Below are 245,039 nucleotides of genomic sequence, written 5' to 3'. Positions count from 1 at the left end.
GGTCTTCACTTTCTTTCTTCAGTGTTCTATAGTTTTCATTGCAGAGATCTTTAACCTCCTTGTTTAGATTTATTCCCAAGTATTTTTTTATTTTGAGGTTACTGTTGATGGGATAGTTTTCCTGATTTCTTTCTCAATAAATTCATTACTGGAATATAGGAAAGCTATTGATTTATGTATGTTGATCTTGTATCCTGCTGCTTTGCTGAATTTATGTATAAATTCTAGAAGTGTTCTGGTAGAATTTTTGTGTCTTCTAGATAAAATATTATAAACAAATAGATTTTTTTTTAACTTCTTCTTTTTCTATTTGTATCCCTTTGTCTCTTGTCTGATTGCTGTGGTAGAGTTTCAAGAACTATAAGGAGTGGTGAGAACGATATCCTTGTCTTGTTCCTGACTTTAGAGGAAATGCTTTTTGTTTTTCTCCATTCAGAGGACGTTGTCATTGAATTTGTCATATAGAGCCTTTATAATGAAGAGGCAAATTCCTTCTATCTCTAGTTTCTCTAGTGTCAAAACATAAATGGGTGCTGGATTGTATCAAAGGCTTTTTCCACACCCATTGAGATGATCACATGATTCTTGTTCTTAATTCTGTTTATTTGGTGAATTATGTTTTTTGGTTTGTGTATGTTAAATCAATATTGCATCCCTGGTATAAAATCCACTTGATTATGGTATACTCTCATCTTACTGTGTTTTTGAAGGCAACTTGCCAATTTTCTAAAAAATTTTTTTTAAATACTTATTTTTTTAGTTGTAGTTGGACACAATACCTTTATTTATTTATTTTTATGTGGTGGCTGATGGTGGAACCCAGGGCCTCGCACATGGTAGGCGAGCACTCTACCGCTGAGCCATAATCCCAGCCCCAACTTGCCAATATTTTTAAAGGAATTATGTGTCTATATTTATCAGGGATATTATATTGATCTGTAGTATTCTTTGCTTGATGTGTCTTTGTCTTGTTTTGGTATCAGTGTGATATTGGGTTCATAGAATGAATTTGAGAGTGTTCCCTTCATTTCTATCTTATGGAATAATTTGAGGAAGCTTGGCATTAATTCTTTTTAAAGATCTGGTAGAAGTTTGCTAAGAATCCATTTGGTCCTGGATTTTTCTTTGTTGGAAGCCTTTTAATTTCTGCTTCATTCTCATTAGTTTGGTTTGGGTAGGTCATGTATCTTGAGATTTGTTTGTATTGTCTAGATTTTCTAGTTTATTGGAGTGTAAGTTTTCAAAATAGTTTCTAATGATTCTCTGGATTTCAGAAGTATTTTGGTGATAACTCTAATTTTGTTGATTCAGGTCTTTGTTTTTTTGGTTAGTTTGGCTAAGGGTTTGTCAGTCTGGTTTATCTCTTCAAAGACTCAACTCTGCATTGATCCTGTGTAATTTTTTTTTTTTAATTCTCAAGTTCATTAATTTGGGCTCTGATCTTATTTCCTGTGTTCTAGTAATTCTGGAATTAGTTTGTTTTATTTCTAGGGCCTCGAGGTGTAATGTTTGATTACTTACTGAGGATCTTATTATTTTTCTTTTTAAAGGAATTCAATGCTATAAACTTTTCTCTTGAACTGTGTTCTTACTGTCCTAAAGATTTTGATGTGTGTATCTCTGTTCCCATTTACTCCTAAGAATTTTTTTTATTTCTCCATGTATATCCTCTGTAATACATTTCTCATTCAAAAGCATATTATTTAATCTCCAGGTATTAAAATTGTTTCATTTTTATCTTATTTACTAATTTCATTTCATTATGATCTGATAGGATGCAAGGAATTATATTTTTTTGTATTTGCTAAGACTTGCTTTGTGCCCTAAAATACGATCTATTTTAGAGAAAGTTCCATGTGCTACTGAGAAGAAAGTGAATTCAATTGTTGATGGATGAAATAGTTTAAACATATCGTTAGGTCCGTTTAATTAATAGTGTTTTTTTAGTTCTGAAGAGTCTTACTTAATTTGTCTGGTTGACCTGTCTAATGGTAAGAGAGGTCTTGAAATCATACAGTATTATTGTATAATGGTCTATTTGACTCTTTGTATTGAGAAGGATTTGTTTTATATTCATAGGTACACCACTGTATCTGTGTAAAATCTCTATCCTGCTATTTGGTAAATTCTTTTGTTTTTTTCAAGCTTCATCTTTGATTCTGTAGATTTTTCTAGGTCTACAGAGCTATCATCTGCAAAAGATACTGTTTTATTTGCTTTTCCCTATTTTTCTATATCTTGAATTATATTCTCTATGCTTTGAAAATTTTCCATTGCTTTGGAACTATTTGATCAATAAAAATTTGGTTGAATTCATCTTTAAAACAACAGAGCCCTGGTTATTTTTCAATGAAATGTTTCTGTAATAACTATTTATAATATTCTTCTTTGGACACTGGTCTTTTTAATTGTCTATTTTCTCTGTGTTTACCTAACAGATTATCCATTTCCTCTTAGGTTGGCAAAGTTATTTGGACAAAAGCAACCAATGTAGTATTATGAATTTTTAAATTTCCCCTGGATCAGTAGTTTTATACCTCCTATCATCATATATATATATATTTGCCTCCGTATGCAAACTTTTTCCTTAATTTCATTAGCCAATGAACATTGTTCATTGCTTCAAAGAACCAGAATTTTTATTTATTGCTTTGATGTGTTTTTTCTATTATTAGTTACTGCTTTATTTTTATTACTTCCTTCCTGTGCAAGACTCTTATTTTGTCAGTTTTCTTTTTTAACTTTTTGAGCTGTGAATTTAATTCATGTATTGCCATTGTTTTATTTTATCGATACAGATATTTAGGGCTTTGATTTATCCTCTGATCATCATTTTAAACATATTCCATAGATTCTGACATATGATATTATCATTGATTTTTCTGAAATTAATTTGTTTGTATTTTCACTTTTATCATTTGATGGAAAATCTTTTAATTTCCATTGACGGGGGTTTTTGTTTTCTAGTGCTATTAAATTGTGATCGGGGAATATTGTCTGAATATTTGTTTTGTGCAACCTGATGTTCTTTGTGTTTTACTATATGATAAATTTTGTTGTAAACAGTTTAGTGTACTTGAAAAGATACATTCTTTCATATCAGGGTATAATATTTACTATATATCTAAAATATCTACCTTTAAATATATACCTTTTGGGTTTTATGTAGCTCTTTTATATCATGGCTTGATTTTTGTCCACTTGACCCATTATAAATTAAGAATAGTGTTTTAAAGTTTTTTATTATGAGTATGTTTTTGCATTTCCTATAAGTTTTATTTTATATAGATAGTTTATTATGTTTGTTCCATGGATATTCTGAAGTATCATTCTTCATTGTGTAATGTGGCTTTTATAAAGTTTCCTTTCTGATGCATTTACTTTTTATGGGGGCATATTTGTTTTGGCCAGACATCTACTTTGTCTGGTATTAGAGTTCAACTCTTGTTTTATTTTGGATTTGAGTTTTGCTTTATAAATCATTTTGAAAATCATTTCTTAAAAGTATGTGAGTTAAAATCCTTCATATTATTGATGTGACTGGTAGGCTAGTCTCAACTATGTCCAGTTATTGTCTGTATTATGTGATATTTGCTGTGCTTCCTCATTGGATTAATCTTCTTTACTTAACAGATTTCTTGAGATATTTAGAAAAGTTTGTACTTTATTTTAGTTGTTACCTTTGTATTAATAATAGCGCCTTAATCCTCTTTTTTTTTTTTTTTTTACTTTCTATTTCATTGTTAGTTTTAAACGTTATCCTTTGGCCACCTATCATCAAGGAAAAAGTCAATGGATTTACTTAATTTTTCTCAACCATTACCATTTCCTATTCCTTCGGTTTATCTTTTTCATTAAATGGAATCATAGTATATAACCTCAGCATAATATATTTGAGTTTTATCTAGGTGGTTTTATGTACTTGTAATTGTTATATGTTCCTTTTAACTGCTGAAAAGTATTTTAATATCCTTTGTGTGAATGTATCATAGGTAATTGTTTAATGATTATAATCTTGATAATAGTTAGAAAAAATAGGACAGAGCCCCGCATATCCTTCCCCTAGCTTCTGAAATGCCAGTATCTTACAAAAAAAAAAAAAAGGAAATTGACATGGTATAAGATGGTTCTTAGCTAGGTCACTGGCCTTATTTAGATATCCCTAATTTTTACAAATTCTTATGTGTGTTATTTATACATACCATACACACCATCACTAATCAGGATACTGAGTTGTTCAACAGCACCAAAGAAATCCCTGATTGCTGGTGATACCCCTTTATTGTTGCAACCCTTTTCTTCTCCATCCCTATCCCCTCTATTCCTAACCCCCTGCCAGACTAATTTCTTCTCCATCTCTATATTTCCATCATTTTGAGGATGTACTGTAAATGGAATCATACACAGAACATAAGCTTTGAGATTGACTTTTTTTTTTCATTCATGATATCTCAAGTTCTGGTGAATATCAGTAGTTCATTCTATTTATTGTTGAATAAAATAGTTCGTTCTATTTATTGAACAGTTTGTGAAAATATAATGTATACATTTTCTTTTGCAGGGTTGGTGCAAACATCTTAAAGTAATGCTATAGTATATTTTTTACACGTTAAAATATTTGAGTTAAAAGTATTAATCTGCATAATTTTTTCTCTTATAGGAATCTTTGCTATAGAGATTTCTGACACACAAAAAGATTCTTCACATTCTGAGAAAGGTCAAAGTTACAAACGGATTTTTTTTTTTTTGCTATATGATTGCATTTATCTTTTGAATGCTTGACAATGTTAAATGTATTTATTAACTTCATGCCTCTGAATCTCTGTTCTCATGTGCCACATTGCAGTGATCTGAGATGACTTATACAAATAAAAATGCATATGGCTCTTTCTATCCATACAGTAATAGTGAGTGTAAAATCTGCTTACTTCACTATTGAACACTGTTTTGTTAACTATCCGGAGTAAATAAAGGAGCTTAAAAAAAAAAAAAAAAAAGAGGGAAAAGTGCTTTTACAAAACTGATTTCCTTTCCTTTCTTGGTATCTCAAATAATTGGTTGATTAATTTTTTTTCTTTGTGATCTATGTTTTTATGGCTGGAGAAGTTGTGCCAAAATATGCACAGTTTACCAGTATTAGCCTGGGACCCAATATTGCATTTTAGAACCAACCTGACATAAATTCCATGCCGTAGTGTGACTTCAGACCAGCAGAAAGTAGAGTTTTAAAGTCTATACTTTTCAGAGTTTTAAATCCATACTATTGTACCACTCAAACTAATTAACATACATTTTCTATAATTGTATTTACTCCCACTATTTTTAGAAAGTAGGAGATGCTATATCTGTAAAAAAATGTAAGACTTTTAAAAATCTGTATTTTTTAATAAGTTTTCTTTAAAACATTAAAGTATTGCAATCAACTTAATTGCCATTTTATTTTATTTTATTTTGCCTATGGCAGCTGTTTGTAATCCAGAATAACAAGTGCAGAGATGTTTTCTTTCCCTCCTAAAATCTCCTAAATCTCTTATCCGTCCATAGAATTTGACTTAATGTTGATATTAGAGCCTGAATGCTACTGTATTTTACTGATATAAGCTATTTGTATTCTTTCCATTTTAATAAAAAGTCCTGTCACTAATAGTATCCATATGATGTAGACAGTTTTTCATTTTATTTAGTCATTATTCAGTATGACTATAGTGATGTAGGATAGTGCCATGATTTAAATCTTGTTTAATCATTAGTATGCTGTTATTTTTCCATTAATTCATGCTACATACTCATTTCAGTTTGATCAAAATTTTCAGGTTTACTTGTTTAGATTAAGATAGTCATTAGATTGATTTAAAAATAATTTGAAATTATAAACATTCTAAAGAATATATGCAAAAATCATTGATAATATTAAAATAATATACTGACATATGCAAAATTAACCTTTTTTGGATTACTCAGTGACCTTAGTACTATATCATCGCAACATTAATTTTTGTCCTTTCATCTAGAAGAATTAACAAATGAACTAGACATGCATGTATCGTGTTTGATGTAGAAGGTAATATGTTAGGGAATGAGAGAAACATGAATAAAGTATATAAGAAAATAGTTCCATGCTTGATTAAAATTATACTGTACTTCTGCTTTTAATTATAAAATATTTAAAAGGAAAGTTATATGATAGAATAAAGGGACCAACATTACCAAAGATAGGCAAAAACAGTGGTGTTCTCTGTTAAAGAAAAACTTTTGTTGAGATCATTTTCAAGAACATTTATTGTTTTAAATTAGATTCTTATTGCTGTATATTTTTAATAGCCTATGATATGATAAAGATTGGCTAGTACATACTTAATACCAGTACTACCACACATATTTCTTCTTGGATGATAAAAAAATCTGAAGGAGCTCTCAACTCTCAAATGTTATGTTGAATATAAAACATCTACTCCTGTTGAAGGGAGCGTGCTATGAAAGAGAACTGTGAACCCTCTGAGTAATTTAAATACAGAATTTGTTATGTTTTAAAGTTCTGTACACCACCAGGATTCTTTTATAAAATCTGTGCTTTCTTCTGTTAATTTGAGCTACTCTACTGTCCAACCTTCTGTTGGAAGTAGAAGCCAGGCATTTGCATGAGGATCCATTCTGAAGTTCATAGGCTATGGTTTCAAAAGGAACAGGTAATATCCTTTTGATCTTTGGAGTATTACTGTTAGAATTCAATCCCTATTAATTACAATTTAGCAACAAATTTAAAAATTGTCTGATACTCTTGGGGTATTGACCATAGTGATTACAGGTAATTCATTCTGAGGAAATAAAAGAAGAAACAAAAATACTAGTGGAAGCCACTGGGCTTGTCATTAATTATGATTCTTAAACAGTTATTTCTTCAATAATTATTTGAAATTCTGCATTGAGTTACTGAAAATATACTTTCCAGTAGTCTTCTGATAAGAGTCTGCCATTTTTTTTCTATCCTGTCTTCACATTTTCAAGTAAGTCCTTGCTTATGGCTTTTTTATAATTTCCGTAGTTTCCCAAATGTCATGCTTCAAGTTACATGTTTTGCATAATCAGAAATAGTTTACAACTTTCATTTACTTTTAGTAAGGAACAATGAATTCTACTAATCTAAAAAATAATCTTTAAAGTTCATGTATCTTAAGTCTTTTCCATAACAGCAATCATAGCCAGTCATAGGCTATTGAACAGCACAAATTTGTTCAAAGTTAAGTCATAAGATATCAGAATGTAACTTAGACGTTTTGTTAGCTCTGAACTTTGCAAGTGAAGAAAAACTCTGGCCTAATACTGTAAAAAATTAAAAGCTGAAGATAATTAGACCATCTGTTCCAGCCCCTAGATAAATTTTGCCCCTTAGTACATTTCTCCATAATCACGGTGAGTGATTGGACTTTTCTATAAATTTCCCAGTGAACTTTAAGAACATTTAATGTTTTACCCAAAGAAAGATTTATATTAAATAAAGTCCAAAGCTTTATTATCTTTATGTTTTATTATCTCTATAAAATAATCTGTCATTATCAGTGCCCTTCGGATCAATACCATGTCACAGACAAGATAATACATGGTTGATCAAATTGAACCTACCTTTCTTTCAATAAATTCTTTGAATTTAAAAAAAGCTATTCTTTGATCTTTTAAGGATATTACATAAGTGCATTATGGTTTAGAAAAGGATATTTTGTAAATGTAAAATATTTTAGGTGCTTCTTAATTTTTTTATTATTTTAATTGTATTCTTTAATACTTTTGCTGATTCAAAATGATTATTTTATAAGGTTAGAGGAAGTTATATCCTTTTTTTTCCTCTCATATATTTCATTCTTTTATTTTTTAAATTTGTTTTAATTAGTTACACATGACAGTAGAATACACTTATATACTTTGATATATCATACATAGATGGGATATAATTTCTCATTTTTCTGAGTGTACATATTATAGAATCACATTGGTCATGCAGTCATATACATACATAAAGCAATAATGTCTGTTTCATTCTACTATCTTTCTTATCCCCACATCCCCTGCTTTCCTCTCCTTTCACTTCCCTCTACCTAATCTAAGGTAACGTTATTCTTTTTTTTTTTTTTTTTTGCATTACAATTCTTAATACACATATATACCACAATTTTTGTATCTCTGTATATAAAGTATGTTGACACCCAATTCAAGCCTTCATACATGTACTTTGTATAATGATGTCCATCACATTCCATCATCCTTGCTAATCCCCTTAGAGGAAGTTATATTCTAATGTGTAAGTTTCAACAGAATTCATAGAAATAAGCAACATTTGTAATTGCACAATAAACATGCACTTTAAAATATTCAAGTATAAACAAGTAACACTTGGGCACCTCTGTTAGGCAAGAACTTATCTAAGCTCAAATGGAGTCAGGCACAAAGTAAATTTTAATAAATGTTATTGTAGAGTCTCCCTCACTTAACCCCTAGAGAAATTAGAAAGGACACAGTTAGACCCATGTCCTCTTCCATTAGTACTTCCTGATATTAAGGCCATTTAAAATAAAGAATGAATTTGCCAGAGTTACCAAAATCACAAATAATATTTCTTATTGCCAGATTAACTCCTGAATCACTTTGCTATAATATCTATAGGCAGAATGATGCTCACAATATTGTCAGATGTTAAATCTGTTGTATATCAAGACACTATAAAAAAAAACAAATAGCAGAAAGATCGGTAGAGGGAAGAGAACAGGGGGAAGTAGGAAGGGAGGGAAAGGGGAAATACTGGGGACTGAATTAGAGCAAATTATATTCCATGCGTTTATAATTATGTCAAAATGAATCCTAATGTTATATATAACTAATGTTATATATAACTTTTAGCAAACTATAAGGATGCAGATTGAAATGTGATGCAAACAGTAAGAAAAAAAAATTGTTCATTGTCCTATTCAATAATTCCTAATCCTAGGTTTACTTTAGAGTGATTTGTGAGCCTTTACCAAAAGATGCATTGAAATTAAATGGCCAAGGGGCAGTAATCTGCCTGAAACAAAGTATAGCTTTATCATCAATTCTGAAGAATCTAACTGTTCTAAGTTTTGCAGACCTAACTTAAATAGGCGATCATTATGTTTATGTTATGTTATACTTGGTTAAATTATTTTATGCTTCTCCTTTCCAAACTAAATTTTTTTCTTATGAAGTTAGCACATATTACACTGCTTCCTTTGATTGTCTAGGAATTGTTCTCCAATATACTATCCTTATTTCTTTTCTGACTTTACAGCCTGTCTCTTAGCTTTTAAAAAAAAAAAACATTTTTAGTTGTAGATGGACACAGTACCTCTTATTTATTTTTATGTCCTCTTCCATTAGCCGAGGATCGAACCCAGTGCCTTACACATGATAGGCAAGCACTCTACCACTGAGCCACAACCCCTGCCCACTTAAGTTTTTATTTATTATAATAAATCTCCTTTTCTAATTTGTGTTAATGAAATGTGTGCTTTGCAGGTAACCTCAATCAACTTTAGTGAATAAATCTTCATTTGCTCTGTTATAAATATACTCTTAGACATAGTCCTGTCCTTAGAGGATATTATCAAAGAGAGGCCATACAGCCTACTTGAGAATTCTATTGATGGTTGTGTCTTTTTAGGCACATTGTAAGTTTTCAATAAATGTCAACTGTTACTATAGGACTTCCCTGTGACATCTGTGCAATTGTTTAAGGATATAATTATTTGCACATTTCATATGTGCTCAAGCAATATTTGCAAAATTGATAATCTGGGACTTCTATCAACTTTTGTCTTTTAATATTAACTATGTAATTATTTAATGTGTTTTTTGAAATATTTGCTGCTTTTAAACTTTAAATTAGAATGGTGTCAGGCACATTATAAGTTTTCAATAAATGTTAATAGTTATTATAGGATCTCCCTCACTTATCCCATAGAGAAATGGGAAAGGACACAAAGAGACCCATATTCTGTTTCATTAGTACTTACTGAAGTTAAGGCAATTTAAAATGCTTAAAGGAATTAGTTTACCAAAGTTATCAAGTATGGCACAGTTGTGATTCACTACTACGAAGAATTTTAGTATGTCTAAAATAGTATGTTTTAAGCAGATTTCTGTTGTGCGCTAAAATATGGTAAATGTTCAGTAGAGAACTGAACATCAGATTTTCAAAACACCACCTCAAATCTCTAATAATAGAAAAGCCAATAATTTTGAGTAAAATTTCTACATATTATCTCTTTACCATGTTTTCCCAGTTCTTGGCTCAATATCACAGCATTTCTTGAGTGAGGGAGATTGGCCAGACTGATGCTTCTAAGCACAGCATGTGAAATATTATTTCCTGAGATAACATCATCATTAAATGACATGCTGAAACTCAGATATGCTGAAAGGTACGTCAGAATCTAGCTGTGCTGTTTTAGTGTGGCGTACCAACTCCGTAGCCCCACTTTTTCAGTAATGTTCTCATTATTTCTGTCAGAGCATTTCTTATGTAGAAGTGGTTTGGTTATTTTCTGAATTTGCACTTACTCCTTTATGTAAATTTAATAAAACATTAAATTATATCATGAAATTAATGTACTCTCCAGATTAGAAGCATTTGGTCTGTGATTAACAGTTTAAGGTATAGTCCATGGCTTTGAGACTACCTGAGAAGACAGAGTGCTGCATCTCAGCCAAAGCTCACAGGCTTTTGCACTTGTGCCTTATAAAAATGGAGAAAAGTGGGAGGATGGTTAAAGGAAACGGAGGATATAAATTCTCCATGAATATGACAGTAGGAATTTCTGTAAGGCCCAAGATAACTAATAATGATAGCTAATAGCAGAAATGCTCACAGGCATGCACATGCTTGTGTGTGTGTGTGTGTGTGTGTGTGTGTGTGTGTGTAGTTACATGTATAAAAATATAAATGTATTACATTTATGTTTTAAATAAATATATTTATTTAGATATTTGCTGATCCTCAAAAAAGTAACAGGTTACCATTTTCTATGATTTGAATGTGTCCCCTGAAATTCAAGTGTTGATGTTTTGGAAACTTAATCCCTAAATTCATAAGTTGATGGCATTTGGAGGTGGGGTCTATTTATGGGAGAAGGGGTGTTAGGTTTAGATAAGGTCATGAGGGCAGAGCCCCAAGAGGGAAATAGTGGCTTTTTAAGAAGAAGAGGAAACCTGTTCTTCTGCTCTTACCATGATGCCCCCTCCAGGTTTTGATGTGTCAGGAAGTCTCACTAGATGAGAGTAGCCTTCAGAGTTGTGAGAAATTTATTTCCTTTATAAATTACCCAGTCTGTGGTACTCTGCCATACATTCAAGAAACAAACAAGAACACCATTCAAGTGGCAAGGGATATATTCTACTTGCTTACAGACTTAATGTAAGTCAGTAAAAATGCAATTCCCTAGAAGTTAATGCCAAAACAATGCCATTGTTTGTTAAAGGAAAAGTAAAATGCTCTGTTCAGGAAGGATGTTTGCCATGATCAGTTTGTTTCTGTGAAGACAATGAGGAAATGACTGTTAAACAGCACTAGTGGTTAGTAAGGTGGAAAACAGTGGAAGAACAAGAATCAGGAATGGTAGTGATAATGATTGTGCTATTGACATTCTTAACTACAAAATGCACAGCAGAGGGGTCAACAGACTACTGGTCCTCAGTTTGTTCCAGTGTCTCAACTCTTCAATTATTAGACTGCAGAGCCTTGTGCTATTCACTGCTGTCCCCCACACCTCAGTCACCACATTGCTAGGTCCTGGCTCTATACCATTTGTTAGCATGAATGAACGAGTCCAGAATCCAAGACCTTTATATGACATGAATATACAGCTCTTATGCTCCAGCCAAATTGTGAACTTGCTGTTCATAAATGCCCCTGTTGTTTTCATACTTTGTGCCGTGTTCATGCTAATCCTGAACCTTCTGACCTCTTACTCCTCAAAGTCCACTGAGTTTATATAAAATTTAACATTTGCTGAATACTTACTGGGTTCCAGACACTTGGAACACACTGATAAAATACTAGGATAAAGCATACGTGGGGGTTGCTAGAGAAGCATGGAGTAGAGATAGAATCTCTCAATCTCAGAGAAGCCTGCAAAGAGCAAGCAGTGTCAAAAATGAAGGGAGAGAAGTATTTCCAGGAGGAGAGACCAATGTGTGCAAAGGCACCAAGGTCTGAAGGAATTGAGCACTGTTAGGGTTTTGATCTGGAGTGTTCCCAGTGGTTCATGTGTTCAAGCTTTGTTCCCAGTGGAGCAGTGTGGGGAGCTGGGGCTTGGGGAAGTGAATGGATCCTGAGGACTCTGACCTTATTAACGGGATGACTGATCCATAATTGATTGACTCATAATTGAATGGACTACTGGGAATGGTGGATTGTGGGGCCTAGTCGGAGGAAGTAGGTCATTCTGTGCCCTGGAAGGGTATCACTGATTTCCAGCCCCTTCCTCTGTCTACCTCCTGTCTGCCAGCAGATAAGCCACTTTGCTCTACCACCACTCCCCGACATGATATTCTACTTCACCATTAGCCCAGAAGCACTGGAGCCAGGTGGCCATGAACTGAAATCTCTGAAACTGAGCCAAAATAAATCTATAACTCCTTGAAATTGTATATCTCTGGTATTTTGTCATAGCACTGAAAGGCTAACACAAGCACAGTCTGAAAAATGCACACGATTTAGTAAAGATGGAATATGGGGTGTGAATCTGGGCATGGTGAAAGTAGCTGTCAAGAAGGGGGTTAAGTTGTGAAGTGTCTTATGTGCTCTACTAAGGAGTTTCAACTTTATCCAGAAAGCCATTGAAAATTTTCCAGCTATTGAAAAAACACTTTGGTATCTTTTAACTAAGGAATAATTAAATAGTTTTAACAGGTCTGCATTTTTGAAGAATTCCTTCACAGTGGAGACAGAGTAGTAAAGTGGTCATTGCTATGAGCCCTAACACTAAAATAGTGGGAATGGGGAAGTATAGCAGATTTCTGAAACACTCAGAAGTTAGGACTTGGTAAGCAATTGGATGAAGGAAGTGAGAAGAGTTTTAAGATTATTTTCAAGGTTTCTGAAATAGGCAATTCTAAAAGTTAATTAGCTGAAATAGAGAATAGAATATGAATAATGGAAGGCTGGGGTTGTGGCTCAGTGGTTGAGTGCTTGCCTAGCATGCATGAGGCACTGGGTTCGATCCTCAGCACCACATTAATATAAAGATATTGTGTCCACTTATAACTAATAAATTATTTATTCATTTATTTGTTATTTAGGTTCTCAGGGTAAATCCAGCACTGTCTAGCTGGCCATTTGCTCCTGATTTTTCTTCTACCTCTCTGACAGCTTTTCGGTTTCTTTTATAGATTCCTCTTCTTTTAAATAATATCTCTCCCCCCCCCCCCACTCCAGGGATCCATTTTAAACTTCTCTATAAATTTGCTCTGACATCTCATCCAATTCCTTGGTCTTAATTATCATCTGCATATTGGTGACTTCCTAGTTTTTATCTCCAGATCAGATCTTGAGACGTAGCTCTCATTGCCTATTGAATATTTCCACTCAAGTATCTTATAGGTGCTTACTCTCTGTGTCTAAACCAAATCCAACAGTGTCTCCTCCCTGCATCCTTGGTGCTTGTTCCCCACAGTGTCACTAGCTACCATGTCAGATGCCTGAACCCTGAGCCCAGCTGTCTTCCCAGATCGTTCCCTTCCACAATTATCACTTTCTGTACTACAAAAAAATACTACAAGAAATTAAAAGAAGACATAAATGAATGGAAAGACATTCTGGGTTCACAGTTTGGAAGGCTTATTATTATTAAGATGGCAATACTACTCCAAGCCATCTACAGATTAAGTGCAGTTCTTATCAAAATCCCCGTGGATTTTTTGCAGAAATGGAAAAGCTGTCCTAAAATACATAAGTAATTTCAAGGGACTCAGATGGCCAAAACAGTTTTGCAAAGAGAAAATTTGGAGGAGTCAATTTACCAATTTCGAAACTTATTCCAATATACAGTAACCAAAACAGTACTGACATAAGAATAAATATGTGAATTAATGAAATACAATTTAGAGCCCAGAAATTACCCCATGACTCACTTGGTCACTTGATTTTCAACAAGTTTGCCAAGGCCATTTGTGGGGGAAAGAATGGTTTGTTTAATTCAAGGTGCTAGGACAACTAGATATTCACATACAAAATAATGAAATTGGGCATTTATTCACATACAAAGATCAACTCAAAAATGGACCAAATATCTAAATTTGAGAGTCAAAGCTACAAGTTCTTAGAAGAAACCAGAGGGTCAAATCTTCATGACTTTTGATTTGGTGATGGTTTCTTCCTGACTAAAATCACAAGCAATGAAAAATAAGATTTCATAAAAATTTTTAAACATGCACATCAAAAGACTATCAAGAAAGTGAAAGATAACCCACATGATAGGAGAAAAGACTTGTAGATTATATCTGATAAAGGTTTAGTAGCCATAATATAAGGAACTCATAACTCAATAACGAAAGAGCCAATTAAAAATAGGCAAGTATAAGAGCAGATGAGGGGCTGGGGATGTGGGCCAAGCAGAGCCTGGGGTCGATCCTCAGCACCACATACAAATAAAGATGTTGTGTCCGCCAAAATAAAATAAAAAAAAAGAGCAGATGTATTCAAAGAAGATATACAAGTGACCATGAGCACATGAAAGTCATTAGTTATTAGGGAGATGGAAATCAAAACCACAGCAACACACTACTTAACTGAAGAATGGATAAGATTTAAAAAAATGGAATATTATTCAGACATAAAAATGAAGTACTGATGTGATATTGTAAATGTACTAAATGCCACTGAATTACACAATTCAATATGGCTGAAATGATAAACTTTATTTTCCACAATTTTGAAAAAATTAACTTTTTCTGCCTCCTAATATCAATCTAATAAGGTCAAATTCCCCTGTAAAAGCACTGAGTATTTTTCCTTGGAAGATTTTATCACTGATATTATTTAGGTAATTATGTGTCTAATATCTGTCTTTCATTCTATTGAATAAGATCTATTGGGGCAAGAGATCACATCTGTCTCTACTGTTGTTACTAGGAGTTTTATAAATATTTCTGAAACTGATAAAGAAATTAACCTAAACAAGTCCCAACAATTATACCTCCTAAACAGCTTTAAAATGAATATATTTTTCTCTATTTCTGGTTTAATCCAGACCATAAAATCTCCTTAATCTAAAACAATGTGATGACCTCTCTCTTCTTAAGTCACATCCCATCCAATTCATGTTCCACGCGGGAACCAAACAGTTTTTAAAAAAAAACAGGGCTTCAGCATCCTTCCCCATAGGCACCCTGTGAGTACCAAATTTGTCATTAAGCTGAACTCCGAGCTCTTGAGCACTGCCTTGGCAGCCTTTTGGTCCCTTCAGCCTCATGCCCCACCCCTCCTGCCTTCCAATTATGTACTATACCTATTCTGAATTTCTTTCAGTACTCTCTCTCAGCTTAGAATATTAATGTTTGCTTTAACATCGGGTTCCTAGCACCTAGCACAGTACCTAGCAAATAATATGTATTCAATAGTTCTTTTGTTAAAAAATGAAAGCCATCTTAATTGTTGCCTGATTTCTATTTCTTCTTCTCATATGATTAATTTCATATTTCCTGTACACTCCATTGCAGTCTAAGGCAAACTCTTATTTGTTTGTCTTACCATCCACACGTGAACTCAGGAAGAAAGGTTTGATTTATTTATCATGTTGAGGACCATGCCAAGCTCATGTTTTCCAATCAAGGTATATTCATTGGAAGAGTGAAATATGATGGTTAAGAACATAGGCTTTGGAATCCCACTGCTTGCCTTCATGTCATGTGTACTTGGGCAAGCTAGCAGTTTACACTTTCTAAACTTTACTGTCTTCTTCATCTGTAATTCATAATAGCATCATATGGATTCCCTGAGATAATGTCTAAAGTGCTCTGTACAAGGCCCGACTTATAGTAAGTGGTCAGTAAATGTTGGCTTCTATAATTTCTGAGTTAATAAAGAAGTATATAATTTAAAAACTCAAGAGAGAAAGCTGACTAGAGAAAAAGATTTTGAGTCCTTAGCAGGTATGTGATGTAATATTGAACATATGAAAAATAAGATAGGGAAATAATAATAATAAGTTTGGGAAAGGAGCTTACCATATGGCTTAGTTGCAGATAGTACTTCACAGTTGTAATGATGTAAACACTGAACATAAAGCTAAGGAAAATTCCAGTTAATTAATTAGAAACTGAAGGAATGGGAAGAGAGCAGGTGTGGCTTGGAGGAAAAGAAAGCTAAATTCTCTTCTGTAGCAGGAAGTCAATAGACAATGCCTAAAGTTGAAATATCAAGAAATAGTGTCATAAATAAGTTAGAGACAGGGATTCCAAAGTAATCAACTCTAAAAGGTAAAAATTATCATCTGCAGAGGGGGAAGTATGGGAGTGGAAATGAGGTAGACCAGAGATTTGAATAACCTATTTGAATATTTGTAACAAAGTTAAAATTAAAATCTATAAATATTAATGTTGCTCATTTATTTTAAGAGATGAGAGACTGGTCAATAATGAGAAGGCTTTTGAAGTCTCCTCTAATCTGTAAAGCCTAAAGTATTTTATTCTTCTCGGATTCTCTCATTAAAATGTCCACCTATAGGCATTTACTACATAATACCTTATATTGCTTTTGTACATAACTTTTACTGTCTAATAGATTCTGAGTATTTTGAGGAAAGTTTTACCCATTTTGTAACCTGTAATCGCACTTCTCCCCTACTCAAAAAAAAAAAAAATAGTGCTTGACACATGATAGGTGGTCTTTAAGGATAACATGTTGAAATATATGAAATATGAAAAGAATATCCATGTGTTTTTACTTGCAGGCATAAAGCAGGAATCCTGTTTTTTAAGTTTTTCAGTTTGTTACCATGTTGAAAGTTTAGGTATATGCTTAATAGATTTTAGGATGATGAACAAGCAGTATCAAGAGCTCTATGTTTTGAGCAAGATAACCAGCTTTATGTATGCCCTCCCCTTTAGCTTCCTTCCTTCCTTCCTTCCCCTCTCTCTCTCCTCTCCTTTATTGAACTTCCTTTCACTTCTTTATTTATTTTGATTGGTATTTTCTACATATATGACTATATATAGAGAGAGATGAAATTCTTTTTGGTACATTTATAAATGTATGTAATTTTATGTATTGTTTTTTCAGACAATATTCATTGTTTCTAATGTGCTAGGAAAATACAGTGGAACATAACTATCTTTTATTTCTTTACAACACTCTTATTTAGTGGTCATCTACTTAATAAATGTTTGCTCTCTTATTTGTGTGCATATGGATCTACTTGTTTATGGTGTTTTCTGGTGTTTCTCCAACTCTGGAACTGAGAACATAAACATTTTGTTCCTATTTATCAGAACATTTTCCCTGAGTTTGTTTTGTCCTTTTACTTTTCCTCCCTTTCTTCCTTTTCTTTTCTCCCATCTTTCTGGTGGCATCATTGAGGTCTCATCCATATTCCATACAATCCTATTCAAAGTGCATAGTTTAATGGGGTTTAGCACATTCACAATGTTTGCCACCATCACCACAATCCAATGCTAGAACATTTTGTCATCAAAAAGAACCCTGTGCCCATTCATTCCCTGTTCCCCTCCACATACCCAACCTTCTGTCCTAGCAACTGCTAACTTCAGTTTCTATGATGTGTCTAATTTTGACGTTTCATAAAGAATGAACTAGGGCTGGGGATGTGGCTCAAGTGGTAGTGCGCTCGCCTGGCATGCGTGCGGCCCAGGTTCGATCCTCAGCACTACATACAAAGATGTTGTGTCCGCCAAGAACTGAAAAATAAATATTAAAAAATTCTCTCTCTCTCTCTCTCTCTCTCTTTAAAAAAAAAAAGAATGAACTATATAATAGATGGGCTTTGTGATTGGCTTCTTCACTTGGCATGACATTTTCAAGGGCTATCCATGTTATAGTGGAATTGGTATTCCATATTTTTTTAAAAAAACATTTATTTCATTTTATTTCTTAGAGCATCATAATTACACAAAATATTTGGGAATTTTATCCTTTCTCCCCCTCTTCTTTCTCCTCTCCTTTATTGATCTTCCTTTCACTCCTTTATTTATTTATTTATTTAGATTGGTATTTTCTACATATATGAATGTGTGTGTGTGTGTGTATACACACAGATGAAATTCTTTTGGGGTACATTTATACATGTATGTAAGAAGCTATTGTTTGTTTTATTCTATATTTCTACCCCTTCTTCCCTCCTGCCCCCGGCTCCTTTGTGTTCTACTCTACTGATAAAACTTCTCTTTATGATACCCAAACTACTTCCCTGTGCCTTCTTTCTCTTACTTTGCTCTAGCTTCCACATATGAGAGAAAGCATTCAGCTCTGGATTTTCTGAGTCTGGCTTATTTCACTTAGCTTGATTTTCTCCATTTCTATCCATTTACCATCTAATGCCATTATTTCATTCTTTATTGTTGAGTAAAATTCCATTGTGTATATATACCACAATTTCCCGATCCATTCATCTGTTGATGGGCATCTGGATTGATTCCATAATTTAGCTATTGTGAATTGTGCTGCTATAAACATGGAAGTGGTGTATCATTATAGTATACTGATTTTAGTTATTTTGCATAAATACCAAGGAGTGGGATATTTGGGTCGTATAGTGTTTCCATTCATAGTTTTTTGAGGAGTCTCCATAGGGCATTCTAAAGTGATTGTGCTAATTTACAATCCCACCAGCAATGAATGAGTGTACCCTTTTCCCTACATCCTCTCTAGCATTTATTATTGTTTGTTTTCATGATAATTGCCATTCTGATTTGGGTGAGATGGAATCTTGTGTAATTTTGATTTGCATTTCCCTGATTGCTAGAGATGCTGAATACTGTTTCAAATATGTGTTGCCCATTTGTATTTCCTCTTTTGAGAAGTTTCCATTTACTTCTTTGGCCCATTTGTTAATTGAGTTATTTGAGGGTTGTTTTTTGTATTAAGTTTTTTCAGTTCTTTATATATTCTGGATATTAATTTTCTGTCAGAAGAGTGGCTGGCAAAGATTTTTTCCCATTCTGTAGGCTCTCCCTTCACTCAATTAATTATTTCCTTTGATGTACAGAAGCTTTTTAGTTTAATGGCACTTGGTTTTATTTCTTGAGCTTTAGAGGTCTTCATGAGGAAGTCATTTCCTGTACCTATATGATGGAGTGTTGACCCTATGTTTTCTTCTAACAATTGCATAGTTTCTGGTCTAATTCCTAAGTTTTTGATTCATTTTGATTTGGCTTTAAATATATATATATATATATATATATATATATATATATATATATATATATATAATTTTAGTTGTCAATGGATCTTTGTTTATTTGTTTATATTCCAGTGCTAAGAATCGAACCCAGTGCCTCACACATGCCAGGCGAGTGTTCTACCACTGAGCCACGACCCCAGCCCCTTGATTTGGCTTTTGTGCAGGGTAAAAAATAAGCATCTAATTTTATTCTTCTACATATGGATATCCCGTTTTCCCAGCACCATTTGTTTTCTTCCCTATGGGATATGATTTATCCAATATGATTTATCTTATTTATCCAATCGTGAGTTGGTAAACATTTGTGTTGTTTTCTTCATTTGGCTCTTGTGAATAATACTCTGAAGAAATATGACATGTTTTCAGTGTTCTTGGGTATGTAACTAGAAGTTGATTGGCAGGTTCATATAGTAATAGTTTTAGGAACTACCAAACTATTTTCCAAAGCATATATACTATTTTATATTCCACCAGCAACATATGATAATTCCAATTTTTGTCCATATCCTCTTCAACACTTATTATTTTTATTATAGCTATCCTAGTAGGCATGAAATAGTTTAGTTTGAAATTGAATTTCTCTAGTGGTTGTTGGGTTGATCGTTGTTTCCTGTGTTTATTTGCCATTTGTATATCTTATTTGGAGAAATATCTATTCAGATCCACCGCCAATTTATTAACTGTGTCATCATTTTATGATTGAGCTATAAGTATTCCCTCCCTCCGCCTCTCTCATATATATATTGAATTGAATTTGGGGGCACTCAACCACTGAGCCACATCCCCAGCCCTATTTTGTATTTTATTTAGAGACAGGGTCTCAATTGCTTAGCGCCTCGCTTTTGCTGAGGCTGGCTTTGAACTCGTGATCCTCCTGTCTCAGCCTCCTGAGCCACTGGGATTAAAGGAGAGTGCCACTGTGCCCAGCCTCTTTACATATTTTGATACAAATTCCTTCTCACTTATACTATTTTCAAAGTTTATCCCACTTCCCCAGCCCTTTCTTACCTTCCTATATTTTATTTAAAGACAGGGTCTTTCTGAGCTGCTTAGGACCTTGCTAATTGTAGAAGCTGGCTTTGAAGTTGTGATCCTCCTGCCTCAGCCTCCTGAGACGCTGGGATTACAGGCATGCACCACCACACCTGGCCTCTTTTCACTTTCTTGATGACAGAAACTTGTAGTGCATACTTTTAAATTGTTTTTAAAAGTATGTTTTTCCTTAGAGTTATACAGCTTTGCTGCTTTAAATCTGTGATCCACTTTGAGTTAATTTTCATGCTCAGTCTGAGGAAGGAATCCAAATTCATCTTTTGCATAGCGCATCCAGTTCTATGAGCATCATTTGTTGTAAAGACCATTCTTTCTCCCCCATTGAATTGCTTCAGCACCCTTGTTAAAAATAGATTGACCTAAATTTGAGGGTTTATTTCTGGACTCTCAGTTCTGTTCCATTGATCTATGGCTCTCTCTATGCCGCTACTACCCTGTTTTGATTACAGTAGCTTTGTACTAAATTTTGAAATCAGAAAGTACAAGTCATGCAACTTTACTCTCTTTGCAGGATTCTTTTGGCTATCCTGTGTCTCTTGAATTTACAAATGAATTTTAGGATCTGGTTGTCAACATCTGAAAAATAAGCAGCTGGTTTTGAAAAGAAATGCATTCTACTTGTCAACTTACAGAGAGTATTGCCATCTTAACAATATTAGGTCTTCTGATCCATGAACTTGTGCTATGTATCTTTCCATTTATTTTGTTTCCTTTAATTCCTTTTGACAATGTTTTTAAAGTTCTAGTTTTGTAAATCTTGCTCCTCTCTTTATTTATTTATTTATTTTGGTACTAAGGATTGAACTCAGGGCCACTTGACCACTGAGTCACATCCCCAGCCCTATTTAGTATTTTATTTAGAGACAGGTTTAGCTTCTCCCTTTTGCTGAGGCTGGCTTTGAACTTGCAATCCTCCTGCCTCAGCCTCCTGAGCTGCTGCAATTACAGGTGTGTGCCATCACACCTGGCTCTTTTAGTAAATTTATTCTAAATTGTTTTATTTTTTTATGCTATTGCAAGCAGGGTTGTTTCTTAATTTCATTTTCAGGTTGTTCATTGCTATTATATTGAAATACATATTGATTTTTATACTGATCTTAAATCCTGAAACTTTGTCAAACTTTTGTTCTAATAATTTTTAGTGGATTCCTTAGGGTTTTCTATGCCATAGCATCTGCAAAGAGAGATAGTTTTACTTCTTCCTTTCCATTGTGGATGCCTTTTATTTTTCCCTATTATCTTGGCTATAATTTCCAGTACAATATTGAATAGAAATAGGACAGCTTTGTGTTGCTCCTGATTTAAGGGGAAAGCATGCAGTCTTTACCATAAAGTATAAGCTTAGCTGTAAATTAGTTTTAAATGCTTCTGGTCAAACTGAGGGAGTCCCCTTCTATTCCTACTTTGCTGTTTATCATAAAATATTGTTGGATTTTGTCATTTTTTTCTGCATCTATTGAGATTATCGTGGTTTTTTTTCCTAAATGTTTTCATTGATATGGTGTGTTAATTGATTTTTGGATGTTAAGCCAACCTTACATCCCTGGAATAAATGCATGTCCATTTGCCATGCTTATATAATTCTTTCAATAATTTTATTTGGGGTTTGGAGATTCAAAATGGCAGATTAGAAGAAGACTATTTCCAGTTGCTCCATGGCTCAGGATTCCAGCAGCAGGAGTACTGCTTCTCAGTGAGGTGTGTGAAAAAGCGATTTCACTAAAATTCTATACTGGACAGAGTATCTTAAAGACTAAGAAATTTGGGTGCATTGAACAAAGAACAAAAAATAAAGTACACTAGAGCCAAGTCAACTGTGGCAGCAGTAGTAGCAGCAGTGCTGGTAAGGAGGGAAGGGATAATGCAGAGAGAGAAACACAATGGAGAGATTTGGCACAGAAAAACCTCTAGATCAGAAAAGCAGCCTGAACTTTAGCTGATCCAGAGGCTGCCCTTCAATCAGGACGGTAAACAATAATACATGCTGGAGAGGATGTGAAGGAAAAGGAGCACTACTCTGTTGGTGGGATTGAACCCAAGAGACTAGGATTGGAACTCCCATATGGCCCAGCACTCCTTGGGATTTATCCTAAAGAATTAAAATCAGCATAGCATAGCAATACAGGCATACCTGTGTTTATAGCAGCACAATTCACAATAGTCTATCGGGACAATGAACCAGCCTAGTAGTGATGGACACCATCACTGGACGAATGGATAAAATAAATGTATTTATACATACAATGGAGTTTTATTCCACCATGAAGAAAAATAAATTGTGTCATTTGCAAGAAAGTGGATAGAACTTGAGAACATTATATTAAGCAAAATAAACCAAACTCAGAACAAGGGTCCTATGTTTCATATGTGGACGCTAGAAAGAAAAAAGAAAAAGTAGAAGGGGAATCTTATGAAAATAGTAGGGAGCTGGGCACAGTGGTGCACGCCTGTAATCCCAGCAGCCTGGGAGGATGAGGCAGAAGAATTTTGAATTCCATATCACTTTCAGGAACTTGGTGAAGCCCTAAGCAACTCAGACCCTGTATCTAAGTAAAATGTAGAAAAGGGTTGGGGATGTGGCTCAGTGGTTAAGTGCCCCTGGGTTCAATCCCTGGTATCAAAAAGAAAATCAAAGGGAGATCAGTAGAATAGAGGAAAGCAACAAGCAGAGGGAGGAAGGAATAAAAAGGGGGAAATACTGGGGAATTATATGGGCAAATTATATTGTTATGTTGTGTATATGTATGAATAGATAGCAACAAATCCCGCTATTATGTACAACTAAATGCACCAATAAAAAATGGGAAAAATACAAAATAATAATCTTCTTTTGTATGTTGCTGGGTTTTGGTTGGTTTTGGTTACTTTTTTTAAAAAAAAATGCATCTGTCTTTATAAACAATACCTTTCTGTAGTTTTCTTTTAATATAATGTCTTTGTTTTAGATATCAAGGCAATATTAACCTCATAGGGTGAACTGAAAAGTATTTCTTTCCTCCTTTATTTTTCAGAAGAATTTGTGAAGTTTGGGTGTTAATTCTTTAGATGTTTGATAAAATTCACCAGTGAGACTATCTTGGCCTGGATTTTTTTAATGGAAAAATTTTAAACTACTAATCTAATTTATTATTGTACAAAATTAATTCATTGTTATAAGGCTATTTATTTCTTCTTGAGTTAATTTTCTATCTCTCAGTAGATTTCTTAAATCTAATGGAGATTATTTATTTCTATTTGAGTCATTTGGGGGCTTTGTGACCTAAGAATTCTGTCCATTTCATATAAGTTATCCCATTTGTTGGTATAAGTTGCTCATCTTATTCTTTTATTTTTTGTAAAGTTGGTGGTAAATACCCTCTCTTGTATCCCTGATTATGGAAAATGGAGTTCTCTCCTTTCTTCTCTTTCTGCAGTCTAGCTAGTTATGTCAATTTTGTTGATATTTTGAAATGACCATCTTTTAGTGTGTTGATTTTGTCTATTGTTATTCTATTCTCTATTTCATTCAATTCCATGATAATCTTTATTTACCGTGTCTTTCTTGCTTTGGGTTTAATATTCTCTTTTCTTTTACTGATTCTTAAAGGGGTATGTTAGGGTATTTATTTGAGATTTTAAAATATACACATATAAGCATTTATAGGTATAAATGTCCCTCAAACAACTGCTTTAGCTACATACCACTAATTTTGATTTATTGTGTTTTCTTTGTCATTCCTCTCAAAACACTTTTTTTTGTTAGAGAGAGAGAGAGAGAGAGAGAGAGAGAGAGAGAGAGAGAATTTCTCTTAATATTTATTTTTTAGTTCTTGGCGGACACAACATCTTTGTTTGTATGTGGTGCTGAGGATTGAACCTGGGCCGCACGCATTCCAGGCAAGCACGCTACCACTTGAGCCACATCCCCAGCCCCTCAAAACACTTTCTAATTTCCCTTAGGATTTCTACTCTGACTCATTGATTGTTCAGGAGTGTCTAACTTCTACATAGTTTTGGGTTTCCCAAATTTCTTCCTTATTTTTATTTCAAATTTTTTTCTGTTGTGTTCAGAGAACATATTTTATAAGGTTTCAATTATTTGAAAACTATTGAAATTTGTCTTGTGGTACAATACATACTCTATCCTGGATAATCTTCTACATGCACTTCAGAGCATTGTATTCTGTATTATGTCATGATTCCTGTGTGTTGATTCTGTCTTATTGACTTATAGTGTGTTGTTCAAATATTTTATTTTCTTGTTGATCTTCTGCCAATTGTTCTATTATTGAAAATGGATTATTGAAGTCTCCAAGAATAATTTCAAGTAATATTGTTTAATTGCTTTTTTTTCTCCCTTTAAATCTGTTTGTTTTTTTCCTCATGTGATTTGGGGTTTTATTGTTAGGTGCATGTAAGTTTTTATGTCTTTCTTATACATTTGGCCTATTCATAGTTATAAAATCTCTCTTCATATTTAGTAGCATTTTGTGTATGTGTGTGTGTATGGTGCTAGGGATTGAACCCAGGGCCTTGTGCATCCCCAACCCTTAGAATTTTTGTTTAAAATTTTATTTGTCTGATATTTTATATTGTCATTCTAGTTTTCTCATAGTTTCATTTCACATGCTCTATCTTGTTAATATGTTTACTTTCAATATATTGTATATTTGGATCTAAAGTGTGTTCTATAAATAGCATATAATTGGATTTTTTATTTTACACCCAACCTCTTTTTCTTTTGGTTGAATTCATATTCACATTTAACATTGTTATTGATTTGGTTACATGTACCTCTGCCTTAAATGTTTTGTTTTCCATTATGTCAAATCTTATTTTTTCCTCTGTTGCTCCTTTTGTGTCTTCTTTCATATTAAGTAAATATTTTGTAGTTAATCTTTTAATTCATATAATGACTTGTAACTATATTTTTTAGTTAATGTATATTTTTAGTTATTTCCTTAATAGTTGCTTTAGGGTTTACAGTACACATCTTAACTGTTAGAATCTACTTCTTATTTTTACTAATGTAGTTCTAGTGATACGCAGAAATGTCACTTCTATATACTCTATTTCCCAGCCTGTATGGACATGTATATATATTAGCTATGCCACAAATACACAACAATTATTATAATTATTACCTTTGAATTTTTTATGTTTATAAAAGAATCCCAGAAAAGAAAGGAGAGCACAATTCTTGCATTTTACAGAATTATATAAAAAAAAAAAATAACCTCCTTCTATCCTGATTTTGGTTCTCTTCATTTTTTTCTGGTGAATTCAAATTACCAACTGGGGTTATTTCCTCATTCCAATATGTTCTGTTCCACTCACCTCCTTTGTAATGTTGTCAAATATATAATATTTCTATATTTCATAGACCCAATAATACAATGATATATGCATAATTTTATATAATTGCTTTTTAAAAATGCTATTCAAGTCTTCTTTTTTTTTTAAGTTGTTGATGGACCTTTATTTAATTTATTTATTTATATGTGGTGCTGAGAATCAAACCCAGTGCTTCATACCTGCTAGGCATGTGCTGTACCACTGAGCCACCACCCCAGCCCTATATAATTGCTTTTTTAAATATGTGAAGAAAAGAAGGGAGATGAACTGCAATTATACTGTCTTTTATAATTTCCTATGTAATTGCTTTTACTGGAACTCTTTGTTTTTATGTGTGAATTTGAATTATTCTCTCATGCCACTTCCTTTCAGCCAAGAACATCCTTTGACATTTCTTGTAAAATTGGTTTGTCACTAACAAATTATCTCCAATTTTAGGTAACTGGAATTGTCTTTATTTCTTCTTATTATTTTTTAGAAATTGTTTTTCTGGATATGAGAATCTAGGATGACAGTTTTTTTAATTTTTTTTTTTTTAGTTGTATATGGACTCAATGCCTTTATATGTGGTGCTAGGATCCAACCCAGTGCCACTTGTGAGGCAAGTGCTCTACTACTTAGCTACAACTCCAGCCCTGGGTTGATAGTCTTGTGTCTGTTTTATTGTTGTTTTTTACACTTTAAATTTGCTGCCTGCTGCCTCTGGCCTCTGCTGTTTCTGATGAACTAGGCTACTAGTCTTTTGGGGTCCATGTATAGCTGAGAACTCAGCATTCATCTTACTGGAGCATGCAATGGGTCACTTTTTCTTGCCACCTTCAAAATTTTTTCTTTTGCCTTCAGCTTCAACATTTTGACCATGACATGTGTGGGTATGGATCTCCTTACATCTGTCCTACTTACAGTGGGTGAGGTTATTGGATGTGTAGATTAACGTTTTACATCAGATTTGTGACTTTTGGGGTCATTATTTCTTCAAAGTCCCTTTTACTTCATCCTCTTGTCCTGTCCTGTGATGGTCCCATTCCACACGTGCTGAGCTTAATGGTGCCCCACTTTTCTTTGCATCTCTGTTCGTATTTCTCCATTCTTACTCTGTTCTTCAAGTTGCATTCTTTCATTTTTTTAATTTATTTTTTAGTTGTAGTTGGACACAACACCTTTATTTCACTTGTTTATTTTTTTAATATGGTGCTGAGGATCAAACCCAGGGTTTTGCACGTGTGAGGCAAGCGCTCTACCACTAAGCCACAACCCCAGCCCCAAGTTGCATTCTTTCTACTGATTAATCTTTGCTGATTCTTTCTTCTGCCACCTCAAATCTACTGTTGAGTTCCTCTAACAGATTTTACTAGTACATACTAATTACACAGGACAGTGGGTGCTCTGATCATTCCCTCCCTCACTGTTACCTCCCCTGTCCGCACCTACACCCCTCCCTCTTCTCTAGCTGTGTTCCTTCCACTCTCGGGTCATCTTTGTTTCTCCTACTCCAGTGATTATTCATTTTGGTTATTGTACTTTTCAACACTAGAATTTCTAGTTGGTTCTTTTAAAAGTTTTTTTAAAAGTTTCTACCAATTATTGATATTCCTTATTTTATGAAATGTCATTTTACCTTATTTTAATTCTGTAAACATGGTCCTAGGTTCCTTTGTTTCTTTGAAAATATTTGCAGTAGCTGCTCTGAAGTCTTTGTCTGCTAATTCTGCTGTCTGGGAACCTTTAAGAGGTGTTCTATTGCTCGCTTTCCCCCACCTATGTGATGGTCAAGCTCCTTACACCTCTGGCCTGCAAGTCCTGCTCCATCACCACTTTTTAGAATTTAAATTGGACAAAATTTCAGAGTACACCAGAGTAGATTTTTCTTGTTTTGTTCCTCCTCATTTTTCCCCCTCTAGAACTGGGAATTGAACCCAGGGGCACTTAACACTGAGCTATGTCCCTACTCCTTTTTTAATTTTAGTTTTAATTTTGAGATAGGGTCTCACTAAGTTACTTAGGGTCTCACTTAAGTTACTGAGATTGGCCTCCAACTTGTGATCCTCCTGCCTCAGCCTCCCAAATCTCTTGGATTACAAGTATGCAACCACACCTGGCTTCCTCTCATTGTTTAAAAAAATTTTTTTTAAAGTTTTTTTCTATACCTACTGATGAAAATAGAGGAATGAGCTGTTGGAGAATGTAAACTGTTAAGAAGGTGAAAAGGATCTGATCTTAGTACAGTACTTGCACATGATGACGACAAAGAGAAAATACCCCTAACACATGGACACTGGAAGTTCCTTTCTTTGGACAGAGGCTTGAGAGCTCATCTTTTTTTTTTTTTTTTAATTAAAAAATTTTTTTAGTTGTAGATGCATACAATATCTTTATTTTATTTATTTTTATGTGGTGCTGAAGATCAAAACCAGTGCCCCATAGACAGTCCTGCAGAACTTTTTTTTTCCTTTTTTAATTTTTATTTTTAGTTATACATGACAGTAGATGTATTTGGACAGAATATACATACATAAAGTATAACGTATTTTACTAGGTTCCCACTCTCGTGGTCGTACATGATATGGAGTTACCCTGGTCATGTATACAAATGTAAGGCTTGGGAAAGTTTGGACCAGTTAATTCTTTTGTCTTTCCCATGAGAGCTCATCTTAGTTGCTTCCAGTTGAAGTGGGCAGAGCCATGTGGCATGGGAGTCCAGAGGGTGGCCTAGCATAAGCCATTGTCGAGGTAACTCCAGAGGCAGCTGACGCACAGGGGAAGGTGCTTCCCCTGAGAAAGGCCAGGTTTTCAGCTGACAAATAAGCTCTCCTTGTCCTTTCTGAGCTTCTTCCCTTTCTAGGAGTCTGTGATCACCTACTGGGGAGCAACCCATGTCTCTCTGTTTTCAATCCCTTGCTACTAGACTTACAGGAAGTTCTGCATCTGAGACCTACACCTTTAATAAGATGAAGACCAAATTTCACAAAGCTTCAACAAAACCCCAAAATTAAAATATACAAAAACTCCACTTTGGTCCCTCATTAAATGAAGAATTACTACTTAGTGTTTATTTTGCTTTTGGAGGTCTTGTTAATTATGTGTATAGTAATATTGAACTGGTATCTATTCAGGCAAGATAAATATAGTGTTATGTTTTTAAGATTTAAGGAAAAAAATCCCACTTTCTGTTTGCTACTTACTTTGTATGTGTTTTGTTGAACTCAAACCAGTTTTATCTCAACAGAAAAAAGACATTACCATAATTATTAATGTTCCTTGCATCATCTCTTAGGCTATATCTGATATAATAGATACCAATTTACAATATTCTGAAGTAGGACTTTGGACTTCTTAAGATGATAGAATTCCCTTCTGTTTTCTTCATTTTCAGAATAGGCTGTGGAATCTCAGGGGTCGCTATTAAAGGGTCAGGTTCTTTAATAATGTTTCCATTGAAGGCAGGAAAATTGGAAATATTTCTTGCTCAGGGGCCTCCTGTTAACTCCTGCTATGCCAGTCTGTGTTTGGGACCTGCCTCCAGATACGCAAGCCCATGGTTTGTCTTAACGTCTGGCGGGAGTAACGGAGACCAACAGGAATATGCCTCATGTTTGTCTTGTTTCTGAATTTATTTTTAAAGGAAAATATTTTTATCTGCATTTAAATGTAAGCTTAAAGTGATAGTTCCTGTCTTACAGGTCATCCTATTTTTTCCTTCATTAGGTTGTTGTGACATTTTTCACTAATTCACCATCAAGCATCAGCAACTTTCAAATGGCTGTTCAAAAAATGTCTGTTGAGTGAATAACTGAGGGAAACCTATTTTTTACATTCATGGGATGAAAGGTTTTCCTCAGCACTTCTCTGTAAGTCTAGGAGATCACTGAACTGTATTCAAGTGCAGCTAGTCTTAACATGTTCTTAACATAGTTACATGTACTCTGCCAAATGTTGATCATTTCCGTGCCTGTCCCTGGCGATGTGGACTATGCTCTGTTGGGGGTGTCTTCAGTTGCATGTATATTATCCCACTTACCTGCACCTTCTAAAACTATAAATTCAGATAAGAACATTTTTCTTTGAAAATAAAGCGTAGCTTTAGTAGGCTGATCACTGATTTACATAGCTGCTGATTTAAAAAATCGGACAGTGGAGTCTTTGCAGAAGAGAGGAAAAAGCAGATCTGGAGAGGATGGTCACAGCAGGCACAATATTCTGGACCTTTCCTAGCAGCCCAGACTTATAAAATTCAAAGTCAGGTGAACCCATGATAAAACAAGTCTCTGACCATTTTCAAAACTTTTGTTTAGAAAAGAACAGTTAATCCTGAATCTTGCAGGCATTGATATATGAACTTAAAGACAGAGGAAAACCACATCTAATGCCTTAAAAATCAGCCCTTGCCAGTTACTGTGGCACAAGCCTGTCATCCCAGCAGCTTGGGAGTCTGAGGCAGGAGGATCACAAGTTCAAGGCCAGCCTCAGCAATTTAGAAGAGCCCTAAGCAACTTAGCCAGACACTGTCTCAAAATAAAAAGGGCTTGGGAATGTGACCCAGTGGTTCAATGCCCTTGGATTCAATCCCTGGTACCAATAAACAAACAAACAAACAAAACCCTGATATCTGCTATACACATTGATGAGAGAATTTCCACATAAACCCAGAACTTTCAGTTGCCTATTGTGAAGTTTTTATGTGCTAGAAAATTAAATTCCAAACTGTATGATCAGAACATTATAGTTTCTGTAGTGCAAGAAGAAGAAGAAGAAAAAAAAAAAACTCTTCCAAATCTGTACCTTGATTGAGCTATGGCTCAATCTACATTTGATTATGATAACTTTGATTGTAACATCTTTCAAATCCCTCTGCTTGTCCACAGACCTCAGTTATTTTTGAAGGTTGGACTTCTCAGAGACAAAGCTTTTCAGAAAGTAGATCAAAAGATAGATGACTTCTGGATGCTTACCAAACCCCCATCTAGCAGTAGGTTAGCCCTCAGAGATTTTAAAATAAACCCTTTCTCTGAGGCAAGTGGGTAGTTCACACATGGAGCAATAAATAGCATCTTCTTTTATAGCAATGAATGGCAGATTTGTAGAGGCTAATTCTTAATGAGAAAGAATGACTAGGAATCGTCTAGTTGAGAAGTTTCCACAGATCATCAAAACCAGACAGAGCAGACTGTTGTCCTTCTGTCTGCTTCTCAGTGCTGTCTGTTCTCTTGATGTACTGTGCTCATTGTTTAAAGGCTCTCTGGGGGAAAGCAAAGCAGACATCTCCGGTTCTACCCTGGGAAGGAAACGTTTTTCTTTCTCTGGAAAACTGTATCTTATGACCATGCTCTTATAGGGTCATAGAGCTGACATCTGATAGGCCAGATACTTTGAGAAAGGCTAGAAAGTCACCTGTCAGGATGAGGGGAGAATATTTGATTCCAGTTTCCTTTATTCTTAGAAAAATATAATAAATAAAAATAGTCTTCATAAAATGCATTTTATTGTGCTGTATTATAACCATGTAGAAAAACACATGATACAAATGTTTTATGAACTCAATGAGTTAGAATAATCATAAAACCATCACATGAGTAGAAATGTGGAACAGGTGGAGATTTAGTGGTCTCTTTTGTATCCAATCTCAGTCACTATTTCTGTTTCCTCCCAATACCAGTGTCCTGATGTCTAGGACCTCAAATTTAGTTTTGCCCATTTGGAGATTTTTATAGATGGAATCATATTATCATTGTTTCCTTTATTCACCCAACTGTTGTGTTTATGAGATCTGCCTATGTAGATAAACTTAGTTGTGGTTTGAGTCCGTTCATTTCCACTGGTTCGGATATGACATTACTCATTCATCTGCTGGTAATGGATGTGGGAGTTGTGTTTTGCTTTGGACTCTTAAGATGCTGCCGCTGCAAACATTCATGATGTGTCTCTTGGTGCCCTTGGGGTTACACGTCTACAAGTGGACTGACTGGGTAAAGAGTATGCGTGTGTTCACCCTCGTAGATAAGCCATACTCTTTTCCAAAGTAATTGCATTAATTTACACACCCACCAGCTGTTTGAGGGAGTTCGTGTTGCTCACAGCTCGGTACTATGGATTGTTTTAATTTCTGCCATTCTAGTGGGTATAAAATGGTATTTCACTGTGGCTAAATTTTGCATTTTCCTAATAACTAATGGGTTTGAGCAATTTTTAGATGCTTGCCTCCCAGCTAGTATGTGTATTTGTGAAGTTCCGATTGAGTCTTTTACCTATTGGGTTTTCTGTTTTTTGAAATTAGAGTGCTTCATAAATTCTGGGTACAAGTTCATTGTTAATATGTGTTAGAAATGACTTTACATTTGTGGCTTACTTTTTCACTTACTTAATGATGGTGGGGTGTTTTTTGTTTGTTTTTGGTACCAAGGATTAAACTCAGAGGCACTTGACCACAGACAAACATCTCCAGCCCTATTTTGTAATTTATTTGGAGTCAGGGTCTCACTGAGTTGCTTAGCACCTTGTGTTTGCTGAAGCTGGATTTGAACTCACGCTCCTCCTGCCTTAGCCTCTGGGATTGCAGACATGTGCCACCACACCCAGCTTAATAATGTATTTTTTAAAACTATTTTTAGTTGTAGGTTGACACAATATCTTTATTTTATTTATTTATTTTTATGTGGTGCTGAGGATCAAACCCAGTGCCTTTCATGTGCTAGGCAAGTGCTCTACCACTGAGCTACAACCCCAGCTTTTAATGATATATTTTAATAGACAAATTATTAATTTTAATAATATACATTCTATCACTAATTTACTTTATGAATATCCTTTTTTACTGCTTTTAGAAGTCTTTCTGTACCTAAGCGTCATAATTATGTCTTATATTTTCTTCTATGAACTTTATTATTTTGTTTGTTAATTTTAGAGCTATAATCCATCCAAAATTGATTTTATATATGGTATAAGGTAGAGATTAATATATTTTTTATCTGATACATATTTCCATTTAACTCTGCACCATTTATTGAAAAGACTGTCTTTTCCCCACTGCATTACCATCTTGTCCAATCAAGCATTGAGGTATGTGTGGCTTTGTGTCAGGGCACTCCCTACCATCCTATGGTCATTTGTCTATCTGGAAAATAGCTCATTCTTTGAATTACTGTATCTTTACAATAAAGTCTTGCTATTCTCTAGCATAGGTCCCTTTATGTTATTGTTCTTGTTCAAAAGTACCTTGGGTATTTTTGCCTTTTCATGCCCATATAATATTTAAATCATTTACTGAAATTCAATGCAAAATCTACTAGGACTCATTATACTGCATCAAATCTATGGGTCCATTTGGAGAAAACTGATTTCTTCATAACATTGAGTATTCTAGTCCATGAACATATATTCCTCTATTTATTTTCTCAAGATTCATAGTTTTCTGCATGGAAGCATTACTCCATAAATATTAAAATATTTGTTACTAGATATTTGAAATTTTCAGTTATTTTATAAATATAAGCATAAATGTACACTATTAGCAGAAGCTAAGTTTATTATTTTTTAAAAAACTTCTAATACTTAAAATAGAAGCAACTAGGTCTTGTGGACCACAGTCCTTGAAAGTGTTACTCTGTAACCAGTGGGACCTAAATTTGCATTTTGGTTGTGATACTAACCTGTCTCTGTTAAACTATGTCAGTTAAGATAAGTAAAAAGTGGGGCTGAGGCTGGCGCTGGGGCTCAGCTGCAGAAGGCTGGCCTCGCACATGTGAGGCACTGGGTTCAATCATCAGCACCACACCAAAATAAATAAATAAATAAATAAAGGTATTACATCCAACTACAACTAAAATATACATATATAAGTAAAAAGTAACATTTGACAATGTGATCATACCTGGCTTGGTACAATATATGACACATTGTAAATGCACACAAAAGCTTGGCTATTATTTTAACAAGAATACAATTGAAATTTCAAGAGAGCAGTACCAAATAACAATATACATAATATATAACTTTCAAAAAATTACTCATTGTCAATCTTTGATTTACCAAGAAGGAATGAAAACTGGGTTATTAGCCTTCTGTCTGTCAATCTCTTGCATGTCTGAATTTGAAATCACATATATTCTAAACAGCTGGATCTTCTCATTTCCTGATAGTAGAATTAAAGCTCAGAAGTTTTAAAAGTTTCCCCATAGACAGACAACTGTTCAGGGCTGGGCCAAGTCCAGGACAAGGCTTTGTTCACTAATATGCTATTTATTTGTACCCTGCATAACTGAGGTAGCCCTCTGGGTTTTTTTTTTTTTTTTTTTTTTTTTTTTTAACACTGCAATGGAGGTGGCATCCCCACTGCTTTGCTTTCAGGTAGAGTTTTGGCAGACTTTTAAATACTTATTTCTCAGAATTCCAGTGTTTCTGTAGCAACCTTAAGTCTCTTTAAAAACAAAATCATGGAAAGACAACCACACACCATCTTGCTGTTGTATGCCCCCATGAAGGGCTCACATTGGTAATTATGAGTGGGTTTCTGTCTGAGAATTCTCATGACACTTTGTCACTTCAACACGAAAAGGCTCAGTCATGATTTTATTCTTTCAAGGGCTACAGAGTTGGGTGGTGGCCTCTTTAGTAATGCCCACATTGAGTAGGAATGGCTAGTTTGGGCTAGCTATTCTTCATGTGAGGTTTTGCAGCGAATCCTTCAGAGAATGAAGAGAAAAACCATGGTTCCCTGCCCTCCAGACTTTTTGCTTCCTATTACTTTTCATTTCTATAAGGGTATTACCTTAATATATATGCAAAGGTTGTAAAAGCTAAGAATGATCATGTGTGGAAAGGAGTCAACCCCAACATTCAAAACAACTCATTAGATATTAAAAAGTAACACTTGGGTATGGGATGGGAGATGACTTTTTTTCTTCACACAGCACAAATGTCTGCAAAAATGAGAATAGAAAAGATTGCTCAGCCATTGAACAGCAGAATTGGCTCTGTCTATCTATCTATCTATCTATCTATCTATCTATCTATCTATCTATTTTACCAGGGATTGAGCCCAGGAGCTCTTAAACACTGAGCCAGAGCTGGGTGTAACGCACTTGCCTAGCATGTGTTTGATTCTCAGCCCCACATACAAATAAATAAAATAAAGATCCATCTAAAACTAAAAAACAAAAAACAAACAAAAAAAAAAACACCCACTGAGCTCAGCCTTTTTAATGTTTTATTTTGAGACAGGGTCTCACTAAGTTTCTCTGAGCCTTCCTGAGGCTGGCCTTGAACTTGTGATCCTCCTGCCTCAGCCTCCTGAACCACTGGGATCACAGGCACTTGCTGCAGTGCCCAGCCGAATTTACACCTTTTAAAGTCTTTAAACATGGGCTGATCATCAAATAACTTTTCCTGAATAGGTCAAAGATTGAGTTGGTTTTTAATGCTTTAAATTGCTCTCTGCCCAATAGTTGGTGGAGAGACTATCATGGGAGTCTGTCTAGATTTTTCCCATCCTGTCTTAACAGTTGATGAAAGACACCAGCTTCACTTGATTGGAGTCTGGCTATTGATCACACAGGTTCCCAGATGACCAGGTTCATTCAAAGGATATACCAAGGTCTTTAGACAAGTAAAACTTCTAGAGGAACATGAGCACCAACAGTTTCTACTTAATGCAAGCAGTGTGGAGTCCAAGGTGAAGGTGTTAGCAGGGCTGGTTCCTCCTAAGGGCTGCAAGGGACAAATTCAGCCCATGACACTTTGCCAGGGCAGGTCTATAGAATGATTCATCCAGGGAAATTCAGTCCCATCACTAGGTTGTGACCCTTCTGGGGTCTCTACTGATGAGATGTGTGAAGTCCAAGGACTCTCCTTGAGGACCTCAGCTGGTCAGATCTGGACCCTCCCTCCATCTGGGTGAGCCCTGAAAATTGTGCCACTTACAAGTTCTTGGTCACCTTTGGCCAGACTTGTAAGAATTTCCTTCGTGCTGCACAGCCCAATATCCAGCACAGACCAGCTCTTTTACCCCAAGGCTGTATCCTTTCTGGAACTCTGCTCTGCAAATTCCAACTCCTCCAGCCTCCCTGAATTCTGATCTTCATTTCCTTAACTCAGCAAAGCTGCCAGACTCCAGATACCTTCTCTCTGCCCACGCAGTCCGGAAACCACCTTCAGGCAGGAGGCCAAGGTGATCTTAGGACTCAACTTGTTTTCCTTTTCTCGGAGATCACAGTCCTGTGCTGCTGGTAATCAAATGAACATAATTATTTCATATCATTTTTCCAGACTTCTGCTTGTTCAGCCTTCCTTACTCCATTGTATTCAAGGGCAGAAGTTCAGAATGAATTTTAAAAATTATCTTTGATTTTTGCAGCTGAGCTATAAATTCACCTGTAAAAATGTACAATTCACAGCTTTAACTGTTTTCAGCACCTTGAATACTGGAATGTGCTACTTGTGCAACGCAGCTTAGCTAAAAGGCCTGCATAGCCATCTTCCCAGAGGATCATGAAGGCTCGCTAATGACATTAATCACAGGGCCTCTTCCAGCCAGAGCCTGATTGTGCACCAGTCAGCAGGAATAGGTTAGTTTAGCTCAATCTGTTCTCAGGCCACAGGGGGAAGATAAGTCATGGGAGACAGAAGGTGGTGTCCCTAAACTTCAGGCAATCCTAGAAAAGCACGGGAACCCGCCTACCCATATGCAGCTCTCACAGCTCATTGGTTTTATTGTTATGGCCCCATAGGCTAAAAAAGAAATGCATTCAAGTTTCTGCCAAACATTTGAGTTCGGAAGCATCAAATGATCTTGGCCCAATTATCAGAATTTCTCTCATTTCTCCATGGTAGAGAAGAGGACAGGTAAGTTCTCAGTTCATCTGTGGGTCAGGCCTCACGCTAAGTGCTTTGGGGTCAGACCCCATTGGTTCTCAATTCTGGTTTTCCAATTTACTAGCTACTTGAGCCTTGGCAAGTTCCCTCCAAGTTCCTAAGTCCTGACATGGGGATAGTATTTATCACATACGTGTATCACAAGCATTAAAATAGCAGAAAGGTTGTGTCTGCCACCCAAACCTGCTATGTGACTCACTCATGGGACAGCAGCCTGGGCTTGGTGTTGCAAAGAGAGGTTATTGGAAAGACTTGCACCCCGACACTGCCTCTCCAGATCTCCTGCCCAGTGCTTTTTGCCAACCAGTGTGCATTTTCTAGGGCTTTTTCTTCAAGAGTTTAGGAAAAGACACACACCCTCTATTAGGGAAAACATCAAGTGGATATTTGTTATTTAACCCTTTGAAGGGATTGGTTTACAAGCATGCTGGTTGACTAACTGAGGTTTATACAATGGTACATTTGAATAAAAGCTCAGGGATGGGCCATAAAAGGGGAACTTGTCTGTAGGTGGTGGGTGTAGGGTATCTGCCATATAGGTCTCAGAGTTGCACCAGAACCAAGTTTCCCCTACATCATAATTTCATACAGGGTCACCACCCCTGGGCACTTTTGCACAGAATCAACACTGATTAGACAACAAGCACTTGCTGTATATACATGGAGTAAAGGACAGACTCCTAGACATTTTGGATGGGAGGAGATGATAGAGACCATGGTGCAAAGATTACCAGATGTTTACAGTAGAGTTATCCTGCCAGCGGATGACACCCCATTTCTTTTTAGCAAGTCTCCAAAAATGCCACAGGCCTCGTAGGCACAGTCAGACCCTGGATACATCATTCCCTCTCTCCCATTTTTCCATGGAAACAATGAAGCAATTATTCCACATCCTGCTTTCACTCCAAACCCTATTTTTAGCATTCCCGTTTGCTATAGAAACATTTGCCTGTTCCGCCACCTGATGTCACAGCACTTCACCCACAGAGGTGAAGAAGGACCGAACTCAAGTAGTTTTCAGAAAAACAGTGTTTCAAGCACCAAACAACTGCTTTCTGAGCAGCTTTTGTTCATAACTCAGCCACAAATAAGGAACAGCTCAAATATTGACCATTATAAATCTTTGCAATTGAAATTCTTTCCTTTTTTGACCATCAGAAAATAAGGTGCTGTTTTCCTATCAAATGAATTAGCAGACTGCTGTTAATTTGTTCTACTAAGAAAAAAAAATCAGATGTGTATCCAAATTTCGTTGGTGATGACCAGAGACTCAGCCAGGTGCAGAATCAGATCAAGAGCTGAGCTGTCTGTAGAAGGGGCTGGCAGGGTGCACCTGTACACCTTCTGGGTGCAGGCGGGAGGTGGGGCTTGACCTTGACCATCAGTGGGTAACCTTGGGGCCACTCTCTTGCCCTTGAGAAGATGAGGCCGAAGAATGTGTACTCTAAGATCCTGGGCAGATCTAACCTTGCAAATCTGCATTCCAGTCACGTAGCACCTCGTGCTGGGGAGGCAAGAGAAGCACCAGGAAGCTCCATCTAAATGAAAATCGTGAACCGCGTTGGGTACCCAGGAACACAGCAGTGCGTTCATGGGCAGAGATTATCACTCTTATTCAGTGCCTTACATTTATACTCCCACATTTGTTCTCCTTGCTTCTAAATTAGTCAGTGTAAAGACTTTTAAAAGATTAGCTGGTTTAAAGCTACATTTGCAAAAGGAGCTATGTGGGCCAGCACATAAATCACATACATACTTGCCTTATCTCTCGGCCCGAGAGAAAAGTAGTGGTTTCGACTTTTTCTTGGTAACCATAATGAGTTCTCAGTTCTCATATTTAAAATATTATTCTACATAAACAAAAAATGGGCTTTGTTCCAAAATCATCTTTCAGATTGATCCATGATCCAGGAAGCTGACAGTACCTTTGGATATACAAGTAGCAATAGTCAAGGATTAAACATTAAAATGCAAAGTTTCATGGAAAATAACATTATTAGGTCAGGTGCAGTAGTACACACTCGTAATCCCAGTGACTCAAGAGGCTGAGGGCAGGAGGATTGCACATTGGAGGCATTTGAGATCCTGTCTCAAAATTAATAATAATAAAATAATAATAAAAAGAGCTGGGGAGGTCGCTCAGTGGTAAAGAACCCCTGGGTTTAATCCCCAGGAACAAAATAATAATATCAATAATAATAGCCAACAATGGGCTGGGATTGTGGCCCAGTGCTTGCCTAGCACAGACGGGACCTGGGTTCCATCCTCAATACCACATAAAAATAAAGGCATTGTATTTTGTCCATCTACACCTGAAAAATAAATATTAAAAAAAAATAATAGCCAACAAAACTAGATTTTTAGATTACCTAAAAAAAGAACAAACTTTTTTTTTAAAGAGGGAATAATTAATAATAAATCCTATAAAATCTGAGAATGTTTTTGAGTTTCCATAAGATACTATGATGGACATTGCTGGATAATCTATAAATTGCAGGAAGGTATTTAAATGACTGCCCAAGACTCCAAAACCTCAGATGTCAGTGATTAGCATCTGTGGAACAACAACAGAAAAGAAAAACAATGTCTCTTAGCTAAGAATCTGACTGCCATTGGAGCAGTCTGGATGATAACGTATGTGCTAAACACTAATCGTACTCAGCCAGTACGCAGCCACTCTGTGTCCAGCAGGCCTCTGTTCCAGGCTGTGTCAGTTATGGGTGAGAAATGGAGTGTCCAGCAACAGGAGTCGGGGAATCCAGAGTGAACTCTGAAGTCCTTGATGTGGTAGAGGAGGACTTGCCTGGCATGTGTGAGGCCCTGAGTTCCATCCCCAGCACCAAAAAGATAAAATAAATTCTGTGTTAGCTTCCTTAGGCCGTGATAATGAGTCACCACAAACTGCCAGATATGGTGGCGCACGCCTGTGATCCCAGCAATTCAGGAGGCTGAGGCAGGAGGATTGTGAGTTCAAAGCCAGCCTCAGCAAAAGTGAGGTGCTAAGCAACTCAGTAAGACCCTGACTCTAAATAAAATACAAAATAGGGCTGGGGATGTGGCTCAGTGGTTGAGTGGTCCTGAGTTTAATCCCTGGTACCACCCCGCCCTGCCCCCCAAATGGCCCTAAATTAAATTTAGTGGCTTAGAACAACTCAATTATTTTATGGCTCTGGAGGTCAGAAGCCTGATATGGATCTCTTCAGGCTAACATCAAGGTATCTGAATGATGGCAGACAATCTCCTTGCCAAGCCCAGGTTTGAGAGGATGCCCACCTTCTATAGCTCAGGGCCTTCCTCCACCCTCAAAGACAGCAGGATTGAGCCGAGTCCTCCTCAAGCTGCCATCTCTCTGGATCTCACGTGTCTCCCTCTTCTACTCTGAAGTGCCCTTTGATTCCATTATCTGCCCCCGCCATGATCCGGAAACACCCCCCATTCTCCCCTGCCATGATCCAGAAACACTCCCCATTCTGAGGTCAGCTAATCAGTGAACTTACTTCCATATCTGTTTAATTTTCTATGAATAAGGACTATGGTGGGGAGCATGCAGTGAGTGAGAACAGTTAGGCAGATAGTAGCAAGTACTATCAGAAATAATCAGCAAGTACTAACAGCTGCCAAGAGTGGCAAAGAGAGATGCTCAGGAACAAATGAAAGTATGTCCGGTTATGTCACTTAGGCCCTAGGACCCCAGGTGCCTTCATACCTGTGTCTCACTCATGGCCTGAGTCCCATTCCTACCCACTGACACAGGAGTTCCTCTTAGGATCCATCTTAAGGATATAAACCCAGGCAAAATGCAGGCAGACAAATGAGGTACACAGATATTTGTCAAAGAATTTTCTATCGGACACTTGGAAACAAGGCAGTCAAGAATTTATTTAAAAAATAATAAATTAGGATACACATACATAAAGGAATACTGTCAATTAATAAACATTTATCTTTATAAAGACTCCATTATCACATGGGAAAATACTTGTTATAATGTAACTGAAAAAAAATTAGGATACAGAATTGTATATTTGCCTTAATCTCAACTATCTGGAAGATGTTTGAGTTTGCAGGCCAGTATGAATGCCTTTTTTATTAAAAAACAAAACAAAAAGCTGGCAGGAAAACCAATAAAATGGTAATACTGACGACCTCTGGGGTTGGAATTACCAGTGATCTCTCCTTTCTCATTTTATGTATCATCTGTTCGTTTTTCAGAGACCGATTAAAGGTATTAAAGCCCAAGTGAGGTTGGAGACCTTATCTTTTTGTGGTCTTAGACTGTGTGGTTCTGTGCATTTCTTTGGCAGCAGGGAGGCCTGGCTGGGGAACAGGCTGATGCAGGCTGGGGTTTCAATGAGGAAGGCATGATGGGAAGACAAGGGTCTCCGCATGGGGTGGGGGAGGTAGCTGGAAGGGAACAGGTGGAGATCATCATGAGCTGATCACTGGGCTGGGGAGGGTAGAGCCTGAGAGGAAGGACTCCTGGGATACGCCAGCAGTCAGAGCAGAGGGTCCAGGATAAGAAAGAGCAGCACTTTGGGGGATTAATTAATGAGAGAAGGATGGGGTGGGAGGGAGATGGAAGAGAGAGTGGGTGCTGCAGTTTCACACACTGGACTTAGAGCAGTTCACAGCTGTGGCAGGTCATGGGGGAAGCTCTTTGATTAATAAATATTCATTAAGCAGCTACCTGCATGATGCTGGCTATTCATCAGTACTGATCCTGACCCTACCCTCCTGGAGACTGACTATGTCCCAGCAGCAGTTCCAATGTGAGATCTGAAATGAACCACTACCAAGTGTGATATGTGCTCTGATGAAAGAGAAGGGACAACAGGGAAACATTATTGGACGTGACATTTAAATAAGACCTGAAGGATGAAAGGATTTGTCAGGCAAAAGGTGGAGGTAAAACATCCCCAGGAGAGGGGGCTGCTGGGGCAAGGCCTCAAGGGAGGAAAGGGCTTGGGGTGTTCACAGACCCAGACGAAGGCCAATGTGGATGGAGTGGAGTGCGCAGAGGGTGGCACTGAGAGGCCCAGGAGATGTGCAGGGAACAGATAAGATCCCCTTAGGGGGTTGGATTTTATCCTAATCACAGTGAAGCCAGTGAAGGATTTCAGAAGAGAGAAAAGAAGGGCCTGATCCATGCTGGCTGCTGGGGCATGGGAGAGAGGGGCGGCAGCTGGGCTTAGGGTACTGCTGGATGTTGGTCAGCCTGAGGGAGTCCCTCAGGTTGGGGTCCATGTGGCCTCTCACAGTGAGGCAGTTTGATCTGACCCCTGCCATTGAGGCTCACATGGGCTGTCACCTGTGTCATGAGCATGACCCTGGGCTCCAGTCTCTACTCAGGTAGGGGTGACTGCATGCATAACTATGTGGTATGTTTTCTGAACCCAAGAGAAGACAGGTAGCTTGAGCGTTCTATCAAGATGCAACAGCAGAATCCAGAGATGAAACTGTCCCGAAGAGCACTGTCCTCACTGCTAACCTGAGTCAGGAAGCCTTTGGCTTTACCCTCTTCAGCCCATGATAAGCCTCTGGTTTGACTAAATGAAGCTTCAGGAGGGTGGAGACTGATTTCTAGCTAAGCCTTCTTAGTGGTAATGCTGCTGTTGGGAATAACTGAGTGATCAAAGAAATACAAATATTTTAAAATGTAAATATAAACAGTGTGAGTCCTCTTGCTTCCTGATGTCCCAAGGGTGCCTCCTCCTGAGTATGGAAAGGGCTGATTTTCCTTTCTTTCTATTCTGTAAAGCCTTTTTGGTTTGCAGAGTTAGATGCTGCCGGGTTTCTGTTCTTGAGACTAAAAAGCTCAGGGGTCACTCCAGTTAAACTAGGCTAACTGGGCTGCACAAAATAACCACACAAGAGACACAATACCTTTTTCTTTGGGGTCGCTATGACAGCTTCTCTGACCTTAAGGGTCCGCAGAAAGAGAGAGAGCGAGAGCACGTGCTGACCCCTTTTATTGAGTAGAAGCTATTCAAATGAGGCAAGGGGTCAGGTTTCAGGGGGCTGAGTCTATCTTCATGATGTCCACTGTCAGCAGGTTGACTGACACCTGGGTAGGCCACACCCAAGGGCACAGTAAGAGAAGGGGACACACACAAGGCACTTTCATGGAAGATTCTAACCTAAACAGGGCAAGGGGTTATATTACAAAGCAACAGTTGAGCGTAGCTCCACCCATGGGGCTGTAGGAAGACACACCCATGCAAGAGACACCGACCCTCGAACTCAAGAAGGGTGGGGAAAGCTCTGCCATATTTCTGTGACTGAGCGCCTCAGCACCCAGCCGGGGAGTGTACTCAGTCACGTGTAAGGTTGGTCTCCCACAAGATGCCATTTGAGAATGGCAGCATTGCTCAACAGCAAGAGTACAGGGTACAACCCCTGGTTCTGCCATTTGCTAGCTACGTGACCTTGGTCACCTGCCTTGCTCTTTTTGTGCTGATCCTCCCTCATCCACATCACAAAGAACACAGTGGAACCTCTGGGGTACAGCAGAGATGGCTGGTCTCAGCTCAGGGTTCTATTGGGGACTGAATGACTTTAAGCAGTGCTGACTTTTGGTAAGAATATGTTCCCAGATTTGCTGCAATACATTCAGAAGAAGCAGGTCTTCCTTTTGCTGTCCAGTCAGGGTCTCCTTCCCTCAAAGGGGTTGTACAGAGACAGCTGAGAGATTTTCTGGAATTTCCAGAAAACAGCCAACTCCATGCTTTTAGCTTCACGGATGTCTGTGCAAATTGCAAGAAACTGAATGGGGAGTCTATGCTTCCTTTGAAGCCTTGGCAAAGCTTTATTTGAGCATGTTAGCCTGTTCTCAACTGGCTTTTAGGTTTGATCAAGAGGCACTAAAAAGGGGAAGTGCTTTCCTATCTGGTGGTTGGCAGGGCCTAGGAACAGATTCCTGGGCAGGAAGGTGAAAGTTGCAGAGTGGCAGAAGGGTATTCTTCTTTTTCCACATTTTTTTTTTTTTTTTTTTTTTTTTTAAGCATTGAAGGTATTTGCTCTGCCCGACTCCAGATGATTTTCCATTTCTCTGGCCCAGTCACAAAGTTCCCCACCACTTTCTATTTTGGGTGTTGATACCAGGGTTCTCAGCCTTAGCTAATCACCAAGAACTTCCAGTTTTTGTCCTCTCAAAATCTCCAGGCACTTCAAAAGCCACCCACAGCACACAGGCATAGAGCCAGAGGCTCCTGTTATTCTGGAAATAAAATTCTTAGGTAGAAAGGCAATTTATGGAGTCAATAAATATTCAGTCGTTAACCACACCACGAAGTAAATGTGATTTTTGAATAGCAAGCAGCAGAGGTTCAAAGTGACAAGAGGGCAGAGTTACTCATTGTAGGGTTTAGTTTTAGGATTTTGAGAAAAGCAAACACACCTAACAAATTCATTGTCTCTGCCATGAGTCAACTGCCCATTGTGAAAGCAGGTAATTAATTTGGGACAGCAAGATTCATTCACAATTTATGTGTGTTTCCGTCATACAGGGGATTTAATGCATTTAACTATCAACAGAGACTGTAAGTGACTCACTTGTGCCAAAAAGATTTCATCAAAAAATTTAAAAGGCAACTTCCCTTTACATGCACAAGTAAATGAGATCTGCGATTAACTTTTTTCTGCCTCTGATTCTTGTTGGGGACTATGACCCCATTTTAAGCCAGCAGCACAGACAGCCCCTTCCAGTATTCCGTGCCTGCTTTGGAAGCTGTGCAAGCGCGGGCTTCTCGGGTCCTGGGTGTCCACGTCGCACACCATCAGACACACCGCCCCACGGTGCGGGCGGAATCCGCGGATTCCCCACACAATCGCGCCGGCATCACCGCCAATTCAGACGTCCGACGACATCTGCATGTCACCGTCAGATGCTACCTTTCTCCTTTCCACCTGGGGCAGGAATGCTTTCCCCGTGCTACGTCGGCCTCAGTTGCCTGCTGGGGCACAGTTCAATTTCGTTGTCCTTCCCTTCCCGAAAAGCTCTCTGCCGGAGAGGGGACACCGCTGCTGCTGCTGCTGGGTGGACGTGGAGAGGGCATCTGGGCTGCGCCATAAGCAGAACAAGGCTGGGGGTGAGGAGCGATCTGTAGTCGGTTACCTGTGCGACCACTCAAGGCCACTCGGTTTCCTGCTTTGTCATTAAAGGGAAAAAAGTTAACGTGGCTGAGAAGTCATCAGCAGCCTTTCTTCCCACACTTGCCAGTGTCACAACCATGATTCACCTCAAGACTGGGCGACAGCTTCCCTAATTAGCCTTCAGACTCTCCGGACCCACAAGGTTATAAAAAACAACAAAAACTTTTACTTTTATTGGAGTGCACAATCCCTCCCACGACGCCCACTCCCTCCCAGCCAAGGGCCCGCGGGCCGCCCACTTCGCGAGGCGGATCCGGAGCGCCCCAGGCCCCGCGTGGCCGAGGCCCAGGTAACCTGGAAAGCTGCGGCTGGCGTCGCGCCCCAAACCCTCTCCTGAGGGCGCGCAGGTGTCCCCAAGCGTGGGCGCCCCGCTCTCCCCGCGAGTCGAGGCGGACTCGCCGTCCAATCGGGGGTCTCCGGGGCACCCAGGTGGGGGCGGCCAGGCCCGAGCCGCGACAGCGCCGCCGCGCGGGCGGGCCGAGGCGGGGCCGTGGGGGCAGACGCGGGACGGCAGGGGTCCCGCCAGGCTTGCACCCCGCTGCCGGTCGCCGGGCCGCGAGGCTGGGGGCGCCTTCCCCACGAGGTCTGGACCTGGCGGGCGGCGGGGGCGGCGGCGGCAGCTGCGCGCCGCGGGGGAGGTGCGCGGCGGCGGCCGGCGAGCGGCGCTGAGCGGAGCAGCGCGGCGTCCGCCCCCGCCGAGCCGAGCGGAGCCGAGCGGAGCCGGCGTGCCCGGGCTGGGAGCTGGGAGCTGGGAGCGCGCGCCGAACGCAGGGCCAGAGGCCGCCCGAGGGTCGTGCCCGGGCCGCGCCGGCGTCCAGGTCTCCGGCTGCAGACCCTGGAGGAGGGGGAGGCCGGGCGACCACCTGCTGCGGCGCGCCACCAGCTCCTGCGGCTGCGGGTGGGGGTCGAGCGCGCGCCCCGACCGGAGCAGCCCCGGGCTCGCCGCACCCCGCGGACGGTGCCCTTCTCTGCTGGTCTTCGCGGTACCCGCCGCGCTCCTGTGCCAGGTACCCGGGGTGATCTGGAATCGCGTGGCCACTGGGCGTGCGTGGGGAGAAGACGGGGCGGCGCGGGGTACGCGGGCGGGGGCGGCGCGGACCCGGAGTCGCGCCCCGACGCGGGGCTGGGGGTAGCTGTGGCCAGGGCAGAGCGCACGCAGCCAGCGGCCCTGCGGACCCCGGAGCCGCTCCACCCGTGTGGCGGCCACGTCGGACAGCGCCGGGGCCGGGCCGGTGGGGCAGAGAGGAGCCAGGCGCGCTTGTGCCAGTGCCCAAAGTTTCCCTCTGTTCACTTTGGTGGACTTAACTTTGAATTGTGAGGCAAAGCCCAGTAGTTTCAGGCGCTGAGAAAATAGAGGAAGAGTAGAGCCGGACTCGGGCTTTATTTGTTAGTGGAGATATTTGTGCCTGGCTCTAAAGGCCATTGCAAGCAGAATAGGGAATACTCACGGACTATCTTCCTAACGCGTTGATCATCGTTTATTTACCAGGTTTTAGGCTTTGATTACAAGACAATATAGAAAATTCTGGGTCTGATCTAAGAACTGGTCAAAACCTTAATCAACAAATATTTGTTTAACAGAAGCTTCCTAACAGGCAGGGCTTCAATATGAGGCTCACCTGGGATCAGAGAATGGGTAGTTACTCAAATGAGCTAGCATTTGAATTTGAAATGCAAGTCAAAGGGAATGCCCTGTGTGCGTTGGACTTGCTTAGGTACAGGTGGATGACTAGCATGGAGTCACTAATGAACACTTAGTTTTGAACCAGAAAATCCAAGTGGAAGTTGAACAGCTGTGTGATCCTGTTAGCGTCCACCCCACACCTTCCGGAACTATCTTAACGACATGCTAGTCCCTGGGAGCCTGCAAGCTTCCTTGCATTTACGGACACACATAGCCATGGAAGCTGTATATCCTCCCCTGGAGCACACACCTGGGATGATGGAGTGTGGTGGTCATTCTAAGAGCCCTTTGACGTCATAAAATTGTGAAGACAAAAATATCTGCAGACAACACTGTGAGGTGGCATCAGGGGGTCCCTGCATTGGGACCTGGTGGAGAAAGGTTGAGCTGTGCTGGGTTCAGGGCTCCAACCCAGTACACTGCTGAGTTGTGTTGGAGCATGAGGCAAGAGGAAAAATCAGGAATACTGGTTCTGTCTTTACTTAAAATTGTGATATTTTGTACATCATAGGTTTTTATTACTTTTGATGATTTAAAATGTTGTATTGAAAATTTTATTTTTGTCTTTGGTAGCCCCTAAATCCACTCTTATTCTGGATTTGCTTAAGTTTCCCAACCTCTCTCTGGAAACCCTCTCCTTTCCTCTTTAATGAATAAATGAAGCACATCACCCACTGTTCTTGCATGTCCAGCCCCCAGCAGCTGCCTGCTGTATGGGAGGGGACATACTAAAGGGTGGCCAACCTGTTCCCATCATCCTTGGGCTTGGTCATCTTGGGCTCATGACAGAATCAGACTGAGTCTCAGTTTGCCACTCAGGGAACTGGAAGTATTGATAGCACTATGGTCTGAATATTTGCATCCTCCCACAGTTCTTGCATTGAAACCCCAATCTCCAAGGGGATGGTATTATGAGATGTATTATGAGGCTTTTTAAGATTAGTGCCTTGTAGAAGAGGCCCCAGGGAGCTTGTGGGCTCCTTTGGTCATGTGAGGACAAAGCAAGAAGGTGTCATCTGGGAACCAGGAAACAGCCCCCACCTGACACCCAGTCTGCTCGTGCCTGGATCTCAAACTTCCAGCCTCTAGAACGGTGAGCAGTAGCTTTCTGTTGTTTAGACACAACCCGGTTTACAGTATCTTATAATAGGAGCCTAAATGGGCCAAGACAGCCAGCCACTCTCAGGGATGCTCTGAGCTTTAAGGAGACACTGTGTGAAGGGTACATTTTCCTGGTGGCCTGCTGGGCCTGGATTGACCTTCAAGCTTACAACCATTTCTCTCTCCTCTGGAGGTTAGTCCAGACAGATACTCTATAAATATCACTTTTGTTGCCTATAGTCCCCACGAACATGTTTGAATCAGAGTAGAGGTGTTTCCCACCCAGGTTTGTTGTGGAGGAGAGCAGATATATTTTTTTTTTCTTCCTTAGTGCACTTAACATTTCTGTCCCAAAGTACTTTGGTCCCCTTTTTGGTATACTTGGTCCTAGCTCATGATTCCATTTTTTTAAGCCTGATTCCAGTGATATTCCAGTTACTATCTCGCTTAAGCCACTTGGTTCCAAGAATAGGTCTCCTCAGGTCACCCCTTGGGGGCTCTTTCTTGCTCTGGGTGGTCTCTGGGCACCTGAAGAAGGTTGTGGTCACATCAGGGTGAAGTGAGGGTGTGGCCTCTTGATGGTCATGGTGTTCTACTACTGTCCTCCACTGGGTCCCTCCTCCCCAGCCCTCTCTATGACACTGAGCTTCCTTCTCTGGTTTCTACTGACTATTGTCCTGCTGGGTGTCTCAGGGGAGACACAGCAGGGAACCTGGCTCCTCCAGTGGCCCTCGGGTCTATCCTCTGAGGTCTCTTCAGGGACCCTACTGGGCACCTGAGAACCTACCCAGGGGTGGAGAGCCCCACTAGGCTGCCATTCTTGCCATACTGGGTTTTCTCTACCTGGTGTTCCCCCTGGGAATTGGGACAAAAACTCCCCATGCTTTTCAGTCCCCCTCAGCCCCTCGAGTTATTTATTGCTCCTCTTTCTTCTCCAGGTTGGGAGCTGGGTAGTGGGGGCCCAGTCCCTCCAGGTTCATTTCGGCCCAGTACCCGAGGGCTTCCTTCTGCCTGTGGGGCAGGAATGTCTCCCTGTTAGGCTGTACCTCCTGCCCTTGGGCTCCACGTTATGCTCAACAGGGCTGCGGACCCCAGCATGCCAAAGGAACTTTATAACGTTTTTATGTTATAAGTGGAGGACTGGGTTCTGGTGTTCTATAGCTCAGTAGGGGGACTCTAGTTAACAATAACTCTGTGTTTCACTAGAAGAAAGGACTTTGAATGTTCTCAACACAAAGAAATGATCGATGCTTGAGGTGATGGATATGCTAATTAATTGCCCTGATTTCATCAGATCATTGCACACTGTGCACATGTATGGAAATTGCACACTGGGCCCCATAATTATGTTTCAATTAAAAATCACTTAAAATATACTTTATATTAACTATCCCTCTCCCACTCATCTGCCCCTGGAGAAGCCAGGTGCTCCAGTGAGTTTGGAAGGAGGCAGAGAAGAGCAAGCTGGGAATAGAGGCAAGAAGGCTCCTTTTCTCCCCCAGCTTCCCATTTCTGGGTAGGCTAGCCTGGGGTATGCGCACTGGACTTCCTCTTCCCTAAAAAAACAAAACAGTGACAATTACAATAACCCCAAACCAAACAAAATAAAATAAAAAACACTGGAAAAAGCTGTTTTTAGATTGAGACTAAAGAACTGCTCTTCAGAGGAGAGACCGGAATTGCCTCCCCTCCGCACAATACAGAGCTCAGCCCAGTGAGGCGGTTTCCTGTGGAGCCTCGTCCTCCACACCAGCATCCCTGGTTTTGCCGCTGCTTCTTCAGAGTGATCGGCCAGGTGCTCGGGATTCATGACAAGCAATTGGAAATGGCAGAAAAGCCCATTGCTGCTCAGAGGTCATCTGCTTAGGAGTCACCTGGAGAATCCGCTGAGCCCTCCTGCTGCCTGGAGCTGTGTGCCTGTGTGCCTGGGTTCTGAGGGTGATGTGTTCAGAGGAAGCTTCTTGAAGGAGGCGGGATTAAAGTAGAGTTAACACCCGGCCACATGGACGGTAAGATGAACCAGAGCAGCCCCTGAGAAGGGAAGGAAGACCTGCCCAGGAGCAGCACTGTGCACCTGCCTGGAGTTTCACTCATCCCTTCCTGAGTCAAGACGCTTAGAAACACGGTAAGGTCAGTGTCCCCCCCCCCCGGAGGCAGGACAACAGGGACAGCTAACTTTTTAAATTCCTTTAGTTTCCTTCAGGCTGGGTGGAAATCAGATGAGTTCTTATCAAATTTGGTTATTCTTAGAGCTCTGCATCTGAAAAGTAATTTTAGACTTATAGGTAAAGGGTTTTTAAGAGACATTTGTGATTCTGAGAAATTACCCTGAACGTCTGTCTTTGTATTGCTTTTAACATGCTCTGTCCCATCACCCCGAGCTCAGTGCATCATGAACAACGCATGTCACGTCAGTGCTGGGTGAATTTAGCAGCAGACTGATGGGAAATGATGGGACAGGTGCATATGTCAAACCTGGACCCCTCCTTACCGGCATCAGCCACTACCCTTGAGTACATTCAAACAGCATTCCTGGGGAGATTCCTGCAAGCAAGTGTTCTCAAATATTTTTCTTGTGATGAAGATATCTGCAGAAAGAAATTACAAAAAGATCCTGTTGACGGGCGAGGGGAGGAAAGTTGTTTTAGTTGTTCAAGCGTCTTCCTAGCTGTTATGTACGGGATTGTTTTTTTATAAAGATAGGCAGTTGAAGAACTTCCAGAAATATCTTCCCTCACCTCGGAGGTCCATGCACCAATCTCTCCATGGTTTCTGCCCCTAAATTCCCATGTCTGTGGGAGGCACGGGAACCCTGAGCTATGGTGCTGTGCACAGGTCTGAGAGACTGACTGCTCTAGGAAGACTGACCCTGAACATGGGATATGGAAATGTCGGGGGGAGGAGGCTTTGCTTTCTTAAAGCAGGTGGCCCAGCTGAGGGGTAGTCAGGCTCCAGCTTCTGCCCTGCTTCCCAGAGACCCTGTGACCTTGGGCACCCTTAGAATAGGGGTGGTGGTACCCACATACTCACACACATATACACACACATCTCACATTGTGTGAGATGCTGTATCACAGGCATAGAAAATGCTTCATAAATTATTTATAGGATTTCCTCTTTCATTGTCTTTCTTAAAAGACTGAAGGGTATTTGTCATGATTCTCAATTAGAGCCCCCTCGTAAAGCAGCATATGACAATGAAGGGCCCTTCAGCATTAGAGATGGGCTGGTATTTAGGGAAATGAGCGTGACCACAGTACAGAGTGTTTCTGAGCAGAGAGAGTGGTGGAAGATGTCACAGGGGGAGTGACCTTGATGTAATTTAAATCATACAGTGGGAGGCAAGGACCCAGAGGTGGGGAAGGTGAATGCAGGTGGGAAGGGCACAGAGGGCAGAAGACTCAGCACCTGCCTCTGGAGTCCAGGGCACTCATGGGTCCCACCTCTCTTTGCCATGACAACCTTCCTCACGAATGTGGTTCCAACCCAATTCATCGAAACCAGTCCTTATGGTGGGGCCACAGAAGGGAAGTACCCCGGGCCAAGGACACCACATACACACACACACACACACACACACACACACACACACACAGTTTTTCTATTAAAGAGACATGGGATCAGTCTGCCTTGCCAAGCCTGCAACTCATCTATGGGCCTGATGAACTGTGGATTCAGTGGACCAGAACTAGAATCGCCAAAGGGTAATTGAATTATGGCTGAATGTTAGGTTCCTCTTATATGTTTAGTCTCATGCATATAAACAGTGACTACTTTTTCTGTGCTGAATATGGATTTTTGTGTGTGTGCATGGCATGGAAACCCATGGCCTCACATGTGCCAGGCAAGCTCCCTGCTACTAAGCTACATCCCCAGCCCTACTATGTGTCATGAGTATCTGCTGCCCAGCTGGGTATAGTTAAAGCCTTCTGAATATTAGGTATCCCCTGGTCCTCCTAGCCCTTATTATTTATGTTTAATAAATACTTACTCGCTGACCTGTACTTAACATGTCCTAAAGACTGACCAGTTGCATTTACCTTCCTTTCCTCTGAATTCAGTGTTTTCAAACAATATAACAGAAGCACATTTAAGAATGACACTAAATTAGTCTCCTAAAATCAGGTTCTAAACGGGGCATGGTGACTCACACACCTGCAATTCAAGTTACTTGGGAGACTGAGGAAGGAGAATCACAATCACAAGTCCAGTCTGAGCAATTTAGCAAGACCCAGAGTTGGGGGTGGAGCTCAGTGGTAGAGCACTTGTCCAGCATGCACAAGGCCCTGGGTTCGGTTCCTAGTACTGCATAACAACAACAAAACCCAGTTGGTTTCAGATTGGGTATGGTTCTGTGAAGCCATTGATCGATCAATCCAGATGGGTGACCTGAAGTGTTTGGGAACCTTCTGGGAGCAGGTGTAGGTCTGTTCAGGTTTGTGAAGTTATTTGTGAACCCACTTTGGGTTCCTGAAGGGTACCATACTGCGTGCTCAGGGCTGGTTTCTGCTCTTGGCTTCTCAGGAAAGACACTTGCCCACAGAGGACGTTCCTCCTGTGTCACAGTCTACAAGCTGCATGAATCCTGGGAAAGCTGGTCTTAATGTTTTGCTCTTCTTGGTCGGGCTGCAGCTCTGTGGCCAGGTCTAGAGTCGGCACCCAACAGTACCTGGGGCACCTGGGTGGGTGTAAGCTCAGACTGGGTCCCTTGATTTCTTTTTGCTATTTGCAGTTGACAGGGGAACTCTACCCAGCCTGAAGCACAGCTCTGTAATTCATCTGCCATTCCAACCCAAGTTCCATATCTGGCTCCCAGTCCTGAGGCCCCGTGGGGTCTTGCTTCAATACATTACTTATTTACCTTTCTCCCCAAAGGAGTTGTACCAAGAACTTTGGGGGGTCTTTCCTGCATAGAAGATTAGTGACTTAGAAGCTGTAATGATAACTCTGCCAGTGGAAGCGAGGAGGGAGAAGGAACGGGGCCTGCTGGTGGATCAGAGGCCTGGGTCACATGGCCATGCTGTGCATCCCCATGGGGCTTGGTGAGTCACTCCCTGTGACCTGTGATTGTTTCCACAGACACCAGGTTCCGCGTAGTTCTGCATGGTTGCTGGGTGTCAGCACACACCCATCGGAAGTAGCTTCTTCAAATCCTCACGTTGGAACGCATCCAGAGTGCTCTCCGGGTTAAATGGGATCTCTGTGTATAATTGGCCTTTTGAAGGCTGAGTCTCCATTTCCATAGGCTTGGCCAGTGTCATCTTGTTTTCTTCATGGGGTTCGTGAGCAAAGACAGGCCTTTGAGTTGAGGAGTCGTGGTAGGAGCCTCTCAGCCAGCCAGGGCTCCGACCAGACTTGAGATTGGGCTCATTTCCACCAGGCTGCTCCTTGGCCGCACTCTTGCGTGGCATCAGGCCAGGCACTGGCAGAACAGACAGCGTCTGCCATCAGGCAAACCCAGGGCAGAACAGGAGTGGATGTCCCAATGGCATCTAGGGACACATCCTTCCAAACATGTGCTACACTGAATATATGTATATACATATATGCACAAAAGTATCTGAGGCTGGTCCTTCATAGCTGTGGGCTCTGCATTAGTGAATTCAACCAGCCTCAAATCAAAAATATTTGGGGAAAAAAAAATAAGAGGTTGTACTGAGCTTGTATAGACTTTTTCCCTCTATCATTATTCCCTAAACAATACAGTATAACAGCTATTCACATAGCACTTATGTTGTGTTAGATGTTGTCAATCATCTAGAGATGATTTAAAGTATATACAAGGGCCGGGCCCCTTGGAGCATACCTATAATCCCAGTGACTTGGGAGGCTGAGGCAGGAGGATCACCAAGTTCAAGGCCAGCCTCAGCAATTTAGCAAGACCCTAAACCACTTAGTAAGACCCTGTCTCCAAAATTAAAAGGGATTTGGGGTACAGTTCAGTGGTAATGTAGCCTAGGTTCAAACCCCAGTACCTAAATAAATAAATATACAGGAGGATTTGTGTAGGTGTAGGTTCTATGTAAATACTACTTCACTTTATAGAAGAGACTTGGACATCTGAGGGGTTTGGTACCTTTGGGGGTCCTGGGATCAATCTCCTGCATATACTTAGGGATGAGTGTATTTCCTAAAAAGAGGTACTGTGCATGCTGTTTTGTGAACTGCCTTTACAGGATCAATAGATTGTGTCCCTTCTGCATGGTTGGATTATTAGACATTCTTCCTTCACAGCAGTGCTCAATCTCGCTTTCCACCATCTCTTCGGTGGCTATTGATTAGGTTGTTACCTACCTTTTGACATTTAGTAACATCATGACAGGAAACATCCTTGACTTCGCCTTTTTGCATGTTAGTCTGATCATTCTTTCCAAGTACTATCTCCACAGTAGATTCCTGTGTATGTACAAGATTCCTCCTTGGATGTGTCCTGCTTGAAAAAAAATTCCTTTTTTCATGCCAGGGTTTTTTTTTTTTTTTCCCCATAAAATGATTTGTACAGAGAACTCATGCATCTTGGTCGACAGTATCTGTGTTATGCAAGGATTCACTCTAATTAGTCTCAGCAGAAGAGAATTTTAAGGCAGGACATTCAGGGCTGACAAAACTCTCGGAATCTTGGCCCTTGGTCTGACATGTAAGAGCTACCCCAGAGTGACACTGCAGAGCTGGTCCCTTGCGGACTCCTTGGAGGTACTGGGCCACACTTCTTTTGCCATCCACACCTACTGCATGGAAGGCCGCATATGCCACTCAGCGTCCCCAGAGCTTGGATGAGGGTCTGGGACACAAGCCAAGAGCTGGAAAGTCGGACTCCCAGGAGCCCTGCCTTGGAGGAAAGGCGCATGGGAGTGGAGGGCGTACCTGACTGTATAACCTCCACCTTGAAGGACCCTTTGCGCTCCTGCCCTTTGCTCCCAGGTGGCGTGAGGATGCTGATCAGCCTTCCACTATGAGGAGTGGGTAGGAAGCACGAGTTAAAAATGCTGCGAAGTTAATAGCTGGTTGTTTTTTCATGACTCATAATTGATCAGCAGTCAGTTTATGAACAGTCTTTCTTTTGCCTCTTCCAACAGGCTTCTATGGATTCAGGTGGCTGTGTAGTTCTGAGCCCCACTCCCCAGGGGATTACTGCATTTTCCCTGGTTTGGGGGAAGCATTGCTGAGGAGGAATCCAGGAGAGAAGGTGGTTTTAGTAGCTCAGAGCACAGCGGGGGTCTGGGAGGTGCTGGAGAGAGCGATGGTCACACTCTTCTGACCCCAACAGTGACTGTTGGCCCTCAGGGATGAAGTGTTTAAAATGACCCCAAGCTCCATACCTTGCAGGCTCCCGGGAATGGTGGAAGAGGGAGGAGCCTTCTTTGCTCTGGGAACCAGTCTTGAGACAAGTATTGCTTGTAAAGGAAACAATTTTTTTTTTTTTTAAAGAGAAAGTAGTAGTGATTGACATGTACCAAAGGATCAAATGATACTGTGGGTTTCTTTCTCTCCTTTTTTGGTGGTGTTGGGGATCAAACCCAGGGCCCCAGGGCACATGCTAGGCAGGCGTTTAACCACTAAGCTACACCCCCAGGCCACGCCTTGGGTTTCTATGGTACCTTCTCTTTATTAATTTAAAGTAGGATTTGATTTATATAGAACAGCTGTTTATATTTAATTTGGGGGTATGCACTGATTGTGCATTATGAAGTAAACTATAATAATTATTTTACCACCAGCAGCTTTCCTTTCAATGTTTCTAACCATATAAAATAAGCTTCCTAAGGTTTTTTTTTTTGTTTTTTTTTGGCATGCAAGTACTGGATAATCAAGGCTGCCTAATACAAAACCCACCCCTCCCCCAAGATGTACTTTCAAATAATAATAAAGTGGAAGTGTGCCTAGCTAGGAAGCAGCTCCCCAGCTGAGAGAGGCAGTGGTATTTACCACCCGTGGAGTGGGTTTAGCAGTTGAAATAATTTCACCTCCATCATCTCATTTAGTCCTATGCTCGTCCTGTATGTTTAGAAATAAGGAATGAGGCTCAGAGTAGTGAAGTCACTTGGCTGGATCGCTCAGCAGACAGAGCTGCACAGCCTTGTTCTCCCTGGGGTGCGGTGGGTGCCCCCGCCCCTCCACTCTCCGAGGAACCATGTGATCATCTTATTAACTTGGTGACTGTTGGGCCAGCATACAAGGTGTCAGATGGCTTTTCCTCTCACTGTTCTTGTCCCTGTTTTCCAGAGAAGCAGACCGAGGCACAGAGAAGTCACAGGACTTGCTTAAGTGACCAGAACAGAGTGGAGCAGGGTCCCTTTCCTTGTCACCTGGTGTTTAATGTCTGTCACTCTGAATTTGGAAGCCCCTACCTGGGGATCCTCCCTGTATACCTAGCCAAGGTCCCATTTCTTGCAACTGAGAGGCCTTGGACAAATCGCTCCCTGGGCCTGGGGTGTGGGAGGGGGGTCCTTGTTCCCCTTTCAGTTCCCCGAGCCCTGTCAGCTGCAATGGCACCTGCATTCCCCCTTCCTGTCCCCCACAGTTGCTTTTGGAGGAGTGGTGGGGTGGGAAGGACATGGGCATTGCAGACCTGACCTGGATGCACACCCTGAATGGATCCTGGCTGTTTGGGTGCCCTTGGGTGAAGCCTTGGCTTACTGTTGTCACTCTCTAGAGGTCATGATGCCTACCCCCAGGGTTGGAGAGAAGAAAAGACAGTAGTTTGTATGCACATGGTGATAGGTTGTAACCAATGTCCAGGAGTCGATTGGAAACACTTTTATTATAACCAGGCCTTATTCTCCCCTGCCTGTATTAACTTTTGGTTAAGGTGTCGCAGTTAAAATAGAGTAAGACTTGGTAGGATGGAGATGCTGGGCAGTGGATGCTTGGTCTTATGAGATGGGCAGAGTGGAGTGGGGTGGCAGCTATGGCTTAGTGGGGCTGGGCAGGACTCTGCTGCTGTGGGAGCACATGCTAGAGGCTCGCTTACTTCATGCCTGTCTCAAAGTGGAGCTCTGGCTGCAAAGCCTCACCTCCCCATTCTGCAGCTGCGGGGCTCTCAGTGTCCCGTTCCCCATGTGGAACATGGGAGGGAACTAGTGCTACCTCACAGAGTTGAATATGAATGAGATGGGGACCAGTGCCTGCCAGGTGCTAGGCACAGTATAAGCATGTGTATCAGTTCATCTCCTATTGCTATTTCAAAATGCCAGAGACTGGGTACTTTATAAAGAAAAAGAGGTTTATTTAGCTCACAGTTCTGGTGGTTCAAGAGCATAGCACTGGCATTTGCTTGGCTCTAGTGAGGTCCTTCTGACCACATCACCACATGGTGTGTGGTATCACAGCGGGAGCACATGCAGGAGACAGATCACACATGAGATGGGAAGCAGGAGAGATTCAGGTGCCAGGATCCCTCATTAGGACATCCCACTCTCACAGGAACTAACCAGGGTCCCACAAGAACAGCCCTAATTCCTATTGAGATGGCGCCCCCTGTGACCTAATCACCTCCCATTAGGCTCCACCTCTTAAAGGTCCACCCTCTCCACACCCTCTTTGTGGGACACAGTCGGTACCTAAACCACAGCAGCACATAGTTAGCCCTGGTTGTTAAGTCCTCCTCTGCCTTCTGTAGGAGTGACTGTCGCATGGCTACTGTCTGGGAGAGTAAAACCTGAAAGGAGGGTGAAGTAAATGGAAAACAGTTGGCTGAGCATGTGCTATGCTCTGAGCACTGTTAGGTACTTAAAGAACATAGATTATCATCATGGATTAAAAGAGAAATGATTACCCATGTTTCACGGTGAAGAAACAGAGGCATAGGAAGGTAACAGTGGCTTGCCTGTGCCCAGTAGAGGAGACCTAGGGAGCTGGGAGGTAGGGGTGGTCCCTGAAGCTCCTGAGAGGGTGGCTTGAGGCTGGGGCTTCCCCTCAGATCCTGATGAGGCACTGGGTCAACGGTCACCAGGCACCAGGGTGGCTGTATCCTGAGACTTTCTGGTTTCTTGGGTGATCCCAAGTGAACTGCTCACCATGTGCTGGTGTGATTTTCTGAAGGAGCAGATACTTCCCAAACATCATCTGTTCTTGTTTCGCCCCAATTTCTAAATAAATGCTTCTGTTGGAATAGCATGTTGGTAGTACAACAGTTCCTTGCTCTTCTGATGGACATACAGTGTTGGGTACAAAGTTGTAGTTCTGGCTCCTCATTGTCAACCAAACTTCTGGAATTCCCACCAGGGTCTCCTCGAGGGTGTGTTAGTCAGCTGTCTGTCACAATAACAAATATCCGAGGAAACCAACTTACAGAGAGAGAAGGTTTATTTTGGCTCACAGTTTTGGAGAGTCCAGTTCCATAATTGATTGGTTCCTTTTACCTGGTGGTGTTACCATATGGCAATAGAAGGGAGCATGTGACTGAGCAAAATGGATCACCTCATGGCCAGAAAGCAAAAGAGAGCAAAGAGAAAGCCAGAATCCTATAGTCCCCTCCAAGGCCACACGCCCCAGTGACCTGAAGATCTCCCACTAGGCCTTACCTCTTCCAGATTCCACCACTTCCCATAGCTCCTTCTTTGTTACCTAACCTTTAACACATGAGCCATTGGGGAGACACATATCCAAACAGAAACAAAGGTGTTTGGTGTTTTAAATCTTTACATGACAGTAACTATGTTTTCACAATTCATCAATAAGGACAAAACCCATTAATAAAAAGACGCTGAGTTTTGAGGTTTGTGTAGATGACATGGTATTTTTATGAACCACCTCAGCATCTACATATATCTGACAGTACCTGTGTATGTATGTGACATAATAGTGATTCCATTTCTGGATAGTGCTTGCACATCAAGGATTTACAGGTAAAGAATTAAGGACTGGGGTGGGTGGTGACACATACCTGTAATCCCAGGAGCTTGGGATGCTGAGGCAGGAGGATTGTGAGTTCAAAGCCAGCCTCAGAAACTTTCTCAAAATAAAATATAAAAAGGGCTGGGGATGTGGCTCAGAGGTTAAGCGCCCCTGGGGTCAATCCTCAGTACCAAAAATAAATCAATAAATAAAAGAGTTAAGGATCACTGTTTAGAGGTTTAATATTTTCAATTTTTGTGGCCTTAATAGAGAAGTGCTTATCTATAGTTTGCTTTTCCTCCTGGGTACTTTGCTTGCAATTCCAATAGGTTCCACCAGGGGGTGCCTGGGATCACGATGGTTCTGTCTGTTGAGGCTCCACCCCAGCTATGAGATGAAATATAGTTTACTTTTTAGTACAAAAATGTTGTATTCAAAAATTAGGATCTTTCAAAGAAATAATGCAAACACAAATTTAAAATATATAGTACACTAAGATAGCAACTAAACTCCAATGATTAATGACCACTCATCTCTATTTAATTCTGGATTTTATTTCTTTTAGATTTCAGGAATTAAGAGCAATCTCAAGCATTAATCATGGTATTACTTCCAAAAGGATTAAAGTATGATAGCATTTAGCATTAGAAATAGATTGTCTTGGCCACTAAAGGACTGTGGAGTACCCCAGACCATTCTTTCCCACTGGACCCTCACAGGAGGTTCTGAGACTCCTAAGACATGTCCTGCCCCTCATTATCCCAATTTTGCAGGCACCATGGTCTGTACTCACCTATGAGGGCTAACTGGGTGTCAAGTTAATTGGAGAAGGAAATATATAGCCACCAGAAACTCAGGCAGAAGTTTGCCATAGTTTGAATCTGGGATGTCCCCAAAGGCTCATGTATTAAAGGCATGGTCCCCAGTGTAGTGCTGCTGGGAAGTGGTGGAACCTTTAAGAGGTGGAGCCTAGTGGGAGGGCTTTAGGTCATTGGGAGGGGTGTGCTCTCAGTGGTGATGTTGGTACTCTGGTCCCTTCCATTTTCTCTCTTTTATACCTGGCCTCCCCTGGTATACACTCCAACTATGATGTACTGTGCTGCCACAGTCTAAAGCAATAGGGCTAATCGGTCATGGACTGAAACCTCCAAAACTGGGATCAAAAGTAAACCTTTCCTCTTTTTAAGTTGAATATCTTGGGTAGTTGTTTTAGTAACAGAAAGCTGACTGCCACAACTGCCTTTAAACAAAGGACATCTGATGGATGTTGTAGACCCACTGGTAAAAGTGCACATCTCTTCATTGTGTCCGGCGTTCCTTCACTTTGCAGCCAAAGAGGCCCCTGGAGAGCACACAGAGGTTGTGGGTCTATTGCATAAGTGCAGCAAGGTGCTGGGTGAAGGCCGCGGGGTCTCCTAGGGAGGGGTGTGTGGGGGCCGAGGTGTAGACACAGCTCACACTTGAGCTGGCATCTGGGTACTTGAGGTAGAGCAAGACTGACCACTGGACAGGGACACACAATGCTGAGAGGACCCATTAAAGTTCTGGAGCCGATGAAAGGGTTTTCATTTCTTTTCAAATTAAAAGGAAAACGTGATCTTTAGGTCCAGGAACACGTTTTAATACGTCATATTAATATATTCACCTCTATACTGGCTCAGATAGGCTTTGATCAGATTTTTCCCCCCCAACAGAGGAAGGACAGTTGAGGGCAAAAGTTCCTAGGGCCCAAGGAAGTCATACCATCAGCCTGGGTAGGAGTGGGACACAGGGTCCTTGTGACCCAGGGAACTGCCTAGGCAGAGTCACGGAGGCAGTAAAGACCCAGTACACGGGGGCTCAGCTGGTGACTTGGCTTCATGGTGCATGGTGCCCACGGGGCAGGAGGTACAGCCAGAGATGTTCGTACGGGCTCAGGACAGAGCTCCAGGCCCACGTGCCTGTGACTTAGGGATTCCGGACAGTGGGATACTTGGGAATTTTAGGACCTGTAGAGTTTTAGCTAAGCCAGAAAAGGATGGATTTTCCAAATACTAATTGGGTGTGTTTTGGTCCCTGTCCCAGTGTGGTCCCCTGGTAATGAAATGAGCCTTCCGTTTATAACTGTGCTTCCTCGTCTCTGCGTGGGGAGAGTCGCTCACACAGGTTTGCAGAGGGCCTGGCCTCTGAGTGCAAGTGTACCTTTCCTTCTCTTTTGCCTGGTGGCCCGGCCCAGCCCCTGAGCAGCCCGGCCTCCCCCTGCAGTCTGACTCAGGAGTCCTGGGTGGGGCTGTCTGGGCCCAGTAAGCTCTGCAGAGGCTTCTGCTGTGCAGCGGGGCTGGGAGGCTCTGTCTTCACCCCAGTGTGTGCGCCTGGACTTCCAAGAACAGGGCTGCCACCTTCCTTCAGGAGGAGGAGCCTGAGAGCTTGCTGGCGGGGTTCCTGGGCTGGCTGCACCCCCATCCAGTTGCAGAAACATAAACAGTCCTCTGTCCTCGAACTCCCATCTTCCTGGACTGCTCTTCCTTTTGGCTCAGAGTGACAGGGAGGGGCGGCCCCTCCATAGCCTGAGTGCACGGTGCTGGCTTCCTGGCTCTGGTTTGTCAACACACAGGGCCGAAGCCGTGAGCACCACGCTTTGATTTGAGGCAGGACTGAAGGGAGGCCGCGTCTTCCAGCATCATCGGATGGGGACACGGTCGCATGTGTAAATCTCACACAGTGCTGCTACGCACGATGCAAACCCAGGGGCTGTCACTGGTTTGTGGAGATAGCATCTGAGTGGATCTCGAAGAAAGAGTCCCATTTCTACAGGTAGGAGCTGCAGGAGGTATTTCCAGGCAGAAGAAGAGTCCGTTGTGCATAGGACCAGCTGGGCCTCATGGGACAGGGGACAGATGGTGTGCAGGGCTGCGTAAGGCAGAGGAGTTTAAAAGTAGACTGAGTGGGGTGCAGTGGTGCCTGACATCTGAAGCAAGAAAATCATGAGGCCAGACTGGGCAGCATGAAGAGACCCTTGTCTCAAAAAAAGGGAAGAAAGAAAGAAAAATTCTAAATGATAAGCAGGCTGTAGCCAAACTGGGGAAGTCCTGGAGGAGAGTGCTGGTACCCCTTGGTGGTGGTGTCCTGGGGGAATTGCAAGGCGGCTGCTGAGTTGAGGCTTTTGGAACCAGCTGTGCCTGGTGTAGTGGAAACTGCAAGAACCGTGCCTGAGTGCAAGAAGTGTACACCCTAGTCTTCGTCCTGCAAGATAAACAGGAAGTGTGCTTGGGAGGTCATTCCACTTGTGATTGCATCAAAGAAGGGACACCTAGGAACGGCACTCAGGAACTGTGAAGGACATTGGCACAGTTTTACTGGGGACACAAAAGAGCTGTGGCATAAATGGAGAGATTCAGCATGTTCTATTTAGGGAGGGATCGATATCTTCAATGTTTGCATTTTCCCTAAATTAATTTATGGATTTCATGCCATTTCCAGTCAGAATCTGGGGGGGTCACTTTCCAGATATTAGACCATTATAAACTTCAATAAGTTGGCCAGTTTGATATTGGGGTGAAAATAGATAGCACATTTATAGAACAATCTAGAAAGTGCAGAAACTAGAATTTAATACTTAGTTAATTTGAACCACTTGGGAGGACATCAGGTTCCCCGTTCAGCTCAAACCCCACAATAAATTCCACATGGGTCAAAATTTTAAATGTAAAAAACGAAACCATTAAAGTACTCAGAGAAAATTCAGGTGAGCACGGAATTACAGGATGAGAAGCCGTCTTTCTACACATGGTGTCAGAGACGGAAGCCACAGGCCAATGTTGTTTTATTTGAACATCACAGGGAAAGTAAACTTCTGTATGTCGAAAGAAACAAAGAAAGAAAAAAGAAAAACAAAATGAAAGATGATACACTGAGAAAAATGCATACTACCTGTAAGACAGGCACCTGCTACATCAACAGCTCTGATAACCCGCATGAATGATTCTTATTTTGAATGAACTTTCAATAAGAAAGTGGATCAAGGATAGGAATTCACGAACGAGTAAATGGCAGTAAATGAAAGACAGTTATACATTCATCAAATAGGTGTCTACAAAATTAAGATACGATGTCAGTTTTTCATATCAAATCACCATATTTTTGGGGTGTTGTTTGTTTTGGGGGGAGGCTGGTGCAAGCTGGGCGTGTGTGTCAAGGGCTCTCGTTGGACTTTGGGAGGGGAAGATGTAAGCTTTCTGCCAAGCAGTTTGGCAGTCTGTCTCAAAATCTTTAAAAGAGCTCTTTTTTTGATCCTGGTGATTCCGTTTCTAGGAATGCATCCCAAGGAAACAGTTAAACCTGCAGCCAGAGACTCCTAGGCAAGGATGTTCACCACCGTGTTATTTATAAAGGGAGCGTTTGGAGGCCATTGGAACACCCAGTCGTGGGGAATGACTCACTGCGAGGCCCGAGTGCAGCGGGGCCTTGGGAACAGTTCTGGAGGACGCTTAGTCACACAGGAACTTCACGATCTAGGGCTAAATGGAGAAGGCAGGAAGATGGGGGGCTGGAGCGGGAGGCAAAGGAGGCCCGTGTGGAAGAGGCGGGGGCCAGTGTGTGCTCAGGAGGCAGCAGGAGCTGGGTGTGTTGGAGAACGGCTCGTCCTCATTTTTTTTCATGTTGCCTTCCGTGAATTTTGATGGAGCAGACACTGGGTACAAGGTGCTACCATTCAGGCGGTGTTTGGAGAAGACGGAGAGAAGGTTTGGCTAGACCGTACCAAGAAAGGGGGTGCTAGCACTCTGCAGGCTCTCACTCAGACCTGACGCTCTGCCTTGTGTCCTCAGCCACCCTGGGAGCTGCTGTGTGTGTGTCCTGTGTCCCCAGCCCCCCCACCCCCGCTCCTAGTGTATATGTAGGATCAGGAAATCCAAAACCAAACCACAGAAAAAATTTAGGATATGGAATTTTTAAAATTAAAAAAAAGGGATGCAAAACTCTTTAAAGAAAAGATTATGCTCTACTTAAAAACAAATAGATACATGATTTGTGTGTGTGTGTGTGTGTGTGTGTGTGTAGGGAAAAGACTGGAAAGCAGCATGCCCAAGTGGTATTTCTGTTTAGTGCTGGCAGACTGATGAGAAATCTATTTTTTTTCTTATGAGCAGCCTGGATTACTTATTTAAAAAAAAAAACAAAAAAACAACCTTATTGCCAGGCAGAGTAGTACATGCAAGTCACACCGTCATACCCATGGCTCAAGAGGCTGAGGCAGGAAGATCTCAAGTTCGAGGCCAACCTCAGCAATGTAGTTAGCCCCTAAGCAACTTAGAGAGACCCTGTCTCAAAATAAAAAAAAATAAAATAAAATAAAAAGGGCTGGGGATGTGGCTTAGTGGTTAAGAGTCTCTGGATGCAACCCCCAGTTTGAAGAAAAACAGCTTTATTGTGTAATGATTAATATGTAATTTGCACACATTGAAGGTGCTCAGTTTGATAAGTTGTGACATAGGGTACACCTGTGAGACCAACCCTGCAATTAAGATAGTACACGTATCCATAGCCCCCAAAGTTCCTTAGGCTCCTCTCCCTTCATCCCCAGTTCTTCTGCAAGGCAATCCCTGTCCCTCCCTTGGTCACTATTCTGATTCTGCATTTCCTAGAATTTTGCTGGAATGGAATCATGCAGTGTGTGTTCTCTTTAGCTTCTTTCATTCCAGTCATTTTGCCATTCTTCTAGGGAGCTGGGTGTGTCAACTGTTCATTCCTTCTCATTGCTGAGTAATATTCCAGTGTATGGATGTAGCCCAGTTTTCTCAGTCCAAAGAATGACTTAATAAAAATATCCACCTTTTGAAGCATGCCCCCAAGTCTGGCTTGGGTCCTGGGTGTTTGTTCCTTTCCATTTGGTCTTCTCTGGAGATTTGGGGGAGGTTCCCCAGGCCTGACAGTGACCCTGAGAATAGCAGACTGGTAAGCCCAGAGGGTGCATGCACCATCATGAGCCAAACACAGGGCTCTGGCAAGCCTTTGAACTCTTGAGTGCAAATAAGGGGTATCCTCATAACCGGAGCTGTGGTGGCAAGGAGGCTTGGTGCTGGTCAGTAGGCATTTTGAAGAATTGCCCTTGCACTTGGCCTCCAGCAGAGTTCAAGGTATTGCCGAAAGAGCTTGACCTCTCTCACAGATTGGTGTTGACTCACTTTCATGCACCTCTCCTGTCCTTGCCTGGCACCATGAATGGCTGGCAGCTCCCTCCCCGACCTCCACCAACAGACCTGCCTCTCGGCCCAGCTGTCATGCTGTGCCCAGCCCCCTGTAGCTCTTGTCCTTCACCCGGGGGGGAGCTGACAGTCCTCCTTCCTTTGTTCTGGGTGATTTTTCACGTCTCCCCTGTTTCCTGGATTAGTGAGAACCCAGAAGCTCCTCCAGGGCTCCAGGTGACCCCGGGGCTCTGGACAGAGTCACATTCTTCCCACCCCAGGCATCCTGGACCTTACAGGCAGAGCAGCAGCTGTGGCCTGCTCCCTACCCCCGTGCCTTGCCATCATGTCTCTGGGGGTCCCAGGAGGTACCTCCCACGTCTCAGGAGTGAGTCCACCTTGATGCTCTGCTCTGGCCACCTGCCAAGGGCCGCTGCCAGGGCCCAAAGAGAACCCTTAGCTACTTCTGGTCCGTGTAGAAAGGGGGCAGCCAGGGGCAGCTCCTCTCCAAGGCTCTGTGTCCCCTCGTCCCTGGGCCTGAGTGTCCTGAGGCTGTGGTGTGATGACCTTATCAACACCATGCATGACAGGACAGACCTAGGCCTTGGGCCAGGCCAGGCGTTGGACACTCCCATCCTGGCCGAGCTCCTTCCTCTCCTTATTTCCCTACCCTGCACACCCTGTGCCACCCCTTCACCAGAGCTACTTGTCCTTGCAGTGACTATGTCCGGGAGTAGGGCACTGATCTGGGGGCCTGGGTCGGCTCCAGACCATGCACACCTGCCACTGGGCACCTGCTGGCTCTGGGCACTGCCCTCTAGGGGCTGAGGCCCTGCGGTGGGAGCAGCCTCCTCTTTCTCCTCTCCCGGGGGCCCTAGAAGCCTGGAATGACCCAGGGGCTGGGGGTTGCTGCACATGGCCTGCCCACGGAGAGCTGCTGATCGCACCTGTGCGCAGAGCCGCGGTCCTCGGGCATCTGCTCAAGCCCTTGGCCCAGTGGAAACACCAGAGGAGGGGCCTTTGGTGAGGGCCCTCGTCATGGTGGACACCAGCGTGAAAAGTCAGCTCTGTGAACCTGGGAACTGGCCCCTGAGGAGGTGGGGGTCTGGGGCTGGACGGGGCCAGGACTCCTCTCCTTCCCGCAGGGCCTCCTAGTTTTTGAAATATCTACCTTAGGGGATGGAAACGAGCAGTCAGCTGGCCTGGCCAGCGTCCAGCCGGGTAACCTTAGAGCCACCACCAGCGGGGATCAGACTCAGCTTATGTAACCCGAGGGCCGGGTGTGGGTGAGCCCGGAGCTGCAGGGGGAAGCCCGGTCCCCAGGTGATGGTGCTGTCCCCTTGCCTGCATCATGGCTGGGGTGCAGCCCAGGAAGTGATCTGGGGGGCTGCTGCTTAGCTTGGTGGGGGCCTGGGGTGGGGTGAGCGGGCCCTGACAGGTGTCTCAGTGGCTCCTTCCCGTGGCTGAGGACACCCAGTGGTGTGGTAACTCCTGTGTATGCACAGTGGCTTCTGTGCGCCACGTGGGCATGACATCCTTGTCTCTGTGGAAACCTGCTGTGGGTTGCTTCACCTGGGGTGGAGGCGCCCAGGTGACCGGAGTAGATTTTGGTGCCGCTGGCTGAGGAGGTGAGGCTGAGCCTGGCCCTGGAGAAGCCTGACGGGAGTCATTTCAAGGAAGTGTCCCCTGGGCACTTTGGCTCCCACCTCCTGGCCCTGGCCTGGCTCCTGACCACGAGTAGGGCACATGGCAAGCTGGTCAGACCACACAGTCAGGTGGTGATGAAAGCCTGTGTCAAAGAGGTGAGTTCTTTGTTTTTGTTTTTGTACCAGGGATTGAACCCGGGTGCTGAACCACTGAGCCGCATCCTCAGCCCTTGTTTTATATTTTATTTAGAGGCTAGGTCTCACTGAGTTGTTTAGGGCTTCACTAAGTTGCTGAGACTGGCTCTGAACTTGCAATCCTCCTGCTTCAGCCTCCCGAGCCACTAGGATCACAGACGTGCGCCACCACAGCCCTGGGTTCCATCCCTGGTACCCAGGACAACAGAAGCAGATCTCAGAAGCAGCCCTGTGAAGTGGGTTTTGCTGGTGTGTTTGTTCTGAGGGTCATGGAGGCTCAGAGCTTGTCGGTAACTTGTCCCTCCCCGGGGAATTGGTTAGGGCTTTCTGCTCCTCAACACCTCGGTTTCTCCTTGAATGCACAGATCCACCTTTGGAGGGAGGTGTGGCCTTTAGTGACTAAGGGAGCAGTCAGTGAGAGAGCCTGTCTGCCTGACTGCATGCCCGTGGCCTGCGCCCTCAGCCCTGCCCCAGCGTGCTCCACGGGCTCTCTGCAGTCCAGCCAGAGCGTGTTTTGTGTCTGACCACTCGACACCAGCCCCTTCCCACACTTTCTGCAGGGTCCAGCCTTGGCCTTCCCTGTTCTCCAATCACACCATGTACTGCAGGCCTTGTGCAGGCCTCTCTGCCTGAGGCTGCCTACCTGGCCCACTGGGCCTACCGTCTGCAGGCCACCTGGAGGCAGGTTGGCCGGGCGCTTCTCCACCTCCTGGACAGAAGTGACTGTTCCCTGGCTGCTTCCCCTCTAGTGCTCCATACCTACCTGTCACAAGTGGGTTACACGTTGTCTGCCTCCCCCACAGACTGGTTTCTTGAGGGTGGGGACCACTACACCCCAGGTTCTGGAGACATGCAGAAGGACATACAGTAGGTGCTCAGACTGTTTCTGCATCTGGTTGAGTGTGAAGACTCAAATTGTGAAGACTCAAACTCTCTGTCCCCTTCTGATCTGGTGCTTTTATATCTGGGAACTTTGGCAATATTCTCAGACTTCCCCGAGTGCTCAGATGAGACTCGATGGTGAAGAGGAATCAGGGCTTCTGTGGAAGCCTGGGGTTGAGCTCTGCCTTGGTAAACTCTGAGCCTAAGACTGGGTGTCGGAGTGAGTTCAACATTTGGGCTCATCTACCAGTGTGATTTGGTGGAGGTGGCCATAGGCCTCAAAGCTGCCTCCAGATCCACCGTCGGGGACTGGCTGCTCCCTGGTGCCCATGGGTGCCTTGCATCCGTTCTCTGGGCCCTGCTTCTGGGTGCCTCAGCGTGAGTCAGAGCATGTGCAGCGTGGGCTTGTGCAGGTGGCAGGGAGCCCAGAATTAGCTCAGCTGCACTTGAGCAGGACTGCCGTGGGGAGGGGAGGCTGGGCCAGGCGCAGCCCTGAGCTGCGGGGGAGGCCAGCTCTCAGGACCCACCACGGGTACCAGGGTGTGCCGGGAAAGCCCACTTGTGCCTGGCGCATGCCCAGTTGTAGATGAGCAGCGGGCCAACGGAGCAGATTTCTTGTAGCCAACTGAGACAGATTGGGTGCCGGCCAGGCCTGGCCAGGTCGGCCCAGGCGTGGGCAGGGAGGTGTGGGCATCACCGTGCTGAAGTGCTCATGGTCTGGCAGGCTTGGCCAGCTCAGGGTCTTTGCTTGGTCATAGGACACAGTCAGGCAGACTCTGCCCTCACCTAAGCCAGGCCAGCACCCGCTGGTGGGCCCCGCCCCCATGTGGCATTCTCCTGCACTTTGCAGAACGTTCCTTTGTTTTCAAATGGAGAGAATTATTAGCACAGGTACTTAAGTAGATTGCAAAATGTGTTATTCTTTCTGGCACTTTTTCCTGCTTGTCCCTGTCTGTGGCACAGGTGTGTTGCCAAGGATGCTAATGGTTGTCATCTGAGAAAACAGGGAAGTAACCCTTGTCACCCCAACACAAGGGCCGGCTCCATGCCTTCCGGGGGCGTGGAGGGGCCTGGCACTGGTGAGGCCACGGGTGAGTCAGCTGGATGGCATGGTGAGAGAGTTCATCACAAGTGTGTCGGAGTTCCAGAAAAAAGACGCTTCTAAGGTTCTGGTATGCGATTGGAGCATGTGGCCTTACCTCGGGTGGTTCCTGTTGCCATGAGAGGCCCCTGGAGAGCACAGCGATTGGTGGACTGGGGGTTCTGGGGGTTCATTCATGGGAACAGAGCAGTTTGGAAGAAAGCAGAGCCTTGATGGTTCTCAGGGTATCCAGCCTGGAGGCTGGGCCAGGCGCTCTCTGCCGTGGTGCCCTGGTCTGGCGGTCACAGGCATGTGGATTCAGGAGACCACGGTGGACTGGCTCTAGCTTTGTCGAGTGGACCCAGTGGGCGACTGGGCCCAGCCTGTTTTGCAGGGGCCGTCTCTTCCTGCCCTGGCACGCCCCAGTTTAGATCTGGCCTCTTCATTGATCCGTGGACAGGGGAGGATGTTAGGAGAGGTGGACGGGGGACATTTGGACCCTGCACGGGAAGCAGGCGTTGTCATCCGTGAGAGCTGGAGCTCAGGGACAGTGCTTCCCTGGGCCTTGTCCCTCCAGTGCCTGACGTGCTGCTTGCACATGGAGGCCCCTCAAGAAAGCTCTGCTCGCCACCCTTCTCATGGGGCCAGGCCCCAGGTGCTGTTGTGTCAGGGTCCCCCCAGTCCAGAAAAACCTTCTCATCTGTTCTTTTTTTTTTTTTTAATTTTTTAGTCGTAGTTGGACACAATACCTTTGTTTTATTTCTTTATTTTTATGTTGTCCTGAGGATCGAACCCAGGGCCTCGCACATGCTAGGCGAGTGCTCTACCGCTGAGCTACAGCCGCCCCCCCATTCTTTTCAAAGCACTGGGTGTATCTAAGGTCTTGTTGGACCCCATGTGGTCTGCCGTGAGGTGGGCAAATCCTGTTTGAAGGATGAGATGCCTGAGGCCCTGGAGGCAGAAGGGATGTGCCTGTGCTGGGGACAGAGTCTCAGGCATGGGGTCCTTCCCTCGGGCTTAGCACCTGGCCCAGGGCCTGCTGCTCACTCCTGCCTGGCACTGTCCCATCAGGAGAGCTGCCTGCACCCTCTCAACCTTTCTTTGAAAATCAAAGGTTTCTCAGATTTTTCTCATTCTCTGTGCCCAGCGAGTGCCTTGGAACCCGAGTCTCAAAGGTAATTCCACGCACCTTTGAGCTAAGCTTTATCTGCATCGTTTCTTCCATTCCTCCTGCCAACTGTGAGGGTAGGAACAGTGATTAGCTCCTTAGTAGGCCCTTGCTGAGGTCACCCTACAGAAAGGCAAACAGACCTAGGTCTCCTGGCTCTGGCAGCAGGTGTGGGGTGGGGACACTTTAGGTCTGACCCTCGGACCCTCAAGGCTGCTCCTTGTTTGGGGGGAATGGCTGTCATTGTGGGCAGAGCTGGCTTGGGTTTCGTGGGTCCTTGGAACAGAGGTTTTGGGAATTTCTCAGAATGCATTTCCAGAGAAGGTGCTGCAGTCCGTTCTCCTGGGAGAGCATGTGAGGTGGCCTGACTGGCAAGGGGTCTCTGAAATCTGCCTCCTGCAAGTGGGAGCTGCTGGAGTGGGGCTGGGGAAGGAGCTGAGGTGGAAAGAACACAAATTGGAGGGGAGGGATTGGAAGGACCGCCTAGGGGGTTGTGGAGGTCAGCAGGTGTCACTGTGAAGGAGGCATGCACAAGTTTCCTCCCCCAGGATTAAATTCCCCCTGCTTCAGCCCTGCCCCCTACTCCTTCACCGTTGACTTCCCCAGCCCTATTGCTGGCCCTCTGCCCCTCGCACTGCTGGGCTTTGTGACTGGGGTCAGGCTCTGTGAGTTCACAGGTGGAAAGGGAGCCAGGAGAAAGAGCAACGTGGCCAGGCGGCTCAGGGTGTGCTCACAGATGGCACGTTCAGTGCCAGGTCCCTGCTCCCCAGGGAGGCATTGCCAGTCTTGGAGTCAGGTTTCAGTGGGCCTTAGAGCTGCAGGTAGGTCAGCAGGAATGTGCTGGAGGGAGGAAATGCCATCGGCCAGCCTGGGCTCACGTCCTGCAGCCAGACAGCACCTGGAGTGCACTTCCAGGTTTCAGGAGCAGGGGTTTGATGACAGTTGCTTGGGTCCACATTACGGGGGGAAAGATCTAGAACCTCCTCTGAGATCTTTCATCTAATAATCGTGGCTGGCTGCTTTCTCAGACACAGAATAAGGATTTTTCCCACACCTTCCCACTTCTTGTAAGCTAGAGCAGTTACATGCAAATCAGAAGAAAACTGAACCAAAATAAAATCTTCTGAACAAATAAGTACCCCTGGAGGAGGAAATCTAATGAAAATATTAGACCAGCAGCTTAAGAATCTGCTGCTGCTTTCTGGGGCTTGGGAATTTCATGGCGTTGCAGAAACCTGACTCTGAAATTGCCTGACAGCTTTCTGCCAGACTCCTGAATCTTCATGGGAGAGTTCTCCCCGGCGCCTCCTCCAAGGGAGTTCAGCGTCTGAGATGCTGATTCACTGCGTGAAGCTTAAAATCAGGACACATTTATACATTCTGTTACTGTGTGCTTGCAGGAAGTGCTTAAACGTAGGGTTGGGCAAGCCATGTCTTGGACAGGGAGCTTTTTCTGTGTGTAGCCCTCTGAACCTTTGGGATTATTCTGGCTCATTATACAAATGAATATAGGATCTCACTTCAGGCTGAGAAAATAGGTGAGGTATTAATGAAATTCATCTTGGTACACGTGGATTTCAAGTGGAAATTGCAAGGCTCAGTCTACTTCTCAAATGCAGGTTCCAGCCTTTGTAGATTCTGAATGTTGTTGTATCACTGACCACGGAGGGAGGCAACACCAGAGAGAGGAAGATCATTGGCCAGTGGGCCACCTTGGAAACCCACGTCCTGGTCTGTTGTGCAGGACAAGTGCCAGCTTGTACCAGGAAGGTCAGGGACAGCCCTTTGAGGTATTTATCTGACTGACAGGCATTCAGAGCAAGAGGCTGAGTTGGCTTTGGGTTTTTATTTGGGCTGATAAAATCTTCCTGCTGCTTGCAAGCTGTTAGGTTTACAGGGCCTCTGCAGGCTACAGGGTGGGAGAAGCTGTGGAATCACCTAGCTGCATAGCCAGAGGGACTGCTGGCCTCTCCCCAACCTGGATCTTTCCTTGTGATGCCAGGGGTAGGCATTTGCTAGAAAATACCCCGTTGGAGGATTGACTTGTGCATTAGCCAGTTTTCTCTTACTGTAACAAACACCTGAGTTGATCATCTTACAAAGAGAAAAGGTTTAGCAGTTTGGGAGGTTTCAGTTCAAGATTTGTTGGTTCCATTGCTTTGGGGGTCTTGATAAGGTGGCACATCATGGCAGGGGCACTTGGTGGAGGAAGTCTGTTTACCACCTAGCTGGGTACAGAAAAGAGAGAAAGAGACCAGGATCACACAGTCTCCTTCAAGGCGCCCCCCCCCCCCCCCGGTGATTTCACACCAGGCCTCACCTCTTAAAGTTTCTGCTGTCTCCCAGCAGTGCCAGACTGGGAGCTAAGCCTTTCACACGTGGGCCTTGGGGGTTCATTTACGATCCAAACTGTAGCAACTTGGAACAGCGTTTGTAGGAGAGGTAGTACGTGACCCGTTCCCGCCCCAGAGCTGAGAATTTGTCTTGAAGAGACCTGAAGTGGCCTCTGAATTCTCCAGGCCCCACATTTGGGACCTTCTGTCCTTGTGGCTAGTTTCCCATCCACTAATTGCAGCTTTGGATATGGAAGGAGCTCCAGGGTATTGCCAGTTCCTGCTGCAGCTGTGGCTGGACTTGGCCCGAAGAACCACGGGAGGAGGTCTTTCACCCTGATCTGCAAAACTGCATGTTTCCACCTGGCTCCGAGATGAGAACTGGCCTCCCACCCCCATGGGCTTATCTGGAGGTGCCTTGTCACATTTGCACAGGTGTTCAGCAGGTGTCACATTTTCTGCTTTAAGAGAAACTTGGCCCATGTCTTCTTGTGGTCTTGGGGGGTGTGGTTCATTTTGACCGTCCCTTCTACACAGCAGCCAGAGTCACCTGTTAAAATGTACTTCCAACCCCAGACACGTTGGAGTAATGAATACTGGATTTGTTGTTCTCTTCTCCTGCACAAGTACGACATTGGACAAAATACATGAAGCAACTGTCTTCAAGAACCGAACACTGCCCAGCGCAGGTCTTGGAGGCTACTAGAAGCACGTGAGGCGAACTTCTCATTTGCCTTGGATTTCTCTCTGGGATTATCTTCAAAACCAAGGCACAGGGGAAGCAGAGACTGCCAGAGGGCTGAGCAGAGGGAACAGATGAGAACGGGGGTTGCCGGGGCAGCTGGCATTTGTGGAGGAGAGTATACTTGAGAAATATTTGGAGTTTCCACCTGAAGCCTGTGTACACACCAAGCTGCATTTACACACAGGAAGATGCTTAGAAACTGGGCAGGATACTGGGCAGGGCAGGAGGGTAGGGAGCTGGACAGAGGATCTGTTGGTTGCACGGTCACAGTGCTGGGAGGTCTGAGCTGCTGGGGTGAGGAGACCTGAGGGAACACCTTGTTTACTTGAAACCCCAGAAAGGCCTCGCCTTAGGGGTAGGACTAGGAACCTGAAATCCCCAGAACAAAACCTAGAGACAAACCTTATTAGGACCAAGATGCTATGCCAGTCGTCTTGCTCTCTGCCTGAGTACAACTCACAGTCAAAGTATTACCTGCAGCGTCCAGCATACGATCAAAGAATCCTAGACATGAGAACAGCGTGACAGTAACACAGGCAAAAGGTCAAAAGGTACAAACTCAGACAAACACAGCGAATGATCAGATGGTTAGAAATTTCAGCTCAGAAATGGAAGATTAAGAAACAACCAAATGGAAACTCCAGAATTGGAAAAGACAATATCTGAAATGAAATATTCACTGGATGGATCTCGGTTGGGACGCTGGCAATAAACTTACAGACCGACCAATGGGAAACCATTCAAACTGAAGCACAGCGTGAAAGAATGTTGGAAAAGCAATGAACAGAGCCACTGTCATGTAGGAGAGCTAGTAACAGTAGTCTAACAGGTGTCTAATTATACCAGAAGACAAGAGAAGGGGATTGGGGTAGAAAAGTACTTGAGGAATTTCCCCTGAACGTGATGAAACAACAATAACAATGAAAAACTCAGTCTTTCAGACCCCAGAATTTCAAGGAACTCCAAGCAGGGTAAACCACCCCCAAATCCACGCCTAGGCACATCAGCATTAAATTGCTGAAAACGAAGATAAAAATGAACTATTAAAGCAGCCAGAAGAAGAAGGCACATGACATGTCAGAAAATAAAAGTAGAGATACACTTGGCTTCTTATCAAAAAATAGCACACTAGAAAACATGGGACAGCAGCCTTGAAGTTCTGGAAAAAAATGTTTCAAAAATAGCTGGGCTCAGTGGCCCATGCCTGTAATCCCAGCAGCTCCGGAGGCTGAGACAGGAGGATTGTCAGTTCAAAGCCAGCCTCAGCAATAGTGAGGCGCTAAGTAACTCATGAGACCCTGTCTCTAAATAAAACACACAATAGGGCTGGGGGTGTGGCTCAGTGGCCGAGTGCCTTGAGTTCGATCCCCGGGAGCCAAAAAAAAAAAAAAAAAAAAAAAAAATGTGTGAAGCAGGAATTTTCATATTGACAAATGGTTTCCTGCAGATCTTCAGTATAAGAACCACTAAAGGAAAATCTTTGGGCAGAGGGAAATGCCACCAGACAGAACATGGAATCATATGAAGGGATGGAAAGTTCCAGAAATGGGAAATAATATGGTAGCTATAAAATAATTAATTTTTTTTACCTTAAAATTTCTTTAAAAGATACCAGTCATTCAAGGCAAAAATAAAAACAGTTTATTGTAATTTCTACTAGATGTAGCAGTTAAATGCGTAATAAAGGACAGGGGTCAGGTCAGTGGACGTACACAGATCAACAGTAGAAAAACATCAATGAAAACCGAAGTCGGTTCTTTAAAAAGATCAACAGAATTGATTAAACCCCTACGACTAATCAAGAAAAAGAGAGCAGAAACTACTGTATGTCAGTAAATACCACAAATGAGCAGAAATGGGGATAAGTTTCTTAAAAGATGAATTATTGAAATTGATTCAAGGATTTGAATAACTATTAGATTTGATTTTTTTTAATCAATTTTGTAGTTCAGAACTTTCTCACAAAGAAAACTCCAGGTCCAAGTGGCTTCCCTGGTGAATTGTAGAAAACATTTAAGGAAGAGAGAGACTTATACAAATTTTTTCACAGAGGAGGAGGAAACTACTTCCCAAATAATTTAAGTCTTTAAAAATTATTTTCTAAATTTAAATGCATCACAGCTAATCATTTAAACTAGCATAATCACAATTTTTTAAAAAAGGAAAAGAAGTTACAGAACAAGATTTCTCACGAGCTTAGGAGCATTAAAAAAAAAAAATCCCACAATACTTGCACATAAAATATAGCAATATATAAAAAGAACAAAATATCTCTTGACCAAGTAGTATTTATCTCAGGAATGAAACATTTAATATGCAAAGTGAGTGAGTTACATTAATTTCATTAATTGAATAAAAAATAAAATTCTATGATCTCTGCAGTAGGTGCAAGAAAGCATTTGACAGAATTGGAAACCTATTTATGACTAAAGATTCTCAGCAATCTAAAAATAGGAGGAGGATTCCTCAACCTGTCAAAGTTCACCTTCCAGCAACTCACAGCTAAAATCATTCTAAACAGCAAAAAGAAAAAGGCTTAAAGTAAGGAAAGAATAAAATTGTCTTCATTTGTAAAAGATCTAATTCCAGGTCCCACAATCCCTCTTATTCTAGGTGGGACCACATGGATGCTTCAAACCTTGGGTAGTACCAAGCCCTACATATACCATGTTATTTCCCATACATATGTACCTATGATAAGGTTTCATTTGTAAATTAGGAACTGTAAGAGATTAGTAACCACAATTTACTGTAGATCTCGGTAGACTCATCGTATGAATTCTTTCCTTGTTAAGTCAAGAACTTTGAACTTTTCATTTAAAGGAAGCAGTTTACCACTTTCTTGGGCATATCTGAATTGTCAGCATTGCTACTTTGTGCTTTGGGACCATTATTAAGTAGAATAAGGGTTGTATGAATATAATCTATAATACCACAGCAGTCTGTCTGATAACCAAGATGGATACTAAATGACGATCAAGTGTGTAGCATATACACCGAGGATACACTGGAAAGGATGATTCACGTCCTGAGTGGGCTGGAGCAGGATAGTGCAGAATTTCATCACACTCCTCAGAATGGCACACAATTTAAAACTTCTGAGTTATTTGTTTCAGGAATTATCCATTTCATATTTTTGGGCCACTGTGTAACTGAAACCATGGGAATAAAAATTGGATAAGGGAGGACTACTGTAATCTACAAAAAATGCTGCAAGAAGTAAGTGAATATAGAGAAAAGCATAGGATTTGTGGTCCGTGTGTAAGAGCTCATTGTATTTCTGTACACTAGCAAGAGTATGAGCATGAAATTAATATAGAAGTCACATTGTGCTAGCCCTCTGTTCAGAACCCTAGGATATAGCATCTTCCTTGACCCAGAATTAAATCCGAAGTCTTGTTCCCGTGCTCTGGGGCCCTCTTCGGAGTCATCCTCCTCTCTGTCTCCCTTCAAAGCACAAGAATGAGAACTTTGATCTCACTTTCTCCCCCTGCTCTGCTGTTTTGGGGCCTTGGAGTTTGATCTTCTTGTTTGTCTGCACATTCTCCCCCAACATATACCATGACTCGACTCTCAGTTCCTCCAGCTCTGCTCACCCACCCCTTCTCTTCTATAAATCAGTGCCTCTATTTACCTTGGTTTGGATGTGTGGTTGGCTAGTTTGTGGCTCAGTTTTGTTTACAGTGCTGAGATTGAACTCAGGGCCTTGGATGTTGGGGAAGTGCTTTACCACTGAGCCACACCCCCAGACCTAGCTTGCTTGTTAGTGTTTAAGCTCTCACCTCTGCTGGGCACCTTGGATATCTGCTTATTCTCTGTCTCCCTTCAAAGCACAAGAAGGAGAATTTTGTCTTTTGTGGTTGATCCGTGTTGAATCTGCAGTGCCTTACAACTTAGTGGTAGAAAATAGATGTTTGTTTTATGAATTATTAAAAACCATATGAAGTGCCCATAGGAACAATCTGGGGGTAAACCTACAGAAATAAAAGTGCTTGGCATGGTAGGATTTAGGTTTGCTTTTTTCCTTGTTGAAAATCTGTGTAATTTTACCATAAAAGAAAATTTTCAACTAAAAATTCTGACATCGCCAGGTACGGTGGCACACACCTGTAATCCCAGCAGCTCAGGAAGGCTGAGGTGGGAGGATCACAAGTTCAAATCCAGCCTCAGCCACTTAGTGAGGCCCTAAGCAACTTAGCAAGACCCTGTCTCAAAATCAAAAGGGCTGGGGATGAGGCTCAGGGTTAAGTGCCCCTGGATTCAATCCCTGGTACAAAAAAAAAAAAAAAAGGCCGGGGTGTAGCTCAGTGGTAGAGCACTTGCCTAGCATATACTAGGCCCTGGATTCAATCCCCAGTTCTGCAGGTGAATAAATGAATGAATGAATGGATCCTACTTCCTGCTGAGCCCGAGGCAGCACAGAGCACACATGTAAGAGTGTCACAGAGACACCCATCATTTGCAAGGCACACCATCTTTCTGCAAAGTACTTTCCTAGATATTACCACAGGGGCTCTGCACAGGGCCCAGTGAGCTATAAGTGGATAGGATGATGAGTTGGAGAGAGCTGGTTACCGGCCCAGGGCTACTCAGACAAGCTACAGCCAGGAGTCCTGTCTTTCCATTGCACCCCATGTTGGGAAACAGTCCCGTGGTGGTTTTGCATGGAATCTGTCAGCAAGGCAACCCTCAGATCTGATTTTTATGAGGTTCAGCATGCTGTTCTGCTTTGTGCACACATGCTTAGGGTGGTGGGTCAAAGAAGAAGACTTTTTTGTTTGCTTCTCAGGATCTGTTTGGGAAGCAGGACCTGTGGGGATAGAGACTGGAACTAGCCCAGCTTCAGTCAGGCCTGTGATGTTTACGCACATGAGGAGACCAAGGAAGGGCCCTGTTAGTCCTGGGACTGAGGGCCCCCGAGACCCCAACTGCAGGGCTCCAGAATGTGGGCTGGCGAGGAGAGCATGGGGAGGTCATGCACGGGTGATTCTGCTGGGGCCTAATTCATGTCACATAAACTGCCTGGATGGCCTGGGGGCCCACGCAGGTAAATAGAGGGTCCCCCCCCCCCCGCTACTTTCTGCACTTGAAATTCATGTTAATAAACTCTCATTGCTGGGTGAAAAGTGTGGACATTCATGTGCAGTATCTCCTTGGACCTTCAAAATGGGCAAGAAAATAAAACCCATCATGTCCATCTCTTTTGATAAAGAATCATGGCATCGATTTCACCTAATATAATCCCATATTAAGTGGCACAATTGGACCAGGGATCCAGGTCTTCAAACTCCGAGACATGGCTGGGGCAGTGGGTAGCTCCGTGGTGGAGTGTTTGCCCAGCACCTGTGAGACCCTGGGTTCCAACCACAGAACAAGACAGACAAAACAGCAAAACTTCAAGGCAAGTGCTAGGTCTCTTGGGGGCTCCAACAGAGGGACTTATGTGGAGCAAATCACCCAGGGGAGTGACTGGGACAAAGAGCCACACTGCCACCATGAGATGGTGCTAATTGTAGTCAGAGGTTTCCTGCAGATTTGTTCCAAGGCAAGGATGAATGAGGGTGGACCTGGAGCAGGAAAGGGGGAGGAAAAGGAGCTCACGGCAGGGTGCCTGGGAGAAGTGGGCATGTCAGTTCTGTGTTGTTTTGCTGTCCAGGTGGGGCCCGTCTTTTCACAGCTCTCCCTCTGGGGTTCAGTTTACCTTGTCCTCACAGGGTCTGGGGCTGACTGATGGAGCTCTGAGTATCGCTGACACTGGAATGAGAGTGGCCCAGGGTTCCCTTACATGAGGCTTTGCCTCTGGTTTGCAGATGTCATTCTGGGCACCGAGTGCCCAGGGGACCTGCCAGCGATCAGACCAAGGAGCCTCCTCAGACCAAGGTTTAAGAAAGCAGGATGACCTCAGCAGCAGTTCTTGGGACTTTAGCATTTTGCTGCACTGGGGCTGAAGGACGAGGTTGGAAAGGATGATGGTGTTCTTCATAATTTAGTGTCACATCAGAAATAAAAACATTAGGATGACGACCCACTTGGAGAGCCATTAGAGCGGGTGAGGCATGTGAAGAGTGCTTAGTGGATTCTGAGTTTGGGGCTAATCAGAATATCGATCATATTCGTCATTGGTGCATTTGTGCTTTAGGAAAAGAAAATGTATTCCTTGACTTATGTGTTTGCGGTAGTTTAAACGGAGATGTGGCTTCTTTCCACAGGTGGCATTATTTAACAGAGTCAAGCCTGACATATCCCTCGCTGAGAAACTGAAGAAGACTCCTTTGTTTTTGTTTTTGTTTTCCCCCTAGATGAGGTTTTTCTAAGCAGGAGTGGGGAACAAAGTGGATCTTAAAATCAGGGAATTCTTACAAGTGAAGTGTCCTGGAAGTGGGCGTTTGGCAGGTGTGGGACGGCTGGACCCTCGGTCTACCCATCCGCCCATGAGCTCTCGGTGATGGAGTGAGCGAGCCCCACCACGTAATCCTTGCAATGAGCCTTGCCGTGGTTTCAGTGTGATTGGAGGGTGTCTTCCAAGAGTTCACCAGCTGGCAGCTTGGTCCTCAGTGTAGTGATGTGGGGAGGCCTTGGGACCTTTGAGAGGCGGGGCTTGGTACAAGGTAGTTAGGTCATTGGGGAGGCTGCCCTTGCCCTTGGAAGAGATTTGGTAGTTCTCATGGGGTCTAGGTGAGTTCTCGTGAGAGTGGGTTGTTATGAAAGAGCAAGAGTAGCCCCTCCTCACTCTCTGGATTCCTTTCTCACCATGTGAGATTTCTCTCTCTCTCTCTCTCTCTCTCTCTCTCTCTCTCTCTCTCTCTCGTGTTCCCACTGTGAAGCCATCTACCATGAGGCCCTCATCAGACATAGAACAAGTGGGGTCATCCAATCTTGGACCTTCAGCTAATTAAATAAACTTCTCTCTGTAGTGCCTAGCCTCAGGTATTTTGTTATAGGAATAGAAAGCTGGGTTGCACGAATCTGCACAGCACCAGTGGACGCTGAAGCCAGGCTGAGCTCCTTGTGGCTTCAGGAAGGAGGGTGTTGGCTCCGCCCCAGGGCTTAGAGGAATTGAGCTCTTCCCTAGGCCTCTGCATCACTGAGATTAAGTCTCTGACTCCAATGGGAGTCGGCACTCAGACCACGGGAGTGCAGGTCGCCCTCACCCATGCCGTGCTGGATGGGGTCCGGAGGGTGCGGCTCTCCAGAGGCCCCCACCCCAAGAGGATGCTGAGCTTCTGAGGTGAGAGAACTCTGAACACTGGTTGTAGACGCTGGGCTGTTGAGTCCCTTTTCCTAACTGTATCCAGGAACCTCGGGGCCATGTTTCCTAGGCTCCTTTGTTTGCCTTGGACCAATGACCTGTGGGTTGGGATGTGTCCTCTGGATGAAGAGGTGACTAGAGCCTGGAATACTGATCCCAGAGGGGAGGGGTGACTCAGGGTCTCAGAGTTCAGGCAGGCTGGCAGTCTCTGAGCTCTGGCCTTCTCAGGGTCCTTCTGCCTAGGGACCTCACAGCCCCTGCTCTGAGGCGCTGGTGCTTTGGGGTGAGCAGGCACCTGCCTAGGGAGGAGACCCCTAGCCTAGTACAGGACCCTTGGTCCTGCTGACCCTTTGCTCCAGCCCGAGGGATGGTCAGTCCCTGTCCGGACCCAGTGACGTCTGCTTATGCTTGTTTAGAGCTGCTTAGAAACCTGGAGTCTGCTGTGTGGATTCAGGTTGGATTCGCCCACTCTGAAGACCAGAGCCCTGGAGCCTGCTGCTCCCAAGGCCCTTCCTGGCATCCACACGTTCAGGAAGCCCACTGATGGCTCTCGATGGTGTGTGAGGCCCGACTGAGTCCTCAAGTGAAGTCTTGGTCTCGTCTTTGGGGAGGTTCTTTTTCAATTTTATTTGCCTGGTTGGGAGTTAGGGGCACCACGTGCCTTCTCCCTGGGCTTGATTCTGGGCCTTGAAGGCCAGACCCCTCCACCATAGGCTGGGGGTGCTCTCAGAGAGGAGAGCCCACTCCTGGGTCCATGGCTACATCTGTCCTGCCTCCTGTCACTGATGATGATGTATCCCTTGTGTCACATGGGTTGACACCTAAATCTCATTGCAGAACCAGGTGCAGTGGTATGTGCCTCTAGTCCCAGCTACCTGGGAGGCTGAGGCAGGAGGATCCCTGAGCCCAGGAGTTCAAGTGCAGCCTGGGCAATATAACAAAACAAAATCTAGTCTCATCACATACTGTTCTCAGGTCACGTTGTAGGGTCAGTGGCCTCCCCAGCCACCCTAGGAATTCCATTTGAGGTCCTTGGAACTTCTAACTGGCATTTTCTGACCATTCCAGCACAGGGGCTCGTCCATCACTGAGGTCCTACTTTCCCAGCTTGTGTCCAGTCATGCCCTGTCGGGCCCTGATTTGTTCCTCCCCTTCTGTCCACGTCCCACTGTGTCACCTGGCCCTCAGGCTCACGCACAACCTCTATGGCTGGGCACAGCTCCTCCTCAGCCAACCATTGTTCACACGTACTGTTACTGGGTCACGTGACATGCACCCAGACTGGGTCCACCCATTTTGCCCATTCTGGTCTCAGATGCTGGACTCCAATAAAGAGGCCTACCCTTGAGTATAAATCAGTTTCTAGACTGTGTCTGTTTTGTGACCCAGGACTTTGAGAAGATGCAGAAGGATTCCTTGAGAACTGCGGACCCCGTAGTCTGATGTGACATCTCTGTGTGAGCGTCCTGTACAAGGTGCTCTGTGGGATGTGCTGTCAGCCCACAGCCCCTGCTCTGAGGCGCTGGTGCTTTGGGGTGAGCAGGCACCTGCTGCTGGGGCAGGACCTTCAGGCCACACGGACTGGCCACCTGGGATTTCTGCCCTGCCCTCCAGGCCTCTGAGCACTGAACCAAGGGAGTCATCAGACTAGGATCAGGGTTCTCCCAAGTGCTGGGGACAGACAAAGCTTTGGTGGGAACTAAAATCCTCAGTCCCTTGTGTAGTGCTGACAGCCTCCTGGCCTCAGCAGGGCCTCCAGAGCACCACTGTGGTCAAAATGGTCACTTTTTATTAAGCTTACTGCTCTGTGGCCAGTCCCTGTGCCAACATATTGGCATTGATTTCTCAACACCGCCAGGAGGGATGGGTCCCTTGTCACAGGGGGAAGAAGTTGCAGAACTTGTCCAAAGTCACTGTGCTCAGAGTGGCAGAACCAAGACGGAAGCCCAGCAGAGCCTAGCTCCTGCCCTATGGCCTTGGTCACTTCCGGCCCAGGTGGGGAGAGGGCTTTGGTGCTCCTTTCTGGATAACTTGGTTCCTTCACTGGCCCCCATCACAGGTAGAACTGGGGACCTTCTCCTTAGCAGATGAGGCTCTGTCCTGGCAGCCACACCTGCGTCCCCGATTGTCCTCGGTGGCTGGCTTGCTCTGCGCAACAAGGCTTCGTGGGGGAGGCTGGATTTCTGCCTGGCTGGACTTGGGTCCTCACATCCATTTGGGATACGAAGCCAGGATGGCGAGAGTGTGCTTGGTTCTCTTGGGAGGGCTCCCCCTCCATATCTGGGGGAGAGTGAGGCACCGACAGCAGTGGCACTTTATTATACAGCCCACCACCCTCCCCGGCACACGTAGGTGACAGTCGGGCCCTGAGTCCATCTCTGCTCTTTTTCTTGCCCACTCCCCGCTATTCCTTTGGGAGCCAGGGCAGGGGGCCTCAGAGCAGGCATTGCTGGGTGGGGCTTATGGGGGAGACCAGGGCACCCCGTCACTGAACCTCCAGTCCACAGCTGCCTTCCTGCAGAGACTTCCCCACGCTCAGTCTTGCCCGGGGCCCTCCATCCTTAGGCCTGCTCTGGCCTTTCCGCCTGCTCCTCTCCTTTCCTCCCCAGACCATGTGCTTTTGCTGCCGGGTGCTCAGGTGTCCCCCTGCCTGCAGTGCCACCACCATCCTTGTCCCTTTGCTGGGCCATTCATCGGACTTTCAGGGCTCAGCTGTTGTCCCAAGCCTAGAGCAATCCTCACCACTCAAGCATCCTTTTGCCACCTGTCCTGGTCTGCCATTAGGCCAAGCTGTGTCTTCCTCATGTGGCCTCATGGGATTTATTGTGTCTGGCTCCGTCCCGTGCCACTGGGGTGGAAGAGGCAGCGAGGCCCAGGCTGGTCAGGATGGCGTTTGGGGGCTCGGTGGTCTTGCTGGGCTCTGAACCACGTGGGTGCTGCAGGCAGATGCAAGGGTGGGCAGACTCAGCTCCAGCAAGTCGACCTGAGCCAGCAGCAGGTGCCTCGGGCCCCAGAGTGTGCTCACTGGGGCCAGGTCAGCGGACTGTGGGTGTGTTCTGCCTGGCCAAGGTGCACTCTGGCCCTCCCTCCACTGTCCGAGTTTCTGTGACATCTGTCATCTGAGCCCCATATCTGTCACTCATGACACCGCTCTGATGCTTTCACATGGTCACATCTTACCTCCCCATGATCTTGGGGAAGTGAGAACTGGAAGAGAATGTTCCTTTAGCTGAACCTGTAGTCTTGGTATCTGCATCTTTTTTATTTTTATTTTTTAGTTGTAGATGGACACAATGTCTTTATTTTGTTTATTTTTATGCAGTGCTGAGGATTGAACCCAGTGCCTCACATGTGCGAGGCAAGTGCTCTGCCACCGAGCCACAACCCCAATCTCTTGGTATCTGCATCTTTATAGTAGCCAACCCCAGTCTTGACTAATTATGCACGAATTTCCATTTTTGGAATTTTATGTGGCAAACACTACAACCATATCCTCTCTAACTGCGCCAGCTCTGGGAGTTCCTGACCCAGCCCATCAAGGGTGATTTTAACAAAACCTCAGCTAAGGACAGTGAGGAAAGTAAAAATGTAGCCATGGAAATCTCACAGTGGTCTCCACGGCTCCAAGATCTAGGAGACCATCTCCCTTGAGACCACCTGTCGTGTGCACATGCATTTGATGCATGGCTGCTGAATAATTTGTCAAATGAGGGTGCCATCCAGGGTTGCCTCTAGTTCAGATTTCTGTGAACGGCAGAATACATGATTGATGGGCATCTCTCACCCCCTGTTACTTTTATGAAATGGTAAGGAAAAGCAGTCACCAACACTTGACCATATCTTCCATGTTGGATTTGCAAACAAAGGTTAATTTTTCTTCCTTTCTTTTCCCTCCCTCCCTCCCTCCCTCCCTCCCTCCCTCTCTCTCTCTCTCTCTCTCTCTCTCTCTCTCTCTCTTTTCCCCCCACCCCACCCCCTCATGAAGCATCCCTACTTTACAGATTTAAAATGACCAGAAAAAGTCATGCCACGTAGAACCTTCTGGGCTTGAGTGTTTCAGGCAGACCCCTGATTTTGTGCATACTCCTTGACGTGAATTAGGTTTGCTGCTTCAAAGGACCTGTGACGACTGATTTCTTTAGCATTTGTGTAACACGAAATGTAGGTGCTCAGAGGAGCAGGGCGGATGTACACTGAGCAACACTGCCGTTGCTCTCACATTTAATACCAGGGGGGCAAAGGGTAGAAGAACTGGGACCTGCAACAGCCTGGACGAATCTCAAAAGCATCACAGTTAGTGAAAGAAGCCAGTCCCAAAATGTCACATGCTGTACCATTCCATTTCTGTGACATTATCGAAAAGACAGCTTACGAGTGACAGAAAACAGATCTGCAGTTGCCAGGGGTGCTGGAGGGCTGGGGTGTGACTACGGAGGAGCAGACAGAGGAGGTGTTTTTTTTTGGGGGTGTGATGGAACAGTTTTGTACCCACTGCCACTACCCAGGTGAGAGCCACATGACTGTACGTGGGTCAGAATTCAAGAGCTGCACACCAAAAATGGGTTGGGTTTACTGAAAATAAAATAAATAATACCAGAAGGGTAAGCAATGCCGGGATTTGCACACTCACCAGCTCAGAACCCCTAGAAGCCACCTCCTCTGTGCTGAGGTTTAGTAGCCTCCCCAGCCCGGGGCTGGCTCTGCCATTTTGCCAGTGGTAGCCCACCAGGTTCGGTGTCTGGTGATAGCCGGCTGCCTGGTTCCTAAACATCTGTCTTCTCTATAACCTCCTATGGAGGAAGGTAGGAGGGATCCTGCTGGGGTCTCTTTTATAAGAACCCTAATCTCATTCATGAAGCCTCCACCCTATGACCTCATCCCCTGCTCCTATTATCATTGCCTTAAGGGTTAGGATTTCAACTTTTGAATTTTGGAGGGGAACACAAACATTCAGACCATAGAAGCCCTGTAACCGAGGGCATCTTCCCGACAGACTTGATCCCATGAGTCTCCTGTTGAAAATCTTGACACGTTCTCATTACCTTTAGGATAGAGTTCTAATACTTTAAGATGGCTCCATAGTCTAGAATATTTAGCTTTGCTCTGCTTATTTATCTAGCTCAGTCATCTGTCCCCAATCTAGCACTCAGAACTTCAGTGACATTGAACTTCTTACAGAGCTTCACGAGGGTCACCTCTCTCCTGCCTCTGGGCCTTTGCACATGCTGTTCCCTGTGCTTAGAACCTGGCCCCACATCACCACCCTATACCCACCATACAGCATTTTTCTGGGAAATGTTCTGTTTATCTTCCCATACCCATCATAGTGCTCCCTTTTATTGGGACTGAGCATTTCTCCTTTCCACTCTCGAAACTACCCTGTTTTTCTGTCTGAGCACCCACCGTCCCACGTCGTAATGGCCCTCAGAGCTAGACTGTATGATCTTTGTAAGTGGGGCCCTCCCTCAGTTGTCACTGTTGAGTCCTCGGCCCCTGGCACAGTGCCTGTAACTAGAAGGTGCTGAGGACGTGTTTTATCATGAGCAGACCGAGGTGTCAAGTCCCAGAGCCAGTGACCAACAGGACTTGAGTGCCTGACATCTAGGTGCTGCTCCCTGTCCTCTGAATCACTTACCGTCTGGGTAGAAGGTAATACATGTTGAAATGACTGAATCATTTGCTGAACCACATGACAGGACACCAGATGCTGTCAGGGGACATCAGGGATGCTGAAGGGCCTGAGGCTTGGGGGAAGTGTCAAGACATTTTTGCTCCAAATCATTCCTTAGCTTTTGTGTTAGCTTGTTTGTCACCGTGACCAAAATGCCCGACAAGAACAACTTAGAGGAGGAAAAGTTTATTTCAAGTTCTTGGTTCCGGAGATTTAGTCCTTGGTGGGATGACTTCATCGCTCTGGGCCCAAGGTGAGGCCAAGGACAAGGGCAGAAGAGAGTGACAGAGGAGCCCTCATGGTGGTTGGGGAGCAGAGAGACGGGGAAGGGGCCTCAGGGAAGAGGTACCTTTCCAGGGCATGGCCCAGTGACCTTCCTCCTCCAACCATGCCCCGCCTGCTATGGTCACCACCTGGTTCATTCATACTGGAAGGGACTGATTAGGTCACAGCTCTCCTCTCTGATCATTGCACCTCTGGATATTCATGAACACCGGAGCCTTTGAGGGACGCCTCACATCCAACCACAGCAGCTCTTACCTCCTGATGTGTAGATGTGCTTCTCACACTGTGATGGGTTGCTGCCCACGCACCAAAGCTGGGCCAAGGGCCTGCCGCGCCCCGCTCCATAGGTGACTTCAGGTAGCCCCAGGTCTTCCTGTCCTAGCCGGGAAACTCACTCACCACTTTTCTTTGTGTCCACTCTGCCCGGTGTCTCTCCCTTCCTTCTGCTTTTGTGTGTGTGTGGTTGTGTGACTGCATCTCTGCTCTTGTCAACATTGAAGATTTCCCAGTTTGTCCCTGTCTGAGCTGACACTCTCCTGCAGAGGGCTTCTGTAGCCAAATACTTAGAGGGATCCAATCACTTAGATAAAAACGTCTAAAGGAATAACTCAACAAAATCATTATTCAAGCATTTCAACATTTATTATCTTCCTATCCAGACTGGTAAGCCAGCTCCTCGATGTCATTCATTCAATTCCCGTTGGTCCCTGGCTCTAGGATTTTACAGACACCTCTGTTCATGATAAAATATGTCCTCGGCACCATCCAGTGGGGGACTCTTCCCACTCCACTTCCCTCCCCCACAGCCCAAACAGTAGCTCTCCACTTGGAAAACAGTGTCTTCAGTCATGTTTTGAGCAAAAGTATCACTGCTTGGAACCTGTGAGCCAGGTCCCCTGGGTACAGAGGAGGAAGCAGTATTGACCCAGGCAGGGGAGCAGAGGGTGGGCTGCGGGGGCCTTGTTGGGAGGAGTGAGCCCATTGCTCTCAGCCCTGGAATCGCCTGGGCAGGTGAAGACAGCCTGCACCCACTCCCAGGTAATTCAGCCAGTGCCGTCCACAGGAGCCCGGGTGAGCTCAGGTGGATGTGATCCTAAGCATTTGCAGATTCAGAGCCTTAGCTGGGCTCCCTGGGAGGAGATGGGAGGTAGACTCCGGAGACTTTTTTTTCTTTTTAATAATTTTTAATTACACAAGTAATTTAAAAAGTAATTACATAAGTAATTCTAATTATATAAGTAACTAAAAAATACCACAGAAACACATAGATCAAAATTGGTCATTCCTTCCACAGAGGTAAGGTACTGTGTATCCTTTCCCATCTTTCCCATATTTTTACACAATGGGATGTGGAAATGGGCTCCTTCTGCTCTCTAGACTGAGGACAGTACCGTGGCACTGGGTGGCCCCCCAGGCTGGTGGTGTGGCGCAGGCAGGTTGGCCCCAGCCTCCTGTAGCCTGCCGAGGAGGTGGAGTCCCAGGTGGAGATATTTCTTTGGAGAATGTTCCTTTCCAGTGTGATTGGAAGTTGGCAGCACCTGGAAGGGTTTCCCTGGTCCATTGGTGCTGCTGCCAAGAGTCAGGTAAGGAGAGGGCTCCCCACAAGGGGACAGGCCAGGGGATAGAGTGTTTATGGGCTGGGTCTAGGTCTAGAGACCAGAAAAGGCCTAGGTCTCAGAGACCAGAAAAGCTGTGACTGAGTTCACTGCAGGTGGCAGGAGCAGGTCCATAGAGTAAGTGGAGTGAGAGGGTGGACGGTGTGTGACTCTAAGGAGTCCAACTGAGCTACAGCCAGTTATAATATTCATAAATGCCGACATGTCTATGGGGAGGTTACATTTTGTTCGTTTGCACAGAATCTCGTTGGTTATACAGGTTGAGCATCCCAAATCCCCAAATCCAGAACACTCCAAAATCCACCAACATCATGTCCAAAGAGGAAAATTCCACACCTCACATCATGTCATGATTGTACTCAAAATGCAGATGTACTAAAAATATTGAATAAAAATGACCTTCAGGTTATGTGCATAGGAGTATTTGAAACCAAAGACTTCCTGTTTAGACTTGGGTCCTATCTCCAAGAGATCTCGTTATGCCTATGCAGATATTCCCAAATCTGAAAACATCTGTAATCTGAAACACTTTTGGTTCTAAGCATTTCAAGGAATAATCAGTCTGTACTACACTTGCATATTTCTGTAGATTTTTGAAAATCTTGTGATATATTGTATAAGTACTTCGTCAGAAGGTAGACCTGCCCTATTTCTTCTACCCGCTCCCTAGTAGTTAAATATTCCCATAGCAAGGGGGTACTTATGATATGTCTAATTTTTAATATAAGTTCAACTTCAAGAACATAACATTCACTTCTGCACACGTGCCTCTGTGAATATCGCTGTTGAGTAAACTTCCAGAAGCAGAATTGCTGGGTCAAAAGATAAGAATGTTTAAAATCTTGATAGAAACTCCTAAGTAGGTGCTCAAGAAATGGGTATGATTTTTAAACTCCTATCATGAGCATATGGAAGTACCCATTTCTCACATCCCAGCAATGATGAGTGGTTTCTACCTTTTTAAATTTCCAGAGACGTCATTGCTACATTCAGGCATTAGTGGGGTTGCTCCATATTTTTTATACACTTACAGGACATTTGCTATCATATGAGTTGTTTCTACATACCATTTGCCCACTTTTCCCATTGAATTGCTCCTGAATTTTCAGAAAAGCTCTTTTTTAAGTCAAAAATGTGTGTGTGTGTATATGTGTGTGTGTGTGTGTGTGTGTGTGTATATATATATAAAATATCTTATAAATGTATATTCATATACCCCCACATGTACACACACCCTCTACTGTATATATTGTTAAACTTTAACTCAAATGTTTCAACTATATTGAAAGATTTCACTCTGTAGAAAATGTTTGGAAAAGATAAAATAGAGGGGCTGGGGTTGTGGCTCAGTGGTAGAGTGCTCACCTAGCATGTGCAAGACCCTGGGTTCGATCCTCAGCACCACATAAGAAAACAAATAATAAATAAAACAAAAGTATTGTGCCCAACTACAACTAAAAAAATATATTTTTAAAAAAAGATAAAATGGAAGGAAGGAAGGAAGGACGGAAGGACTCACTCCTGATTTTGCATAGGACCTTCTAAGTTATGTTCAGCTGAACCTTGCTGGATTGCTTGCTGTATTCCCCCATACTCTGTAGTAATTGAGATAAAATTCACATATCCTAAAACAAGGTTGTGAACTATCACCAATATCTAATTCCAGAAAATTTATATCATCCAGAAAAGGAACCATGTATCTGTCCCCTTCATAGCCCTTTAAGCATTTGGAACGAGTTGTCCCTGAAGCCATCTGCTTTGCTCTGCCTGGGCTTTTCATTGTGGACATTCTTTAAATTACTGATTACTGCTTCAGTCTCTTTAGTAACAACTAAGCTGTAGGTCTGTTCATCATTTCTGCTGCTTCTTGAGTTGCTTTTTTTTGGGGGGGGGGGGTTTATAGGGATTAAACTCGACCACTGAGCTACATCCACAGCCCTATTTTGTATTTTATTCAGAGACAGGGTCTCACTGAGTTGCTTAGTGCCTCACTTTTGCTAAAGCTGGCTTTGAACTCGAGATCCTCCTCGGCTGGGATTACAGGCATGCGCCACCACACCTGGCTTGAGTCGCTTTTGATGGATAAATCCTCTCTAGGAACTTGTCTGTTCCATCAAGGTTATCAAGTTTGTTGGTGTACAGTAGTTCAGAATATTTCCTTGTAATTGTTTTTCCTTGTGTAATGTTGGTAGTGACGGCTCTTTTATTCTTGATGTTTAACAATTTGTCTTCTAAATGTATATTTTTTCTTGGTTAATCTAATTAGTTTTGTCCATGTTGTTGATTTTTTTTTTTTTAAAGAACCAACTTTTGGCTTTGTTGGGTTTTTCCATTTTCCTTATCTCAATTTCATCAATTTCTAATCTCTATTCTTTTCCTTCTGCTTGTTTTCAATTTATCTTGCTCTTGTTCTGATTTTTAAGGTAGAAGGTTTGGCTTTGATTCAAGATCTTTCTTTTTAAATGGAGGCATTTATAACTATACAATTCCTCATAAGCCTTGTTTCAGTTGTACCCCATAAGTTTTGGTATGTTTTGTTTTATTTGGGCTAGCCTCAAAATGTTTTCTTTATTTTTTTTTAAAAAGAGAGTGAGAGAGAGAGAATTTTTTAATATTTATTTTTTAGTTATTGGCGGACACAGCATCTTTGTTTGTATGTGGTGCTGAGGATGGAACCCCGGGCCGCACGCGTGGTAGGCGAGCGCGCTACCGCTTGAGCCACATCCCCAGCCCTCAAAATGTTTTCTAATTTCTATTCTGACTTATTCAACCTATTGATTATTTGGGAACATGCTAATTTTCACATATTTGTGAATTCCCAAATTTCCTTGCATTATTGATTTCTAATATAATTCTGTTCTGGTTAGAGAGCATTCCTTATATATTTTAACTATTTTAAAATATATTGAGATTTATTAAAAGATGGTCTATCCTGAAGAATGTGTGTTCTGCTGTCACTGGGCGAGTGTTCCTTAGATGTCTGTGAAGCCTCATAGGTTTACCATATTGTTCACGTGTTCTACCTCTTCGTCGATTTTATGTTCACTTTCCATATTAATTGCTGAAACTATCACTGCTGAATTATCCATTTCTCCCTTCAATTCTGTCAGTTTTGCTTTGTATATCTTGACACAAAACCATTTTATTTTTAAATTTTTAAGATGTTTTCTAATTAGCTATACATGACAGCAGAATGCATTTTGACACATCATACATAAATGGAGTACAACTTCTCATTCTTCTGGTGGTACATGATGTAAAATCACACTGGTCATGTACTCATATATACACATGGGTTGTTAATGTCTGAGTCATTCTCCTATCTTTCCTACACCCATACCCCCTCTCCTTTCTCCCCTCCCCTTTCTCCTCTCCCCTCTGCCCAGTCCAAAGTACCTCTATTCTTCCTGAGACACCCCCCCACACCCTTATTGTGAATTAGCATCACATAGCAAACTTTCAGCCTTTGGTTTATTGGGATTGGCTTATTTTGCTTAGCATATTTTCCAGCTCTTTTCATTTACTGACAAATGCCATAATTTCATTCTTCTTTAAAACTGAGTAATATTTCATCATGTATATGTACCACATTTTCTTTATCCATTAATCTGTTAAAGGGCATCTAGGTTGGTTCCACAGTTTAGCTATTGTGAATTGCGCTGCTATAAACATTGATACGGCTGTGTCACTATAGTATGCTGATTTTAAGTCCTTTGGGTATAAACCAAAGAGTAGGATAGCTGGGTCAAATGGTGGTTCCACTCCAGTTTTTCTGAGGAATCTCCACACTGATTTCCAGAGTGGTTGCACCAATTTGCAGTCCCACCAGCAATATATGAGTGAACCTTTTCCCCCACATCCTTGCCAACATTTAGTGTTGCTTGTATTTTTGATAATTGCCATTCTGACTTGAGTGAGATGAAATCTTAGTTTTGATTTGCAATTCTCTAATTGCTAGAGATGTTGAACATATATTTTTTCATATATTTGTTGATTGTATTTCCTCTTCTGTGAAGTGTCTGTTCAGTTCCTTAGCCCATTTATTGATTGAGTCATTTGTTCTTTTGGTGTTTTTTGAGTTCTTTATATATCCCAGAGATCATTGCTCTGAGATGCATGTGGTAAAGTTTTTTTTTTTTTTTAATTTTTTCAATTCTGTGGGCTCTCTATTCACTGTATTGATTGTTTCCTTTGCTCAGAAGAAGCTTTTTAGTTTGAATCCATCCCATTTATTGATTCTTGATTGTACTTCTTGTGCTTTAGGAGTCTTGTTAAGGAAGGACCCTTGGCCAACATGGTGATGATTTGGGCCTACTTTTTCTTCTATTAGGCTCAGGGTCTCTGTTCTAGTGCCTAAGTCTTTGATCCACTTTGAGTCGATTTTTGTTCAGGGTGAGAGATAGGGGTTTAATTTTATTTTGTTATATATGGATTTCCAGTTTTGCCAGCACCATTTGTTGAAGAGGCTATCTTTTCTCCAGTGAATGTGTTTGGCACCTTTGTCTAGTATGAGATAACTGTATTTATGTTGGTTTGTCTCTGCATCCTCTATTCTGTACCATTGGTCTACATGTTTATTTTGGTGCCAATATCATGCTGTTTGGCTCTGTAATATAGTTTAAGTTCTGGTATTGTGATGCTTCCTGTTTAACTTTGCTTGCTAAGGACTGCTTTGCCTATTTTGGGTCTCTTGTTTGTTTGTTTTTGAGCACAATTTTTCATATCTCTGGTTGTATACCAAGTATATTCACATCAATTCATGTCTTCATACCTGTACTTTGGATAATAATGATCATCACATTCCAACATCATTTATAACCCCATGCCCCCTCTCTTTCCCTCCCACCCTCTGCCCTAACTAGAGTTCATCTGTTCCTCCCATGCTCCCTCTCCCTATCCCACTATGAATCAGCCTCCTTATAGCAAAGAAAACATTCAGCATTTGTTTTTTGAGGGATTGGCTAACTTCACTTAGCATTATCTTCTCTAACTCCTTCCATTTACCTGCAAATGCCATGATTCTATTCTCTTTTATTGCTGAGTAATATTCCATTGTGTATATATGTTGGGTCTCTTATTGTTCCAAATTAATTTCATGACCGATTTTTCTAGTTCTATAAAAAACATCATTGGAATTTTAATAGGAATTGCATTACATTTTGGTAGAATGGCCATTTGAAAAATATTAATTCTGCCTATCCAAGAACAAGGGAGATCTTCCCATCTTCTGAGGTCTTCTTTAATTTCTTTCTTTAGTGTTCTGTAGTTTTCAATGTAGAGGTCTTTCACCTCTTTTGTTAGATTGGTTCCCAAGTATTTTTTTTTTTTTTTTGAGGTTATTGTGAATGGGGCGGTTTTCCTATTTTCTCTTTTAGTAGATTCATCTAAATGTATAAGAACATGTTTGATTTATGGGTGTTGATTTTATATCCTGCTACTTTGCTGAATTCATTTATTAGAATAAATAAATTAGAATTTTTAGGATCTTCTAAATATAGAATCATGTCATCAGCAAATAGTGATAGTTTGAGGTCTTCCTTTCCTATTCATAGCCCTTTACTTTCTTTCTTTTGTCTAATTGCTCTGGCTAGAGTTTCAAGGACAACGTTGAATAGAAGTGGTAAAAGAGGGCATCCTTGTCTTGGAAGCAAAACTGTTTTAGATGCATGTATGTGTATAATTGTAAATCCTGACTGGCTGCCCCCCCTTTTTAAAAAAAAATATATTTTTTTAGTTGTAGTTGGACATAATTCCTTTATTTATTTATTTATTTATTTATTTATTTATATGTGGTGCTGAGGATTGAACCCAGGGCCTCGCACATGGTAGGTGAACACTCTACCGCTGAGCCACAATCCCAGCCCCGGATGCCCCTTTTATCATATGGTTTTTCTTTATATTACTTTTTGTCTCATACAATATTTTGCCTGATAGCAACAGAGCTACTCCAGCTACGGTTTTGTTACTGTTTTTTTAATGTATCTTTTTTCCCCATCTTTTTACTTTCAACCTATTAATATTTTTGAATTTAAAGTGTATCTCTTGGGACTGCGGATATGGCTCAGTGGTCAGGTACCTTAGAGTGCTTACCTAGCCCGTGCAAGGCCTTGGGTTCAATCGCCAGCACCACAAAATAAATAAATAAGTAAAAATAAAACAAAAAGTATCTCTTGCAGATAGGTATGTACTTAAATTGTTTTGTTCTAGTTATCGTCTCTGTTATTTTCCATTTTAATTTAATAGGTTTTATTAAGGTGGAGTGGACGTCCACCCTTCTGCTCTGTAGTTTCTGTATGACTGTTTCTGCCCCGCCCCCTTCCTTCATTGCTAAGCACTCTTTTTGTGCTTGATAGGTATTTTCCGGTATACCATTTTAATTCCCTTGTAATTGCTTCTGTGATTTGTAAATGGTAGTCAGCCTGGGGATTTACATCTTCATTTGCATCCTAACTTATAACTACCTATTTTGTATTCGTACCAGCGTGATTTCAATAGTATATAGAACCTTTTATATGGCTCTAATCTCTCTCTCCTTTTCAGTGCTGTTAGTATCATTACAAAGCATATCTTTACATATTACATGCTCATTAACACATGTGTAGTTACAGGCTCACCCAATTGTCTTTTAAATTAGAATTTAAAAAGTGATGAACAAAAATACATGTACATTTTCTTTGATATTTACCTATATAGCCATCTGTCCTAGCATTCTCCATTTTTTATTCACGTAGATTTGAATTACTGTCGAGTTTCCTTTAGTTTTTCTGGTAAGGCAAATTTTCTTGTAACAGTTTCTCTACAGTTTTTTTTTTTTTTTTAAATCTGGGAATATCTTGGTTTGTGTTAATTTTTCCTTCATTTAAAAAATTGAGGCAAAAACATAAAATTATCCATTTTAAAGCGAGCCATCCCATGGCAAAATTAGTACATCCACAGTGTGGTTCAACCGTCACCTCTGTCTCATTCCAAAACAATTTATTTACCACTAAAGGAAACTGTACCTATTAGGCAGGCATCCCCATTCTCTCATTTTTGAAAACTGGTTTTGCCATATTTAGTGTTCTTTCTCCAGGGTCTACTTGTTGCAGCACTTTGAATAGTTTATCTGTCTTCCATGATGTCTTGAGAAGCCGGTGACTAGTCTTATTGAGGATCCCGTGAATGGGATGGGTTGCTCCTATCTTGTTGCCTCTAAGATTCTGTTTACCTTTGGCTTTGGCAGTTTGATTATGACTGCCAAAAGCTGTCAGGCCTAGGTATGTATCTTTTTGCCTTTATCATAATTGGAGTTCAGTGAACTCCTCAGATGTGCAGATTCATGTTTTCTTCAAATTTTGCAAGTGTTCAGCTCTTAGTTCTTCAGATGTTCCTTCTGCACCTGTCTGTTCCCTACTGAGCCTGTCAGTATGCGTGTGTTGGTACATCAGTGGTGGTCCACAGGCCTTTGAGGATTGATTATTTCATCATTACATCTTTCTTTGACTTAGACTGGTTGATCTCATTTGACTTGACTTTTAAGTTTACTGAATCTTTCTTCTACCAGTTCAGATAGGTCATTGAGTGCCTTTAGTGATTTTAAAAATCCAATTATTCTAACTCTTCACCTCCACAATTTTTATTTGGTTCTCTTTTATATTTTGTATCTCTTTGTTTGTATTCTCTATTTCATGAGATGAAATTCAGTTCTGATCAGGAGGGTTTCTCATTGCTTTTGTGGAGGTGTAAATTTTTGGAGGTCTGTATTCTGCCATTTTGGCTGATATCACTTGCTTTGGTTTTATTATTAAAAGTGTTTTTAAATCACGTTGAATGTTTGGTATCTTATTTAAGAAAGCTCCATTTTGCTACTTATTCATTCTGTGTCCTGGGGCAAGTTAAAGAGCTCGTCAACCTCAGTTTCATTTCTTTTTTTTTTTTTTCCAGTTTCATTTCTTGATTTTTTTTTTTTTTTAGTTGGTTTCCAGGTGAGAGCTCCAGTTTTTACCACCTCTGAGCTTCTGCACTTCTAAAGACCATATTTTCACCTGCATTTTCTGTTTTTCCTTACACTGTTTTACTGAGTTTAGTTTTCTAGTTCTTACCATGCCCTGCAATCATGTTTTTGTGAGAATTCTTTCATTCTGGATTGTAAACATTCTTCTGATAGCATCTTCCTGGTGCTTGGTTTTTATTCATTCCTGCTGAGAAAATTTAAAAATACAGTTGCTATGTATTTTACCATAATAACAGAAAAAAAACTGGGGAGAAGATGCAGTTGCTCTTCCCACCAACATCCTCCTGCTTCGTTTAGCAGCTCCTTGATGTGAAGTTCAAGGAGAGTCTTAGTACAGGGTACATCAAGTCTGAAGTTCAAGTGCCATATTATCTAAGCTGTATGTCTCATGCATCCTTTATAGTGGCTGAAGAGTTGACCTCAACCACAGATTTCATTTGCTGCCTTGACTAAACTTTCTCTTGTAAGCTGTAGCCCCTGAACTTGAACTCTGGCTTCCTTTGGCTGGTCATACTCCAGATGCCCGATTGCCACAAGCACACTCTCTCTCATGCCTGGTATCTTTCCATTCCGAGCACCTTCTCACTGTCAGGTTGGATAGTGAGCTAAAGCCGACTCAGTGGTCCCTTGTTCCAGGGTTTGAGGAAGGATGCATGCACCTGCCACTCTCTGGAAGACCCAAGTTCATTCTCCAGTTTTCCCAGTGCCTGTTGCTGGGATCTGTCTTGGTCAGCTTAGGCTGCTGTGATAACAGAATACCAACGGCTGGGTGACTTAGAAACAACAGAAATGTATTTCTCACCGTTCTGGAGGCTGGAAGCTCAAGGCCAGAGTGTTGGCAGATTTAGTGTCTGCTTCCTGGTTTGTGGGTGGTGCCTTCCTGCCGTGTCCTCACCTGGCAGAAGGGGTAAGAGAGCTCTCTGGGACACCTTTTATTTGGGTCTAATCCCTTTCATGAGGGCTTCACCTTCATAATCTAATCACATCCCAGTTCCCAACACCTTGGGAATTAGGGTTTCAACAATGAATTTGGGGGGTCACAATCAGTTTGTTGATGGCAGGGTCATAACCATCCTCTCTTCACTGGGGTAGTTGTTAGGGAGATCGGGATGCCTTGGGGGTGAGGCTAGGCAGGCTGGCTGTCCATCTCTGGGGAGAGGATGGGGTTCAGGGCCTCTTCTTTTTGTACCTGTTCTAGCCCTTCATGTTTCTTCCCCGACAGGCCTGTGCATGGGGTTATGGTAGTTCCGTGGCTCCATCCAGCCATTGCTGTATGTGTCCCCTGCCCTGAGCCCTCCCTCCTGGCTCTGTGAGCCGTGCAGTTTCCCTTGAGTTGTATGGCAGGTGCAGAGAATTTGCTGCCCATCCTGCTCTTTCTCGGATTCAGTGTCACAGGTCTGTGGCAGGAAGGAGCAGGTATTGGCCTTGAGCTTCCAGGGCCCCCTTAGCAACAGGGTCTAACCCAGCTTCCCCTTTGCACCCTCTGCTGGCCTGAGTCTGCAGGGCATGCCCCCAGCACAGGCGGCTCCCCAGCCACAGATCATCTGCTGTGGGTGGCACTATTTCTGAATCCCAGTGAGTTGGGACGGACGGCCACAGCAGGCCTGCGTGGAGGTGGCGTGGGTGGGTCTCCATGTGCTGCATGCTGAGCGTTGCCAAAAATACCAGCGAGCAATGAGCCCCTCCATTAGCGCCGCGCCTCCTTTCCCCATGACATCATCTCATTTGGTCTGAACAGCAGCCTGTGTGACAGGCCTTGTCATCCCCTCTAGAGAGGTGAGAAACTTACCGGGCCCAGGCTGGTGACACCAGGACTGCAGTGTAGACAACAAGGTCGCACGCTTCCTTCCCACTCCAGCTTAGATTGGCCCCTCCACTTGGTTGCTGGGGCTTGGTCATTTCCGGTCAGTCTCACTAGTGGTGCTTTATGTGAACTTCATGCAAGCACACTCTTTGGTAGTGCAGAACCACCGCTGCCCTTCCTGGAGCGCCTGCTGTGGGCAGGACCCCTGCTGGGCTCCGCAGGAGCCTGAGAAGGACAACTTGCAGTTTCTTCTCTGCTTTGAGCCCCCCAGTGACCACCTGCCTATCTTCGTCCCAGCCAGCTTGGTGGTTTTCCCAGCTCTCAGCACACAGCAGGGAGCCTCTGAGTTCTGGGAGGTGGGTACTGGAGCCTGGGAATCTGGGTGGAGAAACACTGCTGGTCCTCCATGCCTTGAGGTGGTCCACCAGCACATCCACCCTCCTGCCCCTGGGCTGGTCACTCTGGGTTGGCACAGAGGCTTGCCTCATTGTGGGCCCTTTGTGTTTGGCAACCTGCCCAGCCTCGGCCACCCCGAAGCATAGATTTCTTTCTGCTGCCTGGCTCCTCCTGGGGCTCAGGATTCCCATGGGAGAAATCTGAGGCTTGCTCTCCTAAACCTGCCACCATAGATCCTTCTACCTGAGGGCCTTGTTGCCACTACCTGTGTCTACCCAGGTCTGTCTCACTCTAAGGCTCTTCATCCTTTGCCAGATTGTGTCCCACCTGATGAAGAAGGGAGGCTATTTGAACACACTGGGCATGTGCAAGGGTTGGGAATTCACGTTTGCTCAATCTGCTGGATACTGAGCTGTTCAATGTGACTCTGACAGAAAGGTATCATCATGCTTCTGCCCTGTGAAATCCATAGCAAACAAACCCTCCCTTTACTTATACCATCCTTACAGCTTGCTTCCACCTGTTCTAGGTGTAGCTCTTCTGAAAAGACACCAAACCCCTTTGTCCTACAGATCTATAAGTGGAACCAGAGAAAGCATGTCCAGGCAGCTTCCAAGGGTTCAAATGGTTTGATGTCACTCAACCAGCTCCTGTCTGCTCAGGGCATTAGTTGGGACTCTTACAGGTAAGGTTTGCAAAGACTTGAATAGCTATTTTTTTTTTAAATCCAGTCACAAAAAGTTGTGGCTTATATAATTGGAAAGCAACGGATGTCCAACTTCAGGAACAGCTGGATCCAGGACTCCAGAGTCCCCACTGTATATTTATTTACCTTTTTTCATCTCAGTGCTTTTTCCTCTCTAGACTCAAGTCTTCCTAGGCCTAAGAGTAAAGAAATATCTATTTCCACCCATTCCCCAAAGCCATAAGCCTCACTCTCCTTGAGTCACTCACTTATCCTGAAACAGTCACTTGCCAGGGGACAGAGCAGGATTGACTGGCTTATGCCTGGGCCACGTCTGTAGTTCCTGTCTTGGGGCTAGACAGTGTGTTACATTGTGGTCTTGGCAGGTTCATAGCGAATCCCTGAAGGATCACAGTTTCCAGCCCTGCTGGATAAGCAGTCCCCTCTGCTCAGCACCTCCTGGGAGTGGGGCGGCTCCTCACCACGTATTTTGAGTGGATGCAGCCCAAGTCATCTTGACTTCCCCCGGATGAGTTCTTGTCTCTAGGAGGCTGCATCCCTGGGACCCCCTTTATCTGACCTTCAGCAACTCAAGTGAAAACCCTTGTTTTGGTGACTGTGTACATTGGACATGGGACTGTGTGCTCCCCATTTTCTGTTTTAGATTCATTGCCCTTACCCCCCGAGACCCTCACCCAGGTTTTGAAGGGTATGGTGGCCCTTCCCTAGGAACCCCAGGTGATGCAGCCTAGCCATTCCTAGAAGGCAGATGTTCTAACCTAAGCCTGAATCCTAAGAGGCACCTCTCAGAAGAGGGCTCCTTCCCCTCCCCCAGTGGTGCTGTGTGCCCAGCTTCCACCACCAGCTCATAGACCAGGAGGACACTCTTGGCCATGATTGGCCTCCATTGCTGGGTGACAGCTGCTTGTCCTGCAGGTGAGCAGGCTTATGTACAAGGGGCATGTTCCCTCCCCTACTCCAACTGAAGCCTCCCCTGATGACATGAGGGTCACACCCACAGGTCTTGGCCTGCCTCTGGAACAGGGGATCTCTACCCTGGCTTATTCAGAAGTCACTTGGGGCCTTTAAAATTACTGACACCTGCCCCGCCCCACCCTGCCCCAGTCTTGTTGATCTAAAGTGGGTTCTTATGTTTCAAGTACAGAGGAATCTCCTCGGGGTCTTGAGGGTGGGCAGAGTGTGAGAGCGCTTAGATCTAACAAGTGTGCAGGGAGCACCCAGGCTGCGGCTCCCAGAGCCTTCCAGAGGCAGGTTCTTTGAGTGGCAGGGCACTGGCGTTCCCTCCTTGAGGCCTCTGCAGGCGCCTGGCGGCTGGGTACAAAAGCCTGTAACCCGATCATCATCACAGACTCAAGCTCATCCTGCTGCCTCGGGGTAGAAGCCAGAGCCGCTGCCTCTCCATGCGTGGGATTGTCCACTCGGTTTAAGGCAAGTGTCAAGTCCACCCGTGGGATGTGTCAGCCAGGACCTGCAGGTGGGCTTACCTCTCAGCACCTCAAGCTTAAAAAGAACACTCAGCACGGTTCCCCCAGCCCTAGCAACCTGAGTGGCAGAGTTGGTGGAAGGAGGTGGAGGTGTCACATTCACCCAGGTGCAGGTCCAGGGCACTGGCCAGCCTTGCAGGAGCCCAGCCCTTCCCTGTCCACCCAGCATTCCTTGCATCGCCCCGCCCTGGCCTTCAGCTAGAGGTTGGACTCCTTGGATGTGGGATCCAGCCCTGTGGGGCTCCTCTCCCCACCTCAGGCCCGAGAGCCAGAGAGAGCCAGAGCTGGAATCCCGTGACTCTCTGGAGCAGGCACCTGAAGACACACTCAGACACGGGAGTCCCATTGTCCTGGGGGCTCAGCTGCCAGGAGACCCTGGTTTCCTCCCCCACCCCACCCCGTACCCTTTCTTCTTGTGTCCCACCTGCCACCTGGTGACTCTGTCTGTGCCTATCTCCCTCCTTCCTGTGCTGGGGATGGAACCATCTATCACTGAGACAGACCCCAGCCTGACTCAGTCTTTGGTAAATGACTGACACCCGGCTCCAATGAACAGGATCATGTCTAACTCAGCTTCCATATAAGGGAAAAATGTATCCGGCCTATTCACAATAGTCGCTGGCACGCAGTAGTGGTAAGCTGCCATTGTCCTTGTCCTGCTTTGGCTTGCTGCAAGAGTAAGGAGTGAGAAACCCCCAACCCTTGTTTGCTGGCGGGATCCTGCTCACAGGCAGAGGGGGGAGCACTGGCTGTGGCTCCCTGAGGACTCCAGGACCCTGCCATGGCTGCAGTGACCCTTGCCAATAGGAGGATCACAAGGTTACTGTGTGGCCCCATATGTTTACCTGTGCATTTTATTAAGCACCCACTATGTCCTCAGCACCAGGGCATCTCCAGAAGGCAGCAAGTTTATTGGTACTATCCTCAAAGACTTCAGAGTCTCCTTGAGGAAGCCAGCCATGACCCACAGGGCCGTGTAAGTGCTGAATGGTGTGGGCCATCTGTAAACTGCCCGCCCTATGGAAATATTAAGACAATGGGGACTTTGTTGTCTTTTCCAGGTCTTTAAAATACCAAGGCTATCATGATTTAGAATATTAGTTGTCTTCACATAATGAGCCACATGTGTTCCCATACTGCTTCATGTCCTCGCTCTCCAAATGTGATGTCTCGGAATTACAAAAGAGGAAGATATTTCTGTCAAACCAAACCAACCCCCGCATCTGAATCACACAGGGGCACTTTGTTAGAGAATCATACCAAATGGCTCCAATAAAATAAAATCAACTATTTGGGAGCTTTTTGTTTTGTTTTGTTTTAGATCTTCAGAAGAAAGTTAACACTGAAAAGACTCTAAAGTGAGTCTGGGGCTGGGGCTGGGGCTGGGGCTCAGTGGTAGAGCACTTGCCTAGCATGTGTGAGGTGCTGGGTTCAATCTCCAGCACCACATAAAGGTGTTGTGTCCATCTACAACTAAAAATATATATTTTTAAAAGTGACTCCAGGTTTCTTACTTGAATATTCTCCTTGGGTTTTATAAACCTCAGCGATGAGAGTCACTCATTCATAAAATATTTATTGAGCTCCTTCTGTGTGCGCATATTAGGAATACAAAGAGGCAAAGAACCAGTGTCTGTCCTCAAGGGAGCTAAAAAGTCCAGGAGAGAGATGGATACAAACTAATTGTGGATGAGCAGGCGCTCAGAGGGAGGGTGCAGGGAGACGAAGCCCTGGGGACCATGGTGCTGGAACAAGCTGCTGATGTGTGTGGATGCACATTTCCTCAGGACGGGATGTGCAGAGCACTAGGCGTGGCTGTGTGGGGGCAGGTGGCAGGAAGGGCAGACAGGCTTTCTGGGGTATTACCATGGCCATTCATTTTTCTGAATCACAATCTGAGGACTAGATTTTGAAAATATATATTGGCCTCAGCTCCAACATGTTTTAGATGTTGGCTAACCACAACATCTTTATAGAAAAAAAAAATTCATGCCAGTTGTACAGACCTTCATTTTTCAAAGATCGTAAGATGGCATATTAGGTAACAGTCCAAGTCATTTATATTACAGTTGAGACCCAAAGAGAAAGTGACTTGTTGCATGTCACTCAGCTTGTTAGTAGCTTGTCAGTGGTGAGCTAAGTCTAGAACCCAGTTCTACACATTTATTCTGTTTCTGCTAATGTTGGCAGCAGGCTTTCAGGTGAGTGCAGATCTGAGCAGCTGGCCCTAAGTACTGTACTGAGAGAAATCCTGAGAATTGCTCATAGGATTGATTATTGATGTCTGCCAAGGACAGGTCATAGATGATTAGCAAGTGGGCCCCATGTGGCCATTTGGCCTTATCTTTCCTTGTGGTAAAAATGAAGCATCTCTAAAAGCAGAAGTTGTAGTTAGTGAAAACTTGTTAAAAACTAAACTTACGATGCATTTATTAAGGCTTTTTACATGTATTCTGCTCCAACACATCCTCAGGGCTGTGAACACTAAGCTGAATTCCACATAGCCTGGCCCTCACTAAGCTAATGGCAAAAATCCCTATTCAGGAGGAATTTTCCTTGAACATCAATAGCTTGTAACAAAATGGAAAAGTTAAAAAAAAAAATTAACAGTAGATTTAAGCTTAAATCTACTGTTACATTAGTGGTACATTAATACTGGTAGTCTTAACTATTTTTAAGTTAAAATGGAAATTAAATTAATGCCTTTTTAGTCATTAAGCTAGCAAGATGATTTTGGACCTATGGGGGATTAAAATATTACCTGTATTTTTATTCTCAATTTAAAAAACATAGGCAAATAGGTGCAGGCATGCAATTTGTTTTCAATAACTTCATAATTTTCAGAAATCTTCACCTCCATCTCCCAGGTCCTGGAGATCATTGGAGCACTCTGGCTTTTGCTCCCAAGCATGGACCAGTTTGCAGGGTCATGGCTTAGCTTGGGGTATTGGCTGATGGAAAATGTAGGAGCTGCCCATGAGGCAGGTGAACAGGAAAAGAGTTCACAGTTATTGACAGCAGACAGTGTCCTGCACGCCCACGAGGGCAGATTGGTGGCCTCCGTGTAATTTGATTTACAAAGTACCAGCTCACTCACCAGGGATAAGTATTCGATTTCATTAGCTGACGGGTTCCTGACATATTTATTTTTTATAAGTGCAGACACTGGCTCTGTGTGGCACCCCTCTATTTCTGTCCTCCGCGCTAGAGTCTCTTTCTTTAGTCTCTTGCAGCCTGCCATCTCCCAGTGTTCCTGATGCCTCCACATTGAATCATCTCTAGTTGTGCGTCTTACTCATCAGGCCGCCAGGTTCCCGAGCGCAGTTCTGCACGGAGCCGCCGGCTGATAGAACATTGGATCACAGCCTGCTGTTCCAGGATTGTTCTGTTCTCTCCTGCTCAGGCTGTCAGCTGGGACTGTCCTTCTTCCCTGTCAAAGATAGACAACCTCCTCTCATCTCATGGAGTAACTGATAAGCCTGGAAGCTGTCGCTGGGGGGGCTCCGTGTTGGGAGCTGTTGATCTAGCAGAGTGGCACCTTGTGGGAGAGGAGCAGGATCTGGAGGTCAGGGGCTTGTCATTGAGTGGTGCCTTTGCTGCTAATTGACCATCAGTGGCGTCTCTGTCTGCAGCTGTACCTTCATCTGCTGAGTGAGGGACCAGTTCCACACTCTCCTGTGACTTGCGGTGTACATGACTGGGGACCTTGCCACTGTGTAGAGGGACACTGCGCTTTAGGGACTGACGCTTGCATGGCATTCCTGCACCTGTGTGTACAAACTGCGACTGCCCCTGCAGCACGTGGGCCCCAGCGGGGAGTGAAATAAAGAACAAGTTGGGCAGCTGACCTGGGCCCCCGGGCATGGTGGGCTGTTTGGGGCAGATGCCTTGCCTTCCTCCTAGGAGTCCCAGGGACAGGGTTGCCTGAATGAGCTACCCCAGTTGGAAGCAGTGCTGCAGTAGTCAGTGGAAAGGATGAGCTTTTCCTTGCAGGAAATACCTGTATCTTTGTCACCTGTGACTTAGGCCTGTTTCTAAAGGGGCAATGGGGTGACCACCGCAGGCCAACCCCAGGTCAGAACAGCAGGCACTGCTGGCTTCCAAGGATCTTCCAAGGAGCCCCAGGAGCCCCTCAATTCCACAGCATGGATTTCTGGAAGGCTTTAGAAGAGGCCAGAACACCGGTCCCATCTTTGGGACCAAGTTCTTGAATGACTTCTCTTGCATCCTGGGAGTTGGGAGGAAGTGCCTGGCATCTGATGGGGATTGGCTGCAGGTGGCCGTGGGTGCAGGGCTGCTCCTGACTCCTAGCAAGGGCATTTCCCTGGGGGTTCCTGATGGTCCCCTGCATTATGCTCAACTGGAGAGAACTGTGAGAAACTCTCTGTGTAGTGTTGTGTCCTATGGCTGCTCTGTCTGTTTTTGGGTTTGATTAGAGAGCAGTGTAATCCATGAGGGCCACTAGGGTCTCTAAAACCTCACTTTGAAATATTAAGCAAGAAAAGGATGTAACTGGCAGGTACCACTTATAAAAGTTAACCCTGAACAACCCATAGCCAGGGGCAGATTTCAGAGCCAGTCAGCTCATTTCTAACCACTGGAAACAGGCAGTCTAAATGATCTCAGTACTCACTTGGTCCTTGGGAACCTAATTGTCGCACTTAACTGACTTTGCAACTGAAAAGAACTTAAGATCAGCAAACCGACTCTTCTGGAGTTCATCAACTTGAATGTTTAAAATTCTGCATCAAGTTAAAGCACCTTGGGATATCTTTAAAATCCTCCAGTGAGCAAGGGTCACCCTCAGAGGCCTGGGAGGGCTCATGGGCATGCAGGGTGGGGCTCCCCTGGCCTGGGTCCTGGAGGGCCTGAGAGGTCTCAGTTCTGCATTCCTGTCCCAGTCCACTTGAGCTCCGGGAGCTGTTCCTGTCCTGAAGTCAGAGTGTAACCATTTGCGGTCCCCGTATGTGTGGGATGTGTGGAGGGAACTCACAGCAGTGGAGCCCAGAGGGGAAGCCATGTTCTGGGAGCAGAAGCTCCCGGTGGGTCCCCAAGCTGCTGGGCTTTGCCATTGTGGGCAAGCTGGCTACCTTCCTTGCAAGTCAGTGCCCGAAATCTCTACCTTGATGGTAACTCCCCAGTTCTCTGCTGCTGAGATGGTGCAGGGACCAGCAAGGAAGCTAGTGCAAACCTACCTGGGAGAACAGCCGACGCTTCTCCTAGACATGAGCTCTTGTTTCCAGCAGAGGCCTGACCCTGAAAGTCCCCTCTGTGTGCCAAGCACAGGGTAGAAACCCACACAGAGCCTCTCTGTGGTCCTTACAGCCTCGTCAGGGCTTTCCAGGTAGGAAACTGAGCCTCAGAGACGGCCAGTAACTCAACTCCAAATCCCAGGCCCCGAATCCCCATCTCTTCCTATCACACGGTCTTGTCTTCACAGGAAATTACTGGAATTTCTAATTCTGAGAAAAACACATATCCAGTCTCAGGAAAGATAAAAGGCATAGAAAAGCACAACAAGGAAGTTTAAAGGCAGTTTGCATCTTAGTGGACCTTCCTCTGTGTCTTCCATGCACTAAGAAATCTTTGGTGTTTTGTGGTGCCGAGGATGGAACCCAGGGCCTCGAACATACTAGGCAGCACCCTACCGCTGAACTACATCCCCAGCCCTGAGAGATGTTTTTTTAAAAAATAAAATGTGTTCTTACTGCACACGCCATTTCATAGTATGCTCATCATGGAAGGTACCGGGAGGGTGGGATTGCGGGCATCACCTGGAGTTTCTTAGACTTGTCGGGCTCTCTGGCCCCAGCCTAGCCTCTGAAGCAGAGTCTGTGGTCATGGGGCTCCACACTCCCTGTTGCAGCCTTTTTTTCCAGCTTGCCGAATATAGTGGGCATCCCCCCATGTCCATAAATGCTTTCTCATCATGTGACTTTTTTTTTTTTTTTTTTGGTACTGGTTTCTAGTGATGCTTGATATTCCCTTGTGTGGCTGTGTACCGAGTTGAAGGGCCTGTAGAATGTTCCCTCTCGATTACAGGGGACTGCTGGAATGTCTAAAGCAGCAGAATGAGCATCTTGTAGGCTTTTGATGCACAGACCAGGTTGCCAGCCCAGAAGGGACAGGTCCCTAAACCCTCAGGCCAGGTTTCTTGAGGGCAGCTGCTATCAGGAGGAGGGGCTCACACTTGGGTGGAGTGCAGGCCTTGATTTGAGGGTCATATGGTCCACTGAGGTTTTTTTGGTGGTTCTTAGACCAGTTGTTGGACCTTCAGATGCTCCATTTCCTAACTGCAAAATAGAGAGACACCATTTGTTTCACTGCTGGTTTTAGTGAACATTAGATGAGAATAAATAGAAGCCACCTAGGACCTGGTACAGTCCAATGCCTCTGAATAAAATGAGCCTTGGACCTAAGGAGGTTACTGTAGTTTAAATGTTCCCACTAAGCCTCTAGCAATTAGAGAAATGAAAATCAAAACTACTCTAAGGGCTGGGGTTGTGGCTCAGTGTCAGAGTGTTTGCCTTGAATGTGTGAGGCACTGGGTTCAATCCTCAGCACACATAAAAATAAACAAATAGAATAAAGGTATTTTTAAAAAGGCTAAGTAGTTTAAAAAAAAAACTAAGATTTCGACTCACTCCAGTCAGAATGGCAATTATCAAGAATACAAGCAACAATCAATGTTGGCAAGGATGTGGGGAAAAGGTTCACTCATACACTGCCGGCACTTGCTGGTAAATGGATAGAGCTGGAAAGTATCATGCCAAGCAAAATAAGCCAATCCCGAAGAACCAAAGGCCATTTGTTTTCTCTGCGATGTGGATGCTAATTCCACGCTAAGTGGTGGTGGTGGGGTGGCTAGGGAAGAGTAGAGGTACTTTAGCAGAGGAGGATGAAGGGAGGGAAGGGGGCTTGGGGGTAGGAAGGATAGTAAATGAATCAGGCATTACCACCCTATGTGTATATATGATCACATGACTGGTGTAATCCTACATCATGTACAACCAGAAGAACGAGAAGTTATGCTCCATTTATGTGTGATGTATCAAAATGCATTCTACTGTCACATATAACTAATTAGAACAAATTGTTGAAAAAGCAAATCTGTTGAAGTTTAATCCCCATTGTGAGGTATTAAGGGGTGGGAACAGGAGACCTACAAGAGATGATGGGGTCATGAGAACTCCATCCTTATACGTGGATCCATCTATTCATGGATTCCTGGGTTAATGAGTTGAATGGGTCTGTTCTAAAAGCCAGTTTGGTTCTCTTGGATGTACTCCTCTCACCATGTGGTGCCCTGTGCCACCTTGGGACTCTACAGAGAGGCCCCACCAGCAAGAAGCCCCCTACTAGATGTAGCCTTTCTCCTCTTGGATCTCACAGCAGAACCATGAGTTAGATAAATAAGCCTTTATTTTTTATAAGTTACTCAGCCTGAGGTCCTCAATTATAGCAACAACAGAAAACAGACTAAGACAGATCCTATCACAAAGCCTTTAGGGTTTTTTTTTTTTTTTGCATAAAATATTTTCTGTTGCACATAATTGCAATTTAATAGAGATACATAGGTGTTATTGGCCTTTTCATCTGGTTTTCTGATGTCCTAGAAGATATATGACTTGGGCATTGCTAAGGACAAAGCACCAAAGAAATGAAATCCCTGAGTACTTTAGTTAAAATAGAGAAGATGTGTAAAATACGCAAACCGTGCCATGAGAGTGGGCTGGAGGTGGCGGGGGTGGCCTGCGAGGTGTGCCCACGTGTGGAGGTGTGCGTGCTACCGTGAGGCCTGAATCTCTTCTGGCTTTGCTGCTCTTCAGGGAACCTTGTGTTACCTGGGCATCCTGCAGTGCCACCACAAGGTCGTCTGTGTCCATTTGGAGCCATGTCTTGTGGAGGACGTTGGGCTGGCTGCTCTGTATCATCCTAGATCTTGGGCCACCACAGTGACAAAGCAGTGTCGAGGCTTCTAAGAGAGGATAGAACATAACAAGGTGCAGAGGCCACCCCTCCAAGCCAGGCTGGCGGCCTCTGCGCAGGACAGAATTGCCTCTGTGGGTCTGGTAGGGCTTTGCTTGTTCAGCAGGCAGAGAATCCTGCTCCCAGGACTAAGGCCCCGTTCCTGTCCCTTCAGTAATCACTCTGCTGGGTGGGCCGCTGAACTGCCCTAGGAGACGGGAACTCCTACCAGCCTGTTGTCCCTTTCCCTGGGCCAAGTCTGAATGGCTAGTAGCAGAGCCCTCCTGCCAGGGCGGAGGCAGTGGGCCTGCAGATTCCGCCTCCTCTAAATGCTTACAAAGGCAGGTGCATAGAAACCACCTGCACTGTGGCGAGCTCTCCGAACCCAGCACCTTCCTTTGTCACCATATTCGTTCTGCTTTCTTCTTTAAACTGTAAACCATTCGACTCTGGAACTCTCTATACAGTTGGCATTTTGAGAAGCAGAAAAGCAAGTTAGGACTCTTTTGGAACCATTTCCAGAAGTCTCCAGTGCCGCCTGCCTGCTCCTGGGTTTTAATATTACAGAATCACACAGGTTGGTTGCCTAGAGCCTTCTGTCATTGCTGTGCATGTTGCCTGGCAACTGCTGACTGGCACAGTGGCCCTCAGACTTGGGATGGACTTGAGTCCCTGGAGTTGCTGCTCACTTGCAGGAAGCTATTATTTTGAAGCGGCAGCTGCAGGTAATCAGAGAGGACGTCACCAGGCCCCTGGCTTTGTCACCTGGAGAGGCTGGGGAGCTGCCAGGCAGGCTCAGTTGGTGATTTCTCTTGGGTAGGCGTGGCCTGTGCACCTGCCAGGTGTGGTCTCCAGTGGAGAGGGCTGGGAATCCTATCAGGGTCTCAGGGAGCCGTAATAAGCAGGGGCCCAGCTAAAGTAGCCTTCGGATGTCCCCAAGAAGGCAGTTCACAAAACATTTCTAGGACCTGAGGGGGACATCATGGGCCTGGCAAAAAATGAATAGAAAACAAACATTAGCAAGTGTGCAGGGGCAGAGACAAGCAGGGCCCCTCCCTTGCTGTGGCCCCTGGCTCCGCAGAAAGCAAGTGTGTGTCAACGGCGGCAGGAGGCGCCCTGTGGTTTGGGTGCGAGATTGGGAGAGGGGTGTGTTTGGCTCAGAATCTGCTCTGGATTTCCCCAGCAGTGGACCTGACTCCTTCCCGGGTGGGGTCTGCCCTTTCCCAGGTGGGGAGTGTGGCCTCTGCCTGCTTCCATGGGGGAGGTCAGGAACGCACAGCCGGGAGTTGGTTGTTTTCTGTCCTCAGCCATTCAGTGGGGACTCCAGTCACAGGAAGCAGGTGACACTCCAGACCAACTCCCTGAGGAGTCAGGCCACCCCCACCCCTGCCCTCAGGGCTTGGGGTGGAAGAAGGAAGTGCCAGCGTTTCTCAGATAGCTTTTACTACAGGTGCCTGCTCACCTGCCCAAGGAGCTGGCGGGCTGGGCTCAAGACTGCCTGGGATTGGCTGGAGCCCTGCTTCCTTGTGGCTTGTGGGTGCCACCAGGCCCACTGGAGCTGCCCGGGAAACAGGGGCTGGGGCTCCTACCCAGCGTCTGGTGGTGTCCCAAGAGCCCTAGGCCCTGGCAGCACCACGGGGAGACCTGCTCTTCTCCCTGCTGCCAGTTTCAGGAGGATGAGAGAGGCAGAGGCTCACTCCACCGTCAGGAAGATGGCTGCCTTTTACCAATGCGTCAGGCCCGACCCCAGGTGCGCCCCCTGTGAGCCAAGAGGTGGGGGCTGGGGCTGTAGGGGAGGGGAGGCCCTGCCGCCACTGCCAGGGCCTGGGTGGCCCTCGTTCTTTGGGGCCGAGGTCTTTGGCATTCACTGCCTCCAGCTCTAGGGTGTTTGTGACCCCCCTTCCTTACAGACTTTGTTCTGTCTCCTTGAATGATGTGAATTCTGGAGCAAAATAATGATTTCCTTTGTTTGCTCTGCGAGGGAGCGAGAGGGAGAGACCCAGGAGGACTGGGTAAACAGAGCGCTGTACTTTCACTCTCCTGGCTTGCTCCTTGGATCTGCAAGGCATCATTGATACGCTCTGAATGGAAGGAGGGCAGCCAGAGGTCAAAGTAAAAGGACATTGGAAGTGTTACTCGAAGCTCAGCACCCAAGGGCTCGTTCCCAGCTGACAGACCCCGCCGTGGGTGACACCCTGCTGGAGCTCCTGCCCAGCAGAGGCCAGCACCCCTGCACACGGCCACCTGGCCCTGTTATAGGTGACTTTATCCCTGGAAGGTGTGTGGCTCTCAGTGCATCTTAATTCTGTGCCTGGTGGTGCAGAGGGGAGTAGAGCTCTGGCTTGATTTAAACTCATTAGCTCAGCTTAAAAAAACAAATTGAGTGTCTCCTACCTCAGATGGAAAATCCCAGTAACGCAGCCTCTATCCATCTGGTGATCGTTACATTCGCCCATCCCTTGGTTAGGTGGATCATCTTGGAAAATTCATCTTGCATCTTTGGAAGGATCCACCTACCTCTGGGCAGCAGGAGGGGATGCTTGACACTTGACACAGGTGGTCCATCCCCAAGCATCACTTTTTTCTTTTGTTACCTAGGAGAAGAGACCCAACAACTCAAGGACTCCTTGTGAACACAGGGCATCTTACTGGGTAAAGTCCTGTGCAGCAAGTCATTATTGTTACTGTTTCCTTAAAAAAAAAAAAAAAAAAGAGCAATAAAATTGCTAATCTAGAAAACAGGCATTATCTTGATATATATGCACAGAAATAAGGGAGTGTGTTACCTTAGTAAAGTTACAAGATGAAAAACAAGCCAGCCCTTGTAAAACTGTCCGTTGTATCCAGGACTCTAGGGTCCCATTGGTTGCGCATGTGTTCAGCCATCAGCACTGGGTACAGCTTGCACCCTGAGATTGAAAGTTTCAAGTTAAGTGGCATCTTTGCAAGATACTCCCCAGCATTGGAATGAATTTATATTTCCCCCAAGAATTATGCAAATAGAATTTCTAAAATAAGGTTGTGGAGTTTGACGCTCCGACACTTAGCTATTTTTGAAATAATGGTTTTGTAAAAGTCTCTAATAGATTTTTTTAAAAACTCTAATAACTTGAAAATGTCTAAACTAATGTTTTTGAAATCTCATGTGAAAACATTCACCTCTGGATAGGTGAAAAACAGGCTGCTCTCGTGAACACAGTCCTGCATCGCTGCTGAGACGTGGGTTTCATTCAGGTGTGAGAGCGTGTGTGGGTTTGGGTGCCTGCAGGAACACAGACAGATGTGCAGATACATGAGTTTACACCGTATTGGAAGCCCATGACTTCCTAGCTAGGAAACTTACTTTGTTCATTTACAAGGACTCTGAATACCACTAAATCAACTGTTACGTAAGCAAGTTTCAGAAACTAGTATAGTTTATCTTATATAAGATACTATTTTTATGCTTATAAACTGTGCTGATGGATGGCTGAGTGAGTTGGAAGGAAATGGTGGTATTACTTTGCAAAAGAAACAGCCCAGGGGCTTGTGGCCTGCTCCTTGTTCTCTCTAGATGCCCTCAGTGTCCTTGTCCTCACATGGCCAGTAGGGAGCCTCTAGCCTCTAAGCAAGGACCTCCTTTGTTTCCACTTTCCTTTACTCCTTAACTGAGGGGTCTGCAAAGCCCATCAGACTGCAGCTCTGCACAGCTGTTCGGTAGGTGATGTCTAACGGGACGGTGGGCAAGACTCAGGAGAACTTGGTCTAGAAGTCTGCCCTTGGGGCACTGGAGGGCTGGGTGGACTCAGGAATTGCAGGTGGGAGGTTGATGCCATCTCACCTTTAGCAGGAAGCGATTCTTTTCATCTGGCCAGAGTCACTGAGGAGCGCCTGCGGTTCATCCATTCACAGAACTGGGTGTGTTAAGCACGCACGCATGCAGTGCTTTGCTGGCACATATTCTCAATTTTCATAGATTATCTTCAATTTTTTTTACATATTTAGCAAGAAAGGGACTATCTTTTTATGAAACACTGAAATAAGTCTTGACTTCTTTAGGTCAAGACTTATTTCAGTGTTTTATAAACCTAAATGGGTGCCGTAGCGCACGCCTGTGATCCCAGTGGCTGGGGAAGCTGAGGCAGGAGGATTGCAAGTTCAAGGCCAGCCTCTGCACCTTAGTGAGATCCTGTCTCAAAGTAAAAAATAAAATAGGGTTGGGGATTTAGCTCATTGGTAAAGCATCCTGGGTTCAATCCCCAATACTGAAAAACAAGGCAAAACATTAATTATAAGATACTAGGAAACTTTAAAACTGAGCAGCCAATAAGTTCTTTTACTCTTGCTTCTTGTCCCGTTTAAAGCTTGTCACTTATCCTTAGAGTATTCTCTGGTTTCAGCCCTTAGTGTATGAGATTTCTTTGCTTTCTTTTCTTTTGTATAGCCCTGTCTCCTCCTGTCCTTCCTGACAGGTGGGCACAGGAGGTCTGTGTGTGGCTAGTGTCTGTTTGCAGGGAAGGTGGTCCTCTGGCTCCTTGAGGGAGAGAGGGTGGATCGTGGTGAGATTCTCTGTGGGGTAGGTACAGCAGCAGGTCCCTTGGCTGTTGAGGATAATAATACCATTAAACAGTGAGCTGGCATGGTTTTTGAACAGAGATTTCTCACAGGAACTTTGTGAGCATTACACATTCCATTTGCCTCAATAATGTGAAACTTATTTTTCCAAAAAAAGGAACAGGCAGATCCTGACGTGACTCACTGGAGAACAATAGTTAAGTCATAATTTATTTTCATCTTTTTCCCCAAGAAAAGGAAAAATTGATTAGATGTGTGGGGACATAAGCAGGCATACATCTGTAAAGAGGCACTTGATCAGAGTCACACAGACACACACACACAGAGTTGACAGGCACATCACATTCAGTTGCAAGAGACCCTAATGTGTCGGGGAGGGGCAGGGAATATCATGTTTCCAGCAGAGGGGTCAGCATCTCAAAGACCCCTGGCTGGAAGGAGATGGAGCGCCATGGGGGGGTGGGCAGGGATAAGGTGTGTGCTCCTGCTAGTGTTGCCCAGGTCCTCTAGCCTGACGCCTCTTCTTACTGATAGCTGGACCCACTCACATTTATATTGCTCCCCATTCCCACCTATATCTGCAGGTTTCTATCCAATGTCATATCCTCCCTCCTGTAATATCTGTTTTAGTGAGTTTGCTGGGAATATGCCTTTACAGCACCCTTTTTTTTTCCTTCCAAGTAAAACTCCCCCCTCAACAACTTTGCCGACGTGTGATTCATATACATAAAAGTTCACCTGTTTGAAGTATAAGGACAATGGGTTTAAAGAATTGTGCACCTGTGAACACCAACTAATTTTTTTTTATGTCAATTGCACATTCTCTAAGTGAGTGAAACTACATGTTATGTATGATTCTGGGGCTGGGGATTTAGCTCAGTTGGTAGAGTGCTTGCCTTGCATGCACAAAACCCTGGGTTCAATCCCCAGCACCATAAAAATTAAAAAAAAAAAAAAACAAGATTTGGTAGCAAGCATACTGGGTTATACTGAGGTGTCTCAGACTTCTTTCTGTCATGTCAAACACTGAAAATATCATTGTACACCTCACAAGGATAGACTGGTTACAATTTAACATATAGTGGACATTTTCTTTTTTTAAAGTAACTCTCCAGTAACATAAGACTGAATCAAGAAATATTCTTGATTAAAAAAGTTTTGGATCTATATTACTAAATTTTGATGTAGCACTTTTGTCTATGTATTTCTAAACGTGGATTGAGCAATAAGTTTTTTTTTTTTTTTTTGGTTTGGGAAGAGTTTTTGTGTTTTGTTTCAATGCACTCAAATTTCTGAGTCTCTAAGACACTAACTGTCCAATATTAAATTTTACTGGAATCCCTTTTGCCCACTGTGCTGAGAAGCAGTATTCCCACTGCTTGAATCCCAGGCCATAGAGCGTCTAAGAATGTAGTCCTCCTCTAGCCCGCCATCTTGAATTTCTCTTGGGGTGTTTAGTGGTTGTTGTTTTCTTGTTTGTCTTTTTCCTTTAAAAAAAAATCTATCCTTTCTGAATGGTGATATAGGATTTATAGTCTGAGTTGAGACAATCTTCATTTTATTTTAAGATCTGAGATACTTTTTACACAAATGAAGGGCTTATTTGCTTATAACATGTTGATGGCTCCCACCCAAAAAACTGTCCTGGTTTATTTCCATGGGTAGGGGAAGGAAGATAGTAGGATGAGACTCAATTTAATATATGATTTCCAGTCTGTTTAGATAATTTCTGGGTTTTTTGGAGTCAATTTTGGGTATTTATATTTTTCTGGTTATTTTGGTTATTTGTATTTTGGTTATTTGTATTTGATTATTTGTATTTTTGTAAAATCATCGATTTTCATGTCAATTTGAAAATTCTATTTTCCTACTGTATTCTCTGCAGCTATGTTGGGTTTCTCATTTAAAGGGAGTCTGTGAATTCTCTCCTTTCTTTTTTCTGTTTTTATTGGTGCATTATAATTATAAATAATGGTAGGGTTTGTTTTTATATATTTGTACACACACAATATATACAATAATATGATTGAGCCAACGTCATTCCCAGTACTTCTCTTTTCTCTCCCTTCCTCCCTTCTCCTGGTCCCTTTCCTCTGTTCTACTGATCTCCCTTTGATTTTTATGAGATCTTCCCCCACCTTTCTTCTTCTTTTTTCCTATCTATCTTCCATATATGAGAGATAGTGTATGGTCCTTGACCTTCTAAGTTTGGCTTATTTTGTTTAATAGAATGTTCTCAAGTTCCATCAATTTTCCACAAATGACAAAGTTTCATTCTTCTTTATGGCTGAATAAAACTCCATTGTGTACATACACCACATTTTCTTTCATTCATTTATCCATGGATGGACACCTAGGCTGGTTCTAGTTTGACTACTGAACACAATCTAATTTTAGTACATTTTCATTTCCCCAGAAGGGCTTATGCCCATAATAGTCACCTCCCACCCACCCCATACCTTCTCCCAGCACCACACTCCCCAACTCTAGGCTACCCTTAATGTACTATGTTTCTGTTGGTTCACCGGTTCTGGACATTTCATATAAATAGTATCATATAGTCTTGTGACTGGCTTCTTTCACTTTTCATAATGTGTTCAAGGCTCGTCCAGATTGCAGCATGTATCAGTACTCTATTCCTTTTTATTGTTGAGTAATATTCCATTGTATGTATAGAATACATTTTCTATATATCCATCCATAGATGGATATTTGTGTTATTTCCATTTGGGGTTATTTTGTAAATAATGCTGCTGTGAACATTGCCATACAAGTTTTTATGTGCACATTTTTCCTTTTTTTACTATGGGAAAATACATGTAACCTAAAATTCATCTTCTTAACCATTTTTTTGGTGGTGTTAGCTACATTTAGGTCATTGTGCAGGCGTGACCACCCTTCCATCTCTAGAATATTTTTCATCTTGCAAAATGGAAACTGTACCCATTTAAAAAAATATCTCTCTAATCCCTTCTCCCCAGAGTCCCTGGTTGCCACTTTCCACTTTCTGACTGATTTTGAGGACTTTCAGTGCCTCATATAAGTGGAATGGTACAGTGTCTGTCTTTTCGTGACTGGTTTATTTCAGTGAGTGTGTTGTCCCTCAGGGTGGTCCACACTGTAGCATATGTCAGAAGTCTCTTAGAAACCTCTTAAGACTAATAAGCAGGAGTTTGCTTCTGTCACTTTGATATTTGTTTCATAAATGCCTTTTAGCTTTTTATAATCCCTCATTATTTCACACATTTACTGATGTGTGTGTGTGTGTGTGTGTGTGTGTGTGCGCGCGCACGCGTGCGCACACGCGCCGCAGTTGATTTTTTTTGGTAGTAAAACGTTTCAAGTCCTTTCTCCTTTCCTTTTGTGAATATTCTATAGCTATTTTCTTTGTTACCATGGGGATTACATTTGACATTCTGATTATAGCACTCTCATTTGGATTTATATCAGCGTACCTTCAGTCACATACAGAAACTCTGCTCCTTTATATTTCTTTCCTTGCTCCTTGTCACTTGTTGATACCACAAAATTGTATCTTTATATACTGTACGTCCCCGAAGTATAAATTAAATAATTTCTAAGAATGTATTTTTATCCTAATATAGAGCACAAAAATATGTAAATATAAATCAGTTACAATAATACTAGTTTTTAGAATGGCAATTGCTTTTTTTTTTTTTAAGTCATGGTCTCTTAAGTCATTAGAAAACAAAAGGTGGAGTTACAAACCACTGGTATAGAAAACACTAGCTTTTATAACTCCCGCGGATTTACTTTTATTGAGATCTTACTTCTTCGTATGACTTCAGGTTCATATGTCTGGTGCCCTTTCACTCCATCCTGCAGGAACCTCTAGCGATTCTTTCAGAACAGCTCTCCTAGTAATAAACTCTCTCAGCTTTGGTTCACCTAGTGATGTCTTTATTTCTCCCTCACTGTTGAAGAAAAGCTTTGCCAGATATAGGTTTCTTGGTCAATGTTTTTTTTTTTTTTTCTTTAATTATTTTGAGCCTACTGCCTCCTGGCTTCCCAAATTTCTGATGAGACTCCCGCTGACAGTGTTATTGAGGATCCCTTGTTTTATCACAAACCATTTCTCTCTTGCTGTTTGCAAGGTTCTTCCTTTGTCTTTGAATAATTTGATTGTCATGTGTCCTGGTGTGGGTTTGTGTTCATCTTACTTGGATTTCATTTACGTCTTTCCTCACATTTGGGAAGTGTTCAGCCACTATCACCTCAAATATTCTCTACCTCTTTTTCTGTTCTCCCAAAATTCCCTCCAAGCAGATGATGGTGTTCCACAGGGCCCTTATCTTCTGCTCACTTTTCTTCCACATTTTCTTTCTGTCCCTTAGGCTCAATAATTTTCATTGTGCTGTTTTCAAGTTTGCTGATTATTTTTGCCTGTTCAGCTCTGCCTGAGAATCCCTCTAGGGAATTTCTCATTCCAGTCATTGTACATTTCATCTCCAGAATTTCTTTTAGCCCTCTTGTTTAGCATTCCTCTCTCTCTATTGATGTTTCAACCTTGTTGATACATCATTTTCTTGACTTTATATCTGTCTTACTTCAGTTTTACGAGCAGCTTTGAGATGGTTGTTTTAAAGTCTTCATCTAGTTTATCTGCCATCAGGTCTTCTTCAAAGAACAGTTTCTATGGATTTATTTTTCTTTGAATGGGCCATGCTTTCTTATTCCTTTGTATCCATTGTGATTTTTTTTTTTTTTTTTGGTCTTGTTGAAAGCAGGACTATTTTAGCCTAATTAAGGTGGTAACTTTGGAACTCAGTTTCTTTCCCTTCCCCGGGGTTTGCCGACGTGGGGTGATTTTGTTGTTATTTGTTTTGCTTGTTTGATTGATGGTTGTGGGCTCTTTCTCTGGTGATGATGGGTCTGAGGTATAAAATTAAAGCATTTTCAGGTCTGTTCTGCGTCTCTGCCTTCCCCTGGGCTTGGAGCATGACTTACTAATTTTTGCTGATACTTGGGTGCCTTTGAATGGCCATTCTTTAATATATGGCTTTCTAGAGGGACAAAGAGAAAATGCAAAGGGTTTGGAGCATGTTACTAGCCCATAAAATCCCCGGTAACCCCTTTGGACATGGAAGGGTCTTGCAACAGTTGGGAGGAGTCCAACAACAGTGGTCCTCACTTCTTTGCACCTTTGGGATCAGAAGCAGCAATGAGAGCACAGATTCCCAATATCTGAAGAACAGGGTCTGTTTTTGCCCATCTGGCTCTTGCAAGCTGGGTTCAAGCTGCTCCTGGAACACTTACCTGGTTGCCTGCCTTGGGGCTGGGAACTTGGAGCCTGGGTAGACAGGACTGGGTTGAGGTTGGCAAAAATGAGCTGTAAATTACCTGCCAAACCTTCCCCTGGAAGCTTCAAGTCTTCAGTAGACTCCAGAGTTTCAAACAGTGACATCAGACAGATTCTCCCGGTGTAATTGTTGTGTATTTGGGGAAACTGGTTCCTGGTGCTCTTCACTCTACCCTCTTCCCAGATTCCTCCATGGACATATGTTTTTATTTCCCTTTGGTAGATCCCTAGGAGTAAAATTGCTGGGCCATATGGCAATTTTATGTTTAACATTCCGAGGCACTGCCAGACTTCTCCCTGGTGGCTACCACATTTACATTTCCACTAGCATTGAATGATGGTTCCACTTTCTTCACAGTCTTTCAAACATTTGTTACTGCCCCTGTCTTAATTATAGCCATTCTAGTAAGTGAAGTAGTATCTCCCTGTGGTTTTGATTTCCAACTTCCTAGTGACTGATGGTGTTGAGCAACTTATTAGCCATGCATCTTGCCTTTGTACAAAGGCAAATGACAAATCCTTTGTCAATTTTTTAAACAGGGTGTCTTTATTGTTGAGTCATAAGAATTGTTATAAACTCTGGATATTACTCCCTTACCGGATACATGATTGGCAAATATTTCTCTCCCGGTATGTGTGAGTTGTCTTACACTTTCTAGATAGTCCTTGGAAACAAAAGCTTATAATTTTGATGAAGTCAAAACTTATCTATCTTCCCTTTTAGTGTGCTGAGTATCATGTCTGAGGAATTATTGCCTAATCTAAGATCACAGACTTACTCTTATTTTCTTCTCAGAGTTTTTTGATTTAGTTCTGTGATCCATTTTGAGGTAGCCGTGTGAGGCAGGAGTATAGATTGTTTTGGGCAGCTTGATGTCCATGTGTCCCAGCATGATTTGTTGGAAAAAAAAATCTGTTCTTTCCCCTCTTGAATTGCCTTGGCATCTCTGTTGAGAGTCACCTACCTGTAATAGTATGCATTTATTTCTGGACTGTGATTTCTATTCTGTTAATCTGTAGTTCTGTCTGTTTATCAGTATGATGCAGTCTGTCTTCAAAAAAATTTTTATATACTTATTTTTTTAAATTGGCAGCAACACAGTCTTATTATTCTACTTTGTGGTAATCAAATGGAGAGTGTGAGTACTTTACTTTTTTCTTATTTTTCAAGATTGTTTTGATTATTCTGGGTCCAAACTTATAGAACGATGAGAGACAACTTAAACCAACAGTACTATTTGGCTTTTGTATCATTGTCAGGTTTCTGCTTATTTGCTCTAATCAATACTGAAAGTGAACCCCAACTATTGGAGTTCCAACGATTATTGTTGAATCGGGTCTCTTTGTTTTACCAGTTCTTGTTTCAGGTATTTGGGGCTCTGTTTTTAGGTGGCATATGTATTTATAATAAATATATCTTCCTCTTATAAAATGAATCTGTTTATCTCTAGTGACAGTGCTCTCCTAAAATAATTTTTTCCTGATATTAATGTAGCCATTCCATTGATTATTTCAGGGTGTTGTTTAACATCCATATAGTTATGGTTTTTCCCAAGTTACTTTCTCTTGTTTATTTTTAATTTCATCCAGTTGTTGTCAGCAAACATACTTCCTTTGATTTCAACCCTTCTAAACCTATTTCAGCTTCTTTTATGGCCGGTCGTGGTATATTGAAAGAAAGATACTGAAGTCTTCAACTATTACTGTTGACTTTTCTATTTCCAACTTCATTTCTATCAGTTTTTGTATCAGGAAGTTTTAGGGCTTTGCTATTAGGGGTATGTGTGTGTTTATAAGTGTTGTATATTCCTGATGGATGGATCATCTTATCATTACAAACTGTCCCACTTTATCTTTAATAAAATTTTTTACTCTAAGTTTATTTTGTCTGTCATTAATATAGCTACTCTTTTTGGGGGGTTGCTGCTTGTGAGAAACAACATTTTCCCTTATTTTACTTTTAACATGTTTGCATCTGTGAAACTGAATTGAGTCTCTTGTAGACAGTATATACTTGCATCCTGGTGTTTTGTTGAGTCTGACAGTCTTTCCCTTGTGAGTGATTAGTCCATCTACACTTAGTGTCGTTATTGATATGTTTAGACTTACCAGTACTATTTTGCTTTTTGTCTTCTATATACTTTACAAACACTTGTCCTTCTCTTATTTACCACCTCCCTCTGTCATAAGTATTTATAGTCTAGCATGTGTTTTATTTCCTTATCAACTTTTGCCTGTATTTTCTTCAATTATTTTTTAGTGGTTGATCCAGGCCTTACAATCTACATCTGAACATATTAGAATCAATTTAGGATTGATTTATTGCACTCCAGGCCCTAGAAAAAGAGTCATGGCATGCCACACCATGCACTAGGTCATCGGGAAAACTCTTAGGGAGTTGAGAGGGGGTGTGGCCCCAGGGGCCTTTATTTGGGGCCAGGGTGGAGTACACAAGCAAGAGGCATGAGGCTGTTTTACTGGTCTATCCGAATGTCACAAAGTCACAGTCAGGGGATGGCAAGAAGGAGAACTTGTTTCAGGGACCAGTCTTACCACACTGGTGCACTTGGTCACCTGGGCTGGATATTCACAGGCTATTTGTGGGGAGGGATTTTTAAAAAATTCACAGTACATCAGTTCCATTCCTAACTCCCCCTTTTTGTTGTGATTGTCAAATATATTACTTTTCTATATGTTGTAGTCCCAATATTGCAATTTCTGAATATTGTCTTACGCAGTTACCTTTCATATCAATTTTAAAAAGAGAAGAAATAGTCAATGGTATTTTCTTTAATAACTTCCCACAAAATTACTTTTATTGAGAGACAGCTTTGTTGGATATAGGATTCTTGGGTAACAGTATTTCCTTTTGTGTCCTTAAATACAACATTCCACTGCCTTCTGCCTTCCATTATTTCTGATGGGAAGTTAGCTGTCAATGTGATGCCCATGCACCTGGTATGTCTTCTTCCTCTTGCTGCTTTCAAGTTTTTCTCCTTGTCATTGGCTTTTGCATTTAGACGACGATGTTCCTGGTGCAGATCTCTTCGCATTTATTTTACGTGGACATTGTTAAGTTTGTTAGGTGTGTAGATTATTGTTTTTTATCAGATTTGAGAAGTTTTTAACCATTATACTCAAATATTTTCTCCAGGAAGTCTTCTCTTTCCTTCCCAAACTCTCATTTTGAATATCAGTATACTTAACGATGTCCCAAATGTCTCTGTTCATTTATTTTCTCTTAAGATTGCAAAACTGCACTCTAGCATCATGTATGCCTAATAAGAACAGATTTTTTTAAAATAAAAGTAAATAAAGAAAGATTGCATATTTTTTGTTGATCTGTTTTCAAATTTGATAGTTCTTTATTCTGCCTCCTAGGGAACCCCCAGGAATTATTTTTCCTTTTCATTATGGGATTTTTCAACTTCAGAATTTTCAGCTTGTTCATTTTCAGTCTCTACCCTCTTAGTCATATCCTCTCTTTAGTGAGCCATTGTGACCATGCCTTCTTCTAATCACTTACATATGACTTTCCATATTTTTTGGAGCATGCTTGGTGCTGGTCTGGAGGCTTTGTCTGCTCGTTGCACCTCTGCCCTCCCTTGGGCAGTTTCAATGGCGTGTCCTGACTCTGAGTCAGGCTTCCTTTCACTTGGGGTCGTTTCACCAAGCTCCTTCCATTGCCATCTTGAAATTCCTGCCTCTCCTCTTTTCTAAGTATTGTTTGTTTGTTTGTTTTTAATAACCTTGTATTTGATATGAAACCAAAACTACAGAAAACTCACATAGTATCAGGGAATCTCCATATAACCTTTGGCGAGATTCTCCAATTTTTCTCACTTTGCCCTGTGTGGTCTTTGCTTCTCTGAATGTTTATTTGCCTGTATGCTCACATCATTTTATTTTTTTTTAAAGACCATTTGACAGTGAGCTAGAGAAATCACATGTACATTTCCTAAGGACAAAAACATACTTTTAAGTACCATAGTTATAATCATCAAAGTTGGGAAATTTTAAATTGACATGTTGCTGTTGAATTCACAGTTCATATTCAACCTTTGTCATTTATCCAAATAATGGCCTTTGTAGCAGTTCCTCATTCAGGAGTCCTGAAGTGCATGTTGCCTTTACTCTGGAATGGACTCTTGACGTTCCCCCTTGACCTTGACATGATTCTGAAAGCAGAGGATTATTATCTTACAGATCATTTCTCATTTGGGTTTGTTTGATATTTTCTTATGACTATATTATTTTTCATGTGTCATATCAGTATTGGCCACTGTTATATTTTCTTTTGAGTTTGTATGATCAAATTAATTGCCCAGTTTTGGAAGAGGGAAACTGTTTGATTTTCACTTATGGGTTCCTAGGAATTCTTTAAATATGATGGATACAAGTTTGTTTCAGATTGTGTTGTTGTTTTACAAATATTTTCTCCCTGCCCATGATATTCCTATTCATTTTTTCTGTTATATTTTAATGACCAGAAGTATTTCATTTTGATGAAGTGCAAATATGTTTTTTTCCAATGGGTTTTTAAAGCATGTCTAATACATTTGTTTATCCCAAGGTCAGGAAGATATTTTCTTTTCAAAGCTTTATGTATTTTTATATTTTACATTTGTATTTATAATTTTGCCATTTCCCCTCTTTGGGTTTCATCTGGTTTTCTTTGTTCTTTCTATTTTGCCTTATTTTAGGTCAATTAAGTTTTTTTCTAATTATAGCATTATATTTATACATAGTGTCTGTGTTCCTTTTTCCATAATTATACATACAAGGAATTGGATTTTAATCCCCATTCCACCTCTCCCTTCCTTCCCTCTCCCTCCCCCTTTTCTCTCTCTCCTCTACTGATCTTCCTTCCACACTTTATTCATTTAGTTTTGATTGGCATTTTCTACCTATACATAAAGGAGATATTCCCTTTGGTAAACTTATATATGGATATAACATTATTTTATTATTTTTTAATATTTATTTTTTAGTTGGACACAATATATTTATTTTATTTATTTATATATGTTGCTGAGGATCAAACCCAGGGCTTTGCACATGCTAGGCAAGCGCTCTACTGCTGAACCACAACTCCAGCCCTATTTTCTATCTTCTATTGTCTTGAACTTTAATTTGTTTTTCTTTGAAGAGGAGCATAAGTTTATTTATTTGGAATCTCTCTATATTTTTGATGTAGGCATTTAATGCTCTAAATATTCCTGTTAGTATTGCTTTCATACTGTCGCAGAGATTTTGATATGTTGTATCATTGTTTTCACCTCTTTTTAACAATTTCTTGATTTCTCTCATTTCTTCTTTGAGCCATTCTTTATTTAAAACAATATTATTTAATCTCCATGTATTTATGTGGTTTCTATTATTTTTCTTGCTGTTGATTTCTAGTTTCATTCCATTATAGTCTGATAGGATGCATGGGATTCTATCTATTTTTTTATTTGCTAAGACTAACATTGTGACCTAGAATATGGTCTATTTTGGGTAAGACTCCATTAGCTGCTAAAAAGGAGGTAAATTTCGCTGTTTTTCAGTGAAATATTCTGTAGATATCTATTAGGTCAATTTGATTTACAATATTATTTAGGTTGTATATATCTTTATTGATTTTATGCTTTGATGACCTGTCCACTGGGGATACCGGTATGTTGAAGTCACCCAGTATTATGGTTATTGGGGTCTATCTGGGATTTAATGTCAAGGAAAATATATATATATATGAATTTTTTAATATTTAGGTGGACACAACATCTTTATTTTTTTTATTTTTATGTGGTGCTGAGGATCGAACCCAGCGCCTCGCGCATGCCAGGCGAGTGTGCTACCACTTGAGCCACATCCCCAGCCCCAAGGGATATTTTTAATGTGCTGATATTTGGGGCATATATATTTACTATCTCTATATCTTCTTGTTGGATTGTTCCCTTTACTAGGATATAATGACTTTCTTTGTCTCTTCTGATTAATTTTTGCTTGAAATCAACTTTGTTAGATATAAGAATAGCTACTTCAGCTTGTTTACAGACTCCATTTGTACCGAATTTTTTCCCCCATTTTTTTACCTCCAGCCTGTGTGAGTCTTTACCTATGAGATGAGTATCTTGCAGACGTACATAGTTGGGTCTTGTTTTTTGATCCATTCTGCTAATCTACATCTTTTAATTGAGGGATTGGGACCATTTAAATTCAGTGTTATTATGGATATGTGTTTATGGTTTACTGACATTTTGATTTTTTTGTGTATTTAGTTCTGTCTTTCTTTTCCTTTAGATTACTAGTCTTCTATAGATCATCTATTTGGGAGTTTTGGCATTTGTTTTTGGGTTCCTCTGTCTGCAGTTTATCTTTGAGAAATTGTTGTGGTGCTGGCCTTGTTGTCATAAATTCTTTAGTTCATCCTTGTCATGAAAGTTTTTATATTCATATCGACTAAGAAGGAGATATTTGCTGGGTATAGCAATCTTGGTTGGCAATTGTTTTCTTTTAGAACTTGGAATCTCTCATTCCAGGCTCTCTGTGCTTTTGTTGTCTGAGTTGAGAAGTCAGGAGTGAGCCTTGTTGGTTTGCCTCTAAATATGATCTGATGTTTCTCTTTTACAGCTTTTATTATTCTTTCCTTATTTTCTATCTTCTCATCTGGTTGGGCCTCTGTGGGGTTCTGTATGCCTCCTGCATGTGGATGTCTAACTCCTTTCTGATATTGGGAAACTTTTCTGTGACTATCTCATTGAAAATATTCTTAGTGTCTTAGCTTGTATCTCTGTGTTCTCTTCTATCCCAGTGACCCTCAATTTCTGTCTCTTGATGTTATCCCAGAGTTCTTGTATGTTCTGATCATGCTCTAATTTTTTCTTTTAGTGTATTCTGTGTACTCAAATTTATGTATTCCATCTTTAGGGCCTAAGGTTCTGTATCAAGCACTGAAGTTCTATTTTCTACACAACCTAATTTTGGGTGATGTTTTCAAGTGAATTTTATAATTCGATTATTTGTCTTTTGTTTTCAGGAGTCCTGATTGGTTTCTTTTCAGCATTTCTCTTTGTTTAAATGGTTTTTCATCTCTTGTATTTTCTCTCTTAAATCATTCATTAGGTCTTCTTTTAGTTCATTGAACATTTTGATGATCAATTTTTTGAAATCTTCCCCCTGGAATTTCATCCTTTTCATATCTGTGGGTCCTTTGTTGGGAGACTGAATTTTGTGGGGAGGTTTATTTGCCTGCTTCCTCATATTTCAGAGGTCCTGGACTTGCATATCAATTGAGATGGATTCATTTTCCTCTTTTGTACGTGTGTCCTTATATGTGTATTTTTCTTTTTTCTGTTTTTGGTATATGGTATAGAGGGGAGGGACCTGAAGTTCCCCTCTGGTTGTCCCTCCTTGGGGCCTGATTTTGGGTTTGGGTTTTTTGTCTCCCAAATTCTATGGTTTGAAATAATGTTTAGGCCCAGGTGGGGCTGATCATGTGTGGAGTGAGGTTCGCTGTTGCTTGGTTGAGGTGGGAGTATTGCTCAGCAGCAGGACTTCTACTCTGTAATCTTGAAGTGTCTCAATCCACCTTCTAACCCCTCTTGGAGGGGTGGGAGCCATGAGTAGCACTAGTGTCAGCTGCAGATGCACAGTTTTGAGATAAATATTCAGTGTCTACTTTGAAATCTATAACACTAATTGTCACCCATATAAAAATGGTGGGGTCCACATTTAACATCAGTACCAGTGATACAAAACTGTGGACTGGATCAGGCATCAACATCACGTGCCTACCATATCATCCACTATATGAATAATCACAGGGTTACAAATTCCATAAACTGTATAATTCTTATTATTTTGTGGGATTACCATTTCTTAAACACAGGGAAAATAGGGTGGGAAAGCCAGAGAAAGTTTAAGATACTTTTAAAAAGTGTTGAAAGGAGGGGAAGTTGGTAGTTAGCAGATGTCAGCTGTACAGAAGAGGGAGTAGAAGATTACAGAAAGAAATAAAGGATGTGGAAACAGGAGAAATTGATTGTTAGTGGGGAAAGATATTTACAAAGGGGAGATAGAGGGCAAAGAGCCCAAATATGGACAAACCAGCAACTATAAGATCAAAACAGCTTGAACCCATATATAATTGCACCCCACCTAGGACAAATCAAGGCTAAATAATAAAGAGGTGTAGAAGAAAATAAATAATGTGAAACTAAAAATCCACAATTCTATACAATAATCATACAATTATTTTTTCAAACTTATCTGGGTAGTGAGTCTGTACACACGCATGCCCACCAGTAAAAAATAATACCATATAATGAAATGATGTTTAAAACAAAATTTTTAGATAGTTCAAATTTGGAAAAAATATAAATAGAACAGATTAAAAATGTATGAAGAACAGAATAAAAAAATGAAGAAGGAAAAAAGAATTTTAATAAAATAGACTAAAGAATAGAACATGAAAAATTTTCCTGAGAAACAAAGGACTTGTTTCTGCAGAGGTGGTCAAAACGTTGTCGGGGGTGGATGTGCATCCCTGGTGTTTCTTTTGGGCTTTGAAACAGTTGGGTCAAGGACTGGGGGTTATTAAGCGAGGCACCTTGTGTTCCTCCCTTAGCTGCCAGCCTTTGTGGCTAGAGGCAAAGACGGTTTGTAGTAAACCTCAGTTTCCAGTCTCCTGGGAAAAAAGGGGGTAGCACAGTTTGGGTGTTGACAGATTGTGTGCTTCTGTGGCCAGGGTGTGGCAGTGTTCTGAATTGGAGATTTCAGTCATTGGGGTTTGGTCTAGATGAACTTTGGAACTCTGTAGGTGGGTTTGGGATTTGTTCTGCACCCCCTATTGGAGGCAGGGAGGGGATGCCAGTCTCTGCAGAATGTCTGGGACTCTAGGGTGTCTGGTAAATTCCACTTTGAGGGCGTAGGGGAAAACCTCTGCAGGTCTCACCCTACCTGCTATGAGTATGACACATGGGGTGCACGCCCGGCGGTGGAGTTGCTCCTGTGTGGCCCCTGGACCCTGCAGCAACAGCCACAGTGGGCGCTTTCTCCCCTGGGATGCAGAGCCTGCCTGGCCAGGCTGACTTATCTGTGTGCCTATTTCAGAGTCTCTGGTTCCGACGCCTTCTGGGAAGTGTGGTTAGCTGCAGGAGTTCCCCAGCGAGGGTGGGTGTTGCAGGCAGCGGAGGTGATGGGACTCCGTGCTTTGCACCTATCCCTGCCCTTTGCTGTCCCGCCGCAGCTCTGCTGGCCGCCCACATGGTGCTTCTCTAATGATTTTTTTATTACGTTTGTGTTTCTGACTTCGGTGACTTTATCATTTTATTTTATTTTTTTAACAGTTCAGGGTTAATTTACCCACCTCACTGAAAAGCCTTCTCCCTGCTAAGTTCAGTGTTGCGTGACTGCTGAGATCTGCACCCTTTGCTCTAATCCAGCATCTTCCCTCCTCCTAAATAAGTTTTTTATTGTTCCACTGTAAATTCTCTTCTGGATTTTTAGTTGAACCTTCTCTTTGTAGTGTTTTCTCTTGGGATCACAATATTCACTCTTAAGTTGCTGCTGTCTATTTAGAGTTAGTGTTGTACAGCTTCGTGGAAAATGCAAAAAACCTTGTGATAATATAATCCTACTTACAACCCCCATCTTTATGGTATAGTCAACACATGTTGTAAATTAATGGTATTAAATTTTTCTTTTGGTACCAAAAATTGAACACAAGGGTACTTAACCACTGAGCCATGTCCCCAGCCCTTGTAGTATTTTATTTAGAGACAGGATATCGCTCAGTTACTGAGGCTGGTCTTGAACTTGAGATCCTCCTGCCTCAGCCTGCCAAGCCCCTGGGATTACAGGCATTTGCCACCATGCCCACCTAAAATTTTTCTTGAAATTGTCATATGCCTTTAAGTAAATTTAGAGAAGGAAAGCACTTTTTAATTTACACAAATTTATCACAGTGAATTCCATTCTTACCATAGCTTTCAACTTCGTTCTGATGTCATTTTCTTCCATCTGAAGAACTTCTTTTTGCATTTCCTGTAACAAATTCTTACACTTTTTAATTTTCTAAAAATGTCTGTATCTTTGCCTTTGTTATTTTTTTAAACTTTTATTTTTTTGTTGTAGGTGGACACAATACCTTTATTTTATTCTTATGTGGTGCTGAGGATTTAACCCAGTGCCTCATAAATGCTAGGCAAGCACTCTAGCTCTGAGCCACAACCCCAGCCCTGCCTCCTTTATTGAAGGATCCTTTTTGCTGGATATAAAAACTGGGTTGCTGCTCTTGAGTTTCTGTTGTTGTTTTGTTGTTGTTGTTGCTTTATTTTGTTTTCAGTGCTTTAGAGATATTACTCCATTGCTTTCTCTGATCTCTGGTTGGTCATTCATATTATTATTTGAATGTATGTGATATATCATTTTCCTCTGGCTGTTGCCAACATTTACTCATTGTTGGTTTTCGTACACTAGGTTGTGCCCCATGTTAATTACTCTGAGGTCTTGGTGTGATTGGTATGATTTTCTTAGGGTTTTCTAAGATTCTTGGATCTATAACATTCTTTGCCACCATCATTTTCTGGACATTTTTATTCATCAGTTTTTCAAATGTTTTTTCCTGCCTCTCTTTCTCCATCCCTCCCATATTTCTCCTGCTTCCAGAACTAATTACACATATGTTAGATCAGCTAATATCGTACCTCTGGCCACTGAGGATCTGTTCCTGTTTTCTTCCCTCCAGTGTTTATTTCTCTCTACTCTTCAAATTGAATTGTTTCTGTTCATCTTTAACTTGATCATTTACTTCTATGTCTTTAATGTTAAGCCCATCAGAGAATATTTTGTTTCAGAGATTACACTTTTCCTTAAGATTCCCATTTGTTTCTTTCTCAGTTTGAACTTCTTCTTCCTCTTTATTCATTACAGCCATATTTTTAAGTCCTCAAATATATATTCAGTAGCTCCTTTAAGGTCTTTGCTACTTAAGTATTTGGTTACTTAAGTAGCAAAGACCTTAAAGAAGGATTATTCAGGATCATTCCCTTTTAAATAACTTCCTTGACTACGGGCCACATTTCCCTGTTTCTGTACATAATTAGTCCATGTTGGTTTGAAGGTAGGTATTGTGAATGATAAGCTGTAGGAACTCTGAGATCTTATGTTCTCCTCAAGGTGGCAGCTTCTATTCTAGCAGGCTGTCAACTTGATTGGACTCGAATTGTGAGCTGTCTCTCCTGCAGCAGGCTGTGCAGCAGTCTCGCTCCTCTTCTTCAGTGTGATAGCTGTTGCCTTCAGCCTGGTTCCCTTGAGCTTAATTCTGACAAGCCAAGAATTCGGAGTTTTCATGTGCAGATTTCGGTGCTCCTGTCTGTGAGGGCTTTCTTTCCTGAGACTCTCCATCTGCTCTGGAATCCTAAACTCCATCCTTTGACTCTTGCGTGTGCTCCAGTGCCCCCCTAACACACTGATGGGTGAGGTTGCCCAGGTGGGAAACCCTACACACACAAATCTCTCCTACCACACTTCGCTTCTTTCAAGCTCGATGCTCTTCTGATTTCTGCCCACTTTTGGTCGATCATTTCTGCCTTCAAATTATTACTCATAATAATATGTCTATGGTTTATCATCAGTATCCATAAAAGGATAACTATGCTCTGGACTACTCCACCATTACCAGAAGCGTAACCCACCTTTAAATGTGAAGGATATTTTTTCAGAGTTCAGAATTCATGTTGCCAGTCATTTGCTTTCATTGGAGTTTTCTGCTTAAAACACAGTGGCCACTGAGAGAATGATACCCTTGCTGATGGTGACCTAAAAGATGGTGAGTGTGGAGACCAGGGAGAAGGTGATGCAGGACAGAAGCAGAAGTCTCCTGTGGGAGAGGGGGAGGCAGGAAGGCTGGAAAGGGAGGTAGGAGGACACCAAATTTAAGCAGGCTTTTACAGTTCTTTTTATTTAAAAAAATATATATATCATTGTATTTGTAGATGGACAGAAAGCCTTTGTTTTATTTGTCTATTTTTTATGTGGTTCATGTGCTAGGCAAGCGCTCTGCCACTGAGCTATAGCCTCAGCCCTCAGTGGGCTTTTGCTAAAACCTAGTCTTCCCTAAGGCTGACCTTACACAGGGTAGATCACCTCCTCTGAATAAGGGAAAGAGGACCTAAAGGTGACTCTTTCTGGACCTTTGTCCAGAAAGAGAAGTTAGATGAATATGGTATTCAAAAATCTCAAAGGAGGTTTGTGGGTGTGATTCAGTGTCAGAGGACGTGGCTTGAATGCTCACGGCCCTGCTGTCAAGCCCAGCACCACAAAAGCAAAATACCTACCTAATACAACCAAAAATCTCCAAGGGCATAATACCCAGAAGCCCTTCAGTTCACCAATTGTCTTGCTTGTGTGTTGGGTTCTGGCCCTTTGTTTGGAGACTGTCCTAGGCACTGGGAAGACAGAGATGCTAACAGGCATGGTCAGCCAGGAAGCCCACAGTCTTGGGAGGGAGAGGAGCTTTTGCAGCTGCCTGCCCAGGCTCTGGATGACAGGTTTGGGAGGAAAGGTAGAGAAGGTTATGAAAGAATCCACAGGGCTCTGAACAGAGCTCCGAAGGAGGTTGCAGAATTGGGCCACCTGGAGGGTGAACTGCAAAGCTTTCATCCATAATTGCCACGCTTGGATGTGTGGAGCTAGCGTACAGGTATTTTTCTTTGCATTGTATAGGTAAATATAGTGGCTTGGAGTCTTTAAAACACCATATTAAGATCTATTCTCATTCTTCATGGGAACCCACTTTTGTAGGGCTTTTCTATAGAAGCTCTGCTCTAAGCTGGGGAGGCCCTGTGGACAGAGAGGGATTGGGGCGGCCCCCACATCGAGACTCCTCTGGGTTCTGTGGGTACCCACCTGCGCACTGAATGTGCAACCTGAACATGCACTTCAGAGGAGCCTGGAGGGGGCTCAGCATCCTTGGGAGTTAATTAGAACCTCCAAAGAGACCTCTCACATCCAGGTTGAGTTGAAAGAAACAAGTTTTCCTTTTGGGGTGCGTAGAGCTGTCAGAACAACAGGGGCAGGAGGGCGGAAGGCAGATGCTATTTGAGGGGCATAGAGGGGGGCCTGATTTGGACCTCGAGTTCCCATGAGAGGCACTTTCTTGACGGAGCAGCCAAAGGAGGGCTAAAAGGTCTTGGTTCCTTGCCATCTTGCTTTCTGATTCTGGTTTTCCTTCTCGCTTGTCCATGACTTTTCCTGGGGTCAGGGAACGTGCATTCAGAAGGGTACAACGGAGGCGGTGCGTTCCCTTGCCACCGCCATGGGCACTTCCACCTGGCATGCCCACGTTGAAAAGCACCTTCTCTGTCTCTGCACCCTGCAGTCTCACAGGGCAGACCTTCCTCTGGAGTATGTTTTTATCAATTACCCAGAAGTGGTGTTGGTCCATCACGCTGCTCGGATAAGGAGGCTCTGGGGTCAGCAGTGCTGTGACTTGTGATGGCTTTAAAGTGGACCCTGTGCACAGGCAGACTGTGTTGTTGACACTCACCTGCTGCCAGCCTGGTCAGTCCTGTGTTCCTGTGATGCCTTTGTCCCTGGACAGGAACATCTGGGAAGAGTGAGCCTCGGTGGTCCATACAGTACTACGTGCTGTGTTTTGGTCCCATTGAATTCAAGTGTCATTATCCCCCTCTTGTACATGAGGGGACTGAGCCCCAGCAGTGGTAGATGTCGGGGACATCCTGACATCCAGGACTTTGTGCTTTTCCTCTGCATATTATTATGGTATGTTTTAGTCAGCTTTTTCGCTGCTGTGAATAAAAGATCTGACCAGAACAATTTTAGGGAAGAAAAGTTTATTTGAGGGCTCACAGTTTCAGAGGCCTCAGTCCCTGAGAGGCTGGTTGTATTCCTCGGGCTCCAGGGGAGGCTGACCGTCATGGTGGAAGAGCGTGGCCAAGGGAAGCAGAGAGAGAGACTCCACTGCCAGGTGCAAACCTGTACCCCAAAGCCCACCTCCTCCAGCCACACCCACCCCTTCAGTTACCACCCAGTTAATCCTATCAGGGGATTAGTTCTCTGGTTGGTTAAGACTCTCACAATCCAATCATTTCTCCTCTGAACCTTCTTGCTTTGTCTCACATGTGAGCTTCTGGGGGACACCTCACACCCAAACCCTAACACGGCATTATATATGTATGAGCATGAAGACATTTGGAACAGGAAACATGAGCAGGTACTGAAACTTCCCCTGTGTGGTGAACCCCATTTACTGTCTTTCATTTGTGGGTGGCTTTTGCTTCTGTGAATCTGCTGGCCACGTGGCATCTGCCGGTGACAGCCTGCTTCAAGAGGGTGGAAGGATCCACATAGGATAGACAGGGCCCCCTCGACCTCCCCCCTATCCCCTACCTGCTCCCGAGCCCTCTGCCCTGTGTGACTTTATCACAGCCACGTCATTCAACTCGGGGAGAAGCAAGTCTGTAGTGCTCTAGGCTTGTGGGATGGAAATGGGGTGCTCTCCATACACTTAGCCAGGGAGGACCATGCACACCTGTCACACACCCCTGCACATCACCACTACCTTCCCAATCTCAGCTGTTTTATTTGCCAGAGGTGACTGGACATTTTGCAGATAGCATCATGGTTTCTCCTGAGTTACCCTTTCCCAGTTAGTTGACACATCATGACAGACTCAAACCCCTTCCCTCAGACTGAGATACCCTGTCAGACCCAGTGGATGGTCTCCCAGGGCCTCCCTCAACCCCTCAATTCTGACCTGACCCTGGACAGGGCTACTTGGCAAGCAGAGCCATTTCAGTGGGAGATTCTGTCCCTTGGATTTCCCTGCTTCTCTTGAGCTCCTCTGGAGACACTCAGGACTCTCTCCTTTACTAGGGCAGCACCTGCAGGAGCTAGGGACGACCCGGGTCTCATCTGTTGCTGTGCACCTGCCTGTGCTGGGGACACAGTCAACATGAGCCTTCCGGTTGTCTTCATCACTACCTTGGGCAGGTTAATAAACTGTCTACCATGGTGTATGTTCTCATCTCCAGAGTGTGAACCCTCAAAGCCCTCGGGGATCAAATGAGATGATTCAGATAATAGTGTTGCATGCTCAATAAGTCATTTGCATAAATCAGTTGTCATTGTGGTTTACTCCAAATGTAAACAGCGGAAGGCTCTTGCACTTTTGCTTTCTAGCTCAGTGGCAACCTTGGCAGATGGTACCCAGGGTCGTAGCTGGTGACTCTTAACCAACCCTCACCGTCTTCACTCTCCTTCCTGCTCCTGTGGTTTCCTTCTCCATCATCTTCTGCTCTGAATGCCCTGATAGCCACCCACTCCTCCAATAAATAGTAACACCGAGCAGCAAGACACTCGGACATCAGGGGGCTGCTGACTGACTGACTCCGTCATCTTGGGAGCTACGGTCTTTGTTCTGTGTCAGGTCAACTGTGACTCTTATAATGATGCTGCTGTTTATACTCTCTGTCGCTTTGATAATGAACACAGTGAAAACAAGGCTCTTCTTTAAAGCCTAAAAACAGTGGTCAAGGATTTGAAAAAGGACTATTTCTGTTCCACCCTCCTTTTATACATAATGAGAGCATGATCATGAGTCAGATGGTGAGGTTCCAAGAGAGCTTCTGGCAGAGCGGACATGATACCAGGCGTTTTTATGAAGCCAGATCATGTGAAAATTGAGAACCGCGGCTGGTGAAGCTTTTTTCAGCTTTTAAGGAATTGTCTAGGAGGGAGAGCACCATGGTTTGACATTGACATTAAAGGAACCTAAATGTTAGCACCAAGTCCGGTGCGCAGGCTCGCGCGTCTGTCTCTTTTCCTCTGTTAAGTATTTCCTTTGTATTTCTCTCATCATTTTACATCTTGTTCCACGTACAAGTTGTGGGTGTGAACTGGTTAAGTAGCTGAACCTCTTGTTTTAAGCGTGATGATCCAGTCTTTCCTGGTTAGAAATAGGTGTCCAGATAAATGACGAGTCAGTACTTGGAGGGACAGGGCGCTGTCTCAGGGTCAGCCATAGGAGGCAAGCCCAGTAGCTCAGTACTCTGCAGCAGGAATATGGTCTGGTAAGTGTTGGTTGGATTTCCATGAAGAGTCAGAGGGTTTTTTTTTATTATCATGTTTTAGGAAGATGCCAAATCCACATGGATGAAATGATAATAATGTCTGGTGTGATTTGCTTCGAAACAATCTCATGAGAGGGGGCGCTGGGGTAAAGATGAAGCAAGAGTTGGCCCTCTGTTAACTTCATCATCTGTATGCAGCCATGAAAATAACCCTTATCAAGAATTCTTAAGATGATATAAGTAAGAAAATCAGGAAGTCCAACGTCCTAGCGTGTGCACGTACATAAAATATTTGTGTAAACATAAACATTGGAGGGAGATTAAAACATCAATTGTGGTTATCCTTGGTTGGTGGGATTATGTGTGATCTCCATTCTGTTTTCCAGACTCCTTACAGGAAACGTGAAGAAAAACGTAACTTCTCAAAGTGGGAGAAAAAAAACACTTTTTAAAGAAAGGATCTTAACCTGTATTGTGTAAATGAGTGACGCGTTTGTTTCAGTTATGCTTTCCATTAAACTGCTCAGGTCAGCAGTTAGAGACACGCTTATGTGGTGACTTATCTCGTGGCTGTGAGCGTGTTTGGGGCCTGCACTGCCCTCTGCCCTGTGCGCTCTCTTTGCAGGGGTGTGTACGGGCAAGGCCAGTGGCAAGAGCAATCACCACTCCCTTTACGTTCATTGGGAACTTCTGCTCAATATGTTCCTTTAACACAAATTTCTGTCTGATTTCAGTGAGCTGGACATGATTTCCACGAGGGTCATGGACATCAAGCTTCGGGAGTCTGCAGAAGGCCTCGGGGAGGACAGCACCGGTGAGGCCCTGGCTTCCCCTGGGAAGGGCCCTTGCTTGGTGCTGGGGCAAGGGAGGAGCCGATTGAAGACGGGGCTGTGTGTGAGAGAGAGCGGCCAGTCCCCCGTGTGCTCAGACATCCTTCGGTCCCCACACTGACTAGCAGCACGTCCACATTATCTGAGGAAACTTGGAGCAGTGTTCCCTTCCGTCTCTGTCAAACATAGGGGCTTTTTAATGTCATTTTCTTCTTCCTGGAAGTGTTTGACTTAAAAGCAAAAGAAAGGGGCCCAACGGGAATTATTTGTCACCTAAAATTATCTAAAGGTATCTGTAGGAGCCTTTGCAAAGCACAGGATGGCCTCATCATCCAGCAAAAATAATCTCATCAAGAGAAAGCCTTTGATCCCTCTCTCTGATTTTTCATTCTCCTCCAGGATGTGTTTATTACGGCCTTTCCTGAGCTAAATTCCAGGCCCATGATTCATCATCTCAGAGCACCTTCCAAGAGTTATTCAGTTATGTGACTGGCCCACTGCTATCCACATATTGCTGTTTATGTCTTGATGGAGTTGTAAAGTTGACATTAGGAAACACAGATCTCCCCACAATGTACCTTTCCCTGGTAACTATCTGTGTTCCCCTTATCTCATTAGCAAAGGCCTCCAGCTGTCTATCCTTCAAAGTCCAGATACCAGAAGTGATTTTCTTTGATATAGTTTGGGAAGAATGGCTTCCAATAATAGGAAACCCTATCAGCTAAGCTTACTAATTTTAGTAAGCTCTATCTCATATGTTATATGATATGTAGATACTTCTTATTCTGTATTAGAACCATTCTTCGCTGTCACATTTTAATAGATACCAAATAAACCCAAATATAAGGTGAGTTTTTAAGATTATCCCTGAGGAAAAAAAAAATGGAGTTTTAAATTTTCTCTTATTATGGGGCATTGATTGAATTAGTCCTTATTTTCAATAATAGCATTTGAATAAATATCATTAATACCATAAGTAACATGTCATTATCCTTAAACTTATCAATAAATGCTAGTATTGAATACTTACAGAGGTCACCATGAAGAATCAATTTTACAAAAGAAGGAGAGAAACTAAGTATTCTTTTATTTTCAAATAGTGATGAGCTTGAGGCCAGGGTTGTGGTTCAGTGGTAGAGCACTTGCTTAGCACGCATGAGGCACCATATAAAAATAAATAATAAAGGTATTGTGTCCACCTACAACTAAAAATATTAAAATAATAATAATAATGAGCTTAAGGTAGTAAGAACATTCCTTTCCACTCGTAATTTAAAAATATAGGGCTGGGGTAATATAGCTCAGTTGGTAGAGTGCTTGCCTCACATGCACAAAGCTCTGGGTTCAATCCCCAGCACCACATACACACACAAAAAAAAAATTTTAAATATAGATAAGAATATTATTCATGTTGTTTTTAAAAGTAAGAAATAATGAGGCCAGAATTAAAAGAAAAATGGTAACCCAGAAAGATAAGTGATCACTTTTGCCCTCAGAACTTATTAATCAGTCTTGGAAATTTTGAATTTCACTATCCTGCCTACATAAGAGAGGGGGTCAGAAGACAAAGTGCAGCCCCCATACAAGGTGGACCCTCTAATAGAAGACCATCCTTACAATAAGAAGCACAAAATCTGTGAACCATGGATAAACCAACCCTTCTGTGGATTTGCAGCTTGAGTTTGTATCACTCTGCTTTTGAACTTGGTTAATGGTACTCCTAGACCAGGAAGAAACCCAGGTGCTTTGCAGAAGCAACTTTCTGTAAAGGAAAGTGTCTTCTGTCTAGGCTTCAAATTACAACAGAACATAATACTTTCAGTACTAGGACAAGCATATAGTTAGTGATGACCAGGTGTATAGGCAACAGGGCACCATGAACAAGAACCAACATGCTGTGGGTTGAATCCGGCCTCGTAGAATCAACATGCTGAAGTGCCCACTATGTGATTTTATTAGATATTTAGTTAAGATGTGGTCATCCTGAAACAGGGTGGGTTCCTAATCCAGTATGAATAATGTCCATATAAAAAGTGGAAATTTGAACACAGACATGTACATGGTGAGAGTGTAATGTGCACATGAAGATTAGGGTGATGCATCTACAAGCTAACGGGCACCAAAGATCGCCAGCACACTACTAGAAATTAGTTAACAGAAGTGGCACAGATTTGCTCACAGCTCTTAGAAGGAACCAAACATGCCAGTTCCACCTTGATTTTGGCTTTCCAGCTCCAGAACCATGAGACAATTTGTTTCTGTTAAGTCACCCAGTTTGTGGTACTTTGTACAGCAACCCTAGCAAACTACATAGCAGAAACAAGAAAACTAATATGATAAAAGCATCAGATGTCAGAACTCTCAAATACATACTATAAAACATGATGTGTAAGATTTGAAAATATCTGGAAGTTCCAGGAAACCATAAAAACTAACATGGCACCCAGCCAGTGCAATAAGGCAAGAAAAATAAATTAAAGGCATTGAGATAGAAAGAAGAGATAAAACTGCATTTGCAGGTGACATGATTATCTAAAATATACAAAGTATCCAGAACTGTTAAGTTTAGCATGTTCATAAAATATTAAATCATAATATAAAAATCAGTTATATTTCTATTACTAGCAATGAACATTTGAAAAATTGAAATCTTGAAAAGTACCATATGTAATAGCATCAAAAATTTAAAATACTTAGGTATATATGTAACTAAAATATATGCAGGATTTGTATACTGAAAGATACAAGTAATTGTTTAAAGAAGTTAAAAAGACCTAAATACATGGAGAGATATATCATGTTTATGGATTGAAAGACTCCATGTTGCTAAAATGTTAATTCTCACCAAATTGAGCTGCAAATGGTGTGTTAGTACATGTAGGTATAGTGCAGTTTTCAAGTCAGCTATGAAAGTCAGGGATACAGTTAGTTTGATACTTTGTTGTAAGAATATCAATCAGTAACTTTTTTCTTTTTCTTTTTTGTTTTATTTTTCAGTTGTGAGAATCAAACCTAGGGCTTTGGGTATGCTAGGTACATGCTGTACCACTGAGATATAACCCCATACTGTAATAGTGTAATCATTTTTTTATTTCCATGAAGGTTCAGATTTTTTTTTTATTTAGCAAGAAGCCAACTCTATAGGATTGAAATGAAAATAGTGTGTGAGATGTTTTGCTTTGAAATAACCTACAGGTAGTGGGGAGGAAATGGGTAAATATGAAGCAATCAAAATCCCAGCAGGATTTCTAGGAGTTACTGGCAAGCTGACTCTAAACTTTATATGAAAAGAGAAAGAACTTCAACAGGTAAAACAATTTTGAAAAATAGAAAGTTGGAGGACTCACCACAGTACTTGATTTCAAACTTACTATAAAGCTAATAATCAAGCAGAAAGATAGATGTTTGGAAATAGATAGAACAAAGTAGTGTCCAAAAATAGATCCATATGAAAATGATCAGTTGATTTTTGAGAAAGTTGCAAAGGTGATTCACTAAAGGATGCTAGAACAATTGAACACCCATTTGTAAGACAATGAGCATTGATTGATACCTCACAGATTATAAAAAAGTTAACTCAATATATCCTAGACATAAATGTAAAACTATAAAGTCTTTAAAAGAAAGCTTAAGAGAGAATATTTTTGACCTTAGATTAGGGAAGAGTTCCAAGATATGATGCTTCAGTCCATAAAAGGAAAAAAAATCAATAAGTGGGACTTCATCAAAATTGACACTTTTGCTCTGAGAAAGATACTGTTAAGATAAAAATACAAATCAGACTGGGAGAAAATATTTGTAAATCTCACTTGATGAAATATTTACTGTTAGAGTCTGTAAACAAGTCAGGATGGCACTTGGCATTTTGCCAGAGAAATGTTAGGGTCTGTAAACAAGTCAAGATGGTGCCTGGCAAAATGCCAGAGGGAATGGTTTGTGAAGTAACGCCAGCAAGCCATTAAGTGTGGAAATTCCTTATTGGTTGACTGATGTATCTAGTTTATGCTAATTAAGATAAGCTGTGTAAAAAATATAAATACCTCTGTTGTCCTACAATAAACGGCTTCCACTCCTGCTATATCAATCTACACAAGTTGCTCGTCACCCCCCGGTTAGTTTGCCCAGCCAGCCGGGCTGCGGTAATTTACATCCAGCATATATTTGAAATCATCAACATTCATTTTTTTTACTGTTTTTAAAATAAATTTATTTACTTATTTTAATTAGGTATATTGACAGCAGAATGCATTTTGATTCACTGTACACAATTGCAGCACAACTTTTCATTCCTCTGATTGTACAAAGATGTAGCATCGCACCCTTTGTGCAGTCATACATGTACCTAGGGTAATGATGTCCATCACATTCTACCATCTTTTCTGCCCCCATCCCCACTCCCCTCCTCTCCCTCTCCTTTGCCCCATCAAAGTTCCTCCATTTTTCCCATTATGGATCAGCATCCACTTATCAGAGAGAACATTCAAAAACAATAAAACAAACCTATTTACAAAATGGGCAGATCTTAAAAGATGTTTTTATCTAAGAAGAAACACTCAACATCTAGTCATTAGGTAATGCAAATTGAAACAGCAATGAAACACACTACACAACTATTAGAACAACTTGAAAGAAATCCTCTGAGCAGCGCTGGTGAGGAGGCATTGCTGGTAGGAATGTAAGATAGTACAGTCAATATGGAAAAGATTTTGGCAAATTTCATATAAAGTACATGCACTTAGCCTATGACTCAATAATCCCACTCCCTCATATTTACCAAACAGCAGTGAAAACATGGTTACACAGAAGCCAGTAGCAAGATTATTCATAATTGCTAAAAACTGAAAAGAATTCAGATGTCCTTCAACTGGTTGGATGGTTCAACAAACAGTGTATCCATCCAATGGAATACCACTCAGCAGTGAAAAGGAACAAACTATGGGAAGACATGAAAATATTGCATGAATCTCTAAGTGAAAGAAGCCAGAATCAAAAGGCCACATACTGTATGACTCACTCTGTTCTGGTTTAGATACGAGGTGTCCCCCAAAAGCTCTATTTTGTCCTTGCTGAGTGGAACTCTCTCTCTGCTTCCTGGTGTGATGTCTTGAGCTGTTTCTTCCACCACACCCTTCTGCCATGATGTCACTTGAGCCCTGAGGAAAAGGAAGAAAGCTGTGTGTGGACCGAGACCTCCAAAACCGTGAGCCCCCAGATGAACTTTTCCTCCACTGAAATGGTTCTTGTCAGGTGTTTGGTCACAGCAGCAAAAAAAGCCAACTAAAATACCCTTGATACGACCTTGAAGAGGCAAGGTTATTGGAACAGAGATCTGTGGACGCCAGGGGTTAAATATGGGCAGAAATTTTAACTACTTGAGGAAATTTGGGGGCGGATGTCCTGTACAGCTCTGCATCTGGATTGTGGGGATAAATATGCAATTCTGTGTGCACTAGAAAGAGTGCGTGTGCCAGGGGTCAAACCCAGGGCCTTACAAATGCTAAGCACACACTGTGTGACTGAGCCATGCCCCAGCCTGAAAGAGCGGTTTTTTGGTTTTTTTGGCTTTTTTAGTTGAAAATATTTTTCTGGAATTGAATTAAAAAAAAAAAAAAAACAAAGATGTCCCAATCTACAGATTTAAAAAAAACCAATTAATCCCAAGAAGACTAAATACAAGGCAATCCATCCACATAGTATAAAACTGCAGAAAACCAAAGCCCAAACTAACAATCCTAAAATCAGTCAGCGGAAGAGATCTCTTCTGAAGGAACAAAGTACTGATGGCTTCCCAACAGGACAGAACCCACAGCACCATGCAATAATGGCTTCAGGATATTATTAGAAAAATAACTGTCAGCCTAGCCCTCCGAGCCCAGGAAAGACAGGGATCAGGATGAAGGAGAAATAAAAGCATCTTCAAACCAAGAAAACCTGAGTTTGTCACCGTTGGACCCCTGGAAAGCAGATTCTGCAGGAAGCTTCCTTTGGCCGAAGGAACTTCCTGGTGGAAGTCCTGGATGCAAGAAGGACTCGAGGCCAAGGAAGTAATGGTGTCGCAAAGGGGATCCAAGTGTTCTAAGATCCATGCATGGTCCTGCGATAACCCCGCCGGGTAACCATTGCCAGAAAAGAAACAAAAGGCAAGGCTTCCAAACTTGTGATGGGAACCATGCAAACAGTCAGTTAATCCAAGAGAAGACAAGAGCAGAGACTGAGAAAACAGACCAAAGAGGCTGGACTTGTTTTGACTGATATATCAGTGATCACGTGAGGGCAAACGGACCAATGAATTGTCCCACTTCAGTAAGGCTGCCAGGGTGCATTCCTAAAGCCCTAAGTATATGAATCTTCAATACAAAGGTTCAGAAAATTAAGGATGGTGAAAGAACAAAAATACACCTTGTGAGCCCTGAGCAGAAAGAAGGCGGCAAAGCCGTATTTGTATTAGTCAAAATAGCATTTATGGCAGAAAGCCTAATTGAAAAATAAAGAGGGCCATTTTATAAAAGTTTCAATTTCCCCAGAAAAATGATGATTTTGCATGTTTATGTATTAAGATAATGTCAAAAAATTATATAAAGTAGAAGTCGATAATTAAATAGATAAGAAAATCTACGATCCATAGGTTAGTTTCTTTTACGTCTCTTTCTGAAATTGATAGAACAAATATGTGTACTATTTTACTAGTAAAGACAAAGTATTTGTACAGGTCTATCAAAGAGAAAAAGGCCTTGTTCTAATCGACCTGTGTTTTAGTCAACTTTTCACTACTGAGACCAGAAGACCTGTCAAGAGCAAATTTAAAAGGAGACATTTATTTGGGGGCTCCTGGTTTCAGAGGTCTCAGTCCACAGATGGCCGACTCCATTCCTCGGGGCTAGAGGTGAGACAGAGCATCAGAGTGGAAGGATGTGGTGGACAGAAGGGGCTGAAGACACCACACCAGGAGTCAGAGAGTGACTGAGCTCAGCTCACAAAATATAAACCCCAAAGCCACATCCCAGTGACCCACCTCCTCCAGCCACTCCCCACCTGCCTACAGTTACCACCCAGTTAATCTCTATAAGGGGATTAATTCACTGATTGGGTTAAGGTTTTCATAACCCAATCATTTCTCCCCTAAACTTCTTGAATTGTCTCACACATGAGCTTTTAGGGGACACCTCACCTCTAAGCCATAACAACATGTACAGGGCATGGAAGAAAACACATTATTTGAAAGTATAGTAGGAACATTTATAAAAATTGTTGATACACAAAGTAAGTTGAATGGAATCAGATCAGAGTATATTATCTGACCACAATGCAGTAAAGCTCAAAATCAACAACAAATAGAAAGTCCCCGAGTGCATACAATAAAAGAAAGAAAAGAAAAAGAAAATCCCCAAATACTTGGAAATGCAGACATACTTCGCTAAATAATCCCTACATAGGTCTAAGAAGGCATCATAATGGAAATTAGAAAACATTGTCAACTAAATAGTAATGAAAATACTACATTTCATAACATGTGCATGAAACAGATTTAGAAGTGCTGCCTTAAATGTATGTTTTGTAAAAATAGAGAAAATGTCAGATTAATGTTTATTCATCTAAAGAAGTTTTTTAGAAATAGCAAAATCAACCCGAAGAAAGTTTGCAGAGATAGTAGAGAATAGAAACCAAAACAATATAAAATAAACATTCCACAGACAGAATTGACAAGCCAAACTTTTTTGCGGGGACGGATACTAGGGTTGAACTCAGGGGCACTTGTCCACTGAGCCACATCCCCAGCCCTATTTTGTATTTTATTTAGAGACAGGGTCTCACTGAGTTGCTTAGCACCTTGCTTTTGCTGAGCCTGGCTTTGAATTCACGATCCTCCCAAGCCGCCAGGATTTCATGCGCCATGGCACCCTGCAAAGCCAAACGTTTTATAAGCAAATAAAATCAACAAACCTCTGTTGCAATTGATCAGAGAACAAAGAGAAGGCACAGATAATTAACATGAGGCGTGACGAAGCTTCAGCACTCCAAAGGAACAGGCAAGGGTGTTAGAATTCTATTTGCTAGTCGATTTGAAAATTTGGGGGAAAATGGATAAATTCCTAGAAACATGTGGCTTACAGCAGATTCAAGAAGTAGAAATGGTCAGACAGCCATTGAAAAAACTGACCTAGAAAGCTGGCAGAAGAGATAACACATAGAGGGCTGACCGTTGTCCTCGCAGTTGTACTCGGGGTCTCCGTAGCCACACTCTTATCCACACCGTTCATGCGGTAAGCAGCATCTCTGACCGTCAGCATAGTAGGGCTGTACATTTGTTCAGGCTTTGGGGACATGTACCAATTTGTTGACGAGGTAAAGGCCAAAAGGTGTCCTGACCAATGGCAGGAAAGTCTGATCTTTCAAAATGCTGACCCTTCCTAGAGAACCATCTGTTGACCTCACACATTTGCTGCAGAACTTTCTTTCCTTAGGGAGGGGCTTGTTCCATCCCTGCTAGAGTAATCCTAAGGGATTGTCCACCCGGAGACCAGACCTGCAAGCTTCCCAGAGGGGCATTATTACTAACACTACAGAAATATTCTTGTTTTTAAAGGAATTCAGCTTACAGGATTATTTATCAGACGTTTTCAGCTGAATCACTTTAACCAGTGTCCACGACCTATGAGACAGCATCTTGGTGACCTCTGACGTCACCTCCTTCTGTTGGAAGGAGAGGAATGAACTCTGCTGAGCTACTCTGGGGACATCGTGGGGTCCTGGGCGAGAGGATGTGTGGGTGACAAGGAAGGTGACCTCAGAGAGGCGATCCCAAATTGTGAAAAAGTATCGCAGATTCTAACAATTCAGGAGATGTGGCCCAGTCTGACTCGGCCCTGCCACAGCCTCTTCCAGCATAGGAATGGCCGCCACTGGGTCATCTTTCTCACTAAGAGTTATTAGCTCATCATGGCACTCATTACTCCAGAGAGCCACCTCTTGCCAATAAGACCAGGCTTCGTCTGATTGTCCTTAGTTTATGTCCGGGATAAATGAAGCATCTGAATGTTTTTTAATAACTCGAGTAAAGGAAACATGGAATATAGACCCAATGAACTATTACTCGGCCACCAAAAAGGAATCATATCTTATCATTTGCAGCCAAATGGATAATACAGAGGCAGTCAAGTAAAGTAAGTCAGATGCAGAAAGATGGGTACTGCATGTTCTCTCTCATATGTTAAAGCTAAAGCTAAAAAATAAAAAAGATCACTCAAAATGTGTAAGTAATGACTCTAGCCTTGGAAGGTGGCAGGGAGGAGAGCTGGAGGGAGGCTGGATTATGGCTAACCCAAACTCAGATGGAGGAAGTAAGTTCTAGGGTTCCACAGCATAGCAATGGGGGGCAGTTATAGTTCACAACGATCTATTATATACTTCATTAATATCTAGAGGAGGTACACTTGAAACTCCAAACACAAAATAATGATAAAGATATGGAAATATTAATTATTCTGATTTTATCAGCATGTATTGTATACATGTGTTGAACTACTGCATTGTACCCCCAAAATATGTATGATGATTAAATGACAACTGAAGATGTTTAAAAATGTTTAAGGAGCCTCCAAAAACTTGGAATGGAACCACCATTTGACCTAGCTATCCCACTCCTTGGTCTATACCCAAAGGACTTGAAATCAGCATGCTATGGTAATGTAGTCACATCAACGTTTATAGCAGCTCAATCCACAGTAGCTAAACTATCAAACAACTTAGATGCCCTTCAACAGATGAATAGATAAAGAAAATGTGGTACATATACATTTAGCCATAAAGAAAAATGAAAGGATGGCATTTGTCAGTAAATGGATGGAGCTGGAGACTGTCATGCTAAGTGAAGTAAGCCAGTCCCCCAAACAAAGGCTGAAATGTTCTCTCTGATGTGTGGATGCTAACACATAATGAAGGGGTGGGGAGGCTAGGGAGGAATAGAGGTACTTCGGATTAGGCAGAGGGGAGTGAAGGGAAGGATAGCAGAAGGAATCGGACATTATGACCCTATTGCATATATGATTCTACATAGTGTACAACTGGAAGAGTGAGAAGTTATACTCCATTTATGTATGATGTGTCAAGATGCATTCTACTCTCATGTATAACTAATTAGAACAAATTTAAAAAATAAAATATAGGCATCCAAAAAAACGTTTAAGGAGATGGAAATGTTAATGCCTTATTTGATCATTACACACTGTACACATGTATTGAATAGCCACACTGCACCCCATGCATTTGCACAATTGCAATAATTTTTAAAAAATACCTTGGGTCGGGGCTGGGATTGTGGTTCAGCAGTAGAGTGCTCACCTAGCATGCTCGGGGCCCTGGGTTTGATCTCAGCACCGCATAAAAATAAGTGAATGAAATAAAGGTATTGGTCCAACTACAACTAAAAAAAAAATAGATATTAAAAAAATACCTTGGGTCATCACACAGCCTTCACCTGATCAGAACTTTCGTCGTTGTTGTTTATGAATATTTTAGACGTTAAACCTTGATTTCGTGTGAGAGGGAAGCTCCTGGGGCTTAAAGATTCCATGATCATGCTCCAAGGCATTCTTGCCTCATCTACTTAAATTTTCTGAATAAACAAACTGATTTTGTTTCCAGGTGTGAAGGCTGTTACACCAAGCAAAGGAAGGACTTCCGGAAGCAGGTGGCCAGCGTCAGGCCTGAACCCGGGCTTTCTCTGCTTCACGGGCACCTGGCACACCTGCGCACAAACACACACTCCTGCTCATTATTACTTCTGCTTACCTCCGTATAGGAAAGAAGAAATCTAAATTCAAAACTTTCAAGAAGTTCTTTGGGAAGAAGAAGAGAAAGGAATCGCCTTCGTCCACGGGGAACAGCACCTGGAAGCAGAACCCGGCCAAGAGCGAGGTCATTGCCATCGAGTCGGGGCCAGTGGGCTATGACTCCGAGGATGAACTTGAGTAAGTTGCTGTCGAGGCCACGGGGCCCTGCGCTCCCGCTAGAGGTGGGGACATCCGGGCTCAGCAGAACGGATCCTCTGTCAGGGTCTCAGTACTGTGCTGGGCTCCCGGCCTCCTCCCCTCCTGGGCAGCCCAGGAGCGGTTCCTCCACACAAGTTATGTCCTTTGTCTTTCTAAACACGGGATGGAGAAAATGTGTGTGTAGGGGTGGGGCATGGATACGTAGCTGCTGTGTGCCAGATGTATTAAGTGTCCATGGTCCACGGGTACAGTGGCGCACACCTGTAATCCCAGGAGGCTGAGGCAGGAGGATCGAGAGTTCAAAGCCAGCCTCAGCAATGGCAAGGTGCTAAGCAACTCAGTGAGACCCTGTCTCTAAATAAAATACAAAATAGGACTGGGGAGGTGGCTCAGTGGTGGAGTGCCCCTGAGTTCAATCCCCGATATCACACACACACAGAAAAAGTCCATGATCCCCATGGGAGAAGAGGTACCATATGCCATCAAATAAATGAGCCAAATAAGCCGGAGAGAAATTTGGAAGCTACCTGACATCCCAAAGCTGAACGCCAAAGGATTGGGATGTGGACCTTGGTGTAATGTGACTTAAACACCTTGAGGACCATACGAGAAACACGTGGCTCTCTGAACTTGAACTCCAAGCAATCTAACAAGGATGCTTTCTCTGGTCCGAGTCCAGGATGGAGAGAGAGGAAAGCTTCTTGTTCAGTCTTAAGAAAATCATCCAACACTCAGAAGAGACCCAGTGTGGGTGAAAAATTGGGGGAGGTCTAGTGAAGAAATGCTGGTTTTTGTAACTTGTAGTCCATCAAAATATAGTTACCAGGCACATCTTCCCGTCCCTCCAGCCGTTATTTCTGTAACTAGAAAGAAACAGGTTGGTTGTCCTGCCTGCTTTTATGTTTTCTTTAAAACATTGGCCTCTGAGTTGAGGATGAGATTCCTCAGAGAGCATGAACCCACTGGGGGTCTGGGGAGGGGGGGATGTAGCAGCGGAGACAGGGTCCTGGGCCTGAGCCAGCCCATGAGGGCTCCTGTCCCTTCCTAGCTCCAGCCTCTCCCTGTGTGGTTTTATTTGCTTTTTAAGGTGTAGAAATTAAATTGACCACTTGGTGGCACCAAATGACTGTAGAGGAAAATTTAGATTCTGCTCCTTTAATTTTTTTCCAGTGCTGGCAGGGAGCAGGGCGGGCCATGGGTGGTGCCTTGTGCAGCGTGAGGAACCCACTGCACACAGGCCCTAGGTCCCATGCTCCAGACCCTGAGGGAGCAAGAGTTACCTCACTGGCCAGCCCCAGGGGCACGCTCACCCCCACCCCACCCACCCCATCTCCTGACAGGAGCAAGCCGTCCGTCCTGTGGTTGCAGGCACAGACCTGGGGATGACCCCTCCTGCCACAGACAGAGCTGGGGGGAAATGACCTGTGCACTTATCACGTCCTCCTCTTAGAAGAAGCCCGAGGAAAGTTGGGGTCAGGCCCTTGGTATCTTTCTATCTCCAGCACGTAGCAGGAAGCTGACTTCAATTGCTTGCAAGAGTTTGCCAGGATCCAGGAAAGGATCCCAACTTTCCTTTAGGGGATGGAGTATGACAAGTGACATTTTTCAAGATGGTACTGAGGAGGAGACCAGATCCAGATCTTTAGCTTCTAGTTCCTTCCTTTCATGCTTGCCAGTTAGCTGTTACTGCTCCTAGAGTTTTCTGGTGGGTACAGCTAGGAAATTCGTTTGGCTTAAAGAATAATCATTAATTCACTGATATTTTCATTCAAGTCTTATCTCTTTGATTCTTTGTATTCTCTCTTTTTTTTTCTATTGGAAATCTTAGCATTTTCTTCATCCTGTAATAAAGTCACTTTGTGCTCCATGCACAGTTGGCCTTCCACAAACATTGCTCTACTCTGTTTCGTTTTGTTTTTAGCCCACATTACTACTGATGGAACTACTAGGTGCAATTTGAAATGTTTGTCTTTGTTGTTCGTAGAATTCATCCTGCCCTGGATGTGGAAGCAAAAGTCATTTGGAGGGCTGGGGCTGGGGCTCAGTGGTAGAGCGCTTGCCTCACACATGGGAGGCACTGGGTTTGAGCCTCAGCACCACATAAAAATCAACCAATAAAATAAAGGTTTAAAAAATAAATCTAAAAAAAAGTCATTCAGACACAGAGTTAAAGGCACCTGAAATCCTATCTTTCTTTTTGTAGATCTGTCAACAACCTGCTGTAAAAGTTGGCTCATTTGTTTCTGTTTTCTAGTTTTAGAGATTGCTCTATTTCCCTTCCCTGTCTTTTGTTTATAGGAAACATTTACAGTTTAAAAGACAAAAATTGTAAAGGCAGGTACCTTTGTACCCTGTTTCTCTATCTAGTTTTCCCTCCCCGCAAAGGGAACCATTCTTCCTCACTTATGATTTGTCCTTCTGTTCTTATTTACTTTTTTCTTTAAATATTTTCTTTGTTGTTGATAGATCTTTATTTTATCTGTTTTTCCGTGGTGCTGAGAATCGAACCAGGTGCCTCACACACGCCAGACAAGTGCGCTACCGCTGAGCCAGAACCCCAGTTCTTTTTATATTTTTTGAAAGCAGAGCATGCACCTGTGTTCTCGTATGTTCCTGTGCATGTCCCCACCCCCTTCTCCCAGAGCTGGTGTGCCCCGAGTGTGGCTGTGTGCCGCTTGCTGTACTTCTGCAGGTTCCTCTGGCGAGCTCCTGCAGGGAGAGGATCTTCCTTTCAGTCAGAGGCAGAGTCCTCCTCCTAGGATGCTCCTGGAGTATTCTGTTCAACACCCCGAGGAGTATGTTGGCTGCTTCCCCATCTCACAGACATTGCCGTGGTGAATGGCCTTGATCACGTGGCCTCCTGTGTTTGGCTAGGGTGTCTCTTTGGAGACTTCTTCATTCCCCTGGACTCCTAGTGACACCCGAGTGCAGGGGTTTGGGCAGTGCTGTGGTTTCCAGACAGTATGGTCATGGGCTGTGCTGCCGGCCGGAGATCCAGGTGTGTGTGTGAGAGAGACAGACCTTGTGTTAGGAGCTGCCATTGGCAGGGAGGGACAGTTTTTTCCACTGTGCTGATTCCTTCCTAGAAACGTGAGGACCCCCCTTCTGGGAGCCACGGTGCCTACTTGCAAGCTTGCCCCTGCAGGCCAGAGAGTGTAATTAAAGGGAAGCACGGCTGACCCGACACAGCTTGATCTGCAGTAGGGCAGGGCCACACCTCAGAGCCCTAATGCCCCAGAGAGGACAGGATGCCCCGGGGAGGGGCAGGGGTGGAGTCGGTGTGCACAAGACCAGCGAATGTAGAGGCTGCTTTCCTTCCTTCACCGTAGTCTCCATCATCTCCTTCCACCTATTGTTCAGGCTGCTAGGAAAATCTTACAGCTCATTCCCACATCCTGTGGACATTTTATGAATGTCCATTGATTGGGTTCAGTTCCAAATCAGATCCTTGAGCTCCGGGTTGGGAAAAGGGCCTGGCATGGCAATGGCAGGAGGGCCCGCCACTGATGTTTGGGACGTAAGCACAGAGTGGCAAGGATCGTGCCGGGTAATCAGAAGAGGATACGGCCGTGCAGATGGCAATTCTCACTACGCACAAGCAGGGATGCATGGTACCTCCAGCCCGCAGGCCCTCAGCCCACTGGGCAACACGGAGGGGCTGCACATTTGCCCCCGAGCCATGCCCTCCTTCTGCCACATTGGTTTCCCCGCCCTTCCTCCCTGCAGGCTTGGCATCTCCCAACCTCACACCTCAGGTTTTCCACTAATAAAAAGAATTCGCAAGCCTTCAGATCTCTTAGGAAAATTCCCAGCTCTGCGCAGCTACTAGGGGTAGCCCGAGGTATTTGACGGTTGAGAGGCATAAACAGGAACCAAGAGCTACAGACGACACACACAGAGGACTTGTAGGATGTGCCTGGTGCGGTTAACCCACACGGCCCCCCTTTCACTCTGGGTCCCCAGGAGTCGGTGAAGGGGGAGGTGGCCAGGGTCTCACGGTCACTTTTTTATCCCAGGGAGTCCAGGGGCACGCTGGGCAGCCGGGCCCTCTCACATGACAGTATTTTCATTCCTGAGTCGGGACAAGACCCTGCTCGGCCCGTGCGGGTATTTTCCCAAGAAAATGTGTGCGACCGGATTAAAGCCCTCCAGGTGAGCATTTCCTTGGCAGAGACTCTTGGTTTGGTTTGGAAGCCAGATATTTTTTTAATATTTTGTTTATTTAGTTGTAGTTGGACACCATACCTTTATTTTTATGTGGTGCTGAGGATCGAACCCAGGGCCTCCCATGTGCTAGGCGAGCGCTCTACTGCTGAGCCACAATCCCAGCCCCTGGATGTCAAATGTTAATCCAGAAGTTTTAAAGTGATTTCTGCTTCATTTGTTTGCCATGTTTTAAAGTAATAGGCACATCACAAGTCTCCTAAGACTCACCAAGCTGCTTACCCCTTGATCTTGATGCATTCTGGGTTACAGCTTAAATGAACAATGAGAGAGAGAGGACGAGCTGGGTAGCACACACCTGTAATCCCAGTGGCTTGGGAGGCTGAGGCAGGAGGATCGCATGCCAGCCTCAGTTACTTAGTGAGGCCCTGAGTAACTTAGCAAGACTCTGTTCTCAAAAAAAAAAAAAAAAAAAAAAGATAATTTAAAAAGGGCTGGGGATGTGGCTCAGTGGTTAAGTGCTCCTGGGTTCAATCTCCAGTACCAGAGAAAACCAACCAAGAGGAATGACCACAGGAGCTGGTAGCCAATGCTGTTTCAGCTTAGTAACCCCCGCCATGCAAGAGTGTTGACGATATTTCCCAAATGAATTAATTGGAGTAGGGAGATTTGTTGATAAGTGTTATTGATGAAAACACTAAGAGCAAATGGTCTTTATTTCAATCTAGTTAAAAATACAGTGTCACGTGAAAATGGGGCCTCCGCCCCCTCCAGGGGGGCTTCCGGCCAAGCGGGCAGAGGATACCGGCATGAGCTCCGAGGATGATGGGCTGCCCCGGAGCCCCCCTGAGATGTCCCTGCTGCACGACGTGGGTCCCGGCATGACCATAAAGGTGAGTGCAACCTGGGCCCTGACCCTCCATCCATGCCAATCATCCAGGGCAGCTGGAGCTCTGGGGGCTCCTGGGGGCGGCCGGGTCACCTGAGCCTGCAGCTGGCCCTTGGGCTATGTTTGTCTTCATTCTTTGAGCAGAAATTCAGGTCTGGTGAGGCGATGTGGTTTGGATGACATATTTTTGTGATGGTGTTCAGACCGATACCTCGTCTTTCCGGTCCGTGCAGACAGTCAGACCCACAATCTCACTTAAAAGAGGGAGCCGCCTTTCTGTGTGTTCTCTGCTACTGTGACGCTGAGTGGAAAGAAGGGAAGGGTGGACATGTACACTGGTCTAAACGCCACGTCCTTGTCTTAGGACCACAAGAGCCTGTTGGTCTAGAGTGTGCAGCCCATTACTGGTGAACAGGGCAGCAGAGAAATTTGGACCGCAGGAGAGTTTATGACCCCAGAAGGGCAGAGAGGGGCGGAGGAGCTGATCCTAATACCCTGCTCCCCATAAAATCCGAGAGGAGGGGCCTGAGCAGGTGAGCTCTTTCTCATGCATAAACACCATAGCTCCTGCTGCTGCTGCTTTCTGAAAACGGTATTTCACTGTAGTAAGAATGCTTCACACGCACACAGTGCACTCTGACCCGAGTGATAAAGTAGACGGTCATTTTACCCATGTAGATAAGGCTTGCTGTGGACGGAGGAGTTGGAATTATTCCAGGTGTGTTGATGCTTGAAAAGCAGATAAAGGTCAGAGTTCGAGTATTAGGGTCACGCACCCGCCCTGGGATCTTTGGAATGCTCTGGCCCCTGGCTGGCCTAGGAGCTGTTCATGGTGGGGCTGCAGATTCTGTGTTGCTCTCAATTATGTTCAGCAACTATTTCAGCTTGGATGCCTGCGAGTCCACCACAGATCTAATTTTTTTTTTTTTCTTATTTTTCGTTCTTGTGGAGTTGTGGCTTCCATCACTGATGGGAAGTCAGGACTGTGATGTGGCCGCAAAGTCAGCCCCCACATTGGGGCTATCGTGAAGCTACCTGGAGAATTAATTATTCCCTCCAGATTCCAGCTCCAGGGTGAGCATGTCCAAGCTCACTCCCAGAGTGGGGCCGGGGGTCCGGAAGCTGCCCACACCTCTTCAGCCTCAAGAAATACTAGAGAATGGCCTGTTTCTGGGCTCTGCCAAGCTGACCCTGTATTTCTTCATACCCTAAAACACTTCCAGGTACAGTTTTATTGTCACCCTCTCAGGAGCAGACGTGACTCTGTCTCAGGCCACGTGGTAGGAGATGGCTTCTTATTCAGCATGAGTGACTCTCCCTCCTCCCATCCCACGGATCCCTGGCTCTCACACTTCCTACATCTTCAGGTAGTAAAGAGGAACAGGTGGTACCTAACCCCATGCATTAGAGAGCCAGCCCGGTTCCAAACCCACTCACACCATGATGTACAATGCCATGGTCAGCTGCAGGGGGCCATTCATGCTGGACCAGGGCTGACCTTGTTTTTCACCGCATCCCTTCTATGGTAGTTACTGCACACACACACACAAAGTTTCTGAGATTTTTAAAAAATCAATTATTGGATAATATGCACAATCCATAGCTTCATGAAAACTAAAATTTGAGCCTTTAGGATACAAAAGAAAGAAAAGAAAAAGAAAAATGTACTCCTTTCCAGTCATCACGGATCCCAGAAAGTGTTTTGTACACACTTGGCCGATTGAGAGGAAAAAGATGATGCATCCTTTAGAAATGTGCTTATGTAACGGGATATTTAACATAATGGTGCCTTAAATCCCAAGAGGACGGGATTTGGGGCTCTTTAATTTTATCCTGTATGACACCTTCCCTAAGCCCATGTGCTTGACAAAGCCACTTGAGATTATTGTTAAAGAAAAAGAAAAAAAAAAAAAAGACTTTGGCAGCAAATATGGACATAGCCACGGTGGTATTTCCTGACAGTGAGGTTTTCGGGAAACACGTGGAATTATTTTTGAAATTCATTGCAGCGTGTGTGAACACAATGAATGAAACCTTACCTGGTGGGGTTTTATATGTCTAACTGGTCATGTTCTAGGTTTTCTGCTATTAAGGTTTTACCAAGCTTTGTCACCTCTTGGAATCCATGTCCTCAGGGCCTGGGGAGGGTGGAGTGAGATCAGATAGATGGGTGCCCCCCCTTCCCAGAGGGGCCAGCAGCTTCTCTTCACCCACTGTCCTGGCCCCACCAGCTCTGCTCCCTGACTGATGGCCATTCATGTGGGCACTGTCCTAAGCTCATTCCTCAAAATAAGCCCCATTTTGAGGACAAACTTTGGAAAGCACCTATGACCTAAGGTCACGCCTTAAAAAAACCTCCTGAACCTCAGTGCATTTCCTTTGTGCCACATTCTGCACGACTTAGACTAAGTCCTCTGCTTCCAGAAGCAAGACTGCAGGGAACGTACAGTGATCAGCAGTAGGCAGTGCAGATGACTCTCTGGATGCTGCCAACTCACCCATGAAGACACAAGCCAGCTTCCCTGCCCCAGCCTCCTCCCCAGAGAGACCCCTCCATACCCCACCCTTGAAGTCAGACCACAGATCAGAGGCAGAACTCATGATCCTCCTAGTCATGATGGGATTGGTCTTCCCAGTTCCCGAGAACTCTCAGAATGACAGTGGGGACAAAAATGAGAGTTCTGAGGACAGAAGAGTCCCCTAATGGCAACATCAGCTGTGACATTGGCGCAGGGTTTACATGTGAACAGAAGTCAGGGAAGCTAAACTCCATGCCAGGGTCTCCCAACCAAGGGGTTAAAGTGAGCTGAAGCTAAAACCCAGCAATACAAGTGCACACTCACGTAGAGGAGGGACAGGGGCTGTTTACCCTTCGAAACCTTTGGGCTGTTAGATTTGTAGACCAGTAAACAAAGGCTCATGTTGCACACATCTTAGCAGCATAACCCACGTAGACTGCACCTCGTGAGGGAGTGTGCCATGTTTGATGGGCAGGTGTCTTAGGGTATTGCCCTTGGTCTTCCAGTGACTGCCAGAATCCCCTTCCTCCCTGGAAACACCTTCTTTCTTTGCTGACCATCAGTTCAAGCTATTACAATCTATTAATATACTTTTAACTTACCAAGTGGTGACTTAAAGCCAGATTGCCCCAGGAGGTTGCAGAGCTCTCCAAGAATGAACAAAGGTCCAGTAATAGAAAACTGGGTAGGGCCTTGCCCTCCTTCTTGGACAGCTTCTGTGCCCTGGCCCCTAAAATCCCAGCTCTCAGCTTCCATAGACAAAAGCAGGAGCTTCTACCCTTGGAGATACGGGCTGGACTGGTCCCTCGGGAAGATAGCTGGGGGCATGGGGGAGAGTGGTCCTGCTCAGGAAGCCTGTTCACAGGCTCTTGCATGGCCTTGGGAAGGAGTGGAAGGTTTCCAGGGTTTGGCCCAACACTTTGAACTCCCAGCCGTTTCACTTTCTAGAGGAGTATCCTGAATGCTCCCTGTCAAGAGCCAACCTGAACAAGTTTCCCTCCCAGGTAAAAGCCCGAGAGTGTGGGAGCACAATGAAAGGCAAGCCGGTGTATCTGTCTTGTCATGAAGTTAATGTTTGGTGTATTGCTCCTTGTCCCATGAAGGTCTCTTTAGTGTCCTCATCCCGGCCACAGTCTCCAGAGCACACGGGCGATGCCACCAACTCCTCCCGGACCTCGGATAGCAGCCTGGCGCCCGTGGCTGATTTCAGCTGCCCTCCAGAACTCTCCTCCTGCCTGGACAACTCTGCAGCCAAGCACAAGCTCCTGGTCAAGCCCCGCAACCAGCGGTCCAGCAAAATGAGGCGGCTGTCTTCGGTAATGGGCTCCTCCTCTGCCCAGGGGCCAGGACGGGTGGGCTGGGTGGCCCCCAGCCCCTACCCTGCCCTCTCCCCCGCTCCCTCTGAGCACCACCCCTGTCAACAGGACCACACTGCGGGAACTGGAGTTGGTTGTTCATCTTTTTTAACATCAGTCAATGTCCCTCCCTTATATCAACCCCGTCCACAGGTTCACTCACTCATTCCCCAGACCCTGTCACTCACATGCTGTGTGTGGTGCCCCAGCATCTTGGTCCAGGGCTTCTCTTCTCCTCGCTTTCTCGCCCCACACTTGGGTCTCCTTTCTGCTGCTTGAGCTCCTCAAGATGTCCCCAGCCTCAGGTCTTGGTACTTCTGTGTCCCCCTGCCCAAGACGCTCTGTTCCTGGCTAGCTCTGTCTCAGCCTTAGGGGTCTCATCTCAGGATTCCTGTCCCCAGAGAGGGTCACCATGGTCTTTCACTCCTTCAGTGGTCTTGCCACACATAGACAGGACCTTTGAAAATGTGTGTGTCCTCTTTGTGACCCTGTCCCCAGCTGTACCTCTAGCCCTTAAAGTGGTGCTAGGCACAGGGCTGGCATTTGGTAAGCCTTTGAGAGGGTGACGAGTGGGTGACAGGAGCTGAAACCCTGGAGGGGACACCTGAGCCGCATGAGGACGTAGTTGGCAGCATGGGCCTCTCACCTTGTGTAGAACAGATTCCTCTGTGGTGATGCTGCTTGAGAGAATCGTCTCCTTGTAGTTCTGGAAGCTCAGCTGACTCATGGGGCACTCTGACCTCCTGGTATCTGTGAGTTAGAGGTCAACAGGGTGCCACTGTCCTCTCTGCCTGGAGGAGGTGATAATCAGGGCAAAGGGCCAGCCTGGACACAGAGAATGACTGTGCTTAGAGAAACACTCACAGACCAACCTCCTCCTCCCTCTCCTTCCCTCAAGAATGATGGCGGGGTGTTGAAGAAGTGCCCAGGGCAAGCTAGGCGCTTCAGCGGGAGACAGCAGGCTGGGCCCACTCAGGACTTCAGGACTCCCTAGGGAGAGTGGGGTTTCCCTTGGACGTGTGGGAGGCGCTTTGTGAACTCAGGGAAGCAGGATTGACTATGCCAGAAGAGGCAGGCGGGTCACGCAGACTAACTTGCCAGCTGGGACCAGAGCACCAGTGCACATGCTGGGTGTCCAGTACAGTGACACAGCTGTGCCCTGTGGGGCTTGATGAGGTCCGGGAACTTCAGACCTGCCCATGTTCTTGCAGGGTGGAGTCATGGGGCCAGGCACAGGGCCAGCTCCCTTCTGGGCTCAGTTCTAGGTTTCATTCCCACGTAGATGTCTTTTCCTCTGGTGAGGTCACATGGCCCCTCTGCTACCTTTCTGTCCCTGGGCACTTCGTAGAGGCTCACTGTCCCTTTGGTTTTATGGGCAATGAGGTCCTGCTGTTTTGATCCCCCATATCATCCAGGGTCTTTTGCTCCGTCACTTCCCCCACCTGTGAGCTCAGCCATCCTCAGTGTCTCCACTGTGGCCTCTTCCTGTTCCTGCTGCTGGCCTGACCTGGCCTGGCCTGGCCTTCTCCAGCTGTGTTTCCAGGGGCTGACATCATTTCATATCATCGAAGCTCCTGAATCTTTTGGAGCTTTAGGATAAATGAAAAGGGCTCTTATTTTACAAACCCCATCATGTATAATAAAAACCCAGCTATAAAGACTGTGATATTTACCATGAATTTGAAATACACATTCAAGCACATTTGGCTCACCCCGTTTGCCTCCCCGCCCCAGCAGAGTGGTTCCCTCAGCATTCTGTTCTGCCACAGACCATGCTCTGTGTACGGTTCCACATTCAGAAGAGCTGAGCACCCATGGACGTTCACACCCACATCTCACTGTTACCAGAGGGTCCTCAGCCAACCCAGTCAGTGCCAAGAGCTGAGAACCTTGTGAATTCCATTTTGATAGGAGCAGCGTGGTTAGATGACTAGCCGCACGTTTCCTGGCTGGCAGAGACACCAAACATAGGACCCAGGTCTTAGAGACTGATGCCTATTGTCTGCCCCGGGTGCTACAGAGATGATGTGGACACTGCTCTAAGGGGATTCCTTTTTGGCCAGATGAGCTACTAGCCACAATAGCACCTTGCTGCACGCCAAGCAATTGGTCCCCCATTTCTGCTTGCTTGGGATGTTTCCAGGGGAAAAGCCACTCTAAGGACCCAAGAGGGAGGTGATGAGGAGGTTGCAGAGATGGAGTGGGCGAAACACCCAGGCAGTGCTCCCCTGGGGCTCTACTCAGCATCCAAGCCTACCTCTGGAGTCCATGCTCCACACCAGCCTTCATCCTGCCCTGTTCCTCCACAGCAGCACCCTCGTAGCTACTAGTGGCTCAGATCTACTCCCCAGCTTTCTGCTAACAGCCTGGCTTCTGTGATAGTTTCAAATCATGGCTCATTTCCCAAAGCGATCTCAACAACAGTAGTTTCCTGTAGTAGCCAAAGGCTAGGGACATGGCAAAGTTAGGAACTTGCAGCTCTGGATGATCTTCTGTAGGTTTCTTTCTTTCATTGTAGTTGGACATAGTACTTTTATTTATTTTTATGTTGTGCTGAGGATCGAACCCAATGCCTCACACATGCTAGGTAAGCATTCTACCACTGAGCCACAACCCCAGCCCATAATGTTCCCTAGGTTTCTTTGTGCATCATCTTTTTAAACCCAGAATAGGATTGTGTGTTTTGGTTATGTATGGTCACAAACAACCCAATCTTCCTGTGTTTGCTTAGCAAGTGGATGCCAGCTGGGAAATACTTAAAACTAACACAGGTTGGGGGTGTAGCTCAGTGGTAGACCACTTGCCTAGCATAAGCAAGGCCCGGGATTCAGTCTCTAGCACCACAAAAAATAAAATAAAAAATCTAAATAAGCTACAAATAACAATAAAACCACAAACACACCCCAGAGTGTCACATTTTAGGACAAGAGCAATGTTTATGCAACAGCCTGAGTGACGCTTGAGGTCTGCTGTCTTGAGCTTTTTAAAAAGATCAACCTCAGTACCCTCAACCTTTGAGACATTTTTACATATTGCTTTTGAGTGGTTTGTGATTATCTTAATTACATTCTTTTTTCCTGAGACAGGAGGCATGAACTTTTTGACAATCAGGAGGAAGTTAGACTAGACTCTAGATTCCAGAGACCTTTTAGAACTAAAAAATGCCACAAGGGAGTGTAAGGTTGTTAAGCCCAGTAGTGCTTCAGGCGGCCAAAAAGGAGACTCATAAACTATAGGATTGCCTAGAGGAGACAGATTTGCGATAGTTCTTGGGGATGCTGGTGGAGCATCTGGGAGGCACAGAGTGGGGGGCAGTCACTCAGCCCCACCTTGGGCACAGTGATTGGACCTTGGTTAAACTTGAGTGGAGAGTAGGAGACACAGTGTAAGACCACAGAATAAGATTTTAAATTCATCTGAAATTTTTGGATTTTGTTCTATGAGCTGTGGTTAACTGTGGCCATGTTCGAATGATATGAATCATCTTTGAGGAAACCTTTGAGGGTGCATCCCTGAGGAGAGCTGACATGGGGGACTGACTTAGAGGAGCACAGGGTCATAGAAAGAGCAATAGCTGTCCACCTGGTAGTTACCTGATAGGTTGGACTAGACCAAGATTTTGACACTCTGAGCTCCTGGTTCTCCAAGTGCAAAAGGGAATGACGGCCCCCTCCTCACTGGGATGAACTGATGACTACATGAAGTCACAAGTGCATAGCACAGTGTGATACACACTGCGTCTCTCTACCTTGCCCTAGACAATGGCATCTGCTGGTTTTGGGGCTCAGCCATAAGCAGCTAATAGCAACATTTATTTTGAGGGTGTAATTGCCATTGTTCTGTGGGAGGGTCCAGATAGAATAATAAGGAGAGATTAAGAAAAGACAGCTGTGTATGAATGTCAGCTCTGGAGATATACTGCTTTCTCAAAACCATTTTTAGGCCTTAAAGAAAACAGTGAAGTCCTGGACTTCCTAATATCTGCTGCAGTGATGGTGTCTTCTCTCCTTTTTCTCCTAGCGGGCCCAGTCTGAATCCCTGTGCGATCTAATAGGCACCCCAGAAGAGGAAGAATATGATGAGAAGCTTTTCCCTCAACTCAGCACAGAAGAGAACCCCAGCTCTGGACAATATGATCTGATGCTGCATAGAGACCCTGAGCCTCGGGGACTGGTCACCTTGCTGCCACCTGGGGGACCCCGTGCCAGACGTGCCCGCCTACAGCACTGCCCAGCGCTCAGTGCTAGTGTTGAGGATGGGCTCTCCCCTGGGGATGATGTCTCAAACTCCCTAGTGATCCCGGAAGTCATTGAGCCTGTGGCAGTCTCAGCCCCATGCTTGGAGTCCCCATCTCAGCCAGAAAGCTCCCTGCATCCTAGTTCTGACCATGAAATCCAGCGCAGTGAAATCCAGAAGAGGGATGAAATCCAGAAGGACAGTGAAATCCAAAAGATGGGGAAAATCCAGGACAGTGAAATCCAGAAGGACAATGAGATCCAGAAGAGTGGTGAAATCCAGAAGGACAATGAAATCCAGAAGGGGGTCGAAACCCAGAAGGACAGTGAAATCCAGAAGATGGGGGAAGTCCAGAAGGACAATGAGATCCAGAAGAGGGGTGAAATCCAGAAGGACAGTGAAATCCAGAAGAGGGGTGACATCCAGGAGGACAGTGAAATTCAGAAGAGGGGTGACATCCAGGAGGACAGTGAAATCCAGAAAAGGGGCGAAATTCAGAAGGACAGTGAAATCCAGTTTAGGGACGAGATCCAGGAGGACAGTGAAATCCAGAAGAGGGAAAAAATTCAGAAAGACAGTGAAATCCAGAAGATGGAAATCCAGGAGGAGAACAAAATCCAGGAGAGTGAAATCCAGAAAAACAGTGAAATCCAGGATATCGAAATCCAGGAAAGTGAAATCCAGAAGGTCAGTGAAGTCCAAAAGGAGCCGCCTGTGGCAGGCCCGCGTCCCCTAGTCCCGGGCACAGCTGAGGAGGAGGTGTGTGCTTCTGGAGAGATGGGAAGTCCACTAGTGACCTGCGTCTCTGAGAGGAATGTGGCTCCTGCTGAGACTGTCACCACCACCATCACCTTGGAGACACCCTCGGATCCAGAGGGTCCAGGCCAAAGGGTGCAGGAGGAAGAGGGGCCCGCACTGGCAGTGCCAGGACCCAACGGAGCTGCGGGAGAGCCCCCCGCCCTGGCCCCCAGCCCTCCGATGCCCAAGAGCTGCCTGAAGCACCGGGCGGCGAGCCTGAGCCTGGCCGAGTCGCCGGTGCAGGGCGCAGGGCAGTCACCCCCGCGGGAGCGCAGCCCGGGGGCCCCGGACGCAGAGGCCCCGCGCCCAGCCCGCGCCAAGGCCGAGAGGGCGGAGTCCTCCCAGGGGGCACCCGAGAGGGCAGCGCCGGGGCGGAAAAGCGGGAGAGGTAGCGGGGAGCTGCGCAGCGTGAAGAAGTTCTCGGTGTCCTCGAGCAGGGCGCGGTCACGGCCCAGCGCCGCCAGAGCCCCGGAGCCCGCCGGGGCGCCCGGTCCCCGCCTGCCGCTCCTGAGGAGCAGCGGCCTGGCCTGGAAGAGCGAGGCGGCGCTCGACGACCTCCAGGGGCTCCCTGACCCCGTCGTCGCAAAACCAGACCCTCCGAAGCCCGCAGAGTGCGACCCTCAGGACTCAGGGGACATTGTGGGCGGCCAGGCCCGGCCAAGCAGGAGCCCCCAGAAGGCCAAGACCACTCCGAGCGGCGCAGAGGCCGGCCCCGCCGCGCAGGAGCCACCCCCGAGCGAGGACAGAAACCCCTTCCCCGTCAAGCTGCGCTCCACCTCCCTCTCGCTAAAGTACCGAGAGGGCCCTTCCCAGGAGGCAAAAGGCGTCAAGAGGCACAGTGCGGAGGTGCGGTTAGAGAGAGGACTGACTCTGCCCTCCAAAGACGAGCAGGGTCACACGGGGGCCACCCCGGCTCTTCGAGGTGCCAGGTCTCCCACTGGCCCAGGAAAGGGGAAGGCCCGGGCACCTGAGCAGCTCGGCTTCAAGCCACCACTACCCAGGAAGCCACTTCTGCAGAGCTTCACCCTCCCGTACTCCTCTGTGGCCCCAGAGGCCAGTCCTGGGGAGCCAGAGAAAGTCACCCCACCTGTGGACGCCAGGAAGGAGAGTAGGATGGCGGAGAAGAAGTCGCAGCACAGGGGAGCAGGTAAGAGCCCCGGAGGGTGTTGGAGAATTAGCAGTGGGAAATCCACATTGGTTGGAATTTCTTGGGGGATGGCTACAAAGTGTGTAAATACTGTAGGTACAAACCTTGATGCAAGGAGAACTGGAAAAAAGAATCACAATTGCTCTTAGTACCACTGATGATTGTGTTTGATTAAGAATTGGGCCGCGAGAGGTGTAGATCAGTGGTATAGCCCTTGCCTAACTTTTTTTTTTGCAAGGCCCTGGGTTCCATCCCCAGCATTGAAAACCAAACCAAAACAAACAAACAAACAAAAACAAAAAACCTCTGATTAAGAGTTAGGAATAGAGAATGACAGATACCAGGATTTTATGAGAATGCAGAGAAGTCATATATGTGGATATAATAAGAGCAATGTAAAACGGATTCTTTCTTGGAGATGGTAGGATCCTCAGTGGTCCATCCTACAAAAGTATCTCCCACTCTGTCTCAGATAACAGCAAGGCCCCGAATTCCAAGACATGTGCTCATTTTGATGTAGGTTCTCCCACGGTCTGAGCTACTGCTTGGCTATAAATGGAGCATTTCACTTCTCTGCCAGTGAGAGCCCTGACCTTTCCACCCCAAAGAAGAATTTCTTCCTGTTTTAGAATCAGGCCCTTGTGGCCTGGCCTCACATAGAAAATATCCTTTTCTTTTTTGTTTGTTTGTTTTTGGTACCAGGGATTAAACTTGAGGGCACTCAACCACTGAGCCACATCCCCAGCCCTTTTGTATTTTATTTAGAGACAGGGTCTCACTGAGTTGCTTAGTGCCTCACTTTTGCTGAGGCTGGCTTTGAACTTGGGATCCTCCTGCCTCAGCCTCCTGAGCTGCTGGGATTACAGGCATATGCCACCACACCCAGCCTGGAAATCACTCTTTATGATCGCACTTATAAGTCGTCGTGAAACATAACTTCCCTCAGAAGATCAAGGATCAGTATTTATTTTCTGTCCCAAAAGGGAGATCATGGTAAGATGGGAGCAACACATAAGAATCTTTAAAAGCAAATATCTTTTAAGATAAGAAAGGACAAAATAAATGACTTTTCTCTCTGTTTGACCTTTGTCACATTTTATAATGTTTCTGATAAAATGAGAAATCTGTTGGACACAGATATTTGCAGTGGAGCTAAATAATCATTCATTGCTGGTTTGTTTTATTAGTGGAAATCCATGTGCCAGGAAGCAAAACTACACAATTGGTTCGTATATGTATGATGGGGACCCTAGAGAGAAGCTTTCCATGGGAAATTCTATTTGACAATGTTTCTGGCTATTTTAAGTGGTACTAGAAGCCCAGGAATCCACTTAAGCACTACTTTAGGGGACAGAGAAGAAACAGAACTCAGTGGCTGTTTTTGGAGAATCCCGCACCCTAAAAGGGAGGTGCATGGCAAGGGGGAACCGTTAGCTCATACAAATTAACACAAATACAAAAAACACTCTGTGTTTTCTGTGTCCCGGCTAGGAAGTTAGAGAAGATGTGAAGTCTAAAACACTGAGTTTCTAACTAAGGTGACACCCCCAGATTCAAGGAATTCCAAAGAACCCCCAGGTGTGAACTGGACCCTGAGCCCCGTGGTTCAGCCATAATTTTTGTGCTGCTGCTCCATTACAGTAATCAGTGAGGAGCTTGGGGGAGGCTCACGTCACGCTGATGGCCCACTCTGCAGATCTCTAACACGTTATTAAAGTGAATGTAGGGTGAGTCAAAAGGCCATCTTAATGGCGGGGGGGGGGGGGGGGGGGGTTGCTCTGTGCGGGTGAAACCAATATCAGCACCATCCACCTCCAGGTCAAGGAATGAAAATGCCTCTCAAGGGCTTGCCAAGTGAATGGAACTTAAAAACAGGACACTCAGGGTCACAGAACTGGAAAAGAAGCACCACAGGGCAGCACTTGGCTCCTTAATTAGGTATGACCTCCTCAGCCGAGGCTGCCAGGTCATCAGCACTATATAAAATGCTCCGGATAGTCTCAGTAGTGACACTTTTTGTGTTTTTTACTTTGACTTGTAAAATGCAATTCAGTATTTCTTTAAGGCTTTGCTTAAATAATAGAATTTTCTTGTCCATCTATATATATTAACATTCTCTAAGCCACAGAAGTAATCAAATGAATTCCAAAGTGAAAGAAGCTAGAGTACTTTTATGGGCACAGGTAATGATTTTCATTTTAATGCAAAGAGAGGAGGAGAGGAATCACCCACATTCTGTTAGGAACCATCCTCCCCGGAGGCCATATTTGAGACATAAATCTCAGGATGAGCTGTGGGTGCTGCTGGTCCCACTCCAGACCTTGGACTCCAGAATCTCAGGCTCCATTTCTGAAGCAGCCCCTCCAACTTCCCCAGGCAGGATCTGTTTGTGGTTTAATTCATTATTATTACTTCTTCCCTCATCGTCATCGATCTCAAATTATAGCAGCTGGAGGCAATTTGATTCATATAAAACATATAGATAATAAAAGTTTTAATAACAGTGTTCATCTGTTTTCCAGGAAGACCTAATTATTGCTGTTTATTATCTTGTGGTATCAGGTACTTTGCCCACAGCTCCTTGGGGCTGCCATCTCCCCAGTGCCCCCTCCAGGGCATGGGCCATAAAGTTAGATTATTGAAGTGTCCCCAGATGGGTACACAGTTCTGCCTGGGGCACTCCAGCAGCTGTGGCTCTAGCACTCCTGTTCATCTTTGTCCTATTCCTCTTCCTCTTCCTCCTCCTCCTCTTCCTCCTCCTCCTCCTCTTCCTCCTCCTCCTCCTCTTCCTCCTCCTCCTCCTCCTCCTCCTCCTCCTCCTCTTCCTCTTTTCCACAACTTGTGTTCTCTTCTTTGAAGGAATGGAGAAACCCTGTAGGGCAGAAGGAGGGGGGAAGAACACAATGACTGTTTCAATAAACATGAAGCCTGGTTTGCCAAAGGTGCTGATCTGCACAGGGACACCTTGAGTGGTGACTGCAAGCCAGGTACTGGGTTTGTGTTCAACAGAGGATACCTGTTTGTAGGCCTGGTTCACAATTTGCTCATCTACTTTTTGAGGAAAATGGCTCAGGGTTATCAGCCTTGTTCATTTGTGCAGGATATCAAGCCTCCTCCTGTTGGACCTATTACAGATCAGGAAGCAGCTTTCTACACCCAGGATAAGAACAGAGGAGTTTTAGGCTTGTGTGGAAAACTTGTAACACACACACACACACACACAAAATATATATATATATATATATATATATATATATATATATATATATATATATATATATGAGAAAGAAGAATCACTCTGAAGGGTACTCTTCAGATGTCACCTGTCTACCTTGCCTTCTTTTTCTGGGTGTGGAGCATGAGGTTAATTTTGCATATTTTGTAGTCACATGTTGGTGTTTTGGGAGGTAGCTCAACACATTGCCATTCTCTCCTGGGACCTTATTTGATAACCAGCAGTGACCTCCAAGCTGAGCTCCAGTCGACTGTGGTAATGCACCCCAGTCCTAGACCCTTTTTAATAAGAGTCTGATCCTCATTCATTCATGAATTCATTATTTCAGCAAATACTTAGTTTACTCCTGCTACACACAAGCAGTGTGCTCTCCCCCAAAGAGAAAAAACATGAGCATCTCACCTTTAGGGGCTCCTTCAGGAGGCATCCGCTGGATGCAATAGCAGAGTATAGAGATACCCATCTTGTCTTTGGATGTCAGGGACCTTTTCTAGAAGAAATGGGCTCAAAGAAACTGTCACCCTTCTCTAAGGACAAAGTTATTTCAATTATAGTTAAACTCATTTGAGGATTGAACCCAGGGGTCTTAAGCCACTGAACTACATCTCTAGCCCTTTTCAGTTTTTATTTTGAGACATGGTCTCATTAAGTTGCTTAGAGTCTCACTAAGTTGCTGAGGCAGGCCTAGAACTTGCAATCCTCCTGCCTCACCCTCCTAAGTGACTGGGATTACAGGTGCGCACCACCATGCCTCTTGTAGTCAAGTTCATTTGAATAGGTGTGTGTGTGTGTGTGTGTGTGTGTGTGCGCGCGCCTCCTTCTCAAAATGCATCCATGTCTCTTGAATTTTAAAATAAAACATGAAACATATCCTCTCAAAATTTTAAGCGTACAATGCAGTATCATTGACTATAGGTACAGTGTTGTATAGCAAACCTCTAGAATTTATTCAACTCACATAACTGAAATTTGACATATGTAATTAGTATTGATTTCCCATTTCCTTTACCCCCAGATGCTGGGAACCACTATTCTGTGCTTTGATTCTATGAGTTTGACTATTTTAGATTCTACGTGAGTGTGAGCATGAGGTATGAATCTTTCTGTGGCCTTTTTCACTTAGCATAGTGCCTTCAGGGTTCATCTATGTTGTTGCATATGGCAGAAGTTCCTTCCTCTTTGAGGCTGAATAATAGTCCAGTGTATGTACATACCACTTTTATTTATCCATTTATCCTCTCTTCTAAAGGACAACATTAGGGAGTAAAACTACTGATCCCTAGACATTAAAATGATAGAAGGTGGGTACTATGAGTAATTCTATGCACATAAATTCAGCCAATGAGAAGAAAAATGGCCAATTCCTTGAAAGACACAAACTATCAAACTTGCAAAGAAGAAATAGATATCCTAAATAATCCCATATCTGTTAAAGAAATCAAATCTTTACTTAAAAACTTTCCAGAATAGAAAACTGAAGGCCCAGTTTTACTGTTGATTTCTACCAAACATTTGAGGAATAAATAATACCAATTATATAAAATCTCATGCAGAAATAAAGAAGAGGAAGCAAACACTTCTCAATTTGTTTTGTGAGGCTGATACCAAAATTAAAGACAGTACAGAATACTGTGGACCCATATCCCTCATTGATTTAGATGAAAAAAGTCTTTAAAAAATGTTATCAAATTGTTTATTCTAACCACATGTGTCAGAAGCATATGAATGTCCAAAGGCAAAATTATGAGCCTTGATGTAAATCTCACATTATACACAATAATTAATTCAAAGGGGTCATGGCCCTTAACTGTGAAATGAAAACTATGAAACTTTGAAGAAAAAAATAGGAGAAAATCTTGGGGGCCAGGCAAAGAATTCTTAGATTTGCATGATCTATAAAAGGAAATGTGATAAATTTGACTTAATAAAATTAAAAACATTGCTTAGAAAAAACCTTGTTAAGGAAATAAAAAGATGATCTGTACACTACAAAAAATATATGCAGATCACACATCTAGTAAAGGACTAGTATCTAGAATACATAAAGTATTCTCGAACTCAACAGTAATAAAAACAAACCCATTAGAAAATGGGCAAAAATAATGAATATCCACCAGAGAGGATATGCATATGTCAGATAAGCACATGAGAAGGTGTTCAGCACTATTAGCCATTAGGGAAACACAAAACCTTAATCATTAAATTATTAAAATAGCCAAAACAAAAAACATCAATATACCATGTGCCAGGGAGGATGTGGAATGGCACTCTCATTCTGTTACAGTGCATTTCTTTATGTATTGATGATGAACGTAGAAAATGTACAGTCACATTGGAAAACAATTTGACATCTTCTTTGACACACTTGCCTTGTGACCCAGCAATCCCACCTCTAAGTGTTTATCCTAGCTAAATGAAAATTTCAGTTCCAAAAAAAGACATAGGTGAGTGTTTATTACAGCATTTTTCATAATCACCAGAAACTAGCAATAACCCAAATATTTTTCAGCTGGTGAATGAATAAGCAGATACATCTGTGTGATGGAAAACTGTTCAACAAGAAAAAAGAAATGAGCTCTTGATAATGCACAGCAACATGGATGAGTACTAACTGTAAATCGAGTCAGTTGCAAAAGATTATAAGCTGAATTAGTCCATTTACATGCAGTCTGGAAGAGGCAAAAATACAGAGGTAGAGAATAGATCAGCAATTGCCAGGGGCTAGAGGTAGAGAGAGGATTTTTTCTACAAAGATGAAGGACAGGGACTGGGGTTGTGGTTCAGTGGTAGAGCACTTGCCTCACCTGTGTGAGGCACTAGGTTCGATTCTCAGCACAGCATATAAATAAATAAATAAAATAAAGGTCCATCAACAACTAAAAAATTTTTTTAAAAAGATGAAGGACAGAAACATTCCCCAGGGTATTGGCACTACCCTGTCCTATTCATGATGGTTGTTACAAGAATCTAAGCATGTGTTAAAACTCAGAACTTCACAACAAAGAAAGTGAATTTTACTGTGTGTAAATTTTTAAATAATTTTAATATACACAAAAAAGACATAGTGACCTCCTCTTTACCCCTTTGTAAACTTCTGTAGTCCTACCCACTAAGAGAGAACCATCACTAACAACCAATATAGGCACATGAATCCTCCATTTTTTATCACAAAACATGGTACAGACACGTCTGATATTTCCATTGCATGATGAAGCAAGATGTTCCTCCTGATTGGAGTGAGTGGCCTTGAGCTCATTGTTTGAAGCACCAGCTGGGCAGTGCACTGCATTCCTTGAGCCAGTCCCCTCCCGACAGGGTGTTGCTCTTGCTTTGAGTTTTGCCCTCTTGTCCACAGAGGACAAAATGTGCTTGTCATTTTGTCCGTCCCTAGGACCCTCAGTTCTCTGGGATCTATTCCTGAAAGGATTCTCTAGATCACAGGGCATTTGCACGTCCAGTAGGCAACTTCAAATTGCCTTCCATAAGGGCCATACAGTTTCAAGTTTCTTCCGCCCCGTGGAGACCATCTCTTCTCATCAGCACTGGGCAGGGCCAGTCTCTCCCCCAACAGCTGACCTGGTGGAAGAAAAACGTCAGTCATGTTGTACACCCTGGGCAGCAAGTTCCTAGTGGGAAGTGCCTTTACCCTCCCTGCGTTCCTGTCCCCATACCAGCCCTGTCCTTGAACCTGACCTCCTTCCAACTCACTTCTCACTCTCTCTTCGGTGTCATGGATCTTACTGAAACCCAAGTTTCTCCACTTCTGCTGGAGGGTGAGGTCTGCATAAGCTACAGGTCCCTGCAGCTGAGAACCCTGTCACAACTCCTAATGGTGGGCTGTGCCCTCTAGGGTTGCTGCAGACCCCAGCAGACACTGTCAAATTTCTTCTTTCTGGATTCTTCTCCTGCAAATTCAATGAATGGAATCCACAGATGGGGATGAGTGAGGGTAAGAGCAGCATTTATTCAAGGGTGAACAGAAACAATTCTGCAGGCAAGAGGGGACTTGAGGGGGCACCGGAGAAGGGTTGCCGCTTGAGCCTGCTAGTCTAGGGATTTACGTGGCGTTTGGATGGGTGCTCTAGGTCCAGATCCATGCAGTCAGGGTTTGGGAAAGTACCGACGCTGTTGGTGAGCCCTCAAGTATGGACTTCGTCCAGGTCTGCCCCACTTCTGTTTTCTTGCTGCTCACTGAACCCAGTTTCCCAGGAAGTTGAAGTCGGTGGGTCATGGATGCCGGGGTCGTCCAGGCTGCCATGCTGTGTGGAGCAGGCGTCCACGCTGGGCCTGGGCCAAGCCGCAGTGGGGTGACAGGCAGCATACTCTGGCTGGCCTCGGCCCTGGCTTACTGTGCCTCAGGCCTGCACTGGTATGGAGGGGTCTGCAGAGCTGTGATCTCTGCAGATGCACAGTGCCCAGGACACCTGCCTGGGCTTGGCTAGGGATAGCACCAAGTAGTTGTCCATGAGACTGGGCCTCTACTGTGCTCTAGCCCGCTCAGGCCACCGCTTTACTACCATGCTCTGGGGACATGGGCTTGGCTCAGAACCATGGAGGCTCCTCTTTAAAAACTCTGCCCCCATCACAGAGCAAAGTTCAAACTTCTTGGTAAGCTACTTAAGGCCTTTTAGATTCTGCCCACTCAGTAATTCTTTTGTTTGTTTTTGATTTGGGGGTTTCTTTTGGGGGAAGGGGATAGCAGGGATTGAACCCAGGAGTGCTTAACCACTGAGCCACATCCCCAGCCCTTTTTTATTTTTTATTTAAAGAGAGGGCCTTGCTAAGTTGCTTAGGGCCTTGCTAAGTTACTGAGGCTGGCTTTGAACTTGCAATCCTCCGGCCTCAGCCTCCTGAGCTGCTGGGATTACAGGCAGCATGTGCCACCACGCCTGCTGACCAGTCAAAATTCTGCTGTTCTAAGCTCTTGCCCTCCCCCTCACTCCCTGACTCTCCCCCAGCTTCACGCCTACCCCCAGCTACTGACCTCTGCCACATGGACCACATTTCAGCTCACCCCAAACCTAACTCCTTAGGAACATCTGGGGTTTTTCCCCCCTCTGTTGAACACCCTGCCCAGGGCTCCTGTCCTGCAGGGGGTCCTCAGGCCATGGGTGCGTGACCAGTGCAGGGATGAGAGAGCAAAGCAATGCAGGAGCTGCAGGTGAGACTGAGGACTTGGATCTGGAGGTTTGACTCAGCTGTACCCCTCAGGGGCTGGGGGACCCCAAGCAAGTTGAGTTTCTCAACTTCTAAGCCTTAATTTCTTCCTTTGGAAAGTGAGGTTATGAGTAATAAGGGAACATAGGACAGCAAGAGCATTTTAACTGCAACATGTGGCAGTTCCGTATAGTACCATCATGCTTTTCTAAGGATGTACCCAAGTGTTCTTATCTCAGCTGCAAAGAACACAGTCTGTTTGGGATTCTCCCCATACTGATTGGGCTTAAGGTGCCAGTGCATAGGCAGAGCTTGATAGACCCAGAGAATGTGTTGAAGATCAGTGGCAAGTCAGGAGCCCACCCACCCCAGGAAGGGCAGGGGGGTGGGGTTGAAACTTCCTTGGAGAGCACAGCTGCAGTTGGGTGAGCCCCTAGGTCAGCAGGCATGGACTAGGGGAACCTCCCTCACCCAGAGTCTCCACAGGGGGCTCCCATGAGACTTCTTGGATAACTGGACAAATGTACCCTTCAATTTGGGCTCATGGAGGACTGGTACTGGACTCATGGCTACGGGCCAGACAGGGGTACCTCAAGACCCACTCTTCTCCCAGAGCCCTGCCAGATGGGCTACCTAGAGGGCAGGGGGACACTGGGGAGCAGAATCATAGCCTGAAGGAACCAGCCACGGACAGGAACCTTCCAGAGTCAGTTTTGGACATCTGTCAAGCCTGACCAGAACAAAACCCACTGAGAGAGTGGCAGGTGCCGATCACAGGACAGCCCTGTCCTCCCAACTGATTCTCAGTCTTGAGAAAGGAACCCCAGCCCAGACACCACGCGTTCAGGAGACAGGAGACGTCACCTGACTCGGCTCAGAGGAGATGAGTTCTCATTACTGATCACAACCAAAGTGACTTCAGTGACTGCTGGGACCTGAGAAGGACTGGGAAGGTCCTGGGACCCAAGTTTCCATCTGGGCCAGAGAACATCAGGGTGGAGCGTGCATTGCTCTGTCTGGAACCTGCAGATGCAGCCCACCCCCAGGGGGCAGGAGGTCAGGGGAGGAGGAGGGGGGAAGAGGAGAAAGCAGTGTTGTTGTGACAAGTGGGCAGCTGTCCCAGGCCTCTCGGAGGAGGGCTGAGGACAGAGGGGCCCGAAAGCCAGAGAAAGTGGCAAGAAGTAAGGCCAAAGGTGGTGACTGTGGGCACCCACCCTGCACAGCCCTGGGAGTAAACGTCCTGGGGGCTGTACACAAGCAGAGCCTGCAGAGGGGAGTCATCGGTCCTTTCTCAGGAAGTGGGCCATATGGCTAGCTGGACACTCTGTCTCAGCCACAGAGGAAACACCCTGGGCTTGCCCTTGAAGGTTCCCAGGAGGGAACATCTGCCCAGTAGCAAGGAGGTTGGCAGTTGGCGATGCTGGCTGCAAAAATCAGGGTCACCTGGGAGCCTGCCCCGACAAAGGCTGATGGACTGGTCCAAGGGACTACCAGACAAGGCTGTTTTTAAAGGGTCCCGGGTGGTTTTAATGAGTGGCCAGTGTTGAGATCCCCTCTTCTAGGGCATTCCTCAAACTAGAAAGTGCTTAACAATCTGATTAAGTTGCTATTTCTGATTCATCATTTATGCATGATAACAGCCCCTCTGGTCTGAGGACCCCACTTTGAGTGGCCAGGATCCAGAAGTGTGGTATCCACCATGGAGCCACCTGCTCCATTAGGCTGTTCAAATGTGAATTCAAATTAAATTAAAAATTCACTTCCTCAGTCACACCAGCCACATTTCCAGAGCTCAGGAGCCACGTACGACTAGGCAATAGCACATAAAAACATTTCCATTGTCACAGAAAGTTCTCTTGGATAGTGCCAATGTAGACAGTGTGCTATTTGGGGACTGTCATTAGCAAATAACATCTTTCTGAGATCCTGCAAGGACATTGCTCTTCTCAAAAATGTCTTGGGAGCCAGGCGCAGTGGCACACACCTGTAATCCCAGCAGCTCAGGGGGCTGAAATAGGAGGATCGCAAGTTCAAAGCCAGCCTCAGCAATTTAGTGAGGCGCTCAGCAACTTAGCAAGACCCTGCCAGCATTTGGTGGGTAGAGATGCTGAACATTTCTCCAGTGCACAGGACAGTGCCCCAGGACACAGAGCTGCACAGCCCAGTGTTAGTGGCACCAGGATCAAGTAAGGGACTCTGTTTGCCACTCATGAGTAAATTATGTGGGGAGGGAGCCAGTGCATAGGAATGTGGGGTCACACCCCTTCATGTGCCATACACATACTGTGTGCTGCAGAGAAGGAAGATCAGGTCAGGTCCTCATGGCCAAGCTTTGTCACATACTGGCCATGTGACCACTTATGACCATTTGGGTCACTTTTCTCTGAGAGAGGAAACTGACCCAATGTCCTTGCATTCGGAGGAGGGTTGTGATGTCATCATGAGCAAGATTCTGCTCTGAACATAGAGCTTAGCTGTTAGCATTGTTTTGGAAGGGAGAACCCACCCCCCCACATGCCTAGGGCTTGGGGACAGAGGGCCCATGTGTCCAATAGAGGAGGAGAAATCTGAGCTTGGTAGATAAGGACCATCCCTAGATGACTGTTCCCTCTTGGCCTCCAAACAATTCTCATGGAATTCCAGCTGTTGGAGAGATCCTCAGGTGGGCAGGGAGGGCCAAGGAACCCCCCCAGGGGAGCCGTCTGTGTACATTCCAGTTGTAGGATGAGAGTGCCTTGCGGCAGGATGGTTTCCCCCGCTTTTCATCATTCATCTGCTGGACCCCAGAGGTGCCTGGCAGGGAATGGCGACCATCTGTCTCTGGGCTCAGAGATGGACCTGGCTCACTGCCTTCTGCTGAAGGCTGGCTTTAAATGCACAGAGAGTGACCCTTGAGAAAATATGCTTTCAGTCCAGCTCCTGCATTCACCACTTGTTCCTGGGGACATGGGGATTGGGCTTGGCCACTCTGGGGTGTCAGCCTGCCTTGCCATGCCGAGCACTGGGTAGCTGCACTAGCTGCACCTGAAGTCAGGAAAAGAACCTGGCCAAGCATCTGCCCTTGGGGTGCCCCCAGTGAGCAGGCCTGCACGTGGGTGACCAGTTTCCTGGACTCGCCAGATAATCCGGATCCAGAAGTGATTCCCACGATGGTTTTTCTTCACAAATGCCTTCTCCATGGATTTCACCCGTGGGCAGCAGAGCCCGGAAACAGCTTGGACTAGAACAATGAACAAGGCCAACCCCAGGCCCCATTTGGAAGAAGACTCGAAGAAAGTCCTCCTGTGGACCGTGAGCAAACCCTGGCCCTGGGGCAAGGGCTGACCACTCCTCCATGGTGAATACGTCCTTCTCGTGCTGCCCTGAGAGACCTTCCAACTCCCTTGACCTCACGGGGCCAGTGAGTTACAAACCACGACATGCTGCCTGTGGCACCGTGTTAGGTGGAGCTTCGCAGAGACTGTCCATGGCCCGAGGGCTCGTCCTGGCCTTCACCAACGCTCACCTCTCAGGATATGAACACCTGCCCTGACCGTTGAAAGCAACGGTGGCTGTTCACTCTGCTGTGTGAGTTTGAAGACCGTGAGTGGGGGGACATGCCCGTCAGGGAGGGTGGGTTTCTGAATCTTGGGGAAGCAGAAGAGCTCAGCGAGGAGCCCCTGCCTGTGCCTCCTGACCTGGGAGGAGGGAACCGGAGAGGCACAGTTTGGCCCTTGAGTGCAAAGCTGGGAAAGAGGCTGCAGACATGGATGCGGTGACTGTCCTCTTGAGAGCTCCATTTTGCCACGAGGCGGTGTAGTGGGTTTGTGTGGAGAAGCAAATTCCCTGCCCTTGCTGGTCTGTGGAGTCTCATTTAGGACTGGAAATGGAAGCAGGAGGAGGGAGATGGCCTGGACAAGGGGCAGAGACCCCAGGGTGCACTTGAGACCCAGGGGAAATGAAGGGTCTGTTGACAAGGCAGAGGGCGCCCCTTGTCATCCCTCAGTGCTCTTTGGCACCTAGTCTCATTGCAGGGTAGAGCAGCCCTGGGCTGCAGAGTCGCCTCTGGGTGTGTGGACAGCAGCTGACTCCTAGCCCCTCGTGTGTCCTGACCACCTTAGAGTCGTTTTTCACTGTTGGTTGATATTCACATTGTATTGATGGATAATGTACTTACAGAGAGGTGCACAGATCCAGAAGAGATCACACAGGCAGCTGAAGGGATTTTAGGGTGAGGTTCCTGGGATCCTCTGGTCACCCTATCTACCTACCAATAGGTCACACAGTTACAGGCACGTTTCAGTTCCAAGACGCCTAATTTAAGATGCACTGCTGATCATTGACATTGAACTTGGGGCACATCACAGCTTTTTTGCCCTTCAGAACTCTAAACAGCACTATACTTGGGGCCACTTCAAACAGTGAAAATGCTTCCAAAGCCATCAGACGGCTCCTCCCATGGAAAACCAATGTCCAAGAGAGGAGTGTGGGGGAGAAAGAATGGCTTCCTTCAGTGCCAAGGAATGGAGAAGTGGGAGCCCCTGCTCACAGGTCAGCCTCTCAACTGAGGGGCAGAGGGGTCAGGATAGGAATGTGAGGCAAAGGGAGAGACTAAAAAGAGGGAGGAGTATCCTGTCTTTTCTGGGGATGGGCAGAGATCTCCCAAGAACTTGGCCGCCATTTCTTTGCACTACTTTTGTGGTCTGGTGTTTCCGGTCATGGTAGCTGGTAGGTGTCCTAGCTTTGAGGGTGGGAAGCAATTCAGCAAGTCTGGGTCAAGTTAACCCCACGTGATTTCTCATCTGAGAAACTAAACATTTCTCAGATGATCGACATGTCTACATGCAATGCTGAGGAGAATCTGACCCAGAGGTTAAAGCAACAAAGGAGACAGACAGACAGACGGTAGGCAGACAGAGATGCCAAGCATTTCTATTCCATTTCAGTCGACCGTTGGACTTCTGCAGAACCCCGTGAAAGCCAGTGTTTTCTGCAGAAGCAGTCTTCAGGTCCCTGAAGAGTAACCTAGGCCACCCTTATCACCATAACCCACATGTCAGAGATGTTATCTACAGCAGAGATGGGGAGACTGATAATGAATTGCCCTGCTATGTGTGGCCTCCAAAATTGGTGATTTTTTAAAATCAACGAAGAGCAAGTGAAACCAGAAGGTTTATTTAAGTTTTTCCTCAGTAACAATTCCCCTCTTGTCTTGGTTCATTCTTTAGTCTTGAGGGATTTGGGGTCTATTAGAGGTCGTTCGGGAGGCCATCTTGGACCCCACAGGTTTTAGCTGGTCTAGTCACAAGGCGCTCCTCATCCATCAACATCCTGTCCTTGGGGTGAAACAGAATTAGATGTTGAGCAATAACTCAGAGTTATTGAATTTCGTCAGGCTGTGTGGCAGTTACACCGAGTAACGAGAACACCAAGAAAAAGGCCCCCAAATGTGCCTTTTAGGCCACAGAGAGGACACTTATATATAATATAGAGCTAAAACAAGAAGACAGAGTGCGCTCCTGTTCAGCCTCAGCTGGGCAGAGCCTCAGCTGGGCAGAGCCACATCAGGCAAGTCACCCAGCCATTATCTACGAGTGACCACATCACGTGAGCGTTGGCTAGAGGTTCCAAACACACTTGAGCAAGTCTGTGAATTATCCGTGAGACTCGGAGAACCATCAAGATTGCCTGTTGAACATGAAAAGGAAGGAGCGGTGATAAGTTTAATTGTGAAGTGGAGCTGGTGGGTCACAGCCCTGGCTCCCATCACTGGGTGTGGGAGCTTGCTCTATGAGAAACTCCTGCCCGCCCCCCAAATGCCCACGGTTTGGAGAGTGAGCCTCAGGTGAGCAGTGCAAGCCCAAGGTAAGATGGCACAGCTTGGCACGTGCACAGAACTGATGAAGAGCCGCTGCAGACTTTGCCAGTGGGTATTGATCAGTCTGTCTAATCCAGGACAGACGATAGATCAATAAATGCTTTTAAAACCAAAAAAAAAAAAAAATACAAGTGGAAGCTCTTCAAGAAGGAAGCCTGAAATGTGGGTGAGGCCAGGAGTGTCCCCAGGGCCCACGTCTGCTTCAGGGGTTCTCTTGGAGTCTGTCTGCACATCCCATTCCCACCATGTCAACAGGCCTGTGACTGAGGATCTAGAGGGCATACAAGGACAGGACCAGACTCTGCCTCTCAAAGCACCGGGGCTTGGTCCACTCCTCTGACTCCAGCTACTTATGAGAAAAGATGATGACGCCTTCACTTGAGATTGAAAGTCTTAATGGATCCATTCTGGCCTCTTCCATAGACAGTGTTAAAGTCCTGGGAATGAGCTGCGCCATATGCATTTTTAAGATGGCGGCCAAGCAGAGAAAGGTTGGTAAGTCTTCACACAGCTCCCTTGAGTTGCTGCCTCATGGGAAACATTTTTTGTCTCCCTTTGTAATACTCTTATCTACTTTCTCAATTTGTACAATGTGCACATGTACTTTGCTAAATGAGGCGCAGGAATCTGGCCATCCTGCTGGGTTATCCTAGGGCCAAAGGGCAAGGAACCACAGGATTTTTCATCTGAGGGCTCATTGACTCTCACTCAGAGGACAGTTCATGGCAGCTGCCAGCTTCTAGACTCACCTATGACCCAGGTGTCAGGGCATGATTTAGAGCACCATCCTGGCCCCAGGTGGGCACTATAGAAGTCTTAATGAAATCAGACCTTAAGGCTCAATTTTAACAGGCATCCCCCAAAAGGGTTGGGAAGGATAACTATCACCATTCAGTGAGTCATTATGAAGTGATGAAATGCACCGGTCCCAGGTAGGGGTGGTTGAACATCCTTAGAAATGGCTTAACATTGAGGATTTTGGGAATGGTCCATTTTACATCTTCTTGAACGTAGATCGCTCCATCATGATGTGGTCTGGGTCATGGTGCTGGCTCTGGACACTGTGGTTATCTTCCCCTACGGTACCAGAGTCTTGTGAGAGGAGGAATCTGAAGAGTGACACATGGGTGTGTCTCCTGGGATTATGGGTGAAAACCAGGCTACCATCTTGAGCAGCATGTTACTGCATCAGATCCCACCAGGGTCACCACAACTCAGCACAGAGAACCGATGGCTGTCCTAGAGATGGCTCTCCAGGGCGCATTGGTGTGTGCGGGGCCAGGCTTCTCCATGACCTGGCAGGGTAGCCTTCAGACCCTGCTGGCACTCACTTGCTGCCTGGCCCATGCTGGGCACAGTGGACCCAGAGATGACCAGAATGAGGCCCCTCCCTTCACGAGGTTTGCAGGCAGACCAGCACCAGGCCTGCTGGAACCACTGAATCCTTAGGTATCAGAGGGCCAGCCAGGCTGCCAGACACAGCAAGGAGCTGGGGTACAACCAAGCACCCTGTGGGTTCTTGTCAGCACAGGGAACAAGGGCTCCTAAGTCTTACTCTTGGGACTGGAGTAGGATTTGACCAAAGTCTACATCCTTCTTCTGTAGGAGAAATAATAATAATACCAGAAATAAAAGTAATAACAGCAGAGGTTGTGGGGACAGCGAAGGCCCAGAGCAGACCCAGGTGCCAGGAGCCATGCCAGCTGCTTTCCAGGAAGGGCTCATGGAATCTTCCAGCAAGGCTGGGAGGTGTAGAGGGTGGGCTGTCTCATGGAATGATATGACCTCCATGCCGGGAGGTGTTGATTCTGCTATTTTCCTCACTAGACACTGAAACCGGGTCTCAGAGGGATTCGTGAATTAGCCTAAGAGCATGTTGCTAACCTGAGGCCTTAAACCCAGCCGTCTAGCCCCCGGGGCAGGTCATTAGCTGCTCGGTTGCCCTGGCCCCAGGGAGGGAACAGTCCTCATTAGCAGAGCCACTGATCCCAAGCCTGAGGACAGGCTCTCTTGGAAATGAGTGCTTACATATCTACTCTTCAAGAAGAAATCCTAGAGGTAGGGGAGAGTGTCCACAGAGGGAAGGAATTTGGAGAAGAGCAAACTGACCAACCGCTCTTTTGACAAATCTTACCCTAAGTAACAACAGGAAAGCATTTTCCTCTTTTCAAACATTGTTTCCCTGTGACGTGCATCGCCTGGGGTGAGCCTTGGCCATACAGTAGCTTTCTGCACCTCCAGCTCTTGCCTCCCAGAGGTGTTGGTCCACTGTGTTCTAAGACCTGATTGCTGCCTTCCTTCCCTTTGGGGTAGCTGTGAGGGGGACTCTGTCTCTAGGGCCTCAGCAAAGGGGATCACACAGATCCAGACTTGAAATTGCAGCTCCCTGGTCTGAGAAATGTTCTTGGGATGTTGGTTGCCAACCCCAGCACTCTTGACAGCTTAAACGCCTTGTCACTTGGAGAGGAGAAATTGAGATGTCAGAGGGCTTTCGCCAAATCCCCAGGAGATTAAGGCTGTCTGTGTATTGAAGCAGGAAAAGGTAAACAAAGGGATGTTTTCAGCTGATTTTATCTGACACATCTACATTGTCTGGGATTAAGGACATTCTGAGTGTGTGCAATCTCAGAAGCGACCTTGACCTTGAACGTTCATGCTTCACAGCTGTCACATCATAAGGCCTTGGATCCCTGAAGCCTGCCTTATGCTGCACAGCACCTTGCCTTCATTCCCTTCTCCAGCCCTCCTGGGGTGGACAGTATGCCCCAGACCCCACAGCTCCTGCCCCTTGCTGGGTGCCCAGGGCAGGGAGCTGGGGGGTGCAGGCCACAAGAGCCACCTAGATCTACCACAGAGCAGAATGCCTCATCACCCGGCTCTGCCTGAGCTTGCCTGGGACAGGTGAGCTTCTGTGAGACTCAGCATTGTAGAAAACGTCTGCCCCGTTATCCTCCTCTCAGCTCACCTTAGGTGGTGGCTTTTCTCTGTCCCTCTTGGTGTGCTGCTTCCCCTGCCCAGGAGCTTGGCCCGGGACAGTCCCCATAAAAGGATCTGGAGGGAATCAGGACCCCTCTGACCTTTCTGCCTTCCTGACAAGGAAGAAGAAAATATGGAATGTAAGGAAAGGATGGCCCTTGGAGGGGAAAGCAGGAAGCAAGAAGGAAAGAGGACAATCGGTGAAAGATTGTGGCCAGATGCTTGGTGCCACTGTCCCTGAGGGTCACCTTATCACACACTGGTACTTCCTGGTGCAGGTACAGGGCCCACTTCCCCTGTAGGTGTGTACATGAACATAGACATGTGAATACACAAACACGTGCACACACACACACACACACACACACACACACAGTGTATCTATCAACATTGTCCCAGAGACAAGCCACGCAACAGGTGGCTTGTCTTGTCCTTCTGTGCTTGGAATGGACTTCTGCCAGCACACTGTCAATATAAGGAAAGAAAACAGTTACCTCTGGTCAAGTTCAACCAAGCTGTGTTGTTTACAAAACTACAGTTCCCATAAATTCAAACCCAGAGTGAAATCCCCGTTTCTATTGTGCTGGTGTGGTGTGGCAGGTGCCCCTGACCAGCACGACACAGACCCGGTGAGGCAGAGAGGAGGGTGCGAAGGGCATATTGGGTACGAATGTGAAGAAATAATAGGATGAGAACAGAAAGGAGCCGCCTAAGAGAAAAGCAAAAATCCAGAAAGGCAGCATTGAGGATACTCTGGAACTCTGGTTGAGAACAAGAGATGAGAAATACCATGTTCCACACGCAGCCACCTGCCACCTTCTACCTGAGAGGCAATTACTGGGTGCTCTGGAGAAGGCATAAAATATGAAATGACATTAGTATTGTTTTCCACCAAAGAAAGTTATGTTAACAGTTGTTAAAGACGGGAAGAGTCGGGCATGGTGGCGCTCACCTGTAATCCCAGCAGTTTAGGAGGCTGAGGCAGGAGTATCTGGAGTTCAAAGCCAACCTCAGCCACTTATAGAGGGCCTTAGCAACTTAGTGAGGCCCTGTCTCAAAATGAAATATCAAAAAAGATTGAGGATGTGGCTCAGTGGCTAAGTGTCTCTGGTTTCAATCCCCAGTACCAGGGGGAAAAAAAAAACAGGAAAACAATAGTGTTTCTATGGCATCCAAACAAATCAGGAATCAGGGAGTGCACCCTGGTCCCAATGATAGCATCCTATTGAAAAAAAAATTGTGTCTATTTATGTGTGTATTTTTATCTCCTTCCAGGAAAGATTCCCTAGGAGGAAGTTAGCTTTAAAATCCACATTACTTAGAAGGGCAGTTGTATTTAATTTTTTTGTGGCTCACACTGGAGGAACATAATCTCTTTGATGCATCTTTAGAAAGAAAACGAAGTCCCCCTTAAGAAAAGTGTCAGTCCCACCCATGTGCTCCCAGACCTCCTGCCCCTGGCCCCTTCCACCTTGCCAGTGCCATACAGTGGGAGAAGCCAAAGGTGGAGCTGCAGAGGGAGTGGGTGGCCTGCTAACCTGTGCCTCTACCCACAGAAAAGAGTCTGCCAGCAGGTCCCGGAGCTGACGGGCAGCCCACGCCACCCTGGATCACCATGGCCCGGCAGAAGCGGCGAGGGCCCCCAGACCAGCCCCTCAACCAGGAAGACAAGCCTGGGGTGCAGATTCTGAAACCAGAAACAGGAAAGCAGACCAAGGCATCCGACAGAGCCCAGGTGCTGAGAGTGAGCACCTTCTGTTTCTGTGCATTCAGTGGAGAGCAGCTGGGGCTGGGACCACACATCCCACATGGGCATCCCAGAGACAGGCAGTCACCTGTGATGATTGCCAACATGTCGTCGAGGGTCAGCAAAGCAAAACCAATGATGGGCCAGATTGTAGCCTCCATGGTGGAGCAGTCTGCCTGCTCTGCGCTTGGGCTGGGCTGTTGGGAATGTGGGGAAGCATGTGAATCACTAGGCAGCGGAGACGGCGCTCTGCTCCTGCCTCCTTGGCAACACAGCTCAGCATCTGGAGAAAGGGAAAGGAGGTTAAAATAACTTCTCGCTTAGGCACCCAGCGGCAGTGTCAGCATCTCCGGTTCAGTTCTTTGTGTGGCTGCACGTGCTGCCCGCGGGGGCTCCCTGTTCTCACCTGGGGCTGTGGGGGGTCTGGAACCCTGGGTTTACTCTCCCTATTGTGGCTGTGTGAGGAAGGAGCAGAGCCTGCTGCAGGACCTCCTTCCCTTCAAACCTCAGTTGTCCTGGGACTGCGTGCAGGCTGAGGCAATTTATAAAAGAAATTAACCAGCCTGGAGCGCGTGGGTTCATACCGAGTGTTGTAAAAGTTCACACGACTATTTTCAAACCCAGTTTGTGTTGAGTTTGGCATGGAACCCTGCCATGCAGCATCTGGGCCTGCGGCTGCATGTTGGGGACAGGGAAGATGCCACGATGCACATGCGGGCTGGGGTCACTCTGGGCACTAGCGGGAGCTCCAGCGTTCTGATGCTGGACATCAGAGAGTTGTCAAGAACCAGTGGCACAGCGCATCTCTGGAGAGACGCCTCACAGCTCACTCCCTTGGGCTGGGTTTGTCCCTCTCTGAGTCCATTCAGCTGGACAGTGTGTCCCTTTCTTGTCTCACCCTAGGAACCCGTGAAGCAAGCCGACTTTGTCCGCAGCAAGTCTTTCCTGATGACCCCTGCTAAGCCCACTGTGACCCAGAAGCAGGGGGCAAAGCTCAGCCTCAAGGAGGGTCTGCAACGAGGAATCTCGCTGTCCCATCAGAACTTGGGTATGAGATCCGCACGCGTTCCTGAACACGGTCATTGTCTTCCTGGAGGGCTCCTGAAGTTTGGGCCTGCCCTGTCGAATTTCTTGCCATGTTGAGTTTTTGTCATGCAGCTTTTATCAAGATGTAATACACACTCCAGGAAGCTTGCCCATTCCTGGAGTGCCATTCAGTGAGGATGTCTTTATAGTGGGCCACCCTCACAGAAATCCAGAGATCCCTCACGTTCTAAAGAAAGCTCATGTCTGTTTGCAGCCTCTCTCCACTCCCATCGTCAGTGAGCAGGCAATCACTGATCTTTTCTTTTCTTTTTTCTTTTTTTTTTTGGTCTCCATAGATTTACCTTTGGGGAACATTTCTTATAAAACAGAATCATAAAAGATGTGCCCCTTTACACCTACCTTCTTTCATGGGGCATAGTGCTTTTGAGTTTCATCTCTGTTACATGGATCCATATTCTTTTTTTTTTTTTTTTTCATGGTGCTGGAGGTTGAACCCAGGGCCTCGTGCATCCAAACACGCACTGCACCACTGAGCCACACCTCAGCCCCAGTATTTCTTAAATTTTATTTCTTTGCAATAAAAGTTGTATAACAAGAGCTGTGTGCAGTGACACACGGCTGTAATCCCAGCCACTCGGGAGGCCGAGGCAGGAGGATAGAGAATTCAAGGCCAGCCTCAGCAATTTAGTGAGTCCCTAAACAACTCAGCGAGACCCTTCCTCTAAAAAAATACTTTTAAAAGAGTTGGGGATGTGGCTTAGTGGTTAAGTGCCTCTGGGTTCAATCCCTGGTACCAAAGCGGGGAGGAAAAAAATGAAGTCATAACCACAAGAAATTTACCTTCCTAACTATCTTTGAGGGGGCAATTCAATGGCGTGTGTACCATATCATGTGTGCAGCCTCCTCCATCTTTCCTACAGTCTTGCTCTAAACATTTTTCTGGCTTTGTTGTGTGGCCAGGACTGTTTAAATCTGCTTCTAAGCCTTTTTATCATATAAATTACATGTTCTACGCCTGCATCATCTTCACACGTTTATGTATTAATGAATTTCGTGTTTGGGAACACAGCTAAGACTTTGGCATGTATTTAAGGAAATGCAAAAGGCTGAAATGAAAACTCACACTCCCCTCTCGGGTTTCTGTTTATTTTTCTCCTTTCCAGCGGCTCAGTCTGCGGTGATGACGGAGAAGGAGTTGCATCAGCTGAAGAGAGCCAGTTATGCTAGTGCAGATCAGCCTTCCTGGATGGAACTTGCCAGAAAGAAATCTCAAGCATGGAGCGACATGCCCCAAATCATAAAATAGATCAGTGGCGTGCCGATGGCAAACGTCCACTACCTTGACAGGCCACTTAGTTTAAAACTGCCGATAAATTGTGGCCAACAGACTGTGAAACTCTAGATTGATTTTATCACCACGTCGTGATGATCCCGGGGAAGGGGAAGAAGCCAGGCTCAACAAAGAGGACAAACACACAGCCATAATCCCGGGCCGGAGGGGCCCCCAACAAGAACAACATGGAAGAAGTCCAGGAACCAGCTCCTGTGCCCAGAGGTATGAATGCGAGCCTTTTAGAACTCCCTTAGTAAAGAGGCCTCAGACACGGCAAGCCCAGGACAGAAGCCATCCCAGGAGCCGGTGTGACACCTCCCCTGAGACCAGCCATGTCTCTGGCCACCGTCTCAACTGTGGACTGTCTTCTCCTTCTGTGTCACCACCAGGCATGACATGTATGGTAAAATAGGGACGCCGTTTCCAAGAGCAGCTATAAAACAACCTGATTTTGTGAAGATAGCTCGTCTGAGAAGGAGAGAAAGGGACATAGCAGGGTTCACGATTCATAGACTGTTTCCAAAAAGTGAATTTTTAAACTTTTCCACTAGGCATCTGTGTCCTTGACCGTTGCACAATTCATTGCCTGTTTAATAAAAGGTTTCAAAGACGCCTCTGTCACGTATGGGAATGTTATTTCTACTCACAGGGGACATCCTCCAACCCGGAGTTAAATGCAACACAAAGCCTCTCCCTTCCTCCAGTCCTCATTTAGCATCCCAACTGGGTTGGTTGGGGAATTTGATGTTTTTTGAATTTGTTCTCCCCCCTGCACCCAACATAAATTTTGGTGTTCATTTTTAGAAGCCAGAAGATGACGTAAGCTTTTCTCTTTTCATTTCTGTGGTACACCACAGTAAAATGTAAAAATTTCTTGAGAAGTTATTATTCATTAGCATCTGATTCTTCTAACCTGCACATTTCTATTAGAAACTGGGTTATCAGTATGTTAGAGATTAGGAACCATGAATGTACAACGTGGAAAAGCCAGGCAGAATCTTAGAATTGTGTCTTGGTGGTTACATAATAACTCCTTTCTGTTTTTTTGAATGGAATATCACTGTGTTGCCCGGGCTGGCCTCAAACCCCTGCCTCAAGTGAACTTCATTTTTACTCAGTCTCCTGAGTAGCTGGGACTGCAGGCAAATGCCACTGTACCTGGTTCTTTTTGAAAACAGTTCCAACCAGTTCCTTTGAACAAGCCAGTCTCCTTGGGAATTTGTACAGCTGGAATCAGAATTGTAAGATGCCATGATATATTGTAATTTGATTTTATGTATCTTAAGGGCTACTACCTTTATTGTATCCTTCATCTTCATGAAAATTATTTTTCTAGCTGTTAGTACTACACGACTTCATTGAGTCTAACTTTAGTGAAAAAGTCCCAGGACAGTCTTTTTGCCCCCAATCAGATTGATTTATTAATTGCATTCTCTTAGAGGACATCAATACTGAATTCCGTGGTGAAGAGGCTCCACACAAGAGCTCCATCTAGCTAGCTTTGCTCCAAAAGCTTAGCATGAATATTTTAAAAAATATTTTTAGTTGTAGATGGACACAATACCTGCATCTTATTTATTTATTTTTATGTGGTGCTGAGGGTCAAACTCAGTGCCTCACACGTGCTAGGCAAACGCTCTACCACTGAGCTACAACCCCAGTCCTTAACATGAATATTTTTAACTGGAAAAAACAAATGAAAATCATGTTGGTTATGATTACCCCAAACTATCATTTCTCCTGTTAGCAGAACATTTCAGATAAGCCATTTTGAGGCAATAGACTTCACTGTAAGATCGAAAGTATTTGGTTCCGTTTTGTTCAGACAGAAGTTCCTACCCTCTGTGTGTTCCAGGATGTGGTTTAATTTTTCAGGTGCCTGGTGAGTTAGAAGGGTGCAGCTTTTTAGAACCCTAGGAGAATTCACGGGGGGGGGTGGTCTGCAGCTGCTACCACCCTCTGCATGGAGGTAGACATCCTTCTGCAGTAACAAGAGGGGCTAAGACAGGAGCCAAATCTTGGGGATGACTGGAAGTCTGAAGAGGCATCAGAGATGGCAAAGACCTGCTAGGACTTACCAGCCTTGGTTTTCCTAAGAAGAAAGATGAGCCAGGCACTGCTCTGGGTGCTTCATGCGTCCTCTTCAGAACCCTTTCACAATCCTTCGTGGATCAACACTCACCTCCACATTGGAGCTGAGAAAACCAGGCACATTGAGATTCAGGTCATGGTCCAAGATCCCACAGCAAGCAAACCCCCGGAAAGTGAGGCCAGGCCCCACGCTTCCCAACACTGCCCTCGAGGGATGGCCCTATCTCTGAAAAGCGCTGGGTGCCAGGGCAGACCTGTGTCCTCAAAGACAGTATAGACAGGGGACCTCTGACCTTGACCTTGGCTCCTCTGTCCAGGGAACAGCGTGAACCTCATGTTGCCTGCCTGATTGATCACCTTCACCCTCGTCCTCCGTTTCCTCAGAAGAGCTGGGGAAAGTGCACGGGGTTTTCTGTTTCGTGGTTTTTTTAATCACAAGCACCTTCCTGGACTATGTGGCACCTGCTTCCAAAATTCATTCCTCCATTTCATGCAGTTCATAGCTGTGTGGAGGCAATCTGCGGGGGTCCGGGGTCATCCCCCAACTAATAGGTTAATCCTGTGGCACAGCCATGTCATTTGGCGGGGGACACAATGAATAAACATTCAGTATAAAAAAAAATCAACAGGGCTGGGGTTGTGGCTCAGTGGTAGAGTGCTTGAACAGGGCTGGGGCTGTGGCTCAGCGGTAGAGCGCTTGCCTAGCACAAGCAAGGCCCTGGGTGAACGGTATTGTGTCCAACTACAACCAAAAACAGTATTTTTTTAAAAAAAAAATCAGCAAAAAGCAGAAGTATGTGAAATAATAAGCATAAAACAAAGGTACTTGTTAGTGCAGAACACCTCCTCGAGCCTGGGTGGTCAGGAAAGGGTCTGCAGAAGAGGTGGCCTGATTATAACATTGATGGTGGCTTCCTGGCTGGGTGGAGGTGGAAGGAAGTGGATGGATTCAAAACATGTTTTAAAGGCATTATAGCTGGGTGCACGCCTATAATCCAGCAGCTCAGGGAGCTGAGACAGGAGGATTGCAAGTTCAAGGCCACCCTCAGCAACTTATTAAGGCCCTAAGCACCTTAGTGAGACCCTATCTCAAAATAAAAAACTAAGCTGGGGATGTGGCTCAGCAGTAGAGCGCTCACCTAGCACATGCGAGGTGCTGGGTTTGATCCTCAGCACCACATAAAAATAAATAAATAAAATAAAGGAATTGAGTCCAACTACAACTAAATATAAATAAATAAAAGGGCTGGGATGAGAGCATGTAGATTTTGGCCCCAGCTCCTGGGTAAGTGAGGATATGACTTACTAAAATAGCAAAAGAGAATGGAATCCATAGGAAGGAGTCCATCTCAAATTGAAAATCCTGTCAAGCATCTGACTGGAAATACCAAGTAGGCAGATCCAGCTACCAAACTGAGAATTATCATTATTTAGATGGGATAGAAATTCAGGGTCTGGAAGAGGAACAAGAGGGTACCAGGACTACCTGCCGTAGGCTGCTCCAGCACAGGTGGTCTAGAGAGAGGGTCCACAGGAAGCGTCTATGAAGCAAGAGAAAGAGCAGGTAAGTGCCAGCAAGAGGAGGTGCTTGGGGGAAGGGAGTAGGTGGTTGTAGGTTGGGGTTTGCTGAGACGGGATCAGGCAGACAGAACAAGTGTGGCTGTAGACTCTGGGCACCCAGAAATCGTGACCTTGGCAAGAGCCCTTGGGGCAGAGTACAGGTAAAATAGGCAGAAGCTGCAAATCAGCTGAAACTGACTTCCAAGAAATTTTATGTGACCAAGAAATTTTATGTGACAAAGGGGAATGAAGAGAAGGGAGAGGGGACTGGAGCAGGAAAGACAGAATGAATCGGACAGAACTTTCCCATGTGCATATATGAACACAACCAGGGTAACTCCACCTCATGTTCAGCCACAAGCATGGGATCCTAATTAGAATAAGTTATGCTCCATGTGTGTATAATATGCCAAAATATACTCCACTGTCATGTATACATAAAAAGAACAAATAAAATAAAATGTCTAGGGCTGGGGCTGTAGCTCAGCGGTAAAGCACTTGCCTCGCACGTGTGAGGCACCAGGTTTGATCCTCGGCACCAAATAAAAATAAATGAAGATACTGTGTGTTCGTCTACAACTAAAATTTTTTTTTTTAATTTCCAAAAATGTTGCAATAAAAAAAGGAAATTTTGTGTGAATGAGAACAGAAGTGATGGGAGTCACTGGTGGGCTCTGGCCCACAGAGTTTTGTTTATTTGTTAGAAGGGACAAAACACTGTGGACCACAGAGAGGATTTATATGTAGGTGGGAATAAACTCACAGCAGAGAAGAGAAATAGTCTGAGGTTGGTCTTGGCAAGCACAGGTCACCCTCCAGAGATTCAGACCAGGGTGAAAAGCCCTCACTATAGACTGCTCTCCTTGTTCCTGGAATCAGGAGCCCAACATTTTGATCCAGCTGACAAGGGAGGACCCACTGCGATGACAACCTGGTGATTTGCTTTCCCCAGTCTGACAATTTGGCATGAGTAATAGTGCTGAAGAAATAAATAATATATATATATATATATATATATATATATATATATATATTTCTGATTACTTAGACGCAACAGTAGAATGCATTTTGACCCCTCATATATAAATTGAGTATAACTGCTCATTCGTCTGGTTGTACATGATGTAAGTTACACAGGTCGTGTAATCATATATGCACATAGGGTAATAATGTCTGATTCATTCTACTTCATTCCTACCCCCACTCCCCTCTCTTCACTCCCCCCTGTCTAGTCCAGATTACCTCTATTCTTCCCCCTCCCCCTTGTTGTGAATTAGCATCTGCATATCAGAGGAAACATTCGGCCTTTGGTGCTTTAGGTTTGGCTTGTCTCACTTAGCATGATAGTCTCCAGTTCCATCCATTTACCGTCAAATGCCATAACTTCAGTCTTCTTTAAGGCTGAGTGATATTCCATTGTGTATAGATACCATATTATCTTTATTCATTCATCTGTTGAGGGGCACCTAGGTTGGTTCCATAGTTTAGCTATTGTGAATGGAGCTGCTATGAACATTGATGTGGCTGTGTCCTTTGGGTACAGACCTAGGAGTGGGATGACTGGGTCAAGTGGTGGTTCCAGTGCTAAGTTTTCATACCAGGGAGAATGGTAAGGGGACTATAGAGCTCTGCACGGCCCATGACACACTTACTGGGTGTATGGTCTGTCCCCCAGTGTTCCCCTTTCACCTTGAAGATCTATGTAAAATCCACTTAGATGGCAGCAGATCCTATGCTTGGGAAGATCCAGAGTTTTCCCCATGATTCCGACAGCCCTCTTTGCACCTGAGAGCTGTGTGTCCTTGACTGAGACTCTCTTTCCCCAGAATGTGGGCCCTTCCACGTCAGCAGAATTCTGTGCCCAGATGGCCTTCTTTGTCTTTGTCAAACCTATGAAACATTTGGGTGTGGAGTCACCAGGAAGAGGCCCCTCCCAGGGGACCTGGCTCTCTCCAACTTCCTGATCCTGAAGCTACAGCCACCTGCAGGATGAATGTCCCTTCTCTCACACTCCTACGCACTCCAAAGAACTTCTTTGGCACAAATGGAGTCGTCTCACTGAGGGAATTTGTGATAAAGGAGATTCTCTCCACCTCGTTCAAGCCTATCCTTTGAAGAATGCTTAAAGCCACCAGCAACAGGGTCTGTGGTTCCTGGCATGTGCTTGTGACTGCATTCATCCCCAATGGTCACACTTCTCAAACATCCATCTCCTAGGACTAGATGTCAACAGCCCCAAAGACCTTCCCCCTGCTGCTCCAGCCAGGACCCCCTCCCTGGGGCTCTGGGACCATGGTCTCTAGCTTGGGCCAGGCCTGAGGAGAGTCCAGCCTTCCCTAAACACACGGTGGGGGGAGGATGCCTGTCGATTGTAGGTGAGAAGTCACTGAGAAGAAAAATCATGGTGCAATGGAGAAATGTCAAGAATCTGCACTCCATGGGAGGGCTCTAGATTTGCATCTGTTTTTAATGGAAAACTGAGGGAGAAAAAAAACTTGAAGGACAGCATCCTTTATATTGGCTCCTAAGAGAAAATCAAGATAAAAAAATTTTATGGTGGTGGTTTTAAATTTAAATTAAGCATTTTAGGCAGTGGTTTTAAAATATGTACCCAAAATTCTTTGACAATCTCTTCAAAATGTAGAGCCTAATTCCCCCTCCCCTGAATGTGGGTCAGACTTAGTGCACCCTTCTTTTTTGGGGGGGAGTACTGGGGATTGAACTCAGGGGCACTGGACCACTGAGCCACATCCCCAGCCCTATTTTGTATTTTATTTAGAGACAGGGTCGCACTGAGTTGCCTAGCACCTTGCTGTTGCTAAAGCTGGCTTTGAATTCACCATCCTCCTACCTCAGGCTCCCAAGCTACTGAGATTACAGGTGTGTGCCACTGTGTCCAGCCTCTTTAAAAAAAAAATTATATATATATATATATATATATATATATATATATATATACACACACACACACACACACACACACACACACACACACATACATACATATATCCCTTTATTTTGTCATTTAGTTTTATGTGTGCTGGGGATCAAACTCAGGACAAGCGCTCTAACACTGAGCTACAGTCCCAGCCTCTTGGTGCTCCCTTCTAATTCTAGTATTCCATTCTTACCCACAGGGTATACACTGTAAGCCCCCCAGTGGGTGCCTGAAATCACAGACAGTACTCAGCCCTAGATATACTGTTCTTTCCTATGCACACATACCTATAAAAGTGTTTATTTTTTCATGTGAAGGAAGCACTTTATGGCATTTCTTTGGCCTCTCCAAGTTGGCAGCCTCACAATTGTTGCACTTTGGAGTCAGTATTAAGTAGAATAAGGGCTATTTGAACACAAGCACTGTGATACCACAACAGTAGAGCTAATAACTGAGATAGTTGCTAGGTAACTAGTGGGAGGGTAACATATACAGTGTGTATATGGTGGATGATTCATGTTAAGGGCAGGATAGAGAAAGATGATGAGAGATTGACTCATGCTATTCACAACAGCATGTGATTTAAAACCTATGGATTGATTATTTCTGGAATTTTCTATTTACTATTTCCAGAAATGTTTTAGTTACTGCAGGTGACTAAAACCATGGATGCAGGAACCATGGATAGTGGGGGACGACTACATAAAATGTCACAGAAGTGATGATGTGTGGCATCTGAAGATAGATGATGCGTGATATCACTGCTTTCACATCACCCTTTGGACTGTTTGCTCTGGGGGAAGTCAGTCACCACATCTTGAGGATGTGCAAGAAGAACTGGAGAAGCCCGTGCGACTCACTCACGTGGCTGGCCAGTCGCTGCTGTGACTGAGGCCTTCTGGCACCAGTTCACCGGTCCTGTGAATGAAATGCCTTGGAATTGGCTTCTGCAACCCATGAAGCCATATTGGATGCAGTCCAGCGGGCATATTGATGGCAGCCTCATGAGAAATGCCAGGCCAGGCTTTCCAGAGAGGCTGCTCCCAAATCCTGGCCCAGTGACACCGTGAAGTAATAAGTGTTTATTAGTATGTTAAATCATTAAGTTTTGAGGCAATTTGTCACAGAGCAACTAACACAGTGGGGTGTCATTTGTTTTTCTGGGTCCCCAGGTGGAAAAGCCCTACTTGTTTTTTAAAGTTAATATTTTAGTTGAAGTTGGCAACCTAACCACAGCACAGTCTGAGACAATTTTACTTAACACCTCCCAGTCTGGCTTGGGCTGGGTGGTAGAAATGGCTAGAAGCGGACATGGAAGACCTCAGGTCCCCTTGTGCAGTGGAGGGTTGTTCCTGGAAGCAGGTGCCCAGCTGGGACCAGAGCTCCAGCGGCATCCCCTCCCACTCAGCTGCAGTCCTCCCTTCCTACCTAGTAGGTGACAACTAGTGAGGTCTGGCTAGTGGCGCGTGTGCAGAAGCGATGGCACCCCATACACACATCCCTCTGTCTAGAGAGGGTTCAGGAGAGGACAACCAGGATGGCAAACGAGGAACTCTCCCACGGGAGAGAAGTCAGAGAAGGGAGGAGATGTCTGGCTCAGAGACACCAAGGGGTAGCAGGAGAAGTGTCTTCGTTAGATGTCTGAAGGAGGAAGAAAGAAGTGATTTACTCAGTATAAACCCACAGGGATCGTTTCAGTCAGCTTTGCATCGCTGTGACCAAAATTCCTGACAAGAACAGGGTAGAGGAGGAAAAGTTATTTTAGCTCACAGTTTCAGAGGCTTAGTTCATGGTGGGCCGACTCTGCAATTCTGGGCTCAAGTGACACAGAACATCACGGTGGAAGGCATGGTGGAGGAAAGCAGCTCAGGACATGGTAAGTGGAGCAGAGAGACAGCTCTGCTCATGAGGCTCAAAATATCAACCCCCAAAGTACATCTCCAGGGACCTACTTCCTCCAGTCACCACCAGCTACCCACCTACGATTAACACCCAGTAAATCCATCGTAGTGGATTAATCCACTCATTAGGTTACACCTCTCAAAAGCGGATCATTTCACCTCTGAAAATCATCGCATTGTCTCACACATGAGATTTAGAGGGACACCTCCTATCTAAACCGTAACAGGGATCAAACCAGGACCATGAAGGAAGTTCAGAAAAGGACAAGGGAAGGAATGTTTAAAAGGTGGAATTTGTCCAGTGTGGAACAGGATGCCCAGTCCCCAGTGAGCTCCCCACACCCACGGTGAGCAAGCTGGGGGAGGATGACCATCCCCCCAGGATGCTGGGAAGATCTTTTCCCGCTTGAGAAGTTGGGACTGAAGGGCTCCCCAGCTCAGGGCTAATCTGTATCTACAACTCTATGACACCCAGGATCCTGAAGCAGGGGCATTTTGCATATTGCTACGAATACTCACGCTTACCAAGAAGAAATCCCTCAGAAATTAATCCAAATAAGCTTTTATGTGGAATGCCACTGCCCCGTGTGCTTTTAAAGTTTCTTTTCACCAGAAGGGAGCCATGCAGAACCAGCCAATCCAAAGAAAGGGCCTCCAGCTTCCTCTCTACAGATGGAAAGAGTAACAGAGAACTGCCTCCCAGCCTCTCCCCCGAACCTTCCAGCTGGTTCTTTTCATATGGAAGGAAATATTTACTTATTCTTGGAGAGATGAAAATCATCTCTAGAGAGCAGGCATTTTAGGACCAAATAGCAGAAATAATGCAAGGCACATGCATGCATTTGGGGTAATGCTCCGCTGCTGGGCCGGGGTTGACATCTGCTCCGTGTGCATTGCCTAGCTTCCTTCCTGCCTTCTCCGGTGGGAAATTATCCCCATTAGCTCAGAAATAAAGGAGAGATGTGTTTGTGAGGCCCAGAAGATTATTTAAAACAACCATGGCCAGGTTGATTGTTGGGGTATGCTGTAAGAGCTTGCTTACTAGCCTCTTTCAAGGACACTCTGAAGTATTTGTGGGGAGCCCAGAGGCCTTTTGGCCTGGGTGGTCCCCCCTTTGCTATTACATGTGCAGAAAAACGGAAGTTCCACTTTTAGCCTGCTATCCAATAAAAAATAAGTCGCCCCTGGAAGATTCCCCAGGGGGAGGAGAAATCTGTTCTTAAACTTAGGAAAATGCAAAATTGCTACTGAAACAAAGAAAACGAGAAGCAAATCAGTAGGGAGTCCTTTAGATAAAATAAACCCTATCTTTCAGCAATGGAAGGCTTCCATTTAGACCTCTTTCTTCCCAAGGAAGGGGTGAAGATGAGCAGATTGTTCTCGGTATTGCTCACCCCTGACACTCATCTACCATCCCATCTGTGAGGCCCAGGTGTCCACCAGGTGGGCTGCCCAGGTGCTCATGAGGCCAGAGCAGGAGGCAGAATTGGACACCCATAAAGTTGCAGACTCAGCCTCAAATTGCTCTGTCCCCTCAGAGCACTGCCCACTTGAGGTGCTGAAATACTCTTGAGTCCTTGAGGTGTACTGCTGCACACTGAATTCAAAGTGGCTGAAGCTAGACACGTCCTGGGTGCACAAGGAGCCAGAACTTGCCTGAGTCCTAGGACCTCCTGCTGGTGTGGGCTGCCTCCACGGGACACCTAAGCACTGGTCATAGCAGGTATCTTGAGCTCTTTTCTTTTCTGTAATCTCTTCCCAAGGGGCACTGGGCTTCCAAGCTTTCCAGGATAGATGGTGCCCCTCTCCCCAAACTCATATGTTGAAGTCTCACCTCTCAGGACATCAATATGTGACTGTATTCCAAGACAGAACCATTAATGAGGTAATTAATATAAAGAAAAGGTCACTTAGATGGGCCCTAATGCCTGGTGTCCTAAGAAGAGATGAGGTCACAGACACAGGGAGCAGATGGCCATCTCAAACCAAGGAGATAGGCATCAGAAGAAATCAACATTGACAGTGCTTTGAGTCTAAATTTAAGCCTCCAGAATTAAAAGAAAATGAATTCTGTTGTTTGAAGCACCCAGTCTGTGGTACTTTGTTAGGGGAGTAGGGCAGCCTGAGCAGATTAATATCTAGCGTTGTCCACATTTAGGGTTGGGGTTGCCTCTGAACCTGGACTGGGAAAGGTGACCTCTTGGGACTCCCCCACTTGGAGCCTCTGGTGAGCCACAGACAGGCCAGCTTATTGGCTTGAGCAAAAGCTTGGATACTCCTGACAGGAGGTCATTTAATAAGAAAAAGAGAATAAACCCCAGTTTTTCATTCTCCTCTCTTCCCCCAGTTTCCAATAACTTTGGTTTCTGTACCACTCTCTAGTTCAGGGCATGGCTTTGGTTCAGTCTGCAGAAGGCTCCACTACAAGGTACCCACCAGCCCTGGCTGTGCCATCTTTTCTTTGTGTCCCAGTCAGTAGTGGGCATAGGAGCGTATCTGGTACGGGGTAGATGCTCAGTTAATGCTGTTGAATGGATGAGTGAGCAAGTATTTACCTACACAAACGGCCACGTTAGGCCAGTCTCCAAGGAAACATCACTCAATCACACAGACACTCCGTTCTCATCCATTCCTGCATGTCAGAGTCCACCCAGAGGTTCTTAGTGGAGTGGAGAAGCAGGAGAGGGAAAGGAAGAGGTAGGAGTCAGAATCAGAAATACCTGAGGAGGGGCTGGGGCTGTGCGGCAGTGGTAGAGTGCTTGCCTAGCAGGTGTGAGGCCCTGGGTTTGAGCCTCAGCCCCACATAAAAATCAATAAATAAGATAAAAGTATTATATATATAAATATGCACACATACATACACACACACACGTGTTTACACACACATACACACATATATGTATATATTTGAAAGAAAGAAATACTAGAGGAGCCTTTGTCAAAATACCTAAGGCTGTTCTACTGTAAGTCAGACCAAAACTACCTGGCTGTAAGTTTAGATTTATCTATTTCTAAACTATAAGTTTAGATTTATCTATTTCTCCTTTCAAATCTGTCAGGTTTTTTCCTTGCCTTTTTGTATGCCATATAACTTTGCTGTGGTGGATGGAAGCTGGAAATATTTAATAGAATGATAGATATTAAGGTAAATGTGGTTTTTTTTCCTCCTAATATTTGGAGACACACCTGCCTTTTCTGCTCCTGGGCCTTTGGTGTGCGTTGTGTTCATCTGATCAGAAGTCGGGGTGATTTCAAGTTTCTTGTCCATATGGTTATCTTCAAAATGCTATGGAGCTGGGGTCTTCAGAGAAACTGAGGCAAGACAAAGACACCTCCCCCCCCCCCCCCCGTTTCAAACCTCAACTCTTGCAATCAGATCAGGAAGATTTGGGACATGTTGCTCAGAGTGACAGGCATGAGTTCACTAAAGGGACAGGAAAAGCGAAAGGGGACACCCTCAAGGGAGAGAGTGGGTGGGTCCTCTCAGAGCGGAGAGGGACAGTGTGCCTTTCCAGTTTTATTGGGGATCCCAGAGAAGTTTCCAGAGAGTTCCACCCAGGTCCACCTCTTGGCTTTTGACTGACAGCAGGGTGACATCTGACTTTCAAGTCCCCACTGTCACGGCAACTCCAGGTCACCTTGGCCCATGCTGAGAGACTCTAATTGGATTCTTAACCATACATTCTTACAGATTTTAGGGTTAGGGGGAACTCTCTTTATTTCCTAGAGTTCCAGGATCCGGTCACAAAAGTCTCCTCCTTCAGGGTAACTTGGATTCCTCTTATCAGCATTATTTTGGTTGGGCCTGCATTTCTCCTGTAGGGAACAGGGAGTTTGCGGAGGAATGTGACATATCCTGTCCACTGAGGCCAGGCAGAGCTGCAGGTAAATTGCTCCTTGGAAAAGAAAGCATGTAGGGGTCAGCACAGTGGGCCCATGTCACAGAATTATTCTCTACCATCCTCATCTGTCTGTTCCCTAACGAAAGGACCTCAAGTTCCTTTGTTATCTGGTATTTATGGTGTGGGCTAGTTTGCTAGAGGGTATTTCTGAGTATGTGTTCTTTATTTGGCTTTAGGTCTTTCCAATGCTCCCCAAACAGAAACTGTGTTTTCTAGCACTCCTGGCTGTATTCCACAATTACTAATGTGTGCTAGCGTTGTGGAGGAAGGGGGCAGACGGGGCACTCTCCAATGTTCTGATTGAAGTTCAAACAGGCAAACATCATGACTCTGGTGACCTTCAGTGTTAGCCCTTCTTTTTTTTTTTTTTTTTTTTTTTAATCAATGATCTCAATCTACAGGTTTTGTTTCTCTTCATTAAGGTTTTGTTTCATGGGGAAGGTAGAGAATGCGGCTCTGGCCAATTGTGGAAGTGACTTTTGTTCCTTCTCCCAGCCACACCATGGGAAAGCTTTCTCAAAATTCTTTTCCAGTTCATGACTGTGAGTACCTGTTGCAATTCCTAGGGGAAAATTCTTCAACTGTCTCATTAGCTCACATCCAGCACTCAGCAAAGAGCCAAATTTTTCTTATTGAATCTTTCTGATTATCTTATATGGTGTACAGTAGCCATTGTCCCAGATAAGCAAATGCTTAGGTCCTGTTTTACTTTGCAACTTCAGCTCTCTGATGAGTACAAAACTGGTCACTAATTTGTAGTTCATCCTAGTATTTTTTTTTTCTCTAATTTTAAGAGTGAGACCAACTCTTTCAAGCCCTCTACTTCTCAGGGCTGAAAGAGGAAGTCTGCATTAGCATTTAAATTAGCACAAAGGCCCTAAGTAAAATAAATAAACAAGGGTCAGATTTCCAGTTTTTCCTGTTGTTTGTGTCAAAAGCCAGGCACTGGAAAAGTATTTTAGTCAGACAAAAGGTACCTGTGTGTCAATTTAATGCCCCAAGATCTAGCTTTTGCCTGGCTCCCAATACCCAAAGTCCTAAGTTCTAGCCACACAGGGCTCACAAGCACCTTAGCAGAATCACCTATCAACACATCTGCAGATCTCCAAGGCTTTGCTCCACTCCCACACGGGTCACTCAGCTGTACCTACCCACAAGACAACGCTATCGCCCAGCTCCCCCGACCCCACCAAATGCCCAGCGCTGAAAGCAGACTGCCTCCATCTTGGCTCAACGTTCTCACCATATTAGGTGGGGACAGCTCCCAGATTGGATCTCCAGCAGCCAGGAGAGGTCTTGGAACCCTGCAAGAGCACTACAAACCTATAGGGTAAAAACAGTAACACCCCAGACCCACAGAACTGGAAAGGAAGACACATGAGCAACATGAAAAGACAAGGGAAGAAAGTGGCCCGAACAAATCAAGACACCACATCATTAGAATCACTGGCAGCCACAGCAGGAGAAATGACCGAGAGGGAGTTCAGGAAGTACATGGTTAAAATGTTCTGTGAACTCAAGGAAGATATAAGAGAGCAGGCAGTGAGAGATCACTTGGACAAGGAGCTACATAAACAAATCCAGGAAGCAAAAGATCACCTCAACCGGGAGACAGAGGTTCTAAAAAACAAACAAACCAACAAAGATCCTGGAAATGAAAGAAACAATAAACCAAATTAAAAGCTCAAACGAAAGCATCACCAACAGAGTAGACCACTTGGAAGATAGGACATCAGACAATGAAGACAAAATATATAATCCTGAAAAGCACATAGACCACACAGTGATCATGGTAAGAAACCATGATCATAGTGTTCAAGAAACATGGGTAGCATAAAAAGACCAAATTTAAGAGTTATTGGGATAGAGGAAGGCATAGAGGTCCAAGATTAGCTTTCGCCTTTTAATCTTCATTGTGGCTTCAAATCCCAATGCAGTGAGTTGTGTTCTCAGAGCAAATGAGTGTCGATCAATAAGTTGTCAAAACTGGGCTCCATTTCTGTCTTTACCTCCTTCATCTATTTTGTTTTAATATCATTTATTATTTGATTGTTAGGCAATATCATCTTATTTATAGTCCCTATTTTCTTCCAGTTTCTCTTATTTGCATTTCCTTTGATTTACAGGCTTTTTACAAGTTGTCATGAGGAATAAAACAAAAACTGATTTTTGAAATACCTCCCGGAGAGCAAGAGGGAAAAACAGACAGTAAACCAACCTCTCTATTTCAAAATCTTCTCAAGACTTTTGTGGTGAATAATCCACTTCCAGAATCAAATACATCATGATTTGAGATGATGTAAGAATGGAAAGAAGTTATATGGGGGTTTGTCTAACCTAGGGTTCAAGTTAACAGTGGTTTGGAAACTAGTTCTGAAAAGTGGGAAGTTTAGACTCCCCCCACCCCCTTTGAGGTTTACTTTTTTCTTTTTAATCAAGATAAGGCATATATTATAGTTTTAAAAGAGTTTGTATTCTATAGCAGGGGTCAGCAAGCTTATTTCTGTAAAAGACCAGATAGTAAATATTTTAGGCTTCTGGGCCATGTGGTCTCTGTGAGAATGATCCAACTCTGCATCATTAACACAAAATCAGCTGCACTGGTACAAATGATTGTGACTCTGTTCCAATCAAACTTTATTTACAAAAGCAGGCAGCCAACCCGTGGGCCATAGTTTGCTGACTCCTGAGCTACAGAATGACAATAAATGAAAATCAAAAAGACTTACATCTTAGACCAGCATGGTGGGCCACACCTGTAATCCCAGCAGCTCAGGAGGCTGAGGCAGGTGGGTTACAAGCTCAAAGCCAGCCTCAGCAACTTAGTGAGGCCCTAAGTAACTCAGTGAGACCCTGTCTCTAAATAAAATACAAAAAAAAAAAAAAAAAAAAGGGATGTGGCTCAGTGGTTAAATACCCCTGGACTCAAACCCAGGTACCAAAAAAAAAAAAAAAAAAAATGGAGGGGGCTGGCATCCTGAGAGGCTGTCCTGTTGTCCAGATTCACCACCTTTAATGGTTATATTCCACATTGTTTGGGTGGTTACAGCCATCATTCTAGATTATATGCTTGCAGTTCTATTTCTTGATTTATTCCTTTTACATGGTATCTACTGAGTCTTCCTTATGAAACACGAGAAAATTGCCAGACTCTCATTTTCACCTCCCTCCACGACTCACCAAGATTGGTCTCTTTAGACGCCCGTATTTATAGTGTTTCCGTGTCCCTGTGTACTTCTGTTGTTTCTTTCTCCATTGACAGGTGATGTGACATGGGGATCTTGTTATTCCTTCATCCCCCTCGATCCTCCCCTGACTACTGCTAGCGCCATTGTTATTTTCACAATACCATGTTATAATGTTTGCCCTGTTTTGTAAATTAATTAGGTCTTTGGCGTTCTGCCAGAAGTCGGTTCTAAAAATTGCAAACCAAGAAACAGCATTTACGATATTTTAATTATGTAAATATTAGTCATGGCAGAACTAAATAGCACGATTGGAGAAATAAGTATAATCCACTGGCAGTAAATCTCTCTCCACAGAGAATGTTCCAAGCATTTCGAGCCACGCAAATGCTCCAGCACATACTCAAGATCATGTCCTATTTTAGCTTTCTGTCTTATCCTATCAGTAACCTTCAAGAACTCTCTTTCTGTGCTCTGCTTTTTAGGTCGCCCTGCTGTTCCACAGAAGCAAAGCCCTGAACAACACTTGGAGACTTCCACTTCTCAGGTTCTCCTGTCCCTGGGAACCATCTTGGTTCTCCTCCTAGATGCCGTTGGCTTTCCTCAAGTTTGTCTTGGTTGTCTGTCTTCATGGAACAAAATCAGACTGACTGATCTGAGGAGTGTGCTGTGGGTTCCTCTGCATGTGTGTAGCCTTTTAATCCCAAACTCCTTTTCTAAAATAGGAAGGCCAAGTCCATGGAGTGGTAGGCTCAATTGTAGGGTGGATAGACCACAAACAGCTACTCTCTCCCATACCCACAAAGCCCAAATAGAGCTGTTACTCTGGAACGCCACACCGATACCCACAGGGGGACCTGGCCCTAACCCACCCACCATGCCATGTCTTTAGAGGGCAGCCAACCTACTTTGGTACTGTTCAGTGTTGGAACTGAGGTAGCTACCTCGCGAAGCTGCAGGTCCTCAAAGACCTTCATTGAACTAGTCTAATTTCAGTCTCTGTTGTAGAACCCAGGACCCATACTCTGACTCCAGGTGGGTTTTCTCTCTTGCATCTTCTAAGACGCAGCTTGTTCTGCTATAGGAAGTTCAGCAATGTCATCCCATCCACTTTCCACCTTCCAGAATTACATTAAAATCTGGCCAGTTGCTGGTTCCCTCTGCTGGCCTCAGCTCTCCTGTGGAATTATTTCATCTTAGACTCCATTCTGCAGCCTTCTTGTAGAATCCCGGGGAGGAGGCCGTCTATCTGAGCCTGCTTTTGTTTTTCTAAACCATCAGCGGACAACCTAGCACACCTAAAGCTGTGGGGTACATTCTCCTACCAATTGAGATACATGAGATAGTTTTACCTTTGGAAAAAACTTAAACCAAGTAATACAACTTAGACAATTTTGCAGAGAACAATGACGTATATTTTACCATGGATTGAAAACAAAGAATTGTACATTTTTTTAAAAAAAAGAGATTTGGGGCTAGGAATACAGCTCAGTAGTAGATCAAATGCTTAGTATGCTCAAGACCCTGGGTTTGACCCCCAATATGAAAATAAAATTTAAAAGAGATTTTCTAGCTTGTAAAGGTCTCCCAGACAGGATTTTAACTGATATCTCCTTCTTCCCCGAAGAGTCAATTACTGGACACATTTCTTCATATCTCCAGGTTTTTGAAAAATATGATTAATCCATCAGGCAGCATTGTTTTCTCCCTTATTCCTGTGTATTGATATTATTGATCCTTTCAACATCCTGGGAAGCTTAGAGCAATGCCAACAGCCCAAGCTGCACCAAGCTAGGAGTGAGCTGACTCACTCTTGGAGCTTCGAGCTCCAACACACACTGGTTCAAGTGATCCCAGGCCTGTTCCCAGAAGAGTCCCTGGGGACTCTCTTTAAGCATCAATCATTTGATGATGGAGTGGTGTTTTCTGAGTCAGACCTGTCAGCCTGAAGGATTGTCCCTTGGGAGAACAGTCCTCAGCATCTCCATGCAAGTGACAAGTCCCCTTCAAAATGCTGAAGGGGAAGGAGAAGGAGAAGCTGGGTTCTAGGGGCTGGGCATGAAGCACAGAAATAAAAGATGTGAGTCACTGGTTCCAGGAACTGAATATTCTCGATGAAGAATTGTCCAAAGCAGCAGGCACCCATGAAAGCATTTTTTAATTAATTGGATCTCTTTATAAATCCAAAGGATAAATTAAATAAATGAATTGTCCAAGGCCAGTTGATGCATAGTTCATGTTTCCTTCAGAAAGAAAGACTTGACTACGGATTTATTGTTGCATTTCTGAAGCCCTGTGATTTTGTGCTGAGGTCTTCCGGGACCCTTGATAACGGCCCTCATTGTTAAGCCTTAGAAGGTATACAGACTTTGTTTTCCACAACATTTACTTATGTCCTCTGCAAAATGCACAAACATGTTGCCAAAAAATATTACTTAAAATAGGAAAGGAAAAAAAAAAGGGCATTTTACTCTTTATTTCCTGTAAGTCACCACCTAAATGTCATCTGCAAATTATAATTGCTCAGCTTGCACTTTTATGGCAAGGTTGGATCTGGACATTGAAGACTGTTCCTGGTACTGACGCAGGAACATGCAGGCTGGGATCTTTGTTTTTAGAAGAACTGAAAATATGGATGTTCACTAGCTCATTTGTAATAGGTCAAAATTTATTTCAGCTACCTTTTGAGAGAAAGAACCACTATGACTACCTGTGATGGTAAATTTTATGTGTCACCTTGCCTGGGCCAGGGGATGCCCATATAGCTGGTTCCGCATTATCTCTGGATGCATCTGTGAGAGTTTCCCAGAAGAGATTAGCATTTGGACAGGTAAACTGAGTAAAGAACACTCTCGCCAAAGTAGATGGGCATCATCCAATCTATTGAGGACCTGAACAGAACAAGATTACGGAGAAGGGAGGCTTCTCCCCTCTCTGCCTGACCACTTCAGCAGGAACACAGATCTTCTCCCATCCTGGGTGCTCCTGGTTCTCAGGCCTTCAAAACCCGACTAGAATCTACACCGTTCTCTGCTCCAGATCTCAGGCTCCTGGATTAAACCATGGGCTCTCATGAGTCTCCAGCTTGCAGTTGGCAGATCATGAGACTCCTTAGGCTCCATAATCATGTAAACCAATATCTTAAAATATCTTCTCTCTCTCTCTCTCTCCATACACACACACACACACACACACACACACACACACACACACACATCCCTGGCTCATGATGGTTCCACAATGACTTTTTGGCCTATGATGGTGTGAATGCAATACTTACACAGTAGAAACTCTACTTCAAATTTTGAATTTTGATCTTTTCCCAAGCTAGTGCTCTCTAGTGATGCTGAGTAGCTCCTGGACAGAAGTTAATAACTGTCACGATAGTATCCTCCTCATCCGGGACTAAATTGAATCCCAGTGTGCTGTCACACTAGGTGCACCTAGTAGTGAGTGCCATACAGCTACCCTGCTTTCCATATGAGATATTCCCTTATAAAATAGGCTTTGTGCTGGACGAGCTGCCCTATTCTAGCCTAATGTGCATTCTGAGCACAGCTCAGGTAGGCAGGGCTCAGCTGAGCTGTTTGGTGGGTAAGGTTCTTAAATGCATTTCTGATTTGACATTTTCAGCTTACAATGGTTTTATCAGGACCTAATCCTATTGTAAGTAGAAGTGTATGTGTGTGTGTTTGTGTATGAGTGTGTGAGTGTACATGTGTATGTGAGTGTGCACGTGTATGTATGTCACAGGATTTGGCTGTAAGATGCTCCCCAAAAGCTCACGTATGAGACAATGCAAGAAAGTTTAGAGGTGAAACGATTGCATTATGAGAGCCTTAATTAATCAGTGCATTAATCCACTTGACTGGATTAATTGGGTGGTGACCATAGACTGGTACGGCTAGAAGAGCTGGGTCACAGAGGTGTGCCTTTGGGGTTTATATTTGTCCTTGGTGAGAGGAGAAGGCTCTCTCTTCTTCTTGGTGCCATATCCTGAGCTGCTTTCTTCCACCACACCCTTCCGCCATGATGTTCTTGCTCATCTCAGGCCTGAGCAATGGAGCTAGCCATCTACGAACTGAGACCTCTGAAATCATGAGCCCCCCACCCTCCCCAAATAAACTTTTCCTATTCTAAATTTTCTTGCCAGGTCTTTTTGGTCACAGCAGCTAGAAAGATGACTAAAAGAGCATGCAAGTGTGTGTATATATATTGGTTTTGTTTCTCTGAGGACCCTGACTAATACACTAATACACCACCTCATAGTGATTTTATTTTTAATGGTACCAGGGATTGAACCCAGGGCTCCTAACCACTGAGTGACATCCCAGCCCTTTTTATTTTTTATTTTGAGATAGGGTCTCACTAAGTTACTTGAGGCCAGCTTTGAACTTGTGATCCTCCTGCCTCAGCCTCCCAAGCCGCTGGGATTACAGGTGTGTACCACTGTGCCTGGACCAACAGTGATTTCTAATGTCATATTACAAGGACAATAACTAATTTGTCTGTTCTCACACATTTTATTCTGGAGGGACACTGTATTTCCCAATGTGTAATGTCCCCTGAACTTCAGAAACAGGAGGGCAAATCAAAATCAGCAAGAAAATGTGCTCACTGAGAGGTAAAGTCACTTGCAGTTCAGACCGCACCGTGGGGCCATAGGAGCCAGAGGGCGTTCCGGGGAGAATGTCACAATAAGGTGACTTCCACTTTAAAACCAGATTCAGGAAGAAGCCTGTGTGTTTAATTTGATTTGGGAATCGCCTCTGTGGTTCTCAGCCTGTTTAAGGTTTGCCTCTAGCTCAGGAGGAGAGCTATGGGGAGAGAATCAGGATGCCCCTCTCTGCCCTCTGCCAACACACACACACACACACACACACACACACAAATGTGGTTAACTGTTGTGTTCAAGGATTATTATTTCAAGGCCTCTGAAGTCACCTCTGTCTATAAAACACAGGAGTCCAGGTGGTTATGGACCTTCTCATGACAAGCTTTTAGATTTGTCAAAATCAAACCACAGCCCTGTGCAGTGCTGGAGGAGCCTGCCCCCTACCCTGCCCCCTCCAGAGCCTCTAATTGCTTCCTCCATGGCCCACAGGGCAGTGCCCAGTGCCAGGCTGGTTGAGAGAGAAGGGCAGACCAGGTACCTGGAGCTCCTCAGTCTCCCAGAGCCATTCTCATTCCCAGGGTGCTCTGCAGCCACCTTGATATAGAGCAAGGAATCCAGCTTAAAAAAGAACAGGTACAGATATTTTTCTGCTTGATCTGAATAGCTGATACCTGGTTCCAGGAGCCTGACATGTTCTGCTGTGCTTGGCACCTTGCACAGCCCCAGATTGCAAATCTGGAATGAATGTTCTTTCCTGTCACCAATGCTGTAACTCCCCTGAAGGATCCTGGACTTTCTCCAGGAGGCCTGAAGCCAGCAGCTGAATCCCAAAGTTCCTACCTCCCCTTCTCACCAGAGCCTTTCACAAGGCTTCCCTGCAGGGGCCGGTGGGCACCTTGCTGTATGTAGCCAAGCTGTAAATGAGCGCACAATATAAAAATAATAATAAATTGGACTCAGTGGGAGAGAGGTGGGTGGTGTTGGGCCTGTGTTTACCCAAGGTGGGTCTGGGGAAAACTTCATGGACTGGTCAGGCTTTTGGGATCTGTTTTAAATGTGGCAGGAAAAGGTGAGAACAAACTGTAGGAAGAACTGGGCACAAGTCCCTGGCACCCTCTGAAAGTCCTCATGACTCTCTGGGTACACCGCGTACAGTATCCTGGTGGGACTGGCCAGGACTCAGCCCCAGGCGCTTCCAACACCAACAACGGTTGAATTTGTGGGCTCTTTGGCTCAGAAAGCTCATCTTGCAGCGTCTTCTGACACTTAATTACTGAACATCCACCAAGAGCCAGCTGCTGGGTGCACTGGGGACACACAGAAGTGAGTGATGAGGACGTTCCTGTCCTTGGTGGGCTCTCGCCTATAGGGCAGAGGATCTGGATTAGTCCTGTGAAAGACAGTGTGCCCCCCCCCGCCCCCTGCAGTGACTTAACCCAGCAACTTCTGTGAAGACAGCAGAGGACCCTGCCCAGGGCAGACTGCTGTGGTCTGAATACTTACATCCTCCCAAAATTCATAGGTTGAAATCCACCTCCCAGGTGACTGTATTAAGAAATGAATCCTTCCAAGGTGATTGGGCCATGAGACTAAAGTCCTCACAAATGGCATCAGTGCCCTTAGACAAGGGACTCCAGAGAGCTCTTTCACCCCTTCCACATGTAAGGGTCCAGCCAGAAGGGGCCATCTACAAATCAGAAAGTGAACCCTCACCAGACACCGAATCTGGTAGTGCCTCGATCTTGAACTACACAACGTTTGAGAAACTAAATTTTTATTGTTGATAAGCCACATAGTTTATGGTATTCTGTCACAGCAGTCTGGAAGGATCCAAGACTCAGGGAGACTGAGAAATTGACACCAACCTTGAATCCCAAATCATAGTGAGAGTGGGCTCGGGGGAGGTCCATTATGGAAGAGAATTTCAGGAGTTCAAACTTTATCCTGACATCTATTAAAAATCATGAAAATTTTTTTTAATCTCTAGGACATTACAATCATCCATATGCTAACAACTCCCAACTTCACATCTCCATCCCAGTCCTCAGGTCTGATATCATCTGCCTCCTGCGATCTCCAGGTGTCCATCCAGTAGGCACCTGCCCAATCTAGACAACTGTCCCACCCCACCCCATGCATCTGCTCCCCCTGTGATAGTGAACCCACAGTTTGGAGATGAGACTGGATTCCCCACTGGCAGGTGAGAGGAGTTTCTCCTGCACTGATGGCAGGTGGGGTCTGCCTAAGGTAGCAGGCAGGAGGTGGGGAGGAATGGGGCGGGTGCTGCAGCTCTTAATGGCGGCCCCACCCTCAGTGTTACAAGGGACCCCAGCAGCTCATCTTCCATTTCTCCTTTCCAGGTTCTTGTCTTGTGAATTGAAATAATGAAATCCACAGACCAGGATGAGTGAGTGTAAGGGTAGGATTTACTGAAGAACAGGAACAGGACTCTTGCAGTGCAGGGGTCCACCCCATAGCAGGGGTCCACCCAAGTGCTAGTCTAGGGTTTAATAGCACTCGGTTCACTGCTATTGGCTCAAACTTAATTAGGGTTTGAAAAAAGTACCAGTGCTCCTGGCCCAAATTTATGCTAATTAGGGCTTGAAAATGTACTAATGCTATTGGTTAATTCTTGAGTCCCAACTTTCATTCAAGACTGCCCGATTCCATTTTCCTTGGCAGGTCAGGAAGCCCAGGTCTAGGTTGTCGGATGGGGCTGCAGCACTGCATGGAGCAGGCTTTGGCTGCAGGCCTCCATATCCCACCAGGCCTGGCTGCAGGAGGATGACAAGTGAGCGAGCACTCCAGGTGCTGGCTCACCGTGCCTACCTGGTGGGCTCCATGCGGCCTTGGGCAGCTGCTCCACCTCTCCACTGCCATTCCTGAAGGTGTGGAGGGGGAGGGGAATAGAAAGCCTCAGGATGGGGGCTGGTTGCCAGCAGCAGGGACCATGAGAATACAGGGTTAGCACTTTCAGGCCCACCTGGGGGTGGAGGGCCAAGGACTTCATCTATCCTGCCCAAGTAACGGAACCTCCATGAAATGCCACTGGGAGAGAATCCCCCAATGCCAGGGTTTGGAGAGTTCCCAGGTGGGAGAACACACTGAGGTGCTAGTAGGGTGGCCCATCTGGGGAGGGCAGGCCAGCTCCAGAACCCCCACCCCGAAACCCAATGCTCCACGCCCTACCTTGTTCCAGAATTGGGTCTTTTATAATAAACTGGAATATATTAGTAAAGCGTTTTCTTGAGTTCTATGAGCCATTCTAGCAGATTTTCATTGTCCCTTGCTACCCCAGGGGATAGGTTCCAGGACCCCTCCTCTGCCCGTGGATTCCAAAATCCACAGATGCTCAAGTCTATGCATATAACCCTGGCCCAACCTCGTGGACACTTTAACCGCCTCTAGGTTACTTAAAACACCGAGTACAAGGTGAATGCTGTGTTGATAGTTGTAATATATTGTTAGGGGAAATAATGACTAGAAAAATATCTGGACAGACACAGCCCCTGCGGTCCTAACCGCATGGTACACGAAGGAGACACCTAGGTGGACAAGCTCCCACAAGTGCCAGAGAGGGCTGGAGGGTTTGAGGTGATGGGAGGCCACAGTTATAGGGCCCGCATTTCACGTCCTTCGTGGGGATTCAGTGTGTGGCAAACTCAAGCTTTGCCCTTTGGAACTTCCTGAAAATTTTTTAAATGAATGTTTTTGTGCTGTGGTTGGTTGAATCTGTGGAACCTACAGATATGGTGTGGGGGGGCTGCATGGAGCCTGCAGAGGGGGGTGCAGGAATCACCAATTGGTCACTGATTGGCTAGGAGTATGGAGGCCCTGTGATTTGTGACTAGACGCTGAAATAGTGGTAGTTTTGTGGGACTGAGCCCTTAACCTGGGTGATCTGATGCTAAATACAGGTAAATAGCTTCAAAATTGGGTTGAACTGTAGGCCATCAAGATACTCAGTATTGGAAGAATTGGTGGTGGGAGAATAAAAAAAAAAAAAAACTTCTATACTTTCAAAGTCAGGAGTTCTAGCAGAAACTGTTGGAAGTCCCTATTTCACTGGCACATCTCCCCAGGTACAGGCACCAGATACCATGAGTCACCCCTCACCCTGATAAACCCAGCCTAATTCCCTCTTAAGATTGGGAGCCATCTTGTCACAAAGGCATGAAAAGTTACTTTCGGCTTTACTATAAATTACTGTGATTTCTAAACTTGCTTGGAATGCCTGCCCGTGCCTTGAACTCACCCATGCCTGGTTTTCCCTGAGCAGATAACAACCTTCTCTGAAACCTTAGTGGCACCTCATAAATTCTGATGTTGGGATCTAAATTCACTCCCTAAGTGCTGAACCATTTAGACCATTAACCTTCTACCTGCCTTTGTATTTTGTTTGTCAAAATCCTGTTATCTGTAAGTTCTCAAGACACCCCCCTTTTGCAACTTTTTTGTGCTATAAAACTGCGCTCCTAGAGAGCCGGGATACTGTCTTCTAACCCATGGATTTCGGGAGAGGGACAGTCCCGGCTGGTCGGAATAACAAGCTTGCTTTAATTTGATTTAATTGGAGTCGGTGGTCTTGTCTTTGTGTTGTGGTTTCACAACCCTCCACATCCAGCAATGCCCGAGGCTGTTGAGTCCACAAGCACAATGGATGGTAAACACACTCACTCTCTGCCCACCTCCCCTCTCACCGACCTGGTTCCAGCCTGGTGCAACTGGATCACTTTGGTAGCCTTCCTGAAGCTATGTCTGCAGTGTTTAAAACAGGTGTTTTGAAACGATGGGTTTCTGGGCACCCGGCAGTGAGAACAGAGATGTGGGACTTTTCCAGGGACCCACTCCTTCACTCATATGTGGGTGTCATGATGTATAGTGTGCCCCTGCTCCAGGCAGAAACCCAGGAGAGTCTGGGCTTCGAGAACCAAGGCTCATCCTACCAAGGAGATGAGAGTGGGCCTGGAGAGTGCTGGCGTGGCCAGAGGGTGTAGAGGGAGAGGAGGCCAAGCCGGAACTCTGATGGGTGGATGGAGGGGAGGGATTGAGGGAGGACCGTGAACCAGGGGCAGGGAGGGGAAGTCTGGCTCTGCAGGGCTGTGGGAGTCAGAGGAGCCTCTGGTCACCAGGAGGACAAGGCCAAGGTCAGCAACAAGGAGATGAGAGATTTCCTAGGTGGAAGCCAGGCTGGCATGTGGAGACGGCATGGGGAGTGAAGAAGGAGGGCAGGGAGGGGTGTCACCAGCTAGTGGGTACAAGCGCAGGAATTTTTTGAGCCAAGGCACCCATCACCACCAGCTAAAAATTAAAGGATGGAAACTTACAAATAATATTTAAAAACAAAGTAATAGATACTGAAAACTCATCTTCCTACTTGGCTACATTTTGCTAGTAGCTATAGTCAGGGTTATCACGGTCCATTGCATCTACGTGGTGGGAATGACCCATAATGAGACTCATTTGCGGGTCTCTTCCAATTCTCATCTAGTGCTGGCTCAAGAGTAACTTGAAATTGGCTGTATTTACACTGTGGAAATCAGCAAATTGCACAATTCAGAACTTTTTAAAAAATTTATTACTAGAGAGCCAGTTGTTAAGCATTTACCAGCCCACCCCTGAAGGAGCGAGATGGCACAAATCCATAGAGAGAGAGTAACGTTGTTCTCCCAGCAAACAGAAGGAAAAAAAAAGGAAGTTATTTTTTTCTGATGACTTCTATTTCTCTCTAAAGTGAGGCTAAAGTGTGCAAGAGCCAGTGAAGAAGGCAGCACTGGGGTCTAGATCTGAAGATGCAAGAGAGGATCAGACACGGTCCTGGCCCTCATCTTCCTGCTTTCCCATGAGGGAGACTCGCGCTAAGTGGCCCTGTGGTAGGAAGAAGCTGTTGTGTTCCAATCTACATCAGTGCTTCCCAAACTTCCGTCTGCTTACCTATCACCTGGGGATGGTGTTGGACTCCTGGTTCTGAGTTGGTGGGTCTGGGGCAAGACTTGGGGTTTCTAACCAAGTTGCAGGTAATGCTGAGACTGCGATCCAGGATGTCAGAGCGGTGCAGTCCTTAGGGGCCATGAGAGGCTGGGCTGGCCTGCATGTCATGAGAGAGGGGACAACGGGTGAGGATGGTGCTGGAGAAGTAGTCCGGGCATGCTCCGTCGGGGCCTTAGGGTACAAAAAGAAGCTTGGATATTATTCCAGTGCCACAGGGGGATCGTTTGAAGGATTTTATGCAGACTGGGGGGTGGGAGTGGCTTTTATGATCTGCTTTTCCTTTCAAATCACTCTGGCTGCTGCTTGGGTAGGCAAAGTGACAATGGGGGGAGGACCTTCTGGGAAGCTGTCATGCCAACCTCAGCCAGAGATGACCATGACCGGACAGCATGGTGACCCAGGAGATGGAGAGAAGTGGGCAGATTCCAGATGTGCTTTGAAAACGGATCTGAAAGACTCACTAGTGGGCTGGGCATGGGGAGGGAGGCTCAGGAGGAGTGAGGGAGGCCCCTTGGGGTCCTGAATAAGTGAAGGTTTCATGTGACCCTGTACTGAGCTGGAAGAGGAGGTAAGGGGCTGAGCAGGGGCAGGTGATGTCCGAGAGAGTTCCATGGGAGTCTGGGTTCAGAGGAGGGTCTTGGCTCCAAACAGGGAGCTGTCCACAGGCACATCTGTGGGGAGGGTAGAGATAGGGAAGAGTGGAAGCCCTAGGAGGGGTCCTGAGGGACGCTTTAGTTAGGGACTGTGTAGAAAGAACAAGAGCCGGGAGCTGGAGGCTATAGTCATGTGTCCCTCCCAGTGACTTAAGATAGGGGCATCGCCGCAGGGCTGACTACTCAAATAGTTGACATCTTGCTTCTTCTTTTTTTTCTTTTTTATTTCTGGCATCATGGAATCACTTTAAAAGAGAAGAGAGGGGGTCAGCTGAGGTCGTGGCTCAGTGGTGTTCACAGTGTCCCTGTGAACCTCTTGCTCTAATAATTTATTCATCGTGTCCCACATGATGATATTCCCATTATATGTTTTATTACTATTTTTATTTTTATGATCACATTAGATATTTTTTTTTACACATGGGAGCCTTGGGGGACATGTTTGTTTATTAGTTTATAACTGAAAATGAATATTTTATACAGGAACATTTTGAACAGACACAGAATAACTCTTAACCTTGTTTCTTCTTAGGCTAAAATTTTATTATCTCTGTTCCTTGGGCTTCTGAGCACTGTGCAAACGAGGCCTAAGCAATGAGCACCATCAATTATTAATAACCATCAGTGAGCACAGAGCTGCTTCTACCCTGAGTGCGTTTCATAACTGGGGATCAGGACAAGGGCTTCTGCTCCTTCCGGGATCTACGGTGCAAAACAGAGCCTGGTGGGACACCAGGGCATCCTGGAACCACAGCTACGGCCCCTGGCCTGCAGCTACCCAAGAAGGGGCACCCTAGGCCTGGGACGCCCTCTTAGATTATAGGATCAGCCCATCATCCAAGAAATTGCCGGCAGGGGCCTGTGATGCTGACGTTCTCCATGAGTTGGGTAAGGAGGCTATGCTTGGAGTTTGTCCCTCTTGCCATCTCTTAGGCTGCATTGTGTCCCCCTGCCACTCATATATGGAAACCCCAAGGCCCAGTAGCTCACAATGGGGCCATATTTGTAAACTGAGCCTTTGAAAAGGTGATTGAGTTAAAATGAGGTGGACGTTAATCCAAGATGACTGGTGTCCTTAGAAGAAGAAATGCAGACTTATTTTCTTCCCCTCCCCAACCCTCCTTGTTGTGAGTCAGCATCCACATATCAGAGAGTACATTCGACCTTTGGTTTCTTGGGACTGGTTTACTTCACTTAGCATGATAGTCTCCAGCTCCATCCATTTACCGGAAAATGCCATAATTCCATTCTTCTTTACAGCTGACTAATATCCCATTGTGTGTATATAGCACATTTTCTTTACCTAGGGATCTTTTGTAATGAAGGGAAGGGAGGGGGAGGAGAATAGAAAGGACAGTAGAATAAATCAGACATCCCTTTCCGATCTCTGCATTTGAATACACGACCAGGGTAACTCTGCACCACATACAACCACAAGAATTAGAATAAGTTAAACTTCATGTATGTATAATATGCCAAAACACATTCTACCGCCATGTATATCTAAAAAGGGAAAAAAAAAAAAAAAAACAAGAAATGCAGGCAGACACGTGCAGAGGGAAGGCCATGTGAGACAAGAGGCCAGGACAGAGGACTGGGGACAGACCAGCCTACGACACCTCAGCCTTCCCACTTCCAGATCACATTTCTGTGGTTGAAGGCGCTCTGTCTCAACCCTTTCACGGTCTGTCCCTCCACCTGGCCTCCTTCCATGGAGCCCTGCCAGGCTGGCCCTTGTGCGGACCTCATGCCTTTTAAAATATGATCTGAGAAGCCCTGTGGCGGAGAGTGCTGGCGGGAGCGACTCGACAGCTTCACCATCCTCTGATCACAAGATGAGAAGCCCAGTGGAAGGAACTTGGCCATCTTGAGCAGGAGGAACAGGACACGTTGTCCTGACCCTCTGACCCAAGGTACCCTGCCCTGTCCCTGGTTGTGTCTCCAAGGCCATTCCTTAGCCTCTCAGGCCACACCCAGACTGTCTCCTGAGCCTGGATCACCCCAGACTAATTAAAGAAAGAAATTGTTCTCTTGCAGTAACAGGAACTGGGAACACCATGGGGGTGGGGGTGAGAGGGGCTAAGCAGAGAGACCTCTCCCCCTGCTGTCCCATGCCAGCACATGACAAAGTGTTCTGATTTTTTTAAGAAACTGTTGCACCTATGTGGAGGCAAAGAGCCCCGGGGGCAGCGGGAGGGGGAGCTGTGGCAGTTACCGCCTGTGGGAGAACCCATTTCAGGAAGGGGTCTGCCTCTTAGAGTTTCCTCCCTCCTGTGCCCTCGGCCAGGGAAAGGCCTCTGAAACCCACTCTGCTGAGCCCACCCCTTCACCAAAGGCAAAGCGGGGAAACACGGTCGTCAGAGGCCCCTGACAGCCTTGTCAAATCGGCCTGTCCCGGGAGGCAGGGAGGGAGGAAGAGGTCCAGATGGTTTTAAGAGCCAGAGGAAGACTCTAGCCACGTGCAGGAAACCCATTGCTCAGCTGCTTTGCCCTGCGGGGACTGCGGCAGCTGGCTGGGGTCCTCCTCATCCCAAGTTGTCGTCAAGGAAGGGTCTGCCCCCATCCAGCCGTGGAGACCGCCGGCTCTGATTCCACCACGCTCAGAGGACTTTTATTTATTTTGGGTACTGGGGATTGAACCAGAGGCACTTAACCCTTGAGTTCACATCCTCGGGACCTTTTACGTTTTCGTTTTGAGACAGGGTCTTGCTGAGTGGCTTAGGGCCTCACTAAGTTGCTGAGGCTGGCTTTGAACTCACCATCCTCCTGCCTCAGCCTCCTGAGCCACTGGGATTACAGGTGTGCACCACGGCCTCCAGCGCACAGAGGACTCTTGATCCACCTATTCAGAGGGGCCTTGGAGACCAGGGGACAGGTGGAGCCAAGCCGAGAGAGTACTGGGCTTCCTCACATTCCGAGGACCAGCCTGGTCTCTGGCCAGGCTCCTCAGGGTTCACCTGTCCTTACCCAGCCCCTGAAGGCCTTCACCCTCTTCCTCTCTTCTCTGCTATAGAAACTGGGGGAAGAGAAGCCAGAGAAACATTGGAAATTCAGACACCTGCCATCTTCCCATGGCTAACAGCTGCTAACCGCAATTCTGACAAGCATAAACCAGAGGTAGATGTAAGCTTAAAAAGAAAAATTAAAGCAGTATTCTCAGTATGAATTCTCAGGTAGGAAGAAGAGCCAGAGACACCTCCTCAGTACCCCTCAAGTCACCCCCCAAAAGCCAACTTCCTCCTTGAAGCTAAGGACTGCCCTCTTAATTTATCCAGCACTCCACAGACTACACCTTATACAATGTGTCTTTATGTTAGGTGTGGGGCCCACTAGGACCCTCTGCAGTGTTCTTAGTGAACAACATAGACATGCAAGGGACATAAGCCCTGGGGGCTCAGAGGTGTTGTCATCCTGATTAGTTATACGAGCTTTGGTTTTTCTCATCCACATCATGGAGTTATCAATACCTACTTTATATGATTATTATAAGTATTAGGTGAAATACTGAATGTCAAGCATATCCCGCATAGTAGGTGCTCAACTAATGTTCGTTCCTTTCCCCTTCTACTGTTTCAGGGAAACTGGTAATTGGGGAACACTTCAATTGCCAGGTATCTATGACATTATACCTGTGCCTTTGACATCTGAACATAGTAGACAAAATGAGTATTTATGAAAGCACAAGCATCATGTGAAATCTTTTAGCATGTGATTGTCTGTGACTGGCTCCTTTCCCACTTAGCCCAATGTCTTCAAGACCTGGTTTTAAAGTAAATGATACAAGGTCGAAGGTCGACATGCAGCACCTGGCACAGAGAAGGGAGGCTCAATAAATTTTTGTGGAAATGAGATAGAACTTTGGATCCTAAATGATTGCCCTGAGTCGTGGAGAAAAGACTCCAGTATGTTCATTGCATTTTTTTAAGAAAGGAGAAAAAGCAAATGATAAAGCATTTTGAAAATTTTCCATTCTGCATAGATAAAACCTGAGATTGGTGATTCAGGTAGTCTCAGCTGCTGGGAACCTAGCTTTCCACAGTGGCTTGTTCTCAGGAACTGGAGATAGCGAGTGGCTATTTTGCTGTCAGTGTGTTTACCCCCTCGTGTTTTTGGTGTTTTCAGTCCTAGAGATGGAACAGAGCCTCAGCCAGGCTAAGCAAGTGCTCCACCCCTGAGCCAATCCCCAGTTCTTTTTTTAAAATATTTTATTTAGAGTCAGGATCTTGCCGAGTTTCTTAGGGCCTTGCTAAGTTGCTGAGGCTGGCTTTGAACTTGTGACCCTCCTGCCTCAGCCTCCCGAGCCACTGGGATTACAAGCGTGGACCATCACACCTGGCCCCATCCCCCTTTTAAAAATAATTATTTTATTTTGAGAGAAGGTCTCTCACTAGGTTGCCCAGGTTGGCCTCAAATATACAATCCTCCAGGGTCCTGAGTCACTGGGATTACAGGTGTGCCCCATTGTGCCCAGAACGCTCAGTTTTTATTTGGTTCATTTGTTCACTTTTAAAGGTATGTGAAGCTATCAAACTTCATTGCATGCATCTGTAGTGCTGGCACCTGTCTCCTCTCTGTCTCTCTCCGTCTTCCCTGTTTACATTAGTAGTAATGTCCACCCTATCCTGGTTGGCTCCTTTGTTCATTTATTCAACCCTCTCCTATTATCATAGATGAAAATTTAAGATACACTGGCCCAAGACCAGTCTTTGAAACCCTCTCTGTACGTTTTCGCTTACCGACCCGGTGATGTGTTTTTCTCGTTCGTCGAAAGGTGTAAGTTTAAACCCCGTGTTGAACAACAACCTTTGAGTTAACCAAACATAGAGCCAGGAGTTGGAATTTTATGAACCCAACAGGACTGGTTACTCCCGTGGCCTTTTTGAAGAGCACTTTCTGTTTTTTCCTGGAGGGTCAGGCCTTGAGAGGTCTGCCAGGACCAGGATCAGGTTTGGTGAGGATTAGAGAATCATTTTCACTGTTTATTTTTAGGGATCTTGCTATTTTTCCTAAAGTGACTAGAATCATGGCAATTGTTTAGTTACTTTAAATCCCCAGGGCTGCTGGTATGCTTACACATCTAGTTTAAATAAATAGACAGTGAGTTTTTTTCTCTACTCCCATACTATCTTCTCCAAATTCCGAATTCCAATATCCACTCTCCATACAACCCAGAGTCTGCCATTGGCAGTTGTGGTTGTGAACCAGGTTGAACTTGGGGTGTGGCACTGTCTCCTAGGTGCACCCCACATGGTCCTGACTTCCCCTGCATTCCCAGGAATTGCTTTCAAGGTGGTATGTGGCTGGGAGGCTGAGGCAGGAGGATCTCAAATTCAAAGCCAGCCTCAGCGACTTAACCAGGCCCTAAGCAACTCAGTGAGACCTTGTCTCTAATTAAATATAAAAAAGGGCTGGATGTGGCTCAGTGGTTAAGCGCCTCTGGGTTCCATCCCTGGTAACAAAACAAAACAAATCAAGACGGCACATGGCAGCCCAAGGACACTTGCCTTTCTAGAAAGCTTGTAATTAGCCTCCAGCACATTGGGCTCTCATTTACAGCCTGATGTCCAGCTGGTCTAGACCCAGCCCCTCCTTCTAGAAGCTTCTCCCAACCCCTGCTCCTCTCCAGGCTCCTCCCCCTTGCCCCTTGGTTTCCTGCTTCTCCCATGGGGCTTTGCTTCTGTTGATTCTAATTGGCAGGCAGCCAGAACCCCCCCCCCCCAGTGGAGGCCGGAAGTCCGTCTAGAGCAGGTTTCCCTCTTAGGACTGTGGTCAGACCCAGCCTCTTGCCATTTGGGGTGGGACTTCCTCTTTCTTAGAGCTTATTCCCATTTGATGCCCCTCCCAGAGCTGATGAGTTTCCCAGCCTTGGGTCTGTTTCCTTCTCCGGGGGAAAAGGTCTGGCCCACTCCCAATTTTCTACAGCCCTGCATCCCAATTACAAAACTTGGAAAATCACACTTAGAATTCCACAGGAAAACAAATAGAAGCCCCCTGTGTGCCAACAATCCGTCCATTCCCAATCCACTTCTTTTGAAATGCAGTTGATCATTTGGTCCTGAGACTGGGTGATACAGAGTTACTTGTTCATGACAGGGTCCACCACCTCAGACTCCTCCAGAAGGTGATTCTGTAATGCGGGTCACGCCCACTTAGATACACTTAGACTTGCTCATTCCACTCTCAGGAATTTATCCTAAAGACATCAACAGATGTGTACCAACATCTGTGTGCAAGAATAGTATGTAGAATTTCTATACTGGGAAAATTTGAGATAGTCTAATTGTCCCAAAGCAGGACTACATAAAACATAACATCAATACAGTGAAATATACAACCATGAAATTATTTTTGAGGGGCTGGGGATATAGCTCAATTGGTAGAGTGCTTGCCTCACATGCACAAGGCCCTGGGTTCAGTCCCCAGCACGAGAGAGAGAGAGAGAGAGAGAGAGAGAGAGAGAGAGAGAGAGAGAGAGAGGGGAGGGGAGGGGAGGGGAGGGGAGGGGAGGGGAGGGGAGGGGAGGGGAGGGGAGGGGAGGGGAGGGGAGGGGAGGGGAGGGGAGGGGAGGGGAGAGGAGAGGAGAGAAATGTTTTTGAACAATATATTTAAAATAAAAGAAATTCCAAAAAAATTTTAAAGTCTCTTAAAATTAAGATTATATTGGCAAGGAATGGCATATAATGTTATTTAGGTAATAATGTCATCTCAATTTTGTTAAAAGAAGAAAATGATTTGCATATAGGTGTGCTTAAAGAAAACACAAAAAATATGGCTATTATGTGTCTCTGGGTGGTAGAATTACTGGTAATTTTCAAAATGCATTTCTCAGGATTTTATTCGGTATTCTACAACGAATGGGTTACTCTTGGAGATAGGAATTTAGGGATGCAGAGAGAACACTGAACTTCAAAAGAGAAAGCCCGGAGAGGTTAAAACGTTGCACACCTGGTGAACAGCCCACTCTGGTCCTTCCCTGCAGCTTGCTGATTGGCTGATGAGGAAGCCACAGACCTGCCAGACTACTGAGGGGTCAGAAGGCACCACTCCTTTAGGGAGCAGGCTCCTTAAAGAAGTTGGTGACTGAGAAGTTGGTGACCACAGTCCATTTTAACAGTAAGGCACCAGCCCTGGGTGGAGCTTTATGATGCTAATGAGACTGAGGCTGTAGGGAGTAGCAGGGTTAGAAAGTTCAAGGGCGACTGCAGGTGCTTGGAAAACAAGGGTACACGTGCCAACCCCGCCAGTTTGCACCTCTAGTTCATCTCCCTGGCTTCTCCTCTATAAATATGAAAATCTGGGCCAAGACAGGGCAGCTCGCTTTCTTTTTAAATCTTTTTAAAATAATTTTTATTTATTTGTTCTTTTTAGATATAAATGTATGAATGTAGAATGTATGTTGACATATCATACACACATGGAGTAAAACTCATTCTAATTAGGATTCTATTCTCCTGTTTGTACATGACGCAGAGTTAGCCTGGTCATGTATTCGAATACAAGGCGAGGAAAGTGATGTCTGATTAATCCTCCTGTCCTTCCTATTCTCCTCCCCTCCCTTCCCTTCACTCCCCTTTGTCTAATCCAGTGAACTTCTATTCTCCCCCTCCCCACCCTCCCTTGTTGTGGGTTAGAATCCACAAGTAAGAGAGAACATTTGGCCTTTGGTTTTGGGGGATTGGCTTATTTGACTTACACGATATTCTCCAGTTACATCCGATTACCAGATGTCATAGTTCCATTCTTCAAAACAGCCATACTACCAAAAGCACTAACTCTACAGATCGAATGCAATTCCTATTAAAATTCCAATGACGTTTTTCATAGAAATAGAAAAAGCAGTCATGAAATACATTTGGAAAAATAAGAGGCCCAGAACAGGCAAAGCGATCCTTATTGAGAAGCGTGAAGCAGGAGGCATCACAATACCAGACCTTAAACTATACTACAGAACTGTAGTAACAAAAATAGCAGACATGTAGCCCAATGGCACAGAATAAACGTCACGGAGACAGGCCCACATAAATACAGTGTCTCATACTAGACAAAGGCTCCAAAAACATGCACTGGAGAAAAGATAGCGTCTTCCACAAATGGTGCTGGGAGAACTGGAAATCCATAGGCAGCAAAATGAAATTAGCCCCCTCTCTCTCACCATGCACAAAACTCAACTCAAAGTGGATTAAGGACTTAGGAATTAGACCAGAGACCCTGCGCCTAACAGAAGAAAACGTAGGCCCAACTCACTGTCTCTAAAACTGACCACATTCCTGTTCTCAGCTGTGGAACACTGTCCCTTTGTAAGGAACCCGTTGCTCTGACCCTCATTCCTAACTCCTGCTGAAGTTCTTTTTTATGACATGGTCAAGAACCTGGAAGGGTCAAGTGGAGACCTCCTCATGGTGGCGCTTTCCTAATCAGCAGGATAATTAGTTATGTGTTGTTTAAAAATGAGGTCACCAAAAAGCAAAATCAAACAACAACACTATAAAAGCCCTCGCCTGTTATTTTTTTTTTAAACTGTTTCACTCCATTCTTTCTAACCAATATAGAAAGAAAAAGGGGGAAACTAACAGTGCTGAGAACTTAAATCCTTTCTGTAACTCTGGAAAGTAAATATCGTTCCCATTTTGAAGGTAAGAACACAAAGTCACAAAAAAAAGTGGGGGAAAAAAAGCAAGATGCTGGCTCCAAAGGCACGCCCTTCCCCTTTCTGTGCTGTCCCCAGTTGTGTTGACTGATTGATAAGTTATTATTTATTTATTAGAGGCAGGGTCTTACCATGTTGCCCAGGCGGGTCTCAATTGCCTGGACTCAAGCAATCCTCCTGCCTCAGCCTCCCAAGAGAATGTGACTCCAGTTATGTCCCTCCACACCTTGACCTCTTGTGATCTTCTTTTTATTTTTTTGTACCAGGGATTGAACCCAGGGGTGCTCGACCCCTGAACCACACCCCCAGTTCTTTTTTATATTTTATTTAGAAACAGGGTCTCACTAAGTTGCTTGGTGCCTCCCTAAGTTGCTGAGGCTGGCTTTGAACTTGCGATCCTCCTGCCTCAGTGGCATGTGCCTCCAGAGCCGGCCCCTCGTGATATTCTTAAACTGCACATCATTCTGTACTTGGGCTTTCTTATCAGGACAAATTTCCCTTTGGAAACAAAAGATATTCGACATTCTATAAAAATTTCACTCTAGCTGACTTTTATTAGCCAAGATTTTGCCTCAATCGAACTATTTGAATAGCCATACCAAAAATATTTCCTAAATGGTCTGAATGAAATTGAGTAACTACAATCCAAACAAGCTCACGTGACACTTTTGCACGTGTCTTATCATTTTGGCACGGGGATCATTGTAAATGAGCGTGGGCCACACACATCTCAGTGTGATAAGGTTGAAGAACTTGTCCTCTCTCCAGATCCTCAGAGATGGCACTGGACTTCTGCCTGTGCAGGTCGAGGCCTGACAGGGTGCTGGAAGCCTGGGATGGGAGCTGACCAGGCCTTGAATGCCACCGTGTCACCCCAAGGTGAACGTGGTTTTGAGTCAACCTTTAACCGTCCATGTCACCCGGAACTGAGATCCAACTTCTGATTATGTTGTGAATATAATCTTGCTATTTGTTTGTACGGGCAGATACCCATGGCCATGTAGCAAAGATCACTGTGTCCTGCCTATCTGTTATCCTCTGACCTAGGAGGAACTGAGCAGGCACACCTGAGTTGGGGAAAACCTAATGTTCACGTTTTATGATAAGGAAACAGGGGACCATACTAGTGTCTGCTGTATTCTCCTGCCCTTCCTCTCCTCTACTATCCCCCCTCCCCTCCCCTCAACAGACACTAGTAGGGCAGTATGTAAAAACGTGGATGTGTAACCGATGTGATTCTGCAATCTCTATACGGGGTAAAAATGGGAGTTCATAATCCACTTGAATCACATGTATGAAATATGATATGTCAAGAGCTTTGTAATGTTTTGAACAACTAATAATAAAAAATAAATTAAAAAAAAAAAGAAATAGGGGACCAGAGAAGCAATTTGCCTAACATTAAGCAACTTTGAGTACATTCATCTCCCCAAGTTACTTCCTCACGTAACCATTGCACCCTTGATTTGTCCAGGCTCTCAGTGTAAGCATTTCCTTGAACTTTGAAGACTTTATCCAAAAAATAACAAAACATATATCATTTGTTTATTAAAAAAATTTTTATTGAGACAGAGTCTCTCTAAATTGCCCAGGCTGGCCTCAAACTTGAGATTCTCCTGCCTCAGCCTCCAAAATAGCTGGGATTACAGGTGTGTACCACTGTGCCTGGCTGATATCTCAGTAGTATTTTTATCACCTACATACTTAAATGTTTATTTTTGATATATTGTTAGATTAAAATATAGCATTCTAATTAATTTTACCCTTTTTATTTTTTGGTCCTGAGGATTGAACTGAGGAGCACTTGACCACGAAGCCATATCCTCAGCCCTATTTTGTATGTTATTTAGAGACAGGGTCTCACTGAGTTGTTTAGGTTCTCACCGTTGCTAAGGCTGGCTTTAAACTCGAAATCCTCCTGTCCAGCCTCCAGAGTCTCTGGGATTACAGGTGCACCCACCTCGCGCCACTAATTTTATCCTTTTTATTTTTGTCTTGAAGGTGGCTGCTAGAAAACTTAATTTTATTAATTTAATTTATTTATTTATGTTGCAGTGCTGGGGATCGAACCAGGGTCTCAGGCATGTGAGGCAAGAGTTCTACCACTGAGTAATATCTCCAACTCATGTTTACTAGAAAATTTTAAACTACAAGCAGGTCTTGAATTATATTTCTGTTGAACAAAAGTGTTTCCAAAGCAGATGATTCTTCATTACAGGCATACCTACTCTGACTGCGCCTCTCAGGATTGTGGGTCCAGATATTGCATTGTCTCTGTGTTGAAAGTTTATAGCATCCCTGGAGCCAGGTGTGGGGGTGCATACCTGTGCTGCACAGCTACTTGGGAGACTGAGGCCAGAGGATCACAAGTTTGAGGCGAGCCTCAGCAACTTAGCAAGACCCTGTCCCATTTTTTTTTTTTTAAAAAGGGAAGGAGTGCCTAGGGATGTGGCTCAGTGGTTAAGCACCCCTGGGTTCTGTCCCCAATACAAAATTTAAAAAGGAGAAGGAAGTTTGTGGCAACCCTGCATCAAACCAGGTTATTGGCAACTTAGATGACCATCACAATTTTTTAGCATGAAGGGCTTTTTAAGTTTTCTTGCTTTGGGTTTTGTTTAGTTTGTGGTGCTGGGGATCAAACCCAGGGCCTTGCATATTCTAGGCAAATGTCCTACCACTGAGCCACACCCTAACCCCATAAAATGCTTTTAATTAAAGTATGCACATTGTTTTTTCTAGCTGTCTATTAACAGCTAACAGTTGAGTACAGTGTGAACCTAACTTTGGAGTGTACCAGAAAACAAAAAAAACATTTATGAGACTCACTTTACTGCCCTGTTTGCTTTGCTGCAGTGCTCCGGAACTGAGCCCGCAATCTCTCTGAGGTTTCTCTGTAGGCAAAGTTTGCAATATGTTCATGTTACTCCCCTCCCCTTTCCACATGAGAACAGCCAGCTCACCTCACTTTGGCTTGCATGGTCCAGATACATGAAAAACCCTTGTTCTCTTCCCATCCAGATTCCTCTGCAGGAGGGGTATGATTTTTAGTCATGTGTCACTTGAAATCATATGATATACCGTTTGTAAGTAGCCATGCTAGAAACTGGAAACTGGAGCCGGATTCTAAAACTACCTCCCCTAAAGCAAAGGGATCAGAGAATGCAGCTATTCATAAGCTCATCCCAGGAACCAGTGAAAAGACAGTGACATTTGGGCAGGAAATGCACGCGAGGCCATTCATTCCCATGGAGGCTCGCTGAGCATCAATCTGCTTGTGATATGAATGATTCATGGGGTCCTCCATCCCACCCTGATGTGTTTTTTTTTTTAATTTTAATTGTAGATGGACACAATACCTTTATTTATTTTTATGCAGTGCTGAGGATCAAACCTGGTGCCTCCCCCATGCAAGGCAAGCTCTCCACCACTGAGCTACAAGCCCAGCTCCCCCAACTCTGATATTGAAGGCTGATGTCCTGACAGGACCCATGGTTCCCCTCTCTGATCCCCGGGCTGAGCAGCTGTGTATACAGTTGGTGCCTCATCTTAGAATCCACCCCTCCTCTACATGGTGAGGGCTCACCCAAGTGGGCTCAGGGCCCGTGATTGGCACTCAATTGGCCATTGCGATTAGGTTTCCCTGTCCAACTGCCAGAAGACAGATGAATCCATTCAGCAGTCATCCTTGGGATCATTTATGAAACCGTTGAGTGCTGTTCCTCCATCTACAAAGAATTAATGGTGGCCAGGTAATAAGCAGCCTTTTGTTGAATTAACAAAATTGTACTTGAATTTCACATTGTAGGTGTCATGGCCAGAAGTGATCAATTCCTGTAGGGTCCAAACAGTTCTGCTGATGAAGAGGGAGGTGGCGGGGGCGAGGGGGGGGGCTGGGCTGTGGCTAACTAAAGAGCCTCAGCTACTGTGTGACTCACACAGGTATTACAGTGATACCCCTGGTGTTGCACATCCTCACAAAAAGTCAGAGTCCCATTAATATGGAAGTCTCCTGAGTTTCAAAACACTGGGCTGAATATGCCGCAGTCTGGCTGGGCACAAATCACGAGCCACTCAGGCAGGAACAAACTTTATTTCTGAACTCCACCAGCACACTCCACACACGCTCCCAGGGAACTCTCCGGAACGCCACATGGCTCCTCCAGGAACCACCAACCGAAAATTCCCTCCTCCGGCACTTCCCCAACCAATGTGGACTCTTCAGGAATCCCCACGCCAGCTCAACCGGAATTCAAGGGGAACTCCGCGAGAACTCAAAAGTCATCATCTTAAAGGCTGGCTGGCATCACCTCTCAACCGCTACTTCTGGCAAAAATGCCATGCGTCATCCCAACTCGGCTGTGGCCCTCAACATGAATATACCTGTCGACTGGTCCAATTCACCCAGGCTGTTTGTAATCTCTTATCTCGCTTGTGTACTTGTACAAGTGGTAGCTTTTCATGGGAGGAAACTCTAATTTCTATTTCTCCCATCTTTCCTTGGGATTCTTCTACTTTCATCCCTCCTTGCATGGTGCAAAGCTCTTGCACCAACTATGATTTTTAAAATTAGACGTGAACTCACCTCCTTGATCACTGTTATAGATTTTTCTTCCTGTATTTTTTCTCTTTGTTTCTCAAAGTTCTCCAGACTCTAGGAGAACCAGGGGCAGTATGAACAGGAGACACACTGGCCAATGTTGACCACATGTCCTCATTGATTTAAAAATTGTAGCTAAACCTTTCTTCCTGAGTTTCACCTTCTGCATTACCAGGGTATTACCAGCATTGCAGGGAAGCGGGGAAAATTCACATTGGGTTCCAGGTCTCTGTTTTAAGGTGATATGAAAGCACATTAGTTCATCCAGACTGTCTTCTGTGCATTCTTCAGCATAGGTGGCTGAGACCCCACCCGTCCATGCTCCTGGCTCTCTCTGTCCACCATCTTTGGGACCCTGCCTCCATTCAACCAGAGACTGTGTCTTTGATGATAAACTCTGAGGTCCTGGAGAATCCTAGGCTCTTTCTGTGTAGTATCCAAAAATCTTCCAGTAGAATTTAGTTTGATAAATGGCTCTTTTGATGCTAACAAGCAGTTTATTGAGTTCTTTGTTTTTAAATTATTTTCCTGTAATGTTGACACACAGATTGGCTCTGTCAATAGGAAGTAGATCCAGAATAAAACTATCTATTTATGGGTTTAACATGTTTTGATATGTGAATACATTGTAGAATGGCTAAAGTAAACTAATTAACATGTGCAATCTACTCTCTTAGCAATTTTCAGGGATAAGATATGCTGTTATTAACTATAGTCGTATGCTATAAAATTGATCTCTTGAACTGATTCCTCCTGTGTAACTGAAATTTTGAATCTTTTGACCAACATCTTCCCATTCCCCACCCAACCCTTCTTCCCTAATCTCCACCCCCATGCCTCTACCCTCTACTGACACAAGTTCAACTTTTTAATTTTTTAGGTACCAGGGATTGAACCCAGGGGTGCTTAGCCACTGAGCCATATCCCCCAGCTCTTTTTCTCTTTTTTATTTTGTGACAGGATCTCACTAAGTTGCTTAGTTCTTCCCGAAGTTGCTGAGGCTGGCCTGGAGCTTGTAATCCTTCTGCCTCAGCCTCCTGAGTCACTGGGATTACAGGTGTGTGCCACCACACCCGACCGAGTTCAACTTTTTTGGATCCCACTTATAATTGAGATTGTGCAGTATTTCAGGCTTATTCAATGCAGCACACTGTCCTCCGAGTTCATCTACACCGTTGCAGACGTCAGGACTTCCTTCTTCTCTAAGACTGGATAGCGTTTCATTCAGTTTTTATCCATTCATCCAGTGATTAGATTGCTTCCATATCTTGAAGAGTATGAAAAGTTTTGCTGTAAACAGAGGAGTGTGGGTCTTTTTCAACACACTCATTTTGTTTCCTGTGGATATATACAAAGTAATGGGATGGCTGAATCATATGATAATTCTCTCTTCAATGTTCTGAGGACCCTCCTACTGTATCTCATAATGACTATACTAATTTACACCTCCCCCAGCAGCAAGCGTAGCAGGGTCCCCTTTGCTCTATGTATGCTATTTCTTTAATGACGCTCAGGAGTCAAATTTTTAGGAATCACAATGTTACTATAATAAATATTAATGCACATTTTTGGGAATTGAAAGAAGACAGCTGAAATTGCAGAGGAAATGGGTTAAGAAACACTGGATGAAGCAATATTTGCTTTCAACCTGTGCATGAACCAAGATGTGAACGGGAAGTCTGCCATTGTTTGTCGGGGGTGGGGGATGGGGGGGTGGGGGAGGGGGGATCCACTGTGAGCGTACATGACCCTGAGTGCAGGTGGCAGGCTGGGAGATCAGTACCACACATCTTCTGTACTGGTCAACATATGGGAAGAATAAGTTCTATAAACTGCTTTAACTGTTGAAGATAAAACTCATGATAGGAAGGCAGAGTTTTACTGTTGTGGTCTGAGTCTCAGTCACATGTATACAATTCATTCTTTAAAGGTATGTCCGCCTCGTTTTGGAGCTTGTGGGATTTCATTAGGTATATGCAGCTATAGTGACCCTAATAAAGACATTTCAAATTCCTCTCTGGGGAACAGCTTGATCTCCACTCTTTGGGATTTGATGTATTCAGAAATTGTGTCTTATACTTTTTTTTTTTTTTGGCATTGAAGATTGAACTCAGGGGTACTTTCCTTAAAATATTTTATTTTGAGACAGGGTCTTGCTGAGTTGCTTAGGGCCTCGCTAGGTTGGTGAGGCTGGCTTTGAACTTATTTATTTATTTAAATTTCTAATATTTATTTTTCAGTTTTTGGCGGACACAACATCTTTGTTTGTATGTGGTGCTGAGGATCGAACCCCGGCCGCACGCATGCCAGGCGAGCGCGCTACCGCTTGAGCCATATCCCCAGCCCTGGCTTTGAACTTATGATCCTCTTGCCTCGACCTCCCAAGCTGCTGGGATTATAGGCATGCACCACCGTGCCTGGCTTACATACACATTTTTGCCTCCATATTTTGTCTTGGACAGTACAGAGCTACATTTCGTGGTCTCCCAAGTTGACTGTCTCCAGAGAACCCATTCCATGCCTGGGGCGTGTGGCGCTCCTCCGGGACTCTGCAGGATGGGGGTACACTTCTGTCATCCATGCTTTGTCACTCAGCTTCCTCTAGCACCCCTTAGGTTCTGGTTTAGGGAACACAGCATGGTCTGTATTGTTCAATGAGCTCCTGTCTTTTTGTATTCCGGGTTCTCTGTGTTTCACTGTCTGTAAGTTCAGGTACGTATCATAGCTGACAGATGCGGGGCCCATGTTTGAAGCATCCCGTGTTCTCCTGGGTGCATCTCAAGGGGTATCGCGATCAGGGAGGGCTGATCTGATTCTTCAGAGAGGCTACCCTGGAGAAGTGGCCGTACAGGAAAACACCGTCAGGCCACCTGATAATTCAATGGTCACAGTCCCCGTTCCCTGCAGCAGGGCCTCCCGCTGCTCTATCATCTGGTGCTCCCCGCTTCTTGGCATTGCTTCTCCTTGTGCGCATCTCGTCTTCCTGATGATTCTGGAGCAGGCATTTTGAAAATCTGCCTCCGAGTCCTGCTCAACTGGTATGAAGCCGGGCACCTGGCCAGAGCTGGCCGTTCACAATGCCTCTGCCATGCCTCACTCCCAGGCAATAATGGAGTGATTCAAGGGTGGGGTCTGGTCCCACACTGGGCTCATCAGCCTCTTTGCCTGGGAAGGTACTGTGAGTGTCAGCCCAGTGGACAGAATTCTAACCTGAGACTCCATAGACAGGGGCAAGTCCATGATTAGCATGAAGAGTGAGGCCACTGGGGAGAGGCAGGACCCAGGGAGAGAGAGAGGGCCTCCCAGGGGTGTCTGCACCCACTCATTCCTGAAGTCATCTTCATCCCTATCCCCGCATGACTTCTGACTGACAACTCTCCTTTGTTTGCTAGTGTTGTTCTAATCGGGTTCCGCCACTTGCAACCAAAGTGGCCCTAATTATTACAGTGAAGCTAAGCCAGGCGTCACTAAATAAAACAAATAAATTACGACGCATACACAGCAATTGCATTTTATACCAGGGATGAGTTCATAAAGACCTTTTATAGGCCGGGCGTGGTGGCACACACCACACCTGTAATCCCAGCAACTTGGGAGGCTGAAGCAGGAGAATTGTGAGTTCAAAGCCAGCCTCGGCAATTTGGTGAGGCCCTGAGCAACTTATTGAGGCCTTATCTCAAAATAAAACATAAAAAGGGTTGGGGATGTGGCTCAATTGTTAAGCACCCCGGATTTAATCCCCAGAATCAAAAAAAAAAAAAAACAAAAAAAAAAACAAAAAAAACCCAAAACCAACAACCAAAAAACAAAAATAAAAACAAAACCGATAACTCTTTTTCCTTGTATGTTTTTGCTGGGGATGGACCCCAGGGCATTGAACATGCAAAGCAGGTCAAAGCAGGTGCTCTGTCACTGAGCTGGCTCTCTAGCCCCTGGATGGATATGTTGTCTCCCAGCTGAGGTAGCATCACCATGTGTCATTACTATAAACACATTATACTGTTTACTTGGTCCTACAGCATTACTGATTCGAAGGTGGGGTTGTTTTTCTTTCCTTTTTAAGTATATTGAATTTGAGAGCCGAGAAAGGGTTTGGGTGGTTATAAAAGATGTCTAAAAAAATTATTCCACGTTATTCCCTTCAAAAAATTCAAGATTTAGGATTATTATTATTATTATTATTATTATTATTATTATTTGGTACCAGGGATTGAACCCACGGGTGCTTAACCACTGAGCCACATCCCCACATTTTTTATATTTTATTCAGAGACAGGGTCTCACTTTGTTGCTTAGGGTCCCACTAAGTTGCTGGGGCTGGCTTTGAACTTGAGATCCTCCTGCCTCAGCTTCCTGAGTTGCTGGGATTACCGGTATGCACCACCACACCTGGCTCAAGATTTAGCTTTTACAGATGTTGCTGGACAGTTTTCCAGTGCTGTTGAGTTCGTTACCCACCAACTGGCAATGCAGATTTCCAGCTACTCCATATTCTCAGCAACCCTGGGTTTTGTCGGTCTTTTTGGTCTTACAGCAGTGGACAGTGGCTATGGAGAGGGATCACGCTGTAGTTCCACTTGAAATTTTTTGGGTTTTTTTTGGGGGGGTGATACCAGGGGTTGAACTCAGGGACACTCAATCACTGAGCCACATCCCCAGCCCTATTTTGTATTTTATTTAGAGACAGGATCTCACTGAGTTGCTTAGTGCCTCGCGCTAAGTTGCTGAGGCTGGTTTTGAACTTGAGATCTTCTTGCCTCAGCCTCCTGAATTGCTGGGATTACAGGTGTGCACCACTAAGCCTGACTCTACTTGACATTTTTCTTAGGATCAAGTAGATTGAGCACCTTTTCAGGAACTGATGACCATTTGAACATCATATTTAATAAAGTGCCTGATCAAGCCTTCCATCCATTTCCTATTGGGCTGATTCCCTCTTATTTATTGATCGACGTGCACTATTTTTTTTTCTGGATATAAGTCTTTTGTTCTATATTGCAAATATCTTCTTCTGTCCAAGGTTTTTTCCTTTCATTCATTTACCAGTGTCATTTGGTGAATGGATTTTTGTTTGTTTGTTTGTTTGTTTGTTTTGTGGTGCTAGGAGTGAACCCAGGGCCTTGTGCATGCAAGGCAAGCTGTTTACCAACTCAGCTATATCCCCCAGCCCTGGATTTTTTATTTTAATAAAAGAAAAATCTTGCCATTTTTTTTCTTTTATGGTGAGGGCTTTTTACATTCTGTTGAATAAATCTTTGCCCTAGAACCATGGAATTTTCTCCCCTGCTTCTAAAACTTTGTTTGACTGGCCCTGGTTAGGTTATTGGTCTAGCCCCTGGTCCCCCCTACTAATTATGTGTGACATCTTGTGTGCCCCACATCTACACACCTGATTATGATTTTAGCTGGAACACCCAACTAGAAAAAAAGTAGTAGCTATGAAACATGGTATTTGGCTGGAAGTACCCCAAACTAGAAAGCAGTGGCTTAAACAAAGTGTGGTGGTGGTACTCATCTTCTGCTGCTGCAACACAGAATCATCGGGAAGTTTTGGAAAACTGCATGTTGGAGCTGCACCCCGTATCCATTACATCAGAATCTGTTGAGATCTGGGTAGCGATAATTTTAAAGTTCCTCTGGTAAGGCGCATTGGGCTGCCAAAGATGGGAACTATGGATTAGAGGCTCTATTTATTTAATTTTTCACAAAGCAAGAAATCTGTAGTTAGTCAGTTCAGGGCTGGTGTGGCAGCTTCACAGAGCGTTAGGGACCCAACCTTCTCCCAGATCTATGCTCTACTTTTTCCTCATAGTCATAAAATGACTGCTAAAGCCTCAGACATCAGATCCACATTCCTCAAATAGGAAGAAGAACCTGGGGTAAAAGCCACACCTAGAAACTTCGGATTAATTATGAATGACAGGAATTTCATCATGTTGTCACTCATCTACAAGGTTAGACTGGGAAAAGTATTTGTGTGGTTGAGCATATTGCCATCCCTTGAAAATTAGGGTTCCATTAGTGAGGAAGAGTGGATAATGGGTATTTATAAGAGTGCCTGTCCAACAACAATCAACAGAAGCCCATTAGAGTTCCCCTCTGCCTTAGTTCTTGTGGGCTACTGTAATAAAATATCATAAACTGGATCGTTTATAAACAACAGAAATTTATTTTGCATAGTTTGAGAGCCTGGGAAGTCGAAAATCAAGGCATTGGCAGATTCCATGTCTGGTGACCATCTTTACACTTACGTGTCTTCTTATGATGGGAGGAGTGAGGGATCTCTCTGGGATCTCTTTGATTGATTCATTGATTGATTGACTGATGCGTAATGGCACTGGAGATTGAATCCAGGGACACTTTGGCCCTGTATTACATCTCCAGCCCTATTTTGTATATTATTTAGAGACAGGGTCTCCCTGAGTTGCTTTAGCACCTCACTTTTGCTGAGGCTGGCTTTGAACTTGTGATCCTCCTGCCTCAGCCTCCCGAGCTGCTGGGATTACAGGATGCACTACCATGGGCAGCTTGGGACCTTTTTCATAAGGGCAAGATTCCATTCTTGGGGCTCGGCTCCCATGACCTGATCACCTTTCAAAGGTCGCACCTGCATATACCCTCGCCTTAAGTGTTGGGGCTTCCACATAGGAATTTGCAGGGGGTGGGAACATTTGGAGCATACCTTCACATCTCTGGAACCCTCTTCAGGATACAGTGGAGGAAACTTCTGTCATGCATCTAATTGTAAATTTATCTAAAACAAGAGTGTGTTTTCTGAGGTCAAGGCAAATTAAGCCTTATGTTTACATGTGTCTTACTGAAAATGAGGTCTTCGGCTTTAAGAGACATGTTTCTTTTTGTATTTCACATTTCTTGTTTAAAATTTATAAAGAGTGCTGGGGATGTGGCTCAAGCGGTAGCGCATGTTTTTCTGAATGGTATGAAGAAAGAAAAGCAAGAACCTTTGTGGGGTATTTGAGGAAAAATAATCAATGTCAGCTTAAAAAGGCAGGCATGTGGGAGTTGGCAACTAATTTGATGTGCAAGAAAAGAAAGAACAACAGAGCTGAGGCTGAGATGTGGACTGCAGTCATGGTGAGCAAGAGGATGCAATGTCCCACTTAGGAAAGTTGGGAGGATGTATTAGTCTGTTTTCTGTTGCTATAACCAAACACCTGAGGCTAGTAGTGCATTAAAGAAAGAGGTTTATTTAGATCACAGTTTTGGAAGCTGAAAGTCGGAGATTAGGTGTTGCCTGTTGTCACAGCAGGAAGGTGTGCAACATGGATCACGTGATTGCCGAAACCCGGGCAGCATCCAGGGAGGACTCTCAAGTAGGGGATGGGAGATAAAGAAAAACACAGAGACAAGGACACAGAGACAATTTTATGAAAAGCTGGGGCCAGGTGGGAAACCTGTACTCTGATGGAACACCAGTGACCGAGAACTAGCTCACAAGTTTATTACATAGAGTTTGATTATCGGGAAGTTAAACATAGGGGCATTGTTGTGAATTGTTGTAAATTGTCAGAGGCTTCTTTGTACACTAAAAAGTTACACAGCTAGCAACATTTTGTAGCGGCTGTCCTAGAGTGCTAAGAACATTCTGTAATTATCCTGCTGTACCCAGGACACCCATTGTCCTGGGACTTCTGATAACTATTAGCATCAGAGCCAAGAGTCAAAGCTGATAACATCTTCGCCTTTGGCAAGGGATGTTTCCTGGGCTTGGCTTTGCCTATGTGGCAGGATCAGCTGATGGCCAGGGGCTCCTCTGCTCTCCACACAAGATGAGAGAGAAAGCCAGTGACAGAGGGGGTCCAGGGTTACTTCTTTTAGAAAAACTCATTGTCATGGAACTAAGCGGGGGTCCCATAAGAACTAGGCTAGCTCCTTCTGAGGGTCATGCCCCTAATGATGCAATCACCTCCCACTGGCCAGCAGGGTTCCACCACCTCTTGTCACTGCTGCCCTGGGGACCAAGCTTGGGGGGGGGGCACCCCATGCAAATTGCAGTAGAGGAGAGATGCATTGGGGGGAGGGGGAATGATGTGTTTGGTTTCAGAAGGGAAAGGGGATGAGAGCTGGGTCCTCCCCTTTTGCACTCTGGGCTAGTTCTGTGTCTGCACTTTACAGCGTAGAGCCCCTGCAGACACTCCGCACATGGAGATGGACCAGGGGGTCTGAGTCAGGTGCAGGAACGGGGGCGGAAGAGGGAATAAAGGATGCTCTGGGAGAAAGAGAGCAGAGAGGACTCGGCTGAGGACCTGGACCATGGCAGGCAGGAAGAAGTCCAGGGAGGTGCAGGGCCCAGCAGAGGATGGTGCTGCTGGGCAGGGCGGGAAGTGCAGCCGGAGAACATGGGATTTGGGAGCTCCTGGGTCCCGTGGAAAACCGTCCATTTGGCCAACACAAAGAGAAAACTGGAACCCTCCCAGCTGCCCTCCCACCTGCCTTTTGGCGCCTCCCACACGGAGGTTTCCAGTATTGGTGCGCACAGGCTTTTCTTCTTGTGCAGTTAGGATTCTTCGGCTGACTGTGGTGAACTTCGCATCCTGGGGTCTGGATGGGTCTGGGCCAGATCAGACGTCAGGGAGGCAGGAGGGCTACGGCGCCCAGCCCAGGAGAACACACCTTCCTGCCCCAGTTCCTCTCCGCTACCCCAAGCCCTGCCCATTCACCTCTGGTCCAGTTTGACAGCCCAGTGCTCCTGAGAAGGACCTGCCTTACACCAGGGTCCAGACTGTCACGAAAGCAGGAGCCAAGAGCCGGGGATGAGGAAACCTGCCCCTCCGGCCTCCCCTTCCTCTGCTGCTCCAGCGTCCCCCAGCTCCGCTCCTGTGTGCCTCACTCTGGCTCTAGGGCAAGATCTTTTTTTTCCCCAAAGCATCAAACTGAGGAGGCCCCAGGTTTCAGGTAGCTTCCCTAAAACATACAAGTTTGCCGTCAACACCACAGCCCCGCAAGGTGGCTGCTGCTGCACTTCAAATAGGGTTCATTTCCCCCGAAATCATGCAAGAGTTTTATCCCCACAGTTGTATGTGAATGGGATTAAGAGAGGAAACTTAATCCAACTATGGTGTTAGGCATGGGAGCGGTGGGAAGTGATGCAATTAGATTAGGTTATTAGGATGAAGTCCTCATGATGGAATCCTGGTGGCTTAATGAGAGAGAGAGAGAGAGATCACATAGAGACACATACGCAGTCCTGCTATCATGTGAAGCAGCCCAGCCTGTTCCTCAACAGAGTTTATGCCATACTGTTTGGATCTTATACTTCTACAACTATGAGCCAAAATAAACCTCTTTTCCTTATAAGGCAGCCTACCTCAGGTGTTTCATTATAGTAATGAAAAGCTGGCTATTTTTTTTTTTTTTACAGATGTGAAAACTGTATTATTATTATTATATTCTACAAGTATATTAATAAAACATATAGAACTAAGTGGGTATATATTGTATATTTCATTAGTGTAATATGTAGAGTAATATACTATATTAACATAATAATGTAAATATATGTTAATAAATATATAATCTATGACATTAATATGCAACATATATACATTAATAAGATATAAGCCATATTTTCATATCTAACCCATTCATATCTGAATGGAAAGTCTGGGCTTCTGACCAGGTCTAAGGACTCAGTCCACCGGTTCACACTGCGACAGTGATAACCAAGGGGCTTTCTCAGAGGTTGGATGCTGAGGCCCCAAAGCCGGATATGGCTAGAAAAGGTGCCCCACCTTGTCCTCCTGCTACCCTAACATAGGTCAATTAATGTCAGCAGCAAAATTTCAATTTCCTCTGAAAAGGGGGAAGATGTGGCTCATTGGTTTCTATTCCAGGAGGTGACAAGTGTGTGGAGCCAGGTGGTGGCTGCCCCCTCAGGCCATGACCAGGCCTCCCTCCTGCCTCCCTGACTTGGACAGGCGTGGCGGTCCTCAGCCCAGTGCTCAGGCAGGGACGTTCTGACCAAGCTCTTTGCACCCACAGACGCGCTCGGGTCCACCTTGGTGTGATGCGCTGTCCCTTCCATGGGCATTCGCTCTTGGCCAAGGGAAAGCCCACACCGGGGTCACGATTTGTAAGGAAGTGCACACATTCAGGCCTTAGAGGACCCCCAAGAAAAGTCTTCTGTTTGGTCTGGGGTGGCTCTGATGTCCTTGATCAAACCCATAGAAATCACTGCCTGCTCTGCATACTGTCCAGTCCCAGCCAGAAACCAGGTACATGTTGGATATGAAAAGTGCTTTCTATTTTCCTCCCATCCTTTAGCTTCACTATGCACATGGAATGGCCTGCACATGCCATCCGTGTCCAGGGTGAATGCACAAGATGATTGTTGGCCGGGCATCATTTCTCCTGCTCTTGTTTGTAAGAGTTAACACCATCTGCAGCACCGCAGAACCCTCCGCCTGACCTGGGTTCCACAGAGGCCTCACCCCAGCTGCCTCTTTCCTGTCTGCCTGCAGCCCTTTCCCGTCTCCTCCACCTCCAGCTCCTTGGCATGATCACTGAGTTCCAGACTCAGCTCTTATCTGTGATGTGACCTTGGCCAAGCCACTCTCTACTGCCCCAGATGAGAGCTTCTTTGTATGTAAAAGAAGACACTTGACCGGAGAGTCTTTAAAGTCTCTTCCAGCTCCAAGAGTCCTTGATTCCAGGCTTAAGATGTTGGCAGAAAATTGGTACAAAGCCGAATGGTGATCCCTCAGAAAATCTGGAATGGAACCACCATGTGACCCAGTTATCCCACTCTTTGGTCTATACCCAGAGGACTTGAAATTATCATACTGTAGTAATGCAGCCACATCAATGTTTGTAGCAGATCAATTCATAATAGCTAAACTGTGGAAACAACCTAGATGCCCTTGAGCAGATGAATGGATAAAGAAACGGTGGTATCTACACCCAATGGAATATTACTCAGTCATAAAGAAGAATGGAATTATGGTATTTGTCAGAAAATGGGTGGAACTGGAAAACATCATGCTGAGTAAAATAAGCCAGTTCCAAAAAACAAAAGGCTGAATGTTCTCTCTGATATGAGGATGCTAACACACGATGGGGGTGGGGGTTGGAGAGAATAGAAGTTCATTGGATCAGGCCAAAGGAAATGGATGTGGGGATGGGATTGGGAAAGATAGTAGAATGAATTGGACATAGCTTTCCTGTGTTCATATATGAATACACAACCAGTGTAACTCCACATCAGGTAAAACCACAAGAATAGGATCCTAATTAGAATAAGTTATTCTCCATGTGTGTATAATATGTCAAAATGCACTCCACTGTCATGTATATCTAAAAAGAACAAATAAAAAATAGATGTTGGGGGCTGGGGCTGTAGCTCTGTGGCAGAGCACTTGCCTAGCATGCATGAGGCACTGGGTTTGATCCTCAGCACCACATAAAAACAAACAAATAAAATAAAGGCATTCTGTCTATCTACAACTATCAAAAAAAATTTTTTTTTAAAAAGATGTTGGCAGATCTTTCAGCAATCCTATATAACGATTTATCCTAAAGCAACCATGATGTTGAACTTAGCCTGTTTCCCCTCTCCAAAATGAGCCAGTCTATAAATAAAACAAATGTTTGAGAGCTTTCCAAACATTAGTATCTGCAAATGTCCCAGGACTCCTTCTATATCTGTGCAATGGCTGGTGGTAGCCAACATCCTGATAAAATACGGGGACTTCAGCAGACAGCCTGAGCGAACCCCAGCTCAGCTACTTCCCAGTTGGGTGAGTTGATGTTATTTAACTTCTCTTGCCTTGGTCTTCTCATCTGTGAAACAGGAAAACAAACAAACAAACAAAAACAAAACAAAACAAAAAAACCAGGAGCCTCAACCTTTCAAGACCATTCTGAAGATCAGATAAATTAAAATGTAATGATGTTCTTAGAGCAAAGCCTGGTAGGGCAGGAACACTCTGGGGATGCTAGCTATTTTTTTACTATTATTTCATTCTACAATTACAGAAAAATAGCAGAGGCATTGGGAATAGTTAGGAAAACTAGCTGGAAAAATCCAAAGGGAATGCCCAGCAGGACTGAGCCAGTCCTGCAAGAGATCACAGTTCATCCATCAGACCCCCTCCTTATTACTCTTCAAATTTTTCTTTTTTTAATATTTATTTTTTAGTTGCAGCTGGAAACAATACCTTTTATTTTCTTTATTTTTATGTGGTGCTGAGGATCGAACCCAGGGCCCCACACATGCTAGGCGAGCACTTTACCGCTGAGCCACAACCCCAGCCCTCAAATTTTTCTTAAGAAAACCAGAATGCGTTCGCTGAACCCTGTAAAATCACGACTCAAGCTCACTGTCTCTGCCTCCTTTCATTCACACCCCCAACAAACGGCAACGTGCCTTTAGCCAATAGCACACTCCTGAAGTGGCTCTTGCAAAGATGACCAGTACCAAATGGGTGGACCCCATGGTTTCTGTGCATGGCTCCATCTCTCTCCATCTTGCCGGTGTCCCTAGATCCTTCTCTCTTTTTTGGGGGGGGCGGGTGTACTGGGGATTAGACTCAGGGGCACTCAGTCACTCTGCCACATCCCCAGCCCTTATTTTGTATTTTATGTAGAGACAGGGTCTCACTGAGTTTCTCAGGGCCTCGCTGTTGCTGAGGCTGGCTTTGAACTTGGGATCCTCCTGCCTCAGCCCCCTGAGCCACTGGGATGACAGGCATGGTCTTTCTCTTAAGCTCTAGTGCTCATTTCTACTTTGTCTAAAGAGCAACAAAGTGAGCATGAACGAGTCTCTCAATGCTGACTTTCAGAGGAGCCAACACAGAGGTCGTCTTCCTCCCAACATCTGCATGGGCTCGCTGCTCTGATTTGGAATGCTGCCATCAGCCCTGACACAGTGAAGCATAAAGATCATCGGATTATTGGGGGGACTTTTTTTTTCACTCTTATCAGATTTTTCTAATAAAAACCCAGTTCTTATTTGAGGTGAGTTCTTTTGGGCACTTTTCTGACACAATTCCAAAACTTCAGTGCCACGCGTGCCTTCTCTTCTTATCTGCCCCCTCAGTAGCCCTAAGTCAGCACTGATGAGCTCCTGCCCAGAGGACCCCACCCTCCCTGTCCTCCCACCCAGGGGCTGTCACCAAGACACTCTCCTGACCCACAGCTCTGACCAGGTCATTCTCAAAAGAGCTCAAATCATCAACTGGACTACAGCCCAGGCTCCTTATGCCAGCCCGGATGCGCCCCATCTTCCCATAGATACATAAAAGCACAGAGACTCCCATTTCCATCTTCCTGTGCCACCATTTCCACCTGCACCAAGAGCCTTTCAGCTGTGTGTTTTCAGTGTGTGACAGTCAAACAGGGTTTGGGCCAAGCACAAGGAAATCATCTAGTAAGTATTTGTTAAACAGGAAAGGAACCGGATATATAATCAAATAGCCACTGTGGCAAATACTGAGGTCCACAAGAAACAGCTTCCTAAGTATTTGTGTCAAGATGATTGCTCTGCCTTCAGTGCTTGGAAGAAACCAGCCTGTGGGTATTATTATCATCACTATAATTTAAAAGAAAAATTTTTTAGTTGTAGATGGACACAACACCTTCATTTTTAAAATTTATTTTTAAGCAGTGCTGAGGATTGAATCCAATGTCTCATACATGCTAGGCAAGCACTCTATCACTGAGCCCCAGCCCCAGCCCCTATTATTATTAATATTATTATGCCCTATTAGGGGTTGAATTCGGGGCTCTCTGCCACTGAGCAACATCCCCAGTCCTTTTACTTTTTGAGACAGAGTCTTGCTAAGTGGCCCTTGTTGGCCTCCAACCTGCCATCTTTTCTTCTCAGCCTCCTGGGTGACTGGGATGACATGTGTGTGCCACCAGGCCAGGTTGGCACATGGACTTATTTACCATGAGGTTGAAGCTTTCATTTGAAAGAAGAAATTACTTTAAGGTTTCTGGGTAGAAGAAATGGAAAATCCTTTTGTAGGCGGGTCATGAAACAATGAAATATAAAGATCATCGGATTATTGGGGGGACTTTTTTTTTTCACTCTTATCAGATTTTTCTAATAAAAACCCAGTTCTTATTTGAGGTGAGTTCTTTTGGGCACTTTCCTGACACAATTCCAATTTATTTTTCTATTAGCTGGGAGCAGTTTTATATTTTTTTCATTATAACCCCATGATGCCAAATCCACATCCTGCTAGAGGTTCCCCAATACTTCTGAATATCGCCTTCTCTGTTATTGCTGAATGATGACAAAAATGTGGCCAGTGAGATAGGATTCATGTTCAAAAATAAGAAGAATGATTAAAAAAAATAATCTCACCTAGATGGTTCCAGTGAATGCTGAATGAGTCTGGGTGACCTGATCGTTTTATAGTATTTTAGTTTTTTGGTAAAATGAATGTAATAGGAATATCATGATATTGATTATTAGAAATAGATAATTTGGGGTCAGACCTGGTGATCCATGCCTGTAATCCCTGCGGTTCAGGAGCCTGAGGCAGGAGGATGGTGAGTTCAAAGCCAGCCTCAGCAACTTATGAAGGCCCTCATAACTTGGTGAGACCCTGTCCCTAAATAAAATCAAAATAGGGCTGGGGATGTGGCTCAGTGGTCAAGTGCCCCTGGGTTCACTCTTTTGGGAGGTTCCTTTACAAAAAAAAAAAAAAAAAGAAAGAAAGAAAGAAAATGAAAAGTATTGGTAAGTCACACATTATCAGACTTTGGCCTCACAGCTCTCTGGTGCCTTGATGAGATTTGGAAGTTTGATCTCTCTACCTCTTCACTGTATGCTCATTTGTCTTGCATTCAAATTTTAAAATAAAATTAAGTATAATGAAGTTCTTCTTTGTCCAGAGTTTTTGCTTGTAGGAGTGGGGATTGAACGCAGGGTCTCTTACATGACAGGCAAGTGCTCCACCACTAAGCTACATCCCCAGCCCTCCTACATACAGTCCTTTTCTAACTAATGGGCAGACAGAACACATAACATACACCATGGAGAATCCAGAAGCCTTTCATTCTAGAATGTTTTCTCGTTTACATTTGGCTCTGCACATGTGATGCTATAAGAATTCACCATCCTTCACAAAGAGCTGCGAATTCCTAACGACCCAACACCCTTTCTCAATGCCCAGACTCCTCTATACTGCCCTTGATGATGGCAAGTCTTAAGAAGAGCAGGAACCCCGACAGGAATGTCCTTCAGCCTCATGAACACATTGGAGTCTGTCTGTCCCTGTCCTGCAAGAGCAGATCCTTTTGGAGTCCCACAGCAACTCGGCTCCCAAAGTAGCTCCAGCAACAGCCTTGCCGTGTCCGGATCATTCTGTCTGCTTCTCCTCTGATTCTTGGCTTCTTCCCCTGTTGCTGGCTCACTTCTCCCCGCCACCCCACACCGGTACCCACTCCTTTCCTCTCTGCCATTGGCTTCCTCTTGCTTCACTCACAGCTTTTGCATACTCTGTCCTGTGTTTCTGTTCTGCCCTGACAGTGAATGAGACTGTATGTCAAAGGCCCTCCTAGGTAAGATCTGGGAGTTCTGTTGGTCTTGGCCCAATTCAAATCATCCCTATGGGGCGGGTCCAAGGGGTATGACTCTGTATCCTGCTAGTGACTACCTCTGTGATAGCCACACCAGGAGCACACACAGAACTCTATAATCTGTGTGTCTGTGTATGATTTGGTGGATAATAAGGAAATGATACTAGATACATTTGCCTACTTGATGTGAGAAAGCTTCAGATGACTTGGAGTCCACAGGAGGAAAAATAACAGGAACAAAATGTTGTTGGTGTTGAAAGAAAGAATGGAGGAACTATTCAGTTGGTGAAATAATACAGCTCAGGAAATCACGGTGGACTGGCTGGAGCCTGGGTCCAAGCTATGAACCAGCCTGGGGCCCCAAAGAGGACTGGAACCCCGATGGTGTGAGACCTAAGTTCTGCTGGGAGGAGGCCTGTGTTGTGACTCAACTGTGTACAGGTTTTTGGGAACTCTTTAAAAATTGTTCTTCTCTTCTTTAACCAGGAAGGACTTACTGACATCTTCTCAGTCCAGGGTAAGTTGTAAACTTTGCTCCTCGAATGCATTCCCATGCGGAACCAGAGGAAGCTTACTCTTACAGTGTGCATCTTCCATAAGCATTTTTAAGAACACAAAACACGTTGCTATCAAAATGCTCTGAAAGATTTTATTTTATTTTTTCCCCCAAATCCCAGCTGCTCAGGAGGCTGAAGAAGGAGGATCAGGAGTTCAGAGCCAGCCTCCTCTGCAAAAGTGAGGAGCTAAGCAACTCAGTGAGATCCTGTCTCTACATAAAATGCAAAATAGGGCTGGGGATGTGGCTCAGTGGTTGAGTGGCCCTGAGTTTAATCCCTGGTACCAAAACAAACAAACAAACAAACAAACAAAAAAGCAAAATAAAACTAGGTTTACCACACACTCTGTGGATATTATCATGGAGCAGTTTTTTGATACTTCCGTAGGCTGAGATGTTACTTTTGGACAGCATTCTGGATTTCTTACGGTCCCTGTCTTCCCATATTCCTTACATAGATGTGGACTTGAACAAGTCTATTGAGTGGAGTGTTCATAGTTCTGGAAGATTCTTTTCTCTGAAGAGGCACTTCTGAAGTGATCTGGCATTTTCAGTTCCCTCTGAGACATTAATATTAGAACTCTCAATCACATCCGGAAGAGAGCTTTCCTTCCCCACTCTCCTTTATCCTTTATTAAACTTTGTGATTTTAATCCTAGATCATTGTAAAATTTAAATTAGGAGGCAAACCCAACACAAGAAGCAAATACTTATTGTGCGCCTTTACTAGAGATATATAGCCTGGGTGTACTATAGCTACTCAGTAATTTTTAATTTTTAAAAGACCATTTTTTTTCATTCAAGTTGAAAACATTACAGCGGCTCTCTAGCTGGCATCACTGACATCAGGCTACCTAATTTTTCCATTTATTTTATGTTTGAATATTTTCATACTTTTGTTTTTAGTTAAAACAGTCACCTCTGAACACTTCTGCCATCAAGTTGCTTCTCTATTTGGGTACTTTCGGAGCTCTCCTCTTACCCACTGCTCACCTGCACCCTCTCCTGCATAGCTCTCCTGGCCTGCCAGGTGTCTGTCCCTGTCCTCCATATTGGTCAGGCCATCCTGCCCAGGTGCCTGGAACACAGAGGAGGCCCTGCCCTCTTTGGGACTCTATGCTGTTTCTCTTGTAAAGCTTATTTCCCTCTCCCTACAGCTGTCCAAATCCTACTCTTGTTCTTTGAGGTTCAGACCCAGTCTTTCCTGTTCGCAGGAAGGCTCCCAAGTGCCTTATTGATAAATAAGATCATCCCTGACCTCAAGCAGCCTACAGCTGAGTGCAGGAGGCAGATAAGTCAGCAGCTAATGATGCTGGGCTGCCCAGTCTTTTTCACTTAATAAAACACAGAGAAAATAATTATGTTCACCTTGGCACCTGGGGTCTGCTTGTACCTGGAGGCTTCAACAGCTCCAGGTCCCACTCAGCTACTCCAAAAGATGAAAGGCTCTTAAGTGTGTTCTTCCTCCGATCAGGATGAGCATAGCATACTAGTTTGGAAACTCAGGGTGATGTGTGAAATGCACCGGTAGGTGCAGGGTCACTGGGGACTGGGTACTTCTCCCAGGTTTGGGGCAAGGGAGGGCTTCCTGGACAGGGGGCAACAAGCTCAGTCTTGAAGAATGTTAGCGGGTCAAAGAGGGCAGTGGAGTGGGGGTGGAGGGGGAGTGTGCCAAAGGCAATTGCATGTGCCCTGTATGGAGAGGACAGCATGGCTCAGCTTGAGGGGTGGTTAGAAGGCAGCCCTAGTGGTGAGATGAGGAGGGTCTTGGTTCCTCCAACTGGACTTTGAACTCTTGAGGGTCAAGATCACATTTTGACTACATTTTCACACATTTTTACATTTTAGTTCTGTGTCTTCAAAACTGTTGAGTCCCTAGATGGAGGCTCAATACGGTGTCATCGTTGGTAGAAAAGTCTCTACCAGTGATACTATTGTGACAGTAGCCATGAGAGAGAACAGTCTCTTTGCTCTTTGTGAAGCAGTCCCAGCGTGAGAGATGTTTTCTAGAGTTTGTATGAGTCTCACTTAAGCTGAAAGACCTGAGGCTTACGCTTATCTCACCCCTTAGATTTCTGGGACAAACTTTTGGTCTAGCTTGAAAGAATGCCCAACTGTGCTTTTTTATTCTGATGTTGGTTGGTATTTACCCCACATTTTCAGTCTCATGTGCTGCCTTTCCGTATTCCAACCTGCCACACTGGGGCTAGCTATCTACAATTCCTGGGCTCCATCACCAGATGGCTTTCTGTTTGCTTTTGTAAGGGGGAGGCTCTGGCGGGGGATCAGAGGGTAGAGGAAGGAGAGTGACTTCCTGCTTTTGCCTCCCCCTAACAAGTGTGGCAGTTGATGCAGGTGGTTGGCAACAGATGCAGGTGGTTGCCAGAGCAGTGGGGGAGGGCAAGCCCTACTTCCTGATGTCCAGGTTTTTCAGGCTTCCAGAACCAACATCAAGAGTCCATCCACAGAGGTGAGCTCAAGGTCACCAGCACAGAAGCTTCTGATCCTTGGGAATCCATCCTGCTTCCTCTTTGTTCTTCAGGTCCACCCCCACCCACTCACACTCTCTCTCTCTCTCTCTCTCTCTCTCTCTCTCTCTCTCTCTCTCTCTCTCTCGTCCCCCCCCACACACTGGGTTCTTCCAGTCCTCCCCAAACCTTTGCACCCAACCCCATGTGATAGTCACTCTGTCCAAAATACCTAAAATTGTCTTCCTGCTCCGGCTCCTTCTCTTCCTCCCCCTTCCTCTTCTCTCCTTCCTTGTTTTCTGCCTCCTCCCCTCCTCTTTTTTCCATCCACTCTCTTTTTCTCCCTCCCTCCTCTTCAGCTTCCTCCTTTTCTCCTCCTCCTCTTCTTGGACTGAAATGCAATACACTTACCTGTAGGGTTAAGGATGTTCAGTTGCCCTAAAAGAATGTAAAAAAAAAAATCTGAGATTTTCCAGATACCTAGAACCGCAGCATTGACGGCCATGGTCCTGGTTATTTTAGATGAGTCAAGGTTTTTATCCTGTTTGAAATGTATTGATAGAGTAGCAGGGTTGGACTCCTTAGGTTGGTTTTATGCATGGATGGATTTCAGATGCATAGCTGTTGATCCAACACCTTTTACAAGTACCAAATTCACAAAGGAAAAACCAACAAAAACAGAATCCAAAGCTCGTAATTCTCTGGCACACTGTTCTCTCCATTATGCCTTCTGAGTATACATCAAATATAATAAAAACAAGTGAATCAGCTTTAATGGTGTAGCTGTCACAGCTTCTTAGTCTGTTTTGGCAGGGACTTTTTCTGTCCCAGCATTGCTGATTGTTCTAACAATGCTTGGGAGAGAGGCTGTTCCCAGCAAGATGGATTCTCTTTTGTTTTAGGGTTTCCTTGAAAAACTTCAGCAATGCCTTGTACACATTATGTAAACTTCGCTGGCCAAGGAAATTTAAATACGATAAGATCTTATGATTCCATCACTGGGGGGGGGGCACACAATCTGGCTTTTGTCTGAATAATCCAGTAGATACATTTATCCCAGTGATATAAATGTGATTTAGGAAAGGCATCTTTCATGAGCCAAGGTGAGAGGAAGGAGAATAAAAATTAAGAATAATTTAGCTCTCTGCTGTTCTTCATCTGTATGGACCTTAATTTCCATGCAGAGTTGAATTGTAAATGTGGTGGTTGGTTTTATTTACATTCCCTTTCATTGATTTCTGGGACCGTATGTGCCCTGTCTGATGACAGGAGAGAAATTGTTACTACATCTGAAACATTTTGCAGCTAACAAAGGGTCCACAGACTCTTATGGCCCATCAGGGTCCCAGGTCCACTATAGTTTCTGGATGAAAGTCATTGAATGCACTGTCTACCAATTAAAATAAGATGTCTTCTACCACCTCTACATGCATCATTTAAAAAGCCAGGGAGAACCTCCTAAAGTGATGCCTCTTGTAGATTGTATACTTCAAAAAGGTCCCACTAGAGCCTGTAGTGGAAGACTCCAGAATCACATTTATAAATGCTCATAAATGATGCAAGTCTGATTGTTAATGCATGGATGAGGGGCAGAGTAGGAAAGAATTAGAGATCCTGAGCTTGATTTCTTAGAAGCTGATTGATATAGACATGGCCCCACCAGCAACCACTTACCATCAAAGAGATAAATGGCAAAGATTCATTTCCTGTGTGGTATCTGCTTTTAGCTCAAATGTCACTTCCAGGAAGGCTTTCCTGCCCAGAGGATCTGATTAATGACCCCATCCTATCTGCTGTTCCAACATGGTGTACTGTGGTTTAATTACTTACCAATGTCTTCCACTAGTCTGTGAACGCTCCATGGTGAGGCACCAGCTGCCTCTGTAATCACAGGCCTCAGAAAAAGTGGATGGAATAATGAAAATGTTGGAAAGGAGAGCTACCACGTGGCAGCTTTGTTGGGGACAGACTATAGAATGGTGAGACTATAGGCAGAACTTCTTGGCAATAATTCCACTGACAGTGTGAAATAAAGGTCAGGAGAAGGCAAACCCAGAAACTGCAGAGGTGGAGAAGAAACAAACAAACAAAGAAAGGTGATAGAAGGGAAATCATCATGGAAAAGATAAAACAAGGAGAAAGAAATCTATAGGACTCCATGGGGTTTGGATCGACGGTCTTTGATTGTTAATTAAACAGATGTAGTTGGAAAAATTCAATATTGTGTACTCTGCAAAAGTAAGATGAATCACCAATTCACACCCACACCTGGGAAGCGTGTATTCCTGAGTATTCTGATTGGTTAGGACACTAGTTGAATTCTACTCTTCCCTGAGCAACAGGGTGAATAGTCTGACACAAGTTTAACCATATGGTCCTTCTGCTTGCTGCCAGTTGAAGTAGTGACAAAGTATCAAATAGATCCCCAAAGCAAGGCAGTTGTTTTGTTTTTGTTTGCTTTTTGTCCTGGCTGTGAGCTTTGCCATTAACCAGAGCTTAGGAGGAATTTCTGTGGTCTTTCTGAATAAGTCAGCCAGGCTGTAACTGAAGCTTATCTGTCCTCTTTCTTTTCCTTTCTCTTCTTGACATATGTCTCTGACATATGGTTTCAAATCTTCACAAAGAGGGAAAAAAATGGAGAAGAGGAAGAGAAATACATCTTTTTACTATTCATCCACACAACAAGATTTTGCCCATTGCTAAAGAAGGAAGAAAGGCAATGGAGTATCATATAGGCTCTGGAATCAAACAGACCTGGATTTGAATTCTGACTTGGCCATTTACTACTTGCCTAAATTACTATTTACATCTGCCAAATTACTTAATTTCTCAGGGCCTCAAGTTTCTTCCCCTATAAGGATTATGATAGTTACTTGTGCTGTTTGGTCTTTTGGTCAATCCTGTGGAAGTAGCTTGGGAACTTTCTCTCAAAAGGCAATGCTTGGGGCTGGGGCTGGGGCTCAGTGGCAGAGAGCTTGCCTCACACACATGAGGCAGTAGGTTCGATCACCTCATAAAATAAATAAAGATATTGTGTCCAAAAAAAAAAAAAAAAGAGTTTTAAAAAAAGGCAATGCTCTCTTCATCTGCAAGGAGTAGTTTGCTTGTCTGTCATGAAAAGGGTGTTCAGAAAACAGCATTTCAAAGATTGAAAACTAATAGACAACATTATTCAGAAGTTTTTATTCCCCAACAAAATTCCTTTACATTAGTCTCAAGATAACAGTAATTAATAATCAGTTAGGACATGCGTGGGTTTCTTGGCTCTCATGCTCAGGTTTCTCTCCATGACAGTTAAACTATTTTAGAAGTCTGAGGAGACACATGACACCCACTTCCCTTGGTCTCACACTGATTTAGGGGGAGCACTGCATAGCAAGGCCTAGGATAGTCTACTCTTAGATGTTTTAAGCATGATATATCCAACAATGTGTCAGGTGTATCCTGGAATGGTTTGTCTTTATTGTTTACATCCGACATGAAATCTGTCACCAACTTGCTACGTGGCAATGTGTGTGCCATATAATATAAGAAACCAGGCTCTACTTCCCTAAGTAGAGAGCAAAGTCGTCATTGGGTATTATGACTGTTATGCACAAGTCATGTCCACAGTGCTGGAGTGTGGACAAAACCTGTCTGCTCCTCCTCAGTCAGTGGGGAACCATGGGAAGAGGGGTGTCATGTGTTGCCTTGCACTTTTAAAACAGTTTAACAGTCATGGAGAGAAACCTAAACATGGAAGAATCAAGAAGCCTGCACATGTCAAAGCTGATTATTAATTACTGGACAAAAATTAAAAAAATTATGTTGGAAAATATAAACTCATTCTGATTGATGTTTTCTCTTAGTTTTCAATTTTTGAATTACTGTTTTCTGAAAAGAATCTATTACCTTGGGAGATTGGCACGGACAAGCCTGTCTTCTTGATCTTTTGCCCCTCTACTCCCTGCAAATTATCTTGCAGGGTTGTTGTAAGCTTTAATGTAGCACCAAAGACAACACATCCTTTGTGTTTGAACCGAGATCTATCGCTTACCGGCCATGTGACCTTGGGTAAACTTTTAAAAACTTCTCTGTGCTCCAGTTTCCTCATGGGAAAAATGGGAGTTAAAATATGAGAGGATGCAATTAAAGATGTAACATGGTGCTTGGCATATAGTAAGTATCCAAAAGATGGTATGCCCACGGGTAGTTACTATTAAGTCACGATGCTCACAGACACTACAAAAAAGGAGGGTCAGCCCACCCAGGTTTTTATGGATGATTTCTCATTTGGTTCTAAAATTAACTTCAAACTTCATGAAACGGTGATAGATTAGGGCTCAGGAG

General features: G+C 44.5%; 1 protein-coding gene across 3 annotated transcripts; it reads left to right on the top strand.

The window, feature by feature from the left end:
• The first annotated feature begins 45,171 nt into the window (after positions 1 to 45,171).
• On the top strand, positions 45,172 to 182,637 carry Cracdl (CRACD like). 3 transcript variants are annotated; one of them, XM_076833083.1, is made up of 10 exons: positions 45,172 to 45,251; positions 134,514 to 134,593; positions 145,408 to 145,576; positions 149,614 to 149,749; positions 150,490 to 150,654; positions 154,273 to 154,485; positions 158,545 to 160,705; positions 179,487 to 179,665; positions 180,581 to 180,725; positions 181,888 to 182,637. In XM_076833083.1, exons 2-10 carry the CDS (start codon positions 134,524 to 134,526, stop codon positions 182,028 to 182,030), a joined length of 3,381 nt encoding a protein of 1,126 aa, XP_076689198.1. In that variant the 5' UTR covers positions 45,172 to 45,251; positions 134,514 to 134,523; the 3' UTR covers positions 182,031 to 182,637. The 3 variants fall into 3 exon arrangements, with proteins under 3 accessions (XP_076689198.1, XP_076689196.1, XP_076689197.1); XM_076833081.1 differs by having other exon boundaries at positions 179,487 to 179,674; XM_076833082.1 differs by lacking the exon at positions 45,172 to 45,251 and adding an exon at positions 66,369 to 66,406 and having other exon boundaries at positions 179,487 to 179,674.
• The last annotated feature ends 62,402 nt before the right edge of the window (positions 182,638 to 245,039 follow it).

Source organism: Callospermophilus lateralis, chromosome 14 (assembly GCF_048772815.1).
Source record: "Callospermophilus lateralis isolate mCalLat2 chromosome 14, mCalLat2.hap1, whole genome shotgun sequence".
In the NCBI taxonomy this organism is placed as follows: Eukaryota; Metazoa; Chordata; class Mammalia; order Rodentia; family Sciuridae; genus Callospermophilus; species Callospermophilus lateralis.
The sequence above is the reverse complement of the archived record's forward strand: the minus strand, read 5'-3'. Positions and strand labels throughout refer to the sequence as shown.

What these genes read in the sequence shown, in the direction of transcription:
- Cracdl (XM_076833081.1), top strand. Translation starts at nt 134,524, where the DNA reads ATGATTTCCACGAGGGTCATGGACATCAAGCTTCGGGAGTCTGCAGAA. An exon ending in AAATGAGGCGGCTGTCTTCG is followed by an intron (nt 154,486 to 158,544) that starts GTAATGGGCTCC and finishes TTTTTCTCCTAG; the next exon opens with CGGGCCCAGTCTGAATCCCT. An exon ending in GTCGCAGCACAGGGGAGCAG is followed by an intron (nt 160,706 to 179,486) that starts GTAAGAGCCCCG and finishes CTCTACCCACAG; the next exon opens with AAAAGAGTCTGCCAGCAGGT.